Source organism: Bolinopsis microptera, chromosome 11 (genome assembly GCF_026151205.1).
Source record: "Bolinopsis microptera isolate Bmic1 chromosome 11, MBARI_Bmic_1.0, whole genome shotgun sequence".
NCBI classification, from domain to species: domain Eukaryota; kingdom Metazoa; phylum Ctenophora; class Tentaculata; order Lobata; family Bolinopsidae; genus Bolinopsis; species Bolinopsis microptera.
This window is the reverse complement of record NC_087082.1, coordinates 3,518,627-3,806,984: the sequence shown is the minus strand read 5'-3', so window position 1 is coordinate 3,806,984 and position 288,358 is coordinate 3,518,627. Positions and strand designations below refer to the sequence as shown.

Below are 288,358 nucleotides of genomic sequence, written 5' to 3'. Positions count from 1 at the left end.
CGGAACATATGTATAAAGGAACGTTAATCAGATTTAAAATATTAACACGTCGACACGCCATCGTTTCCCGCAATTTTACATGTTCTAGATGAGTGAAAAGAGTTTTAGCGCGCATGCATGCACGTTTCAGGCCCTAAAACTCCGCTAGTGTTTCTGAATAGAAGTCGACTATTTATGCTCAATTCTCGAGCCGATAATAGAATTTCAGACAATAGTCTTAAGATTCCTGTTGGTTTCATCGGTGTAATTTATTACAAATATTATCTGTTCACCTTAAAGTTAGCAAATTTTGCTTTTCGCAATTGAAACTATAAAACTAAAAGCGATATGGTCAGTCTTGCCAACAAAAGGTGGCTCGAGCTCCATTCCCCCCTATATATATACTACATTCAGTAGGGTTTTGTGTTCACCCGGCTTATATATCAGGGATATGATCAACACACGAATCAGGATGTCTGGAAGGAGTTTCTAGATGTCATGGACACGTGGTGTGACGGCGCAACAAAGAAGAAGATACTTTCGCAGTACACGTTCTACCGAGAGAAAAGGGGATTATTCTCTACTGACGCTGCCTCAAGTTTTAGCCAAGATTCTGACGGTCCAGTCTCTTGGTGGAGCAACTTCGGTTGCGAGGTACCCGAACTCGCAACTACAGAGTTTTGCAATGAAAGCGCTGTCGCAATCGACATCAGCCTCACCCTGTGAGACGAATTGGAGCTTGTACGACTGGATGATTACAAAAAAAGAAACCGCCTCACAGTTAACAAGCAGCGAGACCTTATTTATGTTAACGCAAATTCACGAATTAAGGAGCAATAATTTCATTATTATTTGCTTATTGCTATACTAGTGACTTATTTTTATTCATTATTGTTTATTTACTGTCTAATTCCGACAACATTGTTTTATCTCATTGTATCCATTTAAAGTTAAAAACGGACATCAAAATGAACGCTCGGAGCCCGGAGGCATTCAAACGTTTACCGTTACGTACGGGCGTTGACTTGAACGTAAACAGACAACCTTATAACGTAAATGTGGCACTGTGGCACTTGTGGCACTATCATGTGGCACTTGCGGCACTCACATGTGGCACTTGCGACACTATCATCATGTAGCATGTGGCACTTGTGGCACTCACATGTGGCACTTGCGACACTATCATATGCAGCATGCGGCACTAGTGGCACTCACATGTGGCACTTGTGGCTCCAATATGCTGCATAGTTAGGTACAATACTGCTTTTTTTGTTGTTGCAAGAATCGTCAACTGAACTGGTTGCTACTTCAACTTTAAGTTATAAAATTGATTTTTACGATATTATCGTGAAATATAATTCTGCCCGATTCATACTGCGATCAGCAATCATAAATAACGCTCAAGACGATATTAATTTGTTTAATGATTGATATCATAATTTGGCTTGTTAAGCTTGAATTGATCAGTGTTCTTATCATATATATGAACCATAATTACATACGATTACGAATTACAAATGACATGATTGTATTACTATTGTGATCATCGGTCAACTACATGTGCCACATGTTACATATGTTAGTGCCACATGTGCCACATGTGAGTGCAGCAAGTGCCACATGATATAGTGCCACAAGTGCCACAGTGCCACATTTACGTGATAAGGTCGGCTCATTCCAAATCTCTCCATGACATAAAAAATTGCTTCCCTAATGGTTTATTTCATTATTTGTTATTGTTGATTAACAAAAACACTGCTATTTTGGACACGTTAAATACCAGTTAAACGCAAACAGCAAATTTTACTGTTTATGGTCAGAGTTTGGAGTAATACGGTTTAAGTTTATAGTTACCTAGCTTGCTAGTCTTTCTTGCTGAGAAGCGAGCAAGAGACCAGTAAGCTTGAAGTTAGCCTAGATAACCTTAACCATAAAAGCTGAACTCAACACATAACAGAGCATATGAACTTACACTTAAAGGACCAGTTAACTGAAAAAAAAGTTATCCTCATATTTTGACAGATTGTGACAAATAGCAAACTAAGCAACGAGTTGAAATTCCTAAATCTCTAACTGCTCTCTAACGCGTGTAAATAGCGTTTGTATTATTTTGGCGATGACGTCATAAAGTCCCTCCCGCGCGCAGAAGAGCTCGTGAGACTGTATTTTACAGGTAGAAAATGGACATAATACAATCTTTTCCCCCGAATAACTCGAAAAGTAAGTAATTTAGGGTACATGTTGCTTCATAAGTTGTATATAAACATGGCCATTCTGCACAATTTGCACACATTCAGAAGCCTTTAGGGCCTTCATAGCCCAAGTTACCAGATACCCATAGTTTTGCATGATTTCTGGAACCGAAAATCAGTTTTTCGCCAATAACTGAAAAAGTAAGCACTTTAAGGCATATGTTTGTTCGTAAGTCATATATTAATATGCTAATTGCGGTTCTTTTGCACCCTGTCTCAAGACTCTATCACAATCCTATCGAAAATGGGCTCAGCACCACGCCCAAAATGGTTTTTGGCGAATTTCTCGAAAAGTAAGGATTTTAGGCCATGTGTTGCTCAATAACTCCTATGTAAACATGCATATGTGGCTTCGTTTAAGCCTATTTGGAAGTCTCTACGACCTTCAGAAGCAAGGGGTCGGTTACGTTATTGGGTCAATATGGGCGTGGCCCTCCTGGGTTTTCTCCACGATCAAAAAAATGTCTCCAAACGAAAATCGTTTATTCATACCTTCAGGAAGGTCTGTGCAAAGTTTCGTGAGTATTTGAACATTTGCAGGTTCATTTCCATAAATGTCCATAAATGACTGGAGTACACAACTTAAGAGTTAACTTTAAAGAAACTCATAAGTCATTTATCTCAAATTAAGCTGTTACTGTTTATGATCAACCTGTGGCGACAATGTTTTACGTGAAATGCAAAAATCAGGAGTAATATTAAAAGTGTATTTTTAGATTAAAGTGCTAGCTCATAGTTTTAGAATTGTATAGATTATAACGTTGGTCGTTTAGCCATCTAACAATCGATCGTGCCGTAATATATGGCCAGAGAATAATAGGGTCTTGGAAATTCTATAATTGTTCAGTGGGTCGATAGACTGAACACGTTTGCACTTGGTATTTAAACGTACCAGTAGTTTATTTATGTTATGTACCGATGATAATGCAATTAGGATAACAACTAGGTAAGCCGTAAGTCTAATTCAAAACACACTGCACACCGTACACTCCGAACAGTATTACTATTTGGTAGACCCGAGACCGGGTATTTTGGCGGGAATTCTGTTCCCACGGCACTGTTCTGATGGAAGCTACTTCTACTAATGGTCCCAGAGGAACGGCCGTAAAATAGCAAGACTTCTTGTCTCCTGTACTGGCTGACACATACGGATTAAAGTTATAAATTTCGCTATGCTATAAATATAATTGCTCTCGGAACTGAACAAACTCCTACTTATCCTTTCTAAATCCTTTCTAAATTCGTTAGAGTTTCATGGACTGGGGGAAAATAATCGGTACAGTCTCCCTAGCTGCTTGTGTAATTAAGCAATGAAAACAATCCAAAATTATCACATATGACATAAGTTGTAATAGCAGAAACTTTCTTACCGTACCTTCACCCGCCACTGTTCAAGAACCTATATCACTGTTTAAAATCATGACGTGAGCACTGTACATCCAATCAGCTATTCCTTTAGTTAGAATGATAGCCAAAACTATAAGGATTTTGGAGAACTAGGGTAATAGTCATAATTCTAAAATTTGAGTGAGTTACACGTGTTTTATTGACGATGATAAACATTTGTAATGTAAATTACGCTATGCAAGCGCGCACTGAGGGACTTTATGACGTCACGAGGCCACAGCTTATTATTGCAATAACACGCGTTACAAGTACGCTAGAGAATTGGTTCTTTCGGCGATACGATTCTTTGCCAGTTTGTCACAGCTGATTTAAATCTTAGCCAAATTGGAGACTACAAATTTTTCAGTTAACTGGTCCTTTATTAAATGTTTATAACATGCTGAAAATGAGATGCGTCTCGTTGCCGGTTCTAATTTCTGAAACATGAACAATTAAAACAAATATTAACCATTTTTATTACGGGTTACCTGGGGACCCCAGGCTATTATATTTATGTTCACAATTGCATAGAGCGCCGCCCAGTAAGATTACGGGTACCATCCGTTGATGGGTATAATACTCTGATCGTCCACGGTAAATCTGATTTCAATGCCAAACTTTTATATACGGACGAGACATTTCCAACCTTGTTATTGATATTATGAGTCTTCTCCTGGTCCCCTGGTTTCCGTACTGTAGTGCGACACGTACCCTAGTGCAAAACCTTCAAGTTCGACACTGTCGCACTAAAGTACGCTACCTGGATCGTAGTGCAACACGTACCGTAGTGCGACAGAGAATTTTCAAGGCCGACACTGTCGCACTACAGTACGATACCTGTACTGTAGTGCGACACGACCTAAAGTGCGACAAAAAACTTTACATATTCAATTAAAATTTGACATTGCAATACAATGTTTACAATGTCGGCGATGTGGAGTCCTACTGTGGTACGGTTCCACCTCTCTGCTATAAAAGGAGAAGACTGGATACCGGCATGGCTGGAAAAAATGCGGTATCTCTACATGTTGCCCGGTTGGGAGCGTACTTAAACACGCTTATCTATACCTTGGCAGCAGTAGCCGCAACAGAAACTGCAGACACCACGATAAAAATTTATTAAATACAGAATAAATGTTTATTAATCCACGAATCAACGCTCGCGGATCGCGCTTTCTCACAAATCAACGCTCTCTTACTGATCAGGATCTTATTCTTAGTGCTTAGTTTTACAAATTTATTTTTCGATACAGCATCAAACATGGAATAATTGCTATTGATCAAATTATATTATTTTGCTGAGTGGTTTCTTAAAAATAATATCTTCAAGAACGCGAGCGTTGATTCGTGTATTTATTCTGTATTTAATAAACTATCTTAGATATAGGGCAGTCGAGTTTTCTTCCTCTTTCTTTGAACGTTGGACAGCTGCACTCGTGCATACCGAATTTTCTGGCAGTCCTTGAAAATTAGTGTCATGACAAGAAGGAGCCATTTAATAATAGGAATATTAATTCAAGTTTTCATCCTTGACCTCGTCCTCGGCTCCAATGACCCACGAGAACCCTTGTCTAAAGAAAAGGTAATAATAACTACGGAAGTGTACAAAAGTCCACCTCTTTACTCGATAGGACTTGCAGATTTTCCGAGAAGAACGTGCAGAGATGATGTTGACTATTTCCTTCATCGGAATGTCAATGAAACCTCATTGACATACAATAGACCATTTTATAACAACATAATGAAGATTATGGACACATTACTTCTATCACCTGAAGACATTCATGCTTGCCCCATGTCGATACACAAATATCCAGTATTGGACACAACAAATTGGACTTGTTTGATCCCTGTATATTACGTCTGTGATGGTGTCTCTGATTGCTTAACTGACGAGTGTGGTTGCGGAGGGGAGACTACCGAGCAGTCAGTAACCCAGACTCCGGTCTTCTACTGTGCTCAACAGCCTGGATGTGTCTCATTTCCACAGGTAATGAAAAAATAAGAAAATATTTTTCTTTATCAATACAACAGTGCGAATGATCACTAATGGCGACATTCCTATATAATACTACGGCGTTTAAATTTGTCACTGTCAACAAAGTTCGAAAATTAACCAAATTTAATAACAAACCTTGTCGCCCCTAACTTCCGTTCGTCGGTAGATTACTTGGTCATAGATTGGGCAGCTTATTGTGTCTCATTGTAGTCAATCCATAATCGGCCCTTATATAATTTCGTGCATTTAGCATGCTTAAGAATCCTTAAGCAACCCTTTAGTTTTGTGTGTAAGCGATCGAAGGGTCAACAGTCACTGATAATTTACATTTAAACAACTCTTAAATTTAAGCGATCAATTTAACAAAAAATCAGAATAAAGAAGGAGAAAAAAAATTGGCAACGTATTCAGTTTTGGGATATGATTAAGCTGCTGTATATTAGTTTTTATGTTCCGTTTTGTTAGTCAGTTGTTTAATTAATTGTGTGTTATTCAATATTCATTATGCTAATGATTATATACTATTCAGCTGTTGAATTTTGGCTCTTTTTATTTGCTTAAGAATAAAATTTAACAAAAAATCAGAGTAAAGAAAAAGAAAAAAAATTTACAACGTATTCAGTTTTGGGATATGATTAAGCTGCTGTATATTAGTTTTTATGTTCCGTTTTGTTAGTCACTATTACTAGTCAGTTGTTTAATTAATTGTGTGTTATTCAATATTCATGATGCTAATGTTTATATACTATTCAGCTGGTAAATTTTTGCTCTTTTTATTTGCTTAAGAATAAAATTTAACAAAAATCAGAATAAAGCAAAGGAGAAAAAAATTGACATTGACAACGTATTCAGTTTTGGGATATGATAAATCATAAAGCTGCTGTATATTAGTTTTTAAGTTCTGTTTTTTAGTCAGTTGTTTTATCAATTGTATTTTATTCAATATTCATGTTGCTAATGTTTATATACTATTCAGCTGTTAAATTTTTGCTTAAGAATAAAATTTAACAAAAAATCAGAATAAATAAAATGAGAAAAAAATTGTCGTTGACAACGTATTCAGTTTTGGGATGAGATAAAGCTGCTGTATATTAGTTTTTATTTTCCGTTTTGTTAGTCAGTTTTTTTTATCAATTGCGTGAATATACGTTGTTCAATATTTATGTTGCTAATATCTATTAACCTGGGGACCCTAGGCTATTATATTTATGTTCATAATCCGAATGGAAATTTTGCGGAATGACAGGCTGAGCGCCGCCCAGTAAATATTTATATACTATTCAACTGTTAACTTTTTGCTTTTTTTATTTTGTATTTGCTGGAGAGTTATATAAAATTGAACAAAAAATCAGAAAAAAAATTGACAACGTACTCAGTTTTTGGATATGATTATGATAAAGCTGCTGTATAATTATATTATTATTAGTTTTTATATTATTATGTTCGTTTTGTTAGTCAGTTGTTTTATATTATCAATTGTGTGTTATTCAATATTTATGTTGTAGCGCGATGCACTACTGGGTCGCGCGCGCATCAAATAATGCTTCTCGCAACCACACTTCGGTAGATCGGCGAGATGCACCACTGTGCCTCACCGAGCTGCGAAGGATTGACATCGTGAATCAAATATTTATGTTGCCAATATTTAATATTTATATACTATTCAGCTGTTAAGTTTTTGCTCTTTTTATTTGTTTAAGAGTAAAATTTTACAAAAAATCAGAATAAAGAAAAAGAGAAAAACAAATTTGACAACGTATTCAGTTTTGGGATATGATAAAGCGATGAAGACAGGGGTGATGATGTTGATGATGAAGATGATGAAGATGATGAAGTTGATGATGAGGTTGAGAATGTAGAGGAAGAGTTTTCAGAAGAGTGAGCTGAATAGAAGACAAGATTATATTCTAGTTTATTGATTATTATATTTATTGCAATAACAAGAATTGCGCCCGTTGTTTTGTTTTGGCGGACGCTAGATTTCCATTTCACATTTACTATAAATTTAAGTATAAGCTCCAATCAGCTCCCTTCAATCTTCATGATAATAATATTGTTAAATTATGCATCAAATACGGGAAACACTTGAAATTCAGTTCAATTGCCGTAGAACTTAACTTGTATCTGTAATTCAAGAAATTATCAGCAAAGGTAAACTATACTCGTGTACACATCAATACACTATGCGTGCCACGTACAAATTGGGCGTATTACCTAATAGTAATATTATACATTACATGCATCATATACATTTAAACACAGTCGCGCCGCGCATTCATAGATCACAGGCTATCTATACATCACATCTCCGCAAGCAATCCTATCAAATGATAGTGCCGCAAGTGCCGCATGCTACATATGAAAGTGCCGCAAGTGCCCCATGTGAGTGCCGCAAGTGCCGCATGCTACATATGAAAGTGCCACAAGTGCCACATGTTAGTGCCGCAAATGCCACATGTTAGTGCCGCAAGTGCCATAGTGCCACATTTACGTAATAAGGTCGGCTCAACGTAAATGGGCAGACTATTTAAGGTTAAACGGATATTAATATATGTACGCTATGCCCTAGCTGGGGCCTCTTCTCAGACTCTCTTGATTGACGATGTCAATCCTTCGCATCTCGCCGATCTGCTTAAGTGATTGCGAGAAGCATTATTTAAGTGGTTGCGAGACGCATTATTTGATGCGCGCGCGACCCAGTAGTGCATCGCGCTACAACAGACTCTCAAGCGTTCAATTTGAATTTGTGCCCATTCAAAATTAAAATTAAATAAAGTTCAATAAGATAAACTTATCATTGCTGGTTTGATTTTGGAACCTTCTCTAGTAGACCTAGTAATTTTGGATTCCTAAGTTATGTGCGAGAATAGCTTCCCAGTCCCGCGTCAAAGTGATTTATAGATTATCCTTATTTTTAAGGGAATCGTTAGGTATTCGTATACTTATAGTATAGTTTTACTATAACACGTACGTGACCAATATTATTCCCCGCGCGATGTCATTACAAATTAGATTCTCTTTCACTTTCAGTTTACTTCAAAAACAGATTCGCGCGTAAAATCTTACTATATATAAAGCGAGACGATATATATATATGTGTATATATCCGTGCCATTTTACTGACACCACGGCATCAACTTTAACGCGACTTTCCGCAAAAACCGTAAAACATATACAACTGAAACTTTTTTGACTGGGTCAAATGCTTTAATGGCCTTCAAATCAGCATGAAAAAATAAAAAATTGGCCAAGGAATAATAATTTTAGTGCCCAAAATTTGGACTCTCAAGTGGTGTCAAAAACGCGAATTAAATAGGTAATAATTATTTTAGTCTCTCGAGTCTTGACACCACTTTAGGGTTAGACGGGTTCCTGCTAGTATATTTAGTTTGCGCGCTTTTGGTACTCCCAAAAGTACGTCAAAATGCAACTGTGAATTGCATTATTATAGATTTATAGTCATAGGTAATAGGCTCCATGTCATTGTCCATAGGACTGGTCACCGTTAACCTTATTTAACTTAAACTGGTTGGAAAACGTGGATGTGTTATTATATATGTTATTATATATATATGTTATTATATGAAAAATAATGTTTATCGCTTTGCCATTCGGCCGGTAGAATTAGATCAGAAAACCACGCGGATACCGATAAGACGATAAAACAGTTATCGAATTTTATACCTTTACCTAAGGCTAATGGTAATGCAACGCTAATGGAATACCTTGATCAGAAAGAAGTAAGAACTTTTGCTTTTGGCAAGTCTAACAACCACGGAAATTTTCAGCGACATCAACGCTAAAATCGGAAACGATTTTCACTTCAAGATCTACTTAGAGAAAGTAATGACATGTCGGTGGGGATCGCGACGTGATACAAATAGTATAGTATGGTATCTACCTTAAGTTATGCAACTGCTGAAGGTAATTCGTTAGAAGGCTTACATCTCGATCTCGGGGTGCGGATAGAAGAAAAACATTATTTATAGGCTTGGACACTTATAACTAGCTGATAGCACAGACTACGTTTTTGTTAGAAAGAATTAGGGTCCGCAGGAAACCATTGTAAACTGAGAACACAGAAGATGGCAGTCAGGATAAGTTTTATGTCTGTCATGTACAATATATAATTATAGGAGAAACAATATTGTGTAGAGAATATGTTATAGAAAGATATCATGTACATAAAGGTAAGTATACTTATTGGTAGTTGTGGAACACAACAAGAAAGTTGAAAATAATCTTCGAGGGTAGGGACCCAGATGTCGTTCTAACCCAAATAAACTTTAAGGATGCTTCTCATCAGTAGCCGCACCTCCTTACTCAGTTTCTGAACTGGAATTCTATGGGCTTCCAGACGGCCAGACCGAGTATTACCATCCCATCCTTCTAGAGTTCATCACAAGTAGCACCCACCTTGAAGATCTTTGACACCCAGACACACCCCATTGGCGAACAAACTTTGGATATAATCTTACATGCTCCCGAAGGAATCCCTGCAGTTTATGGTCTTTCTCATCGTCACCAGCACTTTTGCTAGAGTCACCAGCCCTTTCACTGGAGTCATCAGCCCAATCACTGAAGTGTATAGAAGTAAAGTTGTGTATTAGATAAATTTCTAATTGGTCTAACATTTAAAACTAATTCGTGCGTAAAATCAAATTCGCACGTGTGCACTCAATGCAGTTCTGGTCACGTACCGGTAACTTTAGGCTTTAACTTAAACTGTTTGGAAAATAGATGTGTACATGAAATATAGTACCGTAGAATGGGGGAACTTCGCCTTGTTTTACAGCTATTTCATGTTATTTAGAAAATACGACACGAGTACTTGAAAAAGTTTATAGCTCATATGAACAGGATTGGTAAAGCAAATGTTTTCGTATGAACCACATCAGCCAGGCATAAATAGTCAGCTAGATTGGTTCCACTGAAATCAGGGCGAAGTTACCCTGCAATATGGGGTAACTTCGCCATTCTGAAACTATACCATATTCGGTGCACTAAGCACCATACCACTCGACTTGAACGTAAATGGGCAGACTATTTAAGGTTAAACGGATATTAATATATCTACGCTATGCCCTAGCTGGGGCCTCTTCTCAGACTCTCAAGCGGTCAATTTGAATTTGTGCCCATTCAAAATTAAAATTAAATAAAGTTCAATAAGATAAACTTATCATTGCTGGTTTGATTTTGGAACCTTCTCTAGTAGACCTAGTAATTTTGGATTCCTAAGTTATGTGCGAGAATAGCTTCCCAGTCCCGCGTCAAAGTGATTTATAGATTATCCTTATTTTTAAGGGAATCGTTAGGTATTCGTATACTTATAGTATAGTTTTACTATTACACGTACGTGACCAATATTATTCCCCGCGCGATGTTATAATTACAAATTAGATTCTCTTTCACTTTCACCATACCACTCGAAACTCAATTATATTTCCTTGGTATACCTGCCAATTTTACTTATCTAGCTCTAGCCTGCGTGTTACAATGGGCAATTTGGTCGCCGGGGTAACATCGCCATGCATGCTGTGGGTAACATCGCCGGGATGAAGTAGAAATGTAGTCGAACTTCGCCAATACACGTGCGTGACTTTGCCAGCCGCGCGCGAATTTCGCGCCAAACTTCGCCGAACAAATGGGATCAAAAGATCAGGGTAACTTCGCCACACACAAATTTGAAAACTTTATAATATCAGTTGTGTGCATCATGGCTAACTAAATTCGCCCTTAAATGAACAGGACATATGCTAATGGTGTCACACAGAATTTATTAAGGATATAATTGTAAAATATGGGAAATATGCAAGCAGGAAATTTTAGCCACTTTATTGCATTATTTCATGTTGCCTGAGTTTAATTACCATCGTAAACGTTTATTTTTGAATAGGAATACCTTTATAACCATTTGTTCAACACAATACTATTATTATATACAAAAACTCGATCTCCTAACAATTCAAAACAGTAAAATGATTATTTGAAAAATAGTGGCGAAGTTCCCCGACACGGCGATTTTACCCCAATTTACGGTAATGTTTATCAGCCGGTAAAGTATTTGGAGGAAAAATCTCACAAACACCAGACGAATAATTTAAATGATTGGAGTTACTTTTACTTATCATGTCTAAATATTAATAAGGTTTACTGGACCAGTTTTTGAATGTATAGGCGAAGAGGAGGAAGAGTGCCCCAGCACTCCAGCAACAAGTTCGAGCATCGGTATCCCAGCAAGCTCAAAGAGGAAACCCTCGTTGGAGGTAAAGAACGAGAGGCAGAGAAATTCTCCTACCTCATCATTTCAACCCAAGGCAAAACATAGGGAAGAACTGTTGCAGGATCGGGCAGAAGAGCTTCATCAAGCAAGAAGGGGATTCTGGCAATTCAGCAAATTGAGATGCAGCAAATGCAAATGCAGCAGGCTGAAAGGCACGAACTTTGGTTGGAGATTCTAAGGGCCCTCAGGGACAACCTGGTACCAACGGCCACCTCTACCGATCTGCCTTTCTCGACTGGCCTTCTCGCGGAGCTTGAGAATGGAGACATAACGGATTTATCGTAATTTTTATTATTTTTATTAAGATTGTTTTTAAACGCTACTACTACTTTTACTCTTGAAACACTATGGTTTTTCTTTGTTCCAAACGGCACTAGTATTAGTATATAATAAATAATAAACTACAGATTTTAACGATTACATTTACTCATCAAACTATTTTAATTTTTGTGAGGGTCAAAAGTATCAAAACTCGTGTCGGAAATATCAAACACATGATGTATATGTGTGACTGCTACGTATGTAAACTGTGAAAGTAATATTTTAAGTAGGAGGTCTGTAGTTTAAGGTTGATATAGGTGTACCTTAAAAATATCCGTTTTAAGTGTGAGTTTAAGTACCAACTTAAGCGTGAGTTGATTTGGTGAATACCGAATTTAAGGGATTTTAAGTGTCACCCTTAAAAATTAAGGGTGACACTTAATCGTGAATTTGGTGAATACCATTTTAAAATTTTCCACTTAAACTCCTTTTTAAGTGCGACCTCATACTTAAAACGCTGTTTAAGTATGACCTAAAGGTTGGTGAATACGGGCCTAAGACTAATATCTAAAAAGTCAGTTTCACGAACTGAAGTATTATTTTTATTAGTCATCATCTCTGGAGGATATATTTCACTTAAAACTCGTTCTAATAGACCAAAATCATATATAAGACCACGAAGATTATACTTTTCCGAGCCACCGTTGAACCTGTATTGTTCTATGGCTGAGATCCATTGGATATCAGTTAGTTGCTGTCTGATAACTATAAGCGTATCAATGGCTGTTACAGTAGGCCCTCAACAGTTGAATACCATCCCCAATCCACAGTGATGATCAGTCGATCAGCATAATGAAACTATAAGCCAAGTATTTAGCGAGACACAATGATGAACTGGCCGATCAAGCACTTTTTGGGATTCCCAGCATGAAATAACAACACCTGTTTCAAAAAAGTTAAAGTTAAAGATTAAACTTACCGTTGCCTAATTCTGAGAACATGGAACGCACACGTGCAAATATGATTTTACGCGCGAATTACCCAGAAACTGAAACTTAATGCTGAAAGAGAATCTAATTGCGTCGCGCGGGGAATAATTTTGGTCACGTACATCATTTTGTGTTCCCTTTTAAATACAATTACCAGTGCAGAGAGTGGTTTCAGAAACGCAAATTCAACTTGCAAAGATGAATTTACCTGGGAACGGTACCTCGCTCAGGCTTTTGTATTTATTAAGTTAAACACATTGATTTAACATTGAACATATTATGGCGATTAAAAATATGCCTATAGCAGATAGGGCGGAATGACAGGTTCAGCAACGCCCAGAAATTACAAGCAGCAAATTCTGCTACTGCTAGTGCTATCAAGGAGAATCAAATCAAATATTATAGTGCGGTACCGTGGCATGTCCATTCTGGGTCAGCGTTGTATAGGTTGCATGGATAAGTCCCTGCTTGCTGTTGGCGTTGCTGCGGTGATGCTAGATGGAACAATTGTCGGAGAACTCTTTGGCTTCGTACTCTCTTCACTTCTTTCTCCGCACAAAACTGTTTAATCCGTGGGAGGCCCTGTTATTCAAATAAAGTTCTGAACCCTCAATCAAGCGTTTAGTTCTAAAACTGGTTATGGAAATTGTAGTTTTGTAGCTTTTCTCATAACTATTGTCCTATCGAACTGATGATCAATAAACATCACGCGGTTTGCTACAATCAAGTTAATATAAGGGGTCGTTTACATATCAGCAGAGGGGTCTTCCAAATTGCAAATGATTACGATTGACCAGATAATATTGTAATTTTGGCACAATAGCACAATACTAATAGCGATACCCGGATTTAACATTTAAACAATTTGTAATCGTATTGCCATGCAGTGTTTGTGTAACTGAAGTTAGTAATCGCTTTTCTTATCAAAAAGTTAATATTTATTTCCTTCGATAGTAAATTATTTTGTCCCAAATTCATATATTTTCTAATAATAATATCTACTTTAATTTTTAGTGCTGACTTCAGCTTCAATCATATCACCGCGCACTGTTAACACACTCATAGTCTGGACAGCACCCTTCTAAATCCGAAAAGTGTTATACTTGTAGTGATAATATTTGGTAGAATTCGGTCCAGGACAAGCTATTAAATTTTTTGCTGCGCTCCGATCTATCACAGCAGTTTTCCTAATACCGTAGAGAAGTTTTTTTTTATTATCAAATAAAACTCGATTACTAGACTCCTAGCCTGATACGAACTAAATTAAAAATTGCTCATAACGAACTTATCATCTTATCATAAATAAAAACAAATGCTGTTAACTGTGAGCTTTTGCTGGTAGTGGTCCCATGAATATAATTATAATTCAATGGATATGATATAAATATACACAATACACGACTTCTCATTTCATAATTCGTATCAAACATTTATATACTCATGCGAGAACAAAATATTTAGTGTCGAAACTAACAGTAACTACAAGTTAAGTCAAATCAAATCAAAACATAGTTTAAAAAACGTATACGCTATCTGCAACATTGACATTTAGCGCAACGTAACGTGCACAGTCTGGTTTAGTCAACAATGTTACCTGGGGACCTCAGGCTATCATGTTCATTAATGAATAGAGATTCGGCGGAATTACAGGCTGAGCGCGGCCCAGTTATTAAATCAACAATGCAGCTCTAAACGCTGCGGACTTGCTATTATAAAAATTGATGAGCGCTCGATTTGAAATCCCGACGCGCATAAAAACTGCCACTAACTGCTACTAACTGCCACTAACTGCCACTAACTGCCACTAACTGCTACTGTCGCGCGCAAATGCGTGGGCGCGATTGTAGCAGTTAGTGGCAGTTAGTGGCAGTTAGTGGCAGTTAGTAGCAGTTAGTGGCAGTTTGTGGCAGTTAGTGGCAGTTAGTGGCAGTTAGTGGCAGTTAGTAGCAGTTAGTGGCAGTTTCTTTGCACTTAGCTCCTCCTGTGTGAAAAGAGCGCCGCGTACAGGGATTGGCGTGCCAGCTAATACTAAGGGCAAGGCACAGACGCACAGTGTAAATAAAGTAGTCAAGATATCATTACCAAACAGCTCAGTTTGGTAAAATGACTGACTTGAGCTACCAACCTGCTCGCCGCCACCTCGCTATATAGTGAAGCTGGCCGCTGGGTCACATGACCTTCTTATTCACTTATTGAAATTCACAAATCAGATAAAGGCGGTTGGTCGATGCAAATGCAATGAATTGAAGGACAATAGATTTTTTGCAAAGAAGCGAATCCGATATCACCGATGATTTCTTTGAAATTTTCATATAATATAGTCAGCGACAGAGCTTCTTTTGTTTTAAAAATCTGCTAGTAAGCGACATTGATCGATTCTTATCTGTAAATAATTTTCTCGCTGCTGCACGTGCATTATATGAATGTCGAGCTGCTGATATATTATTTATAGCTGTTGCATTACACAATTCGAAATGAATTTGAAAAAGCTTAGTCATGGTTTGTCATTTCTCAGTAATGTGAAAGTTAAGTTATAATTTGATTTTCAAAATTGGTCACTCGAGTGACCAATTTTGAAAATCAAATTATAACTTAACTTTCACATTACTGAGAAATGACAAACCATGACTAAGCTTTTTCAAATTCATTTCGAATTGTGTAATGCAACAGCTATAAATAATATATCAGCAGCTCGACATTCAGAATTTTCTGAAACTATTTTTGTGAAAACCGATCGGTTTTCACAAAAATAGTTTCAGAAAATTAAAAGTACTCTCACTTAATCAAGGTCAATCTGCGATTAATTGTAATTCTTAATATAACTTGAACTTTCTCAAAATATTTTAAATTGGAGATTTGACTTCATTGGTATTTCACTAATGCTTTTTCAAACTGAAGGTTTTTTCTGCAACTGACATTGACAGTTTAACCTATACAATGCTATATAGTGATAATGATATAATGGGAATATAATGGGAACGTATTACTATTACGGCAATTACTATCATTGACCAGGGCGAGACAAACAATGACAAAAAAGACTTTAAGTAATAACAATATTTAGTTATTATTTACCAATTCTATAATTTCTGAACATCAACGGCAAAAAATGGGAAAATATTGATAACAGCACACAAAATTCGCGTTCGGTACATCATTGATGAAATCCTGAAAGGCAATGAACACACAGGGGTGTAGGAAGCGGGGAGGTAGGGGGGGGGGGGGGCCATCGCCCCCCCCCCCCCCATGAAATCTGGGCAAGGGGCCAAAAAGGGCCAACTTTTTAATTTAGGTTTCGATTTTTTTAATAGAAATTTATTTAAGTCAATAATTTTCAAAGTTTACTTGGAAACTACTTTTGTTCATGTTTCATGCTACCCTGATCATTATGGGCCAAACATATTTTTTTCGGTTTTCGAAGTTCGATATACGATTTTGGACTCGAGGGTTCCCCTTTCACCTTTGTAATGCGATCTCGGAAGGCAGGCCTCCCCTTCGCGGCTTCGCAATACGAGCTCGAAATCAACCTGATTTTTTTGTGAAACTTGGTTTCGAGATAGCAGTTGACCAACAAACTAGGACCGGTGACCAAACTTTTGAGGGGGTCCCGGACCCCAACCGCCAAACGGTGCCCGCGGGGCAGCCACGCCCATATTTGGTCCAAATTATGCCCAATTTAGCTAAATAGCCTGAACATGCCCAAAAACCAGATTTTAGGTGCTTTACTTGTAGCTAGTGGTCCTCTGAACTCGTATATGAATTTTAATTAAGATTGGACAAAAAATTACCGAGTTATGAGCCAAAAACCATATGACCATATTTGGGCATACGCACCAAATTTAATAGATTTTGGCCCATAAATTGGTCAAATATCAATATTTTTGAATGAAACCAACTTTATATGGAAGGTTAGCCTATACTACACATCCTCTATGATTATCAGCTCAGTATCTGTGGATTCTGTGTTCAAATAATCGCAAAAAATGAACAAAATCGTCCATATCTCAGTTCGCGATATTTGCGAAACTGATTTCGCTCAAAACAATAGAACTCAATAGGGTTTCATTATTTTTACATGAAATTTTCAGAATCAACGTAGAATCGCATTTCGACCTTAAGTTTTGTATTGGAATTTTGAGTTAGGCCTTTAAAAAAATTTGGCGGCCAAATTCCAAAATTTGCCTGGCATTTTTCAGAATTTGGCCGCCAAATTTTTTTAAAGGCCTAACTCAAAATTCCAATACAAAACTTAAGGTCGAAATGCGATTCTACGTTGATTCTGAAAATTTCATGTAAAAATATTGAAACCCTATTGAGTTCTATTGTTTTGAGCGAAATCAGTTTCGCAAATATCGCGAACTGAGATATGGACGATTTTGTTCATTTTTCCGATTATTTGAACACAGAATCCACAGTTAGGTAGATACTGAGCTGATAATCATAGAGGATGTGTAGTATAGGCTTACCTTCCATATAAAGTTGGTTTCATTCAAAAATATTGATATTTGACCAATTTATGGGCAAAAATCTATTAAATTTGGTGCGTATGCCCAAATATGGTCATATGGTTTTTGGCTCATACACGTAAAGCACCTAAAATCTGGTTTTTGGGCATGTTCAAGCTATTTGGCTAAATTGGGCCTAATTTGGACCAAATATGGGCGTGGCTGCCCCGCGAGCACCGTTTGGCGGTTGGAGTCCGGGACCCCCTCAAAAGTTTGGTCACCGGTCCTAGTTTGTTGATCAACTGCTATCTCGAAACCAAGTTTCACAAAAAAATCAGGGTGAACCCCCCCCCCCCCCCCCCCCCCTTAAGTAAAAAAATTCACTCACTCACTCACGTGACTAGCGTAGTCATTTTGTGGCACGTGGTGTGTCACATGATCACATGAGCATCTAATCAGATCCCAATCTCAAAGTTAATTGGCAATTATAAGTTATAACACTTTGCGATGGTCCGGCTGGGTTTCGAACTTGTAACCTCTGGCTATATATGCAGTATATTAGTCAACTGTGCTAACAATTTCCAAAGAAATGATTTGTAATTTTAAAGGGGAATATAACAATAGAAGGAAGTTGACAATAGAAGGAAGTTGACACCTTTTCATCAGTTTTAGAAGATTCTCCTTGCTTTCTAACGCACCGTGCAAGATACTGCTCTCTGAGCAAGGCAAGAACTATAAAGACATCAGTTCAAATCTCACAAATACAAGACTGAATATGATGTAATTTTATAACTTTCATTGGGGATTTTCTTATATCATTGTTTTATTTTGTTTATTTAAAGTTCTCAAAATTTAAAATGATATCTTAAGTTATACTTATATCTGAGGTTGCAATGTTAATCAATTTTAATATCTATTAATTGATTGTGTAGGACAATCATAAATTGATTTAAAGGATACATTTATGATCAAAGCTAATATAAATAAGCGTTAAAAATAGTTTGGTGTATTTTTTTTCGAAATTTCAATAAAATTGAGAAAAATTTCGAAAAATTCCATTTATTTCGAAAAATAAAGCCCCAATCGTTCTGAAACTATCATTCGCCTGCCATAATGTGGCCATTGCGGTCATTTTGCACACCCTGTGGAGATCTCAAGACCTTCGGGAGCCGAATAACCAATATTAGGGGTGGGGCGTATGAGTTCCTGGAGAAAAATGACTATAAAAATGTTTGCCCAAAAGTTTCAGCTGGACGGTTTTTTTTGGTGGTTCCTGGGACTATGGACAACACATTCCTGTAGACAAACCTTTGTTACGAATTTGTTCACAGAAAAATCAACTCTTGCCCTAACTATAATCCTTATCACAATCACATACTAAACTAACTTATCAAATTAAATCTTAATTGCTATGCAATCCTAAACTAATTCAAATATGAGATATAAAACATGATTGATTAAATTTAAGACTTATCATAATTAAATATAAAACTAATTAACGAGGGTGAGTGTAAATATATGGAAAGTGGACGATGAAACATAAATTTCAGTACCACATTTCATTTGCTTCATTCTGCTCCGAATTTTGATATGTCCATCACTTATGATCACCATGGCTTGTTGGCCAAAATAGAGTTTGTGGGTGGGTATATGAGGATAACTATCGCCTCAGCTATACCATTCAAAATGGAGGTACAGCGGTACAACATCTGGGATAGGATGCTAAGACGACGAGCAAGGAAGTTTGAGGGACAAAATGTAAGTATCATTGTTCTTTATTGTATATATTATATGATTATTTGCTATTTTTCACCAATAAAATTGTCAGTAACATCCATCCTCGGATCGCTTGAGGCTGTTATTTTACTGATCATTTTACAAGTTAGATCTCATACTAATTAATACTCTACAATCATGATGAATAGAATAAACAACCTTTCAAAACGGATATGCCATGTCTGAGCCCGTACCTATTGATGAGTTTGAATGGGTAAAAGAGGATGTTGCTACCGCCTGGTCCACGAGTGTTATTATGGCTCTGGATCCAAACACTCTTACATTCTGGAGGTTGACCTTGAAATTACAAAAGAGATTCATGATCAAACAAGCGACTATCCTCTTAGTCCAGAAAGGCTAGAAATCAACAAAGATATGATTTCCCCCAAATCATGGTCAGTTCTTGAAGTTTTATCACATCCATAAGTGGGAATAAGTTATAAAAGTCAATCAAATTATCACTAGTAACATTTTAGGGAACTCATGGCCTACCCCACATCTTTATTCATCACGTACTATTTATTTCAGGGAGAAACGAGTTCAGAAGGGATGTGGTAACGATTTCAGCTCAACCAAGCTCGCTCCTAATTTCTTCCCAAAGAAGGCATATGTGATTCATCTTAGAAATCTCCAGTTCTATCTCCAATTCTATCAGAGTCAAGGTGTTCGGCTTACAAAAGTACGTCGAGCAATTCGGTTTCGACAAGTTGTTGTAGCAAAGGTAAAGCTTAGTCTACGGATAAGCAAGACGGAGAAGAGGGCTCCGGTTCTGGACTGGTCTAAACTTAAAACTTATATCGCTCTACAAGAGAGGTACACAGTGGAAGTTAAAAACCGCTTTTCCATACTTGAATAGGATGATCAGACAGCAACAGAAAGGTACCAATGCTTCATTGATGCGAATATGACAACTTCTCGACTTTTACTACCTGAAAAGGAGAAAAAGAAAAGATGTAAAATCTCAGCGACTCCAAGTGTTGAGATTGCCAGGCTGAAGCTGAGGGAATGTAGCATAAAATACCACTCAGATGCTACAGAAGACAACCGAATAGCTGTTCAAGAGGGCAAACAGAAGCTAAGCGATGCTTATCAAGCAGCCAACAAGATTAAATTGTTCATAGCGGCTTGTGAATCAGTACTGCTCTACGGATCAGAAACCAAAGGCTCAAGAGAAAAGTTTGGACGGGACATACACAAAGATGTTGCGTATGGTGCTGGGTATCTCGTGGAAGGACAAGGTCAGCAATATAACTTTGTATGGTAGCCTACCAAGGCTGTCAAACAAGTTACGAAGCAGGAGATTAAAAATGGCGGGGCACTGCATCCGACATCCTGAGCTACTTGCCAGTGATTTAGTCTTATGGGAACCTACGGACGGTAGAGCACAGCAAGGCCGACCAAGACAAAGCTACTTGTCTATGTTACTGAAGGAAGTTGGGACAAACTCTAAAGAGGAACTGCGAACCCTGATGCGGGACAGGGATATATGGAGAGGGTTATCTGGCGTAGATCGGACTTAGCTCCGACAAAGTAGTAGTACTAGTAGAAGTAGTAGTTGACAGGCAATCTTGAGGTCCCCTGTCAAATTACCTAATTATATAGCAAATCTGTTAAGAGGGGAGAGAGAGCAAGACAGGGAGATCAGAGTACTGATAGTATCACATTTGTCAAAATGATCAATTAAACCACTTACCACCGATCGATTTGAAAAACCTTTTTCATTTGGCTTCGTCAGAGTTTTGTTGGCACTATACCGAAAAATCCAGTCCCATATCTTTTACCGTTTTCTTGATGCAACCGTTCGGAAATTACACGCGAACACACGCACAAACACACATCTTGAGCAGAGAGAAGATTCTTGAGATTATTAGTACAGATGGCCTATGATCGTGATTCGTGACCACTGACCAGGATTTTATTCAAGGTACGGTACGGAGTAGTCGAATTACTTAGGAAACACAACAGGTCTGTTTGAGTTTGACAGAGTGACTTGAACTCGCAACTTCTTCTTTTTATAGTTCTCCGTTACATTCACTCTTTCAGTACGAGCTTACTGGGCGGCGCTCGGCCTGTCATTCCGCCGAATCTCTTTATGAACATCATGAATAAATGATAGCCTGAGGTCCCCAGGCAAGCTCTGCATTGTGAAGAAATTCTGACTATTAGTATTACCCCATCTATTGAAATTATTGCAATAAAGCAAAAGTGTATTGAATAGAGCTAAAGGCGATCGATCGCTAAATTTTGGAACAACATTATTTTTTCGCGCAATTCTCGCAAATCTGAAATCGTCAGCAAGAAACGAATGCTTTTGTCGTAAAAACCACTTAATTCTGTCGAACTTTATTGTGATGCCTGGACTATAGTTCGACACGAGAAGAGAAGTGCAATAATCCCCTTCTATAAAGTGGCCTTTTATAAGTATAATTATAACCCCCCTCCACCAACCCCAATAACAAATAAACTATTCATCCTAAAACCGCTTTATAATTTTATAGAGGGGCACTATAAGTATAACTGTACAGTTCACTTCAACATTGTGTGGGAACTCTTGTGAGTGAGCACAGGATGGATTTCATACCGTTACATTCACAATTTCTGTACTTCAGGCTCATAATCAGACAGTTATACTTATACTATAAATATATATAACTTCACGCTCCTACTAAATCGCTCGCCAAAATTTTAAGAAAATTCTTGTGAAACGGCCCTTTGGTTGTGAAATTGATCTGAATCGGTGTATTTTTGGGCAAAAAACCGTTTTGGTCACGTGACAGGCTAGTAAAACATGGATTCGATTGTTTAGGGCTCGGGTTAGGGTTAGGGTTGTGGTAAGGGTTATGGAATTGGATAGCTTCGGGGTTATGGTTAGGGTTAGGGTTGGGATTTGTAAAATCGTTTTGTACGGCTGCAAAACCATAAAAACCAAAGTCACGTAATATTTTTGGGAGAGCGAATTAGTAAGAGCCATAACTTCAAGCCATCCTAAATTATAGTGGTTGTTTTTCCCCAGGTGAAACTGTGTAAGGGTCCTCTGTCCTGATCACGTAATCTGAGTCTGTTTTATGAAAATTTGCTCCCAAATCACGTGACAATGTTTGGGCGAGAAAAATAATAAGAGCCATGATAAAGAACCAAGACGAAGCAAGGAGCGTGAGACGTGCATAGTGCATGATCGTGGTGTGATACGAGACATTAAGTTGAAATTATACACGAGCCTCTCAAAATCTTAACTGTTACTCAATAAATTGGTTATCATTTCCCGATTAAATACTAAAATGTGACCGGTGAAAGTATAATTTTCGAAACCTATATTAAAATTCAATACTCGCCAGAGGAATATATTAATAACTAGACTCATGTGGGTACGTCCATCTAACTATCTGAGGTTAAGACGCTCAGAGATAAAGCCATATGCTTGGCACCTCTGCAAGGGCAGCTCTCTAACAAAGTTTCCCTGTAAACTCTCAGGGATCTTGAGAAAGATCCGAATGTTTATAAAACAAAGGAAGCCAGTATACTGGTGAATTGTCATCGATGTACCGGTTCTGGTTTTATCTAGTCTGTTTGTCTTCTATTCGGGGCGTTTCGATTTTAGTTTCTCTTGTCACTCATTTTTTCAACTCAAAAGTACAAACCTATTTACCTATCGTTATTTGGTTTCATAACGACACTAAACACGCGCATTAAAATGATACAATTCCGTCGCACTAAGAACTAACAATGTTTGCTTTTTACACAAATTTATCAAAACTTCGCGCGTCTCGCGCAACAACCAGCAACCTAATACTGTGCAGTAAATGCAGCTCCAGGGAAATTTCTGATTCAAAACATTTGCAGACTCAGCGACGGGTTTTAAGTACAGCTTTGAAAATGGAATACAATTAGAGGCTCATCGAATAGAAAGTACGTCGATTCGGTGAATAAAATCAATAAACACAATTTTTACACATCTAAAATGCTGTCTCACACCGAGTCTCAACTATAAGACAAAATTTAATAATCTGATTTTCGAATGCCAAATTAGTAATCCCTTCCGTTTTCTCAGTTATATTAATTTCAAAAGAAGATAGATTAAGAATAGGGAAATATCAAATAATATATCTAGCATTGTTGGATGCATTGTATGCACTGGATATGACATATTATATCGTTTACAAAAATCCATGAGGAACAGGGAAAGAGCTTTCCCCGTCATTCTTAACCCAGCTATTACTTATAACAATTATTCGTGATTTAATATGAATACTTCTAATATGTATATTGTATGATGTTATGACAAATAAAGCAAATAACTTAACACTCCAAAACCGTTGACATAACTTAGTCATATATACATATTTTTACATTAAAATACGTCTCAATAAATAGACCCCCCTCTCAGATCATTTACGAACTAAGTAATCAATTAATCCCTTTTCAATCATTGATTTGTCACGAATCTCACATTAATCTAAAAGGTACTTAATTAACAATCACTTTCTTCCGAGCTCGGCACCGTATTTATTCCTACCGGTTAATTTATATTTCTGATAATTCCATAAAAGTCGTAATATACTTAAACCTACGTATGCGATATCTACCATCCTACGTAACTGATATTCATACAATTCGCCAGCGACAAACAGTGGAAAATCTCAAAAAATGAGTAGAAACGTTCATTCAATTAAAAGAGTTATCTTTAATTTCACACATCAATACAAAATAGGGGGAGATATGAAATGATATCCCCTAATACCAACTGAGGAGATATGAGATAATATCGCCTGATCAGCTGCGGTTATATTTGCTTGTCCAGTCCGTTCTGCCGGGTAAGTGAGCACGCCGCCCAAACTGTGGCTGTTGTGCGGGTCCTGTGTTCGCTGCCTGAGGGATTCCAACTTTCAACAGCGAGAGTTTCAACGGTTGATATGGTTGACTTATGCAGTTTCAGTTTTTAAGAACACATTTAATCAAATGTATACAGTTTTTTCACTTTTTGTCAAAACGAATCAATTTATAAAGTTACAACAAATTTTATTTCATTTTCTTATCAAAAAGGGTAGAATGTGGTCAACGTCCAAAGCTCGCCTGAACAAGTATAACTTTACTCACGACTTTATTTTTAGCTGCATTATTGCCGAATACAGGGAAATATGAAATGGAGGGCTTCTTGGCGAGGGGAGGTAGTTCACCGTCGTTACTCAGATTGGTGCTCTGTCCCACTCGGTAACGGGCTTGTCCTCGGTAATACTGTGACAGAAAAAAAAACGGCCATGAAGGGAGTATAAACGATCATTGATGTAACAATTGATGATCATGAGTGGAAATTAATTAAATCATTAATTAATCAAGCAACATGATTTAGAAGATTCACTTGTCTTTACTAGTTTTCAACTGACAAAGGATTCTTCTTTGTAATGCTAAGAAAATAAAAACAATGGATAACAATCATACGCACGCGCTAAGAGCTCATGAATGGATATTATTTCATGCTAAACTGTCGTGAAAAGTTATAAAACAATGGTAAATTGTCAATTTGTGGTTGAATGAAAAGATCTTCAATAGTTATAACAAAGAGGTGGATAATTGTTAAAGAAATGATTTTATAATTATAATTACATCGAGAGGTTTGGTCGATTTGCCGCTAGACCCACTCCACTTTGAGGCGTTGGAAATATTCAAGCCACTTGCCGCTTGGTTCGTCCTGAATGTGAATCTAAACGAACTTATAAGTGAGATATTCGAAATATCGAAATATTTACTTACAAGTTCTACATATTATATTATATGATCGCATAATTTGCAAAAAAAACACAACATTTAAAATATATTCAGAAGAAAAATACACAACATTTACATTACACAACACAGTACACACTTACACTTTTACAACGTTTTATTTGTCAAATTGTTTATTTAAAACCAGATCAGCCGAATTAGCAAAACTCTTAAAACACAGACAATTATCTGATATTTAAACGGACATTTTAGATTCCCTCAAGTTCTGCGATTTTGTGAATTAAATTTGCTCCAGGGACGATACTTCGAACTCTAAGGAAAAAAATTCTCAGTTTACGCCAAAAGTTTGGCCCTTATCATCTTCTATCGCTCCGCCTTGTATAGAGGCAGAATCAGAGCAAAATCTACTATTCATCATTTAATTGGAATGAGTACAAATATTTAATTTCCAGTTTGGAGAGAGGATATCAACTTAGTCTAGAGAGCATATCAACTTGGTCTAGATATAATATCAACTTAGTCTGCAGAGAGAATATCAACTTAGTCTAGAGAGAGGATATCAACTAACAACTTAGTTTGGAGAGAGGATGTTAACTAAGTCTGGAGAGGATATCAATTTTGTATGGAGACTGGAGTCGAGAGGCGAATCTATACACAAGATTTGTTTTTGATTGATTATACTTAAAGAGGAATAAGGGAAGAATTTCCAAACAAATCTCAATTAAACTGCAACTGGCGATTCATCTAAATGATGAAATATTGACTTGAAACAAATATTATGCAGGAAATGAGACGCAAAAAGTGGAGAACAAATATAAATTTAACAAAAACAATTAACATATAATTACAAAGAAAGTATTTACAAAATTCTGAACGGGAATAAACCCATCAAATAATAAACCCATCAAATAATAAACCCATCAAATAATAAACCTATCAAATAATAAACCTATCAAATAATAAACACATCAAATAAACCCATACGCAGACCACTTTAACTCTATTTTAACTTATCTCAAGTCCCAACAACATTCGTTCAAAATAAAGAAATCAAACGAAGCTATTCTCCATCAAGTTGCATAGCTGGATTTTTTAGACAAAATTAATTTTTAAATTTTAAAGATCCATTGGGGTGCTCCTTGAAACAATGCTATGCTAGTGCTGATTTGGAATAAGACTTATCCGAGAGGGGATATCAACTTAGCCTAGAGTGAAGATATCAACTTGGCCTGGACAGAGGATGTCAACTTATTCTGGAGAGATAATATCAACTTAGTCTTGAGGATCACACAGAAACAGGACAAAACCAAAGATTTACCTCTAGAATGACCTAATTGTATTGTAAAAATTAAATTGACAGTTAGAACTGAATTTTACCTAGCGATTGGCTGAAAACCCTGGTTCGCCTTTATACCCTGAACTTGCTCGGTCTTTGGCTTGGCCTGCGGGTAAATAATTTCATCATTATTTGATGGATCAGCTCTGCATTCAAAATAACAGAATTCTTAACTCTAATTCGTATTTGAAAGCATGTAGATTTCTACTAATACACAAAATTAGATCGTTTATCGAACGATCTATTATAACGTGTTTACCTTGACTATACTGTCGTTAAAGTCCAAATCATCTAGATCGTCGAGTGCCTTGTCGATGCTGTCGTTCATTGACACATTCCATTTTCTCCGCGCTGAGCCTCGTTGTTGGGTCGATATCGTGGTTGTAGAGGGTACTGAGGAAGAGAGGATATTAATAAGGTGACTAATTATTTAATTAACTGATTAGTTCTGCCCAGATCCGAAATATCTTTACTTAAAATAACCAACAACCATTAGTACAGTTGGAATGCATCTATTCACAAAATAATTTCTAACCTCCGATACTTGGAAGGATATTCTGCCTGATTGGAGCGGAAACCTTTTCATTGTGACCATCCGTCAACCGTGATATTAATTTAGCCTGAGGGGAGAGGTTGTTAACTTCTAGCCTGAAAAGAGAAGATATCAAGGTATAAATTTAGTCTTCAGAAAAGAAAACAACTTTGTCTGGAACGATGGTATTAAAAGAGTTTGCAGGGAAAGGAAATGAAAACAACGAAACCTGGAATAAAATGGTAGTGTGGCTATCTAATTAGTCAGATACCATATCAAAATATTATAGCAGATTTAAGTTTCTCCATAAAATAAATCATAATGATTCACAACCCCCTCCAAATACTCCTATTAAAACACACAACCCCCTCCAAATACTCTTATTAAAACACACAACCCCCTCCAAATACTCCTATTAAAACACACAACCCCCTCCAAATACTTCTATTAAAACACACAACCCCCTCCAAATATTTCTATTAAAACACACAACCCCCTCCAAATATTTCTATTAAAACACACAACCCCCTCCAAATACTCCTATTAAAACACACAACCCCCTCCAAATACTCCTATTAAAACACATATATATTTAATATTTATGTGAATTTCATTATGCCTAAAATATCCCTACCGTATGATTAATCTCCTATCTTAAGAATATCAAGTATTAGTAACCATAGCAACCACAGAGCATTATTCCATGAATAAATCTAGAATTAGCAAACACGGCTGCTCGCTGGCTCAATGTCAAATGTTATGGATCCATTAAGTGGTGGATCAAATGTCGTAATAATGCATCGCTTCGACCTCGTGGTTTCTCACACGTGTAACTCGAAGGAACGATTAATGATCAGTGGTCACGAGGCATAATATTTTCTGTTGATGTGTTCGCGATTCCTGGGATTAGCAGGTGCTTGTTAACCATAACCAGATGTCTTTTTTCAGTTATTGACAAAATCTGTAAGATGTGATCACCAGCTTAGTACGATGAAGACTATGTAATTATATTAGATATCTAGACTTTTATAGAGGAAGTGTTAAGTAACCTAATATTTTAAAACCATTCTAGTTGACCGCCTGAATCAATGAATAAACTGTCTATTCAGTGGTTCAATGGTATGGCACAGAGAAAATAAAGTAAATGTTAATCGTGTCGGTTCCTTCGGGACTACATTTCTGTATCAACTAATTCAGCCTTATCAGTTACACCTCCTTATCAGTTACACCTCCTTATCAGTTACACCTCCTTATCAGTTACACCTCCTTATCAGTTACACCTCCTTATCAGTTACGCCTCCTTATCAAGTTATCAGTTACACCTCCTTATCAGTTACACCTCCTACAACACCTACACTTAGCTGCATTTAAAAGTTCTGTTATTAAGATGATATTAATAACCCACTAAATCTCCATTACAACATTACAGACCACTCAGACAACCAACAATAACCTCTAGATAGAGCTTTAGATAGCTCTAGTGTAGTGAGTATAGTAGTATAGTGAGAGCTTCACATCACAAAGTCTTATCCTGGTTATATCTAATCCTAGTCTTATCAGAAACACCACCTTAATCAAGAAGACCAGATACACTCAACTGAATTTAAAAGTTCTGTAACTACGTGCACTACCCACTAAAACACCATTAATATAACAGACCACTGAGTATTCAACCAATAAACAGGTCTCTCTAAAGCATTACACCGTATCTCTCTCTCTCTCTCGTTCTCAGACCACCAGGAACAACACTAATACAGTAATGCAGGGGGAGGAAGGGTGAAGAACAGAGTCAATATAATCTTGACACGCAACAAATCATGCAGTGATCAATCAGCTAATTGCACCAGACACCTGTGTATTTTGAGGTAGACACAACATGTAAACATCTACGTACTATAAAATAGTACATACTATAAACCTTAAAACTCTCGCGATTGGAGCACTAGTCAAATATAATATGTTGGCATATTTATCATATTTTATCATGTACATGCATATTGAGAGCCTACTGATATATATCAAGTGAGTATTGAGGAGGTCAATGTTATCTTCAATAATCACTATTTATTCGCTAACACTGAATAATTGTTTGTGTACAAAATCATGCAATAAGACGGACCATGGGTGCTGCAAACATCTTACTCCACGGTCCATATCCCAATACCTTGATCAAATAAGGAAGTGAGGTGAAACAAGAAAACAAACATACATCTGGGGCATGTTTCTCGGCTCCCATGGACATGTTGCTCTCGCGGCGTCCGATAGTGCCGAGCATGCCGCTCGCGCGTCGCCTCATCGTCCTCGATCTGAACTGAGAGTTGGAGCGTGGCATATCTGCGCCAACTTGGAAGTAGGGATATTTGAGGCACTGTGCGGCGGTGGGGCGCTTGTTGGGGTTCCATTCCAAGGAGTCCTGGATGAGTTGGAGAGCCTCAGCGCTGGCGTTCGGGAGGAGGGTCTTAAGAGGAGTCGGTACCTGGAAATGTAAGGAGGTTGTAATGATTGTATCTGATGATGCAACTGCAAGTCTATGTCTAAAGCATCATCATGTATAATCATATCGTATGATTTTCCCTTGACCTGAATCATATATGATATAATGATGTAATGTGTCTCATGTAGAATTGTGCAGCCTTGACAAGCTTGTCAAGCTTTAACAGTTACCGTCTACCGCAGACTTTTTAAAAACTTCTCACAATCTCCACTAGGTGTTAATAATCCAAACAGTTAACATATGATCTCCTCGTCATGGTGTCACGGGAAGTGACATAATCACTATAGATCACCTGGTGATCACCACATGGTTACACGGTTACCATGTCGGCATGTCTCGTGACGAAATCTTATGACGCTAGAATAGTCTATAGTGTTTAACATTGAGATACGTTGCTTGCCACCAACCTACGTGCAGCGATCAGCACACGTGGACTGATACAACGCGTGAGTTGATAACACACGAATGCATGCTATGCTAAAAATGTGACTAAACATTGAGAGCGATTATTATATACAATATGGTAGTTGGCTTTAAGAGAAATTAACAATTCAGGCGTTTAGCAGTGCTTATAAACAGATGGAAGTAAGACATGCAATAAATGCATGATATTAAAACGTTAAAAATCTCGCAAAATATCGTTGAAATTTTTTGACGTCTAGCGATTGGTTTATGAAACGTAGGTGTGACCGTTTTTTTCCACAAAAACTCATGACCTAATGCCACAATTATAGAAAAATGTAATGCGTGATATCAATGAATAAGGCTTATGCTTATTGCTGATCAAACTAAAATTCAAGTATAAAACGAAAGATTTGGGAAGAGTTTAGTTTCTAACTAACACATTGTGGGAACTTGAAGTTCATGGACTGCGCTAGTTTCAGTCCCTCTGGCCAGTCGTCTTTGGACGGTGTTCCTAATACTCTGACTATTCTGAATATCTCATCAACCTGCAGAGGGAATAGCGTTACAGTAATATAAGTTTAGAATTTATCTAAATAGTTGAATTATGTACAAACGTTTATCTGCAGGGTCACAGATTTTCTGATGAAGTGAACCAGTTTTCGTTTACAATGAGCTAGCAATAAATTATATCGTGCAGATTCTGCTGGAGAAGTGAAACATAACTCCTAATTTTCCGAAAAGTTTCCTAAATCAACTGATAACTTGCAATGAGCAAGTTACATCAATGTAGGTTTTGCAGAAGAAGTAAGACATTAGGAGTAAATAGACCTAAATCCGCAAAGAGACCTAAATCCACAGATAACTGACCTCTGAACTACCAGGGAAGAGTGGTTTAAGAGAGTATAACTCTGCTACAATAGCACCACATGCCCATATGTCAATAGGAGAACTGTAGTTAGTGGAGCGGAGGAGAACCTCGGGGGCACGGTACCACCTTGTGGACACGTAGTCAGTGTACGGTGGACGGGATCTGATCTCACGTGCTAATCCAAAATCTGCTATCTTTACGTTTTCCGAACCGTTACACAGAAGGTTTTCTGGTTTTATGTCCCGATGAAAATAACCTGAATGTGGAAGTAGCCAATGAAAACCTTTACGTTGAAAATGATCAAATCAGTAACAATTTATCAAATCTAAAATGCTTGCACTGGTATTCTGGATAAATAAAATTCTAGCATCGTTGATTATCAATATTTTAATTCTCACCATGTTTGTGCATGAAGGAAAGACCTTGAAACACTTGAAACATAATATTCCTTATCGAATTATCTTGAAAATACCGGTTCCTGAAGTTCTTTATCATTACAGATCACAAATTTACTAGCGTCCATAAATATTATACATATACATTATACATGTGTGTTACAAATAAAGTTGTATTTGAAATGGTGAAAATAGTATGGCTTCGGTGAGGATAATGTCGTCGTACTTACTTTTCGTATCTGGCTTTCATCATCTGATATAAATTCTCTTTCATAAATTCAAATATAAAATACAAGGTGTCGTTTTCTCTGATGACTTCTTTCAGCTTCACGATATTGGCATGATTTAATTTCTTTAGGGACTGAAAACAATCTCTGGTTGGAAGTGGTTTTTAAAGTAATCAACAAAAGCAAAATAGATTCAACCAGTCCAACACATGTGTGTATACTGTTTATAATATAATGTTGCCTAATTTCCTGGGTTCCTTCCGTTCCCCATTCGAAGGACTGACTTAATTAAATCAGATTTAACGTTTATCGAGCAAAAGTTTTCCTTACTTTTACTTCTCTGAGATCCATAGCTTCTTGCCATGATTTATACTTTCGTTTCATTCTGAATAAAAAAACATAAGGAGTTCAATTGTAATGATATCAATATCAAAGTTGACAGGCTATACAAAAATATAGGTCAGAAGAAAACATATTTCAAAATAAAAAGTATGATCACTATGATCAACACTCAATTATTAATCGTTTTGACAATTTACTTACACTTTAACTGCTACTTGTTCTCCGGAATCTACATTTTTAGCTAGACACACCGACCCATAGGTTCCTGTGATAAGAAATATGATTTCAAATAAAACAATATTGATGTTCAACACAATTTATTAGTGCCATCTCAGGAACGAAACATAATACACATATTACAAAAAGTACATGTGATTCATAATTTGATCAGCCATGTCTTCAGTTATGAATATTTGAACCTACATGACGATTTGAACATTCACTATTGACAAAAAGTCTCTAAAACACCAATCTCTCAAGTGTAAGATTCACTTACCGTCTCCCAGGGCACGCATAAGCGTGTACTTGTTGGCTACTGTCACAGTCATTTTAAATTGTCTTTATCCTGGTGACATGTTTTTACAGCAAAGCTATTAGCTGGGCGTTAAAGTGGTTAATTGAACATTATGATAGACATTTTTGTTGGTAAAAAAACAGCACAATAAATGAAACTGTTAAAGCTAACACTGACAAATGAATGTAACATGTAACATGCACTTCAATTCGGTATTACATGTCAAATGAAAACCTAAGCCTAACCATCAACAGATTATCATTCAAGAACTTAATCTTGGAGACTGAACAGAAGACAAGATAATTAAATGATGCTGATTTGAACAGATAAGAATATCAAATGACCATTAGAATTTTAGCTGAAAACAAAATATATGAAAAACTTTTATAAACAGGCAATTTTGTATTGATGGCTACTGCAAGACACATCCTGCATCACAGAAACAGCTCATTTATCAAGTGAAAATTGTATCCCTGGACCAGTTAAAAACTGTAAGTTAGGTAAAAACTGCTCCAAAGCCTGTTAAAGGGTTAGAACTCAAGTCACAAAGCCTGCAGAACAACTTTTGTAGAGTCATCATTAGAAGAGTCGAATTTCTTTGGGGACAAAATGATGCTCTCCAGGATTTATCCAACTAAACTAGAAAGATCATAAAATAAAGACTCTGCAAACATCTCAGAGAAATAATACCACCGTAAAGAATAAAGAGGGAGGATCCTGGACCCCGAAATCCACCACTTTTCTGTACTTTCAGAGGTACCAATGTGGCAGGAAACCAGGGCTCATACTGCCGCTGAGCTAAAGCAGTAGAGGGGATGGCGGCTTCTCTAGGATCTAACACGTCCTGAAGCAGACCAACACTATGTCCCAACGCACTGGCATGGTGTTGGGATGTCTGCCCCCGGTGCCTGTCCGGGTCAATAAAGCAGTCAAGCATCATGTATGTTATGTTGAGCATTCTCAACCAACAAATGTGGGAACTCCCACGAAACACCAAAACAGATCTAAAGAGACACTTAACAACATTGGAAAAATAGACTGCAATTTGTTTATATAATTTATAAAGCGTATATTATTGCCCACGTTAAGGGGCCTGTTAATAATTTATTAAATTATTAGCTATTTTAGATTTAATAATAATAACATCATCAAAACTGCGTCATCAGCAGCTATTTAAGACAATGCATTTTATTACAGCACACTGGAATTTTCGTCAAAGTTCAGGCACCCATGCATTGCTAGCAAAGTTTTATCGTCATTTTCTATTGTATTCCCCAGCTCCAGCCTCCAGGAATTACTAGTGCAAGTCTGACAGTGACGTATATGAAAAGTCAATTCTCACTAAAATACAGTGCTGTGTTCATGTTCACTGCTGATTAAATTAATTGACCTCGATCATACATTACCAAGGGATATTGACAAAATTATCACGTCGCTCACTATTTCTAAACGCAGACTGGTTTTAGAACGACGACAACGAAACAAATATGAAAGAATGAACTTCTCAAAACTTACTAATAACTATAAGTACGTCAGCATGTGGTGAATTCATAATGACCAATTACGTCTTAACTTATACTCATTGCTCATTGTTATAACTATTAAACGTTCAAGTCAAAATTGTATCATCAATGGAGATATCGAAATCTTAGATCAGAGTGACGCTCGATTTTAACTGTGGACATCTTTTACGAAATAAAATAAGACTTGTTGCGCGGCGTTTACGAAGCAAAAATATTCGGAGGTCAAAATGCTTGTATCACGTGGTGACCCCCACGGTCGCTTCACTATAGTGGACCCCTGTAGAGTTTCGACGATACAGGGGGAGCCGCGGGTCATACAACGTATGACAACAAAATGCCATATAACTTTTAAACATATTATTTATTGTGTATTATGTTGTATTGATAGTGTTTTACTGAAATAACAACAACTATCAAATCTAAAATAAATTTTTAACGTTTAACACTCAAAATGAATACAGCTACAGGCTTAGACTGGACGTTATGAATAGCTTGTACAGCATATGTAAAGATTAGGCTAATTTCCAAAGTTTTATAAAATTACACAATCTGCAATCATCAAATCAAATTATAACTACACGATTTTAAAATTTATGCAAAATGATAAATTTCATGATATCGTTTATTCAGTATCCGGTTCACAAATGATATGAGTAGTCATTTGTGTTAGCAGTTAAATTTACGAAAAATCAAAATTCTAACCGTGACGCGCAATTTTATTCAAGCCGCCGCGCAATTTAGTAAGTCACTACATTTGCGCTTATTTTGATAAAGGAGCATATAGAGCCGCGCGAAATGAGGTGATATCTGAAGGCTTGTCAATTCCCGCAGTCTATAAAAGCATGTACGTAGCTTTCTTAGCATAACTGTTCTACGCTGTGTCTTTTTAAATAACGTGCTTAGTATTAAATATTTGCCCTAGTTTCAATGTTCGATAAGCTTTACTTGCTAGTTTTATCGTTGGGGATCTTAGCCAAGGTAAATATCAGTCTGTTTTCTCATTTATTTACTTTTTACAACAAATTGATTGTTGTTCCGACTTCCGTATCTTTATAATTCATTTGATCTGTGTTACGTTTTTCAACACTATTCGGTTTTCAGTCCTCCAAATTGAATGTTTTAACATCCATACATACTCCAAGTCAATATTTACAAACTCCTCATAGTTTAACATAAAACTCAACGAGGAATCAAATTTGTATATCATTTACCATTCATTTCACTATCGTGATTCAAGCATTTACTATTTTAACATGAGCTATATCGATATTTGTAGCATAGACCTAGGCACAATAGCAGCAATATTTAAGAGTGTGTTTGCATTTTAGTGTGTAAATGAAACGTTAACATCAAATTCATAATAAGTTCCCTCCACTGGAACATCAATCTTGATTTTAAAAAACCTATCAGTACAGTTGAAAGTTTCTTTTGGGTTGCATTTTCTATCTGGGCATCAACTCGTGTACTGTAGTTCGTGCGTCTTTGACGATATTCGTACTGTTAATGATTATTATTTTCCATGCGCTTGACTGCAAGTTCTCATAAGTGCATGCTTCTTGCTTACCACTGACACCTGTGCCGTCTTTTCTATGTCGGTTATATGACATCTTCACAGTGCAGCATCCAGATACGCGTTAAATGAGCTTCGCTACAGAGTCTGAATTCTATATCTTAATGGCCAGATAAAAGAGCAATTACCATGTAGCACTTTCCTTGCCTCGTTTTATTATCCTACTGTTGAACACCGACTGAACTGGAAATAACAGCTAGCTAATACCGACCAGACTGAACTCGTAACGCGTCCACTGACTCCAGTATACAAACAGTGGTTTGAACCAAGTGGCTATTCTGCAGACCACTTTGTTGCAAGGCACGCCCTCTGGTCGTTAGCTACAAGCTAGTTTACTGCTTTATGTACTTCTTGTGCCGGCAAGGCTTGTGGTAATTAGCGGTAATAATCAAAGATAGCATTGTAGGTAGTCGTATATAGATATAGTAATGATGCAATATCAGCTGTTAACATAAAACTTACCGTGACATCCAGGTGCAGTGTATGTTCAAGTAGCTGCTCGCTAAAAGGATAAACAAGCTTTTTAAACGTGCGATAAATAACAACCACAATAGTCCGCTGGTAATCACACCACGTGCATTTTCGGATAATTTAACTTACAATTTGCCGTTAATACTGGGATATAGCATAGCGTTACCAGGTGACGCCGTTAGTAGTTAGTTTAAATGAATAAGTTAGTATAGGCCCAAGCAGGTTCGTAGCGTTAGAATTGCTCAGGAACGTCCAGAGAATGAGTCTGCCTTGATGTGTTCACAAAATATGTTGAAACCTGTACATACTGTTACAGTGTTACAGTTAACTTACAGTATGTTATTAATTCAGTCCGTTAATTGCTTAGTATGATGTGTTACACAGTTTTCAGTACTTCTACCACACATATACAAGTCAGCCCACTAAGATCCAACATCTTAATACAGTCCTAAATACTCTCCAGAACTCATCAACCATTGTTCTCTTTTTCAACCACCAGCGGTGATCACTGAATAAGTACCATGTGTAAACTCACATGCGGTGATTTAACAGATGTTATCTGGTTAGTATGATATAAAGTAAGCAGATCTGGTAAATAATCTTGTGAGCCCCTCAGATAATGATCTTCACACGTCACCCCGTCTGTCCTCTGATGTGATGACACATGTAGACTAACATGACGGCTGGTGTGGAGATAAAACACAGGAAGTGGCACTTCTTGTGGAGTTTATCGGCTGATTGGAATAGGTTAATATGGCGTATTTGGACATGTCGGTTAATTTAGTTAATTTGGGTACCTTGAATTTGCACTTCAAAATGTCAGAAAAATATAATTTTTATTCCCCGAGCAGAAGTTATTGCATCTTGATGCTTTCAAGCGTGCCCGAATAGAAAATATTACATAAATATTTTATATGTATCACAAAAATTCTCTGTCTGCATCATATCCCTAGCATCATTCCTTAGCAACATCAAACTATCAGCCATTAGTCTATCGCTATATTCATAATCGAATTTACATGATTATCATCATTTATATTAATATCAGCACTATAATTATATTACGCACTGATATAAATATATAACACAGTTCCCGCTGTTTTATTGAGCAATGATCATGCAACTTACTTTTGCCTACTTTTCAAGTACAGTATGTTATGGGAATACAGGATAATAATCTAATAATAGAACTTAACGAAATTCATGTGCTTGTCACTTGGTAGCAGTATTTTCCTCCAAAAACACAAAATAATTCATGAGCTAATAAATTGATGGGCAATTAAGTTTACAAATAAATTATACTAATGGTATTGGTCGTCCTAGGTCTCTAAGAGCCTTAATTTGATCCTAGGGTAGCAGGCTGTGTAATCATTAACACGGCCCGGCGTGTTATGCCGATTGCCGACCCATTGTAGTCCACATGAGAAATAACTCTTTCTTATCCAATCTAACCAATGAGAATGTCCCTCATATAACTAATACCACTTGCCCTTTAGCTTTATTATATACAGCCTTCCCTGGAGGTCATTACCACGGCATGTAGTGTGTAGCGATAGGTTATGACGCTATTTCCTCATCTCATATAATGCTTAGTGTGTACATTGTACACATATCAAGGATAGTGGAGATATTACGTAATATTTCAATTTAAATTATTGTGGGCTGTCATTGGTAGAGAAATTCAGTGGTTTCCCTCACGACCTGTGTATTTGTAAATATACTTTTGTTCTTGAAAATCAGTCTACACTACTGAGAGACAGAGATATGTTCTATAATGACTACTTTTACATCAACATTATAAACGCCAAGCAAGTAGCAACTGTTACTTATGCCGGCTTTAATTCAATTTTAATGTGATCTTGACAAAACCTTTGTTCGAACTTTCAAATGAAAACAAACAAATAGTATAATGAAGTATGAACCCAATAAAGAAGATATTAAACACGAGTCTGTACTAGATTTTTCTCAATTACATCACAATCACCGGTCACTGTACGACGCACGTGTACCCCTCCCACCCCAGTACTGGTACCCCAATACATGTACTCCTCCCACCCCAGTGCCACATAACGTATTGAAGTATTGACGTTAGGTAAAAGTGCAACATAGTATGATGTAAGGTAAGGCAGGTCCGCATAGTTATAACACTGGGTAACATATATTATGTAGTAATGCCTAGGCAGGAACAGAGTACGTGTCAGGAGTATATCTTGACCCGTTACATCACCCAGCCCACCTTTCAACACTGCTACTACTACTCCGTCTGCGTCAGTATTAAAGAGCATTTGTCGAGCTCTGGGTTCTACAGATATTGCTCCCACAGTATGCCACATAACTGTACATACCTCTAGATAAGTCTAGATAACTCTAGCTGGTTGTCAGGTTTTATTGCCGATATTGTTCTTAGATATTATAACTCTAGATAAGTCTAGAGATCTCTCACCGAGATAGTGCTAGTATATCTTCACACACTTTCAACACTTCGCAACATTATCTCTGTAGACTGTTTTCTTGCGAGTGTGTGTAGACTATCACAGTATCACAGGGAAGCCATAATGTGTTATATGTGCAGTGGTAGTCAGCATGAGGGCTGCTGGATTATCAGACAGGATTGATCGTAATATTCAGGCTGAAATTCTATTAATTTACAATACAGCAGATTGGACACAGGATGCATTTATTTAATGTTCATCCTTATCAGTTTTGAATAATGGCTACTATCTCAAGCAATTGAACGAGATTTGGCATTATGACCGAGATATCTCAATCACTATCAGCTCAGCGACGACAATCTATGATTAAAACCAATTCCTGGAAAATTGATACAAAATCGCATATAATATTCATTATTCTATTGTGGCCTTTTCTTTTTCCATGGATTATCATGAAAAGATTTGGTATAATTGGCTGCTATAAAAAATGGTGACCATAGCTGCACAGGTGTACAAATTCTGTACAGTTCTGAGTTCGGTTGAAAGCTACGATTTTTCTAAGAAATGAACTAAACGATCGGCATTGTCAAGTTGTCAGTTGTGTCACGCGGTATCTCCCACCACATCGCCAAGCCTTCATTTTTGTTAGCTAACAACTACAAGCGACGTTTTCGTATCCTCATTATATTAACCCGAAACTCACCCAACTCACTTTATCAAAACCTTCACAATTACAGTTACAGTCCACTTCAATTCTACAATTGTAAAACTTAACAATCACACAGAAATGATTAGTTAATTAGCTAATTAGTTGATAATTACAATTAACATCTCTCTTCCAACAGGTTCGTGGTCAGTATGAGGTAGCAGACTCTCTGGTCCACGAGAAGGGGAGATGTGTAACCTACGGGTTCAGTGAGAACAACATTCATTATAACGTTTACAATGGGGAACCTAAAGAAATCACTGACAGCAATGCTATTTCTCTCATGAAGGTACAGTTTGTTTGTTTGTTTGGTTGATGTTGTGTATTGTGTAAGTTTGTGTTTAATTAACTGTTAACAATAACAGTTAAATTATCATAAGCGTACTAAACAGTAATCACATCAGCCGTGGTATCTAGGGCTCGTAGAATGTGCAAAAGTTTCAATTTTTAGGATTTTTCCAATCCTACATTCACAGGATCCGAGATGATCTAATTTTTACTGCTGTTAATCCAATCCACACGCATATTCCCGGGCTCATTTTTTGGTCATTGTTTGATCCTGGGGGTCTTCCGCGAAACGATCTTTGTCCAACTTACGAACTAACATACGAAGATTTTGCATTTATAATGCGTATCTGTATCCATGAAATACAGTTATGATCATTTGACTTCCTAAAGTTACGAACTTTGGCGTGCAGTTACGAACTACCAAATTTTTCGCCTTAAGTCCACAAATAATTAGTAATGTGACACTTCTAATGAGTTTTTTTTCTACTTAACTGTTTACGAACTTCTTAAGTTCGTACGTAACATGATAGAAATGGGATTAGTTCGTAAGTACGGGTTGGGGTGTACTTACGATCAAAATATTAGTTCTTAAGTCAGAAAAAATAGTCATTATTCTCAGGCTGACGTTGTCGATCAATACAATTCTATCCTAAACAACTTTGGATTATAACGTGAACGTATGTTTCAACATTTTTAATCAGAGTAAATAAAAGGTAATGATTCTACAATAGAATCGTAAAATTAAGATTAGCATTATTGGTATTAGATAGGGTATTATACTATCGTCATGCTATTATTATAACTAAAACATTTATACAATATACATGCATATAATAACTTTCACTTAAAATACGTATCTGTAATCAATTTCCGGGTCATGAACCCCATCAACAAGCTGTTATTTGACGGCTGCGAATAAGGTCCCTGTCTCGCAGCTGCCTCCCGAGCCTCATTTTCTTCTTGTATGTCGTCCTCAATATCAGCTGCGATCGTGAAAGGAATGTTCTGATCTGGCACAGATGCTAATGCTGGTACTAGTGCTGGTGCTGGTACTATCACAAGTGCTGCTACAAATGCTGGTACATGTGCTGGTACAAGTGCTGGTATAAATACTGGTGCTCGTTCTAATGCAGGTGCGGCAAGAGCGCCGCCAATTTCGAGTAACCGTACTGTTACTCGTGATGTCAGAAGAGCTGAGTACAAACAATTGTTAGACCGGCAGGATACCATGAACGCGAATTTAAAACAGATCGTTCAGCTCATGAAACTGAAGCTACAGATGAAATATCCGCAAGGAAATTTCAATTTATAAATACATAGATAATAGATATTCTTTATATACTTTGAAGCATGGAATGATAACATTATACCAGGACTATATTATATCAGGACTACTAAAAGGTTTACAATAATTAACTATTCATTGTACATCATTTTAAAAAATGAAAATGTTTATTCGTTGTATATAACCTTTGCAATACAGAAAATAACACACAAACCTTAACAATGGCAGAACCAAAATGTAGTAACCCCTGATCTCAATGCAAATTAGATTGCGAAGACAACATTTTAAACTTGATACTTCCAAACAAGGAGCTCTGGGATCCCTTATTCGGTGGTAATTATCACACACGATGGTTCGCTAATTCTATCAATGATGGGACACTAAGTTCGTAAACTCCGGTTCGCGGAAGACACTCTCTCTAATAATTTTCTCAAAGTTATGAAGTTTCGTGGATGTACTTAGTGATAGTTCGTAAGCTGTTATTAATACGTAGGAACTTACGTACTATGTTACGAAGAATTTTCGCGGAAGACCCCCAGGCCCGGCCCTGGTCGTTTCCACGCTAGCTAATTGGTGTGTAAGGAATGGTAAAATGCAATGTAATCCATTTAAAAGACAGTCTTGATGTGATTTGCCTCGATCGCGTGTAATAATTTATGAAATATTAGATCAAGACAAAGAATAGTATCTTGATAAACGGAAAAAGAGCTACCGTTTTGCATCGTGAAGCAGCTTTTTAACTATCCGCCCCGGCGTGCACTTTAATATTCGGCTCTATTAGTTTCAGTACGTCTTCTAGTTCTGTAGAGAGGTGCAATTGTTAAAATTTAATTCTAAAATTATTGAAAACTGAAACAATACGTTTACTCATATAATTTATAATATGTATAATTTAATATTTCCGCTCCACTATAATATAATATTGTTACTCCAGCGTTTAGTTTAATTCTAAGTGCTGATAACACGGACGTAATATAGATGATTATTTAAAAAATTAAAGGATGGGCTGAGTACCCTTAAGTAGTGTTCCACATAAAAATGGATATCAATTCCTGGATTATTGCGTTTACTGCATTTTATAATCGACGGGTTTTGAAAATACCGCGAACAAAGTGATGGTCTAGTTGTTTTGATTTATGGTCAGAAGATGGATGTTACATGAAATAAACTTTAAACCACCGTAACCAGGACTAACACTCAGCATGATAACACTAACAGTTTACGGCTAATATACTCCAACTTTAATGAGCAGACTTGTTAACTTTACAACGACAGTTTCCCTCGTGACAACTCCGTTTTCTTCAGTGAAATGCCCTCTTTCACTTCTTATGTTAAAAGTGTCTCTAATAGCACCCGTTATTTTAACAAAATACCATCTGTTATCATGCTGTTCTCAAATCAACTTGGCTACGTGCCTTTTAGCGTGTTCCTGTTATTTGAGCCAACTTTTCTAAATATAACAACTGGTTTAAATTTAGAGTGACGATTAGGTATGGAAATATAAAGGTGCCAAGTTTTGAACATATTATATTCGCTGATAAGGGCACTTAAAATAAGTGCCATAAATAAGATAATGTAATTTTTACAGTCTGCTTCTCTCAGTAAAAGCTGTTCATACTGCCCGAAATTGCCCATTTCTGTTTAAATTTCGCTGAAATATCTCACGGAATTTTCCCAGAAGGTTTATCAGATTTTTTATAAGTTTAACGATATATATCTGATATCCCAGGTATATGTAGGAAGTGATTGCTCTTGGGAAGATATTGAGTTTGATGGCAATAAAATAATTCTAAAATTTTGCCCTAACAAAAGTTATTATAAAAGCTAAGCCCACTTCCTCCCCAACCGACAACAAACACAGTTTCTTAGTCGTGATATTATCCGCTCATTCTATATCAGGTGCTAAATACTGCACAACTTTAATTAATCTAATCGCACTGTTACGGAACAGCGTGTCTGCAGTGTGCAGACAGGCTGGTGTGCCTGCACAGAATCTACACAAGTTACAAGTTACCAGTTACAAGTTACCAGTTACCAGTTACCAGTTACCAGTTACTACAGGCTACAGCAGCAGCTCTCTGCACAGACTGGATACAGCCTACAGGTCATATTTAAAATAGCAGCTGACGTGTTCCCTGGTTGGCTAGACGTGTTGAGATCTTGTGTCTTGTTTGGATGGATTGAAAATGACGTAGATCACTTTGGTTACCTGTTTAAGAAGCTGAAATGCTATAAATTAAATTTCATGCCAGCTAGATTGGTCGTCTTAATCCAAGCGAAGATACGGAGTATTAATGCTATTACCAGTGTATCACAGCTCAGCTCATGAGTATATAATCAAGAGGCTTGCATATGAACATATTGTATGTGATATAGATTGTATGTGATATAGATTATAGGGGATAATATACCGTGGCAATACTATACTCAATACTAAGAATTGAGCTCTAGTCCTGTGTAACGAGCCGCACCGAAATTAAAACAATATAACTTACCCCGCTGTTATCAACATTCCAAGTATCACTATCTAACTTCCTGAAGCAGTGAGCCTAGACATATTTCATTACGGGTTTGTTTCATGTCTATTCAGGCTGAGCTGTTGATAAATTTATATCTGAAAGTAAATCCTATTGAATGTAAATGAAATGTGAACAATGCGCTTGATAACTGTGATGTGCTAATGCGATTCTACACTCTCGTGTGGAATGTGGATTGTGGGTGTATCGAACTATTGATTGTAATTGTATCACTGCTTGAAATAGACCAACAGAGATATTTTGTGTGGAAGTTACATGTGGGACCTGGTATCGACATTCTCATTGTTAGTGTGGAATTTATATGAGTTTGCGTGGAATTCTGGTAATTCGCGGTAATCTAATTGTGATTAGAAAATGAACAATCAGAAAATGAACAATCTTGGTAAATGAGTTTAAGTGTGCCTTCCGTGAAACATTCCGGTTAACCAGTAGAGTGCAAAAATGTATAAAATCATGGTTATTACATCATTTTTACTGAACATAATGTAGATATTTTACAATATTATATCATATTTGTGTATGTATGCTAATTCTGATTAGACTGCCATCTCGTGATCTCGTCAGACCACATCAAAAAGTTTTTGAACTGTTAAAACCGTCCATACTCCATACTATACAGATAAAAGTCTCAAAAAGTTACAGACTACAGTTATACACAGGTCATAGATAGAATCCATCATGAAAATCCTCACAATTCTCAATCGTATTCTACAAATAATACCAGACAAGCATGCAAGCTCTACCACTCCCTAATTACCAGATCACATGACAAAAAAGCAATAATTTACGGGTGTGTAACACTACTGTGTCCACCCGCCTCCCACTTCAGCTCCAATAAAGATGGCATAATGACACCACTAAACCAACCAGTATAATGGGATCTACCTTCCTTCAGGTCAGTCCATTGATTAGCTTACAATGGAACAGCTGTAAGGACGACTAAGAGCTCATTTTCAGCAATTAGTCTTCTGGGCATATTTGGGCCATCAGCCATATTTTGGGGACCTTATAAGGTCTCAAACTGCTAGGCATATTGAAGTGGGGCCCAGTTACTAGCCCTACACTAATTATGATCGGCACATGGCAGGGTACATCCTGTCATCGCAGCTCAGTATCATTGTGATTCTCCACAGGCCCACCCCCATAATATTACAACAACAAGCCCGATACTTAGTGCGTGGAATTATGACTATTTCCCAACATCTGGAACGAGGTGTTAATTTTAACTAAACGGAAAGTGCTCACTATTTCCATTTCACCGGGTTTCAACACCAGCACCCTGGTATATTCTCCCTCTCATTAAGACAGGGACCTCCGGTGGAACTCACACAACATGCGACATGTTGTTAAGTAGTTGTTGCACTGTGCTAACTCCCCCTACCTACATGGTGCCACTTTAAATACCGGCAATTAGCTCTGTCACTCCACTTTAATTATACCTGTCTACACTGCACCCTCACACCCTGTCAAATGTGGTACCGGTCATGTGACCAGAGTCATGTGACCAGAGTCTTGTGACCAGAGTCATGTGAGTGTCATCTGCTGATGCCTGATTGTGAACATAAATACATAATGTCAACACTTAATAGTGGCCAGCGTATGTGACCAAGATGTGACGCTAATGTTTCTAAAGAGCGCACCGCCCGACCCCCTGCTTCCTGCACCACCACTTCCTCGCGTTGGCAACCATTCCGTAACAAAACCATGCTACTCACATAATATATAACCGTGACGTTACTTTCAGTAGTGTCAGCACAGCCAATGGGAGAAGACCCTGTATGTTTACCATTCAGCCAATGAGAGAGCGCTAAACTCGTACGATAGTAGGGTGAGCTTGAGAGAGAGAGAGAGAGCAACTCAGCTATCTACCCGGCTTTGCAGCTGAAGCTATACTCGGATTAGCGATCTTTATACGGTCATTATATTTATAAAGCCATTACTTACACAGAACTCACTGGTTAACGATGTAACAGTGAGGGGCCAGTTTGGAGGAGTAAAATTAGTGTAAATTACCCTACCTGCTGCACTGTGATTAGTCACCTGGATTGGGTTTTGTGGGGGTTATTAAGACGGGTATCGGAAGATCACTCCCATAACTAGATCTAATGGTTATTGGAGTGGCGGAGCAGGTGTAAATTGGTCTAGCTCGATTGCAGGCCAGCTACCGATGACCAGTAAAGTGGTTATTACAGATGGGGAACACTCCCATCGAAGGTTTAAGTACAATTTCCAATAAGCCTGGAAAGTTCCAGGCTCGATATGTTCGAGCACGAGTTTCTGTTGAGTCGTACGTGGTTGGGAATTATTGAAGGGCAGTCATAAGCAATGGTATGCTTAGCACTTAAATCTGAGTCTCATTCGAGTTATTGAACCTTACAACTGCCTTTGCAAGCCCTCTTAACGACTCAATATTACCCGATTATTGTGTTCCTTCAAATTCTGAAGAATGTCCTGTAAATTTATCTAAATTTATAAAGTGTGGACATTTGCTTAATTTGGTTCCGTCAAATAGGCATAGTAAAATATTGACTAAAGTATGCTAACACTTATACCGAGCATGTGCACTGTGCACCAATATTTCTTCTATTTCAGAGTGACAGGAAGTAGTATTAACTGGCCAGTTGATATTATACCATTAAGAACAACAGAACACCAAATTTCCACATCACACACTGTAGCCGCATTATTGTGTAAACATTATTATGAACTGGTAGTTCTCTAGAACCGCTGGTTTAGTTGATATAATTGGTTAAACTCAGTACAGGATGTGCTTGTTCCCTGCTACTTCATGTGCTGAATATAGCATGTTCTGGTTAGTGGTTATATTTTGTACAAGAACAAATTGGTCATGCGCGTTTACCCGGCACGCTGGTTGATTCCGTGATTTGGTAATTATAACTTGAAATTATGTATAAGTAATTCTAGGCTTTCCAATCACCCAAAATCTCGCCACAAATTGAAAAATCTGAGCATAAGACTTGAGTATTAATTTGGGTATAAAATTTGGGTATTAGATTGTTAGGTCTCCTTTCAATTTTATTATGAATTAGTATGTGACTTCTGACAGCAACTAAGAGCTCGTCATTTGCATGCTTATTACAGAGAGTAAGATAAGAGAGCACTGCTCTATCCTCCAAATTCTCCCTCTAGACCAAGAAAGCGAAAGTGGTGTAGTCCATATAACATGTCCTAAACAGTACATGTAGAAAGCTGATGGAATTCTTACTCACTGTACGGCAAACGGCGGTCTTGTTTTTGGAAAAGTTTAACAAATTGACCCGAAATTTTCTGCACTTGCTGTTTTAACGAGACATACGAAATTTTTAATGTGCAGTGCATGCTACATCAGAGAATTGACAAAAATACATCTGCGCATTATTCGAAGACCATAGCAACTTGTGGACTTATATATTTTCTCGTGCAGCCGTACACAGTACATGAAAGTTAATGTAGATCTGGATTTTCTCTAGATTTCCAACCAATACCGACATTAATACGACAGCCTCAATCAATATATATCCCATGATTGTATTGTCTGGCGGGTAGCAACTTGAATTCACAAGTTTTATGGCCTTCAACTTGACAGATCGTATACAAATGCTGCAAATATCTCAAACATCGACACAAAAACCGTATTATTCCACATTGATATCCCCTTGATATCCCCTTGATTTATTATTCCCGACTTTAGATGTTGAATGGTAAGAGACAATGTTACAGTTAATCACACATCTCCCCTCCTAGCACACTCTCGCACAAAGCCATTATAGTAGTAGTAAGACATTATAAAGTTATAACCCTAACGGGTCTGACGTGTTGAGAGGCTTGTAAACCTTAATAAGTACCAGAATAGTTACAATCAGTAAACTGAGGACGGTGGTGTAAGTTAACAAGTCCTTCCAATCGTCACTTACTCCTCACTTACACTGTCACTGACCAGCTACTTGACCTTTTTTATCCCTGTTGAGCTCAGACAGCTTCGCTCAAGTGCTTCGGTTGCACTTTTGTTGTAAGGTTTGGAAACTTTGATCAGGTTGAGTCGCGCTGGACATATTTAGTATCTGTCAATAGAAATTGTTGGAATGCCCCTGAGTTAATTAACCATAAAGTGCAGTGATCTAGCTGAGTACTGAGTAGTGATCTAGCTGAGTACTGAGTAGTGATCTAGCTGGGTACTGAGTAGTGATCTAGCTGGGCACAATATGCCATGATTTAACCAGCTCCAAACCTTCTGCTGAGCACTAACTTCTTATCTAGGTATATTGTCTTCTAGGATTTGTCTCTGATGTACACAGTACATCTACACAAAGCATACCGATCCACAATCGAGTCATCATTCAGAGCTGAGCCAGATTTAGCGGAACCCTAACTACTCCCACTACTCAACCCTCAATTCCACAGAATATCTCTTCAAATCACCTCATTGTACTTAACCAGAAGTAGAGAATCTTATCAATTTTCCCTAAATTTCCTCTAAATTTTCCAGACGTACCGTAATTATAATAACAGCAATCAAACCTGCGACTTTTTTATCAATTTTTTGACACTTTTTACTCCGTAGAGTTGAAATTATCTCGTTAAAAACGTCTGCGATAAAATCAGCTGATTTTAAGAGGAAATTGTACTTCACGCTTCTCACAGATCTATTGTGACGGATCGTATGATTTTGATTATTTAATTAGGAAACAATTAGGCTTTGCGATGAGCACGTGACAGTCAAGGAAGACAGATCTGTACGGTGTGGGCTGAGAAATGTCTGCTATTTTGTCAATTTTCTGCGGAAAATACTGACAGACTTTTTGATTGGTACAGACGCGAATTTATCAGGGACTTGTGCCAGTCTACCAGTGTTCAAGTAAATCTAATCAAAAGTGGCCGGTTGATTTCATGACATCGGTAATAATGTTAAATCAAAACCGTAAACAACATATTACGCTGTTTGACCTGAATTTCAACTCTCTAGAGAATTTTATCGCGATATCGAATTTCTCCCGTTTGTGAACTCTAAAATCGAGTCGAGCCCGTGTTGAATCTCCGTGAGACTTCAAGTCTCACCACAATGGTCGTGACTTTTCGAACCATGGCATTCAAACGAAGATAAGATATCTGGTCATCGTGTTAATTCGGAGATAAGACACGGGAGACGTTATCAAGTACTGAGAATATTTCGTTAAATTTACTCGTTACTTGAATTCGCCTGAATTGTACTTGGATATAGAACGTCGTAGGCTCGGATGAATAAACAAGTTGTAACAAGTCCTATATTATAAATAACAGGAAATTTTGGCACAAACTTTGATGTTCCTCCGAAAATTGAAACCATTGTACTCATAATTAGATAAGATACCTGGTCATAATTTGAATACTGAAGATAACCATTATCAGGGCTTAGGTAATGATTTTGAACAGGAAATGGTCTCTTGCCAAGATCTTATTAGGGTTCGAATGTAGTGATAGCACCAAATTTTCCTGAGAAAATATACTCACGTTAAAAATACTGGTTATTTTATTAGATTTACCAGATTTATACTAAGTAAACTAATATCGTAGACTTGAATGAATAAACTAGCAATTATTATCGACAAGGAAGGCACACAATTTTATGTTTAAGTTTAATTTATGAATTCTGAAGCCAGAGGAAACTTGTAATGTTGTCATTCGTCGATCTGGGTCAATCAGTAAACAGTTGCGTTGAGATACATTTAACACATAACAGCGTCTGAAGCAAAACTTAACTGGTTTAGAATCTAGTATGTATGCATATATATCGGTTCATGTTGGGATTGTACGGATGTAATTTTGGAGCTAGTGATCTTGGTAATATTTCCATATTGACTTGGGAGAACTTCTCCCGGAGAAGAAACCTAGCTAATGAACTCGCTTTAGATGGCTTGCACTGAATCTTTAGAAAGAGAGTTCTTTTATCGGCAATGACGCGATTAATATATGTTTTTGCATTATTATACTCATAATGCGTGAGCTAATGGTATCTGCAAGACATTCGCATATAACCACTAACCAGTCATTCATAACGATATCATGAACTGTATTAGTTATCATAATCTTAGTGCAGAGGTTAGAACAGCAACTTCCAGGGGAATATGTTCCCCCATACCGTTTTTAACATGAACATATTATTATTAGTTCGTTGCACATGCCATTTGTCCATGTCCTCTGGAATGCGGCGCTAATTAATAATTACCGCTGTGGAGTGTCGGCAGGCAAAATAAACACAAACAAGTCACATGTCTTGTTAACCAATTATTCTTACCTGCCACACGGTAGAATGGAATCCGATTTTGATTGAAAGTGGGACATACATTTTGCGAATTTGGCACTACCCGTAAACCAGTCGTGATCGTTTTCCTGATAAGTTTAAGGTGGGGCAACTCCATGACATACTCAACTTGTCGAAATTTTCCGTCCTCGTAACTTTATAAATCTTCAATTTCAATATGCGGCTGGCGCGGTGAGTTTCGTCTATAGTGACATTATTTTCTGAACGCGCAATCTACGCGCGTTCTGAAGCCTGATATATCTCGCGATAGATCGTACGATCAAATTTGATGTTGCAAATCAGATCAGAAGCCCATGAGGCCATGAATGGTTTCGTGACTAACTATGACAAGGCGTTCCTTTCGTAATTCATACGTACTACGTCAATGATCATCTGTAATGAACTTGAGCTGTGCTTGTCAAATTGGATCATCTCAATATTCTAATTGAATCGGAATGCATCTTAGGAATATTTAATAATAATGAATAATACCCCATATACCAGGAGATAACATTACAATTACATCATTTCTTGACCAATGACTTCATTTAAACATAATTTCAGGATTTCTGTCCGATGTTCCAGAACCAGCCCGTTTGCTGTGACTCTACTCAGATCAAGGAGTTTGCGGAGAAAATTAAACTGGCAGCTAATCTGTTGGCTAACTGCGCAGCTTGCTGGGCTAACTTTAGAACGATCCTTTGTCAGCAGATGTGCAGCCCTGATCAGAGTACCTTTATGGAGGTATTACATCACAATGTTACATCTTATAATTTCTCTGTGTGTACTGTCCATCACGTAATTCTGCAATCTAATCCGGCAGAATTGCTGATCTACTCCATTAGTCCGCTAATTGAAATTGTAGGCGATTAAGTTTCAATGGTAACAAAATCTTTTGAACCAAAGAAAAACAATATGCTAAACGGATTGTTTTAATAAAGGTATTCCCCAGATTCCAGAAACTTTCCCCACAACTGCTGGACCACTTGCTGCCCGATCATACCGAACCTCTCTTACCAAAGAGTACGCCGTCAAATTATTTGACAGTTGTAGAGAAGTGACTAGTTTTGGGTTGAGTGCTATTGGAATGATCTGCGCTGATATGGACTGCACATACGTGGTGAGTAGAATAAGACCATTGAATCTTGAGGTATGCTCAGAATGGCGTGATTTATGCATTCTGAAGAAATCAAAACCACTATGATAGTGCCTAATGAGTAATGACCAGTTGTAAATTCCTCGACTGGAATTCTCCAGAAAACATGATATGGAAAAGTTCTATTGTCAAGCACCGCTGACCTACTAATATCTAACATACATTTTGCTTGCAGCGACTATTGAAAACGTTAGGAGACAACAGCACCGGCGCCCGTGCACCCTACTTCACTGATTACTATGTCGGTAACTCCAGATCAGTTGAAATCACCCCGCTCAAAGCTGAAGTTCTCACCCACTGCTGGGAACCAACTCCCGAGGTAACTAGACTTTCTACTTCTTGAGATGATTCTAACTGTGTCCAGTTTTGATCACTTGATCTCGTATTCCCAGGTTAATCTCGCATTCCCAGGCTAATCTCGCATTCCCAGGCTAATCTTGCATTCCCAGGCTAATCTCGCATTCCCAGGCTAACTCTCGTCAAAATGTCACTCACTCACTAGAAAGGATCTAACAGTTGCCACGTTACAGGGAGAGGAAGCATGTACGTGTGACGACTGCTCGGAGGCTTGTAAGAACGAGATGATGGTAACAGCGCCTCCCCCCACTGAGCCCTTCCAGATCCTCGGACTGGACGGAATTACTGCTATCATGGGAGCTCTATACCTTCTCCTCGCCTTTCTTATAGGTTAGCATGTACTATATTATCACAACCTTTCATATCTATTTGGAATAATATGTTGCACGCTGGATATTAACCAACTCCATTCACAACAATCTATCAATTTACATGGCTAAAACCTCTTTGTCATTTGTCACCAGCATCACAATACATAATGAAATACAATAGCCTGATTCTCCAACTTTATTCGATCCCGATGACCTTTGTTCCTCCTCTCTCCCTACCTCACATTGTTATCAGAAACAAAAGTAAATCATCTCATCGTATGGCGTGTTAAACTCTCATTACAATACTCAATACTCTCCGCACGCTGTGTGACTATATCGGTCCATTACGCAATAGTCAATAGCGTGTTCGTATAAAGGTGTTGCGAACTTCAAATGAGCTGATTATCGTTGGGCGTTGTCATAACAAAGATTAGGAAAACATCAACGTAATCTGATTATGTGATGTTTTCTCGACATGTTTTATCGGCTCATCACGGCGCCATCAATTAAACAAATTTTTTTGTCTCCAAACAAATACATGTTTAATATTTCCCTTATTTGGAAAAAATAGCAATTTCACGTTCTATGATTTTAAAACTCTCGGCCAACACTTTAAACACAACCAGTTTCTAAACTCCTCCTTTTTCAGGACTTCACTGCCTGGTAAGATGGGCCTATAACCGTTACGTAAGGAGAGGAGACTCTGACTCAATGGACAGTGGCAGTAGTATCGGTGATATTAAACGTGGTCTGGTCAAGAAAATAGGACACAAGATGGTGTCCAAGGGACTGACTATTGACACTATCATTGCTAACGGCTTCCACATCTGGTCCAGTATCTGTTGCAGACATCCCGGAAAGTGCATGATCGGTAAGTCCAGTAACACCCTAAACATATCAAACTTGTACCCGTAGGTCCATCACGTACGTCCACAGAGTTGGTCCACTTACTGGGTCTAAGATAGTTACAAACGCCGGCATTAGTCCAGCAACGTTCGTGCTGATACCATAGGAATGTGTTAACAGATGTTAAGCTCCAAGTTTAGTAAAATAAATAGAATTGCTTAATCGTCATAAGACTATCCGGCACCTCTAAACGTCAATACCCAGGTTCCATACTGGGAGTTGCAGTGTTCACATCGGGACTGTCCTACTTCAAGATAACAACTGACCCTGTTAAACTGTGGTCCTCTTCCACCAGCACCGCCCGCCAACAGAAGGACTTCTTTGACCACCACTTTACCCCCTTCTACCGAACTACTCAGGTAGCGGTTATATCAACACTCATCATCTCACTCGGCTCTCAAACATTTCATGTTCCACCATTCACACTGCTCGCCTACCAAGATTCAGGTATCGATGCTGAACAAAACGGTTATTTCCTTACTTGCTAAAGAATATCACACTTTCACACTTACGATATATCGCACTTAACCATTTCAAAGCGCCATTACGTAACTCGTAGTAAATTAATAATATCTCAGGTTGTGATAAAACCAAATGGACAAGAGCCAGAAGAGTATAAAGTGGCAGCAAAGCGGCATGAGAATGTGAAGTTTGGATCAGTGCTCTCGAAGGAAGTGTTAACCGAGGCAATGACTCTTCAGAACATTCTTGTTAACATCACTGCAAAAAGTAACGGTCAGACCGTATCTCTAGAGGTGTGTAGATAATATCACTTTTCGTTTTTTACCTGAAAATCGTTTGATTTTTCTGATTTCAGAAGCTTGAATAAGCTTATGCCCGTAATAACTAGTTTGCCTTTTGCATTTTTTGAAAGTTACAATCATTGAAAAGGCCTGTGATAAGTCTCAGAAGTATCAGACTATTTGCAGTAACCAGATAATGAGTCTTTAATATGACTAACTGACTGACTGGACTTCTTAGATTCATTATGCTCCGTCTGCTTTAATTCTGAGCTGTTTCTGCTAATTGTACTAACGTATTCACCGATCACTATTTGACGTTTCACCTAATAATACTCGCTATCTTCAGGATGTGTGTTACAAGCCACTAGCTCCAGACAACAACAACTGTGCGATAGTATCTCCTTTACAGTGGTTCCAAAACAGTCAGGATAACTTGAATATTGAGAGAGGGAGTAAGAACTACCTGGACCACATGTACTACTGTGCCAGGTACATGTCAACCACGTGACTTAACAAATTCAGCAAAACTTAGGGCAAATTAAATCATTTAGTTTGATTTAATATCTTAGTTCACATCTTCTGCTGTTCCAAATATTATCTCAACTCTCGGACCCAACTAACCAACTCCTCCTTTCAGGAACTACCTATCCCCAATGGACGGAGCTAACACAGGTATTCCCTGTATTGGGTTGTTCGGAGGACCTGCCATAACTAACCTGGTATACGGAGGGTACAACGGAGAAAACTTCGAGTCAGCTGAGAGTATTCTGATAACAATACCTCTCAACAATCATCTGACTAACAATACTGCCGCTCTGGCGTGGGAGAAAGAGTTTCTTAATTACATGAAGGTAAAGAATAGTCTTAATTCTGGTGATGAAGATGAGTCAAAACTTTTTGTTCGAAGAACAATGGGTTTCAATTTATGAGCATGTTTGTTTCCCTGCAACTAATGTTAACCAGCGTCCTCCTACCCGCAGAAATACTCGAACGACAAGATAAAAGTGAGTTTCAGCGCTGAGCGGGCTATAGAAGACGAGATCTCAGAGAGCAGTTTCCAGGATCTCTATACTGTTTTTATCAGTTACGTTCTCATGTTCATGTGAGTCTCCACCCTAACTGACATGCAACTGTACACTTCTAGTCCTCCATAGAATACAAAACAAAATAATTTAAAGTTTAATTATTATTAAAAAAATTAAAACATTAAGTTGGAATAAAATATCACTATTATGACCCCACTCCTAGCACCATAAGAACACACCCTCCCTCAGATACGTCTCGCTGACCCTGGGTAAACTCCAATTCTCCTGCTCCTCCAACATTATCCAAGCTAAATCAGTAGTTGGGTTGGCTGGTGTTATCATCGTACTCTGCTCTGTTGCTTGCTCGCTTGGTATCTTCTCCTTCTTCGGATGGGAGGCTACTCTTATCGTCATTGAGGTTGTACCATTCCTCGTGTTGGCTGTTGGAGTAGATAATATCTATATCCTGGTACAAGCTCTACAAAAAGACCCTCCTAAATCTGTATCTAACGTTCCTCAACAGGTTGGTTTTTATTTTGATCTTAATTTAGCATTCTTGCAAACAGTTGGAAAACATATTTTTAAAATTAGAACTCTTTGAACTTTATACTTTAGAAGACTAACCCTTCCTTTGTCCAGATCTCGATAGTGTTTGGCAGGATAGGACCGAGTATGCTCTTATCTGGGTGCTGTGAAACAGTTGCCTTCTCTCTTGGTGCTCTCTCCACTATGCCGGCTGTTAAGAACTTCTCACTCTACGCAGCTCTTGCAGTCTTTATAAACTTCCTGTTACAGTGTACTGCTTTCCTATCGGTCAGTTCTCCTCATTTTACCCACTTATAATAATATGTGAATCATACTGAAAATTACAATTGCTAGTCTTTCCTCTATAATGTATGTATAAAGTATCATCGATGGTAAATACGTCAAAAAATCGCCTGTAAATACGCCGTATTCAAAAATTCTAAGAAATACGTGAAATACGGCAAAATTTGGCGCTTAAATTCTTTGATGGTAAAATTTTTCAAAATACGCGCGTATCTCTTTCGAAATACGTGATTACAGATTAGTGATATTTGCGCGTGCGTCGCTGGCCCAGTGGTATATTAATATAGCAATACTGACAGTCGTTTTGGAGACTTCACGGTGCTCGAATGAAAACGCTGCAGCGACTTGCTATTCTTATGCTGAACCAACCAATCAGTCAGTCTGCTGCAAAGCAGAGCTTCTCAGGTTATAAAGCAGTTATGCCTCCCTCGAGGAATAGACTTTCAACCGAGACCCAGTTCCAGTGCATTTTTATCTATTACAATATTCGCAGACTAAGATCACAAGTCTCTCTTGCTTGAATTTTGAAACCGGTTACCGGATTAACACGGACTTCCCAGTGGCATAAGTTTAAAAAGTGACTAGGAATCCAGCCTGGAAAGAAAAAACGGCTATAATAAACTTTTAAAACGGCTATAATAAATTTTTCGGCCGGATGACGATTTCATTTCACCTTGCTAGTTATATTACAGAGGTATTTTTAGTTATTCATTAGTTATTCATAATTGCTAAAAAGTATGGGAAAAAATTATCCTATCCGAGTCTCGAACTCGCAATCTGCTGATATGGAGCTAGCGTATTAACCAATTAGGCCACGATTCCATATACTGTAATGTAATATTTATATATAGATTTTCGCGCGTTACTGCAACTTAATTTGAAATACGTAATTTATCATCGGGAAATACGTATGCGTAGTACCTACGCGTAGTCTCCCCAAAACGCATTTACCATCCTTGTAAAGTATATAATGTATAATGTATCTATAATGTATTTATAAAGTATTAATGATCACTAGCTAAAGTACAAGCCTTCTTTGAAGGAACATTTCAACACTATATGTTATGTAATTAACAAATCCCAATTACAGGTCATCACTTGGGATTTGAAGCGACAGTTGAGTGGAAGATACGACTGTTTCTGTTGCTTAAGAAATGAAGAAGTAGAAAACAAGTCTAGCAAAAAGGGTGTTGTCGCTGGTGAGTCCTTATTGGTTTAAGGCACATCTCCAATTTAAACCAACTTCTATATTTTAAACAAATTCAAATCTTAAATTCTTTGATTTAAGTGATGTGTATTGGCAATGAAAGTTTAACTACTATGTATTTCATTTGGAACTAACCCTTTTTCAATTTTCAGTTGCTATAGAGAAATACTGGGCCCCTGCTCTGTTCTCCTCAAAATGCCTGAGAGGGGCTGTTGTAGCGTTCTTCATCTTCATCTCCTGTGCAAGTATCGGGATGATGAACCGTATAGATATAGGATTAGACCAGACCGTGGCTCTACCCCACGACAGTTATCTAGGAGATTACTACCGTGACATATTCAGTCAGCTTAGAGTGGGACCCCCTGTATACTTCGTCTTTCATAACAAAGGTAATTTTGTTCTATTAAAAATATGTGGCCCAACGTTACCCTATTTAATGCATTTGTTAATGAATTCATTTGATGTTGTTTAATGTACAAACTTGCTCCGTATTTATACTCTGACTCGTAGGTGACACGTGGCAGAGATTCCCAAAGCGAGCAGCGCAAGATGAGATTTGCATGGGGAGATCTTGTAACGCAACCAGCGCTCTCAATTACCTCAAGCGACAGTCTACGATCAGCAACTACTCAACTATTGGTAAGTTATCCTATTGTTAGAATCACTCTAATTTCGATTGTCTTGTTAGCTAAGGGAGTGCCAAGTCCTCATATTTTAATGGAATTCTCGGTAATCCGACATGCTGGTGAAGTGGTGATATAATCCTAACCTTATCCCATCACTTCAGCTACCCCTCCCAACTCATGGCTGGACGATTACTTCTCATGGTTAGACCCAACATTTGAATGTTGCAGGATATACTTCAACGGTACTTTCTGTCCTTCTACTGACAGAACTAGCACGTGTTATCCTTGCCTCAAGAAATCAGGTTAGTTAGAAGAAATTTATTATTAAAGTTTAATGGGCAGAGTTTTATTCGTGGTTAGTGCCATTTGCGCTAAATAATAATATTTATTTAACAAATGTCTTATGTGTATTTTCACACGGACTACTTCCTCAGATGGTGAAAGGCCGCCCTCGAATCTATTTTTCCAGCACCTGCCCTCCTTCCTGAACGATAACCCTAACGCTGAATACTGCGCGAAGGGAGGCCACGCCCTCTACGCTGACGCTGTGGAGTTCGCGTACGGAAGGCAGAAAGATTCTGATCAACCAGTCGCTATACAGAGTGCTTACTTCCAAGCTTACCACACTCCCCTTCATAAATCTGCTGTAAGTTTACTCAAAAAAATGTGCTGGATTTAATGACTTTCGAGAAGTTTCATTGAGGTCATTAAGGTCATGATCTGTAAAACATTTTTTCGATTTATGTTTTTAAATGTGTGATATACCTACTTAATTTGATACTCCTTACATAGCTAATTTATGTATATCATTTCAGGACTTCATAACAGCGTACAAACGAGCACTAGACATTGCAGATGAAATGTCCTCCCAAGTTGGTAACATGACAGTGTACCCATACTCTGTTTTCTACCTCTTCTACGAACAGTACCTCACTATCCAGGACGAAACAATCGTTAACCTCCTCCTCTGCATCATGTCCGTCTTCATCATGTCCTTCATCCTCCTCGGATTCAACCTGGGACCTGCTCTCATCATCACCATTACCGTGGCTATGATCACAGCAGACATGTTCGGTCTGATGTACCTGTGGGGTATAACTCTGAACGCTGTTAGTTTAGTAAATCTGGTTATGAGTGTAGGAATCTCGGTGGAGTTCTCCTCGCATATTGTTAAAAGTTTCACCAAGTCTAAGGCTATCGGAGGATGGATAAAAGTTACGATGCTCTGGTTAGGACTGGTCCGTCCGTTCTAAGTGGGATCACACTTACAAAGTTTGTTGGAATCGTCGTGCTGGCCTTCGCTAAATCTCAGATATTTGAGATCTTCTACTTTAGGATGTATCTGGGTATCGTTATCCTGGGTGCACTTCACTCGCTCGTCTTCCTACCCACACTTCTCAGCTTTATCGGCTTCACCAATAACTTCGAAGCTCACTCCACGAAGTACGACGCAGTACAAACCAGCACGCCTGATAACGACCGCAGTCCTACAGACAGCGGTGTTAACCTCAAGGAAGCTGTCTCTCCGCCGATAAACGTAGCACGGTTCGCCTGCGACCCAGCCGAATCCCCATCTTTCATGTCCCCTAACCTACAATCTTACAAGCTGGTCACGCAAACAGACAACTCCACCCACTGTGACTCGAACATTGATGCTAACGCAACTAGAGTCTCCCCCAACAACAGCGCTACCAGAAGCCCCTCCACCTCCCTAAGGAGTGGGGGCAGCTTGAAGAGCACTAAAAGCGGTGCCAGCGTGGTAGTCAGTATGAATGACAACACCGGTACCAGAAATCGTCCTCAGAGTATTAAAGTTTACGATCAAATCGACTATAGCAACACTGCTAAATATGGTGTCCCCGTTTAAGTGATTACACTGTTAATAATAGTGATGTACACCATGTGTAGTATCACGTGTATATTCCATTATTAGTGGGGATTAATAATTGTGGTGTGTGTGTGTGTGGTCGTTGCTAGGCTCTGATAATGTAATGATCTTTAATTATACGTTTTTTTCACATAGATTGTAATGATAATGTTTCAATTTTTGATAGTATTGGCTAAACTCCAACCAAATTGCCGATAAACTTCACATTGATTGTTGAATGTTGATCTTTCGTCATGATTGTATGTATTTGAGGGTAGATTTTCACTAAATTCATTTGTCGTTGTTTACTAAAAAAAACTTGTGCACGCGCGTGGGCGTGTTCCCGGCTTATAACTGTGCCGGTTTTACATATAATGTTATATTTTATTTTTGTACAGAATTGGGAATGTGTTTTGGGTATGGATGTAACGAGCGAAGTTTGTGTGGATGTATTGTGATACACTTCAGTAGACGCTTAGGAATTTTATTTGATGCTAGTGATTGTCGTGTTTTTTATCAGATTTATTCTTTCTGTAGGTCTGTAGCAGCTGAGTAAAGGTATTGGGAGTTGAGTTTTAAAGAGATATCCTCGGAATTCTTTGATGATGATTTTTCTTATATATCTCCTAATTTTGGTTTATGAAAAATCATCAGCGCATATTTGGGATGTTAGTGTACATTTTTGTTAAGCAAGTTTTGCTTCGAATCAACATATTATTGTGTTGGTAGGAATGTCTGGCGGGTACATGTATCTGTTTGCCAGAATGGAGAAGAGAAGACTTACTAATAATCTAGTCGTGGGTTTTTTTAGGAAGATAATGTTCTTTTGATTACGTTTATTAGCTCTTCTTAAATACTTTAAATGCCAAATTTCGCTGTTTATTCCATGTCCTGCTAACAACTCCGATAGTCGATTAAGACAGATGTTTTTGTCGTTTAAAATATTTATGGTTTTAAAAATAGGAATCCAGTAAGCATCTAGGTTTACGGTTCCTCACTTAAACACTCATTGACACTAGGTTTAAGATCTTTTAGTTAGTCATAAGATCAACTTAGTTTTATGTTACATCTTAGTCCATAATACCAATTTCATCTTAATTGAGACATTTTTAGCTACGTTAAATTTTAGATTAAACAAAAAAGTAGATGATGTTTCGGCTTACTTTGAACCCTTCCATTAGATAATCTTAAACTATCACTTCTTTTATTACAAAACTCAATCTGATAAATTACATAAAGAATAGCATTACAACTTAGCTGGCGAATAATGTTTTAGATTTTTTTCGCTGGCTGCTTACAAAAAATTGTAAGATACTCGCCAAACGAGACAATATATATTTAAACAAACAATGCAAATAAATGCAAATTATTTATTCATTATGCTGAAGTTTGTGTTAAGTTTTCGATGTGAAAAGAAAAATAAAGGAATCCCTTTTGTACATGTATTTGTTACACTAATTGCTATTGATTGTCATATCTCAATCACTTGTATTCCTTTTATTGACCCAAAATTGACACATCAGTCCAATACGGAAATCAGATAATTGAGTAGATCATGTTCAGTTATATTCGGTGGTGGTATCTCTGATATACTTCTGTCTGTAATTTGATTATGGTCACGTGCTCTGGTCCGTTAACCACGTTTGAAACTGTAAACAAGCATCCAAAACGATTTCCTGAGCGCTTTGGTCGTAACGATTGTAGCGATGGGTGAACAAGCAATGCCCAGAAACATGATCGAATACTTAATATCCAGCAGCAACCTGAGTTCCCCTGAAATAGCCTGGTACCACAGTTGGGGCGCCACAATCAGAGCAATCCAGGGGACAGTAGTGATAACATACAGCACTAACACAGCAACTATAGACCACGGCACTTGCACTGACTCTTTAGCCATGTTTCTCAGGGAAACAAGGCGCTTCCTGGAGATGTTCCTAACTAGGTTGGAAGTATGAGACATCCCCTTCATCAGGACACGTTTACCACCACTTGTGTTGCTCCTGATCAGGGCTGCTATGTTGGTGATAGACGACATCTCTCCCCGCTCCTCTCGTTCTAAACTCTCCACTTGTGGGATCTCTCTATCCTCACTTTCCAGGTCTGATACTCCCGATAGCCTCGTCTTCTTCAGTACCGCTCCTGCTATCTCTTCCAAGTCTTGGTGAGGGTGTGAGTTGTTCCTTGATGTTGACTTGGAGCTGTCGCTGACTACGCTGCTTCCCGTTCTGGCCGTGTCCTGACTTTCTGATCTCTCCACTTTCATTCTTGAACTTCTTCTTACTGTTGGCTGTAACCATTTCTGCTCTGATTTCAGTCTTAGAATGGTCTTGTAAATGAAACCGTAGAGTAGAGCTGTAGCGAGAACTGGCAGCATGATTCCCACACCGACTATGATGGTTTGGAAGATCATGCAGGGACCTGTTCCAATCTGGAAGTGACAGAACTTCTCCTCTTCTACCTCCAGAGCACACAGTCCGAACAATACAGGGGAAAGTGTGAGAGTGGCTGAGAGAATGATCATCAGGATTTCAACTATGAGTTGATTTCTGATCTTAAGGATGATCCGGTAGCGCAGAGGTCGGTGGATGAAAATGAAGCGTACAGCTGTCATAACGAGGATGGAGTAGGCTGCAACCACTAGGACGAATATCTCGGAGGTGGCCCTGATCTTGCAGAAGAGAAGAGAGCTAAGTGACCAGGAAGAGAGAATAATGTCGAGAACTATCACTGCGAACATTAGGATCTGTGACAGTGAGTAGGTGATGACGGAGAGGTAGATTATTGTCCCGTCTCTCAGATATTTTCTTATCAAGTAGATCAGGAGGACCGATGATATCAGCATGGCTAGCAGACAGGGACAAAACAAGATCCGTGTCAGGATGCAGTTGGTGTAGATAATCCATGATGAGTGACTGGAAGTGAGGCTGTTGTTTTCTGAATCTCTACCCAGAAGGACGTTCAGGAGGATTGTGTCTGGTTCTTTGATTGTGTTGTCTAGTACGAGCAACCCTTCCGAAGTTGCTCCGTTTGTGTTTGTATAGTTGATTAGCGAGTCGTTCTTCATTTGTTCACCATATTTATCAATATGCATTTCCTGCAGCAGTATCACGCTATAACAAAAACCAGGAAGGCTCCTGACATATCAATCTCAGTCAAAGCAACAACGACAAACGAGTAAGTTTGACTCTAAGACACGATTAACCGGCAAAAATGCGGTTTATCGCCGGCACTTTCATCTTACTTGAGGGCTGTCATAATGAGTTCCCACGGTTTTATCATTATGACAACGTGTATTGCATGAACTACGGGCGCCTATAATGGGAGGAAGTTAATGAATAACAGCGACCAGCTGATGCTATTGTTATGTGGCCAACGAATCCTATACAGCTAATAGTAATTATAACCGATGATTTGATTAGAAATGCTCGGAATAGCGTTTAACTTCAAAGGAGTCTGCCAGATGTGACGCATACTGTGTGACGTGTCACGTGGTCAAAGATTATGTGGATGATTCCGTATGTCAAAATGTAAATCATAAATCATGTGGGTAATGAACCAAAAAATTTAATCCAATATCAAATATGGACTCTGTTTGTATATTGTATATATTATCATGCCAATTGTTAATTGTCAATGTTGGCAGCTGTTAAATTTGCATTTGTTGGCCATGATATTTGGGGTCAGTTTCATTGCACAATCATTGGTGCAGCAATAGCATACTTAAATCCGATCCCATATTTGACATTGATTATTTGGAAGCTGGTGCGAGGCCAATACAAGTGTGAGCATTTTTGTTTAATAAACTACATTGTACATTAACAAGAATTTCGCCGCGGTAAAACCACGCACGATCAAATTTCCCCTTCTGCCTACAATGTAATTGTTCTACTTTATTGTATCCCAGAGTGGTGTTTGGCGCACATGTAACATGATAATCGTTTTCGATATATTTGGCGTGCCACGTGCAGAACTTGAAAATTCTGCGCGCATTTTTGTAGTGTCGCGCGCGTTGATCTGTGTACGTGTGGTTTGGTTGTAGATCATTTCATATTTTGCGCGGTTTGTTTCGTGTTAACGATGTGTATTATGTCACGTCATATTATTGCATCGTCGTATGCCAACTTTTTTGACTGGAATAGAATATTCTGTCTCATCTTAGTTATTAGAAGTATCTAACATAAACTAATACATTTTGATGCTTACTCGACACATCTACAGCACCATCGACTATATAGGAATTTTTAAAAGCATACCGCAATCTTGATCTTAGTTGCTTCTTGAATGTAAATGTAAAGTAACATCTGTTCTTAAATATGTAAATGTAATCGCTTTTTACCATTCAGTGTCAATCAACTGTTAAATAATCGGCCACGAGTTTATCAGCTGATGTAATAATTTAGTTTGTTCTGAATTTTATCACTCGGTAATTTATTAAAAAACTAGCGGCAATAGCGGATGAATAGTGGAACCTAGCGGAGAGCTAGCGGAAATTTAACAGTCGTCAAGCACCTAAAACTGGTTGCTATGCCTGCAATTAATTAACACATAACTGGCGTCGCGCGCGCAAAATAGGTTCCTTTTATACACATAATTATATGGGAGTGGTCGATATTGCGAAGGAGCAGACTTTTGTCATCATCGTAGGACCGTCGAGCCACCTCATATATCCAAACCCGATTACTTATTCCCTACGATCTTTTTGCCTTCGGCAAGAGCAGGGAAAAAAATTAGCAATTAGTTAAAGTTCGGTCAATGACTGATGACATGGCCTAGAAGTCATTGAGCGTATTTAACCTTTAAGCACGCTGGTGGCGGCTGGCGCTTGTATACCATATATACTAGCTGGCAGGATATTATCCAATATTATTGGATAATAGCTATATTACTATTAGCTATCATGTATTATAACATGTACAATGTACTTTAATAATTGCATGTACAATTTGTACGCTGTACACATGTTTAATTTGGCGCAGGTGTCATGTTACTGTTATTTAATGGTTAATGATAATGTGAATGACATGTCACATGACTTATTTTGTCGATTATTAATTAAGTTGATTGACGGTGTCAACCCATCAAGATCGTTGCTCTGCGAAGCAAAGCAACAATCGATGCGAAGCAACAATTGTAGCGCGATGCACTATTGGGTCGCGCGCGCATCCAATAATGCTTCTCGCAACCACAAATATGCAGATCGCGGCGAAATGCGAAAGATTGACATCGTCAATCAAAGCAACAATGCTAGAGTTTGCGCGCGGCGCGTCGAAGCGGCGAAGTCCTCCAATTAATGAAGGCCTTTATGCTTTACATATTAGGATTTCGGTTGACGGATGTTACTCGTCTACTAAATTCCTTCGAATAGAAGTAGCGCACGCCGGGCCAGATTCGATCATTAACAATGGTCAAGATTTCGGTTATATTTAGTTTTAATTTTACCAAGCATGCTATAGCTTATTGCTTGTAGCGCGATGCACTACTGGGTCGCGCCGCGCATCAAATAATTCTTCTCGCAACCACGGTAGATCGGCAAAATGCACCACTGTACCTCACCGAGCTGCGAAGGATTGACATCGTGAATCAAGCCTATTGCACGCTTGTTTAATTATAATGCTCGCTCTATCACTTGTTAGTCGTTAATAGCTTTAAAAATAAAATTAAAATGCTCTTTTAGCGAGGTATCGGAAAAAACTTAACCATTAACGGGATATGATCAATGATATGTGTCTAAATTTTTGCGAAGTAGCTCGCGCGCGCAGCTTTCTCAAAATGTTTTGACACCACGCTTTGAAGCTAGTAGTGTAGGACAATGACGTAACATGACCTCTAACGGGTGATACTCGTAAATTATCTGTTCCATATACAGGACCGTCGACGAGTCCAACTCGGCGCGCGTCCTGATAGGTTGTAAACCTACAAAAGAAAGATTGCTAATAAAAATTTCAAGTTGGAGTCTAAAGAAATTTATTAACGGGTGATACTCGTAAAATATCTGTTCCATATTCGGCGCGCGTCCTGGTAGGTTGTAAATATAAACCTACAAGAAATTTAGCACGTTAGGAATTTTTGAACCCGGCCCCTTTGATTTAATACGCTCAACGCTGCTCTCACTGTATGTCACTTCGAGTGGCGAATAATTAATTAAAAAATACTGGATAACTATAAAATTTGTAATTAAAAATGCAAAGTCTGTTATCTTAATTTGTCATGTGGTGGATACGTTAACGGGTGATACTCGTAAAATATCTGTTCCATATATTGGACCGTCGACGAGTCCAACTCGGTGCGCGTCCTGGTAGGTTGTAAACCTACAATGGATACGTTTTTATACGCCACAATGCCATAAGAGACTGTACATCTTTCTTCCTTGAAGAAGCAAAGTGTAAGGATGTGAGAATATAATCTGCACTCCTGCTTGTCCAACCAACTTCATTCTCCAGGCCCAGGAAGACCAACACTCAGGGATTAAGCCCGTTTTGATGTAGCAGCTGTTGGGCAATATACAATTTTTCAAACAGTATACACATAATGTCACAATGATATAAAAGGAAAAAACTAAAACCTTCAACAACTCAAAGTTTTGTAAATCACCCTTGGCCTTGCGGCTCCAAGTTCAATTCTAAACTGTCTATATTGACAAAGTTCTTTCTCGCCCCTCTGTCTCCCCGTTTTTATGGTACTCACCTTAAATTATTCTAATGCAGTCACTCAGATGATTTTAAATCACGACACATAAACAAAGACACATACTCTGCCCACAATAAGGGGCCATAATTTTTAAATTATGTAACAGTATATATATTATTATTCTCCCCGGAGAGAAATCACTGAGCAGCTGTTGGGCTGCATGCACCTTTCGAAAGAACATTCTTTGACATCAGAGTCACCCATCCTAATTGCGACTCAAATACATTCAAGCCACTAGATAAAATCTACTGTGTGCATGAGAAAGAAAAGAAAGACGTCCATGAGGAGAGATTACTTCAGTCAGAGAAAGGATCCTTTGTCCCACTAGTCTTTACAACATCTGGAGGTATGGGACCGCTCTGCACTGTTTTTGTAGATCGTATCTCTGAGATGATAGCTGACCATAAAAAATAAGCTAAGAGCCAGGTCGAAAATCACATCAGAACACGACTCAGGTTTGATTTGCTACGAAGCACACTAATAACACTCAGGGGAAGACAAAAAGCCCAGTACCTTGGACTGGATGACGTATCCTTCAATCTCATCCCTCAGAAGACGAGCTACGAAGTCTCCTAATTTATTTTATAGATAATTGTAGCTTTCATATTGTGTAAAATTTTGCGGACGAAATGATCCCATGGGGGACAGGTTAAAAAAAAACAATTTGTTGTTGTCCCCCCCCCCCCCTTTTCTTTGTCATGTGTAATGATGAGGTAGAAATAAATTTCGAGATAAGCAAAGAAATTTGGATGTGATCACTTTGTTGTCCATTTATAATGAACTTACTGGACGGTGCTTAGCCAATCACTCTGTCACATCTCATTCTTTTACTATTACTTTGGAGCTAAACTATATCCAGTAGAGTTTCTTGGGTTCAGTCCATTGTCCAGGTAAACCTCAAGATCTTGAGAAACTAAGATGATCTAGAAGTCTAACCTAAGCAGTGTTTATGAGATGTTTAAATGTGAGTACCGAGTGTGTAGCATTTTAGAAATAGAAAGAGGGATGTATTGTTTTGTGTTATTTTATCCAAGGATTGGCCGTTCAGAGATAGTTAGCGAGATATTTCTAGAGCACTGTCATGTAGATGCATTATAATTGGAAACAGTAAATTTAAACAATAAAAGGGTAACATTTGAATTGATTTCATCCTTGCCAACATTTTCTTTTCCTCCCTGTTTATCTAATTATAATCAAGTGTAAATGTTTTATTTTAGTAATATTACATCATATTTCAAGGTCTTTGCTTATGTTGATAATTTAAATAAAACATAATGTTAAAGCAACTTGCTACTCCTAACATGTGTTCACTTGCTTTTGTGGTTGTTGGCACAGATTTTTGATGAATTCAGTAGTCATACCCTGTAATTCTTAAATAACAAACTATCAATACAAGAGTTAAGATTAATCTGATTCTCTGACAGGTTTCAAAACAATGGCTCCAAAAATCAGGGTACCTGCCAACTTTGGAATAGAGCATATTAATTCTGAAGTACATGGGAATCTGGTACTGAAACTAAAAGATGGACAAGAGATAAAAACCAACTCTATGATAATGTCATTGAATAGTCCTGTTATAGACAACCTCACTACCAATATGTTTCAGGTACATCTTTGCAGTACTACATTGATTTGATATTAGGTAACAATATGGCTCTCAGACAAAAAGCATTTAATATGATATTTTATTCGTTTATTTTTATCTTTGATTTTTAAACTCTTTTCAGTGTTCATCTTAGTCTTTTCTTTTTCTAATTCTATTTCACTCACGAATCTTATTAAGCAATTTGTCATAGTTAGGATTAGATAGGGAAATAATTGCCGAATAGGAAAGTCAATCAAAAATATCATTTTATCTTATCATTTCAGTCATCATTGGAGATGGATGACTTTCCCGAGCCAGCTGTTGACTGCTTTGTTGAAGCAATGTACAGTGGTGAAGTTGATAAACTGGAGAAGAGTAATTTTGAAGATGTAAACAAGATGGCACATGTATTTGATGTGTCCTGGTTGACTAAGAGATGTGTGAAGTTTTATAGAAACAGTATCCTTGAATTTGAAAAAAACTCGTATGAGGAGATCTTGTTTGCTTGTGAGATTGCCAGCAGAGCTAACTATAATCTAAAACAAAGCTATTATGTCAGTTATTTTGTGACAAACATGGCATCCAGAAAAATTGGTAAAATGATGTTCTTACAAAGATACACGGCAGACTTTGCCACACTTTCCAAACGTCAGATTGACATGACACTAGCAATGGCAGTAAAGGATTCTAGCTTGATTATTACACTTCTTATTTCTCATGTCACCAAGATCTTAAAGTGCGAGAAACTTGACAAAAATTCCCTTTACCTGCTGCAGAATTTCAATGTTCAGAAATTTTGCCAGGAATGCCCTACCCATTTTAATGATACAGCTGTCTTTCTGGCTGAAATTGCTGATGTGTCAGACTCTAGTGAAGTAAAAGGGTTAGTAAAAGAGTTTGTAGAAACTGAAGTTGATGCTGCTGCCAGCTGTTCTAAAAATTATGATACAGAAGAGAATGAAACTACAGTTGATTGTGATATTGATGAAAGTGACTGTGGGGATGTTGCAGATGTTGCTGTACAAACAGAGGAAATCGAATATGGTGAATGCACTGCCCATTTTGTTTGTTTGTTTTTTTGCTAGATATTACATAACTGTCAAGTGACTTTACCATTAAGTACCGAATTTACTTTTACATGACATATCTATATTTTCTAACAAGTGTATCCATATCCATTATCCAGGTAAATGGATAAAGCCCAAACTGGACACTTGGAAGTATATGTTACTGGACAAAACAGTACAGTTTAAAACAGCAGATAACGAGTTACATAGAAGTATTCAAATTAGTTTTATTTCATCTGATGAGGGAAGCCCTGATGAGACTGAGAGACAGTTTTTTATGAGATGCGAAAATGTAAAAACTAGTGAGTGGAGTTATGTTATCAAATCATGTACTGGAACTCGCTTTGAACAATGTTTATTTAACGGTGTTCCCCATGATAAAGTCAAGCACTGGATTATCAAAAAAACTGTAACACATTTAAAGGTAGTTTGTAACAAAGTGACTGTTCTCAATTTCAACTTTGCCACTGACTGCGATCCAGATAAGAGACATATTGGAAAGGTTTGGTCTAGAAATGTTAAGGCAGTGGAACTAAAAATACGCAACCACGATTATTACAGGTCCTTGCTAGTCAGGACTATAGATGATTAACATGTTAATACTTTTGCACTTGATCGACTATCAACATTGAATATATATTTCATTTTCACAAATTGGAGATTTCTCAACATCGTTCAAATTGTTAAAGAATTATTGAAGCTGTAATTTACATTAAAAGCTGAGGTGGTACATTGTACAATGTACAACCATGATATAACAGTGAAACTCCCATATATCACAGAGCTTCAGGGAAGGAAAAATTTGCACTAAATCAGTGTAAATTATTGTATAATCGTTGCACAATAATTTTGCTATTTTCTATTGGAATTGAGGTGGAATTGAAGTTATTTAACAGATGAAATATAAATTGCAATGTAACATGTAAACTTGAAGGATTCTGAAGTTTTCAAATTTTGATATAGACGTCCCATTTGTAATTTAAATTTGGATTTGTTTTTCAACTCTGCAATTTTTGATGAGCCATGTATTTAATGTATACAATTACAAATCCGCTCTGAAACGTACCTTCGGTTATATCGGCCAGGTGTAAGTACTGTTTTTTGTTTCATTTCATACTCCCACCATCTGTCCGCCTTTCTTATATTATAAAAGAAGACGTGAGTTTAAGTTAATCTACATTTATATTTTCTTATAGCTTTATAGCGTGGAAAAACAATGGCTCCAAAAATCAGGGTACCTGCCAACTTTGGAATAGAGCATATTAATTCTGAAGTACATGGGAATCTGGTACTGAAACTAAAAGATGGACAAGAGATAAAAACCAACTCTATGATAATGTCATTAAATAGTCCTGTTATAGACAACCTTACTACCAATATGTTTCAGGTATCTATTTTAATTTGTTATCTATTCGGAAATAGAGTTCTGGGACAATATTTGTATTTTCATGATCTTATTTTTAATTGATTTTAGAAATTTTCAATTTTCTGTAAAGAACTTCGCATTGTTAAAATAAGTGTACTAAAAAAAGCCAATTTATCTAATTATAAATGATGATAATATTATAACTGAATATTTCAGTCCACCCTGGAGATGGACGATTTTACAAAGCCAGCAGTTGACTGCTTCGTTGAAGCGATGTACAGTGGTGAAGTTGATAAACTGGAAAAGGGCATCTTTGAAGATGTTAACAAGATGGCACATGTATTCGATGTGTCCTGGTTGACTAAGAGATGCATTAAGTTTTACAAAACAGATGTTCTACAGTTTGAGAACAACTCCTACGATGAGATCTTGTTTGCGTGTGAGATTGCTAGCAGGGCTCATTATATTCTGAAGCAAAGTTATTATGTACGATTGTTTGTGAGAAATATTGCCGCCAGAGAAATAAGTAAACCAATATTCCTGCAAAGATACATGGCAGACTTTGCTGAGCTCTCCAAACGGCAGATTGACATGTCACTTGCAGTGGCAGGAAATGATTGTAACCTAATCATGATCACACTTGTATTTCATGTCACCAAGACTTTAAAGTGCAAAGATCTTGACCAAAATTCTGTTTATGTCCTACAGCATTTTAATGTCGAGAAATTTCGCCAGAATTTCCCTATCGATTTCAATGCGATGACTAGTTTTCTGACCGAAGTCGCTGATGTGTCAGAATCCAGTGAAGTAAAAGAGGTTGTAAAGAATGTTGCTGTAACGAGTTGTGTCGATGCATCTAGTAGTTCTACTGATGATATGAAAGATAGTGAAATGGATTGTGATGAAAGTGATTTGGAGGAAAATGCTGATTGGAATGAAGTTGAACACGGTTAGTAAATCTGTTTCTGTTTCTGCTATGTTCCAAGTTAGATTAAGTCGTCTGTGGCTAGTCATAATGCCCATTATGGTTGATCAGAGACTGATCATAGGTAAGGTGAGAATATGGCCTTCCCTATATCTCTATATCTTTGAACTTTTAAGTAGGTAAGTAGATGGCACACACGTTAAAACCTCATGACAGTATTCCTGTGTTCTGCCAACCCTAGAAACCATCAAATCTTACCTCTAGAAACCCCAGAACTTATCAAGCCTAGTCTGAAGTCTAAACTAGTTGACCAGCTACGTACAGTTTCCTGGACAACTGGAACCTTTTGGGCCATGCACAAGCCAATAGCATGTATGGTCCTGCAGTGGGGTCTCCTTGTCCTTGGATCTGTGTTTTGATCCGTCTTTTCATAAAATTTTCCATTTGTATCACTTAGACTCACCTATTAAATGTTAATCGACACCACTGGTCCTAGTTAGATTTAGCCATGGCACGACTACTCAAACGTAATAGTTAAATAGGTGTGACATACTATTATTTTCTTATAATTATATCATATGAATTGATTGCACTGCTAATAAATAAAATACTTTGTTTTACTAAAATACTTTGTTTTTACTATTAGTGAGTTACAATTTTAAGTTGATTTTAAATCATACTCGTTTAATTTCCAGGTTGGAGTCAGCCTGTACATTCCAAAGACTACTCGTTCTTAGATGGAGAGTCAGTACAGCTTATAACAACAGATAACGTGCTACATGGGGATATTCAGTTGTGGTATGCTCTATCTGGACAAGGAGTGTCCGAAAAAAGATATTTTGGGATGAGATGTGAAAATTTAAACCTCAGCCGATGGAGTTATTATATTGGGGGATGTACTAAAGGGGATTGGAAGATACAATTCCTTAATGATGTGCCACCTGATAAAGTTAAAAACTGGATTATATCCAAAACTTCTACTCACCTAAAGGTTGTGTGTAATGGAGTGACAGTTCTCAATTTCAACTTTGCTGTGGACTGTGATTCAGATAAAAGAAATGGTGAAAAATTATGGTCATTAAAGGCTACGTCATTTAGTTTCTACACACATAGCAAATATTTCACTTCAAAGCAAATGCTAGTGAGGAATTTAACTTGTTAGTGAGTTTGTCAGGGACCAGGGAACCAATTTATCGAACTCATCACGCCTATGTTTCTTTAAAGATTGAGTTACCATAATAGTCTCTTGCATTTTGTTCGATACTATGTTAAAAGTCATTTTTAATCCACATTTAGATCCACTTTATCTTACTGCTTCATAGAGTTGGATGCTGGTGAACTATTTTTTACATCTTTTGAACTAATTTCTAAAGTAACTTTATGTTAAGGTTTTAACAAACATTTGTCGTTTTTGTCGACTAATATTTTTTGTAAATTATGTTGTATATATTTATAGATACAACATAATTTACAAAAAATATTAGTTGACAAAAACGACAAATGTTTGTTAAAACATTATAACTCTTTCACGTTTGGTTAATTCTATGATCTATGTTTTCGAAGTGTTTCCGATACAATAATATTATGACGATATTTTCATACAATATTAACAATTTTCATACACCTAATATTAAATCTACCCTTATTTGAATTTACAAACATGATGTGTCTTTCTGAGAAGCCCAGATCTGGATATCTGATTTGAATTCAAACGAAGTTGTCTATTGCCAGGCTTCTCTATAAATCATCCGATAACAATTACATCCCTTCTTCCTTCAGCTCCTCTGAAGAAGTATACTTTTAGTTTCAAGACTTATTGCAAATTAAAAGGCGATAAAAATTGCCACTGATTTACCTGTAAAGAAATGACAAGATAACCTGAAGGCTGAATAGGAGAGTATAAAACCTTGATATCATACAAATACTGCTCAGTTGACTGTTTAATTTCTCTATGATAAACGTTGTTAAATTGTATAATCACATGGTAAGGTAAGTTAGTGGATACTTTATCCTGAATTACCCACTCATAAATTCTGCAGATCAATTTTTTTGGAATTGAATCTGTTTTTCCAACAGATAAAAGTGTTTGCTTACTCAGTAAATCATGAAACCCCCATATACTGCGGAGTTTCAGGGAAGGAAAATTCAGGGTTTGCGCTAAATTTGGGCGTGGCAAATCAGGTTTTTATTGTATATAAACATTACTCAATAATTTAGTTATTTTTCTATTTGATTTGAGGTTGAATTAAAGTTTTTCTAGAGATAAAATACTTGACTTGGCTGTTGCAATGTATATAAACTTTAAGGATTCTGAAGTTTTAAAATTGTGATATAGAAGTGCGAGTTGTAATTGGAATTTGGATATTTGTCTTTCAATTCTGTAATTTCCAAACAACTGATGAGCCAGGCCATGTAATCAATGTATAAAAAAGCCGCTGTGAAAACGGCAACCTGTACCTTCCATATTGGCCAGATGCAAGTACTGTTTTTTGTTCCATTTCAATTAATACTTCTACCATCTTTCCGCTGTTCTTAAAAAAGACATGAGCTGAAATTAATCTGCATTTCTTGTAGGGAGGTAAAACAATGGCTCCAAAAATCAGGGTACCTGCCAATTTCGGAATAGAACACATCAACTCTGAAGTACACGGGAATCTGTTACTGAAACTAAAAGATGGACAAGAGATAAAAACCAATTCTATGATAATGTCATTGAACAGTCCTGTTATAGACAACCTTACTACCAATATGTTTCAGGTATCTATTTTAATTTATTATCTATTAGGAAATAGAGTTCTGGGACTTTTTAATATTTTCATGGTCTTATATTGGGGGGAGGCTTCTTTTATTAATTATAGATAACGTGCTACATAAAATAATTGCAGAAAACTGAAAAGTCAACTCGTCTGATAATAAATATAATATTATAACTGAACATTTCAGACCACCCTGGAGATGGATGATTTTACAAAGCCAGCAGTTGACTGCTTTGTTGAAGCGATGTACAGTGGTGAAGTTGATAAACTGGAAAAGAGCATCTTTGAGGATGTAAACAAGATGGCACATGTATTTGATGTGTCCTGGTTGACTAAGAGATGTCTGAAGTTTTATAAATCCAATATCCTTAATTTTGATACTGGGTCTTATGATGAGATTTTATTCGCTTGTGAGATTGCAAGTAGAGCAGGCTACAATCTGAAACAAAGCTTTTACGTCAGTTGTTTTGTGAAGAATATAGCATCCAGAGCAATTGGTAAAACAGTATTCTTGCAAAGATACATGGTAGACTTTGGTGAGCTTTCCAAACGACAGATCGACATGTCACTAGCAGTGGCTGGAAATGATTGTAATCTAATCATGATCACACTTGTGTTTCATGTTACTAATACTTTAAAGTGCAAAAATCTTGACGAAAATTCTCTTTACCTCTTGCAGAATTTGAATAATAAGAAATTTCGCAAGGAGTTCCCAGCTCACTTTAATGAAACAGCTTCTTTTCTGGCCGAAGTTGCTGATGTATCAGAATCCAGTGAAGCGAAAGGGATTGTAAAGAAGTTTGTTGAAACAATTTGTGGCAATGCATCTAGTAGTTCTACTGATGAAGTGAAAGATAGTGAAATGGATTGTGATGAAAGTGATTTCGAGGAAAGTGCTGAAATTGGTAGTCAGACCGATTGCAATGAAGTTGAACACGGTTAGCAAATGTGTTTCTGTTATTTTCGTAGGTATTTTACCAGTTAGATTAGTTGCTATTCATATTTCATAGTGCCCGTTATGGTTAATCAGAGACTGATCTTAGGTAAGGAGAGAATATGGCTTTGTGTCTATCTTTGAGCTTTTAATTAGGTGGCTCAAACGTTAAAACCTCGTGACAGTATTACTGTGTTAACCATTATATTTAAATATTAGTTAGTTACAATTTTAAGTTTATTTTAAGCCTCTTTACGTGATCCATTTCCAGGTTGGAGTCCAGTTGTCTTTAATAAAGACTACTCCTTCTTAGACGGAGACTCGGTACAGTTTATAACAACAGATAACGTGCTACATGGGGATATTCGGTTGTTTTTTACTCTACCCGGACAAAGAGGGTCCGAACTAAAAATGTTTGGGATGAGATGTGAAAATGTAGAGCTCAGTCGATGGAGTTATTTTATTGAGGGATGTAATATAGGGAATTTCAACACACATTTCCTAAACAATGTGCCACCTGATAAAGTTAAAAACTGGATTATAACCAAAACTTCTACACACCTAAAGGTAGTATGTAATAGAGTGACCGTTCTCTTTGCCGTGGACTGTGATTCAGATAAAAGAAATGGTGAAAAATTGTGGTCATTAAAGGCTAAGTCGTTTAAATTCTACAAACTTTGCACATATCTTACTTCAAAGCAAATATTAGTTAGGAATTTAACTTGTTAGTGGGTTTCTCAGGCTACCAATTTATCGAACTCACCTTGGCTATATAATTCCATTGAAGATTGGGTTAGTTTCTTGCATATTGTTCAATACTAGGTATGCTAAATCATTTTTAATCCACATTTAGATCACCAGTTTATCTTACTGCTTTGTAGACTTAGATGCAGAGATGTAACTTTACATTAAGGTTGTAACAAAAATGTGTCGTTTTTCTCGACTAATATTTTTTGTAAATTATGTTGTATCTATAACTCTTTCATGTTTTGTTAATCCTATCAATGATTTCGAAGTGTTTCCGATACAATATTAGGACGATATTTTCATATAAAAACAATTTCATATTATACCTAATATATAAAATCTACCCTTATTCTGATTTACAAACATGATGTGTCTTTCTGAGAAATCCAGATCTGGATTTCTGATTTGATTTGAAACAAATTTGTCTATTGCCAGGGCCCAGGCTTCTATGTGAATCACCCGGCAACAATCACATTCCTTCCTATTTCAGCGCCTTTGAAGAGGTATAATTTTAGTTTAAAGACAATAGCGTATTACAAATTAAAGGACGAAATAAAATTGCCACTGATTTACATCATGTGAAGAAATGACAAAAGAACCTGAATTATATATTGACAAAGTTAAGCATTGAATTATTTAAAAAAAACTTCTGCATACTTGAAAATAGTATGTAATGATGTAACGGGGTGACCGTTCTCAATTTTAACTTTGGGACTGACTGTGATTCAGATAAAATAATTAGCTTACTCGATCACGTACTTAATAGACTAGATAGACACTCACGCAAACACGTTATGTTTCATGGCGATGCAAATATTGATCTTATTAAATATGACACTGATTCCTCAAGCCAGAACCTCATTGACACACTGGCAAAATATGGTTTTGTTCAAACTGTTTCAAAACCAACACGAGTCACTGACCACAGTGCCACCCTTATTGACCATGTGTACACAAATAATATTGAAAACACATTAAGTAGCAACGTGTTAACACTCGACATCTCCGATCATCTTGCAACGTTGACCACTATAAAGTTACGTGCAGTATCACAAAAGCACACCACACACTCAAATAGGACCGATACCACAAAATACCGTGAAACACATACTATGAATGAAGCCAGCAATGCTATGTTCAAGGAGCTATTGGAAGGGGAGACGTGGGAGGAAGCGCGGGAATCAGGCAGTGCGAGTGAACAGTATGACAAGTTCTCAGAAATCTACATGAAACATTACAACACTGCATACCCCGTTAAGAGTAATCGTAATCGTCGTGAAAATGAACGGTCTGATCCGAAGCCGTGGATACTTCCATGGCTCGAAACAGCTTGTGCACGTAAACAGCAATTATACCATCTTAATATCACAGAGCCTACTGATGAAAACATAGCTGCATACGATAAAATGAAACTATTTTGCAGTAAACACGTTAACATTGCCAAGGAGCGGTATTACAAAAAACAATTTGAAAAATATCAGGACTGTTCCAAAAAACAATGGGAGATAATCAACGGCCTGCTAAACAGAAAAAGACGGGGATCTGATCAAATCAGATTGAGGGATACTGACGGGACGATCTTGAGTACTAACTCGGCAGTCGCTGAAAAGTTCAATGGCTACTTTTCCAGCATCGCAGCCAACATCAAGTCTCAGATCAGTTCCCGACAGACCTTCGATCCTGGGGGGTTCCAGGAGTATCTGACCGGGTCATGTCCAACGTCTATCTACCTCGAACCTACTGGGCCCACCGAGATTCATAGAATTATTATTGGCCTAAAAAATAAGGCAACTCTCGATTCAAAGATCGAGCCCTTGAAAATAGCCAGCACATGCCAAAATTTTTTATGCGCCTTAGCAAAAGTAGTTAACACATCTTTTGTAGAGGGAGCTTTCCCTAAAGCTTTGAAAACGGCAAAAGTTACACCTATACACAAAGGAGGTTGTAAACTCGACGTAGCGAATTATAGACCTATTTCGCTTCTGGGCTCGTTCTCAAAAATTTATGAAAAACTAATGCACAGACGCGTTTTAGAATTTCTCGACAAGAATAACTCTCTATTCGAGAATCAGTACGGATTCCGACCAGGAAGATCATGTGAGCACGCACTTCTCAATGCTCAGAGCTCTATTCTGCATTCTCTAAATAAGAACCAAATAGCACTTTTATTACTTTTAGACTATAGCAAGGCATTTGACGTCCTAGATCACGCGACATTACTCAGGAAACTTGAGCATTACGGTATTCGTGGCATTGCGTTGAAATGGTTCGAGTCATACCTCAGTGGTCGCAGTCAATTTGTTTCCCTAAACGGCTCCAATTCATCATTAGAATCTATGATATACGGTGTTCCACAAGGGAGCATATTAGGCCCCCTGCTCTTTGCCATATATATCAATGACTTACCAGGAATCAGTAACCTAGCTAAATTTATATTATACGCAGACGACGCAAACATTATTATCACCGGATCAAATGTACAAGACATTATATCCAAAGTAAACCACCTCACTGACGTGTTGATAAAATGGGTTAACTCGAACGGCCTAGCTCTTAATCTGAAGAAGACTTGCTATATGGTATTTTCAAAAAGACGGGTAGATCTATCGTCTCTACAAGTAAGTATCGACAACTCTCCTATAGAACGGAAAACGGAGGCCAGGTTTTTAGGAGTTATCGTCGACGACAAACTAAAATGGGCCAGCCACATCCGAGCCGTCAAAACAAAAATGTCACGGTTTATAGGTATTATGTTCAAAATAAAACGCAAATTACCAATCAAAGCACGCTTACAGATCTTCCAAAGTTTTGTACAATCTCACTTAAATTTCTGTTCACTAGTTTGGGGCTTTGCTGCAAAATCCCATATTGAATCACTGTTCACTAAACAAAAGCAGGGAATACGAGCAGTTATGCCGGGCTACGTGAATTACTATTACAAGGACGGTAAGCTTCCGGATCATACTAAAACTACGTTTAAAGAGTACGAAATATTATCTGTACACGGGGTCATCATAAAAAATGCTCTGACTCTGATGCACAAGATAACTTACATGCCTGGCCTTCTGCCGTCGTCGATAAAAGACTTATTTCCTCCCGATATACCAAAGTATGGCACGTCTTATGACGACAATATCGACTGGCTAACAACGTTCTCTCAACCAGATCTACGCGCTAGTGTTCTGTATAAAGGTCCTATATTAGCTATTACCGAGCACAACATTAGTCGCATAACTTGCCCATCTAGCATTTTCTCAATAAGCATATATAAGAAATCAGCGAAGTGTGTAATGATAGAACTAAAAAGCTCAGGAAACGATGAAGAATGGCCACCTTTTCTGTTACATAATTTACCCGGGCTACGTAAATCGACAAGATCAGGCACACAACAAATCAACTACCGAGAATAAACTAAGGAATAAATAAAACCAGACGGTTAGCACACTAGTCACTATCAACCATATGCCACTTTTTTCACTGCCCATTCACTGTCATATTAATAGCATCATATAGATAGCGCTAGCAGGTGCTGATAAGACATGGGCTCAGTTATTCTTTTTTGTTTTAACCTCAAGTAGCTTATAAAACAGTGCGTGTGATCATCTGTCGTATCAAATCAAATTATTTGTCACTATATGTTAATAAATCATGATATACAAGTTTTAATTTTTAAAGTTTCTGTTTTTGTTTTTAATGAATAGACGTAATCAACATTTTCAATTTTCATATTCACGCATATTAAATAAAATTATATTGTTATGTATTATATTATTTTGTAAACATTGGCCGGGTACCAAAAACCGGTCCCCAAACAACAAATGGCGTAAAAATGTGGTCAAGAAAATCACTTTATTTTAATTCCAATCATAATTTTAATTATGCACCACTTTTGAGGGTTAAAGCACGATTTTGATTGTACTTTTGATAATGAAATTTACTTTTTGAATCACTTGTTTTGTGAAATGACAAGCTATATCATTTACAGAAAACCTCGATTCTTTCTTGCCCTGATTTTTAGCGTAATGACTTATATGCAAATTTTGGCATTTATCCCGATTTATCACAGTCTTACGGTAATTATCATACTTTACGGTGATTATAGAACTAGTTTTTTTCAAATTGTTTCCTCGCATTTTTATTCTTTTGAAATGACGTTAGTCTAAATCAACCTGCTTCTTTTATAGTATTTAAAAACAGTGGCTCCAAAGATCAGGGTACCGGCCAACTTCGGAATAGAGCATATTAACTAGCCCGGTTCATAAAACAAAAATATTATCCAATAATTACGGCGATAGGCTTATCTGTTGTTCCTTAGGCCAAATAACTACCAAAAAAATTTTGAAGCTTCAACTCCAACCGGAAACACCCCCACATGCCACGCCCATTTTTTTCATCAATTTTTAACAGGTAAAAATCTTCATATCATCAATTTAGGCATGAAGGAGTGCTTTTAGTGCTCCAACAGTTTGGGGTCTAATAGTAATGGTAGAAAAAGGTTAACTATAGTCAAAGTCTCAAGTCTCCACGGCGCTTGGTTTAGGCGCACCGGATCTCGCGTCTCCGCCTCCGCTGCGTGATTGGTGGCGCCAGAACTAAAGGTCGTAGAGACATGAGACTTCAACTAAAGTTAACCTTTTCCTACCATTTATATTAGAGTAGCACAGATTCAGAGCTCTAAACACATTCCTTCATCCTTAAAACGACAATCATATGAATTTTGCCTGTAAAAGTTGATATCTTGATGTCAATTAACATCGTAAGCTTTTAAAACTAAAATTAATTAAATGAGTCATAATACTTCACACAATATTTACACACAATATGAAAATATAAATACAGGAAGTCTTTTGGATTCCACGTCTCCACACCCTGGAACTGTCAGAGGTAAGAACACTAGAACAGTCTTTTATTAATAATCCAACAATCATATTATATGAACCTTTTCAGTTTTAACTACGTTGGTTGCATTGTGTTGCAAAATTTCTTGCATTACAATACTAGTGAAAATAAACATTACTGGAGGAATTTGCCCTCTTCCAAGCTCTCTTACAATGAAGTCGCATTCCGGAGACTAATGTTTATGAATGAGCTGTCACTGTCGAGAACGAGCTGGTCGAGTATTGGGAATATGCCATCTATGGCGTGGAGAATTTCCCCTCTATACCGTGGAGAATTTCCCCTCTTCATGAATCCTACAAGAATTTAACAAGTATTCCCCCATCTTGGAGAGGGAATCAGTCCTTCAGCTTCAAGAAATTCAGTTTACAGAAGAGATTCATTTAGATGTTAGATCCATTACTGATAACTTGGTAAAGGAATTAGAACCAGATGCTACTTTGTTAGCTAATGCTGGGATATTTATAGTTATTTACTTAACTTTGTCTTGACGTATCAGTAAGAGATTACTGTACCTCGTTATTTACGAAGAAATCATCAGACCTTATTAATAGTGATCGGTGACCCTGTCAGTGACGACTGACGAGCTATGAAGGAATCATTGGATCTCATTGATAATGATCCTGTCAGTGACGAGCTATGAAGGAATTATTGGACCTCATCAATGCTGATCCTATCGGTGACGAGTTATAAAGAAATAAAGACCTCATTTAAATCCTAGTTTGACGAAAATATTCCTCTGGCAACAAAATTCCTTTTGGCAACGAAGATTAGACAGCTTGCTTGTGAAGACTTGGCGATCCGAAAACCAGGGTACCTAAATCAGAACCTGCTGACTTCTTTAAAGGATCAGTTCCACTTTCCAGTGCAGGGACCGAGAAAAGTTCAATGTCGAATCCAAGAGACTTCCTGTATTTATATTTTCATATTGTGTGTAAATATTGTGTGAAGTATTATGACTCATTTAATTAATTTTAGTTTTAAAAGCTTACGATGTTAATTGACATCAAGATATCAACTTTTACAGGCAAAATTCATATGATTGTCGTTTTAAGGATGAAGGAATGTGTTTAGAGCTCTGAATCTGTGCTACTCTAATATAAATGGTAGGAAAAGGTTAACTTTAGTTGAAGTCTCATGTCTCTACGACCTTTAGTTCTGGCGCCACCAATCACGCAGCGGAGGCGGAGACGCGAGATCCGGTGCGCCTAAACCAAGCGCCGTGGAGACTTGAGACTTTGACTATAGTTAACCTTTTTCTACCATTACTATTAGACCCCAAACTGTTGGAGCACTAAAAGCACTCCTTCATGCCTAAATTGATGATATGAAGATTTTTACCTGTTAAAAATTGATGAAAAAAATGGGCGTGGCATGTGGGGGTGTTTCCGGTTGGAGTTGAAGCTTCAAAATTTTTTTGGTAGTTATTTGGCCTAAGGAACAACAGATAAGCCTATCGCCGTAATTATTGGATAATATTTTTGTTTTATGAACCGGGCTAATATTAACTCTGAAGTACATGGGAATCTGGTACTGAAACTAAAAGATGGACAGGAGATAAAAACCAACTCTATGATAATGTCATTGAACAGTCCTGTTATAGACAACCTTACTACCAATATGTTTCAGGTATTTATTTAAATTTGTTATCTATTGGAAAATAGAGTTCTGGGACAAGAATATTATCATGATCTTTTATCAATTTTTCTTTTAGGATCTTTCATTTTCTGGTTATGTAATGTTCTGTTAATTTTTGTATTTTATTCCTCTCACGAATTGCAACAGCCAACAATTTGTTAATTCAGTCCACTCTGGAGATGGACGATTTTACAAAGCCAGCAGTTGACTGCTTTGTTGAAGCGATGTACAGTGGTGAAGTTGATAAACTGGAAAAAAACATCTTTGAAGATGTAAACAAGATGGCACATGTATTCGATGTGTCCTGGTTGACTAAGAGATGCATTAAGTTTTACAAGACAGATGTTCTACAGTTTGAGAATACCTCCTACGATGAGATCTTGTTTGCGTGTGAGATTGCTAGCAGGGCTCATTATATACTGAAGCAAAGTTATTATGTACGATCGTTTGTGAGAAATATTGCCGCCAGAGAAATTAGTAAACCAATATTCCTGCAAAGATACATGGCAGACTTTGCTGAGCTCTCCAAACGGCAGATTGACATGTCACTTGCAGTGGCAGGAAATGATTCTAACTTTGTCATAACTTCTCTCATAACTCACGTAGCCAAAACTCACAAGTGCAAAAAACTTGACGAAAATTCTCTTTACCTCTTGCAGAATATTAATGTCCAAGAATTTCGCCAGAATTCCCCTATCGACTATAATGCGACGGTAAGTTTTCTGGCTGAAGTCGCTGATGTGACTGAATCCAGTGAAGTAAAAGAGATTGTAAAGAAGTTTGCTGAAACGAGTTGTGGCAATGCATTTAGTTGTTCTACTGATGATGTGAAAGATAGTGAAACGGATTGTGATGAAAGTGATTTTGAGGAAAATGCTGAAGTTGGTAGTCAGACTGATTGCAATGAAGTTGAACACGGTTAGTAAATCTTTTCCTGTTATTTTCGTAGGTATGTTACAATTTAGATCAAGTTGCCTGTTGCTAGTCATAGTGCTCATTACGATTAATTAGAGACTGATCAAAGTAAGGAGAGAATATGGCTTTGCGTCTATCTTTGATCTTTAAAAGTAGGTGGCACAAACGTTAAAACCTCATAAAAGTATAACTGTGTTAGCCATGTATTAGTTATTTACAATTTTAAGTTTATTTGAAACCATTATTTACGTGATCCATTTCCAGGTTGGAGTGAGGCTGTATCTTCTAAAGAATACTCGTTCTTAGACGGAGAGTCAGTTCAGCTTATAACAACAGATAATGTGCTGGCGGAGGATATTAGGTTGTTGTATACTCAACAAAGAGTGTCCGAACAAACATTGTTTGCAGTGAGATGTGAAAATGTAGAGCTCAGTCAATGGAGTTATGTAATTGGGAGATGCACTAAAGGGGAATGGAATATAAATTTCCTAAACAATGTTCCGCCTGATAAAGTTAAAAACTGGATTATAACCAAAACTTCTACACATCTAAAGGTAGTTTGTAATAGAGTGACTGTTCTCAATTTCAATTTTGCCATGGACTGTGCTTCAGATAAAAGAGATGGTGAACAATTATGGTCATTGAAGGCGAAGTCGTTTAATATCTTCTTATTAAATTCCAAATATCTCAAGTCAAAGCAAATGCTAGTGAGAAATATAACATGTTAGTTGGTTTTCACCATACCAATTCATCGTTCATCTTGCCTATGTTTCTTTAAAGATTGAGTTACCATAATAGTCTCTTGCATTTTGTTCAATACTATGCTAACTCATTTTTAATCCACATTTAGATCCACTTTATCTTACTGCTTCGTAGACTTAGATGCTGGTGAGTGGTGAACTATTTTTTACATCTTCGGAACTTATTTCTAAAGTAAATTTATGTTAAGGTTTTAACAAAAAAGTGTCGTTTTTGTAAATTATTTTCTATCTATATCTTTTTCATGTTTTGTTGATTCTACCAATGATTTGAAGTGTTTCAGATACAAAATCATGACGATATTTTCATATAAAACAATTTTCATATAACTAATATTATATATAATATATAACTCGATGCATATTCTGATTTGTAAACATGATCTGTCTTTCTGAGAAAACCCAGTTCTGGATTTCTGATTTGATCTCTATATTCTATAAATCATGAAACTCCCGGCCCATATACTGCAGAGTTTCAGGGAAAGAAAAAGCTGCACTAAATTTAGGTTTGCGGTGAATTTGGGCGTGGAAAATCTGGGTTTTACTGTATAAATGTTACACCATGATTTGGTTATTTACTTTTGGAATTGAGGTGGAATTAAAGTTATTTAAGAGATCTGAATTAATCTTTGACTAGGAAGTTGTAATATAATCTGAAACTTGAAGGATTCTGAAGTTTAAAATTGTGATAATTAGAAGTTTGAGTTGTAATTTAAATTTGGATTTGTCTTTTAATTTGTCTGTAATTTCCAAACTATTGATGTGCCATGTATTTGATGTACAGGGTGGGCCAAAAGTCAGTACCCATATGTTGGCCTTAATATCTCAATCACTGAGTCCCCAATTGAAATAATTCTTTCTGGTATGACTTACTACCACCACTGGTTCGAGGAATTTGTCAAATCAAAAATATTCGTGTTCATTTTTTTCAAATGAAGGTTCATTTTTGCATTTATTCGATAGTTTGGATAGTCGGATCAAGCCAAATTTTATTGAATAGTGTTTGGCCATTTAAATTACGTTCGTCCTGAAAAAATGAGAGTTCTAGCTTCTCAGATGACCGAGATATGAGGCATAACGAGTTTGTTCATTACGTGTGATCAGGTAATTGGGTTGAGGCTAGATCTGCATAATTATGGGAATCGTGTAGAGACTAGAGAGCCCAATTACAGTGCCGTAATTGGGTAATCATTGAGTAGTACCCAATCAATATTGCTAACGAGATATACAAATTGCTTGATAACTTCGTCATTTTAAATCCGTTCCGCACCATCTTTTCAGATCATATTCCGGATTGAATGACCTATTCACCTATTGCAATATGTTACAACGGAGTCTCTAACATGTTCACAAACACCAGTATAACAGTATAAGCAATTCAATGTTGATTGGGTGTGGCCCCCAAAATTCGAATTTTCAAATTTTGGTGACGGCATCCTCGAACAAGTATAAAAAAGCTGCTGTGAAAACGGCAACCTGTACCTTCGATATTGGCCAGATGCAAGTACTGTTTTTTGTTCCATTTCATCTAATACTTCTACCATCTTCCCGCTTTTCTTTAAAAAGAGGTGAGCTGAAATCAATCTGCATTTCTTATAGGGTGGAAAAGCAATGGCTCCAAACATCAGGGTACCTGCCAACTTTGGAATAGAGCATATTAACTCTGAAGTACATGGGAATCTGGTACTGAAACTAAAAGATGGACAAGAGATAAAAACCAACTCTATGATAATGTCATTGAATAGTCCTGTTATAGACAACCTCACTACCAATATGTTTCAGGTATTTATTTAAATTTTGTATCTATTGGGAAAAAGAGTTCTGGGACAAGGATATTTTATTATATTCTTGTAGCCTTTAATCTTTCATCTTTAATTTTCTGCTATTCTAAGCAGTAATCAACTTGGCGTTGTCAAAATAACTGCTGAAATATCAATTCTTTTGATAATACCATTGTAACGGAATATTTCAGTCCACCCTGGAGATGGATGATTTTACAAAGCCAGCAGTTGACTGCTTCGTTGAAGCAATGTACAGTGGTGAAGTTGATAAACTGGAAAAGGGCATCTTTGAAGATGTAAACAAGATGGCACATGTATTCGATGTGTCCTGGTTGACTAAGAGATGCATTCGGTTTTACAAGACAGATGTTCTACAGTTTAAGAACAACTCCTACGATGATATCTTGTTTGCGTGCGAGATTGCTAGCAGGGCTCATTATATCCTGAAGCAAAGTTATTATGTACGATTGTTTGTGAGAAATATTGCCTCCAGAGAAATTAGTAAACCAATATTCCTGCAAAAGTGCAAAGATACATGGCAGACTTTGCTGAGCTGTCCAAACGTCAGATTGACATGTCACTTGCAGTGGCAGGCAACGATTCGAACATAGTTATAACTTCTCTCATTACTCACGTAGCCAAAACTCACAAGTGCAAAAAACTTGACGAAAATTCTCTTTACCTCTTACAGAATATTAATGTCCAAGAATTTCGCCAAAATTCCCCTATTGACTATAATGCGACGGTAAGTTTTCTGGATGAAGTCGCTGATGCGTTAGAATCTAGTGAAGTGAAAGGGATTGTAAAGAAGTTTGTAGAAACGAGTTGTGGCAATTTATCTAGTAGTTCTACTGATGATGTGAAAGACGGTGAAATGGATTGTGATGAAAGTTATTTTGAGGAAAATGTTGAAATTGGTAGTCAGACCGATAACAATGAAGTTGAACACGGTAAGTAAATCTGTTTCTGTTATTTTCGTAGGTATGTTACTAGTTGGATCAAGTTGCCTATTGCTATTCATAGTGCCCATTATGGTTAATAAGGAACTGATCATAGATAACTACCTTACAAGACATATTTATAACGTACGAAATGATGCGGTTTTCCGAAAATTTCGCCATATTTTCGGACCGCCAAAATTTCGGTCATCTTAATAGAATCCGTCGCATTATCTTTTAGCTTATTTCAATGACTGTGCCTTCACTGCTTTATTTTGTTTCTAAAAAGTAATATCAAGTAAAATAAATAAATAAATTCTGGCATCTTGGGACAAATTATCACCACACCAATGACGAATTGAATGTCAAGCAATACAGTTTAAAATTGCATTAAAATACATGTATGTGCTAACATGAAAGTCTTACAGTCTTAATACAGACTAAGTTTGAACATGATTTTACCGAATTTCAGAAATGTCCTTACTGCTTACTGTCACAAAAAATGATGAAAAAAACCCTTATCTGTGACGTCCGAAATTTGACGGTTTTTGTTCAATTTCGCCATATTTTCGGACCGCCAAAATTTCGGTCGTCGCAAATTAGGCCACCATAAATATGTCTTGTAAGGTAGATAAGGAGAGAATGTGGCGTTGCGTCTATCTTTGAACTTTTAAGTAAGTGACTCAAACGGTAAAACCTTGTGACAACTGACAGTATTACTGTGTTAGCCATTATATGGGCATTTTTTTTTGTGACTTACATTACCGAGATAGCAAATTTTTACCTTTGAGGAGTCATGACTCGGTAACCATGCATGATGAGATGATATTTTGGTATTTATTTCCGTATCCGGAACCTCTTCAGAACAATGCAGGTATAAAATTTTAGTCTGTGTCTTAAGGAAATTGTACACAATCGCCTGCCAAAAAAGTGTGACTTACATTACAGGATAGACTTTGATTTTCGGACTTAGGTGTATTCATACTGCAATTCTATCTCGAATATGTCAGATAGCGGCTTTCATCTAAAATTTCTGCAAATTTGAGGCCTTAAGCTGCTAAAAAATGCTAAGTTTAAGATTCGTTCATTCGTTTATTACGTACATCACCCTCATACATTTGTGACTTACATTACAGACATTTGTGACTTACATTACTTTATCTCCTGAAACCAAGATAAAAATTCATTTTCGTGTGATATTAACTTGGAATACAAAATTTTTTTGATTCTACATGCTCATTTGGTAATAACATAACACATAAATGTAATAAATTCCAATAACTTGAAATCATATTTTAATAATATCGACGAAATACATTATTGCCTTTAACTCAAAAAATAAAGGTTCTAGGCATATAGTTGATTGATAAGTTGAATATAAACTTGGCTATTCCGGTTCTTTTAAGCTATAACACAGTTCTCTAAGTGGTATGGTTCTCCAGATATGAATTTAATTGAACAGTAAACGCGACCGCGACAGAGTGGTTACCATGGAAACGAAAAATACCACGATATAAGGTTGGAGTTGAACTCTAAATTTTTTTTTCCAAACTCACAATGACCTAATGGAACTTTTTTGAAGGTGCATCAATTATTGGACCATGTTTGTGTTTTTTGATACAGCCTAATCGACAATCTTAGACAGCAACACAACACAGCAAAGACAGTTCACAAATAGGAAGTTTTTTCAACTTCCTAGTTCGCGTTCTTTTACAGGTGAATTTGTATGAAACAGAACAGTCGAACTACATTAAGTCTGAACTGTATTGTTGCTCAGCAGGGATTTTAAGGTGTCGTTTTGGTATGTGTGACATACATTACATTGTGACTTACATTACACTGTGACTTACATTACTACTTTATACACTTAATTACAGGCACATTTAACCCACTAGCAATCATGCAGTAATTGATATATCGTCCTTGAAGGTAGTAGAGATAGGTCTGAAAATTCGATTGTGGCTAGATTCGATTATTTGTCGGGAAAAAAACTTTTCTGGCAATATTGTGACTTACATTACATACTTTTGAAGGTAGATTTTTTTCTATGAAGTAATACTTGTCACAAGTTTGTCACTTGATTAATACTTATACACTAAAAGTACAAACCAAATTGTGGTAAATTTAAATCGATAGTATTATTCCTACTTGTCGAAGTAAGACTTGAGAAAAAGGTAAATAATTGGAGCAAAATTTACAGCAGACTTCAGCTGCACTTTTCATGAACTAAAATTTGCATTTAACGGTAAACCCTTATCGAGTCTGGCATTTGAGACCTTTTTAAACAACAAACAATCATTTTTTGATGCTTTCTATTGATTTAAAATTTTCACCAAAGTGGAAGTTTTAGAAAAAAATGCTCATATATTAGTTATTTACAATTTTAAGTTTATTTGAAGCCTCTTTACGTGATCTATTTCCAGGTTGGAGTGAGGCTTTACTTTCTAAATACTACTCGTTCTTAGATGGAGAGTCAGTACAGCTTATAACAACACATAACGTGCAACATGAGGGTATTTGGTTGTTTTATGCTCTACCCAGAGAAAGAGGGTCCGTAGAAAAACAGTTTGCAGTGAGATGTGAAAATGTAAAGCTCAGTCGATGGAGTTATTTTATTGACGGATGTAATAAAGGGAATTGGAACACACAATTCCTTAATGATGTGCCACCCGGTAAAGTTAAAAACTGGATTATAACCAAAACGTCTACACACCTTAAGGTAGTGTGTAACAGAGTGACAGTTCTCAATTTCAACTTTGCTACTGACTGTCAACCAAATAATAGAGGTGACGAAAAAGTATGGTCATCCAAAGCAAAGTGGTTCAGATTTGTTTGTAATAATACCAACTCAATCTTACCGCTAGTGAGGAATTTATCTTTGTAGTCGATTTCTCACAATAATTTATCATTCACCCCGCTTGTGATTATTGGTGAGATGAAAGGTAGAATTATCATGATAATAGTCTATAACACATACTTAAATATGCACTGTATGCTAAATTGTTAACTCTACTCTAAGATATTATATCGTTTAATCGTACTATTTCTTGGAAACTGGTGAGGAGGTGGACCATTATTCATGCGCCTTCTGCACCAATTCATTATGTAACTGTATGTATATTGTATATTAAAGTTGACCAAAACTTGGTCTGTTGTTATTGACAAATTTTTGTAAAAAAATCTGTTTCATAATTTGTTTTTTCAATCAATGTTTTCGAAGGGTTCCAGGTCCAATATTATGTGGACATTTTCATATAACAACAATTCTCATATAATTTAAAATGTTACGCATTAGTTTTGATTTGCAAACATAATGTGTCTTTCTGAAAAAACCTTAAATCTGGATTTCTGATCTGAATTGAAAAGTATTTTATGTTGCCAGGCTTCTATAATGTGAATCATTCAATAACAATTACACCCATTCCTCTTTCAGCGCCTCTGAAGAATTATACCTGTTATAAAAAAACACTATTTCGAAATTAAAGGGCGAACTAAAATTGCTACTTCTTTATAAAAATACATTCTGCACATCATTCTCCTTGAAATTAATTGCATTGACATAGATAATATCAACTAATAATTGTCCCACTCACTCAATAAATCATCTAGATCCTCGGGGCTGATTGTCTCCCGTGTTCTTTTACCTGGATCATTATTCTCGTCTGAGGAAAATGAGCTGAAACTAGTGTCTATTTCATCATCTGTTTCGTACAGGACATCAAGTTTGTTGTTCTTTCCTTGAATGTTATCTGAAATGTTTTAGTGCGTTAGTTTTTATATATTTGTATTTTTGGTGGCCATAATATTAATATTTTAATAGAGATCTTGATTGTTAGACAACTTCTTGCTTAATCTATAAGGTCGCTGCTGTTATATACAAGATGTAAAGGATCCTTTCTAAATTGTCCTCTTAATTCACCTCTGTTGGTAGCATATGTCTCTTCAACCTCATCGACTGAAGCTGGAATATCTGCTATGTTATCTGAAAAAGATTATAATTAGTAAAACACAGCTTATATTATGGTGATGGTCGACATTTGATACTTAGTTTTAACAGTTTTCACCTATTATATCATTAATTGTTTGATTTGGAATTTTGTAACATAAAAGCGCGGACTTTATCCGATAATACTGCATTATATGACTAAGAATAACAGGTCAAGTTGTTGTTATACCAAAACTGCTGAGGCTACTACTGGCTGAACTTATCGTTACTGTTGGTGATATAATAGCTATCGTTGGAGTATCAGGTTTAAGTTCAGATTTAGTGGTCGATTTCGTCTGCGCCTGTACTTGGGGGACGTTGACTGGCTTGAACGTTACATCAGGGTCTCCAAATTTCTGAAGTGTGGGTTATGGGTATAATAAGTAATAACGTGTGATAACGTTGTGATAACGTTGTGATAACGTTATTATAACATGTGATAACGTGTGATAACGTGTGATTACGTTATTATAACGTGTGATAACGTGTGATAACGTGTGATTACGTTATTATAACGTGTGATAACGTGTGATTACGTGTGATTACGTGTGATTACGTGTGATTACGTTATTATAACGTGTGATAACGTGTGATTACGTTATTATAACGAGTGATAACTTGTGATAACGTGTGATTACGTTATTATAACGTGTGATAACGTGTGATTACGTTATTATAACGTGTGATGACGTGTGATTACGTTATTATAACGTGTGATTACGTGTGATTACGTTATTATAACGTGTGATAATGTGTGATTAAGTTATTATAACGTGTGATTACGTTTGATTACGTGTGATTACGTTATTATATTCCGTCAAAAATTGATGTAAGTGTACACTTTACATTGTACAAACAAGATAACAGACTCTGTCATTCCGCTCAACTCAAACATGAAATTTGGGAGTAAGCAATTATTGTAATTGGAAGTTTATTTTGACTAATACTTACAAGTTCGTGAACACTAAGGGCGTCACTTATGTCGTCATCTGCATCAAGAAAGTTAGTCTTTGATATTGTTCTTGCAGGTGAAATACCCTTGGAAAGTGATCTGACTGTTTCGCTTAATTTTGCTATCAAATCTGCCGAGATTAATAATAATATCATGTTACCATCTTAAGAAAGTTCTAATACGTGTCATGTTTTTAAAAACATTAGCCCATCATAATATTTTATTATGTGTAACTTATGTAATATGTATTAGATACACCACAACAATATTATATATTACAGATTATGTAATATTGAAAATTGGTTATTATCGCTAGACGCTGCTCAACTGATAAAGACGCTAATACAAATATAAATTAAATGTAGTTGAGATTCACCCTTGAAGGTAGCTAGATCATTAGCAACAGTTTTATTGTATCCTGTTAAATTAGACATCTGAAATGTTGCTGTTCCCTGAAATATGTACTTGGTCAAGAATATGTAAAATATGTAGAAATACGTAGGAATTTGGTTAAATATGTGAGTTTGCTTAAAAGTTGCGAGCTTATAATTCGCTTATAGTGCCTATGAAGTATGATGTATCACAAATGTATTTGTTTCGAGAAGTCCGGTGATGATGGATGCTCACTGCTTAGTCATAAACTGAAAACTGACCATTTTCTTGGATATGTTAGTTAAGATCTCCTTGTAGTTTTTTAGCTGCTTTTCATTCTTCTTACCAACTTTTTCCAGCATCTTTTCATTTTTCTGCGTGAAGTTCACATATTGTCATTACTCTAGAACTTTAAAAAGAGAGAATTGGTTTTGAAACCAAAATAAAGAATTTGGAAAAATATAATCAAGCTTCAGATCATTACGCTTATTCAAATTAACTTGAGAAATTGCCTACCTTTTGCAACGATTGCATGTTACTCAATTGATCCTCTATGTCTTTAATGTGTTTGTCTAAACGCCAGTCAAAATGTTTCACTTCATTGTCCAGCTGATTTAACTTTAGTTCATCATTCAGAACATTAGTTTTATATTGTCCAACATGTTTTCTCAAGTTTTGGTTAAAGGTATGCTGGTCATCTCCAAATACCTTTATCTGAAGTAATACCATTTTGTTATTTTAATCTACTTTATCAAATCTTCACTTTTCAGCACATTAGATATTCCACTGAGATGAGGTTGTTCAGGTTATGATAAAATGATATAAGATAAAACTAAAGATTCTCCTCGCTGTGAGGAGAATACTTTGTTTAATCTTGTGAGTATCTCACATGTAATTTTAATGACTGAATTACCTTCGCAAGTAACGCATTTCTGTTGTCAAGCAGTCTCCCAATCTCCTTAAACTCATCACCACATCTATCAACACATGTTTTATTAAGAGCTTCTTTCAAAGGATTCACTGTCCCAACTGTGACAGTGATTCCAGGTTCTATAATTAGAGTGGAGGGAGCTGATATCACACCACACTGAGTTACGATAACTGGTTCTGTTGTCAGGTTATCACATGATATCGGCTCTACTTCCATGGTCAACATTTTGACGCATCCGTCGCTGCAGCAATGAAAACGTTGAATGTAAGTTCGGATATGAAACGAAAAGGAATGAAGCAAAACAGAACTGATAAATATGTTAAATCATGATTAATGATGATGATGATTTAGTGGTTACTAGGAGATGAACCTGTGATATTAGTGTTAATCGTGGTGTGAGCCAAGCAAGATTACAAATCTTGTTATATAATTATTTGTATGTAATTAACCAAAAGTATGATACAGTAATAGTGTCGGCAATATTCCGACTACTGTTGATATACCTGTGGAGTGTAGACCTATAATATGTAATCAACGGATTGTGATTTAACAGATATCTCCTTTTAGCATGAGAAACAACAAGGATGGGGGATTGAGAATCATATTTTTACTGAGTGTTCTCCTGTTCTGTATCAGCCATGTAAGTTAATCAGACTCATTGATGCATCTTTATTCTTTACTGAACTCTTTACAATTTGGGTATGTTATCGTAGGATCACACTATTGTGAGAATAATCATAACTATTCTGAATAATGTGAATGTCGGACAATTATAATTCCTGTAAACCTTAAACACTAATTTACCACACCAAGCAACGGGCATTAAATGTTTAGTTCATTATACCTTGGAGACTTTATAGTTTATACCTTGGCTCGGTCCCTGGCGTTAGAAGGTTATTAAAATTGTATGATCAAATACTACCATACCCTATCTCACCTACTAATTTCAGGTAAGAAGTGAAGGTGCCGATGATGAACTAGAACCCAAACAAAACTATCTCGTAGACCCACCTTCAGAGAACACACCTGATGAGAAGTTGTCATCAGAAACGGAGGAAGAGCTGACAGACAGAATATTAGAAGAAATATTAGAGAAAAATAGTGAGATTGTCGAGGAGACCTCAGTTTTTAAAGACGTTCAACCGGTCTCTGAGAACAATGAAAATGTTGAAGAACCTCCAATTTTAGAGGATGATGAAACAGTTTCCAAGGACAATGAAAATGTAGCCGAACCTCCAGTCGTCAAGAATGAGATACCAATAGTTGGACGAGAAAAGAAATTACTATCTGATATTGTAAAAAATGCACGACAGACTGTTCAAGATGTTGTGGATGAGGCTTTCGATCCAAAGAGAGCACCCAAAGGTAAGACTGATGATGAGTTGATAGCAGAACATTTTAATGACATCGACCTAACAAATACTGACGAAGTTAACAAAGATACAGAGGACAAGAAGATGAGACTTGAAGACAATACACAAGAATTTACACAAGACAGCACCAACTTAGACATTGTCTCTATCGACGGATTTGCTGACATCGACGAGACTCACTCAAAGCCCATTTTTACCGACAAGATTGAAGAGACTCCAGACAAACGAACGGCAGCAGAAAATGAAGCTGCTAAAAATTTAGAAAAGCTTGTTGAAAGTACAAATGCTGGAATTAATTTTGGATCTTTCGACGATAAGGCACATATTTTAAATACTGTCACAACAGACGATGTAAGCAGCAAAGGTTAGACTAGTTCGACTGAAAGCTTTAATATCCACAGTCCAATAGATGCAATGTGGATTCTGGTGTGGAGTTGAGGCATATTTTTTGACAAATGACAGCAATAAACCAATCCAGCCTTCACTATTGACCAATGAACACCCAGTATCACTGTCAAGTGTCACCTCCTCAAAAGAATTCACATCTACCTATAATTCAGCCAGTATATACCGCCTTTATTCATTTACTGAGGTGAAATAAACAGTGCGCAAATTGTTCATTTCGTTGGACGTACCTTAGGTGCCCAATCTGACAGAAATGAGTGACTATGGATATAAAACAAAAATAGGTACTTTTACGTTCTTGTTAAGTCCTTAAAAACTAGAAAAGGATTTGCCGTTTGAGTTGAAATGTACAGAAATGAATTTAAACACCCTTGCATGAAATTATTTTTTATCAGCTTTCTTTCCTCAGAAAACTACAATGGAGTGGAGGGGTCATACAAAGGTTCATTTGACTCGGATGATCAGCATGCACCTGCATCGGCAACATTTGATATGCATGGTTAATATTTCATCATCATCATCACATTTTCCATATAATCCTTTAATCCATGTTTCCTATCGGTATGTGGGTACGAATCAATCTCAAATTTCTCAACGAATATTACTTCTCTGATATTTTTTGGGTTTATCAATTAGCTGTGATAAAAGAAACTGTCTGCATGATGATGCTATGATCTAGCATGTTCTGAATTAGACAAGAAAGGTGTCATATTACAGGTAACCCGGTGTATGAAGAAACTCCATCCAGCTCGCCCCCAATAGACGATGATTATATGAACGAATTACCTGATGAAGATGATGAATTAGATTATGATGAGGATGATGAAGATGATTTCAAAACAGACGAAACGACCGTGAAAAGTCCCGATGAAGATGAGATGGGGTTAAAAGGAATGCCAGTTCCAGAAAGTGGTCAGACAGAGGAGGCTATGAATATGCCAGATCGACCTAAGCGAGTACCTAAATCCCTGCAGCACGCTACATTTGAGAATTACAATGGTACTGAATCATAGAAACCACGGCGGCTTGTGTTTTATTTATAGAATGTTGCTTTGCATTCAAGTTCATGCCAAACATCTGTTCTCATTATATCACTAGGATTTGGTTTGATGATCATCACGTGAAATTCCGATTCACTATCATACAAAATGCAACTGAATGATCAATAACTAAATGAATGTTATCATTTAAATGAGTAATGGGCATGCTTAACTAAGAAATATTTTGTGTATGAATTGTACCTAACCTGGTTACTAATAGCTACGTTCTAAACTGTACATATCCATTAATAACTCGCTCTCTCTTCATCAGAGGTAGATGAGGTTCCCGCTCCACCAGTGGAGGAGAAAGAAGTGCCCGGATCAGAGGAAGTGGAAGAAGCGGAGGAGATCCTGGGACTACGGCAAACTGGAGTGAGGCAGGAGACACTGGATGGAGTCGTTCATAAACCTAACTACAGGAAGGTTTGGAAATTACATGCTCCTTTAAATTGTAGATACCATAAGTAAGATATTTGTACATCTTGTGAATTCCTTCAGTTTTAGTTGGTAGTACGTTTTCATTTTGTTTTTAAGTTTGTTTTTCCATTCAGGCGTATGCGTTGTTGCAAACGGCCAGCAGCAAGGGAAACAACAAGGCTAAAGTTTTACTAGGATTTGCTCATCTCACAGGTTTAAAAAGATTGAAGGAGATTTGATATATGTTGTACAAAAATTGGGATGGAGCATTTGAATGAAATTTAAAATATTTGATGACCATATTATTTAAAAATCTGATTAAACAACAGTTAATTTGCAGGAGACCACGAACCGTACGTGTCCCACAACACCTCCTTAGCATTTGAGATGTTTGAGAAGGCTGCTAAATCTGGGTTACCCAGTGCACAGCGAGCCCTGGCTATCATGCACTCGTCTGGCATCCAGGCTGACAGTAGTCAGTCAAAGGTGAGTGTTCTTTAATGTTTGCTTCAAAGGCGAGTGTTCTTTAATGTTTACTTCAAAGGTGAGTATTCTTTAATGTTTACGTTAAAGGTGAGTGTTCTTTAATGTTTACGTTAAAGGTGAGTGTTCTTTAATGTTTACTTTAAAGGTGAGTGTTCTTTAATGTTTACTTTAAAGGCGAGTGTTCTTTAATGTTTACTGTTCCTGAGCCTATGGTAGGCTTGATTGACGGTGTCAATTTATTGCTTTATCATGAAATAACAAGACTAAAATTAGACATATTTATTATGATCTATTTTGTTTATAAGAAAATAGCCCCTCCTAACTTCTAACGCTTATTATAAAATATTTACTATCTAACCCTCTATAATAATCAGGCATTGTTGTACTACACATTCGCTGCGTTGGGTGGCGACTCTATAGCGCAGATGGCACTAGCATTCCGGTACTGGAGCGGGATATCGGTAGCACAGAGCTGTGAGAGTGCTCTCAAATACTACAGACTTGTCGCTGATAATGTGGCCAGAAAAGTAGGATCAGCTGGCAGTGAGTTTTTAGACAGTCTTTTTTTGTACTGTTACAGTGTTATGATGACTATGAGTTGATTTTATAACTGTGAGATACATGTACATTGTTCATGTACATTGTACATTGTACATTGTACATTGTACATTGTACATTGTACATTGTACATTGTACATTGTACATTGTTCATGTACATTGTACAAGTACAATCTTATCAGTAGAAACTGTAGGAATGTACTTATCAGTAATAGATGGACTTAGAATGGATTTAATTATGTAAATAACTAAAGTTGAAGATATAAATTTCTAGTGATGTCTAGATAGTGTAGCTCTCAGGCTCAATACCAGCAATACACGTATCACAAGGAAATAATACTGAGTACTGATTCAAGCCCTAATTTGCTAATTTTACTAAGTTACTTATCTATTTGTCGAAATCAGGGCAGGATTGTTTTTTCAGCTAGTTAATTGGTTCTAAATATATTAACATTATCCGCCCATAACTGTTAACTCCTCAGTAGGTCAGGTAGTGTTACGTATCAGACTCATGGAAGAGGAAGAGTCTCCTCAGAACAGTCCTATATTAGATGAGGATCTAGTTCAGTATTACCAGTTCCTCGCTGATAAAGGTACGTTTAGTCACGTGGTTGAGTCACGTGGTTAATGTGGCGTCGTTGGTTAGCAGGATTACTTGTATAATTAGTTATGTCTTGCATGAAAAGATTAAAGAAGACAATATTTTGAAGTTTGTACATAATATGTACTCGAAGTTTGGCTTCCCAGTATACTATTATAGTAAAATACATCACAACAATCTTATCTCCCTGCCCCCAGGTGACTTACAAGCTCAGCTCGGATTAGGACAGCTCTACTTACAAGGGGGACGAGGGATAGAGAGAAATATTAAACTGGCACAAAACTATTTCAGTGCTGCCGCTAAATCAGGTACTTTATTTTCAGTTATTTATACGGCTGAGTGCTGACCTACAATTTGTTAGGTTTTTACAGATGCTGATAATGGCATCAGTTATTATCACAGATGTAATACAAACATTGTAATAAAATACTTGTTGTTACATACGTGACTCTAGTTGATTCACTTATTCTCTCACAGACTTCTCAATGGTAGACTTAATTAATTTATTGATAAGCCGCTTTATTTTGTAGGCAACACAAACGCGTATGGGTACATGGGTAAGATCTCAATGCAGCTAAAAGAGTACGATGTGGCTCTGAAGTACTACAAGTTAGCTACTAAAGACCCAATGGGACAGTGGGGTATGGGAACATTATACTACAACGGCTGGGGCGTAGACCAGGATTACTCTCAGGTAAGTTCTCTAGAATTCTCAATTAAATGTTTCAATAAACAGGTATCAGCCTACATCTACTGATAAATTTGGAATCGTATTGTCATGTTGATAACACGGAAACTACCCCCCAGGCGTTGTCATATTTCACGCTGGCATCCCAACAAGGACATACCGAGGCTGAGTTACAGTTGGGTCTCATGCATCTTAGTGGTATTGGTGTTAAGAAGGATCATGGTATTGCCCTTAAACATTTCAACGTGGCTTCTAAATCAGGTTACCCATATTTCTTTAGACAAGACGTAACTGTGATATTAAATTGGGGTTCAATTATTGATTGCTGCTTGGAGCTGTTTGGTTAATGTCTAATGAATTTCATGTGACAAATGGAAAGCCCGTGGATAACCTTTCGATTGTTCATCAAGTTTATAACCAATATTACAAATCTGTCAGGTCATGTGTTAGCGTTTTACAATCTCGGTATGATGCACGCCATGGGTATTGGGGTAATGAGGAATTGCCAGACTTCTGCTGAGTTGCTGAAGAATGTAGCTGAACGAGGTACTTGGGGTAACGAACTTATGGACGCTCATGCGCTTTATCATAAGGTTACAAGTTGTTAACTTAGTTTTGTTATTAAAAAGTTAGACTGGATTAAACGACCTAATAACTCTTCATAAATTGTTTTGATCGTTGATTACTTAATAATATTTCACTCTTAATTTGTTAAAGAGGTTACCTTATTTCGTCGAACAGCGAAATTTAGATGTTCCATTTGTAAAGTAGAGTTCTAAAACTTAAATGATTTTATCGTATAATAAAAACGTTTATTTAAATGTCCACGACTCAGGGCTACGTCGACTCAGCACTTATAAAGTATCTCATACTGGCTGAACAAGGATATGAAGTTGCACAGGCGAACGTCGCCTTTATCCTGGACAAAGGTATTTGACTTTTATTATTCAAGTATTTAAGCAGTGGTAGCTTAGCTGGGGCTTCTCTGAAAAGGGTCTACTGTGTCCTGATAACGTGCGCGGCGATACGCTTGGAATTGAGTTTTGTGCGCTGTCAGAGCAATTAGTATGCTACGCGATTCACGCGCGCATTGTTCTAACCTTGATTTATAATATAATACGTAGGACCCAAAGTTAGCAGCAAAGCCAGTGTTCCGAACTCCGAAGCCATGTTATTGTTACACTGTACGCCATAAAACATGACAATAAAGTGCGGCATTGGTCAAAGGTAATAACCATTTCTATTCAGATGACACCGATTTTATCCGAAACTTGAAATCTCGTTACAAGAGAGCTTTTATTAATTGGAAGAGGGCAGCAGCTCAAGGATTTGGTGGTGCAAGATTAAAACTGGGAGATTACTATTACTACGGACAAGGTAAGATAATTGGACGATCCTTTATTTTTAGTGAGTTCTCAAATAAAACCTACCCCGACCTAAATATCTAGTCAGTGAAAGTTGTTCCGTCCCGTAGAAACTACTGATTAATGTAATGAGACATGTTTTGCTATACGTTGCATATCCTGAGCGAAAAGAGAAATGCAACGTGTGTCAAGACATGTATCGTGTCTTGTATGACATTGATTATTTATGACAGATGTAATTTTCAGGTACTGAACCAAATCCAGTTGAAGCAGCAGAGCAGTACCAAATAGCTAGTGATGTGGACCACAACCCACAAGCCATGTTCAACTTGGGCTACATGCACGAACTTGGCATTGGTCGAACACAGGTTAATCCTTAATTAAAACTAATCTCAATAAAATCAGGATTTAATTTATTATCTTTCTCTCGTAATAGGTGTTTACTGTGTATGATAAAAGTATATCCTCAGGATATGCATCTAGCAAAGCGGTACTACGACATGGCAGCATCGGCCAGTGTAGATGCACACGTTCCAACTATGTTAGCAAACGCTAAACTCATGACCAAGCTACATATTGAATGGTTAATACAGTTCTATCAGGTGTGATATAAGTTATAAATCCTTTTTACTTTTAACATTTAGTGCTATTAGTGAGTTACAGGCTCTCGCCTATAGTATTCGAAAACGCATTTCACGAATCATTATTTTTTGAATTTTCCCGTCAGATGACAAATACGTCGTATATTTATTTTAGAATGAGTAATCCTGCTTTAATTGACATGATCCGCCAGGAGTTTACATTTACGATGCTTTACGACAGTATCCTAGTTTGGTATACGTCCTGGGCTGTATACTTCACTGAAAACGTTGAGGGATTGACTCAGTTCTTCGTACAGCTCGACGAAAGCGCTACTGAGGTAAGACAGTGCAGTGTATAACTTAATATCTTGAGAATCCCATTTCTTTAATTTCAGTCCACCATATCACAGCTGCGGAGTATAATTATATTTAAAGTTTTCGACCTAACTCACTTTCACAAGGGCTTAGATATGATACAATACTCTATTTTCAGGACTGGGATATATACCTAATGTCAGTATTAGCGATAGTATTGGGTCTAGTAATGGCTTTGAGGGGCCACAACGTAAGGGCCGCACAGCTGAGAGCGCAGCAGAACGTGCCGCAGCAACCACCAAATCAGTAATCATGTGCTCTGACTCCCGCAGAGTAGATAGACACTGGACAGTTAAAACAGTTGTAGTATTTAAATGATTTTGAAGAAGCTGACAGTTTACTGTTGCAAGTTTTTCGGGAAAAAGATAAGTTTTCGAGGACAATTCTTATGTTTGATCTCTTTTAACGATCTAATGTACATAATATTTGAAGGCTACAACTCTATTTATCGTCTACAGCCGTATTTAATTCTAACGGTGTGGTTAAATGGGAATTATTTCGTCACTTGATGTGATTCCTGCGGGTTACAGGAATGTGATCACGATCAAAGTGCAATTTTGCTTAAATTCAACTGTTTTTTGTTAATACTGTATTGCAGATAATATCATGGATTTTGTAACTGTGTTAAAGTTAAACTGACCCGACACCCTAAACTTTCAGTTAAAAATTTACGTGTTTCTACTTCTTTACTACCTTACCAAATAAAACTGCATATTTTAGATCGAAGTGGAATATTTTAAAGTCTATATTAACATTTCACTCTAATAATAAGCAAGTTATAAAATTGTCATACGTTGAACAGCTCACCGTTAACAGAATTCAGCGCACTCTCACTCACACCAGACGACAAGGCCACATGCATCGTAAAAACACGTGTCCGAGTCAAAGTAATACAGATCAGGTGATCCAATTAACAAATCACGTGACTTATTAATTCAAATCAAAATTTTAAGATAAAATAAAGGAGCCTGGAAAATAAACGGTTAGAGCGATAAAAACTGTCGTTAAATGATTTCAGAAAAATCAGGTTCTGTTTGAACGGAGGACAAAACCTGTTATGTTACAAAAATTTTTCGGAGATTCAATTAAAATATTATTGTAGATAAATTCAAATTGAACAGTGGAATTTATCCGAACTCTTTCAGCTGTTATTAAATTCAGGGACAAAATCAAACATAACATTCTTGATAACTTGGGATGCGAGGACAAAAAGTTGCCTAAATGTTACAAACAAAAATTAAGGTATCCGGCTGCGACTATCTAATCTCAAGATTGATTGATATTTAGGGTAAAGAAAAATTGATTCGAACAACGACAATCGAGTCATATTATATATTTTACAAGTGGAAATTTATATATACGCTGTATTTACATGTCCTTAGTTGAAGAGTGATCTGGGTTGCGCAGATTGAAGCACAGCTTTTCCTTTTTATTTCCTGTCAAATTACGTGCCATTAAGATAGGAGTACAGTCGACATATTTTAATTAACTTTCAATCGCATTTTTTGCCAGGAAATTAGTGCATATAAAACATTTTTAAGGTTACTCGACGGGCTTCAACCTGTTACCCAACCAAAACCAACAAATTATACCCTTAAACCAATTGAAACTTGGTTCAAGTGTAACTCATGTACGCAACAAAATAACAGTAAATTTGGTGAAGGAGCAGCAAGTTGTTATCAGAGGCACCCTATACTATAAGTATAAATGCAGCGAATTCAACATCATACTGCATTGGGATGTCACTTGGAATGCACAAAATCTCATCGCAATGAAACAATTCCTCCGACTCCAACACCAACACAGAACACTTCGTTAAAACCAAACCTAGTTAATATTCTACCACAGAAACGTTAACAGATCGCGGCGCGAGTACCCGTATTCTATAAAAACTATAATAATAACAGGACGTAGTTTGTTACAAGCTAACAAAAATATCATTCTCTTAAGTTGAATTAAATTGTTAAACTAAATTCATCAAGCCCTACTAACTCGTTAAAATATATAAGCTATAAATATAGATCAAGTACAGAATTCACTTTTGATCTTCAAGGGACTGTATTAAATGCACATATTAAATATCCACCATGACCCTTTGTATTGAAATTATCATAGAACAGAGAACACCCAAAATTGACACATAAATCCAAAATTGAACATTTTTCAGTTCAATACTGTCTATTTACATCGTGGTTTAACTTAAAGTACACCTTCTTCCGGTGTCATTCGGCAGATCGGTCCGTTGTTGCTTTTTTCTGTGAAATGGACCGCTTTATAATAGAAACTGTCTAGCTGCCTTTGATAATGCAGGAAATGTGTCAGTCGTGCAGTTAAAACTAAACCTTCCTTTAAGATTTAAAACAAATAACTCAAATAAAACTCGTAAGAGAAGTATCGCAATCGTGAGAAATATCACTATAATTGATGGCGACGTGTCCGGGAATTTGCCGAGCGCCGCCTCATCTTGCCCGGATCATCCACCGTGGGCCGCTGCCTGTTGCCTCCTACTCCAAAAGCTCATGATTCTGAATTGCTGTTTGGGGGCGTCTGAAATTGTGAAATTGTGGATTAATATTTGGATATATTTTGTCAATCAAACGGGAGGTATTGAACAGATACGTACGTGCTCACGAATAAACAATGCTTGATATCAAATTAAATGTGCTTCACACAGGAGATAGGTCTGCTAGGTTCATTAAGAGTTATTTTTGGTTTGAGACATAATTAGTATGACGATACTTATCAAGGGGTCACAATCCACTATTGTAGAATTCAATTTCGAGATTATAGACCTTGGTAAAGGTGTTCCAATATTAGATTTTCATTGACAATCTTGAGCTGTGAAGCTGCAATGCTTAAAAGAGGGGATGCATACAAATATGCATTCATATATGATCCGTACTCTAATATAAGAGTAATCTCAATTTTTGTTGTGAAAATATAGAATACTTTCCCGCCATTACCCATTTCTATTCCAGCTATTATTTAGTAATACCTAACAGCAATCTTAGTGCTCTTCTACCAGCATACCAGACATGGCGAGGTCGCCAGGTCTAATATCTTGAGTATAGCTCAAATTCATGCAGCGAATATGGCAGCGTTTAGTGAGCGTTAACATGCAGGAATATAAGTTAGTTAATCCATGCAGCGTCTGTAATACCATGGTAACAAACATTGAGAAACGAGCCCCTACTAGTAGGGGTACTAAACTCGATCTAAACAATAATAACTCCGTATAAAACGAAACCCACATACCCATAGTAGAACATCAGCAGTTACGTTGCTGAATTTTAGCAGGTTCGAGTCGGTTGCGCGGCTCCAATCAGTAACCATGAGAAATCTGAAGCCGCGCAACCACACCGAACCTGAACTAAAGTTCAACAGCGTTAAATTTACACGATCACGATACACGGAATCACGGAGAACGCAGCGTGGTCTCGGGTCTGTGCTGAGATTGATACAAGCCTCTTTTTTTTGGAGAAATCAAGACTTTTTAAGAGTGCAGTCTGGGCTAATATATGCACAGGGTGACCGGGAGAAGATTACAGGGTTTGCTTTAAGACACGTGATGGAGACTGAAGGGATACTGATATTTTAAGTGTACGACACATCTTAAGCTTTGCATTGGTTAGAAAACATGCACTCTTAGTCGTAGCATAATAGCAGAGAATGATGATGTTAAAATTGAATGAATTGCCCGAATGCACTATGCAGAATGCACACAGGCCAGATAGTATTGTAAGGCCCAAATAAATTGCTACATTCCTCTGGGACGATGAGTTCAAAGCATTAATTGTGAACAATGGAATACATATTTGCTGGAGCCAAATTTTACATGCACGGCCGAGGAGACTGAAGGGATAAGCTGAACAATGCAGTAAGGTTAGGAAGCCAATCTGTGTTTGGAAATTGTAAAAACATTATGTTTTGGTTATTTACGTTTAGACCAAGACTCCCGAATGCCAGGCTTGTGATAATGATCGGGATTGACCTCACTTCCAGGCACGAAAGAGGGGGTGATAAGTAGGGTGTACAAAGATCACCCTGTGCAGAAATCGCAACAATCACGTACGAGAGTTTTAATCGCTTAAATATCTCTCAATATAACATGAAGTGCTCAAATTTTGTTGTCATGATATTGATAATTTGATAACGGTTCTCTTTCAAAATAGGACTTCAGCTGATAAAAAAGCCATAATTTTTTGCAAAGCGGTACATTTTGAAATTCTTCATGCACGATTCTACTTGTTTAAGCTCAATCGTTAGATGAACATATGATACATTCCTACCCCTTCGGATCATGAATCAAATTAAGTGCAGGGGGCCGGAATAAGCCGGATCATCATCATCATCATTACCATCATGACAGCAAAATATTTCCCAGATAAAGTTTCACAATATGAACTGGGGTCTAGAACTACACAGCGGGGTACACAATTGGTACATGGTTATAACATGGAATGCCTACTGGTTAGATTCTCTCATCTACGGTTGTTGGGGTGAACTTTGTTTTCACGAACAGCAGCAGCAGGCACCCCCGCTGCCGCTGCTGGAACTGCTGCTGTCCTCCACCGCGCTCTATACAGAAATAGGGGATATCAAGTCTACATTATATACCTGACAAGTATAATAATTACACTGTTGAACTTTGGTACAGGTTCGGTTTGGCTCTAGTTTTGGTTCGGTTGCGCGGCTCTAAATTTTACTATTTAACTGATGGGAACCGCCCAACAAAACCGACCTTAGAACTGAACCGAACCTGGTAAAGTTCAGCAGAGTAACACACTGATAATTGTAGAGCTACTCTACAGTATAATACATTTACATTTAACAGGACTACTTTATCACAGATATATCACAACTTGATTATAAAACACCTAACATTACAATAAGACAATAAGCTGGCTACTGGTACAATTAAAGTTACAAAATCCTTATAAACGATTGAAATAATATGGCAAGACAGTAAATTAATAACTTTTGTAATAAAAAATATAAAAACTGAGATGGAATGAATGGTTTTTAACTAAGGTATCGTAGATTAACTTTAAATCTTAGAGGTAAAATATAGTGCCCCACTCTTAATTACATAATGATAATCATTAATCATTAGATATAATGTTTTCATGTGTGTTACCATGGCAAACTTGTATAACATAGATGCAGCACAATATAATAATATAGTGCCCCTTTGTTCTCCGAAATTACGCGTTTTTGGATTTTTACGTCATTCGTAGAGCGCATTATGAAACCACTAGCAGGTAGAAATATCCGTTTAAGATAATCTATATTGCATTGATATCGAACATTTTTTGAACTACAAATAATCGCATAGGAGAATCGGTTCATAGAAATTCATAAAAATTTGCAAAATGTGACAGTTTTCACTGTAAGGAAGGTTATTTCATGACGTCCATTTGTGTCACTGGGGCACTATATTGGTATGTTTAACGCGTGAATAGCAATTGAAATTAAAACTCACACGCACGTATCCTAGATTAATTGGATACGTCCCCAAACAATGGGAATGCAATAGCACAAACAAGTCAAATTGGCCACCATCTTGTTTAAAACGTAACAAAAAAGTACCCGGGATTCAACGGAAAATAAAGAGGGCTGAAGATTAGAGGCAGCTCAAATCAAGACGGAACTCACCGTTTTCTTCTTCCTGAAAAGTGGAATTTTGTCCAGGAGTGACTTTTTTGAGTTCTCCTCTTTCGGTGACACTAGCTCGTCGTTTTCACTGAGAAATTCGATATCAAACGTGTAAGATGTAATATGTAACTGACCATAAAAAATCTAAATTCAAATCATTTTGTTTTTTTCAGGTTAGCATTTTCAAGATCATGTACAATATTATCAACTCACTAGTATACGTTTATTTCTTTAAATACTCCCACTTCAATTATTTCGTCCTGCCAAGGTATCGCCACGGATCCCGTAGCAAACTTTCTATAAAACTCTTCGTCCGCTTCATCCAGCACAATACCTTTGACAGTACTAAATTGTTCAATGTCCAAGACATCTTTAGCGTAAACGGCGTGTGGGTCGGGGACGAAATCAGGCGTGGCACTTCCCGCTTCAAGGAAAATCCAATCGATCTTTTCGAAGAATTTGTGTTGTTTAGCAGTTGTCCATTTGTCACCTCTCACTCCCAATCTGGTGGCGGGCGTTAATTCTAAGAATTGTCTGACAATCTCCTTAGAATCTTCACTAAATTTATCTGAAAACGTATATTTTCCATCCAGAATCCGTTTCTCAACTTCCTCTCGCTTGACCCTCTCTTTTCGGCTCCTGAAGGGGGCTTGGCCTTCGATCATCTCGAAAATAATGCAACCTAAACCCCACCAGTCTACACTGTAAGAATACCTCTCGTTCTTGATAACTTCTGGGGCCATATACCCTACGGTACCGACTCGTCCCTTTACCACCTGGCGATCAGGCACGTGTATTGCTAGACCCAGATCTGATATTCGCACGTGTCCAGCATCGTCCAACAAGATATTCTCCGGTTTAAGATCACGGTAAACGATGTTACATTGGTGAAGGTGCTGGATTCCGCATAAGATTTCTGCAGTGTAGAATCGGGCACGGTCCTCAGTAAAAGCTCCCATACTGTGAATGTGAAACTTCAGGTCCCCGCCGTTCATGAGCGTTAATACCATGCAAAGATTTTCTTTAGTTTCGTACGCATATGCTAGGCTTACCTGAAAATAAATTTAAAACTTAAATATCCGTTCAGTTGGTAGATGAAAATTCCACCAAAGAAATATCTGAGAGTGGCAAACTAAACCCTTCTTGACTAGAGTACAATATGGACATAAATTATATTGTTCAATATCTGACTAAAGCATTGCTTAGGACATGAGTGATGAGAACGTGCAAAAAGGCAAGAAAAATAATTCATTACACTGCAACATAACAGTTCTTTTACCGAAGAAAGTTGAGGGGGCACCAAAAATGGCCAACAATTTGAAAGGGGCATCAGGTCTCTATTGTGAATTCAAAAGGCTTTAAACAACAAAATGGAACACATTAATTCTCACCACAAATATACTGTTAACTTTCTCGAGTAATTCTTTTTCGTTTAATGCCATCATTTCACCTTTCTTCTTTTTAACTGAAAATATCAAATAATTTAAAGTAGGAGTTCACAGATGTTTACTCGATCAGGTAAGTTATTTAGTACATTAAAATCTTATCTGTAAAATTTGGCGCAAAATTTCAACGTGCCGATATTTTTGACATAGTTTCACTTACTTCGTTTTTTGTTAAGTTTCTTTTCTGCGTACATTTTACCGCTAGCCCGTGACTGTGTAGCACACACTTCACCAAATCCTCCTTTTCCTAGGACTCGATAGTGTCTGAAGGTATGCTTACCTATCGGTTTCCTGAATGGAACGGTCAAATTAATCAAAACATTGATTCACCGATAAAAAGTTGCATTCTGTTAACAACTCATACACATCGGAATTCCGATAATAATTTAGAGCAGAAGTCACATATACATGTCTTTGGGGCAATGACAAATTGGCCCACGCTGCACTGGTTGTGATACTATTTTAGAATAGTAGGAAGATAAAACCAGCGAAAACCTACTTTTCGAGCTGTTTCCATTGCAGTTGTCGTGTGAAGTATTTACTTTCCACATACTTGGCGAATGGGTCTCCGCTCAGGTAATCCCTGACCGTGCTGCAAAAATACATTGATTAATTACTTGAAGGCTTAAAGTTTTAAAACTTGATAGAAATTTCGCTTTACTGAGCGATTAAAATTTATTTCGAAAACACAGAACGCTTAACACAATGCTATCACTTAAGATACGGTGTCTTCGCGCGCGCCGTCTTGTTCGCGAAATGTACGACGATGTCCCAAACAAAATGGTAATGACAACTGGCAGACTCTTCCGCGGGACGAAATGAAACGTCGTGGTCAATAACTATTTACGCGGTGAAATGACGCCTGTTTACCCCCTTCTTCACCCAGACTTAAAAAACATTATATGTTGCATGACGTCGACTAATATCGGTAAAACTGCAGGGCTATCGTAGTAAAGTCACTAATGATATGATGGCTGAGCTTTAACTCTCTAAGACATAGTTTCTGAACCATTAGAGTAAATGGTGATGACATGTGACCCAAAGTCTGAGGATTAAATGCAGTATGCACGGCGTTATCAATGTATCAGTATGTTTGAACGTGGTGATACGTTAAATAATTGTACTGTAATAATACAATATGAAAATTGTCCGTTTTTATGTTGTGTACACCGTGCCGATATTTTCAGAACGTACAATTCGTGTCGTCGATACTAATTGGTGGCACTAATTTAAACCGAGCAACTGCAAATCAATCCGTGACATTCTTTACAGCCGGTTGGAGGGAGTCTGTAGAAGAACCGGTGCAGGTGAACTTTTAGGTACGCCAACAATTTGTGCTTCAGAGGAATATGTAAATAATATTCACTGTTTATTAGATCTTTACTTTCTCTTCAGGTAGAAATAATCATCGTATATGGCTATAATCCGTCCATAATCCGTGGATTAAGTCGCTTCTATAAATACCCATTTCTTGTGAGATTGATTTCCAATTTGATGTTGCACAATTCGCTATCAACTTATCAATCTTCTTGACTTCTTTACAATTTAACTGTCGATATAGATCTGGATAACTACTTAAACGGCGTGGTCATGCTGATTATCATTTGCAGACGTTTATATCGATTATTAAATCAATCTATAAATTAAAACTGACTCTATTTTTGTTAAAAGAAGTGCTCCAAAATTAAGGTTTGCTTTTTATTGGCCCACCCACGATTCATTTGATAACCACAAAAACGCATTTTGCAACACACAAGGTAGCATTTCATTTCAGATGTACAAGTTTCGCCGAACTTCATTAGGGATTTAGCATTTAGAAACTGAAAAAACCACAGACGTTCGAACTGTAACATTGTACTTGCAACGAATTGTTCTCAATTTTTCATAATTCAAAGAATTGTTCATAATTCTAAGAATTGTTCATGATTCAAAGAATTGTTCATAATTCAACAAACCATTAAACGTCTAAACACTACCATGCACACACCTTCAGATTGTACATAAATAGCTATTTAATAATGTGTAATTATAACACACACACTGCAATTATTATAATAACACACACCCACTATAATTATACAGTGCCAGTGGTGCGTGTTGGTACGTAATGTGCTGGAATTATCACAGTGTTTCTGTTTGTAATTAAAACAGAACAGTTAAACTAGTATTTTAACATTTAAACCAGTATTTTAACATTTAAACCAGTATTTTAACATGTAAACCAGTATTTTAACATTTAAACCAGTACAAGACATTACACACTCTCTTGGGTAGTGCCCATCTCTATGTTGATATCTGCAGAATTCTGAATGGGCGAGATCATTTTAAAAGTGAGACACATTCGATATCGACGTTGTGACCAGTGATTGTTTCTCCATGAAGCAAAGATGCTGGAAAATAGTTGCATGACACGATATTTCACCTGTCAACAGAATACATAGCACAACAATAGTCACCACCAGACTAAATTTGTTGACGTTAATTTCGTCGCACTCCAATAAGTCACGCCAGCCTCACAGGGATCCCTGCATTATTCTGATATGGAAAGAATAGGGTATAATTCCACGCCTGTCTAGTCAGCTATTTAAAGTATGTTTGTGATAATATCTGGAGATTATGGTGATCCAGTGAGCATGATGGACTGCACAGAGAAACAGTGGGAATGTTTTGCTATCGATAGAGAGGCGACGCTCTTTTGGCAAAGGTCACGTGATGTCAGATCGATTGTGTAAACTGATTGGCAATTAGAGACGTCACTTTTCTGTGATTTAACAATGAAGTTGATGAAAGGTGATTAGTTTGATAATTACTGTATTCACTCTACATGATAATTTGCAAACAGGCCACGTTCCAGCGACTCCATTGTTTCCACTCATGTCTATTAGAAACGTTCCTTTATTCAGGTAATTAGGTAATTGCAGTACAGCAAAGACTTTTGCTGTTACGTGTTCGATGGGAAAATAGTGGGCTCCACGAAATACTCTGGCTAAAAGCTCAATTTTGAAATCGATCAATACTACTTTATACCGAGATCCTACAGTCAGAACATTTTTTGTACGTCCTCTGCTACCCTGAATATGATTCCAATGACTGTCACTTAAATAACAATTAACCAGGACCCCTGTTCCACAAGCTAGCGACCCAAAACCACATTCTAAACCCCACACGTACCAAAACCCACAACACTCAAAAATTGGATAATAATAAATCATAATAATCTTGACACGGCTGTAGCTCCCTCCCTCCCTCGAGCTCCTCTCCCAACTCGTAACTCGTAACTCGTAACTCGTAACTCGTAACTCGATACTCTTGGCGTATCCTGAGCTGATCTACGCACGCCCTACACTAATAGTAGAAACCATGGTAAATTACTTTAACGAGATATTATTGTGCAGTGTTACAGGTAGTTCGTGTTGTCCTGGTGTTATAACTTACATTTTGATCACATTATGATACAATTTCATACACAGGATTTAAGAGCAGCATCTTCTTGAGGATCTCAGTGTGTTTTAAACAGGTTATTCTGCTGACCCAGCCAGTACAGCGGTTCTGCTGACTGAATCACTGCAGTGCATTGCAACAACACCCGAGTAATCCTGTAAAAGCTGTGTTGCATATTAGAGAGGGGCGGGTCCCACCCACCATCTATTACACGTGCCAACAAATCAGCGAGGCTTTGTCTCAACTATTTTAAATTGTAACCACTATTATATACAGGGCTATTGTTAGAATCCAATTATGGTCGGTCGTTCTTTTTGATTGAAATTTTGGTCTGGCAATTAGACATTTTAATACAATCGATACCGACAGCTCAGACAATCTCACACATACCACACATGTACATAATATTATATTCGTTTATAACAAAACTCCAGTACAGTTCACCACTACAGATGGTGTATAACTTATTAATTTATCACGTGTGATAATAATATGGAATTTGTTTATCGCAGCATTCTTCCTTCGAAACAATCGGATGTTTTTACTTGGCTATCATAGCGGCTGAGTTTTACTTAAGTGATATGGCTTCACTGGTGCATCCCAATATGCTGGTTATTTTTACAGAGAGGCTGGACCTAGGTTGCCCACAAGAGGATAGAATGAAGATGCTCTACCTGCCTCTGGGGTGTGGCAACCCTCCAGGAAGAGAATGACGGGAATCTATGTGAAGATGAAGGAGAAAAGTGGCAAGTGGAATGAGGAGGAATTACTAAATGTCCGAATGCTGAAAGGATAATAACCACAATGAGACGCTTAGTGCGCGAACTTGCAAAGTTGAAAATAGCAGTAATATGATGGTTGTCGAAGATGTAGTTGACGGAGAGGTAATATACCTTGTTTATACCTGAAAGCATTGCACTCGAAGTTGTGCAATAGCTGGGCACTGTCCAATCGTCCTGATTCAGTCTGCAAGTGCAGCTGTGAGTATCCGTTAATATACTATTACTACAATATAGAAAGGAAGACCTGGTGTCTGCCTAACATACTCAGGTTTAATGATCACGTGACCTAACATACTCAGGTTTGGTGGAATTGCAGTGAAGGGAACGGCTAAGCACGTTCGAATCCAATTTCATACATTGCTGTGCTTACACGTCGTTACTCGAATCATATCAAACGTTCTACAAAATAGTTTAGAAAGTTTAAAACTTTATTATATTATTCAATCTGTTCGGAGTGCAGTGCCTAATTAGTATTATAAAGTCGACGATTAACTCTCTGTCTTGATATATGCAACACCAGCTACGACTCACTTTGCGCTTTTACGTTGATAAAATACAGGTGTCCTGTATAGCATCTATAAAAGCAATCTCTTGGTTATATATTGTATAGGTCACCCATATGTTACATACCCTTTATTATATTATAGTACCTTTTTTATTGGCACTCTCATATATGCCAGGTAAGTGCTAGATCTACCATTGTCGGTCTCATTTGCTGTCTAAGGAGGTATGTTGTTGGCTAAGAGTGACCCACGTAGGCGAACCACTTTGGCCACAAATAGGCTATAAGAGAACGTCAATAGTATGCAGACTTGAAGAGATCCACAAGATATTAAAGTACCTCAGTCTTCGTAGTGTGCGACTTTCACCATTTTACTAACAGCATAATTTTATATTAAGTAGATTTCAAAGAATTCAAAATCATGATTGACGTATTTTCTGATTTAGGAGACCAACGGTTACAATTATTGTAACTGAATATCGATACTCGGTAACAATAAATGTAACCGTCTAGACATATCCTTAAATAATTTTCAGTAAAAAGAATGCTTTCAGTTGAAATTGTAAGTCTTGTATACTGACCATTTCAACTATTCAAATACCATACCATTTATACTATTCCAAGTCATGCTGCAAAAATCTTTCGATACCATATTATCTAAAAGTGATTTTATCAAATTCTTTAAAGAAATTCAAAATTTCTCCACAGATCAGAGATCTTTGAACCATTTTATAGGTCACGTGATCATGATTTGGAGTATGTCTGTAATTGAACTTGATTTGAACAAGGAATTTATCCCCGGGCAAGGCTAATGGATGGTGTAAAAAGCATTGTGTCTAAACACAATAGACCCAGGATTCCCTTATAAACATCTGACAATAGACCGTCACGTGACATGTGCTCAACCAATCACAGCCCAGTACAGGGAAGGAGTAACCAATGGGGAACCAGCTTTCCATATAGTGTAAACTACTGCTGACCAAGTTGTGCTACACATAAATATTGGATATTGATTGAGCCGAACAAAAAAGCAGTAGGAATTATTGACTGGACCCTCCTGAACCATTGCTTTGTGCACTATCAAAGTCTCTCCGCGATACTCACAACTCTGCATAAGGCGCTAAAGCCATTAAGTCCACTGTCCAAAGCATTTTACATTAATGACCATGAACTTGCATTATATATGCATGATGTCATGAGTGGATCCCGGGTAAATCTTCAAAGACAATTAAAATGAACTATTGTACCGGCCTCAGGCTCAGTACATTCCCACCTGAGATTGCATTATGAAACATTTTATTAATGAGAAATTGCATCTTTACGGGACCTAGGGAGGGTGTCTCGACTGAGTCCTTTGTCAGCTGAGACATTATTTCTCCAAACAAAAAGAGATTAAGGCGCTGTGCACAACAAAGTCATTATCAGATTACTATAATCTTATCAAGCTCGTCAAATCAGAAGGTTTATAGACAGTTTACAGTGTAATTTTAACGGTTGGGTTATTATAATATATACATTTTATAATGCAATAGCCACACTGCCACAGGCCACACGGGAATAGTTTTGAAGTTTGGACATGGTATTTCTCGGCTCAACAGCCAACAGGTGAACAAATAATGCAATTATTGATAGGTGACACGTGACATCAATTAACCAATCAACTGCCACCATTGAGCCATTGACCAATCAGATCCCAGAATCACTGTCACGTGCCAAAATAGAATGCTTCACCTCCCCACCAGAATCAATATCTATGTAACAAACTATTGAATATGAAAGAGTGGTTTCTGTGAAATAAATACATTAAATTTGATTCATTTAGATTAGAGTAATGTATTCAAAAGTGTAACGAATTATCTACATATTACATTATATGACACATTACAATGACAAATTCTTCTGAATTCGTATAATTATCAATTATGTCAAACCTGAGATGACTAATTCATATTCAGATTAAGAGGAAGCTCCCACAGTAAAATGTCGTATAAATCTTCTTTCGTCTGTTTCATTAACGATTGTATTATGTGAGTATTTGCAAACCTGCCAAGCTGAGAAGATCTATTTTACCTAAATTTGGAGCCGGTGGTTCTCAAATTAATCCCATAATACTAGACTAAAAAGATATATAATGTATATTGTATCTGTTACATATTCAGGTAGCTGGTATCTTAGTATTACTCAGGTAGTCAGTAAGGATAAAATGTAAAATCTCTTGATAAATTCTAAAATGAATCAATAATCTGAACGTCGAAGACGGCACTCAAGTCGAGCCATTTTGTATCTTTCAACAATTATTCGTTTACCAACGTGTCAATCACTTTTGATGCTATTAAAGCATTGAAGATGATGATGATCTTCTTCCATCATGAACAAATCTATGACGTATGTACGTCAATTGTTTAAGCTTGTATCAAGTGTTTGCCTATTTTCACGGTAAACAATGACGCTAATTTTTCTACTCGATCCAGTCATAGCAGTGAATCCGTTCGTGAACATCAATTAGCCTATATTATGTACACACCAAGCTATTAAAAGCAACGTCTCGAGCATTTTGTTAATTCGATAAAGACAGTGCAGTCAAAAATATACATCATGCCGACAGAGTGGCAGACAATATAATAATATTATATTCCCTAAACATCCAATACATCACAGTTAATCCAGGTCAACTGTGTTGGAAGAATTGAGATTTTTAATTTTGAAATTGGATATTCGATCTGATATAATATTCACCCCCAATGTCTTGATTACCGACTCACCCACAACATTGAAACTCTGCAATATTATAATTCTACAGTAGGTATCCAGTCCCCACAATATCCATCACCCAGGTACGTACTACAGTGTATCCACTTCCGTGGAATTATTACAAAGTGGTTCAGGACTAACATGTGGTGGCCCCTAAATTTAATTGGATTGATTGTGAAGATGCTGATTTAAATTGACAGTGAACAGCTGGTGAGTGAACTTTAAACTTTTAAACACGGTTTCAAATCACATACTTTTACCTTCAATCTGTTAAAGCTCGCAATTAATTCCCATATACTGTTCCTAAACTTATCACACTATTACAACATCATATTCTGATATCGGGCACTCACTCACTCACTCACTCACTCACTCACTCACTCACTCACTCACTCACTCACTCACTCACTCACTCACTCACTCACTCACTCACTCACTCACTCACTCACTCACTCACTCACTCACTCACTCACTCACTCACTCACTCACTCACTCACTCACTCACTCACTCACTCACAAACAATCACTACCAGATTACCAAACCCCTAAAAAGCTAACTAAGTACCCCAGAATGTAAAGTTAGCCAGGATCCAACATTCTACAACATCTCCCAACCCCACCCTAATTTCCTAACGGTATTAGTATTACATTCACCCAAAAAAACAGTTCCTAAGTTCCTACAACATAATAGACTAAACACCGCGGCAGTCAGTACACCATGCTGGTGGTGGAACAGACATGTTAGTGTACCGTCTGCACCATCTGCCAGCCTTCCTTACATATTGCTCCCCTCTTACCAGCCTCACTCTCAAATAGTTGGATATATTAAGTTATGTTATATGTAGTGAGAGACGTGGTGGTTACGATGATAATATATATAATATACAATGATGTACATTCTTCAAGATAATGGAGGATTAGCGCAGACCAGGAACGTTAGTCATGAAATGGAGCCAGTTTTATTACTTGATTTGGTGAATTTTAGTGTGGATATCAGTGCAAAAAGAAGAGCATTTATATTACTTTTTGCGCCTGCACCATTACCTGGAATCATGTATTTAGTGGATTGAAGGCTTTTAAAATCTCCTACCACAATTAGCTAATTAGACAGAACTTTAAATTCCAGTAAACCGTAGAAGGTAATAAATCGTGCTTTAAATTGCCAATAATTTAGAGGAAGATGCGAGAATGACAAATTTACTGAGAGCAAGGGTTGAGGACGTGACACCTTTGCAGTTTGCAGTTTGCACTCTGCACAGGACAGCTTGGAGTTTCATTAATTCCAAGGAATATAAATACCAGGGCGAGGTCAGCTGAATATTTCGGAGAGTTTTTTGTCCATACCCATTTGACTAAAAGTTGGGGAATAAATGGGCCTCATTTTAATAATTTTTCTGTAAAAATTGTAAAATCTAAAAATAGATGCTCGTGTTACCATATCTAGCTAAAACATAGCTGCTTTTAAGGCTTCACCATCAATGAACAAAAGTTGAGAAATCAATGGTCGCGGGGTTGCCCCCCGACCCCCCACCCATTGATAACTTAATTTATATTCAATATTCATTATTCAGTGATCCAGGTTCCCTATCACACGAACTACATTGAAAGATAACTTGAGATATACTGATACAGCCCAGTCTGTGTCGCCATTGTGACTGTGTTACACACATTTTATACACATATTCGACCCTCCCTCTTTTGTTCGCCAGTAGCCACACAAAATGTACAGTAGACCATGTGAATTGTGAAACTCAACACTTAAACCAAACCAAAAAACGAAACGTGAGTAGATGCCGATATATTATTATGTCCATCATATTCATGACGTGGTAACTCCGTAAAGTCTCAACAAAGACCAAAGTACAGGTTTTTGACGTATTTCAGAAAATAACCCGCAATCTGCGTCACAGTACATCAATAATTGTCAACAATGAACAATTTGTCGACTTAAAATTATGGATGTAGGTATTAAACTGTTATAACTTGAATGATATTGTGCAACAGGACTTTTCGCTGAAACGGAACAATTAAGCTGTCACAAAACTACTTTAACCAGCACCATTATACGGCATACCAGTAGTTCTTGATAGTTTCTCAATTAGCCACTTGAAATGTATTTAGCGTAAATTTAAATTTCTGGGTGCTCTCTTTGCCACTTAAGAGGCTTTACATAGTGAAGTCTTAAACAGCTTTATGTGGTTTAGTAACTGAATAAATGCACTGTGAGCGGTCAGAGATATTATGATTTATGCTGAACTCCAACCATAACATATTTGATTACTACATATTTAAGTTGAAATGCTATTTGGAAGACAATTACTTTGTTTAATAGCTAGCGTGATTGCTCAATGATCGTCGGCTTTAATAACACCTAAAAACCGTTTACCCCTGTTCGACACTCCATAAAAACCATTTATTGGAAAGCACGCAATTTTACGCAATGAAAAACCACAAGAGTTTTAAACGGTACCGCTCCTCTCGCCTGCGAGAGATCTAGATATTTATCAACAAAAATTTTAACATTGACAAATTATAAGACACTCACCTAGCTATTTGAGAGTAGATATATCGCGGACTCTCCCCCAACAGTTTATCCTCCACCTCCTTAACTTTCTCATGGTCGATCAGGTGATCTGGTAACCTGCTCTCTGCCTGTAACAATGTTTTTAATGTCACGTAAACTGTGACGTCAGAGAAGAAGTTCTGGTGCATGTTCAATAGTTCAACAAGCACACGTTCCTTGCATGGTTAGCAATTATAATAAGTGTTGGACCAGTAATAATTATTATAAGTGAGTTTTGTAATTTGTGATTTGTGTCTAGAGAGCAAGACAGTATTTAAGAGATGCAAGATGATTCCACATTGATGCGCGCTTGTTTTATAATAAAGAATAGAGAAGTGCGTGCCGGTTTCATTCATTTACAAGAAGATATTGAAAAGACGAAAGTATAATACTTTTGACTCATGTACGGAATTAGCACAGTAAACTGAAAAGATTGTCATTCGTTTAATACTGTCATAAAAGTAAATTAAAACATAATATTATTTAGTTCTACAAGTCTGAACTGATACTCAACGCAAGAACGGAAAAGTTTAGCTACCGTTAATTCAAAAATAACTTAATCATTGAGAAAAAATGTAATTTCAGTTTGTAGATAAGAAGATATTTATCATTCCAAGACCTGATAATCATAAATAACTTTGGGTATCACAAACAAAATGATTCAATCTATAACTCGGTAATTAAGAAGAATCGAAGTTATTTCTAAAAAAATATGCCTGAAGTTGCGTCAATGAGCAAGTCATTTGCAGTAATTCAAGCCCCGTGAAGACAAAGTAAAATGATCGTCACAACAACCCAAGAAACATTATACCTAGATATTCATCAGTAGCAGCAAATCATTATATAATTATGATTGAGAGCTATGTAGCATTATTTTAAGTTTGGAGAAATAACATTGATCTCGTTGTTGTACATAGATCACAAATTTTTAGTAAAAAGTAAGTAATTTAATTATAATTAAGTGATTATCAGGATTTTAGTCAATTATATAATTTTTAAGGTAATAATTTTAGGGTAGCTGGTGATCAGGTGACTCACTACAACTCGGTACCTTGTAGACAACATCCTCAGCTGAATCATAGGAATCCTGGACACTGTACGTGATTCCTATCTGGAATACATCAGTGAGATATCACGTGACGTTGTTATCGCGTGATCGCTCACGCGTTAGGGATCACGAATATTAACATACTACAAATATACATATTATATATGTATTATGGGCATCCACTAAGCTTATTCAGGCAGGTTTTCTACGGTTGCTGGGGCTGGCAAGTGGCAGCGATGAACTTTTCTCGCTTTTAATAAAGGATCATAAAAACGTGAGAATAGCTCGCTTATTAATATCAAATGATAAGCTTGACGAGACGTAGCAAACTAATTTTGACACGTGACAACTTTCGGCTCATCACATGACACTGACACAACCAATCATATACAAGCATTGCTGTCACGAGTCAAAAGAATTGTGCTTCACTTTCCCGGCCATTGTCTTATTAGATTTTTAAATCATATTATCAATATCGTAGCTCGCAGTGCTGCTTTGTTGAGACAGACGGCCCCCACGACTCTATGAAAGTCAAATATATCAAGCTAATAAAGAGGTGTTATACTTATAGCTTTATACCCTTTATACTTTTATAATAGTAATATGGGGTCTGAGTGCGATAAAGGGGGGGGTGTCATGTCCGTCTATGTCCGCCTATGTCCTGTCCTTTTTGGATTCTATGAGACAACGGACGTGTTTTTTGGGACATTGGCGGACACGGACGGACATTGGCGGACTCGGACGGACATTGGCGGACCCGGACGGACATTGACGGACTTGGACGGACATTGGTGGACATTAGCGGACATTGGTGGACATTAGCGGACAAACATTTTGAGGACTGAAGAGTACTGAAGAGTACTGAGGAGGATGGCTGAGGAGGATGGCTGAGGGGGATGGCTGAGGAGGATGACTGAGGAGGATGACTGAGGAGGATGGCTGAGAGGGAGGAGAAGGATCAGGAAGACCCAGGAGGAGGAGTAGGAGGAGGACCCAGAAGGAGGACCTAGGAGGAGGATGGGGAGAACTGAGGAGGAGGACTCAGGAGGATGGCTGAGGAGGATGGCTGAGGAGGATGACTGAGAGGGAGGAGGAGGAGGAAGAGGAGGAAGAGGACTGAGGAGGAGAAGGAGGACCCAGGAGGAGGACCCAGGAGGAGGAGGACCCAGGAAAAGGCCCCAGGAGGAGGAGGAGGACTGGGGAGGAGGAGAACTGTTGAGGACTGATGAGGAGGACTGAGGACGAGGAGGAGGACTGAGGAGGGGAGGAGGAAGAGGACTGGGGAGGATCAGGAAGACCCAGGCGGACCCAGGAGGAGGAGGAGGACCCAGGAGAAGGAGGAGGACTGAGGAGGACTGAGGAGGAGGACTGACGATGACTGAGAAGGAGGAGGACTGAGGAGTACTGAGGAGGATGGCTGAGGAGGATGGGTGGGGAGGATGGCTGAGGAGGATGACTGAGGAGGATGACTGAGAGGGAGGAGGACTCAGGAGGAGGACTCAGGAGGAGGACTCAGGAGGAAGAGGAGGAAGAGGAAGAGGAGGACTTAGGAGAAATGAGAAGGAGGACTGAGGAGAACTAAGGAGGAGGAGGAGGAGGACTGAATAGGAGGAGGAGAAGGAGGGGGACTGGGAGAGGACTGGGGAGGAGGAGGACTGATGAGAAGGATGAGGAGGAGGACCCAGGAGGAGGAGGACTGAGGACCGAGGAGGAAGAGGAAGTGTTTTTTGGGACATTGGCGGACACGGACGGACATTGGCGGACTCGGACGGACATTGGCGGACTCGGACGGACATTGGCGGACCCGGACGGACATTGGCGGACTTGGACGGACATTGGTGGACATTAGCGGACATTGGTGGACATTAGCGGACAAACATTTTGAGGACTGAAGAGTACTGAAGAGTACTGAGGAGGATGGCTGAGGAGGATGGCTGAGGAGGATGGCTGAGGAGGATGACTGAGGAGGATGACTGAGGAGGATGACTGAGGAGGATGACTGAGAGGGAGGAGAAGGATCAGGAAGACCCAGGAGGAGGAGTAGGAGGAGGACCCAGAAGGAGGACCTAGGAGGAGGAGGAGGAGAACTGAGGAGGACTCAGGAGGATGGCTGAGGAGGATGGCTGAGGCGGATGACTGAGAGGGAGAAGGAGGAGGAAGAGGAGGAAGAGGACTGAGGAGGAGGAGAAGGACTGAGGAGGAGAAGGAGGACCCAGGAGGAGGAGGACCCAGGAGGAGGAGGACCCAGGAGGAGGACCCAGGAAAAGGCCCCAGGAGGAGGAGGAGGACTGGGGAGGAGGAGAACTGTTGAGGACTGATGAGGAGGACTGAGGACGAGGAGGAGGAGTAGGAGGAGGACTGAGGAGGGGAGGAGGAGGAGGACTGGGGAGGATCAGGAAGACCCAGGAGGACCCAGGAGGAGGAGGAGGAGGAGGAGGAGGACTGAGGAGGACTGAGGAGGAGGACTGAGGAGGACTGAGGAGGAGGACTGAGGAGGATGGCTGGGGAGGATGGCTGAGGAGGATGACTGAGGAGGATGACTGAGAGGGAGGAGGACTCAGGAGGAGGACTCAGGAGGAAGAGGAGGAAGAGGAAGAGGAGGACTCAGGAGGAGGACTTAGGAGAAATGAGAAGGAGGACTGAGGAGAACTAAGGAGGAGGAGGAGGAGGACTGAATAGGAGGAGGAGAAGGAGGGGGACTGGGAGAGGACTGGGGAGGAGGAGGACTGATGAGAAGGATGAGGAGGAGGACCCAGGAGGAGGAGGACTGAGGACCGAGGAGGAAGAGGAAGTGTTTTTTGGGACATTGGCGGACACGGACGGACATTGGCGGACTCGGACGGACATTGGCGGACTCGGACGGACATTGGCGGACCCGGACGGACATTGGCGGACTTGGACGGACATTGGTGGACATTAGCGGACATTGGTGGACATTAGCGGACAAACATTTTGAGGACTGAAGAGTACTGAAGAGTACTGAGGAGGATGGCTGAGGAGGATGGCTGAGGAGGATGGCTGAGGAGGATGACTGAGGAGGATGACTGAGGAGGATGACTGAGAGGGAGGAGAAGGATCAGGAAGACCCAGGAGGAGGAGTAGGAGGAGGACCCAGAAGGAGGACCTAGGAGGAGGAGGAGGAGAACTGAGGAGGACTCAGGAGGATGGCTGAGGAGGATGGCTGAGGCGGATGACTGAGAGGGAGAAGGAGGAGGAAGAGGAGGAAGAGGACTGAGGAGGAGGAGAAGGACTGAGGAGGAGAAGGAGGACCCAGGAGGAGGAGGACCCATGAGGAGGAGGACCCAGGAGGAGGACCCAGGAAAAGGCCCCAGGAGGAGGAGGAGGACTGGGGAGGAGGAGAACTGTTGAGGACTGATGAGGAGGACTGAGGACGAGGAGGAGGAGTAGGAGGAGGACTGAGGAGGGGAGGAGGAGGAGGACTGGGGAGGATCAGGAAGACCCAGGAGGACCCAGGAGGAGGAGGAGGAGGAGGAGGACTGAGGAGGACTGAGGAGGAGGACTGAGGAGGAGGAGGAGGAGTAGGAGGAGGACTGAGGAGGGGAGGAGGAGGAGGACTGGGGAGGATCAGGAAGACCCAGGAGGACCCAGGAGGAGGAGGAGGAGGAGGAGGACTGAGGAGGACTGAGGAGGAGGACTGACGATGACTGAGAAGGAGGAGGACTGGGGAGTACTGAGGAGGATGGCTGAGGAGGATGGCTGGGGAGGATGGCTGAGGAGGATGACTGAGGAGGATGACTGAGGAGGATGACTGAGAGGGAGGAGGAGGAGGACTCAGGAGGAGGACTCAGGAGGAAGAGGAGGACTCAGGAGGAGGAGGAGGAGGAGGAGGAGGACTGAATAGGAGGAGGAGAAGGAGGGGGACTGGGAGAGGACTGGGGAGGAGGAGGACTGATGAGAAGGATGAGGAGGAGGACCCAGGAGGAGGAGGACTGAGGACCGAGGAGGAAGAGGAGGAGGATGAAGAGGAGGAGGAGGACCCAGGAGGAGGAGGACTGATGAGGACTGAGGAGGATGGCTGAGGAGGATGACTGAGAGGGAAGAGGAGGAGGAGGAGGACTGAGAAAGAGGAGTACTGAGGAGGAGGAGGAGGAGGAGGACTGAATAGGAGGAGGAGGAGGGGGACGGGGGGAGGACTGAGGAGGAGAATGGAGGACTGAGGAGAAGGATGAGGAGGAGGACTGAGGACTGAGGAGGAAGAGGAGAAGGATGAAGAGGAGGAGGACCCAGGAGGAGGACTCAGGAGGAGGAGGAGGACTGGGGAGGAGGAGGACTGTTGAGGACTGATGAGGAGGACTGAGGACGAGGAGGAGTAGGAGGAGGACTGAGGAGAGGAGGAGGAAGAGGACTGAGGAAAATCAGGAAGACCCAGGGAGAGGAGGAGGAAGAGTAGGAGGAGGAAGCATCTAAATGTTATTTCCATTTTTGTCCGTTTTTGTCCATTTTTGTCCGTTTTTGTCCGCTCTTTTTTTTGTCCGTTTTGAAAATATAGGGTACCGAACGGACAAAAAACATGATCCCCCCTATAACAGCAAAAATTGAACATTTTATTTAGCAATTTAGGTGTCCATTAATGTCCGCCTATGTCCGTCTATGTCCGTCTATGTCCGTCTATGTCCGCCTATGTCCGCCTATGTCCGCCTATGTCCGTCTATGTCCGCCTATGTCCGCCTATGTCCTGTCCTTTTTGGATTCTATGAGACAAGCGGACATAGACGGACGTGACACCCCCCCCGATAAAATAGATTTAAAGCTATATTGCAGACAGTGATCTATAATTATAGCAGTGACCTCTACCTCAGCTCTGGTCGCTCAACACTGAAACAAGCTCTCTGCGAAAAAATTCCTCTGTATCTCTGTATGACAGTTCAGGTGCATAATTATAAAAAATGCTGGAAATGTAATTCTGTATCAACGCCGGCCACTGTCCAGGTATACGCGACAGTTTAACAAACTTGACAAAACACAGCCAAGCCGGAAGGAACGTTAAAAACTTGACACAAGCCTTGAGTTTATTATCATTAAGGTTCCAGAAGGTTGGTAAGAAGAAAAGTTTTAACATTTAACAAAGATAACCATACCCCGAGTTAGTGTTCAGGGGGAGACAATGTTTCGGCGTGATTGCTCGTTCCTGGACGAACATTGAAAAGTAACCAAAGAGCGCTAGCTCAATTTCATGCAATAATTTAATGGTAAAATATTATAACAGTATTGGGTTTGGTAAAACATATTTAAAGTTAAGCTGAGTATTCTAACATCATACTGACGTATGACACTGTAATGCACAGTATGAAGGTTATTGCCACATGCGTGGACCCACACTCCAGTCTCCACAGTCACTGAGACACAAACACTATCTTTATTCTTTTCAATACAAGACAATCCCGACTCGACAACCATTGTTACCATGCCAGGGTAAAATTGAAAATTCTTCTCTGATATTATGATCTAGCAACTTGCAGTATTATAACCCATTTTTAAACGAAAAAGAGAGGGAATGCAAAATGCCAAGCTCGGTTTTCAGGATGGTATTCAACTTTTTTCACAAGTAAAAACCCCGAGACATTTACACGAGAAGTTGTCCATCCCTTAACCTTAGCACATGACGTCTCACAAGTTTACCTTCAAGGAAGTATCTCCGCTGACATCCACCTGATATTTTGGTTTCTTAAAAATAATACAGCAGGATACCAGGATGCTGACTGTTCATAAATAAGACACAAACAGACTGACCAACAAACTGATTGACGTACAGAGCTTATGACAGATAGACTGACGGTCTGTCTGACAGATTGACTCATTGACTGACTTACTGAATATCTTTTAGACTTTAAACTTTCTGACGAACTGACCGTTTGACTGACACGTGCTCTCCTTAATCTCTTACCCACCAGCTCAAAAAATGGGCTGAAAATTTCCACAGATCGTACAGTTTTAATGATATGTACCAAATAGTGCGTACTTAGTAAGTTGTCTTCCAAACAATAGAGTCTATCCACTATCCAGGGCGCCATTACAGCACGCTGGAAGACTCGACTTTAAAGACTATATTATTAGACATCCACCTCACAAGAATGAAGGTCAATAGACATCACATTATCTTCCGTTATTATTTTATCGTACAGTAGAATGAGTCCTAGAAAGTAGTCCAGTAGAGCCCGTGAACAAAGAACTGTCAATTATACATGAAAGTTACATGAAAGTTAGTGTTTGTCTACTTGTCTAACGTCTGTAGCACCACCACAGCCTCGAAAAGCTGGCCACTAAAAGCTCGAAATAACAATGAAATTTGACTAAAAGCTAGCGAAATTACGGGCCGGCTTTTTGTGTATGGGGTCTAACGTCTGCTTTATAAATTGTGTGAAATAGTAGTGTGAGCCGTGAGGCTTTTAAATGGTTTCTAGGTACCTCGTCGCAAAGACATTGCTGGTAAATCTTCTGGGCAAGGTTCAGTCGCTGTTCCTCTGGAGCTAACTTTTCGTAGTTATCCTGAAACACAAGGAAATGTTTTTAATAAGCTGAATTGGTTTAAATGAGGTTTTTGAAGTCGAAAACTTCATGTTTTTGTGATTATTTTCATGAAATGGTTCAAGAAATGTGACGCATTCTATTGTGAGAACTGATATCTATACATGTCAAGACTTTCATACGTACAACATTGAATTCTTGCTCAGACGGAGAGATTGATCTCGGTTAAAACAGATTCCAGATCTCTTTCGTGCACAAAAGTGTGACGTCAAACGTCGCAGTTCTTAAAGCACACAGAACAATAAAATTTTAATGCACTCCGTCTCGGATCACACATACTAAGCAGTAAGCTACAGTGAGCTAGAAATGTCTGTGAACTCTACATATGTAAAAATACTGGTAGATTGTTCGAGTGAATCGTGCTCTAAATTTGTTGAGTGAGATAAAAAGTTAAAATAACCGACAATAACATTGACATCCATGCAAACGACACGATTATAAATGAGACTGTAATATAGTGTGCTGGACGAGATCTTTGCAAATTTTGCGTTACAGTAACAAAAGTACGGTCAACATGTGAAATGAGAGGTATCAATAGCATGCATTGCACAGCGGGGCAGATAGAATTCATAAAACATCAGCTTATTATGGTGGCTATTATTCCAGATAGTACTCGCATTTAATGCGGATAGAACTCGCATTTAATGCGGATAGAACTCGCATTTAATGCAGCTAGAACTCCCATTTAATGCAGCTAGAACTCGCATTTAATGCAGCTAGAACTCGCATTTAATGCAGCCAGAACTCGCATTTAATGCAGCCAGAACTCGCATTTAATGCAGCCAGAACTCGCATTTAATGCAGCCAGAACTCGCATTTAATGCAGCTAGAACTCGCATTTAATGCAGCTAGAACTCGCATTTAATGCAGCTAGAACTCGCATTTAATGCAGCTAGAACTCGCATTTAATGCAGCTAGAACTCGCATTTAATGCAGCTAGAACTCGCATTTAATGCAGCTATAACTCGCATTTAATGCAACTAGAACTCGCATTTAATGCAGCGAAAAGCTGCCTCCACGGCTGTTAGTATAACTTTAAAAGACTAAGAGTCTAGGTATGTTATTTATTGCAGCTGTATAATATTATGTCTGCCATTACAATATGCGAGGTCTGGGATTTAAAAAAAAGGAAAATTCTTAAGATTATTTACAAAGTTTTAATCTTCGACTGTACGATTTGATTTGAATCCATGTTCACAATGGCAGTTGTTTTTAATAACACTCTTATCGCCCCACAACGTTCGGAGCTTACAAACCGCTCTGGCTCTCAAAGTTCAAGTTACTGATGTCAATAGAATTCATATCACATGTAAAAAGTGTGATACCACTCCTGACCTGGTGTTAGCAGAGTGTTACACACGGATCTAGATCCTTGTTCACTGTGGTACAACAGTGTAACAACTACTACTGGGCCAGGGTTTCACTGACAAAACAGGATAACGTTTATCTCGAGTATTTGCATTTTCATTTTATCTTGGCATTGTCTTTGATATGAAAGTTGAAACAACAACTTTGTAAAGTATACCCACCATATCAGGTTAAGTCCTGCTACACACACACACACACACACAGAGTACACTAACCAGTGAGGTAAGTTATAACTTGTGTGTGAAGAGCGGAATGTTGAACACAGTACTAACTACATAGGGGCCTCCCCCCGTTAAATAGAGAGAGAGAGAGAGCTGCTGTTGTACATTACTACTGAGACTCCACCACCACACCTGTCGTCCCCTAGTGTCATGTGGGATGTTGTTGGGGAGGTGGGGCCACTACTACCTTGCGGCAATGTACATTGTTAATGTACACCTCTGCACAATACTGCAGCTCAGGGGGGGGGGGGGGGGGGAGGGGCTGCAATATAACTCGGTTTTGTTGGTATTAATTAATGAAAGTCGTGCTTTAAAGTACACACACAAAGAGTTTGTCAGCGAATTCGTGATGAATTATTGTCAGAATTGTCGTTTTTATGATTGAGATCATTGCATCCACCCCACCCTGATCTCTATTCTAATCTCAACTAATGGATTTCTAAGCCACTGAGCGATGCTCTGAAAAATCAATGATCAGATCAGAACACCAAAGGTGCATGTGCACATGCAATATAATGCATGGTGCAATTAAATTACTTAACCCATTGTTAGTCATGCGTGCCTGGGTAGTTACTTATCTTATTATATCATGATATTATGTATCTTATTATACAGAATTTAGATAAAAGAACCGATAATATTTGAGGATTAGCGGTACTGTCACATGATGTCTAGAGGAAGCCTACTTATGTTATACATATTCCAGGGAATCTCACTGTTACAGTAAGATTGCTACTTAACTTATATCAAAAACTATCCTTCTATCACTTCTACTGATTCAAATTATATATATTAATAAGCTTACGAGAGCGTCATTGCATCTTTATTGTAACAAAGTATTATGTGTGATGCAATATATCAGACAAGTGCACTTTGCTGATCCAAGTGTCTTGAGGCTCATACATACTTTGTTTTTGCTTCTCTGCAGACAATACACAATTCATCTGGATCATCACTATTCATGCTGCAGATCCTGCCAAGCTGTGCCTTGAAAATTACAAAGTCCGCATTGCACACCCTCCAAAAGGTGCAGCTTTCTACTTTGGCGTCATTGGTCAATCTCAGAGTGCATCATGACAACAGCTTATTGTGATGTGGCTTCTACAAAGTCGTTCAAAGGTCGTTGAATGCTGTTAGAGAATCCCACTAGCTCAATGTTCAAGTGTCAACATGTTATTATCACTGCGAATTTAGCTTTATTGCGTCAAACTATGTGACAATTACTGTTATACCGTACTGTTTGATAAAGTACACTGAATTATTTGTATTTCTTTGTTAAAACGATAAACATTAACATCCTTTAGCTTTATACTTTTATAGACTATTATTATTGGAGACCACAGTGACCTACAAATATTTACTTTCATCGGAAGTTAAAAGTTTAACGACAAGCTTAATATAACGCGTTGGTTTTAGTGTCATATGGTGTACACTCATGATATGAAAGTTAATTTTTGTTGGAGATCACTGGCTAAAAGAAATTTATACCACAGAAAATGTATAATACAATTAGTCTTTTTTTACGAAGATCTCGTTCTATGATCAGAAATTGACACCGCAGTGCTAACTTTTTTGGCCATATCAATTATCAAACCTAGCAGTATAGTCTATTTTGGTAAAGGTGACGAGACATATTTGGAACATATTATTCATTTAAAGAGCTCATTCAAACTCGATCAATTCGCTCTAGAGCTCAGCTAATTTCTTAGCATAATGAGCTTTTGGTTTTGTTTTTTTAGCCAAACAGTTTTTGTGAACCGCTGGTTTAAGGAATTATACTTGGATTAGTTCTCTTAACCAGAGCGTGTGTAAAGTTCGGCTTCATAATAGTTTTATTTATCATTAACTATTCATGAATATTTAAACTATTACATTTTAATGATTTTATATTACTAAAGATAAGCCTCACACAACATACTGTTATGAGATCTAAATATCCATGACTACACTTTTATAATATCGCTGAAAGTGAAGATATTTTAGCAAACCAATATTACAAGCCGTATAGAATAAAAGGGGGCAAACCAAGGAACTCAGGAAAAATAAAAAGGCGGGCCAGCTGGAAGCATTTTGCACGGCCCTAACAGCGCTACCAATAGTAAGCTTAGTAAGTTATTAATAGCTTAGTAAGTTATCAATAGCTTAGTAAGTTATCAATAGCTTAGTAAGTTATCAATAGCTTAGTAAGTTATCAATAGCTTAGTAAGTTATCAATAGCTTAGTAAGTTATCAATAGCTTAGTAAGTTATCAATAGCTTAGTAAGTTATCAATAGCTTAGTAAGTTATCAATAGCTTAGTAAGTTATCAATAGCTTAGTAAGTTATCAATAGCTTAGTAAGTTATCAATAGCTTAGTAAGTTATCAATAGCTTAGTAAGTTATCAATAGCTTAGTAAGTTATCAATAGCATAAAACGCGGTTTTTATGATGGTCCGTGACATCTGAAATCAATATAATAATGCTATTAAATTATATGAATAATAAATACATGAAGATTTTACTAAAGATATAACAAAGCATGATATTATAATAGATTTCAGGCATGTTTCAAAGGAATATAGTTATATAACTATAGAATATACTATAGAATATTAGAATAAACTATAGAATATAATAATAAACTATAGTAATTCTAACTGAGACGATTCCTCACAGGTTCAAGTTACAGTACACACGACATTAACACAGTGCTCCCTGTGTACTACACGTATTATAGGAGCACGTGTGTTCAAAGCACGTAGCATAAACTCAACACTTGATGCAATTAGCACGTGTCGCAATTAGCAATCAATATCACTACTGGCGTGGGGACAGTGCACACGTTTGCTAGAAACACAGCACAGCCATGATATTTTCAATCTGCTGAAAGCAATGTGTGTGTGTAAGCATTGAATTGGCACGCCCACGTGCAAAAACAATGGTGCGCGGCTGCTGCTGTCCCCTCACTAATAACAACATTATTACGTTAAACCAGCTCACTCCCAGCGGCGCCACACGACAACTTACATCCACGGCTGATAAGTCTCTTTCGGTTTCCAACAAGTTCTAAAGAAAAATGTAAGGTGTAAATAATTCGTATATTTTATATAATAGTTATTTAACAGCTAGTTTTAGCTTTTAATTGTCCGTTATGTAAACGGCACCCTGGCCCTGGTATGTTAGAGACCTGGAATTTTTGAGAAAAAATGTTTCCCTTAAAGGGCCTCTCCTAGAATAGAATGTTTGTGACAAAATTATTATATAAATTGTGTTCAATTTTATCAGGACGAAACTAAGAGGTATTTATTTAGTTTAGTACCAACTCTCTCTGATGAATTAAAAGAGAGCTCTTATAGAGTTATAGTGAATGTCTTCAAAAATGAACTTATCATAAATTAGTGAATTAGAAGTTCCCAATTATGTTGCTCTTGTGAACCAACATAAGATAATAAAAATGAATTTGACAGGTGAATGTTACACACGAACCACAACTAGTTTGACCTGAATCAGGCGCTCAACAACAACATTTCAATGGCTCGACGGTGGTGCTTTCAGTTTACATTTAGATTACATCCGTTCCACAATGGTAACACTTAATGAACATAGCGCGTGACAAGTGCAGGTCACGTGTAGACACACTACATAATGTGTATTGTGTAAAAGAGGAGCTATGTCCTTGGATCTGCCAGTCTGTGCTATGTCTGCGCTGCTACCCCCCTTCATTTCGGTGGTTCAGGCGGCTACACGGCTCTGTCTTATGTCTAGTACAAAACTATACAATATTTTAGAAATCAGACCTTGCTGCAGCTTCGAATTAAGCTGGTCCTAGCGTCATGGATATCCAACATAATAATATACGGTACTGTGAATCTGTAATATTCTATTTTAAGCTACATAGTACATAATGACCTGAGAAATTAAAAGTTAGGAGGAAGGCTCCTGCCAATGGGATTTATACCACACTCTGCCATTCCAAAATGCATAAAACATGAGCGGATTAAAACTCATGGTTTGCACCATCTGAAAAGGAAGGAGTGCTGCACAGTTATCATGCGTGAAACCCGTATAATCTGCTACAACGCATTGAGCGCTATAACCAGTAAGCGCTACAACCAGTGAGCGCTATAACCAGTAAGCGCTACAGCCAGTGAGCGCTATAACCAGTAAGCGCGGCGCTACAGCCAGTGAGCGCTATAACCAGTGTTAGGTACTAAGTACGGTCCTGTTTGTGGTCATATCTACAGCTTCCTTCTCAAGTGTAGGTTACATTGTTGGCACACTGCTAGTACTGGATATAATATGTACTATATTATACTATAAATACTATCATAATATTATGCCTTTATCTGTTTTAAATACAACATAACACTTCTCGGATTTTTGTGGGAGTTGGACCGGCTTTTTTTGGAGATAAGTGTCATAACTATGGGCTGTTTTTTAGATTGATTAGTCAGATTAAGCGCGAGTGCCCGTCATCAACTTTTATGGGAGATATAAATTTACTCTATTTTTAATGTAAATAGTTATTTGCGATTAATATAAGTCATGACGCAATATCTTTTACAAATTTTAGTCAATGACCTCGATATAAGAAGCCTGGAGGTTGCATTAATTGAAGCATTTGAATCGTAGAGACAAAAGCGTTTTATAGTGATCACGTCAACTGAAGTTGCCAGTTGGCTGATGGCTCTCCCAAAATGAAGACTGATGAGCAAACAGGGCCGGGACTAACTTGAACAGGCATTACATCACATCAGTTAACAACTTTTGTCTGACTCTGATAATTTCGTAAAATTGACGACGAATCACTACAAGGCCAAGACCAGGATAAGTTTGGTGATATTTCTACAAATATCACTGTAAACTGCGACAGCGAAGACTTAGTACCACTACACTACCACTACACTACCAGCATAGCCTGTTAACTGCTAAGGTAAAATTTGGCCCTAATATTACCGATCGATATTATAGGTACACGTACTCTAGTTCGACGGTAGTTCGATACGTACTGTACTTCAACAAGGGTAATATCTGGCGGACTCAGGTTGTGAATCGATATTGAATACTACGGACTACGGAACCTGACGTTCTGTTGACTACAGCTCCCATTTCATGATTGACAAATCTGCCAATTTAAGCTACAGTGCGTCGTACTATAATGGGTAACGAGAACCTGTCTTATTGGGCGGGTTACAATGTACACCTGCCACATGGTATTTGGAGCTAACTCAGATCCTGTTGTGACATTAAATACAAATATTATGCTGTCCCTTATTTGACATAATTTCAGGCTGACATTTAAATAGATCTGCTATTGCCGTGCGACAATAAAGCAATAAAGTGGCCATTGGAATATATTCTTAAGAATGTCAGGTATGCATTGAAGGTATTGTCCGACCCACGAACAATGCACCCCGAATATAGCACCAGGGACAATAAGTCTGGAAACGAAGAGCAGCTCCCACCAACTCCCCCCATACTGAGCTACCCTCTGAGAGCAGCTCCCACAACTCCCCCCATACTGAGCTACCCTCAGCTCTGAGAGCAGCTCCCACCAACTCCCCCCATACTGAGCTACCCTCTGAGAGCAGCTCCCACCAACTCCCCCCATACTGAGCTACCCTCTGAGAGCAGCTCCCACCAACTCCCCCCATACTGAGCTACCCTCTGAGAGCAGCTCCCACCAACTCCCCCCATACTGAGCTACCCTCTGAGAGCAGCTCCCACCAACTCCCCCCATACTGAGCTACCCTCTGAAAGCAGCTCCCACCAACTCCCCCCATACTGAGCTACCCTCTGAGAGCAGCTCCCACCAACTCCCCCCATACTGAGCTACCCTCTGAGAGCAGCTCCCACCAACTCCCCCCATACTGAGCTACCCTCTGAGAGCAGCTCCCACCAACTCCCCCCATACTGAGCTACCCTCTGAGAGCAGCTCCCACCAACTCCCCCATACTGAGCTACCCTCTGAGAGCAGCTCCCACCAACTCCCCCCATACTGAGCTACCCTCTGAGAGCAGCTCCCACCAACTCCCCCCATACTGAGCTACCCTCTGAGAGCAGCTCCCACCAACTCCCCCCATACTGAGCTACCCTCTGAAAGCAGCTCCCACCAACTCCCCCCATAATGAGCTACCCTCTGAGAGCAGCTCCCACCAACTCCCCCCATACTGAGCTACCCTCTGAAAGCAGCTCCCACCAACTCCCCCCATAATGAGCTACCCTCTGAGAGCAGCTCCCACCAACTCCCCCCATACTGAGCTACCCTCTGAAAGCAGCTCCCACCAACTCCCCCCATAATGAGCTACCCTCTGAGAGCAGCTACCACCAACTCGCCCCATACTGAGCTACCCTCTGAGAGCAGCTCCCACCAACTCCCCCCATACTGAGCTACCCTCTGAGAGCAGCTCCCACCAACTCCCCCCATACTGAGCTACCCTCTGAGAGCAGCTCCCACCAACTCCCCCCATACTGAGCTACCCTCTGAAAGCAGCTCCCACCAACTCCCCCCATACTGAGCTACCCTCTGAGAGCAGCTCCCACCAACTCCCCCATACTGAGCTACCCTCTGAGAGCAGCTCCCACCAACTCCCCCCATACTGAGCTACCCTCTGAGAGCAGCTCCCACCAACTCCCCCCATACTGAGCTACCCTCTGAGAGCAGCTCCCACCAACTCCCCCCATACTGAGCTACCCTCTGACAGCAGCTCCCACCAACTCCCCCCATACTGAGCTACCCTCTGAGAGCAGCTCCCACCAACTCCCCCCATACTGAGCTACCCTCTGAGAGCAGCTCCCACCAACTCCCCCCATACTGAACTACCCTCTGAAAGCAGCCAGCTGGAGAGAGGGGGTGTAAGAGGACACCCTGGTTTACTCTCCCGACTCATCTCGTCCCCAGCGAGCTGACCAGAGTCGTCATGACAACATCCAATTTACAAATAGTTACAATGTTACCCCGTGCAATTTCAGAGAGCATGGCTTGAGAGGTTTGGGTGTAAGGTTTCGGAGGGGGTTTGAGGAGCTACCCGGCCCAGGTAGCTTGTACCAGGTTGTGGTTGTTGCCCCTAGCCTGCAGACCCTTGTGTTAATCCCCTGAGTTACCAGATCGGAGCAAACCTTTCACCAGAAGTTACACTGTAAGTGTAAGATGACGGATTCCCTGACTTTAAGTGGCAAAACCTGGGTAGGTTTAGTAGGATACAATGTCCTTTTTAAATTACACTTCTAATTAAATACGCCAAAATTAATTTAGGCTACGGAATTTGACACCCAGAGAAAAGTCAAGTGTATTTTGGAAAAAGGGGCAGTATACTATAACAGTAAACATATTATATGAATCATTTCACACTTCTTGAGTGAATCCTACTCCTTATCACGTATGATTACTGGGACGAAATGAGTAGATTTCAGTTTTACTCAAAGACAGAGCCAGAGAGAGTGGTTCTGATGACGGACATGAGATATGAGTCTTGAAACACCAAAATAACACTCCAGTAGTACATTCAATGTAATCGATAATGATAATTAGGCACACGACACATGGGTTTCTGATAATTAAGTAAATATGTGTGTGTACACTTGCCATTAAATTATTAGACAATAACTTAGTAGCATACGAACACTACAAAATTGACAGTAACATTGCACTATCTCTGATACACAGGGAGAGATATCTATTTATAATAATATTAATTTATGTTAAGAGAGTAGACTAATAACCTACACGCTGTACACATGAAACTACATATAACTACATATTTTATATCATTACTTATATTACTACATTTATATTACTACAATTATATTAATACATATTTTATATTACCTGCTACAATTATATTATTACATTTATATTAAGTAACAGAGGGAGGGGCATCATAACCCATGTCTTTGTGAACTTAAAACGTTAAACAAAAGTTATGATAATATAAATTATTTAATCCTGTAGAACCTGTTACTAACTATAAACTGTAGTTATGGTAACACAAGCTGTCTCGAGGGTGGGAGGGACAATGTGGCTAATCCAAGAGTTGGTAATATTAATGCTAGCGTGTGTTGGGACACAATTACTTTAGTTATGTAGATTACCTTGTAGAGGTATATTATTAGGCGCTATTAGTCTTGTGTGACCTATAATTGGCTTGTGTATAATATGTGTATGTTTTGTATGTTTGTGCGGTGTTTATCTTGTATCAAAATATACACGAGAGTACTGAGTAGGTATATCATATTTTGTGCATCATGTACGAGTGTAGGTAAAAATGTACCATGTTTTTGATCTGGTGCAGTGGTGCGGTAAGTAAGTTAAGATTTACGGGTACCACTGCAGTGCAGCAGTGATGTTGTGTATTCAGTATTCGTAGCACTACGTATATTAATACGGAATGTACATTATCATATTACACATTTTGAGTATCCCCGGAACCAAGTGTTAAGTAGGGATACGGTGTATCAGTTAATGGTATTGTTACACGGTGGAGAGCCGAGCAGCCCTCTAGTTATCAAATTGGGCATTATAACGAGTGTTGACTTTGTGTGGAGCACATTTACTAACTAGGCGAATGGTTAAGTTAGCAATATCATTATTATTATACCTCAAAGGTGAGATAATAGCTTATGGTAAAATATTTATGTTAGAACATGGTCGCGTCAACTGTGTTCAGTATTTATAATAATATTATGTACCTTGTGAAGTTTACATAATATTATGAGATAAAGTTTTTAACTTATGTTTTAAACACGGTCCTTCTATTTACAACCTACTCTAAACTTGTTTCAACAACAATGATTTCACTATTTGTAAAGTTTGCTGCGTTGCTTTTCTGGCGGTGACTTGGAAAATGTTTAAACTAAACTTCAACGCAGTGTTTAATAACTGAGCATGTTTTTCTTAGGCCAACAAAAAGGAAATGTAATTAATATTATGCACGATTATGCAACTAACACGGTGTGATTATATTGTGTAATTAATTCTCTATGCCTCGATTAAGCATGCTTTTCATTTTCCAAAATGCTAGTAGTACTAACCTTACACAGGAGTATCAATAAGCCAATTAATTATTTATCAATGACTTAATTACCCCCAACTCATCACAGTCATAAATACATAAATCAGAATTACTATTCACATGACAATTGTATGTATTGTAATTGTAATTATTGTAATTAATAACAGTAATTAAAAGACTATATTATTAGATATGATATTCATATATGGGGGCGATGATGCAAAATAAGGCTGTGTCATCCATTGTTCGGTTTAGTGAACAGGTAAATCAAGGAATCAATTCATTGCTGTATAATATGAGAATACTTATACTACTTTACACAGACATGTGATATACCTCAAGACTCCAAACGTCCATCTGATGTTGAAAGAAAAACTTCGTTACACAGAGGTACCATTTAGGTGCGGGGAATATCGCAAATCATGCGATCCCACAAATTTTCTGATTTGTGTTGCAAAATTGCACATTAAATGCAAAAAATATGCGGGAATCCATGCGATTTTGCAACCGCTGAACCTAAATGGTGTCTCCGTTGTTACACGATCTAAAAACATCTATAAGACATGATCAACAACAAAATTGTCGACCTTGGACTAATGCATATATGAGAACTGAAAGAAAACATTCACAACCTTTGATAATGATAATTATTGGTCCCTCAATTAATTTGAGAATTTCATGAATCGATGCGCACAGAACGACATGCTTAAAAACATAGTTTTTTAAAGCAGGCATAAAACTGATATTCCGATCTATGATAATTATTTATTACATCCCCGGTGAGCTTGAATGCGATGAGTTTCTTTTAATTTATTGATTTTGGGTTTCTATCCACCCGGATCCACTGCACGACTCTTTATAAATACGATCAGGATATGGTGAGTGACTCTGATCTTAAATATTATTATACTCGTTTCAAAAACCGCCAAATTCACAACGATGAGATAATGACATAATGACTCTAAATAGGCCTCGCTTAATTGATCAATCTTAAAATGTTTGACAGATCTTAAGACTGATGGTTTGTGATGACCCACTGTCAGAGCGGTGAGACTTACCACATCGTTAAGGAATTTGTTGCAACATCGCAGTTCTTCGGTTTCATTACAGTAATCCGTAAAGAGGAGCCTGCCAATTGGGGACTTCGATACCACTTCGTCGTAATTCAGTTCTGAAATATGAGAAATTTAGATACTCTGATTCTTATATTATGGAAAATTAAGATACTCTGACTCTTCGTTTAAATTTGTCCTGTCGAAATTTCAATATGTAAAGTTAACCAGCTCATTGTGATACTGGATCCATTTGATTTCAACTTATGTCCGATGTCTAATCACCACATCAAGATCGCTCTAATTTCCACATAAGCCGCGCCCTGACCCTGTCGAATGCCGATCCACTAAAGACATCAAGAGACAGCCCTGGAGTTTTTAATCAATGTTAACCATAGCTTGATGAGTATTATGCATGCAGATTGCAGACACACAACATAGGATATAAAGCATAGCCCAGCAATATCATCAGTACCGTTAATATATCAAACTGTCATTATTGAGCGGTCTATAGGGTCTTTTGAAGGCATTATGCATTATGTACGTATCGATAATAATATGATGATGGGTTATGATCAAGCTCATACATAAAGCTTATTATATACGCTGATCAAATGCTAGATTTAACGGAAGCCTGGGCAAGGTTATAGTTGATACTTGATATGCGAGGTGTATTATAACGGGCTGGGATAATGTGTATTTTGTTATCATTTTAAAATTATAATTTATTGGTTGGTTAGCTTCTATAATTAATAAATCTATTTCCAACAAAATTCCCAATTAAGATAATATAATGGACCGAAAACATAAAAAAGAGTTATATATTAATAAAAATCTTCAGGGACATTCGATATCCGATGAATAATAAAATGACGTGTAGGCCTGCTTTTTCTTAAATGACATTCTGCAATTTGTTTACCCATCAAATTACTACAATTACCCGATAAATTATTTACGAAATATCAAACTGTCAAAAATAGCTACCTCATAAGGGATGATCAGTGATTGAAGCTGACAATGACGTTCAATTGACAAATAACCTCAAAATTGGGCCCCTCGTACTTAATCTTATAATCGAAATTGTTTGCACGGGAAAATCGTAAGAAATTGTATAGCGTAATAAATGTTTCTAATAAAAGTTATAATAAAGGGAAAGTTTTAAATTTTTTGCAAATTATCATTTCCTTATTACTTTTTATCGAACGTCGGTGCAAAATTACTCCACAATTTTCAGTTAGATTATATAACCGAAGATCAGCCTTTACAGCTTACAGCCATGCATGACGTATGTATCATTATCTAAATCTTACTGGAATCAATTTATTGTCTTAGATCTCGAGTCGATGAATTTCTTTGTCTTAATGGCTGCATTGAAAGGTTCTCATTACTTTGTGCAAATTTCAAGTTCTATATAAGTTACATTTTATACAATATTATAATATAATCAAGATATTTCGAAACCTTAGGTCCATTACCTCAGATGGATTGTAAAATCAAAGGGGGAAAGAGAGAGAGAGAGAGAGAGAGAGAGAGAGAGAGAGAGAGAGAGAGAGAGAGAGAGAGAGAGAGAGAGAGAGAGAGAGAGAGAGAGAAAGAGAGAGAGAGAGAGAGAGAGAGAGAGAGAGAGAGAGAGAGAGAGAGAGAGAGAGAGAGAGAGAGAGAGAGAGAGAGAGAGAGAGAGAGAAAGAGAGAGAGATCGAATCGTTTTGTTAATATCTACGTATTGGAATATTGGATATCATGGAATGGTTACCCGACTCGACAACTCAGTATAAGCCGTTATCTTTGATTATAAATATAATAAGGTGAAAGCTCAGATCGCTCTTTGACTATCCCAACATGAACCTTGTCTTATACAAGACAGTAATCAACTCTGAACATACGCACATAATATGATAATAATCTCACAAATAACAGCGTCCCCCGTGAATATTATACATGAAATGAGCACGTGTGTGGGTGTGCGCACTAGCACGTGTGTGTGCGCACTAGCACGTGTGTGTGCGCACTAGCACGTGTGTGTGCGCACTAGATCTGGCAATACAATATCACAAGTTATATATCATCAGGAGAGGCGAGAGAGACAAAGGCAGTGGCAACCCTCACATAGTTATTTATATTGGCAAGAGCGGACAGGTAATAGTTGACTTCTGTTATCTGTATCATGGCATGAGCTTGTGGATTGTAGGTGGAGTAAATCAGTTTTGCTACAAACTATCTAATATTTAGTCTCAATTAATAGAGGTCTGGCACACCTAGGTAGTCTGGCACAGTACACGCCCACTGATTGCACGTGCAACAATATGGATTAAATAAATAGATCGATAGTAGGTGTTCAAAGTTTCTTCCATATTTGGGTTTCATGAGTTCTTTGCTCTCACCCTCCATCGATTAAAATGATATTTCGATTTTGTAGACTATGAATTATGAAAGAGGTCTCTCAGACTCAACAGAGACAGCGTACAGGACCAGCCATTTCTCGTTAATACTTAAATACCTTTAAAGAGTTGGTGAGTTTAACGGGTTGAGTAGTTACAGAGTTAGATATCTATAAATCTTGTTAAACGGCATTTCTACCAGGACACTAGTTAAACTGCAATCTGAATAAGATTCATATTTCCAGTAGTCGTGGATGATAGGTTAGTGGGCCTCGTGTCTCTTAACTTCTTAAAATTTGCCATTTATAATACATTATGAGTTTAAAGTATGAAGATAATCACAATCCTTACATATGTACCTTCTGGAAACAAATTCCCGATTCTGCTCAAATTGCGCCAGTATGTCTATCTAGTTCAAAAGCTAGTTACATGAATTAATCAACTCTAATATCGCACCATCGACTTTTGATTTGATTAAATACTGAACGGTGAACTCCAACTTTGGGAACCTTACGGAGCTTTGAGATTGAACTAGTTCCATACTTAATTGAAACCATTCCTAATCAATCCTTGTTCCTTAAACGTTGAAAGTTCAAACTCATTATTGATGGAAATACAAATATCATTATGCCTTTTGAGATTAAAGAAACGTGAATTTAACAACTATAGCTAAAATAATGATCCGTCACTGTCCATTTCTTACGTTATCATTTTAAGTGTTAAATAGATTAAGTTTAGTTATTAAAAATGTATTACTTTATTTGTTATGTAAATTACAGTTATGCATATAATATGTACTCCACCCAAAGTACCGAACTAAAATTAGAGAATTAGTAAATATCAAGGTTCAAATTATTCGGGTCTGATTTCTGACTGTTGGAAAAGTCAGTGTGGTAGGGGCACCCCGGCACGTGACGGTAAAATATTGTACAAATTGGATAACGTTTTTTTCACGTCATTTTTTTGTAACGATTTTAAATTCCATACCTTCAGTCTTACACTATATTCCCGGAATGTTACGCACAAATTTTCAAGTCACTTAGTCGATGAAATGTTGGCGATACAAACTTGTTAATTTCTTTTTTATCAGCAATTTACAACAAATAATTTCTCTACGTAAATGGCTCACAACATGTGCAAAATGTTACAAAATATTTGATACAGAAATATTCAAACTCAAGAATTGCAACAATTTTAAAAACAACATTTTAAAAACCCATACCTGGGAACTCTTTCTTGAATATCTGAACTTCCGCAGCTTCCGAAAATTTCATTAACGACTTCCATTTTCTACTCCTGCCTTTCCGTTTACCATCACCTGAAATTTTAAAAACTGTTAGGCTCTATAAAAGTGTTAGATTCTAAGTACAATATATTATATATATGTATACATGTATATAATATAATTAAAATTAAAAATTATTATTATTATATATTGTACTTAGAATGCTTAATATTGAAAACTTTAAAGCATCTTACATGGCTTGGTTCAGTAACTGCAAGAATCCACATCGCATCAGTTATATATTAGATAAAGCCGTCACTTTTAATATTAATCATGATCACACACCTCATTTTCAAAACTACTTAACTTACCCTAACTAATTCCAAACCTTTAAAATTTGATGTCTGTCAAATAAACGTACCATTAAATCTTTAAGTGGTTGCTATGTAACATTATATTATGCAATACTTACTTTACTTTAACATAATATATGTATTAATATTAATGCATTAATATTATATAATGGTATTCTGATATAATTTGAGGATTATAAGCCCAGCGGAACGCATAAATTATGAGCTCGGATTATACACGTACAGGGTTATACACTGGAGATATTTGTGTCTTTCATGACACTTTCACCCGATACCACCCAACTCTACACGTCACATTGGTTTAGAGCTGCCGAGATACAGTGCTACGTAATGTACGTTGAAACATATAATTGATTAAATTGTTGGTATGATCAGGATGGTAACGGTCAGGATGTATTTTAGAATGTTCCAGAGTAAAGTACGTCAAGTTCTTGGGACTGATATATAATACTTCTTGCCTCTAAATGTAAATAGAGTGAGTTATGTGCTATCTTACTATGACACTAACCATGGGCACTTCTTTGGACAGATGAATGAGTGCGATCCGACACCGCAACTAAATTCCAGAAAGTAGAATATCAGCTCAGTAGCTGTAGCTCTGTAGGACTAAGGGAGCAAGGTTCTTAAATTTTTTACTGATTTTATGATTTCTCGAAAAATGAATGCAGTAATTATTGAAGTCTTTCCTTATCTAGACTCTTAAGTCTTAATATAATATAATACATTCTAATCTGAGAAAGAACAGCTGGTAAATAAATTAGCCAGGCCAATGCTCGCTGCAGGGATCTCTCGGCAGACATTTATAATACCGTCGGTGTGCTTTGATCAGGTAAGAAAAAAACCGGGTGAGTGTTTTTGGCACAGTTTCAATGAATATTGCCGTTTTTTCCACAAAAAATGAATATTTTTGAAGTCAGTATCTGTCTTCTGACTTCTCGAATTCCATGCTTCACACTATTATTGTACTTTTACAGTACAATAACCCCGGCCCCGGTTGATGAAATGACCATTGATCATGTAAATATAGTTCATTCCTGACTAAAATAATAATTTCTAACTGTTATCCTCCCTGCAGGGATCCACCACACAAAGTCAGTGGTTGGAAAGGTACCCACCACACAAAGTCAGTGGTTGGAAAGGTACCCACCACTGCGATCCAGGTCTTACCCTGTCTCTCTCGCTCTCTGTCTTATTACGTTTACCATTTATCAAATTATTATATTGTGTGCACTCCCCACGGCTAGCCTCGCCCACAGATCTAAATTGCTTAATAGATCCTTGAAAAACACTTAGGCACACACCAATATGAGAGCTCATCGGCCTAATGGTAAGGAGTGATATAGTACACACGTGCCAGTGTACAATTGGTAATAATAAATGGATATTTAGTTGGCACTTTTACTTGGTGCTAGCCGTTGGGAGCACTGGAAGCTGGAGAGGAAGATTTTAAACATGATGACAGCAGCACGTGTAATAGTACGGATATTTATAATGAGATCATTGACAGACTGAGAGTGGCTGTTCTGCAATTACGGTCAGAAACGTCCAGTTTTCATAGCGCTTAGCTTTCTCTTGGAAAGAAAACATCCTCACTTTTAAACATTCCTCAACAGACCCCCGACATCATCTGGACTCTGACATGTACACCTTGTTAAAAGTTGATATTCGATAACATCTGATATAATGTCACAATTGTCAACTGTCAGGGACCGTCGGAATTTACTCAAATATTTACAGATTTGGATTTCATCTTAATTTTCCTCCTAAATGTCTCAGCTCTATGTCTTCAAACAAGTTACAGCATCGAGCAGGAGAATCAGTAATATATATTATATCAACTGTAGCTCACTAGGGGGATCTAGCTGACTTGCTATAATCTAGCTGATTTGCTATAATCCAGCTGACTTGCTATAATCTAGCTGACTTGCTATAATCCAGCTGATTTGCTATAATCCAGCTGACTTGCTATAATCCAGCTGCCTTGCTATAATCCAGCTGACTTGCTATAATCCAGCTGACTTGCTATAATCCAGCTGACTTGCTATAATACAGCTGCCTTGCTATAATCCAGCTGACTTGCTATTATAATCCAGCTGACTTGCTATAATCTAGCTGACTTGCTATAATCCAGCTGACTTGCTATAATACAGCTGACTTGCTATAATACAGCTGCCTTGCTATAATCCAGCTGACTTGCTATAATCCAGCTGACTTGCTATAATCCAGCTGACTTGCTATAATACAGCTGACTTGCTATAATCCAGCTGACTTGCTATAATCTAGCTGATTTGCTATAATCTAGCTGACTTGCTATAATCTAGCTGACTTGCTATAATACAGCTGACTTGCTATAATACAGCTGCCTTGCTATAATCCAGCTGACTTGCTATAATCCAGCTGACTTGCTATAATCCAGCTGACTTGCTATAATACAGCTGACTTGCTATAATCCAGCTGACTTGCTATAATACAGCTGACTTGCTATAATCCAGCTGACTTGCTATAATCTAGCTGACTTGCTATAATCTAGCTGACTTGCTATAATCTAGCTGACTTGCTATAATCTAGCTGACTTGCTATAATCTAGCTGAGTTGCTATAATACAGCTGACTTGCTATAATCTAGCTGCCTTGCTATAATCTAGCTGACTTGATATAATCCAGCTGACTTGCTATAATCCAGCTGACTTGCTATAATCCAGCTGACTTGCTATAATACAGCTGCCTTGCTATAATCCAGCTGACTTGCTATTATCCAGCTGACTTGCTATAATCCAGCTGACTTGCTATAATCCAGCTGACTTGCTATAATACAGCTGACTTGCTATAATCCAGCTGACTTGCTTTTAACCCTACCTTAGTCAGTTGAAAGTCTGATAGCATATGTTCTGTTTGATTTAACCAAACTAATGCCTTTCATTGCTTTATAATCTAGCTGACTTGCTATAATCCAGCTGAGTTGCTATAATCTAGCTGACTTGCTATAATCTAGCTGAGTTGCTACTTGAAATACAATTTAGCTCAGGGCCCACTAATATTTGATCTTCAGACGCAGCCGGGTACACTCGAATGTTTTTGTGACCTCCCAACCCTCTATACTAGTACTACTTGAGTTATTATATGCGCTCTCTATTGAGCTGGCAAAGATAGATTATATTATTATCGAGCGAGATCATGGCTTTTATCGAGGAAGAAATGGCGTTAATAGTGGCCATTTTTACTGTTAAGGTATAAACTATAATCTAAGTTCGTAGGCCACATCCCGCCTGCACCATCGAATTATTGTGCTTTTCGTTGTTTTCCAATGATCTGGATGCTATTTTTAGAATAAAAGCAAGAAAACAACACAGATTTAAACGTGATTACACTAGTATAAGGAGTGGAATGCGGACAACTACAATGAGTACAACCTTATCGCTATGATTGAAAAATGTACTTTTGGATGTAACTTTATGCCATAAGCTTAAGGGGAATTGAATTTAAACAGGAAGACTGGAAGATTTCCTAGTTGTAAAAGTAATGCCAGCTCGTTTAGAGCAATATCTTATATGGCAGACTTTAGGGAGGTCTTTAAATTGATATTACGACTAAAAAGCATCATAATTTCCTAATTAAATTGACAATTTGTTACTTAACTGATTGGTTTAGTATCTTTATCTGATTAGGGTACCTAACCACAACGTACAGAATGCTTTTAAGTACATACTTTTGAGTTTGAAGGGGACACAAACAGTCTTCCTTGATGTACATTGTACACGTGACAAGCCATATTCTTCAGGTGTGAATCCCACAATAAATATAGAACTAGAAACTCGGAAACACGTCATATCAGGTTTTACACAGTTTCGTGTTAAACAACACGATTACAGATGTTTCCAAAACTGGAACTTGCTGATATTCCTGGTTCTTGGTTTCAGTTTTATCACACCAGGACACTAAATATTATAATACCGTATGTTTTACACGTTTAGTGTTCCTGGTAACTCGTCAGTTGTTAAACTTACTTTTAATTCTGTAATCGCATTAATTGCACTAATTAATTGCACTATTTATCCCAATAATATAACAGATATATTATAACCGGACCATTTTAATTCCAAAATCGAAAATATTTAGAAATTTTATGGTTCGTTACAAATTAAATATACGCAAAGTAAAGATGTCAAGGATTTATTCACTCCGGTTTTAACTCGGCCACGTTAAAATGATATCTGGTGCTGATTCCTGAATTCACTGATATAATAACACTGATCTGCATAAAAAATAACAGCGGCAAATCTTCCATTTTACTTTTTCTTTTGACGGATTAGCTCTGTAGTTAGTAGTCACGTACAATATACATATTACATAGTAACACGACCGTGGTTAAAATGAATCATCGTATTAAGAAATTGGTATAATCTGTAGCTCTAGCTCTACTAATCATCGTATTAAGAAATTGCTATAATCTGTAGCTCTACTACAGCTCCATGTTGAGAAATTGCCGTACCTACAGTGTTAATATCTTAAGCAGCTGTTTATAACGATCAGCTACTCTCGCTTTGATAAGATGTTTAACTCAAAGACACCAGATAAAATCTATACAGATACAAAATTTTGGGGTAAATTTACTTTATATATAATTATATAATACAGTTTACATAAAAACTATTTAGTAGCCGACATAGACCATTCCTTGACGAGCACTTGTGGTAATTCTACAACAGCTTTCCTGTAAACTACCGACCAGATTTGAGTCTAAAAATAACTTTATCAGTACTCTCTAACTGCAGTTATCGTTTATTGAATGTGACTGAAATGAACAAAGATAAGATTGCTTTTGAAAAGCTTTTAGAGCATGGTTTCTTGGTTGCATTTTGTAGTACAGTGTTTTGTTTCTCTCTTAAGATGAACGGGAAAACAAAACAGTTCTGACATCATCGTCCGATATATTCTATTTTTATATTTTCTCACCTCCGATATATTCTATTTTTATTTTTCCCACAAAAAAATAGCCTTGCTATGTTTTGTCTTTATATTTGACAAAAAAATATGTGAGATGATTGACGTAAAGGTATTGTATAACTCGCTAAAGTACTCGTACTTAAACTTGGTCCATTACTACAATTATGACTTAAGGTAAAGTAGTCTGAGGAGCTGAGGGGACTATTGTTGAAATATTCTTTGAGACATTACTGAGAACCTTTATTGTGATATTTATAGTATGTCTTGTAATGGAATTGACATTAAAGGTTGCGTAACATGGAATATTCGTATCCTTATTTTCTAGAACAATTCGTAAAACACCTGCAAAATTCAAGCTTGCAACATTAAATACTACTTAATGCTCCAAGTAATAATTGCACTCTAAATAAATACCTATACCCTTATTCATGATATATTAATACCTATAGGTTCTTCATCTAGTACAAATCTCACCTTTACACTCCAAGAAATATTTCATAGAAATGAAATTTCTTTCTCCATCCGCGTCTTAAAGTTAGGCAAAAGGTAAATCCTTACAAGACTTTTGAAACACACCGTACTATTACTAAGATATTAACTAAACCCTTACGTAAGTTTACCCGTGAAAATGTGCCACCAGTAATACCAAGTCACCAACTTACATCGCTGTAAACACAAAAATACAAACTTTACATACCTCCAAACATTCTTACATTTCTCACAAAAAAGACAAACACCAGAACCTACCTACGTATACACTATAATATATAATAATCCATAATAGACTTAACTTTTACGGAGGACCGTGCTGGTACACACTCGATTTGGAAGTACTAAAGACTAGCTCCCACCTGGCACTTGGTATTGACACAATCTTATACTCTACTTTACCACACACACACACTCACTCCAAAAGGCCCTAACAGGTAATTGTATGTAGCTCCGTCAAAAAGTTTGACTTTTACCAATTTTCTGGTGGGTATGTCCTTACATTATGATTATGATATTATGGTCTGTGAATTGAACAGAGAGGTGCGAGAAATACCACGCAAGAAAATGTGTTCTACTCAATAAGTCAATAAAACGTCAACATGATGATATTAAAGCTGATTTCAATCGCACCAACTTGCTATGTAATAAGCAAAATAACTGACTTTTTCGAGATTACTTTGCAGGTTGCATTTTTTGCTGCACTTTAAACTAGCTTGTTTACAAAGCACGATACAAGCAGTTCAAGCTTTCAAGGATCTAATAGAGTGTGGAGCCAAGAGTCTGTAAATTTAGTGCGTTTTGTTTTGTTATTATGATTTAAAGGTAATTTTACTATTATCTAAATTACATTTGGGACAGTATAACAGCATATCAGTATAATACTAATAGTAAAGTTCTACATTGGAGAAGTGGAGAGTTTTATATTATGACGTCATGTACACGTCACGTGACCGAACATTTCATTTGCATCCCAACTCCTAAAACACACTTTCACACTGGGTAAACACATTGTAAATGCAAAATGTGCGTGTGTACATACACTGTAACTGTGTAAGTACACAGTATGATGCACACAGCAATCCCGGAAATGCGAAGGAAAGCAAGACGTACATTATGCGGTACATAAAACGTTATCACATTCTGGTAAGTGCCATTGGTTGTATATTTAGACACAAATAGCTCACTGGTAATCTGGAAAATTTGGGAAGTTTTCTTACTTCGGGAGGAGAAGGGTAATCTTTAAATAGAGATTAGAGGTATATAAATTGGACAACTCAGACCATTTAGAGTGCGTTTTGCGCAGCTGTGAGTGCTACAGTTAACTGTCCAAGAGTCCAAGGAGTTCTAGATTGTGCTATAAGCTATAAATACTCCATGAAGTGCTGTCTCCCCGACACTGGTAGTGTCTCGTGACGTAACAGCAATCCTGTAAGTGTACGTGATCTACATCTCAGTGTAGTGTCACTTCACCTGCAAGGTCTCCCTCTCCCTCTCTCTCTTCCTCTCTCTCTCCCTCTCTCCCTCCGCTATCTGATGACAGCGCACCAAACCAGCATTATAAGATCAGCTCATCATATTTACCCAGTCCAACCCTCATTGTGCACAAACACACACAGTTATATCTAACATAACAGTTATATCTAACATAACAGTTATATCTAACTGTTAACTGTAAACTGTTTAGTGAACATGGTCTAAAATACTTGCTGGCTTGGTTGGTGATTGCTTGAGCTCGATGACAAGACAGAGTATTATCGTTTTATAATTTACATTCCTCAATCTAAGTTGAAATTGCGAAAACACTTCGATCTCCCGATCACTCACCACACACAGTAACGGACACACAAGCTACCTCCCTGACACAGTGCCACACCACGTGTATCCTGTACAGTGCCACACCACGTGTATCATGTAATGTACCACACCACGTGTATCCTGTAATGAACCACATCACGTGTATCCTGTACAGTGTCACACCACGTGTATCCTGTACAGTGCCACACCACGTGTATCATGTAATGTACCACACCACGTGTATCCTGTAATGTACCACACCACGTGTATCCTGTAATGAACCACACCACGTGTATCCTGTAATGTACCACACCACGTGTATCCTGTAATGTACCACACCACGTGTTTCCTGTAATGTACCACACCACGTGTATCCTGTAATGTACCACACCACGTGTATCCTGTAATGTACCACACCACGTGTATTCTGTACTGTGCCACACCACGTGTATTCTGTACTGTGCCACACCACGTGTATCCTGTAATGAACCACACCACGTGTTTCCTGTAATGTACCACACCACGTGTATCCTGTAATGAACCACACCACGTGTATCATGTAATGTGCCACACCACGTGTTTCCTGTAATGTACCACACCACGTGTATCCTGTAATGTACCACACCACGTGTATCCTGTAATGTACCACACCACGTGTATCCTGTAATGTACCACACCACGTGTATTCTGTACTGTGCCACACCACGTGTATTCTGTACTGTGCCACACCACGTGTATCCTGTAATGAACCACACCACGTGTTTCCTGTAATGTACCACACCACGTGTATCCTGTAATGAACCACACCACGTGTATCATGTAATGTGCCACACCACGTGTATCCTGTAATGTACCACACCACGTGTATCCTGTAATGTGCCACACCACGTGTATCCTGTAATGTGCCACACCACGTGTATCCTGTAATGTGCCACACCACGTGTATCCTGTAATGTGCCACACCACGTGTATCCTGTAATGTGCCACACCACGTGTATCCTGTAATGTGCCACACCACGTGTATCCTGTAATGTACCACACCACGTGTATCCTGTAATGTACCACACCACGTGTATCCTGTTATGTACCACACCACGTGTATCCTGTAATGTACCACACCACGTGTATCCTGTAATGTACCACGCCACGTGTATCCTGTAATGTGCCACACCACGTGTATCCTGTAATGTACCACACCACGTGTATCCTGTTATGTACCACACCACGTGTATCCTGTAATGTACCACACCACGTGTATCCTGTAATGTACCACACCACGTGTATCCTGTAATGTACCACACCACGTGTATTCTGTACTGTGCCACACCACGTGTATTCTGTACTGTGCCACACCACGTGTATCCTGTAATGAACCACACCACGTGTTTCCTGTAATGTACCACACCACGTGTATCCTGTAATGAACCACACCACGTGTATCATGTAATGTGCCACACCACGTGTATCCTGTAATGTACCACACCACGTGTATCCTGTAATGTGCCACACCACGTGTATCCTGTAATGTGCCACACCACGTGTATCCTGTAATGTGCCACACCACGTGTATCCTGTAATGTGCCACACCACGTGTATCCTGTAATGTGCCACACCACGTGTATCCTGTAATGTGCCACACCACGTGTATCCTGTAATGTACCACACCACGTGTATCCTGTAATGTACCACACCACGTGTATCCTGTTATGTACCACACCACGTGTATCCTGTAATGTACCACACCACGTGTATCCTGTAATGAACCACACCACGTGTATCCTGTAATGTACCACACCACGTGTATCCTGTAATGAACCACACCACGTGTATCCTGTAATGAACCACACCACGTGTATCCTGTAATGTGCCACACCACGTGTATCCTGTAATGTGCCACACCACGTGTATCCTGTACTGTGCCACACCACGTGTATTCTGTAATGAACCACACCACGTGTATCCTGTAATGAACCACACCACGTGTATCCTGTTATGTGCCACACCACATGTATCCTGTAATGAACCACACCACGTGTATCCTGTAATGAACCACACCACGTGTATCCTGTAATGTACCACACCACGCGACGTGTATCCTGTAATGTACCACACCACGTGTATCCTGTACTGTGCCACACCACGTGTATCCTGTACTGTGCCACACCACGTGTATCCTGTAATGTACCACACCACGTGTATCCTGTAATGTACCACACCACGTGTATCCTGTAATGTACCACACCACGTGTATCCTGTAATGTACCACACCACGTGTATCCTGTAATGTACCACACCACGTGTATCCTGTAATGAACCACACCACGTGTATCCTGTAATGAACCACACCACGTGTATCCTGTAATGTGCCACACCACGTGTATCCTGTAATGTGCCACACCACGTGTATCCTGTACTGTGCCACACCACGTGTATTCTGTAATGAACCACACCACGTGTATCCTGTAATGTGCCACACCACGTGTATCCTTCTCTCACACTAACAGTTCTAGTAGTATAAGTAATAGTAGATGTGGTACATATTAAGAACTCGGCAAGTAGCCAGTAGTTTAACACGTATATAATGTGAACTTGCCACATTGTGAACAGTAGCTCACGTGCGATTGTGTGGAAAGTCTGTGGAGTTACGTGAACAGACGTTCTTCAGAACCAGAGGTTGAAGTGTGGTAGGCAGTGCACAGTGAGAGGTTGAAATGTAGTAGGCAGTGCACAGTGAGAGGTTGAAGTGTGGTAGGCAGTGCACAGTGAGAGGTTGAAGTGTGGTAGGCAGTGCACAGTGAGAGGTTGAAGTGTGGTAGGCAGTGCACAGTGAGAGGTTGAAATGTAGTAGGCAGTGCACAGTGAGAGGTTGAAGTGTGGTAGGCAGTGCACAGTGAGAGGTTGAAGTGTGGTAGGCAGTGCACAGTGAGAGGTTGAAGTGTGGTAGGCAGTGCACAGTGAGAGGTTGAAGTGTGGTAGGCAGTGCACAGTGAGAGGTTGAAGTGTGGTAGGCAGTGCACAGTGAGAGGTTGAAGTGTGGTAGGCAGTGCACAGTGAGGTAGTGGCGACAATGACAAAACAATGGGCAGCTGTCGGAGTTCCTTTTAGCGCCAGGGATCATCTGCAATGTGACAGCCACGCGGCTGGGGCCTGTTCAAATGACATTTGAACACATGGCCGCATGGCAAAACGTACAGTTATATAACATAACTTACACACTGGTGGGAATTATTATATAAATTAAAGTTACTGTGACGTAGAATATTATAATGCATTGTGTGGTATAATAATATCATGTATCGTGTACTGCCTCTATCAATTATCGTTTAAGTGCAACAACTAACTAAGCTAGCTAGATATAATTAATAGGAATATTAGACATAACATTATATAATTTAATTATTATTTAATAGTTTAGAAACTTAGGAACCGCTTTTGGAGGACTCACACACACAAGAGGATGGACTAACGACTCAAACTTCAGACGACAGACCATACCATAGAATACACACTACTACACTGATACACTGGTACACTACTACACACTACACACTACACACTGCACACTACACACTACACACTACACACTACACACTACACACAACACACTACACACTACACTGGTACACTACTACACACTACACACTACACACTACATACTACACACTACACACTACACACTACACACTACACACTACACACAACACACAACACACTACACACTACACACTACACACTACACACTACACACTACACACTACACACTACTGCACACTACACACTACTGCACACTACACACTTCACACTACACACTACACACTACACACTACACACAACACACTACACACTACACACTACACACTACACACTACACACTACACACTACACACTACACACTACACACTACACACTACACACTACACACTACACACTACACACTACACACTACACACTACACACTACACACTACACACTACACACTACACACTACTATAATTATCGTACGAGTGGAGAGCTCACTGCCTTATCTGTCATCACTACACTTATCTTAATACACACGCTCACTGTATCTCTCTACAACACAGGTCTGCTGTTCCCCGCAATTACAACATAGACAAACGGCAGCACAGTTCACTTAGAGTGAACATAAAGTGAACTTGGCACAGACACAGTGAACTTGGCACAGTGAACTTGGCACAGTGAACTTGGCACAGTGAACTTGGCACAGTGAACTTGGCACAGTGAACTTGGCACAGTGAACTTGGCACAGTGAACTTGGCACAGTGAACTTGGCACAGTGAACTTGGCACAGTGAACTTGGCACAGTGAACTTGGCACAGTGAACTTGGCACAGTGAACTTGGCACAGTGAACTTGGCACAGTGAACTTGGCACAGTGAACTGGGCACAGTGAAAATGTAGTGAACTTGGCACAGTGAATATGTAGAGAACTTGGCACAGTGAACTTCACTACAATAACTTGGCATAGTGAACTAGGCACAGTGAACTTGGCACAGTGAACTAGGCACAGTGAACTTGGTAAAGTGAAAATGTAGTGAACTTGGCACAGTGAACTTGGCACAGTGAACTTGGCACAGTGAACTTGGCACAGTGAAAATGTAGTGAACTTGGCACAGTGAACTTCATTACAATGTAATGTCATGCGTCTGGTACCTTACTCTAGACGGAATTAACAAACATGTAATTTATTATAATAATATTCTGAACTTCATAATGTTAATAGTGTGTAGACCTACACTCCGTGCACAATAGATACTGTGAGATTTAAATACCCAACTTGAAGATGTTGTTTAAAATAAACTAATTAATGATTCTTTGTATTAATGGGGATCTTTATTCTTTATCTTTAACGTCCGTGCTGTACTTAAGTGCAGGCTATTATAGTATTATACAGTTGGACAAGTACTCAAATAGACTTAGTTCGGTAAATCAGAGGATTTCTAAGGAATTAGCTGAATCAAAATACAATACGCTCTTATTTACTTAACAAGATCAAACAATTACATATCGTCTGTGTTGTATTGAATTTAAACTTTAGACTGATATAAATTAAAGGACCGCTAAAGCGTGGGAAGCGTACTCGTACTGTGAGGGAGTTCTACAGAATTCAGAACTAATATATTATACAGGAAACAAGTTCGTGTATTATTATTAACTAACTTGTAACGCCTTTATAAGATAAACTTGGTGACATAGTCAGCCGACAGGAGGTAACCACAGACCCAAGTAATCTACATAATATAAAATATGGTGATCATACTAGACCCGAGTTATCTAGGTGGTAAAGATAATGCGACCAGGAAATACTAGAATTAGTTAAGATAGTCCTGCTTCCCTATACCGTGTTCACCGTGGCGTAGTGTCCACTGTGCTTCCCTATACCGTGTTCATCGTGGCGTAGTGTCCACTGTGCTTCCCTATACCGTGTTCACCGTGGCGTAGTGTCCACTGTGCTTCCCTATACCGTGTTCATCGTGGCGTAGTGTCCACTGTGCTTCCCTATACCGTGTTTACCGTGGCGTAGTGTCCACTGTCCATATTAAAATCATACAACTAACTAATTGGCTTATTACGCAACTACATGACGTGACTCATTGTAACCAAAGGCCAGACTAATACCCATTGCCTTATAATACTACTCCGCACTTGGTAAAATACAATGTCATTGTAACACCAGAGGCGGCTTAACCGGTGACTAACTTGGAACCACAAACTTAACCCCTTACTTTTTGGTTACTATTCGGTTACTATTCGGTTACTATCTGGTAACTAATGCGTCTATAACTTCAAATCTCTGATATAAAGTATATGAGAGAGCGGGGAATATAATATTGGACACACGACTCAACTAACTGTTGACAGCTCTTCTTGCCTCAAAATAAGTTTGTCATGTATCTTAAACGGTAAGTTCAAACCCGCAGCACACAACCTTTACAGAACAATTATCATCTGTTGCCTTGTACACCTCCCCCCGGAATAATAATAATAACCTCAAAACTGGAACTTGTTGAGGCCCGCCAGATCAGACTTGTGCGTGCGTTTATGATTAGTGATCCTAAAAAAGGGCATCAGCGTCCAGCATACGTGTACATTAACACCGTGAATAATTCCAATCAATTAGTGATTAAATAACGTGTGGTTGTACACAATATACAGCATTAGTTCACACAGTGTGTATGCACGTGTGACGACTACGTGACAACTATATTTAACAATTCTCACTATCTCTCTCTCTCTCTCTCTCTCTCTCTCTCTCTCTCGCACTCTCTCTCTCTCTCTCTCTCTCTCTCTCTCTCTCTCTCTCTCTGACTGTGTCATCAATCAAATTATTATTACAGATTTGTCACATGTACCGCTGCGCAACTTGACTGAGATGTGAGCTGAGGGAGTTGTAACAACATTGTATTACACGACACGTTAAATATGTATTGAGCTGCTGTGTGTGTTGCGAGCTAATTGTTAAATAGTATATCGTGATGAGTGATGGTCGAGAGAACATATGTTTACTGCTACTGTACTGTGTGTTTTTTTATACACTGCAGTTGTACATGTCGGCGTGGTGAGGAGAGGGAGAGAGAGAGGGAGAGAAAAAGAGAGAGAGAGAGAGAGAGAAAATAAAGAGAGAGGGAGAGGAAAAGGGAGAGGGGATGAGGGAGGGAGAGAGGGAGGGAGGGGGGAGAGGAAGAGGGGAGGGGGAGAGGGTACCTACCTTGGGTTCGAGAGGGAGAGAGAGAGAGACAAACCCGGAGTGAAACGTTATGACCGATATCATTAAAAAGTAATAATATGTACATGTATCTCGTGGTGGTAGAAGTGGAGGAGTATGTATGTGTAGCTGATAAAACTAAGGTTTCATACTTTAGTACCACTTTGTGTCCTGTCATTATCGTATGGAACAATATCTGTACAACTAATTAACGGAAGCTTATTATACAAAGATTACAGTCATTGGTCTGTGTTAAAAGGATATTTGTTGGTGTAAAATTTCTAATATCTTCACCTTTTCATAATAATTACGACGACAGTTAAATATCTTCCAGTGCACTTGACAAGAAGCTTGCAATTACTGATCTCTACAAACAATTACGTTTCTCTATTATATGAAAGAAAACACGGTTGAACAAATTGTTTTATAAGTGAAATAAGCTAAAAGCTACTTACCGTCGGCAGCTTCTCTGGCCTTCAGATATACGGTGTTGGCAACTATATTCTCTAGCTCCATCGTCTGCTTTACTCATCACCTTTCATCAAAAGTTAGCATACTACAATGGAAAGAAATTAAGTCATTAATGATTTCTGTTTTATACATTGAATTTTTAATTTTGATTCTACAAATTATTCCTATCAGCAATCCAGCACAATAATATTTGTTGTTTCAGAATATAAAGACAATTATGAATTGTCGTTGTGGACTGCAACAGTTTTAGCTTCAAATTAGTATTTAACTGTAGCAAAGAAATTGACAAATTTCCATGAACTGCATTGAAAGGACTGTAGAAATAAGAAGTATAAATACTTTCAAAACATAATTAACAATAGAGCAAACAATCATAAGAGTCAGAAATTAAAACAATTAAGTAACATTAAATATCAGCAAAGATCTCCTAGACCTTGCCCCTCCCAGAAAACCATGCTGCCTAGCTGCAGTTGTGAAAGTAGACATTGGGCTGACACAATAGAGATCACCTTATCCAGCGAATTACGATAGCCCTCAAGACTTATGCAAAAGGAGAGAAATAATGCTGACAAAAATGCACTAGTTTTAAACCTAGCATATATTTATTATCCGTGTAAATTAAAGGACCAGTTAACTGAAAAATTTGTAGTCTCCAATTTGGCTAAGATTTAAATCAGCTGTGACAAACTGGTAAAGAATCGTATCGCCGAAAGAACCAACTCTCTAGCGTACGTGTAACGCGTGTTATTGCAATAATAAGCTGTGGCCTTGTGACGTCATAAAGTCCCTCAGTGCGCACTTGCATAGCGTAATTTACATTACAAATGTTTATCATCGTCAATAAAACACGTGTAACTCACTCAAATTTCAGAATTATGACTATTACCCTAGCTCTCCAAAATCCTTATAGTTTTGGCTATCATTCTAACTAAAGGAATAGCTGATTGGATGTACAGTGCTCACGTCATGATTTTAAACAGTGATATATGTTCTTGAACAGTGGCGGGTGAATGTACGGTTAGAACGTTTCTGCTATTACAACTTATGTCATATGTGATAATTTTGGATTGTTTTCATTGCTTAATTACACAAGCAGCTAGGGAGACTGTACCGATTATTTTTCCCCAGTCCATGAAACTCTAACGAATTTAGAAAGGATCTAGATAAGTAGGAGTTTGTTCAATTCCGAGAGCAATTATATTTATAGCATAGCAAAATTTATAACTTTAATCCGCATGTGTCAGCCAGCACAGGAGACAAGAAGTCTGGCTACTTTACGGCCGTTCCTCTGGGACCATAAGTAGAAGTAGCTTCTATCAGAACAGTGCCGTGGGAACAGAATTCCCGCCAAAATACCCGGTCTCGGGTCTACCAAATAGTAATACTGATTGGAGTGTACTATATATACGGTGTGCGGTGTGTTTTGAATTAGACTTACGGCTTATACCTAGTTGTTATCCTAATTGCATTATCATCGGTACATAACATAAATAAACTACTGGTAAATTTAAATACCAAGTGCAAACGTGTTCAGTCAATCGACCCACTGAACAACTATAGAATTTCCAAGACCCTATTATTCTCTGGCCATATATTACGGCACAATCGATTGTTAGATGGCTAAACGACCAACGTTAATCTATACAATTCTAAAACTATGAGCTAGCACTTTAATCTAAAAATACACTTTTTATATTACTCCTGATTTTTACATTTCACGTAAAACATTGTCGCCACAGATTGATCATGGACACTAACAGCTTGATTTGAGATAAATGACTTATGAGTTTCTCTAAAGTTAACTCTAAAGTTGTGTAGTCCAGTCATTTATGGACATTTATGGAAATGAACCTGCAAATGTTCAAATACTCACGAAACTTTGCACAGACCTTCCCGAAGGTATGAATAAACGATTTTCGTTTGGAGACATTTTTTTGACCGTGGAGAAAACCCAGGAGGGCCACGCCCATATTGACCCAATAACGTAACAAACCCCTTGCTTCTGAAGGTCGTAGAGACTTCAAAATAGGCTTAAACGAAGCCGCATATGCATGTTTATATAGGAGTTATTGAGCAACACATGGCCTAAAATACTTACTTTTCGAGAAATTCTCCAATATAACCATTTTGGGCGTGGTGCTGAGCCCATTTTCGATAGGATCGTGATATAGTCTTTAGACAGGGTGCAAAAGAACCGCAATTAGCATATTAATCTATGACTTACGAACAAACATATACCTTAAAGTGCTTACTTTTTCAGTTATTGGCGAAAAACTGATTTTCGGTTCCAAAAATCATGCAAAACTATGGGTATCTGGTAAATTGGGCTATGAAGGCCCTAAAGGTTTTTGAATGTGTGCAAATTGTGCAGAATGGCCATGTTTATATACAACTTATGAAGCAACATGTACCCTAAATTACTTACTTTTCACTTACTTATTCGGGGAAAAACATTGTACATTATGTCCATTTTCTACCTGTAAAATACAGTCTCACGAGCTCTTGTGCGCGCGCAAGGGACTTTATGACGTCATCGCCAAAATAATACAAACGCTATTTACACGCGTTAGAGAGCAGTTCTAGAGATTTAGGAATTTCGACTCGTTGCTTAGTTTGCTATTTGTCACAATCTGTCAAAATATGAGGATAACTTTTTTTTCAGTTAACTGGTCCTTTAAGTCCAAAATTTGCTAACAGGAAGTGGTACCAAAACAGGACAAAAAACTTGATTTTGTCCAAACCTACAGACCTTACTAGCTTGTATCAAGATATAACTTATAGTATGGTAGGTAAACAGTAAACTGTGCTACACTTCAGTCTGTTACTATGATCTGTAATAAAGTTAAATTAAATTAAAATTTGTAAATGTTCAAGTAAAAGAAGGCTGTTCTAAATAATAATTCCACTGTAGTTTGCTTACATCAAGAATCAAGATACCTTACTAGCTTGTATCAAGATATTTAAACTTATAGTATGGTAGGTAAACTGTGCAACACTTCAGTCTGTTACTATGATATTTGTTCAAGTAAAAGATAATGTGAACCAACCGTGCTTGCGATGATGTGAACCAGTGGCGTAACAAAGGGCCCTGCTGACCCCGCTGTGCAGGGGGGCGCCGTCTTAGGGGGGCGCCAAATCGTCGTTTGAATGTGGGACAATTTCGAAAACTTAACTAAAGTACTAGCAAAACTGCGCGTTTTGCTCTAGATACACACTTTTTTAGAGATTTTACCGGCGTATTCTCTAAAATCACCTAATTTGTTCAATTTTAGGGAGGGGCACCAAAAGGGGAGGGGGCGCCAACAGGGGGGCGCTATTTTCGGCAGGGGGGCGCCAACAGGCAACGTTACGCCACTGATGTGAACCCTGCTTGATTCAGTGTCAAGGGGTTCACATCATCGCAAGCAAGTCTGTGTACTGTTATTATGCAGTCATATGATCTGGTAACCATCATGTCATCAGTTGTTTACGAACACCTGTTCGCCAACAACTGTTCGCGAACAGGGGTTGGGCTATCTGGATACTGCCAAAGATTCTTGATCATATGGCAGAGCCCCTCTGCATTTAACCTTCAATCACGTTTCCGATCATTCGGCTGAGTTGACCGAGGAGACATTACACAAACATGTAATTTTGCATAGATCCAATGGATCCTCAGCTTCTCCCTAGACTAGATGACAATGGGATTTATGTACTGATCCTCTGCTTGAGATGCAGAAGAGCTAACCACTCGGCCACCTGCTACCTAGCCACAACTGAACTAACTCATAAATGGATTGCTTGAATATTCTGGGAAGAACTTGATATCTGCTTTTGGGACATCTGCTTAAATGGGACATTGATGAGAATAGAGAGATTTGGACTCATTTTGTATCAATGGAAAATTTCTGTTACCAGTGTACTATGCTTTGCCAATTGCATCATATGATTTGACTAAGTATAATTTTACACAAGAAGAAGCTTTCGAATCGATTTAATTTTGACGCGATTAATTTAAACGGTAGCAAGTACTGACCAAAACATGGTCTTTAATTGAAACCAATTGGTTTAGTCTTCTTGTTCTAAACATCAAAGATTCATAATTCAATAGTTTGACAATGCTGCAAGTTTCACTTTGATGGTCTATTAAATGTTGTACAAAAAACACGAAATTACCAGTTAGGCTGCTGGTTATGATGGTAAATAAATTTTAACGAGGCGAATCATTTTCTGGGCAATAATCATGCATCAAAAATAAAATGTCTCAAAATCTGCCAAAAACTTCAATTCGGTCGGGTACGATAAAACTACAATTAGGGCTTGACTCCCATGGATTCAGTCTAACGTAAGTTTGTAAAACATCTTGTTCTTCACAATAGTAAACTGAGTTCGAATGTGTTATATTCTTAATTGTTTATTTATTTCAGTTACGTTAAATGTTTACAACTAATGCAAATTGTTTCAGAATGTTATCCTTACTCAGTGGCTGTAAGTCAACCTGAATTAAGTTGTTTCACTTGTATTTCATTTTAAGCCACTGAGGTAAACTCCCATGGACAAGCTACTCCGCCCAGAGATCTTCAGTACTGATCCTTCTAACTCTGACTTTTTCTTCTGGCCATAATTAATCTAATTTCAGCACAAATATTCAAATAACTGTCGTCAGATGAAGAATTATGCCACTGACATACAATTTCGATACATTTAGTGATCATAGCCTAAGCTTTACAGCCATAATATAAAATAAGTTAAATGTTGATTTTGAATGAATGATGAATAATCACTTTACACTTGACTGTCACGTGACTTTTTAAACACTATATTTTTGTGGCCCTAAGTGACTATTCGAAATCCTAGCCCTATAATCTTATCTTTATATGGTCATATCACGTGATTGAGACAGTTTTTCGCCAGTATCTCGTTGGTATCAACTGTCGGGAAGCCTTTTAGAAAAATCTCTAAGATCCAATTTGTAGCGCGATGCACTTCACATAGCCATGTGTATACGCGTACTGCGGTCGCGCACTACTGCAAGCGGGAGGGCTCTGGTTAGAGCAAGCGATGCACTACTAGGCCGGGCGCGCATCCAATAATGCTTCTCGCAACCACAAATGCAGATCGGCAAAATGCGAATGATTGACATCGTGAATCAAAGATCCACTGTAGAGTGATTTAGCACGCTCAATTTTGAATTGTGAATGCATTGCAAAAGATTTAGTCTCAATTAATAAAGTTAAAAAGAAATGACTGCAACGCGCGCAATTTCAAATTTGTGGAGTGTTTTTTCTGTGCTGGATATATGTAAAATGAGCCTATTAATACTATATTAATTAGTAATACGTATAAATATTTATATTAGAAATTAATAGTTAAAGTTCCATTAAAAATTAATATGCGAATGCGAATCAAAATAGTGAGCTTGACATTATTATTTAATGATCAATACTCGTCTAATAAATTTCTTCGGAATAGCGCGCGCCGCTTTCATATCTGTTCTTGAGATATTCGTGGCCCGAGGTATTTTTGACGATGTTAATTCATCCCAGCTCGGTAATGCACAGTAGTGCATTTCGCCGATCTAGCGAGAAGCACGGATGTTACTCGTCTAATAAATTTCTTCGAAATAGCGCGCGCCACTTTCATATCTGTTCTTGAGATATTCGTGGCCCGATGTATTTTTGACGATGTTAATTCATTGCAGCTCGGCAATGCCAAATGCACAGTCAACAATAGCGCATCTCGCCGATCTAGCGAGAAGCATAATTGAGTGCGCGGCACAGCAACGCATTGCGCTACAAGAGGTATCAAGCTTTAAGCGTGCTTAATCAATTCAATTTTTGATACATGTTACGTATCTCAAATATCAGAGATTTTCCGCCTTACGCGGCGCGCGCTTCGCGCGCGAAAAGTGGCATGCAACGTATGTCAATTTAATTGTTAATTTACAGTCAATATAATATAATATCTTGATAATATAATATCTTGATCTTCGAAATTTTTGTAAAAGAGCCAGGGCTCCTAAGAGTTGAAATTTACCTCATTACGTTGGAGGACTTTACCGCTTCGACACGCGACGCCGCGCAAACTACAAATTCTAGCATCGATTTTGCTTCGCTTGTATCACGTCGTGACCCCCACAGTCGTTTTACTATCGTTCTTACGATACAGCTAGGGGAAGCGCGGCGGATCATATACAACGGATGACAATGTTTCGCATCGAAGATCTAAACTTTACAGAGCAACGATCTGAAAGGGTTGACATTGTCAATCAAATCACTACCTGGTTACGTTCGATAAATTAAAATTTTCGAACGCTGATTCCGAGTTATCACCCCACATGACATAATAGTAAAGTTTTAAAATATTTCCCTAGCGCCTAGCGAGATATTTGATATTGACGTAAAGCTGTGTCATGTCTCGATCATGTCACGTGATATATAAATTAGGCATTAGCAATTAGGGTTATTGATTAAATTATGGTTTAAAGAGATTAAATTAGGTATTAAAGAGCTATTAAAGACTTCCGGTTTTTTGCAAAATTTTTTCACTGTGTAAAAATATAAAAGTTAAAGTTTCCTCCCCAGGAGCAAAATTAATAATAAAGGGACATATGTAGAGTTTGAGTTATCTCAAAATCTCTCACTGGGCCGCGCTCAGCCTGTCATTTCGCTGAATCTCTATTCACTATTATGAACATAATATATAGCCTGAGGTCCCCAGGTAAAAAATTTCTAGAATAGTCTCATTTTGGGCCGATCAAAAGTTTGCAACTTAAAGTTTAATTTTGCAGATTCCTGTCCTTTGATTGGCTGAATTGTTTTACGTGCTGGCATGGCTGTTTAAAGATCATCAGAATGTGCCACGTGTGCAAATCACTTAATGTAGCGCGCGAGGTCAAGCCATCTGTTTAAATTATACCACCTATAGTAACACGGCCAGCCATTAAAGTTTCCTGGGTCAGCTTCAGCCTGTCATTCCGCTGCAGCTTCATAAACATAAAATATAACATATATAATTATATAGCCTGACCGGCGACCGCGACCATTGACGAGTCCAACTCGGTGCGCGTCTTTACGATAAGTTATTAACCTACAATGTACGATAAAATTATCACATGACTTTGGTTTTTATTGTCCCTTCCTCCCTTCCTCCCTTCCTCCCTTCCTCCCTTCCTCCCTTCCTCCCTTCCTCCCTTCCTCCCTTCCTCCCTTCCTCCCTTCCTCCCTTCCTCCCTTCCTCCCTTCCTCCCTTCCTCCCTTCCTCCCTTCCTCCCTTCCTCCCTTCCTCCCTTCCTCCCTTCCTCCCTTCCTCCCTTCCTCCCTTCCTCCCTTCCTCCCTTCCTCCCTTCCTCCCTTCCTCCCTTCCTCCCTTCCTCCCTTCCTCCCTTCCTCCCTTCCTCCCTTCCTCCCTTCCTCCCTTCCTCCCTTCCTCCCTTCCTCCCTTCCTCCCTTCCTCCCTTCCTCCCTTCCTCCCTTCCTCCCTTCCTCCCTTCCTCCCTTCCTCCCTTCCTCCCTTCCTCCCTTCCTCCCTTCCTCCCTTCCTCCCTTCCTCCCTTCCTCCCTTCCTCCCTTCCTCCCTTCCTCCCTTCCTCCCTTCCTCCCTTCCTCCCTTCCTCCCTTCCTCCCTTCCTCCCTTCCTCCCTTCCTCCCTTCCTCCCTTCCTCCCTTCCTCCCTTCCTCCCTTCCTCCCTTCCTCCCTTCCTCCCTTCCTCCCTTCCTCCCTTCCTCCCTTCCTCCCTTCCTCCCTTCCTCCCTTCCTCCCTTCCTCCCTTCCTCCCTTCCTCCCTTCCTCCCTTCCTCCCTTCCTCCCTTCCTCCCTTCCTCCCTTCCTCCCTTCCTCCCTTCCTCCCTTCCTCCCTTCCTCCCTTCCTCCCTTCCTCCCTTCCTCCCTTCCTCCCTTCCTCCCTTCCTCCCTTCCTCCCTTCCTCCCTTCCTCCCTTCCTCCCTTCCTCCCTTCCTCCCTTCCTCCCTTCCTCCCTTCCTCCCTTCCTCCCTTCCTCCCTTCCTCCCTTCCTCCCTTCCTCGGCTCTTACTAATTCGCTCGCCCAAAAATTTCACGTGACTTTGGTTTTTATGGTTTTGCAGCCGTACAAAACGGTTTTACATAAACCCTAATCCCAACCCTAACCCTAACCATAACCCCGAAGCTAACCATAACCCTTACCACAACCCTACGAGCGTGCTAAATCACTCTACAGTCGATCTTCGAGATTGTTCTAAAAGGGCCCCCGACGGTTGTAACCAACTTCAATCGATGTATTTTCGGACGCTGATTCCGAATCACCCCCCATGACATAGTCCCCTGCTACACGGCATGTAAACAGGGATTGGCTAGTTAGAGGCGGTCCGTGTAGGCCTTACACTGTGCTTTCAGCAATACTCATAGGGTTAAAATGCTCCCCTGACGAGATATTGGCGAAAAACTGTCTCGATCACGTGATATGACCGTATAAGGAAGTTAGTCTAATTTCTCGTTAGGGTTAGGGTTTCAGTATATGCTTTTGTTAAGGATTGGGTTAGGGTTAGGGTTGGGATCAGATAAGAGGGTTAGGGTTTCGAATAGTCGTTCAGGACCAGCTAGAGAACGGGTTGAAAAAGTCACGTAACAGTCGAGTGTAGAGTGATTAATTATCATCCACAACCCTAACCCTAACCCAGGCCCTAAACAATCAAATTCGTATTTTACTAGCCTGTCACGTGACCAAAACGGTTTTTTGCCCATAACTCTCCAGGGAAGCATTTTTACCCTACGTCATGGGGGGTGATTCGGAATCAGCGTCCAAAAATACACTGATCCAGATCACTTTCATGCCCAAAGGGCCTTTTCACAAGAATTTTCTTAAAATTTGGGCGAGCGATATAGTAGGAGCGCCCTTCCTCCCTTCCTCCCTTCCTCCCTTCCTCCCTTCCTCCCTTCCTCCCTTCCTCCCTTCCTCCCTTCCTCCCTTCCTCCCTTCCTCCCTTCCTCCTTTCCTCCCTTCCTCCCTTCCTCCCTTCCTCCCTTCCTCCCTTCCTCCCTTCCTCCCTTCCTCCCTTCCTCCCTTCCTCCCTTCCTCCCTTCCTCCCTTCCTCCCTTCCTCCCTTCCTCCCTTCCTCCCTTCCTCCCTTCCTCCCTTCCTCCCTTCCTCCCTTCCTCCCTTCCTCCCTTCCTCCCTTCCTCCCTTCCTCCCTTCCTCCCTTCCTCCCTTCCTCCCTTCCTCCCTTCCTCCCTTCCTCCCTTCCTCCCTTCCTCCCTTCCTCCCTTCCTCCCTTCCTCCCTTCCTCCCTTCCTCCCTTCCTCCCTTCCTCCCTTCCTCCCTTCCTCCCTTCCTCCCTTCCTCCCTTCCTCCCTTCCTCCCTTCCTCCCTTCCTCCCTTCCTCCCTTCCTCCCTTCCTCCCTTCCTCCCTTCCTCCCTTCCTCCCTTCCTCCCTTCCTCCCTTCCTCCCTTCCTCCCTTCCTCCCTTCCTCCCTTCCTCCCTTCCTCCCTTCCTCCCTTCCTCCCTTCCTCCCTTCCTCCCTTCCTCCCTTCCTCCCTTCCTCCCTTCCTCCCTTCCTCCCTTCCTCCCTTCCTCCCTTCCTCCCTTCCTCCCTTCCTCCCTTCCTCCCTTCCTCCCTTCCTCCCTTCCTCCCTTCCTCCCTTCCTCCCTTCCTCCCTTCCTCCCTTCCTCCCTTCCTCCCTTCCTCCCTTCCTCCCTTCCTCCCTTCCTCCCTTCCTCCCTTCCTCCCTTCCTCCCTTCCTCCCTTCCTCCCTTCCTCCCTTCCTCCCTTCCTCCCTTCCTCCCTTCGACTCCCTTCCTCCCTTCCTCCCTTCCTCCACTATAACTTCTTTTCTCTTAACTTGTAAGTTTAAATTTGATATCAGATACACGGTTGACATTGAAACTAAATTGTAAGACGATACACTTAATACAATGATAATACAAATATTTCAAAGTCAGAAAGTGCCTCGTATTAGGTTTCATTTTTGAACAAGGTTAATAGATAAGAGCTCTTCTGGTTCATTTTGTGGTGAATTTTTTGCATTCGTAGAAATATACGTAACGGCCGTTTTGTGATAAATCAAGTGTGATCTGTTTTGCATATTCAGTCAATATAGTCAACTCTAAATAACTAAACTGTCGAATAACTGAACTTTCGACCCGAATCGAACTCTTCAAAAATCTGCAAGAAACAACGATTTTATAACTTTTATGACACAATACCGCTTGTTTCTATTGTTAGCCGTATTCACACCTTCAGCTCAAGGAAAAGGTAGCTTATTCTTCTGGTAATCAGTCTGCTTATAATTTTACCACTAATTAATAAAACAACCTTTTCCGTTTTAAGATTTAATTTTTTCCGTTCGATTCATCTTCTGATTATCAATATCACAGCAGTTAACTGCGCAAAGAATCACAAGAGTTCTTGTCCCCAAAGTACTTTCACCACGGTCCAGGAGGGCGACCTATGGAAGTGTCCGAACGGCTGGCTCAAGTAAGTTCAACTTTTAAAAAGTAAACAATTCCACAAAATATTGTAGCCAAAATATTCGGCCAGACTGTATAATGCTTATCTTAAAGTCCAATTCTGCTGTGGAAGATGACATTTACCAAAAGTAATGTCAACTTGGCATTAATATTATATCAATTTGAATATTACAAATTTAATTCAGGACCAATTTTACGTCAGAAAGATGGGATTTTACTCTGAATCCGGTGGACACAAGTAACTTAACTGCCGAAGTCACGTTTGAGAATAACATCACATCAATAAACCTGTGCTCCGTTACACCAAGTAAGCAAAAGCTATAGGATTATAATAGTAGAATATGGCTCCTGCGATTACCTACCACTTACAACTTTATATTGAACTAGAAAACACATGATCACAGGGAGGAAGCTAATAGTATATTTTTTTAGTACTTTAGTAAGTTCAAAAAATATCCTACACAACCGAAGATACAGCCAATTAAAATGTTGCTCGTACTAAACACAGCGTAATATCAACAAAACCGATCAAAATGACGTTACAAAATCATTGCACGTGCACGTGCGTGTAATAACCCTCGTTACTATGGTTACTATGCAACTTCCTATTTCTCATCTGATTTGCACGTGGGCGGTCGTACAGCATACAGCATAAAGAATTCTCTGAATTATTATATTGAATTATTATATTTGGCTCACTCATTAAAATACCTTTCAGAGAAAGCTGACAACAAGAATAATCAGTGGCCCAGTGGAGGGTACTGTGTTCCATCACCCACCAACAAAAAATGCCCCTCGGACATGGTTCGTGTAAACGCTACTGTCACAGCTGATGGAAGATATTTCAAATGTTCAGACGCAAAGCCCTCGCCCATGTCTAAGTGTGGAAATGGAACGTTTGATATCAACGCTTGTTGTCCAAAGGTATGGTAATTATAAACTTTGACAGCACAGATAGCTAAGCATAACACATTTGACATTTTGATTTATTTATATGATCATCAATATTATAGATTATAATACCAAATACTGAGCTGCTAACGCAGCAAAAATTAATAATGTGGGTTAAATGGTAAATACGAAACCAAACAGCACACTATTATATATATATATATATATATTATTAGTCAGCCACAACTATCAGTAAAACAACGCCTTGACTATATATATATATATATATTTACAAAGTTTATACCAACCCTCCCAGCATAATACAGAGCATACGATCAATAATCTAAACCTCATCATTAGGTATTAAGCATTTTTGAGCAAAAAACCTCGACGAAGCTAGGCCCTATTACAAAAAGACTGCTATTTATAGCAGTCAGACTGTCGATTATAAAACACCTGAACCTGAAAATTAGAAGAGATCCCAGAAAAAGGTAAATTTTACAGCAAAACCTGAAAACCCCCTTTAAGTTTAAGTTCAAGCGCAAACATTTCAGAATATATTATTGGAGACACATTTTTTGCTCCACTACTTCCTCGAAACCAAATGAATCGTCGGATTGTAAACAGAAATGCAGCGGAACTGAGCAATATCTGAATACCGAACATGAGATGGGGGGGGGGGGGGGGGGGGCACAATGGATGGGGGGGGGGGGGGGGCCACAATGGATCAGCATTATGGATCAGCACAATGGATCAGCACAATGGATCAGCATGATGACAATCAAAATTCATTAGAAAATGGGCAGTGTTCGTCTCAGCAGCCCCGTATAAGACAATACCTTGAAAAATAAATAGTTTATCAGGCAGACGACCCAATATAAAACAGGTGCAGGACTCTGTCTAAATGCAATCTAAACTAAACTAAAAAAGTTTAAAAAATAAACATTGGACAAAATAAAATTGTCATTATTGAATGTAACGAATGTCATTGTTAAACCCCCAAATTTCTGCTGAGCCAAGACAATTCAGTGCGACATTGCTTTGTAACTCACTTTGTAATAATTTACTATCAGCTTGTTGTTTGTTGTATCTTTACAATGTTGCGCACAAATAATCAGCGAAATGATAGTTTGTATCCCTCAGAATATGTCCACCACGGAAAACTACCTCGACGTGCCCATGTACGACATTGCAGCTTTTTATCTCCTCAAAACAAATTCCTCCTGTCCCCAGCTATACTCTTTCATATCCTCCGAGGAATCTGTCTTCATTGACCGAGCTAACATATCTCAAGGTCCGGGAGAATATTTCGCCAACACTACCAACGGAACTTTGAAGATTACGTTCTGCAGATACGCAAATGGTAAGAATTGCTGGAGCTAAAAATTTGTACGACTATCAATGTTAATGCTGTCAGTATTATTGATATGTTTCGCTACCTAGAAAAAGGGTACTTTATAGTGTAGCATCAGCCTCATAATCTGCTTTTTGGGGTTTGAACGTAGTCGGAACGATGCTTAAATAAATATTGTATTTTTACAGTTAAGTGCCAAAAGAATGCAGTGGAGGAGCCGTTTGAACAATATTTGTTAGAAGATGCATGTGGGCGGTTCGAAACTCCGGGTTGTAAAGGAGCAAACAAAGTTCAACCAGGCAATAAAGATGGCACCTTCGATAGATACTGTCTGCCGAATGGAAACTACTTCTCTGAATCTTTTTGTGGAGGTAAGCTCTCTCGTCATCACTTCATAATAATTAAGATTTATGAATTATGTTGGACAGTACGATACCTTGGTCGATATAAATAAACCAAACCTTTTCAGCTCAATGCCCAGCTCCACCGTCAATTAAAAACGGCACCATCAGCCCCAATACCAATTCTAGTTTGGTGGAAGTTACCGTACAGTGTAATGATGGGTGTTATGTTGAGGGTCCCAGTTCATCTACATGTCAGAGAAACGGAACCTGGAGTGTTAACTTGGCCAACAGTTCCTGCAAATACGGTACTCCCTTACCTCGCATATTGATTTACTTGTTTTAATCGGATATTTTCCAGCTACTCTTGCCAGTTTCGAGAAAAAGCACATACGTCCTGTTGTTAAAACGGTGAATCAATTTAGCGTAATTAAGTTACAACTTGAATGTCAAAGTCTGACTTTATACTTTTATTATCAGCTGAGTGCAAGAAATCTGATCTGCCGCAGAAGGGCGTCACCAAATGGAAATCTGACGCCACTAGCAGTCCATTCGTTTACGGTCACAACGTAACATTCTTCTGTGACAGGGCTGGACCTACGTGAGTAACTGTTATCAATATGAATCAAAACTCTACAGTCTTGGTTGGATCACATGTAACTTTCAACTTTTTTGATGAGCTTAATTTTCAATTTTCAGACGATAAATTAGTCTATTGTATAATAGCAAGTCAAACTATCAAGTATCAAATCGAAAATATATGCTTAATTTTTTTAAATACTTTAAAATCCACTGCTCCGCAGGTCGTGCTACTATTTGGGAGTTTTAGCAAAGAACGTATCAGCAACCTGTCAAGCAAACGGAACATGGAACTACGTGCCAAAATGCAAAGTGGGAAGTAAGTACAACAGTTGTAAAATGTAAAGCAAACAATGATAATCAACGAGCGAGACAATCTAGTACCTTGCCGGCCCGATAAGATACCATGAAACAATCTACCGAGAACATTGACTCATGTGAAGAGAAACAACTACCATGAAGAACCTAACAAGGTGAATTGTTTTCAGGAAACTGTGTAGTACCGGGGAACACGACCACAGCCACACACTTGAACAGTAAAACTAAACTGAGGTGTGAGAGCACGGTGGAGTATACCTGTAACCCTCACAGACTTAGTCTCGCAGTAAGGAGAAACAGCATAATATTAATATGATTATACAGGGTGGGCCAAAAGTCAGTGTGCAAACGTTGGGTCTTATACCTCCGCCGTGTTTTATATTTGAGAGCTGTTGCTTTGCAGATGGCATACTGTACTTACTGGTTCGAGGATTCCGTCGTCAAAATTTGAAAATTTGAATATTTTAGACCACGCCCATTCAATATTAAAACACCTATATTGTTTTCTCTGAACATGCTGAACGCCTAATTTTTTCAGAGACGGTAGATTATCAAATGTTGCATATGATCTGAAAACATGAGGCAAAACGGATTAGAAATGACGAAGTTATCAAGCATTTTGTGTATCTCGTTAACAAAATTGACTGGGTGATTATGTGACACCGTGACACGACACTTTAATTGGGCACCCTTAACAATTCCCGTGATGTTTAACGGGGTAGTTAACGGGGTCACCTTATCACGTGATTAGGTAAACCAATCACCTGATCACACGTAATGAATAAACTCGTTATGCTTCATATCTCGGTCATCTGAGAAGCTACAGTTCTAATTCTTTCAGGACAAACGTAATTCGAATGGCCAAACACAATTCAATAACATTTAGCGTGATCCGACTATCCAAAATATCAAATAAATGTGAAAATGAACCTCCATTTGAAAAAAATGAACGCGAATATTTTTCGAGTTGACAAATTCCTCGAACCAGTGGTGGTACTAAGTCATACCAGAAGGAAGTATTTCAATTGGGCACTCAGTGACTGAGCTATTAAGGCCAACGTTTGCACACTGACTTTTGGCCCACCCTGTATATTGTAAAAATTGATCGTTAAACTACTGCCCTTATAGAAGTTAAATTGTCTGAAATTATGTATCAAATTGGGAAATTCCATATTGAGATTTAGCAGTTTGTCACTTTTTCACTTTCCAGCTACGTTTGATAAACAACAAGTGACAATGAGTTTCCTCAGGATAAGATGACGTTGACATGTCGATCTGACGGGACATTTGACGTGGATCCTCCTAACTGCACGACAGTTTACTGTGACAATCCTGCTCTGAATATCACGTTAGAACCAGCTTATTGGTCATCTTTCTGTGACAGTCAACATTTTGTGGCTTAAGTTAACAAACGAAATATAACCTTGTCAAAGACAAGTTCACCCATGTTCTGGCCGTGATTCCTAGGAACACTCAGAATCACCATCACTCGTAAACACATGTTTCCAACAGCTCTAATTCAACACAATCCCAGTCACGGCGAGGTGGAGCACATAGCTGAGAACGGGACCGTAGCAGGGAAGTTTCTAGAAAAGGACATTCTGAGGTACGACTGTGATCCCATGTACAGGTTGGTGGGTGACGAGGTGATTGCATGCGGTGATGATGGGAGTTGGAACGGAACTACTGATTCCCACTGTGAACTGAGTGAGTTGATGAGATCATATCTTTGTAGCTGTAGCACTCAAGCTGCTACTTGAAGCAGCTTAAAACGATTCAATCACGTTTATTTGAACGATTCTGTAACCAAAAAACTATCGTTTCATTTTAAGAACCCCCCATCCAGTGTATTTGATAGTTCCTCCCTCAGCAGTCAGCTTCTAATCAGTAATCACTTGTTATATTTTCACTTGTTCTGCGTCCCCTTAATACAACAAGAATAACATTAAACAATCTGACAGTTGTGTGCCCGATGGCACCTCTGAAGATCCCGCATGGTGCCCGTATAGACGGTATCCAGAACCAGACTGTATACCACCTGGGAGACGAGGTGGAATACCAGTGTGAACAGGGTGATGAATACAACCTGAACTACTCTGATCCTATATCCTGCACTAACGATGGAACGTGGAATCCTTACATTCCTTCTTGTAACCTAGGTAATATAAACATACGGTCCTTTTAGCGCTGGATGGCGACAACCAGCGCTAGCAGTAGCTAACCAGCGCTAGCCAGCGCTAGCCAGCGCTAACCAGCGCTAGCCAGCGCTAGCCAGCGCAATGTATCAAAATCATATACTTGCGATATTACTCGGATGATGATTACTTTACACTCGACTGTCACGTGATTTTTGTAACCCATTCTCTGACTCTAGCTGGTTCTGAACGACTTTTCGAAACCTTAACCCTAACCCTCTAATCTGATCCCAACCCTAACCGGAACTCTAACCCAATCCTTAACAAAAACATATGCTGAAATCCTAACCCTAACGAGAAATTATTAATTATATAAATACATCGATTGAAGTTGGTTACAACCATCGGGGGCCCTTTTAGAACAATCTCGAAGATCGACTGTAGAGTGATTTAGCACGCTCGATATTAGTATTACTCGTCAGCCAGCGCTGGCCAGCGCAATATAGTTTCGATATTACTCGTCAGCTAGCGCTGGCTAGCGCTGGCTAGCGCTGGTTAGCGCTGGCTAGCGCTGGTTAGCGCTGGCCAGCGCTAGCTGACGGGTAATAGCGCAAAAATTTTGTGCTGGATATCGATGGCCAGCGCTAGTTGTCGCTATCCAGCGCTAGTTGTCGCTATCCAGCGCTAGTTATCGAACTGTTTTCTGCGATGGCCAGTTGCGCTGGCCATCGCAAACTATCGCGTGCGACAGTGTCGCATAGCCAGCGACAACTAGCGCTGGATAGCGACAACTAGCGCTGGATGGCGACAACTAGCGCTGGATGGCGACAACTAGCGCTGGATAGCGACAATTATCAAACATATATATTTTGCGCTGGCCAGCGTTATCCAGCGCTGGATAGCGACAACTAGCGCTGGATGGCGACAACTAGCGCTGGATAGCGCTAATTGTCGCCATCCAGCGCTAATTGTCGCGTTTTGACTATCGCAAAAGAACCAAACATACTTATTACTTATCATTCCTTCTTGTAGCCTAGGTAACATACCTTGAACACGTTCCAAACCAGGGTACATTCCAGAATCAGGCCATATTATAGATAAAGTTAATGGACATTTCAAATTAAATTCTAGATATCAAAGGAACAGCTTGGTACCAAATATGCCATAACATCCCCTATGGAGTATGGGACCTGATAAAATACCCGGTACAAGCTTATACCCCTTGTGTTATAACTAATCCAAAATGCATCACGTCCGTTTTTATTTCAGTATCGTGCGACCAGCCACCGACAGTGTTTCACAGTATAACAGAACCGGGACCCTTCCCACTACACAGCAACTACAGTTACACTTGTGAGAAGGGTTACAAGGTATCTGCGGAGAGTGGGGTTCTGACTTGTGAGATTAAAGATGGGGTTTTGGGGTGGCAGGGGACACCGCCTACTTGTAGTCTTGGTAAGTTTGGGGTGGCAGGGGACACCGCCTACTTGTAGTCTTGGTAAGTTTGGGGTGGCAGGGGACACCGCCTACTTGTAGTCTTGGTACGTTTGGGGTGGCAGGGGACACCGCCTACTTGTAGTCTTGGTAAGTTTGGGGTGGCAGGGGACACCGCCTACTTGTAGTCTTGGTAAGTTTGGGGTGGGAGGGGACACCGCCTACTTGTAGTCTTGGTAAGTTTGGGGTGGCAGGGGACACCGCCTACTTGTAGTCTTGGTAAGTTTGGGGTGGCAGGGGACACCGCCTACTTGCAGTCTTGGTAAGTTTCATGAATGTTATTGGCATTACAACCGTCCATATTGACCACATACAGTGACACCTCAGTCCTCAACCTAATATGATTCTTGAAGAAGTATCCGTTCGGACTTACAGGCTGCAAATGAAAAATCACAGTAAGTGGGGAATTTATTTATCAGGATCATGAACGATAAAAATATTTCAGTACAATGTGGAGAACTCCCAGAAATGACGAACGGTAACTACACCACTGAAGTAAACAAATCAGTCACCCTGTACCCCTACAACACTCAATATCAGTACACTTGCGAGGAGGGGTACAACGCTACTCTTATCTACTCTACTAACTGCAGTGATACTGGTGACTGGGCCCCTGCTCCTGGATGTCTTCCGGGTTAGTGAGATGATTCGAGGGAGGGGGGGGGGGGGGGGGGGGGGGGGGGGGGGGGGGGGGGTGGGGAGGAGTTAGAGATTTTACCTCCTGATATTTCAAACAAAGATTTTGAGTTAGGATTGCGGTAGGAGTTAGGGACTGGGGATATAATTAGGGTTAAGGTAGGTGTGAGTGTAATGTCACGTTTAAATGTTGATGCTTAGCATTAATGGTGGATCATCTCTTGATGATGTTTCAGAAATAGGAGGATCAAATGCATTGTTGACTGGCACTGGATTGCGAGAAGTTAAATTCAGTGTGCGCGTCACCAGAGTAACGTCAATAACCACAGTTCAGTGTATGCATCACCAGAGTAACTTCAATAACCACAGTTCAGTGTATGCGTCACCAGAGTAACTTCAATAACCACAGTTCAGTGTATGCGTCACCAGAGTAACTTCAATAACCACAGTTCAGTTTATGCGTCACCAGAGTAACGTCAATAACCACAGTTCAGTGTATGCGTCACCAGAGTAACTTCAATAACCACAGTTCAGTGCAGGAGACCAGATGTTGCTTACGTGCAAGTTAACGACTCCAGACCTTTGTTTGACTACCACAATGTCGTCAATATCAGATGTGATACTAGTAGAGTCTTCCAGCCTCCACAGGTAGCTTTATTTTGTTTTAATTATTTGAAAAAATCAGTATCAATTCAATATTAATACCATAGTAAGAGCGACATTTTTGACAGTCTTACGAGAATGATCAATTGAAGCGGTTTTTTTCATCGGCCAATAGCTAACTGTAAATCCAGGACCTTCTTTGTGCCGAAGATGGAATATGGAAAGTGATAACTGATTCTGAAAACAAAGAGATTATATCCTGTCATGGTAAATATCATCCATTTCATCAAAAAAATCTATTAACCTTTTTTTGTGACATCATTAATATATTTTACCGTAAGAAGATCATTTTACTTTCTATTTTTCTATCAACCAAGCAAATTTTATGAATTTCACTGTTTGATCCGTGTGAACTGATTGAGATTTAAATTATATTTAACGTGTAAGCCGTATCAATAAGTAAAGCACATTAGGTATCCCCGTTACAGAGCCAGTACACAGCCACGAGAACAAGTGGACGTTTGTTGGGGTGGGAGGAGCAATGTTCCTGGTTCTGGTACTCCTCCTCATTGTGTTCGTGATCAAGAAGAAAAGGAGAGATAACATGATGCCATCTCCTTACCACGACAAACAACGATTCTCGTGAGGAACAGTTTTAGTTGATAATGCCATAATTTAACATCGATTTTTAAGCGAAATCTTAATATCGGTTCCTGATAATCCTGAAGTATAGACGTATAGTTTCATGACCAAAATGATCGCCATGGACTAATTTTCATTCTGCAGGGTGAATCCAGCTTACAGATCAGATGAAAATGAGCTGACAGGCTTCAATAATCCAACATACGAGGGTAATCTATATTCGTACTTAATATTTCACGGCTCTGACTAACAGCAAGAGCGATTAAATTTGTTAAAGAATCGGAGTTCCTTGTTGATAAACAGTTTTTAAAAATATTTGAAGACAAATCACTCTCAGATAACGAACCAGAATCGTTCCGGATTGACAGAACAGCGTCAAAAGGCAGCCGTCTGGTGCTGAGAGCTGAGAACGCTAACGAACCTCAACAGTACGATACCCTGAGAGGGATACGATCTGGAGGTGGAGGGTCGGTTATCGAGGAACCTGTTGAGGGAACCTACAATACTCTCAGTCAGGTTATATAGCGGCTAAAACTTTAAAACTAGATGATTTGTTGAAACCGATTTCAAATACCCTGAAAAAGTATGTTAACAGGAAAGTTTCTGTTGGTATGAATTGATTGGTAAACCTCATTTTACAGTTGAAAGACCAAGAATTAATATGTGAAGAAGAGGAAGACGACCCAGAAGATCTGTACAACGTCCCAGTTCGGAATAACGTAAGATCTTCATCTTAAAACAATCTCCTCTAAATTTCAAGAAAAACAGGGAAAATACAAAAATTTGTCATCTATTGGCTTAGATTTTCAGAATTTCAAACCGTGCCTATTAAGAACATCTCACAGACTACAACGGCAAAGAACCACTACTCATCCGACCCCTCGTCACCATTCCAAGATATAACTGTTGACTCAGATGATTACGGGGATGAAGAAGATGTTTACAATGTCCCAACTTTGGGCAGGGGGTAAGATTTAGATACATGCTTCAGTTAACTGAGTGTCCTTCACATGTATGATTGTACAGTTCTAAGATTCCGCCTAGATTTAGAGATAAGCAAATGATGTTGAAAGAATAACTGTACATCTGTTGAAATCACAGAGACGGCATAGCATTGAAAATGGAGGTTGAACTTAATACATTTTCAGGGTAGGAATGGTGGAGATTGAACTTAATAAATTTTCAGGGGAGGAATGGTGGAGATTGAACTTAATAAATTTCAGGGTAGGAATGGTGGAGGTTAATGACCTGTATAACAGTGTGGAAGCTGCTCAGATATGTGGAACACCCTTAGAAACTGACTTTGACAATATCATCTATGATAATATCTGATGACATAACATGGAATATTATTGCAGGAGATTGGGATTATTCCATTTATTATACTACTTACTTCAGATATCAGTTCCTGGACAAATTTGAATTATATTTAGAGATTTAGTTTAAGATTATATTTTAGACTTCAGTACAAGTTTTTACCTGAATTTTTTGTCTCAATGTGACGAACGTTTCGATTTTGTTTGTTTTTATGTTTGAATGTTTGTCAGGGTATGATAATCCGGATATTTGTGCTAATTTGTAATCTCTGTGAGAGACTGAATACCGATATCCTTTATTTAATCAGACCCCACGGCAAAGTGAAAGTTAAAGTGAAATGTTAATTGTTATTTGCTTGAACGTTTTTAAATATACATAACAATGATAAGTACTTTTGCACATTCACACTATTACTAAAAATATCATTTTCTTCATCTTCCACTATTCACAATACAAAATTCCTAAAAACCCTACGATCAAAACAAAAATACTAATAAACTTTTTTCTGGAAATCAAAACAGTTAATTTTCGTCGATAATGCCACAATAAATATTACAACACACACAAACAACAGGAATTACTAAAACGTGTGGCAGTTTTGAGGGTTGATCATGATATTTATAAGTATCACGTGATCTTGAAGCATGCATATTCGCACATGGGATTAGTTCTAGGGTGAATATCTCCTACCAGCAGGGTAATCATATGAGGCGTGAGAGTCACGTCAACTTTATTGTTTTTAGAATATGACCTTTTTCAGGCGATCACCCGAGATTTCTTGGTCTTGCTAGGAGGATGGTGGAATTTGAGAGGTTTTCTGTTGTAGTTTGAAGGTTGGCCATCATATCCGCCAAAGTTGTAGCTCGGGAGCTTGTACGCTGCAGCAGTTTCTGAGTTTGTAAATGTTAAACTCGAACGAAATCACGTCAGAGCTAGTAGCATGTTTCATTGGATAAAAATGAAGTCAATAAAGATAACAAATCAAGTTAGGAAGGGTTCACAAGTTAGAAAGGGTTCACAAGTTACGTCATCATCCTAAGGGAAGTCGGGGGACGCCCTTTCTACAATAACATTACCCTGGTTAATGGTTATCTAAGAAAAGGGGAGTATCAAATAACAAAGAAACTTTGATAGGCTTTAAAAGTGCAGCACACAGTTAATAAACCACACATGACAGGTACGGCTGAGGATAACAGTTTCAGACTGTCATTGGCATATTAAATGCCAGGTTTGGACTTACCAGGGTCACCAATGTGGGGTTTGGACTTACCAGGATCGACTATGCGGGCTTTGGACTTGTAAGGACTTTTCTTTCTGACTTGTTTATTCTCCCCATCAGAAGGCGGGTCAGCTCTGAACTCAATCTTGGCTCCATCAGGGTTAGTGGCCACCACCTTGTTTATACGTCCGCTGGATTGATCGTATTCTCTGGGAGGAAATATTTCAGTACCATCTTAAAAACTCCACAAAACGTTGTGCTTGTGGTTTATTTTGGTATTATTATTTTGATATGACCGAGGAAGAGTCCAGAAACTGACCTGTAAAGAATCTTGACATCTTTAGCAGGGGGAGGTGCGGTGAGGTCTATATTCTGTGGAGGTTCCACTCTCACTGGAGTCCATCTCACACTGAAACAATCATTTCTGGTTATGTTGGTTCATAATGCTTCGATGTTAACTCATGACTATCTTTGGCATTTAATTCAAAATGTGCTGAACAAAATACAGTATCCAAGTAGCCCGACACGTGTTCGCGAACAGGTGTTTTCGAACAGGGTCAGGGTTAGGGTTAGGGTTAGGGTTAGGGTTAGGGTTAAGGTTAGGGTTAGGGTTAGGGTTAATCTTAACCTTAACCTTAACCCTAATCCTAACACACCTGTTAGGGCACATGTCGGGCTATTTGGATACTGCCAAAAAGCTAGAATCTCACGTTTGAAGTGATTTCTCCTTCATCTCCTGCCACTTAAGCATCATCCACTCCTCGTAGGTTTGCAGACGTCTGTTGGCTGTGAAGAGGTACTCCTTACCATCAAGTGAGGTTTGACTGAAATTGAAAAGTTAAGATAGATTAAATACATATTATGCTAAATTAATAAGCTAGTAGAATTGAAGATGCAAAATAAATGTCATGCGGTTAGAAATAAATATTGAAGTTGCTTGGCCCTCCTCATGCTCTGAACTGAAAAGATTGAAACACTGCTGAGGGACCACCTGCAGGCTATCATTAAAAAACAACAATTTCAAGAAAAAATTCCGTCTAGTCGCCCTAAAAATATCGGATATGGTAAAAATTCGATGCCATATGTAATGTGCTAAAGCAACATGCAAATCCAAACAATCGTTAATCATTCGACAGCACTGCACTCTCTTTAAAGAATCTACAATAATAGAATTCTCTAATACAACTGAAGACCTTCTGTGAAAGGGTCTAAACACTTACCTCGCCCTTTCGGCGGAAAGTGTGTCCTTCCTAAGTAATGGGTACGTCAAATTATGAAATTGTTCACCAATTGTAAATTTATCTGTGACTTACTTTTTGGGATGCAACGTTTTTGTTGTTGCAAATTATGATGGTTTACACTAGTAAGCAGATGACCGCTACAATTTATAGTGGCTCGAAATTTGCTGACTGAATATGCCACTTTGTTGAGGCGTTTAATATGGAAGAAAGCTATTGGAAAGTTGGATCGGCTTTGCATAAGAGATCAGGAAATAAAAAGTAAAGGTTTTATTATTTAGGACGAGGGAAACAGTGCACTAAAGATGAAAACAAGGAAATATCGGAGGTGCACTGTTAGTGTGTGAGAATCACTCTCTAATACACTCTCTAAATACTCTCTAATATCAGCTAACCAGTCAACACTTACCTGTTGCTTCTGATGGACTTGTCCACACTGCGCTTAAAGTACATTTTATCCTTGTTGGATGAAGTCTCCTGGACCATGGACGTGTTGTAGGTTTTAGCTTGTCGGAAAGATTTGAAGTTGTCCCCTGTAACTCGGTGTCCTGTGGAGATTTGGGTAAGGAACTTGTCAAAACAGTGTTTGTGTATTTTTGTATGCTAAGTGTATTTTAGATGTTGAAGAATTGTAGGTGCTAAGGGCTTTAGAGGCTCGAACTGGGGGAGGATGTTTTCTAAAAGTATTTAATATACTATATATATAGATATTTAAGGCTCAGTTTTATTTGGTGCAATGTAAAATAACTTCAAACTTGGTGCAATTCCAAACATGGTGCTATGTCTAGAAAATTGTCTATCGATTGCTTCGCCCATATGTGCCATAATACCATTCTTATCACGTCTTAAGTCATCCGTCAACTAAAACTCTGCTACATCGAACAGTACAAATTAAATGCTACACACCTCGGCTTGCTTTCTTGCCTCGGGATGCTTGGCTCAGGAAATCTTCTAGGTCGTTGTTAACTTCCATGGCCTGTCCAATGTACTGATCTACGTTCCTGTACATGTTCTGGAGGGAAATTTAAGTGTCAGAAATTTAAGAGTCGGGATAATAAATCAGCAAAAAAGGAAATTGCTACAAATTGCAATGGGTGAACAAATTCTCAAGTGATTTGTTCACCCATTGGTTTTAATCTGAAAAGTATTTGGTGACGTTTCTTTTGTTAATAAGACGGGTGGGAAAGAAATCAATGATGAAATGTTAGCATGAGGTCACTAGAAATGGAACAGGTAAATCATTACGATTCCACTTTTCAAGTTAACAGTGATCACTTGTCCTATATCTGTCCTACTTCTGTCCTATATCTGTCCTATATCTGCCCTATATTCGTCCTAAATCTGTCATATATCTGTCCTATATATGTCCTATATCTGCCTTATATCTGTCCTATATCTGTCCTATATCTGTCCTATATCTGTCCTATATCTGTCCTATCATCTGTCCTATATCTGTCCTATATCTGTCCTATATCTGTCCTATCATCTGTCCTATATCTGTCCTATATCTGTCCTATTTGTAGAAGACTAACCTCAGTGTTATGGAGACTCGACTTCAGCTCATCTCGGTATCTAGTACTTTGTCTGGCTAACGTTTCTACCTGGTTATGTTTAAGTGTGCTTCAAGTTACAATGCTTCACCTTATAATCTGCTTCAACTGTTGTTACAATTGATGCTTCATTTTCAAGATTTGTAATAGTGCTTACATCAGCTCTACAATACTTATAATAGTTGGTAATATAAGCTGATAAAACTAAAATGAGGCTATAACTGACTGCTATCCAAACCTCTTGGGAGACCCTAGCCCTTGAAACATGGCCCATCTCTTCCTCCATCTTAGTCCTTTGTAACTCCTGCTCTAGTCTCAGTCTCAGATCGTGTACCTGGGTACACATTGCTCCAATTCACACACGTGTGCTTACACGTGCGTACACGGTAGAGTGTGCTTACTTGCAAGTTTATTTGGGAGAGATATGCTTATTTATAATGTGCTTCTATGGAGGTATGAGTTTCAGCAGCGGTTTTATTAATTAAGATCTTACCTTTTCTATGTTTGAAAGCTCTTTTTCTTCGGCTGTTAGCGCTGTGGTTTGATAGGTTATGTAATCCACCATAATTTTCATAGCCAAATAGGTATATCAGAGTAGGCGTCAAAATGTTTAACAAATTACATTATATTTTATCTTATCCAAAGCTTAACATAAAATCTTTCTGAAATTTTGGATACTGAAAAGTTGGGTCGAGGATTTTAAGTGGGATATAAACTTATTTAAAAAAGACTCAATCATAATCTTGACATCTTTGTTTCAACCCATCAACACAATTTCGCAGTATAAAAACATCAGCCATAAATCAGGTCCAATGTGGAGAAATTAGACATCGAAAAGTTGGGAAACACCATTACACAAATAGCTAACAATTAATTCAGCGATTTAACATTTAAATCAGCGGTTAAGATAACAGATAAAAGAGTATTCATGTTTTTGATGGAGTTGTGTTGGGTATGAGATGATTATTTGAACTGGTCATCCGGATTTATAACATGTGAAGTGATCTCCGTCGCCAGTGAAATATTAGAATTTGTCGGAAATTATCTTAGCATTTGATGCTGAACCGAATGGTGCAGCATGTCGATTCAAACTGAAAAAGTCAAACTTCAATGTGCTCTTTTGCTCTGGATCATTCGCTGAGTTTCATGGCGTTCGATAATGTTAAGCTATCTGATATAGTCGTGTGTACATCAAGTGCGTTTCAATCAAAGCTTTGCTAGTTATGATACAGGGGTGCCATTGTATCCTGGCATTTCCAGGGTATTGTTCTAGTAATTGCTGGGAGGAATTTTCATGCTTAAATTGTGCTAACGGGGCAAGAATGAATATCAATTCATTATTCTATATTTTTCATGCAATGAAAATTTCCATGCACCGAAAAATTCCATGTACTGAAAATTGCCATGCAATTTACTTTTAAAGTTTTTCAAAAGTTAAAAACGATGTTGATAAATGATGTGTGAAATCATGCTAATGAGAATTCGATACATGCTTTAATGCTGGCGAGTTTTAGGACGTGCTTTGGAATGATTCGTGCATAAAACATAAAAGATGAGGAATGCAAACAAGAAAACTCCGTGATTATAATGAATCACGAAGTTCATTGAGCAGGGAGAAGATTTCAACTAAGTAATCTTCTACCTGCCCAAACAAAAAATTGAGAAACTTTCAGCTCAGCTTCTTTTAAATTGTTTTCGTTGAAAAACGAATTATAAGAAAGTATTTAAATTTGATCTCAACATCATGTAGCATACATGAGTTTTTCCTACAAAATAAAAATCTGTAGACCTGTTTTGAAAGCATCTGAAATATTTATCTTAAATTACTACTTTTCCATCGCATTTTGCCAAATTTTTCTACCTGACTCGCTGCGTTTAGCACTATTTCTTGCGGAAGAGCGCTTACTGCTACTGGATGGTTTTAGGATAACAAATCCCTCTGAAACGGTACATATTTTCATTTCAATTTCAAACCCTCTTTAATCAAGAATCTTTTGTCTCTCTCTTGAAGTAGGTGGAACAATCAATTTTACCCCATTTTATTTTCTCAAAAGCAGGGCTTCACTGGAAGAAAAAAGACACGTTGTTTAGCAAAGTTGTCTATCAACAAGTCATACAAAAGCAACTGCAAACTAATGCTTTATGATGCGTCCGTGCAAAAATCTCAAAACATACTCGAGTCTTCTGAAAGCATTGAAAGTGGTGCTAAAGCCTGCAGCAAAACACAGACACATACAGAAAAAAGATAGGCAGTTCAATGTTCATTCTTGGAGCATCCTTGCACGAATTTAAGCCTGGCCTGGCGTCGCAACAAGCGTTATAAAAATCACAACGGTCTCTCGGGAAGATGGGAAGCCCTGCTCTTGAGTCGAATCACCCCAATTATCAGATATTCAATTATCATGATAATTAATTATCAAATTATCTAATTACCGTCGTCCTCCGGGTCACTGTCGTGCTGAGCTACCGAGATCTCGTCTTCACTCTCGTTACAAAACTCGTATTCCGTGTCGTCTTCTGAGTCCGTCTCCCCAGTCGGAGTGTGACAGTAATCACGCAGGTATGGTGTATCAAACGCATCCCTTATAACTTCTTTCAGTGTGATCTCACCACACTCATCATCATCGTTGAAATGGGGAGATGAAAGTGTCAGTGCATTGTACTCTGGATCTAACATTTCGTCTAGTTCGTGTCCTGACTCTGCTCGTATTAAATCAGTCGTGCTAAGATCATCTCTAAGATAATCGGTTGTTTCCATGTTGGGGGTAGACCCACGCTGAAACTCCTCCTCATCCTCCTCCTCCTGTTCTCGGTGAAACTCCTCCAGGTCTCCATCCTTCTCGTCTTCTATAGCCGGACGATTGTGTGATGACGTCATTTCCTCAAACTGTTCCGGGGAATTGTCCTCCAAAGTGTACTCTTGTTCTCCCTCTATCTCAACACTGTCCCGTCCATCCTCCATCTGATAGTCTTCATACTCTAGCTCCTCGCTGCCATCAGCCTGAGGACGCATAAACTCGTCAAGTTGATCATCGTGCTCGGTATTATCCTGACGAGTCAATGTGTCGTTCTCATCACACTCCTCGTCTACTATCTCCCTGTTCCCACTCTCTCCCTCCACCTCTGCCGGCTCTTTATCCTCTAACACCTGGTGACCCTCCTCGTTACCTGGATCTGTGTCAGGTATTGTCATCTCGTACTCGTGTATAGTCGACTCTGTCTCCATGTTGTCTTCAGGTGCCTCGAGACACAGTCCCTCTGATCTCCCTGATCCAGCAGATATTGGCCGGATTTTGGTAGATCTCTCGCTTGCAGGTCCCAGGTAGGCTGTGGTGGTTGTCTGACCCCCTTGACTAGCACCACCACGAGTCGACTCCATTTGGTATTCAGTGGGATTTGTTTTGGACGAAGATGGTGGTGGCTGTCGGTAAGGTATACTGGGCTCAGACTTACCGTCATGGACAACCGGCACAAAACTGGTTGTTGGGATAGGCAGCAAGATTGATGTGTTGGCAAAATTGTTGAGAGTTTTTACCACTTCGCTTGACATGGGTGGGGGTTGTGCAATAGGTCCTGCTAGAGCCAATGGAGGACCACTAGGCCTTCTCACTTTCACAGCTCTGATCTCGGGATCTTGAGTCAAGTCAGTATTGGATCCCATCACATTTTGAAAACTTTGTCGCTGTTCGTATAGCCTATTTCCTAAGATGTAGCCAGCGTTAGGAATGGATAAGTTTCCAATGGTGGCCTCGGATTCAGTTGGTGATAAGTCACTGCGAGGAGTTTGTCTCCCCGTATTAGGTCCCTCGTACTTCACAATGGAACCCCTTCTAGCTGCCTCTTCATCGTTCTCCTTCTCTCTCCGCTCAACTGGGCTAGCTCGATTGTCTAAAGGGCTTGCTCGGCGCTGACCAGGGCTTCCTCTGCGGTCTACAGGGCTTGCTCGACGCTCAGCAGGGCTTACCCGCTGTTTACCAGAAGTAACGGGGACCGCTTGTTGTGACGCTAAACCAGGCAATGCTCCACGAGTGCTCGCACTTTCTTTGACTTTTTCAGTATCCGCAGCCCCGAGCTGGGGTAGGTTGCCGTTAGCTAGCGGTTTACCTGTTGCCGTGTCGCCCGGTTTTAGGGGCGTAGTGCTCTCTAGCACGTGCTGGCTCGTTTGTGATATGGAGCGTTGTGGAGTGGTGGCACGACTTAGTTTGGTGGGGGTTGTTTTACCTGGTGTGTTGCCCGTATGGGGTGTTTCTGGGCGGGACCTGAAACAAACAGCACATGTTTTCAATGTGGTTAAAATAAGACGCGCGCGATTATTTGCGCTAAATAATCTTTTAATATTGATGTGCGTGTTACATAAATTTTTAACGGATTTTAACTTTTCGGCACATTGTGACAGTCCGCATTTGCTACACCATTTCTGAGAATCATGAAGATAAATCAATCTAATAAATAAAGCGAGTCATTTGAATTGAATCAAATAGAATAAAATATCATGAAATTTTAAATCATACGAAGCACAAACAGATACAACACAAACCACAGATAAATAGTTTCATTGAATACACACTTGCTACAAAGCGTCCACACTGTTTAATAAATAACACCACAACCAGTTCAAAGTGTCTGAAAATATCCACAAAACACAAAAACAGTCTGGGTTGGCTAAAAGTTGGGGAAGCATCCCGTGAGCAAGCTGTGCTGTTCGGGGTGGTGGGAGGTTGGTATTTGAGATAGCGGCAGTATGATTGTCGAGTAGAGCTGGGAGTCCTCATCACCGGAGGATGTTTGACCGTCAACAGGGACCACGTCGCCTCCACACGACAAGCATCTGTCAAATATTGTGAGCATTAGGGCCTTGTTCATAGCTTGAAATGTTCAATTGACAGGGTTTTAGGGCCGGTTTTAGAACTACGGGGAGATCAAGTGACTGAGTCTAAGTGAACAACCAGAAGAGAATGCAAGATAAAGTCGGAGCACTAGATTTTAGTTTGGAGATAAGAACGCATTCAAGAGATATCAGAAGGCAGGCCAAACTCTTGCAAACCCAGACACATACAAACAGGAATACAGAACAGAAAAATATAGAGGCGAGTAGAGTAGAACACACAAAACTAAATTAACACCACAAAAACATGAAAAATCAAAACGTTGGACGAACCTGCCGTATTTGCGCCTGCGGAACCTGCGCCACGCCAACCTGATTCTATTCACCATGACACCCGTGTAGATGATACCAGGTAAAGCATTGTTTTTTGCCAGGTACTCTGCACAGTTGGGGCGCACGTTTATGAGCGCGTAATCCAATGGCGTCAGGTACCTCATCTGACGGGACACAAACGTTTACACGTGCTTACTTTTAAGTTTTCAGATAGGTTCTCAATGAATTAATGAAATAAAGATTGAAGAGATTGAAATAAAGATTGAAGAGAAGTGAATTTTCATTAATTTACTCACATCTTTGGTCCTCATGACGGGGTTAATATTATCACCATTCTCTACCAAAATCTTACAACATTCAGGGTTATCGTTAGCGATAGAACAGTGCAGAGGTGTGATGCCACTGCTGTCTCTGACGCCCATCACTACACCTTGCTTCACCAGATACGACATCACATCTGTGTGAGGGTTATTAGGTCAAGGGTAAGTAAAGTAAAGTAAAAATTATCATCGCACTACATGAAAAAAATATTATAAATATTTCCCAACATCAATAATTTATCACGATTGTATTAAATATTAATAAGAGTGTAAACGATTCGCACAGTTCTTATTTGTGTGCAAAAGATAGCAGTATATTAAGTACTAAGTCTTTGATTCTTACAATGGTTCGAATCAACTTAAACAGACGTTAAACTCAGAATTTACACTTCCATAATAATAAAAAGTTAGAGTTTTGTACCGGGTTTGCCGGCCAAAGCAGCTTCGTGTAGAGGATATGTGCCTGATTTACTGGCTGTGCTTAGATTTCCTGATTTAGCTTTCAACAACTTCATTCCTTCCACATCTCCCACCGACGCTAGACAGTGCGCAACACTGCACAAATCATATTGTAAGAATCATTTTATAATTTCCCAAGTTTCTAGATATCTAAAAGTTAGACTACATATTGATAACATCACATTTCATCCGTGAAGATATTTTAGGGAGGAAATAGCATCAAAACAACGATAATTACATTTTCGGTAGAATATTCATAATATATAAAGGTTAAGCTTCAAAATTATGGTATTCCGAATTACCTAATTTGCTTATCATCCTTGTGGTTTGGGTTAGCACTAGCCTCTAGCAATAACTCAACACACTTCGTTTTTCCTGTAATTTATTATTCCGTTAATTGTGAGCCGCATTGTTGAAATATCCCATTGAAATATAAAACAAAATAACTAGCAGCTGGGTAACAGGGTAACTGTTGAATGTAGGAGGCGAACCTGAAGCGGCAGCATACATGAGAGGGGTTCTGCCCCTGTCATCAACAGCATCAAGACAAGCCATGTTCTGCACCTCCAGCAGGGTGGTCAACACATCACCGTGACCTTCTTGTGCAGCAACGTGCAGTGCTGAAAATACCGTTCAGTTAATAATCAACGTATATGCCGATAATGATTAATAATGGGTAGTTTTGTAGTTTACTTGTTTTAAACTAATTACAACACTAAAAATCTATTACATTTATTGAGAATTATGTAATGTAACGTGATAGAAATATTTTAAACGGGCAAAAATCTTGTCCAAACCCAGGATGCACTACACGAATCATTCGTTGTAACTTTGTTTGAAAAGCATTATTACATGAAAATATATATTAAAATAGCATCTGAAATTCTTAAATAAGCAATGCCCAAACCTGTACGCCCATGATTATCCTTAGCAGCCACATCTGCCTCAAAATCGAGGAGAAGTCTGCAAGCCGCCTCGTTTCCTTCACGGGCTGCGTTGAACAGCGGCTGAGCGCCACTGCTGTCCCTGACCACCACGCTCGCGCCATTTTCTAACAGTGCTAATAATGATTCCAAGGCTTTCTGTGCGTCTTCGCGTGGCCTGTTCCTTAGAGATGGATCAATGAAGAGAAGGTCGGAGGTTGCTTTGTCGCCTGATGGGGTAGGCTGTTCCAACGTTAGATTGATTACTTTAAAACAGAGAAACTCAGTTATTATATGTGTAAATCAGTTTAAGCTATATTAACATAGCATAAACCTGATAAAGCTGTATAGGATAAACCCCAACACAAGAGAAAAAAATAATAATATAGGGAGAGTCTAGCAGAATAATACTTTTTTCATCAAATGTTTTGTCATAAAATGATTTTTCGTCATAAAAACAGCTAATTATAAGTGTACACCCTTAGCTAGTTCCCTTTCTGTAAACTCACCACTGGTGCATCCTCTGGGAGCTTCTCGATATCACGTGACATGTTGGCGGCGTAGTGTAAGGGGTAGGCGCCGTTGGCGTCTGTCACGTTAACATCTGCTCCCGATTGTGCTAGCAGAACTATGCACCCTGCGTTTCCCGATACTGAAAACAGTAAAATTCAGTTTTACATGCTTGTGAGTTGTGACTATCATTTTGATAACATATGTTGTTAGACGAAATCTTTTATAAATGCGCAGTGAAGCTGAAAAGTGCGACTGCATAAGACTTTTAGTTAACAAGAATTTGTCCGCGGTCACTTGACCAGCATCTAAAGAGCCGTCCACTGGGATGTGTTATACAGCGTACACGGGGTGTCATGACAACCAGTTATATCATGCATGACTGCGATGCAATTTTACAAGCAGTACATTTTGCTGCATGAGAGAATGTCAAAATTTGAATCTACATCGGATAGTGCTTGCCAGGCGTTCTATAGAGTGCTAAACTTAGATAACGGCTGCAACTTTGTAGTAGCTTGGAGATATGAGTGCTATGCATGGCCCGTGAGAAATAATGGCATCAGTGGGAATCAAAACTATTTGAGAGTACCCGTGACATGGTTTAGATAAGTTATGTTTGATGAACACACGGATCTATAAAAGCCCATCATAAATTCCAATGATAAAGATAAATTCTAAATAATGAAAAAATAGCAATTTTAGTACCGTGCTACAGTATTGAATATTCGCGATCCAAAATATTACATAGTTTTTACGATATCTGCAGGGTGAGAAATGTTGCGCTGTAGAAATCTTACATAGACAACAGAACCAGTAAAATAAAACAAATGTGAGAAGTTAAGACTCCGCCACAATCCTGATTAACATTAGAAATAGATTTACTTTATTCAACCGTTGTTTTCTTAAATTTTTGTTTTCTTGAATAGTATACAGTTAATTCAGTATAATTTGATACTAAAACCTTTTCTTCAGGAAGCTGTCAGACAATTGCACCGAATCTATATCAAGCTACCATGGTAATCATATCACGTCACTGACTGAAAACCTGCTAATGCGTGTGAATTGGGCGCAATTGTGTGTAGGCCATTCTGAAATTCAAATAGTGTATCGAGCAGCTTCCAGTGACGAAAGCGAGAGTTTTGATGTTGAGTGTATAATTAACGCCCCGTAATAAAGTTGCTGTCAGGCTGAAGTAAAGCTAAGCTCAAAGGATTGATCTACTCACGTGTAAATTTGAAACAGAACATACTGATATAATGACAAATAATTACCCGGGTGTAAACGAGCCAAAAATCGAGAGATTTCCCTTAAATATCTCAGCCAACTCAACTGCAGATTTTGGGGTTTTGTAACGTGCTTAGACCAATCAAACACTACCTAGATGTTCACGTGGTCCTCAGAATATCGCAGTTGCTGACGCTATAGTTACACAGGTTTAGATCAGGAGTGGCACGGACGGCTATTTACTTTGGGCAGTCGAATTTTACCGAAATGTTTTTACTAAATTTCAAACCCTCAATCCTGTAAATTATAACGACCATCATTTAAGAATTAGGACAGTGTTTGGTTCCGCCTTCGTGTTTATGTTTAAGTGAGCCATATGATTCGTCCTCGTGTCCACCATTTTTGGACAGTAACGCCCTTGTGACCCACATCTTCGTGTCTACTGCCCTTGTCACTTGTGTCCTATACCCCAAACGAAAGCGTTTTTTGAACTTTTAATTGAATATTATAATGGCATGTTATCGAAGATATCCCTACTTGATACCCAATTCGATCATTGCAGCATGACTTATCCTGGTTCTCTCTATTGATAGGTTTCAGCCAAACGTTGTAATTATATTAAATAACAGGAAGGTAAGATGGTTCGTAGAGGCAACTACACAGCAGAAGGGATCCACAACGAGACTGAAAGAATCGCCTGGATATTTTACAACATGATAATTCTACTTTCTTCACTTCTGGGGGACACCGTTATCCTGGTAGCTACAATAAAATACAAAGCGATCACCCTACATCGAGTCGTCATAGTCATCATCCAACACCTAGCGGTTAACGATTTATTGCTGTCCGTTTTCCGGGTCCTACCCTCGGTAATATCGCTTCTTGCACAGGATTGGGTGTTCGGCCGGTTTCTCTGTCTCCTTCAAACAAATATCAAGTCACTATGTATGGTTGGTGCCACGGGAGGGCTCACTATGTGCCTCGCAGGTGCCAAGTTTTTGATTGTCCAGTACCCTTTTAGATCAAGAACTTGGAACCGCAAATATGCGCATATTCTCTGTGCAATTGTTTGGGCATTAAGTCTACTGACGCCGTATAGAGTAATCCATATTTTCTTTACTGCGACTGACTCTATTCATTTTTGTTATTTCTATTATTCGTGCGATTATGATATGACTTTAACTCATGCTCCCAATTGGTTGAATTGGGTTGCCTTTATTCATATGATCACTTGTATAGTTGTAATTAACATAGTTCTCGTCTTATCCTCTACATTCCTCCTTCTTAAAGCAAGGAAAACTGCCAAAAGAAATGGGAAAAGATTACGCAGGCAAGGACTACTAACAACAATATTAATTGTACTTGTGTACGTCAGCACTGCTGTCTCCTGTTTGTTTGTGGAAGTGACAAAACATGTGATTCACTACAGTCCTGCAGTTTGGCGATCAGTCTTCTTCCTTCTGAATCTCAACATCATGGCAAACTTTTTAATATATTCACTAACTGTTACCAGCTTTAGAAAGTTTTTAGTGACCAAATTCCTATCATTCATATCTCGGTCACCGCCATTGGGACGGCAAAATCGTAATCACGTGACAGCGGATCGGATGGCATGTACACGATTATAGACGATGAACATGCCTTACATTTTGTGTGATTTCCATATACATTGTAAAAGATAATGCTTAGTTGTATCGTATATCTTATTGATGTTAGAATATCTCCGGAAATTTTGAGTGTTTATTCAATCATTTAAAAAATTTACGATTTTCACAATATTTTTCGATATTTCTGTCTTGCTGATCATGCTTTTTCTATTTTTCTATTTTTTATTCTGACATTGACTGATTGACTTTCAATGAAGTTGCTGTCAGGTTGAGGTAAAGCTTAGCGCAAAGAATTGGATCTACTCACGTGTAAATTTGAAACAGAACATACTGATGTGACAAATAATCACCCAGATTTAAACGAGCCAAAAATTGAGAGATTTTCCTTAAATATCTCAGCCAACTCAACAGCATATTTTGGGGTTTGGTAACGTGTTTAGACCAATCAAACACTGTCTAGATTTTCACGTGGCAAACTTGGTCTTCAGAATATCACAGTTGCTGACGCTATAATTACCCAGGTTTAGATCAGGAGTGACACGGACGGGTATTTACTTTGGGCAGTCGAATTTTACTGAAATGTTTTTACTCAATTTCAAACCCTCAATCGTTTTAATTAGAACGACCATCATTTAGGAATTAGGGCAGTTTTTGAGTGTTTAGTTCCGCCCTCGTGTTCATGTTAAAGTGAGCCAAATGATTTGCCCTCTTGTCCACCATTTTTGGACAGTAATGCTCTTGTGTCACACACCCTAGTGTACTATACCCCAAACAAAAGCGTTTTTTGAAGTTTTAATGAATAATCAATAATATAATGGGGCAATTTGGTAATCTAGCTAGGCACACTTGGGGTAAAACTGTGCTTCAGGTAATTTTTTGCCTCAACTGTGCCCCAAGTGTGCCCCAGCTGTGCCCCAACTGCATCTGCCCCAAGTGTGCCCCAGGAAATACAATTTTGTGCCCCGAGTGTGCATAGCCAAATTGCCTTATAATGGCATGTTATTGAAGACATCCCTTTTCGATACCCAATTCGATCATTGCAGCATGGCTTATCCTGATTATCTCTATTGATAAGCCTCAGTCAAACAACTTTGTAATTTCATTAAATAACAGGAAGCTAAGATGGTTCGTACAGGCAACTACACAGCAGAAGGGATCCACAACGAGACTGAAAGAGTCGCCTGGATATTTTACAACATGATAGTTCTACTTTCTTCACTTCTGGGGGACACCGTTATCCTGGTAGCTACAATAAAATACAAAGCGATCACCCTAAATCGAGTCGTCATAGTAATCATCCAACATCTAGCGGTTAACGATTTATTACTGTCCGTTTTCCGGGTCCTACCCTCGGTAATATCGCTTCTTGCACAGGATTGGGTGTTCGGCCGGTTTCTCTGTCTCCTTCAAACAAATATCAAGTCGCTGTGTATGGTTGGTGCCACGGGAGGGCTCACTATGTGCCTCGCAGGTGCCAAGTTTTTGATTGTCCAGTACCCTTTTAGATCAAGAACTTGGAACCGCAAATATGCGCATATTCTCTGTGCAATTGTTTGGGCATTAAGTCTACTGACGCCGTATAGAGTAATCCATATTTTCTTTACTGCGACTGACTCTATTCATTTTTGTTATTTCTATTATTCGTGCGATTATGATATGACTTTAACTCATGCTCCCATTTGGTTGAATTGGGTTGCCCTTATTCACATGATCACTTGTATAGTTGTAATTAACACAGTTCTCGTCTTATCCTCTACATTCCTCCTACTTAAAGCAAGGAAAACTGCCAAAAGAAACGGGAAAAGATTACGCAGGCAAGGAATATTAACAACAATATTAATCGTACTTGTGTACGTCAGCACCGCTGTCTCCTGTTTGTTTGTGGAAGTGACAAAAAACATGATTCACTACAGTCCTGCAGTTTGGCGATCAGTCTTCTTCCTTCCGAATCTCAACATCATGGCAAACTTTTTAATATATTCACTAACTGTTACCAGCTTTAGAAAGTTTCTAGTGACCAAGTTCCTAGCATTCATATCTCGGTCACCGCCATTGGGACGGCAAAATCGTAATCACGTGACAGCGGATCGGATGGCATGTACACGATTATAGACGATAAACATGCCTTACATTTTGTGTGATTTCCATATACATTGTAAAAGATAATGCTTAGTTGTATCGTATATCTTATTTATGTGAGAATATCTCCGGAAATTTTGAGTGTTTATTCAATCATTTAAATAATTTACGATTTTCACAATATTTTTCGATATTTCTGTCTTACTGATCATGCTTTTTCTATTTTGAAATTTTTTATTCTGATATTGACTGATTTACTTTTAATGAAGTTGCTGTCAGGTTGAGGTATAGCTTAGCTCAAAGAATTGGATCTACTCACGTGTAAATTTGAAACAGAACATACTGATGTGACAAATAATCAACCAGGTTTAAACGAGCCAAAAATTGAGAGATTTTCCTTAAATATCTCAGCCAACTCAACAGCATATTTTGGGGTTTGGTACCGTGCTTAGACCAATCAAACACTGTCTAGATTTTCATGTGACAAACTTGGCATCCAAAATATCGCAGTCGCTGACGCTACGCGGTTACCCGGGTTTAGATCAGGGGTAGTACGTACCAAAACGGGTATTTACTTTGGGTAGACGAATTTCACTGAGGTGTGTTCACTCAATTTCAAACCATCAATCCTCTCAGTTACAACGACCATCATTTAGGACAGTTTTTGTTCCGCCTTCGTGTCCATACTAAAATGAATCATGTGATTCGCCCTCGTGTCCACCCTTTTAGGAAAGTATCGCCCTTGTTTCCTACGCCCTAGTGTCCTATACCCCTACCCCAGGGGTAGCACGGACGGGTATTTACTTTGGGCAGTCGAATTTTACTGAAATGTTTTTACTCAATTTCAAACCCTCAATCCTTTCAATTAAAACGACCATCATTTAGGAATTAGGACAGTGTTTGGTTCCGCCTTCGTGTTCATGTTAAAGTGAGCCATATGATTCGCCCTCGTGTCCACCATTTTTGGACAGTAACGCCCTTGTGACCCACATCTTCGTGTCTACCGCCCTTGTGTCCTCCGCCCTTGTGTCCTATACCCCAAACAAAAGCGGTTTTTGAAGTTTTAATGAATATTATAACGGCATGTAATCGAACATATCCCTACTCGATACCCAATTCGATCATTGCAGCATGACTTATCCTGGTTCTCTCTATTGATGGAACTCAGCTAAACTTTGTAATTACATTAAATAACAGGAAGCTAAGATGGTTCGTACAGTCTACTTCACAGAAGCTGGGATTCAAAACGAGACTGAAAGAATCGCCTGGACATTTTACAACATCATAATTTTACTTTCTTCACTTCTGGGGGACACTGTTATCCTGGTAGCTACAATAAAATACAAAGCGATCACCCTACATCGAGTCGTCATAGTCATCATCCAACACCTAGCGGTTAACGATTTATTACTGTCCGTTTTCCGGGTCCTACCCTCGGTAATATCGCTTCTTGCACAGGATTGGGTGTTCGGCCGGTTTCTCTGTCTCCTTCAAACAAATATCAGGACGCTGTGTTTGTTTGGTGTCACGGGAGGACTCACTATGTGCCTCGCAGGAGCCAAGTTTTTGATTGTCAAGTACCCTTTTAGATCAAGAACTTGGAACCGCAAATATGCGCATATTCTCTGTGCAATTGTTTGGGCATTAAGTCTACTGACACCGTATAGAGTAATCCAAATCTTTTTTTCTGCGACTGACTCTATTCATTTTAGTTATGTCCTTTATTCGTGCGATTATGATATAAGTTTAACTCATGCTCCCAATTGGTTGAATTTGGTTGCCATTATTCATTTGATCACTTGTTCAGTTGTAATTAACACAGTTCTCGTCTTATCCTCTACATTCCTTCTACTTAAAGCAAGGAAAACTGCCAAAAGAAATGGGAAAAGATTACGCAGGCAAGGACTACTAACAACAATATTAATTGTACTTGTGTACGTCACCACCGCTGTCTCCTGTTTGTTTTTGGAAGTGACAAGACACAAGATTCACTACAGTCCTGCCGTTTGGCGATCATTCTTATTCATTCTGAATCTCAACATCATGGCAAACTTTTTTATATACTCATTAACTGTCACCAGCTTTAGAAAGTTTTTAGTGACCAAGTTCCTAGCATTCATATCTCCGTCACCGCCATTGGGACGGCCAATTCGTAATCACGTGACAGCGGATCGGATGGCGTGTACACGATTATAGACGATAAACATGCCTTACATTTTGTGTGATTTCTATATGCATTGTAAAAGAGAATGCTTAGTGGTATCGTATATCTTATTTATGTTTGAATATCCCCGGAAATTTTGAGCGTTTATTCAATCATTTAAATAATCTACGATTTTACAATATTTTTCGTTATTTCTGTCTTACTGATCATGCTTTTTCTATTTTTCCATTTTTTTTTCTGACATTGACTGTTTGACTTTTAATGAAGGAATTACCAAACTCAAAAATTCGGTGCCATATCAATTCAGTACCAGCAATATCAAAGTAGTGGGTTTCCCGGGATTGAAATGGACCATTCATGGCCCTGGGCATTCAGATAATTGATTATTCAAAGATAAGAAAAAATACTAAAACGAAACTGTAATCTTGGCATAGATTTGCGGATGTTTCGACAAGTACGATAACTGTGGTATTGTATGATTTATGACCATTTGTATTAGTTATTTCGGACTTTTCAATTGTACCTCTTACACCAGGATGATAATTAATCAACTATTTATAACCTTTTCATTTCCGAAATTCAAAGACTTTTTCTTTTAGAACCTAGTATCTATGAATTTAGTGTGTAACATGAACTTAGAATAAAAAATTAAGAAAATCTATAAGACTCAAGTTCAGCTGACGAACCAGTAGCGAGATGTAGTGGAGTGTGGAACTCGTCGTCCATAGTTGTGGTATCAGCTCCGAACTCGAGGAGCTTGTTGACCACCTCCTCGCTTCCAGCTATACACGCAAGATGAAGCGGTGTGTGAGAGTCGTTATCTTTCGCTTTCGTCAGGTCTCTGGGCGAGTGGATAGTCAGGAGTTCAATGAAAAACATCTTATTATCATAACGATAATAAGTTCTACCTATATCGACGATCACTGATCCTTCTTTTTGTAATAAAACTTAATTTTAGATTAGATTAAAAACAGTACTCACATTCGATATTTGCAGAGAATCTTCGCGCATTTACCGTTTGTGTTCTTAGCACACCAATGCAACGCTGTTTGTCCGTTGTAATCTTTTGCCATAGGATTAATCTGAGATTCAGTGAACAGTGAAAATATAAAAATAAAATATAACGGAACAACCATTACCAAAGAAATTCGTGTTCTGTAAAAAACGGATCCAGACTACTTAAGGACGCAATGAGAGTAAAGCTGGAATAATCTGATTGAAATCTGGGCACGAAGGCGTGGAGGAGGACAACAGGGATTCGAAACTGAAGCGTTCGAAAGTTTAAAACATACATTTTTAGAGATGAGAGCCTTGACAGTTTGTTCATGCTCGTGTCTACACGCCAGCATGAGAGGCGTCTTTCCTGAATCATCTGCTACCTGATATAATCGAGATTGATCAAATTAACTTAACCGCTTGTTGTTGTTGTGATGGTCTGCAAAAGCAATGAAAATACTTCAAATAATAAGAATTGACGCCACACTTGACATTATCATAAACGTCGTATCAAGTAAACGCTTGCGGATATGCATTGTTCACATTCGTTACCTCCATAATGAGTAAAGTGCAAGCCTCGATAAGTACATGAAGACAGCCTATAGCTTCACTTTCAGCAGCTACGTGAGCTACAGTCCGACCGTCCTTATCTCGGATCTTGGGGTCTCCTTCACATCCCAGTAGTGTTATCAGAGACTGAGGAGGTGTTTGTTGATTACGCTAGGTATGGAAATACCTGGTATGCATCAGGCAGCGTGATAATAACAATAACTTTTTAAAAAGTAAGTGATATGTACATTGTATGTATATTGTACCTGAGCCTGGTCGAATTCAGCGCAGAAGTGGAGAGCTGTTCGTCCGGTTTTAGGTTCAATGATGTTGGGGCTGGCACCAGCGTTGTACAGCTCACGACACACCTCCATGTTTCCACTAGCAGCAGCACGCATCAGCCATGTGAAACCTTCTTCGTTGGGGGAATCCAACTCCTGGAAACTTAATTATTGAAATTAATGCAACCGAAAAAAAACTCATGGGAGGCCCCAAAAATAATGTGATCAAAAACGTTTTCGGGGAAGACCGCGCAAAAACAAATCACAACACAGAAAATAGCTGACCTCTTTAGAACAACTACGCAGAATAATACTGATGCACTTGATGTTGCTGAGCTCCACAGCTATGTCCAAGGGTTCCTTCATCTCTTCATCTAGGATAGTTTTGCTGGCTCCTGACCTCAACATCACCTCCAGCAGCTCTGGTTTATCGTACTCTACCGCCCAATGTAATGCACACCGGCCTGAGGAAATTATATTGTATTTTTATATTATAAAATCTGTTTAAAATGATGAGACATTATTCCACAGATACTTTATCACATAAAAAGATAATTTTCAACAACACTCACCAGTTCTATCGACTTCATCCAAAGGAGCACCAGCTTTGATAAGCCTCTTTGCACACTGAAGGTGCTGCGCAGGTTTCAAGTCACGTCCAGCTCCGTGGACGATTAACAACATGAGACTGAGACCATTAGGTCCAGGTCTCCTGATCTCAACTTTGCCAAAAGAGAGGATGGTATCGAGGGTGGAATAGTCGCCACATTGCGCGGCTTGGGACAGCTCTATGTGGGGATCTGTTCCTACACCACTAACTGGAGCCATTACTGCTGGTATTTCATTTTAGATTAGAAATTTGAATGTCAACCAAGTTTTATTGCGATACAATTGATCTTACACCATATAATTATTATTCAGAGTATATTCAGAATTTTCTAGTGTATTATATCACAATATATTATTGTAAAGTGTTGTTTTAGGGCACTACAATCCGGGCAAGAGTAAACAACAATAACAAGGAAAACTGACCGTGCGTGGTCAGTCTGGTCACGAGGTGCAACCGCAACGAGATTATTATTACCACACACAAAGTCACCAGCACATAAATTTTGTCCATCAGCTGATCGTTTTCTCTGTATTTATAGCTCAAATTTATATTACTAAGGCTAACTTATATATAACTTGAGCTACCTTTATCGGTGATAGTTGGCATAGTCGAAACCGGGCGCTAAAATCAAGCACGGATTTAATTATACACGGTTAAAATTGTTATTTTACACACTGTTTTATTCATAACTTGAGTTTTAAGTTTTATTTTTAGTAAGCTTTAACAATCTGAAACTTTATATGATATACCTCACGCTTACAGCAAGCATAGCGTGGATTCCAGGACTTGATAGCTAACATTCATTTATCTTAAGAACTAAACAGCTGCATATAAGGACCGAATCACAAACTATTTTAAATATTGTCTCCTTGATAAGTTCACGTTAAGTTAGTCATCTTACTATATATATAGCGAGTTGATATATGTATGTTTATTTATATATATTTATTTATATATCCGTACCATTTTACTGACACCACGGCATCAACTTTAACACGACTTTCCGCAAAAACCGTAAAAGATATACAACTACAACTTTTTTGGCTGGTTCAAATGCTTTAATGGCCTTCAAATCAGCATGAAAAATAGAAAATTGGCCAAAGAATAAGAAGTTTAGTGCCCAAAATTTGGACCCCGAGGTGGTGTCAAAACCGCGAATTGAATAGGTAATAATTATTTGAGTCTTGAACCACTTTAGAGTTAGGTGGGTTCCTACTAGTTAATATAACGTGAACTACATGTGAATTGTGTCTGAGCTGTCACGTGTTTTCGTTTTCGCAGTTGAAAAATTATTTCAACGGGCGAGTGGGCGACGCGTTTCAATGTTGACCTGCTACAACATGATGAAATTAAATAATATTTTATCATTAATCATATATACATTATACATAATAGCACTTATCACTTTCTGAACCACACCAAATATTAGTTAAGTTTCAAAACTTCAAGCAAAAGCTTTATGCCATTATCAACGTACTTAATTATCATCATAGGACTAAAGGATCAAACTAAATTAACTTATCTTGTAACTATTAAGGGTTTCAACATTCTATGATATCTTTCGTTTTCTAGCTGTGCTTTCTTGATAGGTTATTTTGTCCCCGTTATTATCACTAAATGTAGCTATGTTTTGATAAGGAAGCCTTGTATTGTGATTTAAAAGAAGAGTCATCGGCTGCAAAGAAATCGACCTATTTGTTGATTCTTGTGCATTATGTAATACAGAACTGCAGTTGTGTTAGTAGAAGTGTCGTTATTTTTATCATTTTAATCGCAAATATTGAATATGATATAGTGCTTTTCCAAACCCCTTCCCCAATATAGTAGTAACATTGCAAATATTGGATACAGTACGAAATATTTTGTAGAATGAGTAGAATACCAGTCTCTACATTGATAGCTACAGTGATACTCACACTCTCAATAACCAGTACAGAAGGTATGTTTTACAGCAGTGAACGTCAAAACGGGGCCATTTTTGTGAGATGAGTTTATAATGATACTGATAAAATGATAGACTAAATAACTTTGTCGATCCGTTTACTTTAATAAGATGTCATAATTGTCCATACGTAAAACAAAATCCGATAAAAACTAAGCAAAAAGGCCCCTAATCCTTATTAATCGTGATTTATAATTCAACTGCCAGAACTGGCGTTGAAGATCATTGATTTTCAGGAACCCAGTACAGTGAGTGGTTCTTGGTTCCCGAAGACAAGAGCACATATGTAAACGAAATAGTGGAAGAAAAGAGGTTCCAGATGCGGACTGATAAGAAGATAGATGGATCTAACGACATCAGATGGACGATGGGAGGAGGAATAGGCTGGTTTACATTCTTAGCAGGGTCTGTAAACAGTGCCAAATGCAATGGTGGCTACAAATTCAAAGGGACAGAGGGATTCTTCCAACAAGCTGGAGTTTTGACTTTCCTAAAGACTGCCACTCAGCTCCAAGTTTGGTTTGATGATAATCTTGAGGTCACATGGATTTTCGAGGATAACAGCGATAGTGCCACATGTCAAATGAGGCTGACGTTGGCGGGATTAAGATTTGAAACACCCTCCAAAAGGGGAGATAAAGTTTCCACACACTACCGATACGAACTAGGTAAATTGACACAATTACTAGTATATAAACTTTATTGATATGATATGTCACGTATTAAAAATCAAAAGAAATTCATATAAATGAATATTGATAGGTTCACATTGATAACCTATCATTTTGAACGTTATTAAATATTCTAAATTTCTTTGAAACATCATTTTCCATAGATAACTCTAACACACAATGCAATGGTCTGGATCCAGCCTGGAGTCAGCTCACATCCATAGAAACATTCCCGGTAGATGCAGGAACAGTGCTGACGGTGTCATGTGAAAAGGGGTTTCTGCTAAAGGTAGCAACACTATAACCTGTACAGAGGGTACCACTTTCTCTGCTGCCATAACTCCAACTTGTGAACAATTAGGTGAGTTTGTTAGATTGTGATTCTATATAAAGTTAAATGTAGATGAACAGGTGATGTATGGATTGACTTCATAAAAATCATAATGTAAATGTGGGATGCTTTGCTGCAGTTTTATGAAATTTCACTTAACAAAGATATCTTTAAATGGGGATCAGTGATAACTAAAAAGGCCTTTAAGTCAATTATCAAGATGAAAACTCATATTTTTATATTTATGTTCTCCATTTTACTCCTACATATCAGGATGGGACACAAACAGCACAACATCATGTGTATTGGCCTTTGCTTTTATATGATATAAAGACATAGTTTAATTTCTTGAAAATAGTCACAAAGCTTAGCCTGTATACAATAATGCTTGACACTATCAATTCAAAAATAATGAAGTAGTTTGCACCAGTGGCGTAAAGTTGCCCCCCCCCCCCCCCCCCCCCCCCCCCCGCCGAAAATGCACCCCCTGTTGGTTGTTCAATCCAAAAAGACTTAGCTCTTATCGAAAATTAATTTCCATCCATTTAAAATCTTAAGATATTCGAGTGGATACCGAGTAGATTTAGGCATCCTAATTTACATTTTAGAATTCAATTATACATGTTTCAAATTCACAATTTCATCCCATTGACCATTCTAATATCAATGCGAGTTTAACTAATTTGAATAAAAGATCAGCTAGTAAGTTTGTGTAATGGAATGATACTTGAAACCTAAAGAGCAATGGTGAAAGACCACTGACCAAGATAGATATCTGTCTTCCTTCATCTGTTCCAGGGATCCCACAAAGGCTTTTCTTGTGGACAAATTTTTGTTTCCCTTAATCAGAGCATTCAAGGTTATAAGCAGTTTGTTAGATACTGGGGCAGATTTGTTTAGAATAAGCACAAAGCAGATCCAGACTAAATTTGTTTCAAACTGAAGCTGTAGTAAGAGTGCTACCAAAGTAAAAATTCTTTACGGAGGGAGCTAAATCATCTCGGAAAATCTTTCGAATTTCAAGAACTCGAAGACAGTTTTAAGCTTTAAAGTTAAATTAGAAGGATTCAAAGAAATGTGTGATTTCTAAAAGTTTTCGATACTTAGTTATGTTAATGAATTTATTATGAGGTTGTTTCAAATAAAGTATTAGTAAGAATTGAGGGAAACCAATTATGTTATAAATAATAAAGAAAAACATGATTTATATCTTGCATGATGTATAATTAGTATATTTTTTGTCTTTTGTGTGCTAAAACGACATTAAATCAGGGCTCTTGCTTTGGTTATATTATTGTAGCGCGATGCACTACTGGGTCGCGCGTGCATCCAATAATGCTTCTCGCAACCACAGATCGGCGAGATGCGAAGGATTGACATCGTCAATCAAGTTATATTAGAGCAATTCAAGAAAACTACAAATAAATATATTTTGTGTGCTTTATGCCCCCGTGTATGGTAAAAACTCTACTATAGTGAAACTTTGGTTAAGGATGTCAACCCATCGAGATCGTTGCTCTGCGAAGCAGAGCAACGATCGACGAAGAATGCAAGCAAGAATACTAGTTCGCGCGGCGCGTCGAAGCGGCGAAGTCCTCCAAAGTGAAACTCCACTATAGTAAAACAACCGTGGTATGGGGGTCAACAATGGTATGGGGGTCATGCGACGTGATATTAACGGGTGATACTCGTAAAATATTTGTTCCATATACAGTCCAACTCGGCAAGACGTGATACAAAAATGATTTCATTTATTTAAAATTGTTATTAAATAAAATGTGAATCCACGACCATATTTTAAATATTTGAATATTTAATAATTAGTTTAAATAACATGTGCGTTTAAATTTAATAAAAATACATTGGGTTTTAGAAATTGCAACCTTAGAGAACGTTGTCATTTTGCGCGCCGCGTGTTCACTTAACCATGTGCTTTTGCGCCGCTGCGGGCGTGCTTGTTGTAGCGCGATGCACTACACTAGCTGGGTCGCGCGAGCATCCAATATCGGCGAGATGCGAAGGATTAACATCGTCAATCAAGCGCGCTTGTTTCACAAGTCAAGCGCGCCGTGAGGCGGGCGCGCGCTACTGCAAGCGCAAAGGCTTTGGATACAGCAACGCCGCGTGCGCATATCATATTTGTTTCAACTTAATGGGCCGTGACATGATAATTGTAAAATATTTGTTTCATGTTCAAAGACCATTGACGTGTCCAACTCAGCGCGTGTCTTAATCGGTAAGTTATTGTATAAACATAAAAAGTTTGTTTAAGTGCGCTATTTCATATTTTCTCCGCGCGCTAGTCCTTCCGTTAATTAATTATTTCAACGTGAACAATTTTTAATCACGCATGTAATATTGATTTTGATCTAACCAGAGCCTTACAGTAGCGCACACTCACTGCGAAACTTACTTAGGGACCCCAAGCGGCCAAGCTATTATGTTCACAAACAAAGTAAATTAGAAATTCGGCGGAATGACAGGTTGAGCGCTGCCAAGTAAGCCGAAACAAACACGTCACTTAGTACGTTAAAATGCCTTACTCTAACCAAAGCTCTTTCGGTTGCAGCAGCGCGCGACCGTTGAATCATGAATGCGGCATGGGATGTGGTAAAAGATCGATCATCGGCATTTTGGATATGTAAATATACTTACGTCCTACCCCTACCCAAGCGATGTGATCGATTACACTATTATATTAACAATTTAACTTAACTGCGCGGAAAGACTTTTTATCAGTATAGGCAGTTAAACATCAGGTCATGTTTTCATTGATTGTTGATACATGTTACGTATCACAAATATCAGAGATATTACTTTTCCGCCTTCGGCGACGCGCGCTTCGCGCGCGAAAAGTGGCATGCAACGTATGTCAATTTTTTCAAAATCCGAGGCACCAATTAATAAATGGGTTTTGTTTTTTGATGAGCCCAATAATACAAATTTGGATTTTGTAATCTGTGTGTACCAGACTTGATCGACTTATGAAACACTTGCAGTGAAATTCTAAAGACTAAAAAAGCCTAATTAAAATCTGCTGACATCAATTTGTATCCTAACATTAGTTATTGCATAATGTGTACGTACCATCATTCAATTTATTCAGTCCTTGTAATAGTCACCAGCATAAAAACTAAAAGTTTTGAGAAAACAGCAAATTTTATCAATCAATCGTAGCAACAATGGACTTGGATGTTAAAATTTTCAAGTAATTTGTTGTATGGTAGTGGAAAGGGTCATTTAAATCCCTTGTCTTGACAATAGGAAAGTCAGGACCAAGCTGCACCTTGGTCATAAAGAGGGTGGCAACCAAAATATGGGACAAAACATGGAGTAATAAGTAAAATACAATTTTAAAGTAAAATGTGCTCATGTGATAGGTATTTTAATCTAACAAGACCTCGCTTCTCTCTACTTCGGAGTGTCTTTATAGCTGTTTTATGTTTTGTTCATCCCTTTCATCCTTATTCCATTATGTGAATTTTATGATTACTGACATAATTCTTGGTACTAAACCTACATTGATTGGACATTCCGTGCAGAACTTGATATTTGTTTAGGGAAATCGATAAAAATATAAAGATTCTGACTAATTTGATTTACTTCTCCTGGAGGATTACTGGATAGAGAAGCTTGGGACAGCATTCCCTCTTGGTCTTAATGACAAGAAGAAAGGAACGGGCAACATCTCCCAAGATCGGGTTATGAATTATTTTAGTGGACTGATTGCTCGATACAAACGTGGCAGAGGGAATGGAAAGAAGAAAGTTCAGCCTAAGAAGTCTCTGGATACAGAGGAGTAAATCTGTTTATTAGATCGAATATTGACGCAAATTATGACGACCCATATCGCCACTATTTGATTTGCTTAAATCACAGAGATAAAAGTGTTAACTTCATAAATTCGGTTTGCTGTTGGTTTATTGGAAGGAGTTTCCAGAACAAGGAACCCCTATTCTGGGAGCGATATCTTAAACATCTTAAGCTTTTCTTATTAGGTGAAAAACCGGATATTATACGGTGTCTAAAAGACGTTATACCTTGATGACCATTTTATACCCAAAGTTCTGGATCCTCTATACACTCTTGTTTATTTATTCTCTCGAAATTACAGCCGTGCCTTACCTTTACCCTTTATTTCACAAGTTGTAGCCAGTGGAGTTATCTATCTCCACTACTAGTATTGATATAGAGTCATATTTAAAACCAGTAGTATCTCTCCTTTTTCTCTCCATCTTATGTGCATTTTATTACTCTATATCCACTGACTTTATTCGACGTATTATCTAAAAGAATAAAAAAAATTGTGTGCGTGTGTTTTTATATTTATTTTGCTACGGCGCATGTGAAACCCCAGGGCATCCAGCACCGGAGAAGCTGAAATGACACTCTCTGAACCCTTGGTGCCGCTCAGATTTTGCCTCTTGGCTGGCAAGCCGAGTCTTGATCGATTAACTCAGCTTCTTCGGTACAACACAGACCGGAGGGTACTATTAGCCGCTTTGCCGGTGGTATCCTCCTGGTGTCCTGGGGTTTGGCAGGTTCCTCATTTAAAAAAAAAAAAAAAAAAAAAAAAAAAAAAAAAAAAAAAAAAAAAAATACAATTTTAAAGTAAAATGTGCTCATGTGATAGGTATTTTAATCTAACAAGACCTCGCTTCTCTCTACTTCGGAGTGTCTTTATAGCTGTTTTATGTTTTGTTCATCCCTTTCATCCTTTTTCCATTATGTGAATTTTATGATTTTAATACTTTCAACACTACTATATAACAAATAATTTGAGGTATGGCACGTGTTGAAAAGTATGTCGTGGCAATAAGTTGAAAAGCGATACAGACACAAGCGATACACAGTTACTAGAGGAGTGTTCTATCCTTGATAGCCCTCTTCCCCTTCAAACCAAAACTATCAAAGGGTATCTGACCCATAAGTCAGAACTCTTCCGGTGGGTTGTCTTTATTGTTTTCTGTTGGAGTCTCGACTGTCTTACAAGTTTACAATCCTTACACAGCAACCCCTGACCTACTAAACTTAGCTATGCCTGATTCTCCTAAATCATCTATAACTGATTTCTCTCCCCAGAACACAGAGGGTACAAGGACCTACATAGCTGCTCCCAACATCATACAAAATGATTGTTGTAACCACTGTCAGGAGGGAGTTAATCCTGACTACAGAGTTCAGTGTTATGACTGTAAAAACAATTTCCATGCGGTAGGCTGCACAGATGATTCCTATTGTGTTAGTGCCCCATCTAGCTTCACTTCCCATTTGGGACCAGCTGTTTCTAACACCAAGTCCTATGAGAAAAGATTTGGCAGATTCTTGTTCTTTTGTAACCATTGTATTACAGTTAAAGAGGAGATGACAGAGCAAAGCACAGGGGGAGCTGCTAATGTTTACGTTGACAGAAAGATTGAGGAGTTAAAGCAGAATTTTGCTGAAGAACTGTCCGGTGTAAAAGAGATGCTTAAGGAAATCTTGCCAAGTAAGCAAAACAATGCTCTAGCAAAACCTCCAATGACTCCCTGCAACCCATGGGATGATTCTCAGAGGACTGAGAAACTTCGCAGCATGATTGTAATTAAGAATGATCAGAGTGGCAAACCAATTGATAAAAGTATGTTGGAAGAAAGCTGCATCAAGAATAAGATTAGTATTGTTAACACAATGAAGCTCAAATCTAATGATACTGCCGTTATTCTTAACTCTAGGTCTGAGGCAGAAACATTGCGTGAGAAGCTTAGCAAAGCTTCCCCCCAACATAGTACATCAACCGTAGCCACAAAGTTACCAAGAATAACAGTTGTTGGTCTTGAGCGTGATTACTTGAAGGAGGAAATAAAGGAAATGATAGTTAGTCAAAACCATGGAATAGATCTGCTCATCAATGATCCAGGTACCAGTATAGAAGACAAGAAAATTGATGTAGTAGCTATAGTACCCCTAAAGAATGACCAGAACTCCTTCAAAGCCATTGTTCGTGTCAGTAATCTTGTACGATCTGCAATTGCTAAACAAGGTGATAAGCTCTTTATTGGAACTCAGAGAGTTTGCAAAGTCTATGATAGCTTCTTTGTCCTCAGATGTTTTAACTGTCAATCATTTGGTCACCATAGCAAAAGTCACCAAGGTCATTGCAAAAGTGAACATGTCTGTGGCTTTTGTGCAGGAGCACATGAAACACGGACATGTGATCGCTCCGCTCCATTGTGTTGTTCAAACTGCAAGAAAGCTGGTAAGCATGGCAATGAGCTTCTACATGCAGCCTATGATCCTGTTTTGTGCCCCATATTCAAAGATTTGCAGGAGAAAGTTAAAAAGACCACCCCTTTTTACCAAAGCCAAAACACGGACAGAAATCACTGAGCTGTCTGAAATTCTTCCTTTTCAATCCATGGTCACTTGTTAACAAAGTAAACGATATTATGTGCAACTTATCAGACAAAAGCATTGATATTGCTGCATTCTGTGAAACTTGGCTAACAGATGTTAACTGCCCCACCACTGCAATTATTAAGTCTTACGGTTACAGAATCATACATAATTTCAGGAAAGACAAAAAAGGTGGTGGAACTGCTTTGTTGTTTAGGGGAGAATACTCAATGTCTCAGTTCCAATGCTCTGCTACTTTCTCTACATTTGAGTACACAGCTGCATCAATCAAAACAGCAACAGGCACTAAGGTCATGTTTGTCTCTTTGTATCGACCTGGTTATCTCTCCTCTATCTTTCATCAGGAACTTGATTTACTTCTGTCAGCCATCACCATGAAGTGTGATTGTCTCGTCATTGCTGGGGACTTGAACATTCATTTTGAGAATAAGAATGACAAGCTTGTTAGGAAGACGCTTGACTTATTTCTGTCTTACGGATTTAATCATCATGTTAATGAACCAACCCATGTTGCTGGTGGATCACTAGACCAAATCTTCTGCTTCTCTATCAAGAATCAGCTTCAATGCAAGGTTTTGGTTGATAGTGTGAATAGGCATGGATCAGATCATTTTCCAGTCTATTGTGACTTCTCTTTGGAATTCGAAAAGAAATATTTTAAAGATATCACTTACAGAAATTTGAAGACTGTGGATGATGACCAATTTACCAGTGATCTCTTCGATATAGTAAACTTGATTGATCTTGGGAAAATTGGAACTACTGATATGAGTGCATCTGTTGCCAACTTGAACGACTTGTGTGCTGAACTCCTAGATGAGCATGCTCCAATAGTCTCCAAGAAGGTATCTGTAATTGATTCTGCACCTTGGTTTGATAATGAATACAGGGACTACAGAAAGCTGAGAAGAAAAGCCGAGGCAAAAACTCGTAAACCAACAGCAACGCTTGAAGATAAAATCATGTTTAGAGACATCAGCTCAGAATGTTCTAAAATGGCTGATCTGAAGAAGAAGGAGTACTTTAAGAATATGGTAGAAAACTCTAAAGGCAACCCAAGAACTTTGTGGCAGCTGGTCAATAGAAATTTAGACCGTAAACAATCTAATCCTCTGCCAGATTACACAGATGATCTTCCAAAGCTAGCTGCAGACTTTAACGCCTACTTTACATCTAAGATTGATAACATTAGGAAAGATATGTATATGGATCATGATCGGTTTACTCTTCCATCAGACTCTTCTGCTGAAGCTCCCGAATCCTACCACTGGTCTACCTTTGAACCTGCCACATTAGATGAGCTAAAGGAAATCATTGACGAGTTTGGTATCAAATGTTCACCTTCTGACATCTTACCTACTACACTGCTTAAAGAGAACATCAGCATTCTGCTACCATTACTTCTACAGATTGTTAATGCATCCTTATCTCAAGGTTCAATGGACGGAGTCAAACTTGCTGATATTGTTCCCCTCCTGAAAAGTAACTCTCTTGATCCTAATGTCTTGAAAAACTTTCGCCCTGTCTCAAACCTCACTTTCCTTGGGAAGCTAATCGAGAGAGTGGTGTTAAAGCGCCTAAACGATCACTTAGATAAGCATAATCTCCACTGCCCAGAACAGTCTGCATACAAGAAGACCTTCAGCACAGAAACATTATTGATCAGAATATGGAATGATCTTCTAGTTGCATCAGATGAAAAGAGTGCTACAGTTGTCATGATGCTTGACCTATCGGCGGCGTTTGATACTTTTTTTTTTTTTTTTTTTTTTTTTAAGAGAGGCTGGGCCTGGTTGGCCCACGAGAGGATAGCATATGAATGCTTTGCCTACCTCTGGGGTATGGCAGTCCTGTGGGAGGATGCCAGTGGAATCAAGATGTGTAATCAAGGATGATGGTAAGTGTTGTGGGGTGTGTCATAGATAAACGCTTAAGTGGTGGTTGAGTGTGGAAGAGAGAGGCGAAATAAGACGGCGTTAAAGTAGTCGCTATGTTACACCTGTCTGGTCCAACTCCTCTGGCACCACTAAGCGTTTAGTGTGGTTTGTAAAGTTGACAATGGTGGAGATGTGTTGGTTGTCGAATATGTCATTGACAGAGAGGTAGTAGTCCCGGAAATATTGACCTCTTATTTGGGCAATAGCCGGGCACTGTCCGAGAAAGTGTGAGACAGTCTCCTCTTCGTCGCCGCATTTAGGACAAGCACTTGTGTCTGATTTGCGAATGGTGTGTAGGTGTTTGTTGAGGCCACAATGTCCCGTGATGAGGTGCACTGCAGTTCTATAATTTTGTCTGTTGTTACTGAGTGTAGTGTTGAGATTTTTGATGATGTTGATGTTTTTATGTCCAAGTGTTAGTTTAGTGTGTCTGGGACCATCAGTAATCCATGATTCTTGATTAAGTTTTGTGACTTTGTCGTTGATCAGGCGTTTGATGTAAGATTGTGGAATTGGGCAATTCAAAGTGGATTCACTGGTTGTACCATTTTTGGCCAGCTCGTCTGCTTTTTCATTACCCCACAATCCAATGTGTGCAGCTATCCATCTGATCTCTAAGGTGTTAGTGGATCCGAGTGTATTGAGGGTGTCGTAACAGTCTCTAGTAGTCCTACTCCTCGTTGAAGGTGAGGATATGGCTTGAATAGAGGAGAGACTGTCTGACCATATGATGATGTGTGTGTTTGTATAAGTTGATAGATATTTACAAGCTTCGATGATGGCAGTGAGTTCTGTTTGATAAACGGTGCAATAATCGGGAAGCTTGAATGATCTTTCATCTAGTGTAGTGTTGTTGTTGTCTGTGGTGATAATATAACCAGCCCCGCTACCTGAGTCTGTGCGTGACCCGTCTGTGTAGCAGGTGATGGTTTCACTGGGGATGTTGTCGATGGTGTTTTGGAGTGAGCCTCTATATCCAATGTTGTCAGCTCCAGGAGTGGTGACCGTGAAGCGTCGTTCAAGCATCATGGTTGGTATAGATAGGTCTCTCTCTGCTTTGGGTGGTATGTTGAGGTCTACCATGAATTGTTTGTTGATAGTGGTGTGAGTTGTGATGGTACCTTTTCTGGGGGCGATAGTTTCGAGGGTTAGGCTTCCATATGCTTGAAGCCTGGCTGTGCCCTTTGCTGCTTCACCTCTCAGGAAAAGTATGATATCTGGAGTGTTAGTGAGGTGGTTCAGTGCGATGAAGGGAGTACTAGGCATGGCACCAGACATCATTCTCAATGCCAATGCCTGAACTCGTTTGAACTTCCTCGCGTTGGTGTCAGTTTGGGTTGCCCTAATCCATATACTACAGCAGTATGATAGAATAGGTCTAATGACAGCGGTGTACATCCATTTGCATGTTTTAGGGCTCATACCCCAAGTGGGGCCGACAGCTCTTCTGCATTGCATGAGGGATGCCGTAGCTTTTTTGGTGGTATTGGTGATATGTTCATTGAAATTGAGCTTGCTGTCGAGGGTCACTCCTAGGAATTTGGCAGATTTGGATAGTCCTATAGTGGTGTTACCCACCACCACAGGTCTAAGGGTCCATTTCTTATTCCAGGTAAACATGACTATTTGTGTTTTGAGTGCGCTTATGGATAGATCTTTGGTTTGGCACCATTTTTCTATTGTGTTGATGGTTTTGCGTGTTCTGTTCCAGATGATGTCTAAATCATTCCCCTCCGCTAGAGAAAGCAGATCATCTGCAAAAGCTTGCAGATAACCTGGTATGTCTCTTGCGGTGTAGGCCAGGAGATCATCGACTACCAGGTTCCAAAGGAAAGGGGAAAGGATGCCACCTTGGGGGCACCCTCTCCGGATCCGAACCCTTTTCGACTTATCCTTATGATTTAATGTGATGAATCTGTTAGTTACCATGTTGATAATCCATTGTGCTGTGGCCGGGTCCACTTTCGTGGTCTTGATAGCGTCAGAAATAGCCTTGAAAGAGACATTATCAAAAGCTCCCTCTATATCTAGAAAGACTCCTAAGACATATCCCTTCTTAGCTATCCTGCGCTCGATGGTGTGAGTAACTTTATGAAGGGCTGCTTCGGTTGAACATCCCTTCTTAAAGCCAAATTGTCGTTTGTTGATGTCTTTAGCGATATTAAGGTCGTGTTGCATATGCCACAGTATCACCTTCTCCTGTAGTTTTAACATCACAGGAGAAAGGGTGATAGTGCGAAATGATTTAGGTTGGTTGTAGTCAGTTTTTCCAGGCTTTGGGAGAAAGATTCCAAGGGATTCTTTCCACAAAGTTGGAATGTGTTGGGTTTCATGATTTTTTGTCATAATGGTTCTGGTGATGTCTTTGATGTGTGTCCAAGCTTTCTGTATGATGATAGGTTTGAGGGTGTCGGGTCCAGCAGCTTTTAACGGATCAAAGGATTTAAGAGCCTCCTCGATTCTGTCTGGGCTGTAGATGGTATTGAGTAAGGTGGTGGTGATTGGTAGAGGTCCAGGTGGAGGCACTGGCGGGTCAGTGACACTATCCTTGAAGTGGGTTTGTGTCATGACCTCCAGTGTCTCCTCTGCATTTTTGGTGATGTCTCCGTTTGGTTTGTAAACGGCTTCTAGTGTGTGCTTGTTGTCGTTGCAGGATTTCAGAATCTTGTTCATCCTTCCGGATTCCTTAACAGACTCTGTTTCCTGACAAAAAGTTCTCCAGGCATTACGCTGGGAGTTGGATATAAGTCTGTTGTATTGTTTGTTGCTCTCTCTAAGAGCGAGCCACAGGGCATCAGTTTTCTTTTTTCGGGCTGTAATCAGTTTTTGTCTTATTCCCCTCTGTGCTTCCTCTACTTCTCGAGTTAGCCAGGGGGGTTTGCGGACGGAACTTGAGATGTAAGTAATGGGGCATGCCTCCTCGAAGGCTTCCTTAAGTGCAGTATTGATGATGTCTATATTGTGATCAATTTCGGTCGTAGTGTTGATTTGTGTGTTGTTAAGGTTGGGGTTAATCGATAGGATCTCATCAAATCTGTCCCAGTCAGTGTTTTTGACTAGTCGGATCTGTTTGGGTTCCTTCTTTGGCCCTGTAGTTATGTCGAACATAATATAGCGATGGTCAGAGTTGGAGTAGAGGTCACTAACATGCCAATTGCTAATGAGGTCTCCTCCCAACTGGTTTGTTATTGTATGATCGATAATTGAATTGTGGCCTCGAGAGTTGAGGAAGGTTGGGGATGATCCTTTGTTGGCACATGACAGCCCTAGGGAGGAGAGAAAGTCAAGTAGCTCCTCTCCCCTCGTATTGCATGTCTTGTTCCCCCAAAGGGTGTGATGGGAATTCGTGTCCGACCCTATAATGAGCGGGATGTTGTTATCATTAGCATATTTTGCTAGAGGTGATGTTTCTTGTGGCGGTACCGGTCCGTTTATATCCATGTATGAAGCTGCCAGAATGAGTTCTGTCGAGCTGAGTTGGATTTTAACGGCCACTTGATCGGGTGTTGTGAATTGTGTAAGTTCCCAACATTTAGCTGTCAGGTTTTTGTGCAGTACAATTGCGGCACGGGGTCTTTTATCCCCGATTTTGTAGTAGAAGTTGGATAGATCTTTATTTATAGGTGGTATGATATTTTTGTTATTCGAGTACGGTTCAGTAGCAAGAATGACTGGATTTTTCCTGCCATGTATGTTGGCTAGGAGGGTTTTCCATGCATTAAACTTGCGTTTGAGGTTAATCTGAGTAATAGAATAAGAATCCAAGCAATTCTTACCATTTTTTTGAGTAGTCTTTTGACACAGTCTGCCCCTCTGTGTCTTATTGTGTCGTTTTTTGTTTTTGTTTTTGTTGTTGTTAGTGTTGTTGTTGTTGTTGTTGTGATGAGTGTTGATGTTGGTGTTGCTATGGGTGGTGTTATTAGGGGGGATATTGTTGGTCTGGGGAACAGTAGTTGAAGCGACTGATACTCCTCCATCATGCAAGGTCCTAGGACCTGTTACGACGGAAGGTGCGGTTGCGGGGGGCCTCCCTGAGGCGCACGGCAGCGGTCAGCGTGCACAGGAGATGACCTGTCTTCATGAGGTATTCTTCACCCTGAGGTGAGACATCAACCCATAAACGCATCCGCCGTCGCGCCGCCGCAGTGCCACCTTCAGCCGCCTCCACCTTAACTGTTTCCCATGCGTGCGATACATATCGGATCGAGTCCAACGGCAAGCCGTAGTGGACGTTCCGAGATATAAGCCCGCGAACCAAAGTTACTGGGTCCAACCCGTCCGCAGCGTGTTCCAATCCAGAGAGCTGGAATGGAACAGGAAATTGGTATCGGTTCCACACATCAGTCTCAGTCACTTTCCACCCCTCTCTACGAAGGGTTTCTGCGATCGTGATGGCCGATGGCTTATCCTCCACCTCTATCCTTGCCCCGTCGATGGTTGGTTGCAGTAGAGTGATTTTGAGTGGTTGTGAGACCACGAACAGAAGACGTGTGATGTGATCACATGCGTCACTGAGTGCCTCCGCCTTGGTTACGATCAGGGTGAGTAATGGATCACCCTTCCTGAAAACCTCGTCGGGGTCTGTCAGTTTCACAGCCTCTGTTTCGCAGTCTGAGTTGTCTGTTTCCTTTTGTCTTTCGGATTTGGACTTCTGCTTCCTCCTCCTCTTTTCAGCCCCGCTTTTCTGTACTGGTAGAATTGCGGTGGAGGTTTCAGGCTGTTCCGGCTTCCGAGTTTTGTCCATTCCCGAGGATCCCGACCCGGTGTTATCTTGGATCGGCATCGACTCAGGTTTGGGCTCAACTGCGGGAGCTTTCGCATCCGTCACCTCCATTGGGCTGACTTCGGACGGGGCGGCAGTCGCCTCCGCGGGAGAACTGAGGGAGACCACCGGAACATCACTTTCGTCCTCGAAGAGATCCTGATCGTGGAGCCCTCTGTTGCCAGAGGCTACTGAATCACGTCCAGAATTTCTTCTCTGTCTGTGAAGTTCCCGGTTTCTCCGTCTCAGATCCTCAACGGCGTCACCTTTAATGTTGCTGTATTTGAGCTGTTGTCTGATTGTGTGGTCCGTGCTTGTAGAGTTTTCACTAATATACGACTTTCGTCGTATATTTGAGGTGTCCGTTTGGGGTGAGTTCAATAAATCGTTGGTATTGTTAGAGGGACAGACTGAGGTGCTGTCCTCCAATACTTCAAGTCGAAGAAGTTCGTTCGTCGTCGTGCTGGAGATCGATTCACTCTCTGTGGGGGTAATTGGGTTGTTTTCTTTGTTTGTGATAATATGTTGCGTTCGTGTAGATTGCGCGTTTCCGCGCGAAAACATTGGTACTTTGGTTGTAGATTTGGTGATTGTCGTTAGGATTGTATTGAGCCAAATTCTCTGGGAAGGAAATGGCTTACCTGCGGATTCCTTGATGTTGTCGATTTGCTGTGTTTCACCGGAGTTGGACATTTTTGTAACTTGTCTTGCTACGATAGATTTGTGGTTAATGATTTTGGTGTGTAATAAGGGTTGTTTGTTGTTGTTGTTACAGTATATTACTTTATAGGGTTCGTGGACGGTGCACAAAGTGCATGAGTCAGACCCAAGAGTCCGTACACATACATTCGTGTTTGCCGAAGCACACTCTATCCACGATCTATAAAGCAAATGGGTGATCAGTGAGGGTGTATCGTGAGTTTTAACACTTTCTGCGAATCGTAGAAAGATGCTGAGAAATACTACGACGACAGTGTTGAAATGCCGCCCAATAATACAGGGAAAATGGGTGCTAATGATCGGCATTAAGGGCCCGACCTGAAGCGCACACCCTAAACTTCAAAAACCCTATAGCTCAATGTGAATGAAAGCTGTGAGTGCTCAGGGAGGAAGGATCAGGTGAGTTAAATAGCCAAAGGAAGTGCACGTGCGACTTATGTCCAGTGATGCCCAGCTGGACAGTACAGCTTAGTTTCGGCAGGTCGAGTGATGCCGAGTAAGCCCCCTTACCACGTCAAGGTCACTTAACTGACTCCAGGCTGCAGTTCCAATCAATCCAAGAATGAAAGACATCAACAAGAAGTGGATTGAAAGGAATTACAGTCAGAAAAATCAGAGTAAGCGGGCGGAGTCTTCACGAATGCTCTGGTGCTCAGGACTGACTCCGCCGCCGTACTTTTAATCCCAGCAATTCACGGCGTCAAGGAGGCCCACAGACGAGAGGCGGGCGTCCAAACCCCCCGTGCCTGCCCCGAGAAACGGGTCCAAGGCCCGAAAGCATGACAAGAGCCAGGATCGCAATGCTAACTGTCGATTCAAAGTTCCCATCCGTCCCGACTGCAAACAACTTTACTTGCTTAAGCTGGTCGGTAAGAATAGTAACCGTCCCTCCAGCCAGCATCACTCACCCGTCCCCGCCACACCCCCGTGCCAACCCCCAGATCCCAGACCATACCACGAGGGGCCCGAAGCCACACCTATCCCGCCCAAGACCCACCCAGCCGCCCGAAAAACCGGGAAGCTGCCTGGCTAATGCTCTGGACCAGAACAAAGGGGGCGTTTGATACTGTAGACCATGATGTCTTACTGAACATTCTCATGAAGGAGATAGGACTAAGGGGCACTGTGTTAAAATGGTTTACTAGCTTTCTAAAAGGTCGTGCTCAGAGAATTCGACTTGGTTCTACTCTCTCTGAAGAAATAGTTATTAAGTTTGGTGTTCCTCAGGGCTCAGTTCTGGGACCTGTTCTGTTTAACCTTTATATCAGATCCATCTATAGATTTGTACAAGGAATGGACTTCACAATTTATGGGTATGCAGATGACCACCAGATCTTAAAGAGATTTAAACCCATCAACCAGTGCGAAACGTTACTCTCTAAGCTCAGGGGATGCTTTGCATCTATTAGAGCTTGGATGAAAAAATACTTTCTAGCAATGAATGACAGTAAAACACAGATAATCGTTTTTGGTCCTATGTCGGTCCTACGAGAGATCAATATAAAGGGAGTGAATTTTGGGAGTGACACAACTATTCGATTTGTGAGCACAGTTAAGAATCTTGGGATACATATGGACTCTGGGCTTACTATGAGCAACCATGTTGTTGAGTTGAAGAAGAAATGTTTCCTAACACTACGCAACCTCACTAAGATACGGTTTCTGCTGACTACAAAACAGCTTAAGACAATTGTTAATAGCCTTGTTGTTTCTTGTTTGGACTACTGTAACGCCATGTTTTACGGCATCTCCAAGTACCTCATACATCAACTACAGCTTATTCAAAATGCCTGTGCAAAAGCAGTAACTGGAAAATATAAATTTGATCACCTAGGCGACGATCTTGATAAATTGCACTGGCTTAATATACCTAAAAGAGTGATTTTTAAAATATGTCTCTTATCTTTTAAGGCTATTAATGGAATAGCGCCACTGTACCTTCAAGATATGTTTAAGTATGCTCACCATGGACACACTGTTAGGCTCATAGTCCCTTATCGTTCAACCAAGGGTTTTGGTGATCGTAGTTTTAGTGTGGTTGGTCCACGAGTTTTTAATGCACTACCAGACTCAGTTAAACAATGTTATTCTGTTGAGGCGTTTAAGTCCGCACTGAAGACTTATTTGTTTACTTTATCTGACACTGAGGTAGCAAAAATGTTCTATTAATAATTTTAACCCTCTCTTTGACTTATCTAAATTATATTAGCTTTTTGGAAGTTTTATGAACGAATTTATACATAGAACTTTATTTTGCTTTTGATATATAGTTTTAAAAGTATTTTTGTAAACTAGTTGTAGTGACACTGCTGAGTAAAAGTGTACGCTTAATAGTGGTGTTTTTAAATTTCAATTTTAATTAATTAATTAATGATTACTGACATAATTCTTGGTACTAAACCTACATTGATTGGACATTCCGTGCAGAACTTGATATTTGTTTAGGGAAATCGATAAAAATATAAAGATTCTGACTAATTTGATTTACTTCTCCTGGAGGATTACTGGATAGAGAAGCTTGGGACAGCATTCCCTCTTGGTCTTAATGACAAGAAGAAAGGAACGGGCAACATCTCCCAAGATCGGGTTATGAATTATTTTAGTGGACTGATTGCTCGATACAAACGTGGCAGAGGGAATGGAAAGAAGAAAGTTCAGCCTAAGAAGTCTCTGGATACCATAGAGTCTGATATTAACAGGCTGAAAGATAACATCTCTTCAGAACATTCCATATACAAAACATTAAAATGTTATAGCTTATCAGATTTAGACACTCTCTACTCTTTGAGTCAATATAATTCAGGATTGATTTACAACGTATGTTCCTCTTTCTGTTCAACATTTTCCCCCAAATACCATCAGAACAAATCTGAATCCAGTAATAGAGAATTTATAATTGTTCCATTTAATTGCAAATTCATTGATAATCTTAACCTAAAATCTATTTTCTCTGACACTTCAGTCATTGATTTGCTTCCCATTTTGATTCAGTCTTTTACACCATTACAGATTTATTATGAGTATAATGATCCTATAAGTCTTTCTATTTGTAACTATGCTTCATTCTTAAAGAAACTTTCTATTTCTGATATTAAATCTATTTTAGGTAGTCCATGCGATTGTCACTCCTCCCTTTTCAATTATCCTCCTCATGGACATGTAGTTACTGGTAATTTAGATATTGTTGATAATGTTGAACTTAGGGAAGTACTTTCCTATGGTTGTAAATACAGAATTCCCACATTTAAATCTCCAGATGAGATATATATGTCAGTTACCGAAGCTGTCGATAAATTTATAAAATCAAAAAGTAGAAAGTACTGTCAAAAAGAAGTAAAGTTCAGCGATTGGAAGGAAAAAGTGTTATCAATAGTTTCCAATCGTATTGAATATTACAAGAAAAACTTTCCTGAAACATTTGAAATAAAAGAAAACACACTGGAAAAAGATGATGTTAAGGCCAGAGGGGGGGGTAAGGGGTCAAAAAATTCTACCAAAATATTATTTTCTAAATCGATTTAATTTTGAATGACAAAAACATTGCCGCTATTCACATATTTGTAGCTGATTAACTTTATTTTATAATTGAGGTTAACCGATTTTCGCAAAATTGACTATACAACATTGAGGTTAATAAAATTGAGGTTAATATTTTATTCCACGCCATAATTTTTCGTTATTTCGGTCAGCAAATGTAAACTCTAAATTTTAGGTTCATAATTATCAGAAAAAGTAATATCCAAACGTGATTAAATGAGGTTAACCTCGTCTTTTAGATATAGCGAGAATAGATCAAATGATAGAGTTACTATTTTCATCGTAAGTTTACGGTATACACATTTCTAAATAGATGACGTGTCGATTGACTTTCTTTTATCTTGGGAAAATGAAAAAAATGAGGTTAACCATCACATTTTGGTACCGTAGGGAGTATACATACGATTCTTACTTATGTTATGTACCACAATATCGAAGTGAGGTATCTATTGGTATCACAATGCCTACAACTATAATCACGTGACAAAGGTGATTTGAACTGACCATATTTTAGTAGAAGATTTTACCCGTAAATGGCTAAAAAATGAGGTTAACCTCTCATTTTTTGAATATCTGACCAGTCAATTACATGTTAACCACAAAAACTTAATCGTTATACTGTGCAAATGTTTTACTACATATATAATAACATATTGATAAACCAATCCCACTATTATATGGTCTAAAGCGAGGTTAACAACCAAATTTTAAGCAGTTAGTGTTTACAGGAAGTCTTGGTTAACCTCATTTTTTACAATACAAGGACATTAACTACTGAAAGTGGCTAAAATCATTTAGGGGACGGCCAGGTCTGATCAAGCAAACGTTATTAAGTGTATAAAAAGTCCTAACTAACGAACTGTGATACATTCCAGTGAATATTCAAAATTTTGAAAACACTATATTGCATCTATCTCAAAACACATTTTGTGACTTTCAGTTCCTTAGTTGAGAAAACCAGCCACTCCCTGATATTGAGATTTGGTACAGTGGTTCCTTGGACAACTATCTAGATATTAGATGCAGCGATTTTTTTTTATTTGACTTATTTGAGCTAAATTTTCCGAATTTTTGACATGGTTAACCTCATAATTCGAGAACTGAGTCAAATTAAAAAAATCGCTGCATCATAAATGAGGATAATTGTCCAAGGAACCACTGTACCAAACCTCAAGATCAGGGATTGGCCGGTTTTCTCAACTAAGGAATCGAAATGTCAAAAAAGTTACAGCCGTTTAAAGTTCCAGTTTAACATGTAATTACAGGTAAACCTCAAAATTGAGCGTGCGATATCTCAGAAGCGCAAGGTCAGATTTTGATCCGGTTTTTTTCTTTTTGCTCGTCTCCAGTAGCTATTATCAAATATGCAAAAACTACAAAAGTGCCATTTACCCCCCCCCTCTGGCCTTAAAAGAAGTCTTAAATTGCTGAAAAGTAAATACATTATTTGTAGTATCGACAAAGCTTCTGGTAATTTTTCATTTATTTGTAAAAAGTTTTATGTAAAAACTCTTGTCAATGAAATGGGTTTTGATCCTAATACTCTAGAATGTATAGGTAATGATACATATAAACCCTGTAGCGAAGACGAGACTCATTATGTCAATAAAATATCTGAGAGTCTAAAGGAGAGATTTAATGTACAAGTTGAAGATAAAAACTTGCGACTAGCACGCATCTTCTGGAACCCTAAGCTTCATAAGAACCCTTACAAGGCGAGGTTCATTGCAGGTGCCCGTTTTTGCGTTACGAAACAACTTAACGTCCAAGTTAACTGTTGTCTGAAACTTTTGAGGAAATACTTCAAGAAATACTGCGAGGCAATCTACAACAACAGCGGTATAAACATGTTTTGGAGCATAGATTCCTCAAGTGAATTCCTTGAAGCTATCAAAAATAGCGATGTTTATAATATACAAGTATATGATTTTACTACTCTTTATACCAGATTAGACTTGATTGAAGTAGAGAATATGATTAATGAAGTTGTTGATTTAATATTTTCAGACCGTAATAGATATATTTGTATTTCTAAAAGAGACAGTAATACATGTTTCTTTTCCAATAAAACCTATGATTGTCATGCCTGCTTTAGTCAAGATGACCTAAAAGAGGCTGTTAAATTTATTATTTATAACACTTATGTCGTCTTCGGTGGGATTGTATTCATACAAACCAAGGGTATTCCTATGGGTGGAAATTCAAGTTCCCCTATAGCTGATCTCACTGTTGGCAAAAAGGAATTTAATTATATGAAACGTTTACTTCAGGAAAAGAAAATGGGATTAGCAAAGATATTATCCAATAATAAACGATATGTTGACGATTTATCTATTATTAACTACCTTTACTTTCATAAATTGATTAAAGATATTTATCCTAATTCATTGGAGATGGAGCGAGCTGGTTCCAATAATAAAATCATTAACTACCTTGATTTAAATATTAATATTTCCACAGAAGGACTAGAAATATCAGTGTATAACAAAACTGATGATTTTAATTTTCATGTTGTATCCCTTACATTTCCTCACAGTAACATCCCAACCGAGGTTGGCTACAACGTTTTTTCAAGTCAAGTTCTTAGATATGGTAATGTTTGCACTAGATTGGATATCTTTACCTCCCATCTTCACAAAATATTCAAAATTCTAATTGATAGAGGATATAGCCGTGATAGACTGATTAAAGGCATTAAACGTTGTCTGAGGAAATATGATAACGTTTTCAGGAAGTTCGGTATTCTAGATGACCGTAACATTATTAAAGAACTCCCCTGATATCTTTTGATTTATTGAAACACGGGTACTAACTCTGCTAAACTGAACAAATTCTGAAACTTAGGTGAATAAGTGTACAACGTGCTAAACCGAAGTTCAGACTGACCAGTGAAAATGGGCGAGCGTACCAAGTGTCATTTTAATTAGAAGTTTTAGTCAGTGATTTATTATTGAAGCTTGTAATTACAATATCGGGGGGGGGGGGGGGTGTAACCCAAAAAAACCCAACTCCTACCCAAGAAAAGGTAATACTGGGATTGGGTTTTTTTGGGTTTTTTTGGGTTTTTTAAACAAAATTTAAACAAAATTCTAGCCATTTCATTAATTGTATTGAATGTGAATTATTTCCCACTGAGTCTTACCTACGTTTTGTTCTCATGTCTTAACTTAATAGATAGTTTACATAGTATATAAGTGTGTTCATATTGATAGTATGTTATCACGATAGCAAACAGGATGTCTCGTTCATCGAGATATAATCCATATGAATGCACAAAGTGGAAATGTGCCAAATGTGCCAAATGTGTTCTCCTGTCATGGAAGGAGGCTATGACGAAGGTCAAGGGCAAGTCAAAGCACATGACTTAAATTACTTGACTTAAGGCGGCTTCAGAGTCCGAGTCTCGATGATGTGTCTCCAAAGCTTTCTGTCCGCCATAAGCTCCTTAATCTCCCCAGTGTTCTTGAGTCCAGTGTCACTTATTAGGTTATCGACGAAGGTGAGCGGTGGTCTACCCCTCCCTAGGTTCCCAAAGGAGAAGTTGGTGTGCTGCCAGGTCATCATGTCGCTGGATGTGCCCAGCCAACCTCATTTTTCTGGCCTGTATCTTCGAAATAACTCTTGGGAGTGATCCAAAGACCTCCTTGTTGGTACGATGTCCTCTCCAGTCCACGTTTAGGGCCATCCGAAGCATTCTACTGTCACATCCGTCTATTCTTTTCTTCAAAGATTCTGTTATTGTCCACGTTTTCGTTCCATACAGGAAGATTGATTCAACCGTAGCTTGAACAGACGGATCTTTAAATCTCGGCGCAAATTGGACCTCCATATAGCCTACATTTTGTGGTAGGCAGCCCATGCCTTGGCCTTGCGTAACCTAAAGTCGTGCTCCGTTGTACTAAAATCCTCAACTTCTTCTAAGGCATGTCCGTCCTTAGAAATTATTGTGTGTGGCTCCTCTCCTACTAAATTAACTGTAAGATGCTTGGTTTTAGATGAGGCTTCTGTAGGACTGCAGTAGCATGTGATGACAGTGAGCCTGGGCTTTCCATTAAGAGACATGGTGAGGATCCTTGCGCTGTAAGATTTTATAACTTTATAAGACTTATAGCCTCATATGCTGTCCTCGTCAAGATGATTCCTACTCTCCCATTAGAAGCGCCAGCTGCGTTTCTCCAGATGGTTACATGATACAATGCAATTGATGTTCATATTTTTTTGATGTTTTCTTGTTTGACTTTCTGTAGAAATAGGTTGTCGTGTGGAGACCGAGTCATTAGCTTCTGTAATAGCAGCGTAATTACCCCGGCAACCACTTCCACTAGAAAAATAAGGGGCTTTAACCCTTAAGCTGTTGATAAACTTCATCTTGACTTTTCAGTTGGCTCACAATCCTGTGCAGTCCCCTGCACATTGGCAGTGGATTGTGTTCTTAACTCTTGCGCCACTAAAAGGTTAAGGGCATCCGCTTGAACAATAGTCATCTTTAACTCTCACCATAATATCTTGGGTATCTTGAGCATGTAATTACACGAACATATGCTATACAAGACAAATGTGACATTTCCTTTTTCTACCCAACAGCATCAGTTGTAATCCTTACCCAATCGTCACCTGCTCCAGTGTGGGACTTTCCGATTTTATCCCAAAGCATAAGGAGGTTAGAGTGAGAAGTGAGAACAGAGCTACACTTTAGCGGGGACTAACCCTTCCCCTGACTACCTCGTTACCCGGTACCCCGGGCATAGGGAGCCATATCCTGACTACCAGAGTGTGGTCCAGTCTAGCTGGGTCATAGTAGACTAGGTTGAACAGGGTAACAGCCAACACCTCTTTAGCTACTGTGCAATCCACAGTAAAGATTTACGAGTCTCAAAGCCTCTTGTAGACCAAGAGTTAAGGAGTCAATAGATCAAATTATTGAACTTCCGGGGCTCAATGTCTCCCGTCGACCGTCCTGCCTTTAGCCTGGACCCCCTGTCCAGTATCCAGTCTTCGCCACGCGGAGGTAGCTGTCCGATGAGTGTCTGGAAGAGGGCACCAGCAGGATACCCCTTTTCAAAGTTCTGGGAGCCTCACATCAGACCAGGGCTTCCACCCAGCTTCTATCCAGCGGTGACGCCTTGGGCCACCTACGCTTCACAGTTCACACAACCATTGAAAGACCACCTGCCTACTTGTAAAAATTTTGATGATGCGATTATTACAGTCGAGGGTCTGATGCTGTACATTCTCAGTGTAACAGCTGACAACAGTTATCAACACTTTATGCCCTGGCTGTTTACATCCGATGCCTGCGAGCAAACTTTATGCTTTCCTGCGCATAGGCCTCCATGCAGGCATTAGAACTAATCTGTGTTCTAAGGATATGTTGGTTGGCATGGGCAAATCAAACCGTTCCCTCGAGCTTGATGCACTCAGCAAAAGTTTGATCCCTGTAACAGTTGCCCACTCTCGCAACAAGCTTGTTATACCGCATCCGAAAGCAGAGAAACTATTTAGAGGTAAAGATACTTCAATCCCAAGATTGTTACAAGCTATGAAGAAGGGAGTCTCAAGGGGTAGAGAACTCCTTCAAGAACACTGTAACTTTGAAGGGGAGGCTTTCCAACCATCGTCTGACGGAGCAGAGAGTGACGAAGCGGAAACAGATGATGAAGAAGAGGAAGTTGAGGATATTGACTCATCAGAGGAATGGGCGAAAATAGTAACTGTGTATGGTGATGCTCTGCATCATGATACGGCTGTTGAGGTTTGCCTCAATGGAGGGCGAGATCGAATGCCATCCCAGTCAAGATTTTAGCGACTCCAGGGCCATAAACAAGCGAAGATATCACTTAATAACACATGTGATCATGCAGCTGATGGTAACTGCAAGATTCTTTCAGTTGGAAATAGAGCATGGTTTCTCGTTAAGCGGATGATCAGGAAAACGGAAAAAGAGATCGTGAAGGTGAGAAGAAAGGCTTTATTCCTCTCGTACCGGTTGCGGTCAGGGTTGGGGTCATCAGTGAGTTGCGTTCCTACTAACTCAATTTGCCATGGCCATCGAAGTGAGCATTACATATGGCTGATATCATATCTGGATGGCCAACTTCTTCTGAGCACATCAGTGAATAAAATACTGGGTGATATTTAAGCGATTATATCTATTGTTCAATGTTGTAGTGATAATTGTTTTGCTAGGTGCCTACATGATTTTATTTCCTTCAAATGAAAAATTTGTAAAAAACCCAAAAAAACCCAACTCCTACCCTGAAAAAGGTAATACTGGGATTGGGTTTTTTTGGGTTTTTTTGGGTTACACCCCCCCCCAATATCTAATGCTCCTATAAATACTTTAATTAATTGTTTGTCCCGTTATTCTTTTTCCTTCCTCTTTTCCTTGTCATCCCCTTTAGTGGGGTTTAGTTTTAAGATTCTTGCTATAAATGGCTACAGCTAACACTATTAATGCTAAGTACCAAACAACAAGTGGGAGGTGGATCGTTGGTACCATTAGAGATTAGATTTAGATTTGAAAAATTTTCAAAACGGTATATACAAATCAACAGGATTATAAAACATAAAAATAAAAACCGCTTTGTCGGCAAATGCCAGGGCCCTAACAATCCACTCCAAAAAATTCAAAACAGGACCCAGAAGCTTGTAAGCCACTGGTCAAAAACAAAGTGAAATCTAATTAAATAAAGATTTTGTTCAAAAATCAAATAAAATCAAAATTACGCGACCAAAATTCAAAAACTCTCATAAATGTGAAAATCTTAGTATCAATCAATATCCATGATCAGAATAAATGAGGAAAAACGCGAAAATCACATACATTACTGTATTACAACAGATGTCAAAAATTGTTATTAACAGAGATCCAATGTGTCCATAATAAAATAATAAAGTTCAACTAGCTTCCCAATCAAAAGGTAGTCAAGACAGGGTAACTAGAGTAGTAGGCAGTAACTTAGTAGTCATAGCAGAGTAGGGATAAATTTGCTATCAGTGAGAAAGATGAGGGAATAGTCAGCATCAGGATGCAGAGAGTTTTCCCGTATGCGTCCATGCTTTAGGCGTAGTGTCAAAGTTGTGACTTCCAGTAAGATCAGGTAATCTGGTGATCTTAAACCCGAGCATCTCGAACCCCGTTTGACTCTTCTCACCCGGTGTCGCACAATACATGTACTGTGCGACACCAAGTGAGAAAAGCTGCTGAAATAAGGTTACGGAAAATGGTGGGGTTATCAAACCCCCACATAGTAAAGAAACGGGGCGTTTAATGAGGGGGAAGTGTTGGAGCTATGCCCCTCAGGGGGTAATTTAAGATTCAAAATAGAACATTAAGCAAGGTAAAACAGCTAAAAACGCAGCTCAAATGATCACACACACTGAATAAGAATTGTCACAAATTGAACATGAACATGCACATGCAGTCGGAATTACCCAGCTTGAATAAGAATCTAAAAAATGTCCAATTTGAACATGTAAATGTACATGCAGTCACATGCCAAAATATCAAAAACATGCAATATGGTAACAACATGCATGGTGTTAACGTGTAACTGAGTATGACTCGGGGTTCTTAGATGCAGTGACAAAAAATGTTTGCGCATCAAGATTGGATGGTTCCCATGTGTTATTTGAACCATTAGATTGGTACATGAGAATGAACTGCTTAATATTGTTCTTGAAGGATGAAATTGTGGTGATATTTCTAGTGAGATAACTTGAGTTGTTAACAGCATTCCAGATTCTGGGAACAGCGTATAACATGTTGTGCATATTATCTTTATAATACACTCTAGGACAAATAAGCCGTTTATCATTAACAGCTGAAGTTTGAAAGTGTTTTCTTAGTAACGTTGGGTAACCACCAGCATGCACTACCTGAAATCCCTCAGTGAGAATAAATTTATGATAAAGTCCATACACGGTAAGCACTTTGTTTTCACTGAAAACACGCTTCGTATTTCCTTGCTGATGTTTGTTAACTCTGCGAATCCCGAACACATTTCTTAATGCCTTTTTTTGATTGATAAAAAGTTTATTCAACTTATTAGTTGCTGTGCTGCTTCCCCAAACCGTGATCCCATAGGAAAGATGCGACTGTACGAGTGCATTAAAAATAGCAATTCTTAACATTTTAGGGGCGGTTTTACGAAGTTGATAAAGCACACCATTAACTTTGGAAACCTTCTTCCCGATATAGTTTATATGATCTGACCAATTTAGCGACTCCTCAATAAACACCCCCAGAAACTTGATACATTTAACTCGCTGTAAATTGTAGCCATCATAGGTCAAAGTATAATTATCAGCCTCAAAATTAGGCTTCGAGCGAGTTGTTCTGAAGAGCATGAATTTAGATTTAGTAAGGTTAATATGAAGGTAGTTGGCATCAATATAAGATTTAAGATTGCAAAGAAGTGCGTTCGCTTTTTCAAAAGCACCACCCAGAGTTTCATTTGTAATAAACGTATTGCAGTCGTCTGCAAATAAGACGAACAAGTTTCTATCTGCACAATTGCTCGTACAGACTGCAGTATTGTCACAAGTACATTGACAAGATGTTACGTCATTTATATACAGAATAAAAAGTAGTGGACCCAGGACAGAGCCTTGGGGGACGCCACAAGTTATAGGGAGACAATCGGAAAAAGTGTCCTGATCAAAATGAACATATTGAGATCTTCCTGTAAGATAGCTTGCAAGAAGTTCATTAGCCTTCCCTCTAATTCCGTAATGATACAGCTTTTGAAGTAAAATAGAATGTTTGATAGTATCAAAAGCTTTAGAGTAATGTATACAAAAATATGGGATGGCTTCCTCTCCATTTGAGACGACAGGTTCATCTTAGCTCATATATGTACCGTATAATCAATGAAACATGTCCAAAGCATTTTATCGGGAAATTCTCGTATATTTCTGGTGGATCACGTGAGGCAGAAAACTGCAATCTTTATACTCCTAAATCAAGATCTCACAAGGAGTTTAACTATCTAGGAACTAAGGCCTGGAACATATTACCAAAGTCCCTTAGAGAGTGTGACGACGTTAAGAAATTTTCTAAGTTATACAAAGAAACTCTTATGAATATGTTGCTAACTGATGAGAATTACCAAGGGGATAACTCTTACGATAAATTCATGATCCCACCCAACACTAGCCAATGTATCTAGGCAGTTATGTTATTTCGGTTAAGTTATCTCAGTACATAAGTGAATCCAATCTATCCCCTGCAATCAAAGTATTTCCATGCCTATTAAGCTATTGCAGGAAATTAGGAACATCAGTGGAAAGGTGCACTGTCAATCATTATTGCTCCATACCTCCAGTCCTCCTGTTATGTGCAATTCTCACTGTATGCTCCTCATTTGTATCAATTATATTGATGCTACATTGTTATTGAATATGAAATAATTTTCAACCGTATTAATTTATTAACTTATTGTAAATAGCAAGTTTGACAAAGGGATTACGTTTATTTTACCCGGAGTTCGTTTAAGTTTAGTATTGTAAATAGTTAATTTGACGAAGGGAATACGTCTATTTTACCCTGAGTTATGTTTTAGTTCAATCTTGACACAATTTTAAAATTATAATTTAATTATTTTATATATATGTATTGTCCATAACTAGGGTGGCCTGCTAACAGAACCATGATCTGCCTTGATTCATCCTTCAGCACAGAGAAAAGCTCCTTTTTTTATACATTATGATTACAGAGGATCTGATATTTAGATATATATTGCTGTGCTGTAAAAATTGACTTTATTTATTATTTATTTATTATTTATTTATTAAATAGCGATGTTTATAATATACAAGTATATGATTTTACTACTCTTTATACCAGATTAGACTTGATTGAAGTAGAGAATATGATTAATGAAGTTGTTGATTTAATATTTTCAGACCGTAATAGATATATTTGTATTTCTAAAAGAGACAGTAATACATGTTTCTTTTCCAATAAAACCTATGATTCTCATGCCTGCTTTAGTCAAGATGACCTAAAAGAGGCTGTTAAATTTATTATTTATAACACTTATGTCGTCTTCGGTGGGATTGTATTCATACAAACCAAGGGTATTCCTATGGGTGGAAATTCAAGTTCCCCTATAGCTGATCTCACTGTTGGCAAAAAGGAATTTAATTATATGAAACGTTTACTTCAGGAAAAGAAAATGGGATTAGCAAAGATATTATCCAATAATAAACGATATGTTGACGATTTATCTATTATTAACTACCTTTACTTTCATAAATTGATTAAAGATATTTATCCTAATTCATTGGAGATGGAGCGAGCTGGTTCCAATAATAAAATCATTAACTACCTTGATTTAAATATTAATATTTCCACAGAAGGACTAGAAATATCAGTGTATAACAAAACTGATGATTTTAATTTTCATGTTGTATCCCTTACATTTCCTCACAGTAACATCCCAACCGAGGTTGGCTACAACGTTTTTTCAAGTCAAGTTCTTAGATATGGTAATGTTTGCACTAGATTGGATATCTTTACCTCCCATCTTCACAAAATATTCAAAATTCTAATTGATAGAGGATATAGCCGTGATAGACTGATTAAAGGCATTAAACGTTGTCTGAGGAAATATGATAACGTTTTCAGGAAGTTCGGTATTCTAGATGACCGTAACATTATTAAAGAACTCCCCTGATATCTTTTGATTTATTGAAACACGGGTACTAACTCTGCTAAACTGAACAAATTCTGAAACTTAGGTGAATAAGTGTACAACGTGCTAAACCGAAGTTCAGACTGACCAGTGAAAATGGGCGAGCGTACCAAGTGTCATTTTAATTAGAAGTTTTAGTCAGTGATTTATTATTGAAGCTTGTAATTACAATATCTAATGCTCCTATAAATACTTTAATTAATTGTTTGTCCCGTTATTCTTTTTCCTTCCTCTTTTCCTTGTCATCCCCTTTAGTTTTAAGATTCTTGCTATAAATGGCTACAGCTAACACTATTAATGCTAAGTACCAAACAACAAGTGGGAGGTGGATCGTTGGTACCATTAAATCGATTTAACACCGCAATTCCAGTCGCAAGCCTGGGACCACTACTAGCATAGTCACAACATCTACAAAGCTGCCATATAGCCTGACTGACAATTTTCTCGACTGACTGACAATGTTTCTTCTTTTTCCCCATTTAGAATACAAAGATTAGTACATTTTAGCTTATGATTAATATTATATTTTTACCTATAGTTTACTTAGATTTATTTATTTATTTATCTATAAAGATAGCTAAAGTGTGATTTTTCTGATCCAGACTTTTTAAAATGTTGCAGATAGACGTGTTAAGTGCCTGTATGGTCGAACGCCCACTTCTGAATCCAAACTGACCCTCGTGGAGAACATTTTCCTTTGTAAAAAACGAAATTAACCTTGACTGTATCAGCTTTTCAAAGATTTTGGAAAAAACTGGAAGTATAGAAATTGGTCGATAGTTTGAAACAGAGTTACGGTCACCACTTTTAAAAAGCGGTAAAACTTTGGCAATTTTAAGTTCCGAAGGAAATAATGAGTTGTTCATACAGTTGTTAAAAAGATGAGTAAGAATGGTGGAAAACTGATAATTAAATAACTTAAGAATTCTAGGAGAGAAATCTGATGACTTGTTGCTGTTAAGTTTACGAATAATCTCACTAATCTCAGAAAATACTATGGGTTTAAGAAAGATAGTGTTTGTAACAGGAGAATGTAGAAAGTCACGAAAATCAGGGACCAGGACTGGGTTAGAATTATCATCATACTTCTTCTCGTTAAGTTTATCAGCGATAGAAGTGAAATACTTGTTAAAGTGGGTACAGATAACACGACGTTCACGTATAAGTTGACCGTTCTCAGAGATGTAATCTGGAAATGTTAGTTTGTTTTACATCTTATCTCGTTGATAATTTGCCAGCATTTTTTGATATTGCCAGAAGCACGGGTGAATTTATCACGAAAATAACAACTTTTTCGAAATCTTATAATATCACGTAGTTTTGCGCGATATGACTTATAAACAGTCATGGCTATGGTTTCATTCGGAGAACCTCTCGAATTAACCCATGCATTATACAGCGTATTTTTGGTCATACAGGACTTGGCAATAGCTATTGTAATCCAAGGTTTGAAGTAGTGATTACGCTTACTACTATTCAAGTCAATTTCTTCCACAATATGTTCAAAATACAATTGTTTGAATGTAGTGAAGAAATCTGTAAAGCAAGATTGCGCTGATACAGCTGAGTTTACTGAATCTGGGTTGTTGGCAATCAAATTAGTAAAGTTAGCAAAATAAGAATTAAACTCAACACCAAACTTTTCATAATTTTCAGGGGAAACATTGTGAAGTAAAAAGGGTTTAGTGCCATTATCACCCCCAGAGTTATTGTCAGCGTACGAATTAAGATTGAGTGGAACTGAGAGTACTAAAGGTCTGTGATTGGAAATAGAATTATCTATAACATATGTACTCGTGTCCTCAGTAAAATAATTCGACCAGATCTGATCAATTAAAGTAGTTGCTCCACGAAATGTGTGAGTCTTCCTGCTAACTAGCGGAGACATACCGAAATTAAAAAAGAGTTCACAATAACGCGACACTGACGAATCAGTTTCATGATTAAAACAGTTAAAATTAAAGTCCCCGAGTACAATGCACGGACCATGCGCGTACTTTTCAATGATATTGTTAAGCTTGGTGAAAAATTCATCATTAGCAGATTTATTGAATCGATACAAAACGATTAAAAAACATTTGCCAACATCAGTTACAAAAGACCCACCCAAACATTCAAAATAACTGTTACGGATATCTAGGTCACGGCTACGTTTAAAGGAACAACTGTCACGAAAGAAAATCGAGATACCTGAGCCTTTCCTTTTACCTTCGATAGCAAATAAATGTTCAGCAGAAAAACCGGTGATATTATAATCATGAGGCACACCTTCATGTAAATTAGTTTCAACAAAGCAATAAAACTGAAAATCAATACCTTTAAATATCAGTTGTTGATTAAGAAATTCGGTAAAATTAGTTTGAAAACCATCGATGTTGTGATAATACAAATTAGTGTGTTTACTAGTAAAGGAACGTGCATTTGATAACGATTTTACAGTGTCAGGTTTTGGTGTAATACAAGCACAGTCGTTCAAAATAGCCGAAGCAACTGAAAAAGTTGAACAAAACTCTTCAACTTCATCCTGATCGAAATCAAACTTGTCTTGATCAAAGTCCTGGTTATAAGGGTTAAAGAATAAGCTGCTATCGGTACAATCAGTATTGTTAGGAGAATGATTCTCGCATTTGTTACAAATAGAAGAGATACAGCTAGCATGGGCTGCATTCAAACAGATAGTACAGTGAGTAATTTTATCACGCCTTTGTGAGATTATTCTACTACATTGAACACAAAACATTTGGTTTGAATTATCAACATTTGAATCAGTGGTATCATCAAAAAATGGAAACATCTCTCTGCAACAGAGAGGACAATACCAATCGTCATATCTACGAATCTCCGATGCGGAGTAATTGTCAATCTTAAAACATCTGCTATGATAAATTCTGCCGTCAAGTGAGCAGACAACTACCGAATCATGAAGATAAACGTGCTTTGAGCAAACGTAACAATTTTCACGTTTTACCTCGTTGGTTTTAAGGGATATTGAATGTGACATAGTATCGAAAGCAAGTCCCTAACCATGTTAACGTACACTTGAGTAATGGAAACTTTATTTTAAAACATGTTTTGCATAAACTGTCTATTTAATTCAACTTTTCTTTTTTCTTTTTTTTTTTTTTTACGACTTTTTTACCAATGTATTTTTTTCTTTTTCTTTTTTTTTGTCTTTTTCTTTTCTTTTCTTTTTATAAATTATTGAAGCGAAATTATAAGGTTTAACCTTAAAACCCCACAATTTGCTGAAATAGCTCGAACCTTGTCGATCAGAAATAAGATTTTCATATTTAAGTTTTTCAGCGATGAAAAGATAAAATGTCAGATTAGATATCAACTTAATGGGAAAAGATGGTGAAAATGGTGATTAAACGGGCAGTAAAGTAGATAAGGTTGTTCAACAATAGACAGAGGGTGAAAAACTAAATGATTAAATGATGATAAAATGTAGATAAAAACTCACAATAATACGACCAGCGCGGGAAAACAAGACATCGGGTGACGCAATAAAAGCTAGTGACGTAATCAAGCGGTCAATAACGTGTGGTATAGTTAGCACCGTAATAATCTAAAAATCGTAGTTTAAACCGTATTAGACAGTTCCAAGCGGTAAACTATAGAGATCAAAACTGTATTAGTGAATCAAATGGTTAGCTGATAGAACCATGGAGAATTAAGAAAATATCGAAATCTGACTAGTTTAGGTTTAGAGATTGAAATTGCTTCTTGAAATCATCAAAGCAGAAGATACTCTTGATGACGGTTTGATTGCTATCTTTCAGTTTTACGACTAAACCAGCAGACTGCGATCTCCAGTGGATCCAACGAACCTTGTTCTTACCTAGACTAGACTCAACTAGACCAGATATTTGGGTCTTGAGATCAGAATAGAACTTAGTTAACGATTGATAAAGTCTGACATCACGTGGCTTATCAGCTGATGAGTCAAAGTTTGAGAAGTTTTGCATAATTTTATCCTTCAAATTACTGTTATAGAAACAAACGGTGACCGACGGAGGGGTTTTATTATTAGATCGGGTAGAACGACCCTCTTGCGACTGTGTTTTACCACTGCCATTACGATGTACGGCAGATAAATCTGTCGGCTTAACCGGGGTACCTGACACCGTAGAAAGAGTTTTACAAACATTATCAGCAAGCTTACTGTGTGTATTATTTGATTCAGATGCATCAACCTTTAATCCAACAACAACACACGTATTTCGTCGACTATACTGCTCAGTTTTGGCAGTACGGATAAAACTTTCCTGCTGAGTGATAGACGAAATAACAAGGTCGGTCTTAACCTCGATAAGCTGCGTAATCACAGTATTTAAAATAAATTTAAGTTCTATAAGCGCTGGATCAGTAATTTGGAGACTGTCCAGGCGAGGACCAAGTGAGTTCAGAGTGGCTAGTTTACCGGCCAGTATAGTTTCCATTATACAGTATTAAAGGGACTTGAGTATGAATTTACGAAATAATCTTGGAAATAATCTTAGAAATCCACTAGGGAATATGAATATTGACAAGTAAGATAAGGCGAAGTACTAAAAACTTAAAAAGATAAGAGAGCTCAAAGATTAGACGCGTAATGAAAATATGATTTTTACAACTATTACATTAAATCGATTTAACACCGCAATTCCAGTCGCAAGCCTGGGACCACTACTAGCATAGTCACAACATCTACAAAGCTGCCATATAGCCTGACTGACAATTTTCTCGACTGACTGACAATGTTTCTTCTTTTTCCCCATTTAGAATACAAAGATTAGTACATTTTAGCTTATGATAAATATTATATTTTTACCTATAGTTTACTTAGATTGATAGCAATCGATCATTTTCGTTACCAGAGTGCTGTGCTCTTCCAATTGGGTCACATATAATTTTATTGAATGTATCATTTTTCACTATCATTATCAGATGGTTGCTGTCAGGATCAAAAACATTCAGTGTTAAAAGAAAGGAACTGTAACAATATTCCGATTTAGCTAGCTGCAAATTATGTTCCTGTCAATTGGGTAACTAAAGTCATACTTAATCTCACAACTTACCTTCAACCCAGAAGTCAGAATATGACATGAAAAGGCAAATTGTTGTACGATTACACAACACATTTTCTAAGCAAATACCTTCTGCTGCTAAATTGCCAGATGATACTGAACTAAGAAAAGACTGTGATTACGTAAGCCCAGCTGACAGAGTATCGAATATCAGACGAATCAGGTATTGTATTGTGAATTTTTGAATCTGATGAAATTAAAGATCTAATAATTTATTTAAATTTATTTAGAAGTATTTGCATTCATTGATTTAATTTACCACTATGTGTTTGTCAATCAGCTGTATATCACTCTATCAGGTATGGTAAGAGACAAGATGAGACAGCAGAGGAAATGTCATTGAGACTGTACGCTACAGAGCTGCATGAGTGGAATCACAGGCACTGGCAAAAACAGAACTTTTCTTATTCTAGCATAAAGCAGCGATTGCTTGATGAGGTTCGTTGAAGTACACACAAGTGGACTGTGATAGGAAATCTTCTAGATTTTCTATGTACAGTAATTATAAATCTGTAGCCATCACATATTATGACTTACTTAAAACCTAATGTATTTTTTACAATATTATTTGAATTTTGTCACTGCAAAAACATATATCTAATACACCAGATTGAAGAAAACGACATAGAAGATGAACAAGAGATTGAGCGAATCATGGAGGAATTCTACAGGACATATCTCTTGTCAAATAAAGACAACTTTAACACATACACAGAAGAATGGCGTAAAGCAAATATAAAACTAATATATATGTCTCTTCGTGCTAAGAAATCCAGGGTTTCAAAATCTGTCAGAGATATATTTTCTAGATGAAATGAATGAAGATTGAAGAGCAAGCTCTTGAAAATTTTGCCAAGTGGGCATTATAAAATTGAAAATATGAAAGGTGGGACCTACCTCCAATTTAATCCTAAATTTTGCTTGGTTGTGCAAAGATACAAGAGCTAACTAAATTGTTTTTATAATGAATATGAAAGTTTGTACATGTCTATGTATTTATTTGTATTACTCAATTAAAAATAAAATAAAATCTGTGAACTTCTTCAAGTCAGTTTTATTATAAAATCAAAACAAGATCTTTCATAACCTCTGAAGTAAGTTTTAATTGGTTTAGGTGATGGCTCAGCACCAGTCAGCTGCAATCCAAGTTTCCTGCTGGACCAAGGTGAAAACTGGTGCCATGATGGGCGCTGCACTGGGTTGTGGAGTGGGACTCATGTTTGGTAGCTTTGTTGGTATCAGGTTAGCTGAAAATTCACTGAATACCTGTTTTTCTAAAGATAAATAAACTAGTGTTTTATAACAGTCATAGTTATGGTGAAGATATTCACTATTGAGTGTACCAATCTGAAGCTTCATGAAATCCCGATAAGAATAAGCCTTTATATTTAATTTTATTTAAATTCTACTTCTTACTATTATATATATTGATATCCTGAAATGTAATAGCAGATCTTGTTCAGGGGTGGTCTAAGAGGCAAGAAACTTATCAATGAGTTGGGCTCAACAATGTTGCAATCAGGAGGCACCTTTGGGACGTTCCTCGCTATTGGATCAGCAATCAGATGCTAAAATTTTCAAAAAATTCAGACAAGTCAAAATCGATTTGATTACTCCTGCTAAATGTATGTCACAAAAACTGTTCAATGATTTTCAAGGGAACTTAGGCTTCTAAATTTTGTAAATGTCTTCTATTAATTTATTTATAGTCAGGTTTTTGAACTTTAGTTTCACTTTCTCCGATGTCTCCAATCTTTAAGCGAAAGAGTGCTGGAAATATATTTTTGAATACCAGTATACCGTAAGATAACAATTTCCCAGAATGCTTCTAAGAAGTATCATATATAACTAAATGAAGTATTTATGGGTATACATTATAGAATTGTACAAGAGTCAAAACCCGGTCAAAGTAGCACCCTCCAATTACATGATCAATGACACATTCACATGTCAAACTTTTCAATCATAAATTAACACGTGATTTTTCCAAATTCTACTGATGCTTGATTTCACCTGTTTGACATTGTCAGTAAGCAGGCACATTACATCCAGTATTATAATAACTGAATAATAAAAAATACGCAAATTTGAAGACTTTTATCCCACCAATAGTAAACAATGACAAGACTAGACATGGAGCACCACATGTTCCTTCAAACCCTAGCTGCAAGGAGGATAGTATCCGAGAGAGAAGCACACGAACTATTGATCAAGTGTTTCGAACTTGCAGGTTACATAGGGTTAGGTTTTGTTGTTGAAATGAAACTTCAGTTATGCCACTGTCTGTTTCTTACTGTATGAAGATCTTTAAGATTTTTACTCCCATATTTCATTTAATTTGCACATTTATAGTTTAAAACTCTATATTTTGATTGAAATGACTAAATCTCACAGGTTTGAACAACCCCAACACCCAGACTCAACTACAAGACCACATAACCAGAATAAACTCACAACTATCAGCTTTGTTTCTGGAGATAAGAAAAGGAACCTGCGAGAACAGCGGCACTAAATATTACTGCTTTGTTAACAACCAAGAGGACGAGATCTCTAAACTCTGCTCCAACTATGCACCCCTAGACTTTGCGTACTTCCGTAAAATAATCGAACAGATGATATTATCGGATGAGGGCTGTGTCCAGAGCACAGATTCTCTGACTCTATGTAATAGTCTTCCTGAACAGAAAAAGATGACCTATGTCCACGCCAAGGCTCTGTTGCGTGGGTGGTGCAGTGAGCGGTGGCTTATTGAGGACCGCAGTAATAATTCATTCTTGCTAGGTCCCCGGGCACTCATTGAGCTAGGACAGTACATTCAGTCAGCTTATGGTGAGCATGTAACGAGCTGTAGCTTGTGTAGAACTATCTGCATCTACGGAACACGGTGTGAAGATTGTAATACCAAGTTCCACTTCCACTGTAAGACGAAACTTGCAGCAAGTTTGGATCAGCTGAGGTGTCCAAGCTGCAAAGCTGAGTGGTCGTAAAGTGTGAGAGTGGTGCTCGTTAAGGTATGCAGATAACGTGACAGGGTGTTACATTTTTAGATTTTTAAACTTTTGATTTATTTCAAATTTGTTATTTTGTTTACTTCACAATGGGTGATAAAGAAAGCAGAAAGTTTTTTATTGACCATTTTAAAAGTTTTCTATAATCACTACCATTTGTTATTTGTAAGACCCCTTACCCAGGCCATGCATGTCGACATTTTTATCGACGTTATTTTAACATTTTTTGACGTGAAAATAATAATTTTTAATTCAGTTTAATTGTACTAGGTGTAAATGATCAGTACCTTTAATTGTTTTGAAGTTTTGTTGGTTTAATTAGCAACTCATGTAAGGTTCATTAGTCTTTATTTCATTTGTTATCACCATAAAAGAGGCGGATTGGTTTCATTATATATAATAGTTATCTATTTAGTTATTTTAAATAAATACATTTTGTTTTAAGTTTTTTAAAGTAGCTCGGTAATTCACATACTGCAGCTTTGTAATGGGCAGTCGCTAGCATAATAGCAGTGAGCAGTCGCTAGCACTAAGTATCCAAATGTTATAATGTTATGTTAATTTTAATTCGTAACCATTGGTAACCAAATTGTTTATTACTTTGGGTACTTTATAATTCGCAAGTGCTTTATTATTTTATAACTTATGTGCAGTGTTTAATTTGGTGTGTTCCAATTATAATGCCTATTTTACGACTATTAATTGTAAACAAATTTTAATTTTATTTAAACAGAGCTACCTAAAGATAACTAAAATTATACTGATCATCGCTTAGTAAATTCTAGAAAACATCAGATTCTTTTATAATCGATTCTTTATATTCATTTCTTTACAATCCAAACTACGATGCCCAATGCAAGTATGTAATAATATTATTATGGTTACTAGTTATTACCTTGGCACTAAACCCTTAACTAAACCCTTAACCATAGCTCGGGAGGATGGACACGAAGAAGTTGTATCGAATGTTCCATGATTGTTACGAGGAGAAGATAAAGGTGGACGAAGTGATCACCTTTGTCCGGAGTAACGCAACTAATGTTGAGCAACAGGTAATGTCACGTGGTCTTATCACGTGTTTATAATTTGTTAGAACCTTGAGATGGCCAGTACTATGATTACGGAAATTGGCTATCCTTTTCAGTTTCAGAGCTCTCGGCCTCTTCAACTTGGTTGTTTTTAAGTGAAAATAAAGATCACGTGCCGACCAATTACCCACAGTTACATCCACCTTTTTATCTGTCTATCATTTAAACTATTCTAAATATTCGTTATCAATAATCATGACACCACTCTCTACTTCCCAGACTGACCTTGTTGACATGTTTGCCGTGCTGGACATAGAATCCGCCACCAAGGAGGACGTTAAGGATCGCGAGATATTTATCAAGGTGTTGGAGTCCGTTACAAAACACATCAAACACGACATCCTTAAAGAGCGGCTGGAGTATGACACTCTGGAACGGGTAAAGCTTATCAGCAACAGCAAACAGTTCAACACAAAGTTAGTTAGACAAACTGTGCTGCTGGTTTTGTGCAAGTTCTCGTAAAGCTTGAATACTTGAGTTTTTGTTTGATACGGCGTCTACCAGCACTTAAACACAGCCTAACGATTTTTTCCCCCTGTAAATTAACGTCAATGCATTTGACTATCTCACATACTATTAAATTCGTGATACCCGCTAAACCACGTGATACCCTCTAAACCACGTTATACCCGCTAAACCACGTGATACCCTCCAAACCACGTGATACCCGCTAAACCACGTGATACCCTCTTAACCGCGTGATACCCGCTAAACCACGTGATACCCTCTAAACCACGTGATACCCTCCAAACCACGTGATACCCGCTAAACCACGTGATACCCGCTAAACCACGTGATACCCGCTAAACCACGTGATACCCTCTAAACCACGTGATACCCGCTAAACCACGTGATACTCACTAAACCACGTGATACCCGCTAAACCACGTGATACCCGCTAAACCACGTGATACCCTCTAAACCACGTGATACCCGCTAAACCACGTGATACCCGCTAAACCTCGTGATACCATCTAAACCACGTGATACCCGCTAAACTACGTGATACCCGCTAAATATAAACCACGTGATACCCGCTAAACCAAGTGATACCCTCTAAACCACGTTATACCCGCTAAACCACGTGATACCCGCTAAACCACGTGATACCCGCTAAACCACGTGATACCCGCTAAACCACGTGATACCCTCTAAACCACGTGATACCCGCTAAACCACGTGATACCCACTAAACCACGTTATACCCACTAAACCACGTGATACCCGCTAAACCACGTGATACCCGCTAAACCACGTGATACCCGCTAAACCACGTGATACCCGCTAAACCACGTGATACCCTCTTAAGGCCACAGGGGGGGGGGGGGGGTCGAGGCCTTAAAAAATGCAAAAAAATATTATGCTTTGAATCAATATGTATTTTTGTGGCGGATACTTTGCCACCACTCATTTGTCTGTAGCTATTTTACTTTTTTTAATAAATGAGGTTAACCAATTCTTCCGAAATTGGCTATGCAATATTGAGGGTAACGAAATTGATGCCTAGAATTGATTTCATGCCAAGATATTTTGTTGTTTCGATCAACAAATAATGAATCCTAATTTTGTTTCGCAATTGGTTGAAAATGAAGAACCCAAAGTGGGTAAAAACGAGGTTAACCTCTTATTTCATTGATATCGAGAAGGACTGAGATGAAAGTTATCATCATTCATAAAGTAAGTTCAGTGCATTTTAATTTCAAAACGTATCTCGTACTAATGTATTACTTCAAATCTACAGAAAATCTAAAAAATGAGGTTAACCAGGTAAATTGTGACCACTATAAAACATACATAATTGTCTAATTTTTAATCGAACTCAAGACATTAGTAAGTTATATATTTGCTGGGAAGATTGATCACGAGAAAAATATGATTTGAAACAACTATTCCTTGCAAGCAATATTGACCATTAACATACGATAAAATGAGGTTAACCAACTTATTTCAATTTGTAATACAGCAACTTTAATGGAACCTTAATAGCGGTTAACCTCACATTTGAATATCAGTTAACCTCAAATTTGCATCATTAATATGCAGTACTTGCAGGAAATGGTGTTTCAGGGATTTAATCTCCTTAAGTGTATCAAAAACTACAGTATATAACATATGGAACTACAAATACAAGCCATACCATGTGTTTAGTGACTAAAGTTAACCTCATTTTTTTGATGAATCGATGATGGAGGGCAGAAATATTGATGCCATTTCAACTGAAAACTACTATTAGTTTTGTTTTTATAGTTTTTGTGTTATATCAGCAGTTAAACTTTGAGAAATATACAAATAAAGGCAAAATACTCAAAAATCACAAAACATAAAAAACAGTTTTTTGCCTCTCCTGAAAACCTCGAATTTTAGACTTTAAAATCTATCTTCTCCTAGAGCTTTTATCCAATTCACCTCAAATTTGGAACATACGTTCCTGACATAAATTTAAAAGTTTGTTATGTAACGATTGTTGTAATTTTGCTCCTAACTCTTTTTATGAGGTTAACCGTTTTAAATTTTGTAACCCGTACTTATGGTTAACCTCATATCTCAGCTTTGGAGCAAGATATCAAAAATCGTTACATAACAAAAACTCAAAATACCTTGAAGAACATTTTTGCCAAGTTACAAGGTTCTAAGTCGTAAACTGTAAAAGAAGATAGATTTTGAACACGATTTCATTTAAAGTTTTCATTTACAATAGAATTACAGGTAAACCTCAAAATTCAACGCGCGATATCTTCAAATAGGAAAGTTTGTTTTCAGTAAGGACAAAAGCATTTGAAAATTTAGATCGAGCTCTACAACATATCTCAAAATCTCAAAATTGACCTCGGACCCCCCCTGTGGCCTTAACCGCGTGATACCCGCTAAACCACGTGATACCCGCTAAATATAAACCACGTGATACCCGCTAAATATAAACCACGTGATACCCGCTAAACCACGTGATACCCGCTAAACCACGTGATACCCGCTAAACCACGTGATACCCGCTAAACCACGTGATACCCGCTAAACCACGTGATACCCGCTAAACCACGTGATACCCTCCAAACCACGTGATACCCGCTAAACCACGTGATACCCGCTAAACCACGTGATACCCTCTAAACCACGTGATACCCGCTAAACCACGTGATACCCGCTAAACCTCGTGATACCATCTAAACCACGTGATACCCGCTAAACTACGTGATACCCGCTAAATATAAACCACGTGATACCCGCTAAACCAAGTGATACCCTCTAAACCACGTTATACCCGCTAAACCACGTGATACCCGCTAAACCACGTGATACCCGCTAAACCGCGTGATACCCGCTAAACCACGTGATACCCGCTAAATATAAACCACGTGATACCCTCTTAACCGCGTGATACCCGCTAAACCACGTGATACCCGCTAAACCACGTGATACCCGCTAAACCACGTGATACCCGCTAAACCACGTGATACCCGCTAAACCACGTGATACCCGCTAAACCACGTGATACCCGCTAAACCTCGTGATACCATCTAAACCACGTGATACCCGCTAAACTACGTGATACCCGCTAAATATAAACCACGTGATACCCGCTAAACCACGTGATACCCGCTAAACCACGTGATACCCGCTAAACCACGTGATACCCTCGAAACCACGTGAGCACGTGATACCTTCTAAACCACGTGATACCATCTAAACCACGTGATACCCGCTAAACCACGTGATACCCGCTAAATATAAACCACGTGATACCCGCTAAACCACGTGATACCCGCTAAACCACGCGATACCCGCTTAACCACGTGATACCCGCTAAACCACGTGAAACCAGGTACGTGAGAACTAGAACGAAGTTGTTCTACAAGCAGCAGAAGTTTAACTTGTTACGAGAGGAGAATGAGGGGTATAACAAGTTGATCATGGAGCTGGCTAACCCTCCCTCAGATGCACAGACAATGATAGATCACCTTCTTAAGCTTATTGGCAGGTAACTGGTCATTTAATTTCACGTTTAAACGTATTAATTAATTGTCGCTTATAATTTATGTTAGCTACTTATTGTTGGTGGGACTAGATATCATATTATGTGCATTTTGAACAATGGACATTGAAAATCCTCATGCCAGCAGAAACTGACATTGATTAAAATCGTGTCCCCAGGTTTGATCTGGATCCTAACAGAGTGTTAGACTTGGTACTAGAAACCTGGCAGAACTACTTGGATAAGAGCGAGTTCTTCTTGCAGCTCGTCAAACTCTTCCCCAAACAGGACGACGCTCTTTGTAGAATGCTTGGTTACAGCTTCGCTTTCTACGAGGTTTCTTTTTTCTTTCCAGGAATTTTACTTTTATTAGTTTATGTTGTTATTATTGTTCTACGGAGATCTCAACATACACTTTGATAGTCTGTTTGTTTGGGGACCGGTTTTTGGTACACCGGCCAATGTTTACAAAATCATATGATACATAACAATATAATTGTATTTAATATACGTGAATATTAGAATAGAAATGAAATCTTAAATTTCTATTTTTCCCCTGAAATTGTTACTAAGTTCAAAATAAATTTATATGACGAAGTCTACTATAAGAATATATATGAAAGTCAGACCTGCTTCGCGAAAACTAACAGTTCTGTGTGCTAACAGATCCTGACTGATACTAATTTACACTAACTAACTAAGTAACTAATACTCTTAACTATCTAAAAACCAACTAGCTAGCGTGTGTGCTCGTAGAGCAGCTTAAATAATAAAATATGAGCCACAGTTCATGCTGCCTAAATCTCCTCACAAAATACTGCATCGTAAAAAAACTCGTTAAAAACGGTTTATAGAATACAACGGCCACCACTTAAACCAAATTAAAATACATACTATGTAAAAACTACACTGTATCACCACGTAGATAACGAAAGTGAACATAACATATTAAAGTTCATAAGTTCTGATAACAAGTCAGTGTACTTGTAGATAAGGCTCTAGCTCTCACTAACACAATTAACTTAGTAATAATAGAGTTGCGTCTGACACTCTCAAAATACTTAAATCATATGGTTTTCATTCTCAGTATGATCGCCCAACACATATAGGGGGTGCATGTCTTGACCGGTTGTTTACTTTCTCACTGAACAACCATCTTCATTGCAATAATGTGTTTATTGACAATAGCGACACACTGGGCTCAGATCACTTTCCTATAATTTGTAACATCAGCAACACTTTGGGTAAGAAGTATTTCAAATCGATTGAATTCAGAGATATTAAGGCCTTAGACAAGGATGCCTTTTCATGTGAATTGAACGATGTTATTGATAAGTTTAGTTTATCGGGATCGTTCTCGACCTCTGTAATGACTCTTGGTGCCTCTATAGCAAACCTTCTTGATGAGTATGCTCCTTTAGTTAGCAAAAGAGTTTCTGTGGTGGACACAGCCCCATGGTTTGACAAGGATTATAGAGATCTGAGAAAACTGCGTCGTTTAGCCGAAAAGAAGAAAAATAGATCAGAGGAACACTTTCTTCATTACAAAGATCTTTGTCATGAGGCTACTGCACTTGCTAATACTAAAAAGAAGGACTTCGTGGAAGCTGTTATTAAAAAATCGGAGAATAAAACTAGAACTCTTTATCAAGTCGTAAATAAGGTATTGGATCGTAAACAAAGTAGAATTCTACCTGACTACACTGAAGATATTGAAGTGCTCGCCTCTGACTTCAACAATTTCTTCTCAGAAAAGGTTGAAAAGATTCGAGATAACATACCAGCCTCCCCAATACCCGATTGTTCTGACACTAATGCAACACCTCTCTTTGAATTTGAGCCAACCTGTATCTCTGAACTTGAAGATATAATCAAAGAAAGTGGAATTAATTGTTCACCTAATGATGTCTTACCACAAGATCTTGTCAAAGATAATATCACTTCTCTGTTGCATGTATGGGTTGATCTAGTTAACCAATCGCTGTCATCAGGAAGTATGGATGGTGTGAAACTAGCTGATGTAATTCCGCTAATAAAAGATGATTCTCAGGATCCGAATATATTGAAAAACTACAGGCCAGTCTCAAACCTTACATTCCTGGGAAAACTAATTGAAAGAGTAGTTTTAAAGAAGACTTAACGAGCACCTTAGTCGGAATAACCTTAATTGTCAGGAACAGTTTGCTTACAAAAAACACCATAGCACTGAAACACTCTTGATTAAAATAGTGAACGATGTCTTAATAGCAGCAGATGAAAAAACTGCTACTGTGGTGATGCTCAGTGCTCTTGGACCTGAGTGCTGCCTTTGATACTGTGGACCATACTTTGTTACTCCGTATCTTGAAGCAAGAAATAGGAATCAGAGGAACTGCTCTTAGCTGGTTCACACGCTTCCTTAAAGGACGTTGTCAGCGGACTGGACTCGGCAAATCTGTCTCTGAAACAATAACTATCCGATTTGGAGTACCTCAGGGCTCTGTTTTAGGCCCGGTACTCTTTAACATCTATATCAGATCGTTGTACAGATGTGTTAAAGAATCTGGTTTCTCCATTATTGGTTATGCAGATGATCATCAAATCATGAAATCTTTCAAACCCTCTGATCAGGTCAAAACCTTAACCAATCAGCTGAGAAACTGCTTCTTGAGGATAAAGAATTGGATGTCACAGTACTACCTGCAACTGAATGATTCTAAAACACAACTCATAGTCTTTGGACCTAGTAAAGTGCTCAGTGAGATAGAACTTCATGGCGTTGATATAGCTCCTAACACTTTGGTAATGTTTGTGCGGCTGTGCCTACTGTTAAGAACCTTGGATTAGTAATGGACAATCAGCTGGTATTTGATAAACAGATCGTAAATCTCAAGAAGAAATGTTTTCATACGTTACGTAATATCAGAAAAATCAGATTTCTATTGAGTCCCAAACAGATTAAGATCATCGTTAACAGTCTAGTAGTGTCATGTCTAGATTACTGTAACGGTCTGTACTTTGGTATCGGCGAGAAGCTGCTGCATCAGCTCCAGTTACTTCAGAATGCTGCTGCAAAAGCTGTCACTGGTAAATATAAACATGACCATCTTGATGATGACCTGATAAAGCTTCACTGGTTAGATGTAAAGAAAAGGATTGTCTTCAAAATCTTATTACTATCTCACAAGTCACTGTTAGGATTGGCACCAATTTATCTGCAGGACATGTTCAAGTATGCTCATCATGGTCACTCATTGAAGCTTATTGTTCCTTCTTGTAATTCAAAGTTTGGTGAGCGTAGCTTCTCTGTAGTGGCTCCAAAGATCTACAATCGTCTGCCTGTTACCATCACCTCTGCTCAATCTCTGGAATGTTTTAAAACTTTTCTAAAAACTTACCTTTTCAAAATGTCACCAGATGAACTTGAAAAACTTTATCGATAACTATTGTGGTCATATTTGGAATTCGATATTTGCATAATATATTTAAGTACCATTTTCGGGCTTTAGTATTGACGATATATTTTCAAGCATATGTTATTTTTTAGCTCAGTATTCATGATATTTTCTTGGATGACTAGTTCAAACACTGCTGAGTATAAGATTTATCTTAAAAGCGGTGTTATTAAATTTCAATTTATTATTATTACGGGTTAGGGTTAGGGTTAGGGTAAATGCCTCACAGAATGGCTAGCCTCACAGAATGGCCAAATTTGTAAATGTTTTTGTAACTAATATTTTATAAAAGACTGGTAGGTTTTGTGGATACCATATGAAACAAAAGTCTTCTGGCAACACTTCCTGTGGTGAAATCATTAACTAGGACCACATTTTCTGGCATAAATATGACTGTTTATGTAGAAATTTTGAGCACTGAAAAATTTGTTTTCAAATTTTTGAACTAAGTTTACATTTTGGTGAGAACTTCTGGCACCAGTATGACAGAAGATGTTCAAAGAATAGTATTCATCAAAAAAAACGAACATTGTTCAATATAGGAAGAAAAAAATGCTAAAATGGCTACACGCCTCACAAAATGGCCAAAATATGCCTCACAAAATTTGTTTTCAAATTTTTGAACTAAGTTTGCATTTTGGTGAGAACTTCTGGCACCAGTATGACAGAAGATGTTTAAAGAATAGTATTCATCAAACAAAACGAACATTGTTCAATTTAGGAAGAAACAAAATGTTAAAATGGCTAAACGCCTCACAAAATGGCCAAAATATGCCTCACAAAATGGCCAAAATTTAAAACTCCTTTTATTCAATGAAACCATAAGTCTAAAGTATTCACAAGCTATTTATTATACAATAACACCCCAGATGGAGTGTTTTTACAGCCGAATGAAGGTTATAAATCATGAAATCAGGGAATATGAACAACGCCACACAAAATGGCCATTTTTGGTGTAGGAAATTATGCCCTTTTTATTCAGTTCTAAGAAATTTCACCTATATGGGGGTGTTAACAAGGCATATTAATACCAGCAGCATGCCTGAAACAAGAGCCAAAGGTTTTAGAAAAATAAAATTTTCTCGTTTTCTTTTTTTTTTTGCCATTTTGTCAGGCATTTTTTCTTTTTTGTGAAATAATTTTTCACAGCTCAGTTTTTTCGTGAGTTTTAGGTTATTACCCCATTCCTTAATAGGTTTTCTAAGAACGTGTGGTGATAGAAATTTAAAAAGTATCTCCATCAACAAAATTATAGAAATTCAGATTTGGCCATTCTGTGAGGCATGTTTTTTTGGAGGAAGATTTTCCGGCCAATTTTTCTCAAAGAAAAAATGGTTATGAGATTAAATGAACCCCCGGGAAGAAAAATATGAGTGTCAACTTAGCTTCTTATGAGATAAAAACTGGAATAAAGTGTGTTTTGTGACTTTGAGAGACCTTCCTTTTTTTTGGCCATTCTGTGAGGCAAATACCCGTATTATGTTTTGTTAGTTATAGTATTTATTTTTGAACATCGAACTTGAAAGTATTCATTGCCAATAGTTATAATTTCAAATTTTGCTTCTTTGAGAAGTATTTTCTAAAGCTGCTGAGTGCTGTGGCTTTTGGTTCCTGATCTTTTGTCGATATTTGCCATCTAACTGGATACCTATACGAAACTCGTAAGAAAGAATATCTATTTTAAATTTGATATCTTACAAATGATGAGATTATATACAATTAACTACACAGTACATTCCAGAACGAGCCGGACGGCACACCAGAGTCCCTGTTCAAAGTGGGCGCGCTGCTCATAAAGCGCGGTATCATTGATCTGCACGTGCTGTACTCCCACCTGGGACCGAGTTACGACCAGATGAAAACAGAGTACAACAAGCGGCTTAGTGACGCTAGAGAGAAGGTTAGTTAACATAGTTCCACCTAAAATGGTTTAATCTTCATTGTTCAAGTTCCCTCATCAACTTCAGTACTGGATCCCGGTCTTCAGCCGGTTTCCAGAAGTCAATATCGTGGTCTAACAATCGACAATTTAACTAATTCCCATCCTTTTCTAGGCGAAATCCTTGGTGACAGTGTCGTTGAACAAAGACGACGCAGAGGAGAACAGTGACTCCAAATCGTCGAGCAGCAAGAAGGCAGGTGTAGCAGAAGTAGCACTACCGGAGAACCAGAAAGTGAACTTGTGTGTAGCACTGATAGAGTTAGGATGCTGGCTAGAGGCAGATGACCTGATACAACTCATACCTCCGTATAGCGTGCCTCACAATCCTAAAGTAGGGTTATGTTAACTACATATTTCCTATTTAAACTATACATAAATTAAACTATATACATTTAAACTATACATTTAAATTAACTATACATTTAAACTATACATTTTTTATATATTTTAATTTTGATGTTTTCGTTCAGTGTAAGCATTGAATGCTGGTCTCTCAGATTATGTCCAGATTGCTGGCAATGTACTATGAGCCTATGAGGTTTATGATCAAGTCCCCATTTCTATTTACTATGTACTTGTACAAAAATGCGTAGTGATGAATAGAAATTTATCCACCAGACTAGTAAACCAATTAGTAATATTAGTAATAGATTTACTAATTGGCCGCTAAATTTACAGGGCAGAGAGGTTATTTTTGATCTGATATCGTGGAGAATACACGAGTTTTACAAAAGTAAAGTGTCAGCAGCTATCTCAGTTAGGCCTGTGAAGAAGATAGAGAATGACCCTCAAGTAAGTCATACCAGCAAATTACCAATCTTGTTACTTTCCGTTGAAGTTATAGTTACTGACGAGATCTACAGAGGTTTTTCCATTTAAAAACATTTATTTTGTATGCTACTGTAGTAATTATCCTCTATCAAAGTATCAATCGTTAAGATCATTAGTAAGTTTCCTAGAACTGAACATTGAACTACAGGTGAGTTGCTGGGAGGATTTAAGTGACATGGTGCTGACACCTCTGTTCCGACTCGGACCTTACCTCTCCAACTCCCCCGTCCTCTTCACCAAGATCCTCCGACTTTTCAACTTGTTTATCAAGGAAAACAAGGCAGATATTTGCAGCCACACTCTTGCTGGGTAAATATTGGCATATTATAATGATTAGAGCGTAATCTCGAAATTCTAGAACTTTCTACAGGTATTTGTATAGTGCTCATTATATTATATGTACTAGTAGTACGATAATCGACTGATCGAGGTCAAGACCATCCTCACTTGTCAAGATTACGTTCATTAGCCCTATTTTATATATAATACTTATAGTCAACATGTCAGGTCCTATAAGATTAGCCCTGCTGTACGAACGCCTGAAATCGAAATTTTAATTGTCTATGCATGCTGGTTAATTCCAGTGATGAACATTTCGATGAAATGTTATAAATACTTCTGGTTGTAGCTTCACGCAAGTAAATATTTTTCAGGCAAATAATGACGACAACGAGCGATGTCATCCTACCATCCCTATCTATGATGAACTTCAACTATAACTTCACGGCCCTCATCTGGTTTGCATAATTTCAGTACAATTAATTTGCTTTAATGTAATAGATTTGAGAGTTCTTTCTGATTTAAAAATCAATTTACCGTGAGCACTTGGTTACCATATTAAGAATATTGAGGCATGCAGTTAGCAGAGTTAATTATCAGTGGACGAAAACCTAAACAAATTAATAATAATATTATTTATCAGGGAGTACATGCAGCATTTCCCTTATCACATTCGTTACCGACTGTACGCCAAGTGGAAGAATGTGTCCTATGCTAAGAATCCCCTTTTAATGGTCACTAAAGCAGAAACTATTCACACATCGCGGTTTGCTATCTTTTTAACTTAGTTGAAAGATAATTATTTCAGCTTCTGATTTTACCATTGAAATGAGTTCTCACATGGACCTAAAATGTTCAACTCGCCGAATTAAATTGATCAGACTTACTGTTATTCCAACTTAACCCATTTTTGTAGGTACATCCTTAAGCGACTTACTAAAGAAAATGTAAAGCCGTTTGGTCGGCAGATAGGGAGGGTGGCCCACTGTAATCCAGCTGTTATATTCGACCAGATCCTCTTCCAGATACAACGATACGATAATCTTATAATACCTATTGTTAATGCTCTCAAGTAAGACTTTCGTTCGGAAACGTATTTGCTTTATCTTTTTATTATCATCATCGTGCATTTATTTGCGATTAAGTTTGGGGTTTTTAAAAATATTTTCCGACCAGGTTTCATTACGTAACGAGGTGTATTCTTCAGGTATCTAGGGTTGCTCAGTTTAGATGTCTTATCCTACTGTATTATTGAAGCTCTATCGGATCCAGAAAAAGCAAAACAGAAGGAAGAAGACACAAACATCGCATGGTGGTTTCAGGTGCGGCTTTCAGCGGAAATTTCGGACACTTCGTACGGTCGCAAAATTTCAGGACCTCGGGGCACGCGCGAAAGTTGTATCATTGTGCTAACGATCGAATTTGTCATCGGAAACTAGCGATAGAGTGACGCGCACATGTGAGACTCTGACTCTAAAAGGCGGCTTAACGTCAGTTGGCAACCGTCACTCCTGCATGAATTGTGATCACCATAACATCCATTTCAGCCTCACAACCACCATCTATCATTTCCAGGTACTGGCGACATTCTGCGGTCACATCTACAAAAAGTACAACATTGAACTGTCTGGATTACTTCAGTACATCGTCAACCAGCTGAAAGCAAATAAAAGCACCGATCTTCTCATTTTGAAAGAGGTTATGCTCAATTTACTTAACAGTTCTTTAATAGACTGGCTGATTTTAGATTTTTTTTCCGTTGGAGTATGATGCTTGAATGAAGCCGTAGATTCTGTTTAAAATTTAGTTTCATAAGAACATTGGATATTAAGTTAACACTGGTTCGTTTAAGGTAATTCAGAGAATGAGTGGTATAGAGATATCAGAAGAGGTAACCGAATCACAGTTAGAAGCAGTTTGCGGGGGTCCCGTGTTGTTGGCAGAGGCAGGATTTTTCACCCCTATCCGGTAAATTATCATTTTATAAATTCATTACCGTCCACAAGATTAGGTAAATTTTCTATAAAATTAGTAACTGATTGTTTAACAAAAGACATGACATCCAGTAGACATTACTATAGGCATGCAGAGCGGAGTAATCAGCGACTACAAGAATCATTGGGGTTGAACGATATCTGGTTACCGCTGTGTGTACTAGCCAGCCAACAGAGACATTCCATTGTTTTTGGAAGTGAGTTCCAATCACAAACTTTCCCAATTTCGATATTTAGTCGCAAGAGAGTTATGAATATTTACTTAAGATGTCGCGGAAAAGCACATTTTTAAAGAGTTTTTTTAGACCGTTGATAACGAAATTCTGCTTTAGATGAGGAACGGCACATTAAGCTGACTGCCCGACTGTACGACCAATGCCAAGACACATTCACGCAACTTGGACAGTTTCTCACCACAAACCCAACAAACAACCAGAGCCTGAAGACATTACCCTCTTTTGAGGAACTGTCGACCATGTACCATCTCCAAGCAGACAGCGCTTTCTTCCTTCTCCGAACCAAGCTCAGTGATCAGGTGATCCTTACAAATTCTGTTACAACCTATTTATAACCTTTAAAATGAATACACTAATAAAGGGGATGTTAATACAAATTAACAAAACACGGAATTATAATAAATTAAACTGAAACAGTTTGTTTTAATAAAGTAACACTAGAATATAAAACATTCAACTGACCTCTTCTACTAACCTCCCTAGACCCTGCACCCGATTTCCACAATAAACTAAAACTACTACACTAGAATATCACTAAATAATACCTGAACTAAAAGTCTTTACTTCCTAAAATATATCACTAATTAAAACTATGTTTACCGGAACAGGATCCGTTCGAGGACCTATGAAGCCCAGGGATGTTACAGGGATTTTAAAATTTAAATTTAAATTACATGAACTGCTAACAAGCAATTTGTTTTATACCTGCACTGATTATGATAGAGCGCTAATAATAATTTTTAAATTGTGTACATATACAACAGTTTTTCAGTTGACGAGAGGATGACATCATTTGTTTGTTTTTTAATTAATTTTAACCAGTTATATTATTATTATAATATATATTATATATTATTATTACTTTCGTTTTCTTCTATAACATATAAATTGTTTTCTTCTCTACGATTCACTGATTCATGGGCAAGAGAAGTCACAACCACGGTCCACCCTTAAATCTGATTTCTATAACCAAATTGTGATTTTTATAACGAAATTATGGTAGCAACCGCCAATAAAGTTACAGTCCTCCATCCACTGCTTCAAAAGTCTTCTCTAGCACATATGAGACTTCAGGTAAAATATTATGATCACCACCCCCTACAAAATACACTTCCTTGTTCTTCTAGGTTACTCTCTTTTATTATCTTGATGCTTACTGCTTAGACTCCTACTAGTTGTTCCTATTTCTTCTCTCCTTTACACTTACACTACAATACTAAAAAACACCTGAAATATGATTTATAAGTAATACAATAAATGTGCATCATCTGTAACATAAGAAATATATAAACCTACAACTATCATGAAACTATATAAGAGATGAAAGCTAGACTAGGACTTACCGGTGTTCCCCGATTCCCGAACTATCCACTTCACAGGCTAGTACATCTACTACTTAGAGTTTAGACACTGCTACTTCAACACACCTTCTGTCGTTCCTTTCTCGTTGGATCTCCTGTTCTTTCTTCTTCACCTTCTTACATAAGCTGTACTAATATACATTATATATATATATATGACAATCAATAATCTTATAACACATATATTATAACAAATTCAACTTCATCTTAATATCCTTCCTTATTGCACTAATTCTTATTGCAAAATTTCAAATACGTTTGGATCATGGTTATTTCGATATAACTTTGATTAAATAAAATTTCACACTTCTATTATTATTAACTATTGTTATTCACACAAATAAAACGACCGAATTGGAAATCATGCAGTAAAATTATTGATTATAGTTGTAATTTATAAATGTAACAGCCATACTGGAGTAAAGATTTTGGAAAGCATGCTCATTGCACACACTACATAGACAAAAAGACGAAGAAGCTTTTCTAGAAATAAAAATCACCAGAGTATTAGAGTAAGTTACTCACTAAAATTAAAACGGCAGGACAAAATTCTGTTAAGTTTGCATTGTTATTCCTTTCATAACAAAATTGAATAACAATGGCACCCGAAAAATCAAAAGAATTGTCCGCAAAATCAAAATAATTGTCTTCTATTTTTTCAAATGATTGCAATAATAAACAGTCATCAGTCATTTGTTAATGTCAATAACCATAACTAGTACTTTATGAAGGGGCGTAAAGCCTTGAAGAGGAAACCAACATATGGGTGAAACTTATCAGATTCAACAATCTTCCCTCCTTTGTCTTTCGAAATCTTTCTGTATGCTGTAAAGGGTGCCATTGTGATTCGTCCTAGAGTTTGTGCAGAGATGAAGCTTCTTCCAAACACACAGAAGTCTGATATGTTAGCATAGCAGCTTGCTAAAATACCATCTACCATGATGTTCCCTACTTCCGTAATTGGGCAGCACAAGCCCTTTTCTGTGACTTGGGTAATTCTCTGAACCTTCAAAAATCCTGCTGTTCTCTTGTAAAGCAAGTCGCCCACTTCGACATCTCTTGCCATGACTGCTTTGTGACCTTCTCCAACTAGAATCAGATGCTCCCCTGTTAGTTTAATGCCAGAGCCATCTTCCAGCTTAATATGGAAATATTTCGTTGGTGTGTGGAAGTTGGCGTGGACAGAAAGAATAAGCTTAGTAAAAGTTGGGATTTTATTTCCAATGTCATAGCAAAGAATCAGATCTCCTATAACAAGATCCTTAAGTTTTAGGGTCATTTCTACCCCGTTCCTCATCACAACTGCGTTTGAATCTGGAGCAATGCAAGAGGAGCCGCCATCGTTAGAGGGCGTTTCTTCAGTTGCTTCTGCCCTTGTGTTAGCCTCATCTTCCTTTCGTTTTCTTTCGGCTTCAGCCTCATCCTCTTTGCGCTTCCTTTCAGCTTCCTTAGCGTCTTTTTGCCTCTTTGCGACCACATCAAAATTTCCCCCCAAAAAATCTTTGAGGCTCTCATAAACAGCATCATATTTACTTGGATCTGCTAACTGGATTAGAGTTGAAATAGGCTCAAGGTACATGTCGGTAGTCAACATTGTAGGACTTGTTATGAGTGAGTTCCTCCATATGTCCATTTTATGCTCGTCACCAACAGTGCTTTTCTTGTGAAACTCTCTCGCTCCCCCGCTCCATTTCACGGTAGTAGATTCAAAAACTTGTCGTGCGCTCAATGTTTTTCTTGATTCATCACTGCCTTCAACAGAAGCCTCGGTGTCAAAAAAGCCAGTGCTAAAAGATGCAACCAAGGATCCTTTGATTGCATTGGTGTCACGAAACTGGCTTCCAAATGAGGAAGTGTTAATTCGCAGTTCTACGGCACCACCTCCAATTACTTTGGTAACAACGAAATGACCCCAGCGATCAAAGAATCGTTGAAACTTCGATCTACCACTGGCATCTTCAACGTTAAAAGATCCAGGAAGTTCTTTGACAGCATCAGTAAAATCTTTTGTCAAAACTATCCCCGGATCTTTGAAATTGCCCATGCTTAGTTCAAAAAGCCTCTCTTCCATATAAAAGGATATTTCTTGGGAATGTGAATCTGTTTCAGTCGAGGAGGAGAGATTGAAACCAGCTTTGCCCGAGAAAGCAAATTTGTTGACGTCCACGTTTAGGGAGACATTTAGATGAGCCAATCTGTCGTGAATTAGTTTTGTCTTGGTGTCATATGAAAACATGAATGTCTGTGTTTCATTGACCGGCTTCAGTTGCGCCAACCCTGGAATAGCTATGCCATACTTTGTATCCTTTTCTTTGTAGGAAAATATCTGGCTAGGTACGACAGTGTCGTTGAGAATATTATATCCCTGGGCAATGACACTTGCCGAATCCTGGCCAATATGATAAGTGGTGTCTTTGACACCTATGTTCTTCAGAAACTTTTTTCCAGTACAGGAAACATCCTCAGGATGCTTTAACTGTATTCCTTTCGTTGAAATGACATTCAACTCGCTCAACTCTTGAACACCCATCTTTTTCAGAGACCCTACAAGAGCTTGAATCTCAGCAACATTCTCATTTTCAATTATGTTTTCATCTTTGATGAAATTCGTAGCTTCCTGTACAAGCGGATCCGGAGTACCCCCAGCGAGAGCGTGTGAGAAGAATTCGAAGAATTCGGTTTCGTCTTTGGATAATTTGCTGGATTGTGCATTCTTAGCTTCTGTCTTGTTTCCTACGGTGACGTTCTTCTTGCCAAGTTGGAAGGCTTCATTGAAAATAAGATGACCGTAGAAGTCACCACTTTTTTTCAGGACCTCTTGACAAATCTTGTACAAGTTCTTAACTTGCCTTGTACCGTCTGGCAAAACTGTGAAATCCCCATCTTTATCAAGATCTTCCAAGTCATTTTCCAAGGCAACTACTGGAACTTGGACGTTCAGAAATTCGAAGATGGTATCTTTTACTATCTCCTTCTTTCTGGAGATATTTTTGGTGTATTTTGTCTTCTTTTCACCCAGTGCAGTACTCCAAGTCAATACAGCGACCACATTAGGAAACTTAGTATCTATAAGCTTCAAAGACTTTAAGCATCTCAGCGATTTAGCTAGGTTACTGTTTTCACCTTGGATCCTGGTGTCAGTTGCTTGAATCAAGATTAAAACAAGGTTAGGCATACTTCCTTTCATGTGTTTTTTGTAAAACTCTTTTATCGAATAAAAGTTGCATGCATCCTGTTTTGTCCCATCTGTATCATTAAATCCTGGTGTATCGACCAGACCTAGCCTAAGACCAGACGTTTCATATCGCTCAGGGGAATCAACTTCAATCACGAATTCGGTTGTTGTTCTAGTTTCGGATTTTGAATCGCTGGTCTTAGCAAAGTTTATGGATTCTTTCTCTGAAAGACCAAAGAGATGGTTGATGGTACTGGACTTTCCTACGCCCGAACTGCCAACTAAAAGAATGGAAGCTTTTTCTATGCTTCTTTTCATTTTGTAGCTACTCCATATATTGCGCAACAGTTGGGTTCTTTTATCGAGGATGTCCACATCTTTGGCATGGTTCAACAGTCCACGATCGAAACTTTCTTTCTCTAATGCTTCTTTACTTCGAGGGGGTGGCTTCAAAGTTTTTACCCTTTTTACCATGGTCATTGCTTATGAATGGTTGAGTTTTAACTAGCATAAAAAAGACATTCCATATAATTGGGGGGGGGGGGGGGGGGGGGGGCAACCATATTAAAGTATATCCCGGGTCAAAATTGGAAAAAACCCTACATTTTAATATACTTTAATATGGTTGCCCCCCCCCCCCCCCCCCCCCCTCATTTTTTGAAACTATTCTTAGCTTAAAAAGACATTCACCTAACAGGGTTTTAACAAAATAACAAACTAGTTGGATCAGCATTTTTGGAATTTCACTTTAAAAATTGATCAATAGTACTAAGACATATTATGAGGTTTGAATGATGCAAATAACCGGAGTATCTCCACAGAGTGCATCGACTGACCATCATGTGATAACCAGGTTGCCACAAGGTCCTGATGCAGATGTGCAAACAAACTAAAGTATATAAGCTACTGCAACATCTGAACGCCTGACGATTATTACAAAGCTCTAGCAGAGACACTAACCCTGTTGAGAAATAAAATTGTACTCGGTGGTGTAAAATTTCATGTTAAGTCATCATTTTCTGGAGTGGGGAGGAGGGGGGGGGGGGGGGGGGGGGGGCGGGGGTTTACTAGAAATTTTGATTACAACTATCAATCATCTTTTAGGTAATCCTAAAATATGGTTTTCCATCAAATTTGCTATTATATTATATCTATTATCTTATAATTGGCATAACTTATTGGCGAATATTAGGTTTATTTGTCGCTGAATTCTCCCTCCCTCCCCCGTCTTTGCTAACTGACACATTTGCAATGAGATAATACGTTCAACATTTTGAAGATAAAATGCAAAAGCAGCAACTTTTGTATTTTCTGACCTTTCCACACAGGGACAAAAGGATTTCGCGGCATGTACGAAATCGCGAAATTTCCCATTCTCCGCGACAAATTTTATGTATAGTTTAATGTATAGCCTGTTAAATTTCGCGGTATCGCGAAATTTGGCCAAAATCGCCGCGAAATCCTTTTGTCCCTGTTTCCACAGAGCGAGGTAATTAAGTTATAATGTAATGTTGAAGTCATACCTATTACTCCTCCAGCCGCGCAAATGATCTCGAATGTTCGGCTATCATCACTTGGCTCTCACGTGTAGGTGCGTGATAATGACCGAACATCCGAGGTCATTTGCGAGGTCATCATGCTGAGTGGAGTTGGGTTAGAAACATATAAGAGATACGATGAGTTAACTTGTAGAAGCTTTCAATAAACATGTGTTAATCGTCGTCAGCTGGTCAATCATGGTTTAGAATTATGAAAGTCACCCCTTGTAATGAATGCATTAAGGGGGGGGGGGGGGGGGGGTTTTATTCAAAAATATTGATATTTGACCAATGCAATTTATGGGCCAAAATCGACCAATATTGCTGCGTATGCCCAAATATGGGCATATGGTTTTTGGCTCATAACTCAGCCATTTTTTGTCCAATCTTGATGAAAATTCATATACGAGTTCAGGGGACTACTAGCTACTAGTAGAGCACCTAAAATCTGGGGTTTTGGGAATGTTCAGGGTATTTGGCTAAATTGGGCCTAATTTGGACCAAATATGGGCGTGGCTGCCCCGCGGGCACCGTTTGGCGGTTGGGGTCCGGGACCCCCTCAAAAGTTTGGTCACTGGTCCTAGTTTGTTGGTCAACTGCTATCTCGAAAACAAGTTTCACAAAAAAATCAGGGTGAATTCCGGTCGATTACTGGTTAATTCATGATCATAATTTATTACTCAAACTTGTTTAGCAATTTTAAACATTGTTGTATTTGGCTCAGAGGATGTTTAAAGATGAAATTCACAATGAATGAAAGGAAAAACTTAAAATCACAGTGAATGAAATTATGTAAAAGATCCCGGTCAAAATCCCGGCAAATTTGAGTGATTGACCGGGACCGGGACCGGGACCGGGATAGCTCAAAATTGCCAATCCCGGTACCGGGATTCCCGGAACCGGGAATCCCGGTCACCTCCTGGTCACTACGTTATCAATTTTATTAAATTAAATTTTACACAATTACATACAAAAGGGGGGATACAAAGGAAACAACCATATTCATATTGGAAATAATGCAGTCAATATATAAAATACATATTGCGGCATCTTTCGTGCTCAGACATTTTAGAAAGTATTCAACTAAACTAATAAAACCTCAGATAAGGGTCGAGTGTGGAAGTAAGTGCTCCCCAGATGAACCACAGCCCTACATTGATGCTTCAGAAAAAGTCATATCTCAACTCAGCGACCAGGTGAGGCTCTATAATTTAGAGGGCCTACGTATATAACCTTAATTGCATTATGTCGCGTTGTCGGGCCCCTTTGTCGCCTAATTTATTTTGGTCCGGCTATTCGGGGTTTTAATTTACGTCAAATAATTGGAAATTAATTCTAGTGCTGGGAGTATACTTTGGAGTGACTTTGTTACTATTCTAATTCCATCGTCCACTAGAAATTATGAATTCCCCTAGTTATATGTTATCAAAATGTTATACCTCGGTAAAGCTGTTGTATCCTCCTAGTTAAATGTAATTGATTACAGGTAAAGTTGTTGTATCCTCCTAAAGTGTGGGACAAGATTTCACCCCGACTATTTGCCACATTCTGGTCTCTGGCTTCACCCGACATCATCTTACCCTCAAATAGATATACTGGTGAAATTGCACGGATAGAGGGCGCCATAAAACAGGTACGATCTCGCGATCCGACAAAACTCCTGCTATCATTAACCAATTTATACGATAATTTCACGACTTTGTAGAGCGATTTGTTAACTAATAAAGTAATAACATCGAAGGTGATATGAATTCAATTATACAACTTATTCTTAGTGAAAATAAAAGTACCGTTACCAACACAACTGCAATAGCTATTAATAATATTTCTAATTATTACCACTGAAACAGCGAAGCAATCGAAAATAATGTATTTAAAAACTTTTTCTTTATCGATCATTTTGAAGAACAGCTTCCCTATTTGTTGAATTTACTAGGTAAACGATAACGAAGACTTAGCTCAACGAAGGAAAGATAAGGAGGTAGAACGACACAAGGATTTGATAAGCAAGCTAAAAGAAGAGCACAAGTCTCAGGAAGTCAACCACAAGTTGGTCTTGGCCCGGTTAGAGTCCGAGAAAGATATTTGGTTTGCGAGCACCAATTCTACCAAAGTAGATGCTATTATGCAGGTACTAGATATTGTGTTCTCGAGATTAGAGTTAAAGACACTGTTTATAATGATAGGTCGATTAGAGGTCAAATTAATTGGCACATTGGATCTAGTGGGTCTTGTATATTGTATAAGTATTAAGAGATACTGCCATGTACTGGTCCATTATAGCTCAGTTTCTGTCACACTGTCATCTGAGGCAGGTCAGGACAGTGGATAATAAGTGTATTTTAAATAATAACCTCTCTTTCAGTTTCTGCAAGTGTGCATAATCCAGCGGTCCATGTTCACAGCTAGTGACGCCATATACTGCGCCAAGTTTGTAGAGTTATGTCACAAGATGCAGGCTTCAAACTTTTCAACTCTCATCTACTTTGATAGGATCTTCTCAGATGTGTCCCACATTGTCACTAACTGCACTGATAATGAGGCTAGCAGGTAAGAATATGAAGTATTACATTCTCTAGTTACTACTGAATATCTATTAAATTTAGACTATTAATTAATTAATTAGTTGTTATTTTACATGTTGAAATGATTTGTGTCCAATCTACCCGCTAATTTACGAGGATATTTCTCCATCACAAGGTACGGAAGGTTCCTTTGTGAGACTCTTAAAGGAATCTCAAGATGGCACAAAGACAAGGCTCTTTACGAGAAGGAATGTGGGAAATCCCCCGGTTTCGTCCACATCATACGCGGAGACCCGAACAGCGACGGTGCTAAGAAAATAGAAAAGTATCTAGACTACGAAAATTTCCGACATGTGTGTTGCAAGTGGCACTTTAAGCTGACGAAGGCCATGGTGTTCTGTTTCGACTCCAAGGACTACTCGCAGATCAGGAACGGACTGACGGTCCTAATAAGATCCTCCCGGAGTTTCCTGTTGTGCTCAATCTGGCGCAGGCGCTGGAGAAGCGCATTCTGAAGGTGAAGGAGGAGGAGAAGACAGTGCGACCAGATCTGTATGCGCTTGCTATGGGATACTCTGCCCAGCTCAACTCTCGTCGTAATACGTTCATTGCTGAGGAGAAATTCCATCACGTGGAAAAGAAGAGCACAGAAAATAGCGCGTCCCGCAACAGTTCACCCGCGCGTAAGGACAAACGAGCGGATAGTGTGAAACGGAGGGATGAGACGGATTCGGAGAAGAAGCGGAGGAGGGATGATGATTTGAAGAAGGAGGGAGAGAGGAAGAGCGCAGAGAAGAAGGTAAAGCAGGACGTCTCACCCAAGACAAAGGCTAATGGTGTGAGGGAAAGAGACTCTGAAACTGATGAGAATAGGTCAAAAATTAGGAAGAAGTAAATCTGGCCTTACAGCTTGAAATCATACAAATGACAAAAACCTTACAACTTTTAGTCCTGATGAATTATACCACGGTAACTGCTTCTTTTGAAAGGACCCTTGTTTCCTATATATTGTTTGTGGTCCCCTTGTTGAGCTTGGTGCACGGGTTCAGAATATTTAATCTAAATCATTTTAATGTTTTATTTTAGTACAAAATTGCAATTTTGTCTAAGCTAGCACTTTGCGCTGGGCTATCATTTTATCTCTCGAACAAAAGTTGTTTTTTATTGTGATAAAGATTACAAAGTCTCAATGTTGACAAAATTTCTCGAAGTCGGAAGACCCAAAATAAAGAGCAGATAAAGTGCTGTGTAACTTTAAAACAAATCTTATCTTTGAAACTTAAACTTCCCCATTTATTCAAAAGCATGTAAGAATTATGTAAGCTCGTTGGAGGAGAAGAAGTGAATCTGAGTCTAGGCAGAAGTTTGGATGGACTGTAAGAATGTAGTTGCTGTAACTGATTCTACAAACTATAGTGCTCTCCTAGAGGAGGCTGCTCTTCTTGTCAGACAGGTTTTTAATTTATTAATTTATGATCCCTTAATTTATTGGTTGATCGATCAGTTATCGCGTAGCTTTTTGGGGTTTATTTGTCAGGCCAATTTATAGTTCCTTAAAATCACTCAACGTAATATGGCGTTAAATTAAATATTGTATATTACATACCGTAGTATATTTTACATCTAATTACTTTAAGTTGAACATACTAACAAATTACTTATCTCCTCAGAGCCTCAAGATAGAATGTCCTCTAATTCACGTGTCTTGTCTGAACACAGTATCAGCTGTAGAGCTGTACTTAGTACCCTTCTTCGAGGGTGAGACTTTTGATACCGTCAAGGAGAAGGGGGTTCCTATCATCGGTCCGGCAGCTATCATCTTCCTTATAAAACAAGAGGTTGTTTGATGTTTTTATTTTGCGATTTATTTGCAAAACTGTTTTGTTCAAAATAACAATTATTTTAAATGCTTGCTGCAATTCATGGCGAAACTCACGAAAGATATCAAAAGATAATTTATGTGATGAACTTCTTCGCTATTTTAGCTATCAGTTTAAAAGAGTATTGTTAATTAACTTGCAATAATTACATTCGGTTGCAACGTATTTGATACTACAAACCCACACAGCATTGAATAATAATATTATGACTATTAATAATATTATTTCAATCCCAATACCTTATAATTTCCACAATCCTGTTATTCCTGCCCCACTCAACATACCTTGCTGGCAGATCCTGCTACCTCGGCGATTGAAAAAAGGACAACACATACTCTCCCTCTCCCTTCACGGCAGCAGAGTGTGCTGCAGTAACATTGACAAGGACACACGTGACATACTCTACAAACAGGTTACTCAACTTTTCTTCTTTTTTTTTCATACGTGTTCTGAATTACTCGGTGTCTGGTTTTATGATTAGATATTATTATTATGTGGAATATTTTGCATGAGCTGATGATATTGTGAACTTGAGCACGTTTCAATAAGATTTGTAACAATTCTTGCACCAGTCATTGGTTAAATAAAAGGGGCTACATAGTGTACATCAGTGACCTTTATATAATACAAGGTAACATTACTCATATGATCCCAGGTAGCAGCGATGGGAGGGAATATAAGTACAGCCCTCACTTCAGACGTAACTCATCTTGTGGTGGACGAAGTGGGCAGTATGGTACGTTTTAAATATTATTTACTTTTACTATTCTTACGAATCGTCACAAAAACTGAGATAACTAAACCGCGTTTTTTGCGGGAAATGTGAAAAATTTCGTTTCCTCACATACCGCTATTTATTTTTGTTCTTGATTGTTAGTTACATTTTAATAACTCAAAATCCCAGTCTAAATCCCAGTCCTGGTTTTGGTCCCGGCCAAACAAGCGGTACCAGTCGGTCCTTGATTAATTTGGGTATTGGGCAATTAAAATGTATAATACTGTTATCTAAAAACACAAAGTACAAATAATCAATTATTAATAAAAATAATAATTATTAATCATTAATTTTATTCCAGAAGTACCAGTACCCCCCCCCCCCCCCCCCCCCCTATTATTAATCAGTAATTTTATTCCAGAAGTACCAGTACGCAGCCAAACTTGGAATCCCAATAATGACCCCGGATTGGATCTCTGCTCTTTGGGATAAATCTAAGTTGCAGGTAGGCCTACAAGGTCTTACAAACCTTATTGATACTACTAAATTTTAATCTCTGAACAGATTTCCAATTCCAGCATTAGCGTATTAATACTCGAATTATGATAAACAATATTATGATCCTTTCATTAGTATCTCCGACCGTAATAATTTGCCGCACTAACATTACATTTACCGCACTAACACTACCGCACTAACATCCCACCATCTGCTGCAGGTTGTTAAAAATGACCGGAGTTGGATCGAAGAGTACAAATGTTTACCGTTTCGGGGCTGTACGATCTGCGTTACTGGGCTGGACGTGGGACAGAGATCCGAGGTGGAGCAGCTGGCCAAGAAACATGGTGGTACTTACAGTGGGGACCTGGTCATGGAGAAGTGAGTAGATCTGGATAATGTGGGCTGGGGTGGGTGGACAGATTAAGAGGTTGCGTTAAGGCTAAAGGGTTGGTGGTCTCTTTATGGCACGGTTTACGCACAAAACCTTTGGGTCACTTAATGGCTCTTGTTGCATTGTGTTTTGAAAAAGGTTGCGTGTCATGGTTGTTGCCTATTGTCCAATGTTAGTTACCATATCATTACCAGGCACTACACCTTGTAACTAGATCTCATCAATAACCATTCCCTCAGGTGTACTCACCTTATAGCAGACTGTAATTCTGGTAATAAGTTCGAGTTTGCTATGAAGTGGAAAATACCCTGTGTCAGATCAGCTTGGTTCTACGAAAGTATTAAAAAGGTGGGAATTCGAAATCGTTTCTTTAGATCAAAAAATGTCTCTCAATTTTGAATCCCTTTTAACTAAAGTGTCAACTAAAGTTGTTAACATAATTTAATAATTTGCGAAAAATATCCACTACACAGTACACGTCTCCTCACAACCCAGGGAGTATGTTTAGATGTAAAGGAGTACCAGCACTCCTCCGACAAGGAGAACAGACCCAAGACGCGTCCTACCTCGCACGACCCATGTTGGAGGAAACACGTGACCTTGCCAACAACTCCCACGCTCCTGGAGGGGAGGGAGGCATCCTCAGGCAGCTGCATAACCTCGACCTCGACGTGACAGTTAACAAGGACAAGGTACGAGCTGATGTTTTCTTTGGTAGCTGTGATTCTTCCTTATTTTATAGTTTCTGTGATTTTGCAATTCTTAAGGTATGGTGTCAAAATTGTCCTACCTCGCACGACCCATGTTGAAGGAAACACGTGACCTTGCCAACAACTCCCACGCTCCTGGAAGTGAACTGTAGATTTCAGGACCCATGGCTGTGTTAGGCCTAGAGGGTCTTACTGATTCCCCAGGGTATTTTTTACTGTGCTTCACTATGCAGGGATATCTGGAGGGCTGCAGGATCTTCTTATCTGGTTTCTCGGCACTGGAACAGGAGACTTTAAAGAAGATAGTGAACAACGGCGGTGGGATGAGACTGGATTTACTGTCTACAAGAGTCACTCATATAGTTACTAAAGTTACCATCCTAAAGGAGGTACATCACATTACAATAATACTAAATTATAAGTTCAAAACTGCTGCCCGCTAGGCCGCTGGGTGCACTTCTCATAGAAGATCTGGTCATGTTAGATTTTCCAGTTTTTCGTATTTTAAGAAATCATAATTCTAGTTTTACGACAAATTAGGGCCAATTAATACTGCCATTTTCTTGACCAAAGATGCTCTCAAAATCGCCGGCAATTATTTTAAGATCACCAAAAGAATATTTTAAGTTAGATTTGAAACTACAACCCAGCTGTGACTAAATATTGCAGATAGAGAACCTGGTATCACTGCACCCTGACGCTGCGGTTCTGTCACCTGACTGGCTGATCAGGTCCATGGAGAAGGGAGCTCAGGAGCCGGAACACAAGTACGACCTGGTACCCACCACTGATCACGTGACTCCTGACAACCCTCTACCCACCATCAGACCTGTCAGACCAACCAACCAGGTACAGAATTTAAGGGAACAGGAATAAGTTAATTGTGAAGTGCTTATACCAAATTACGTAATAGGAAATTACTAAAAATGGCTTCGGTAATTTATAATCCTTGCAATTTATCGAGAAAAGTTATGTATTTGTTGGTGTTCAGTAATGTTTTAAAATGTTTAGTAAATTTTGTTTTCTTAACTATATTTATTCAGGACGTTACAGAAGGAATTAATTTCATGCAGTTTGAGGAGTCCTCACTCTCCTCACGTCCAACAATGGCGTTTCTCTTGTCGCTAATATGAGTTCAGCTGCTTTTTAATCGGAAGTATCAGATTTATATAACAATGTTAACATCATCTGTTCATTCCAGAGCGGAAGTGACTCGATACTCGACCAATACCGCACCACCAACACAAACTCTGACGTCACAGTTCTGTCTCGTGACGTCACAGTTCTGTCTCGTGACGTCACCATGACATCCGGTGACGTCACTGCCTCTGTCACTACTAACGATACAACCGGAGCTGCTGTTGATAGGACTCAAGCTCAAAACGCATCGGTGTGTCATTGTGATAACACGTGATATTATTTTCTTACAATATAATAAATATAGGTTATATTACTCTGCGTAGGCGAAGACGCTTCCTAATTTTATTGAACTAAAGAATTACTGTACTAATAAATCGAGCAATGCCCGAAATAGCTCTAAATCCCTGCTCGCTAAATCCCCCAAATTCTTCAGATGGTAATAAAGTCGGACCTGTTCAAAAGTTACAAGTTTTACATCCCAACGAACGTGCCGACCAAGATTGCAAGGAATGTACAACAACAGATCATAGCTCACGGGGGCTGCTGCAGGTTCTCATAACACAATCTTATTCATGTTATTCTTATTTGAGTAGAATACATTGGTGGATCAACAAACACACGGATCAGCACAATGTTGTTGTGTCAATATTGTGTTAATATTGTGTTAAAATTGTGTTAATATTGTGTTAATATTTTTCATATTGTTTTCCGAATTCCGATGGAAGAATTTAAATATAGGCCGGAAGGGTCTAATGGATTCTGGTACACCGTACAGCACGGACATGCTATTAACCGGCTATTAACCGGCTATGAACAGGCCACATAGCGGATACCAACCTTAACGATATCAACCCCGCAGGCAGGATAATATAGATTTCTGCGTGGTGGACCCCTTCCAAGAACAACCTCCCTGTTGTCCTGATAAAACACACGTGACTTACATGTGGTTACAGAGGTACACACGTGCTCTTTTTTATTGGACTTTACTGCTGTTTATATGAAATTATGGTCGCGAATAGGTGCAATCAAGGGAAATAATTATATTTCACATCCATAATTTCATTAAATTGCTACAATATACCCTAAGAAAGATCTCCTGATTTAATTTGCCTATTTGATTGTTACCAAGGTGATAATTCCCCCAGGTGTATCCAAGCAGGTGTGATACTCTCAGTGTCTGATTGTATACTGTTCTCACCCCGCCACGTGCCCAACCCGTGTCACGTGCTGAGGGGATGTGTTATCTGCTACACTCAGGTTATATATTAGTTTCTACTAGTTAATTATACGGTATCGGCATGTAATGTCATTCACGTGGGCATCACGTGGGCATCACCTTAAATGCCTGGGTGTCAGCCGTCGGGTGATGTGATAGTGTGATCCAGTATAATAATGTGTAGCTGAATGGAGTTGGGTTAAAAACATATAAGTGATACGATTAGATAGTTTAACGTGTAGTTTACTTTTATCTTATTGATTTACTTTCTAGTTTTACTTTCTATACTTACTATGTTTAGTTCTTATCTTGACTAAGCACAAAGCTGCACCAGAAGATAAACCATAAAAGTAACGAAATGTTTAGTTTTCAGGGTTTGAGCTAGCTCACTTGGTGAAACTGGTTGAAGCGCTGGGAGGAGTCTGCCAAGGTACTTTCACACAAAAAACCATAAAAAATCACAAGAGAATGCCTGACTGTCTCGCCTGTACCCACATTATATACAAGGTTTGTCAGTGCCGAGCAGCGATAAGAATTATATACCAATATGCAAATATTTTTTGTTTACTAGAGGCCATTTTTATAATCCAAATAATTTATATATAATATATAAATCCAAAAAATATTTCTTTTGTCATTTACTTTTCTACCTGGGTTGTAAATCTCAACACTAGTTTATTATTTTATTTATTTCTCACATACCAATTAAATTGTTGATTATTGGGATTATTAACTTTCACAGCGGAAAGAGCTGGAATCAAGCAACAAGATAAAAGCGGCAATGAAATGGAACATTCCGGCTGTCAAGATAGACTGGCTTTACAATTGCCTGGAAACTGTCTCCAAAGTAGACAGCAAGTTGTATGAAGATACTGACATGTTGAAAAGTAATGAGGTGAAGAGGGAAGAGGTTCTGGAAGAATGTGCCCGAAAGATTGCCGAAGAGGTTTGAGATCCTTTTTTTAAATTTGGATATGTCAGCTTTTAGGCGTGTCTTCAAAGTTTATTAAATTACCAGAAAACATCAAATTTTGTCCGGTATTTTGTAAACATTTGATATTTCATAATGTTTTACAGATGCCAAGAGGAGTCTCCGGTGTCACTATCAAGAAGAATGGGGTTCTGAAACACGACGAGGAAGGATTCGTCACTCCTATGAAGATAAAACTAAACAAACTGATCAAGGTATGTGACATTGTCTGCAGGGAACTACCAAATTTGATATGATCTACTTGGTCACTTGGTACTTTGTCTGCCTACGTAACTTTAATAGCGCTCCTGAAAAATGTGCCAAGAACTAAACCTCAGATTATTTCAGTCCCTGTACTCTTTGTGACATAATGTTTGTGACTCCCACGTGACCTAATGTTTGTGACCCCACGTGACCTAACGTTTGTGACTCCCACGTGACCTAACGTTTGTGACTCCCGCGTGACCTAATGTTTGTGACTCCCACGTGACCTAATGTTTGTGACTCCCACGTGATCTAATGTTTGTGACCCCAAGTGACCTAACGTTTGTGACTCCCACGTGACCCAACGTTTGTGACTCCCACGTGATCTAACGTTTGTGACTCCCACGTGACCTAATGTTTGTGACCCCACGTGACCTAACGTTTGTGACTCCCACGTGACCTAATGTTTGTGACCCCACGTGACCTAACGTTTGTGACTCCCACGTGACCTAAAGTCTGTGACTCCTACGTGACTTAATGTTTGTGACTCCCACGTGACCTAATGTCTGTGACTCCCACGTGACCTAAAGTCTGTGACTCCCACGTGACCTAATGTCTGTGACTCCCACGTGACCTAATGTTTGTGACTCCTACGTGACCTAGGTAGAAGCAGCGATGGAAGCGTTAGAATCACCAGCTCCCGTCCACGACACCACCATCAGTAGTCTGAACACTGTTTATAAGAGGAACATTGCTAACGCCATGAAGAGAACCGCTCCACCTTCTAAAGTGCTTGGCGGGGTAAGGACTAACGATATTCTTAATTTATCTAGATACCTAATGTTTTAAACGTGACATGAGAAATAGTGAGGGGTGATAGGTATTTTAGTAAAAAAGTACTGCCAGGAAATAGGAATGCCGTAAAGTGCGCTAAAGTCTCTTCTCTCTTGAATGATTTGTTCAGTTTTTGGAACGAAAATAACAATAACCTACCTTTATTGATAGTATGCATTAATCTGAGGGAGGTGATTTAGATGAACGGCGTCAAAGAAGCCGAAATATGATATTTCTATTCAGGTGACACTAGTAGTGAAGCAGAACAAGCAAGTAGAAGTTCCAGTGTCGGAGTGAAATCGTTAGCTCGACGTAACGGAGCTGTTATCAAAACTTACATAGACAGATCATGTACTCACGTCATATGCAGTATGAGCTTTACTTACTGACATTTTATTTCATTAATTTATTTATCTATTTTATAGTTATTTTATCAATCTTCGAAAAGTGGAAAAAAGTTGAGATCTGTTTAACTAAGAATTGTTCAACAATCACCTAATTAAAAGATACAATTTTCCTGTGTCCCAAATCTTCCATATTTTCACCATTCGGGACATATCTTTTTCTCGATGGAATGCATGGAATGTGTTGTTATTGTGGGTAACCCGTATCTGTCCCCAGGTACGAAGGAGATGAAAGAATCCAACATAGAACAAGCGATAAAACAAGGCGTAAAAGCAGTGTCATATCATTGGATCATGGCCTGTGATGAACAGAAACGACGACTACCTGAAGTTGAGTTCCCGCCTGGTTTCGACCCAAAACGTGCCCTCAATATATCAGGTAGAATATTGGGGATAGCGGGAGCTTTTGAAAGTGAATGTTAAGGGGTCGTTCACATATTACTTAATCACTTTTTTGACAATTTTTACCAAAAACTATCAAATTTATTTCACTGATTTCAACAAGTAATCCTGTTTTTAAGAAACTATCAAATTTATTTCACTGATTTCAACAAGTAATCCTGTTGAGATAATGTAAGAGTATTCGTTTGTAACGAATCATAATATTTACGCTGATATACAAATAGTGCGCATTTTCCCATTATCCTAGTCCTTTACAGAAAGCTGCTCTTGTCTTCCTCCTGTAGAAAGAGGAGGATGTAGCCCCAGCCTCAAAACTGCTGGACTCGAAGGAAACTGATTCTGTGACCTACAAGCAGGCGTTATACTTGTAGATGGTAAAACTTGGCGGAGAAGTTTTGATATTTTCAGTTTTAAGAAGCTTCTAAAGCTTCCCACAGTCAGCGAGTACACGTAGAAGTTAGCCATGATATTGAGAAAGTTCAGGAAGTGTGTTGCTCGATAGACTGTGGTGTTGAACTGTCCCAGGTTCCATGCCATGAAGGTGGCACAATAAGGCAGAAAGGAAACAAACAGGACCCCCACAGTTAGCAGTGCTGTAATGACACCCTCCCATCTTAGTGTTCCTCCGTGACGGGTTGCTGAGATCTTCGCTAGAACCAAGATAAGCACAGATGTAACTAGAAGTATTATACATGGGATTATGATTGCAAGACTTATGTAAATCAAGTTGTAGTATTTCAACCATTCTGGGGCGTCTGCGGAGAAGTAACTGTAGAAGCACGCGTATGACACGTAATCAAACTGGACCGTATTGGTGTCTTTTGAACAGAAGATAAAGGCCACCACAAAGGGCGCATAGATACAAAGCACCAGTATCCACATTACTCCACAAATCTTGTGTCCAAACCTACTCGACCAGCCAGTCGTTCTGAGGGGATACTTCAAATGTAGCAGCTTCAGGATTGTCATGGCACAAGTCAGCAGTCTGGTAGCTGGGTAACATGTGTTGGGGATATGTACCTCAACATGTCCCAGAATATCACCCATAGCCCAATCATCAGCGATCAGTGCTATAGTTGTAGGGAGCACCATGAAGATAGCTATCAGTAAATCACATACTGCAAGGTGCTGTATGACCACCACGATAACCTCCTTCAGTTTAATTGCGTGGTACTTGATGCTGGTGACCAGAATGATGCTGTCTCCGATTACTGATGATATTAGGACAGTTATTGTCCACGTCAACAGGGAATACCGCTCAGAGTTATTGTGGATTCCATAGAGTGTTTTGTTGTTTGTTTGCATAGTTGTTGGCGCTGAATAATTGAGTCCGGTCTTTTTGCTCAGCAAAGAAATTCCTAAAATTGTTTTGTTGTTAGTCAAAGATGCTGATAGATAATTAATGATTAAAACAATGAAACAAACGACATGGTAACATGGTGCAAAGGACCACAAGTAAGTATCCCTAGTCGGAGGACAGTAGTGGACTGTGGAGCCCCTCAAAGATAAAGGGAGTACTAATTAAATATATAAGCCATATTTGATAAAACAAAATGGCGTGAACTTGTCCAGATTTAAACCTAAATTAAGCCAAGTAATTGCTTTACCAGTCAAGTAGTGGACTGTTGAGCCCCTCAAAAATAAAGGGAGTACTAATTAAATATATAACTATAAGCCATATTTGATAAAACAAAATGGCGTGAACTTGTCCAGATAACCTAAATTAAGCCAAGTAATTGCTTTACCAGTCAAGTAGTGGACTGTTGAGCCCCTCAAAAATAAAGGGAGTACTAATTAAATATATAACTATAAGCCATATTTGATAAAACAAAATGGCGTGAACTTGTCCAGATAACCTAAATTAAGCCAAGTAATTGCTTTACCAGTCAAGTAGTGGACTGTTGAGCCCCTCAAAAATAAAGGGAGTACTAATTAAATATATAACTATAAGCCATATTTGGTAAAACAAAATGGCGTGAAATTGTCCAGATAACCTACATTAAGCCAAGTAATTACTTTACCAGTCAAGGGATTATTGCCGGTTCACCGTGCAGTATCTATGATACTATTATTATATATTGTTTTGTTTTTGTTTTGGGTATATATAAGAAATGGATCCCCTTAATGAACAAGAGGACTTGTGCACGGGGCCGGGAACTAGTATATATAGCCCATCAGTGGTATGTTTGTGTGATGAACTATCACTATGTGCAATGCCATGGTCTTCAGTGTAGTATAGTGGAATATATAACAGTATAAAGTTAATAAAATATTACTTATTATTATCTCACTTATGCTCAACTTCATGGTTATATTCGTGACAATTTGCCCATTTCTACTCATTGTTGATCAAATTACTTTTTAGTGGTATGTTTGTGTGATGAACTACAATCTCTGGGCCACCCTGTATCTCTGTGTGCAATGCCATGGTCTTCAGTGTTATAGTATAGTGGATTACATGGAATCTATAATAATATTTTCAAGATGTGTGTTTTCTGTCTGTGTGTGCGTGTGTAATTTCCGAGCGGCTTAATCAAGAAAACGGTAAGAGTTACGGGGCTGGTTTTTTCGGTATAGTGCCGACAAAACTATGAGGAAGTCAAATGGTAAAGGGTTTTTTAATCGGTAGGTGGTAAGTGGTTTAATTGATGGTTTTGTACCACAAATGTTACATAAAATGGCTTGAGCAGAATGGTAAGATTTACGGGTCTCGCTCTCTTTCCCATTACTGTATATGTAGCTGCATAATTAAGTTAGCTCGGGAGGATTAGCTGTAATATTATACCATAAGCTTATTAGGGAGGGGGCACTGTTAGTTTTTGGGGTCTGTTTGGACTGCAGAGAGAGATAGTTCATACTTTCATACGAAAATGCTATGCGTGTTTTCAAATATAATAGGTGGGTGTGGTGCGGAGTTAACAAGGGTTAATTTCTAAAACGATTTAAATAAAAATGGAAAGCGGTTCAAGACGGGAGTAATGAGGTGTAATAGTCGGTGTTCGGACCTTATGATCATGGAATGTGGGGCCTAATTATTACTTAATTATCCACGAGAAAGAACTGATTACAAAATTATTGGTTAAGAATAAGATACTATGTGGTCACCTAATGCGGGTTTTGACTCAGCGGGTATTTATTCTTACCCTTTTTAACTGCGGCAGTGAAATCCCGGCCGAAGGCCGGGTTACACTAGTGTGATGATATTATGGAACTATATAACATTCAAAACTGTAAATAGATAAAAACGGATAAATAAAAACGGATATGCTGATAATAATAACAAATTTTAAAGTGCTAGTGTCACACATTTTACAATCCTTCCATTTACAGTCCCTCTTCGTGAATAATAAAATAAAAAATCAATTCAAGTGCTTTCATGATCGATAAGATGCTAATATTGTATCTAACCAACAAAAATCCTGGCGCCTAAATCCTATCATTGAATTCTAAAATGGTGATTCTAAGATAACATTGATAAAATTTTACTTATTATAATCTCACTTATGCTCAACTTCATGGTTAAATTCGTGACAATTTGCCGATTTCCACTCATTATTAATCAGATTACTTTTCAAAGCAAATATCTTCGAACAGGACTGATGTACCACACATACCTGGGTAACAATTTCTCTTGAAGCGCCGTTAAATGGAATCAGCGGACCAGCAGCGTGGTGCTCGTTAAATACTAGGAAACATCCAGAAACGTCAAACGCCCTCCACTTTTGAGTACATTTTTTAAATTCCGTCGAATCGTTGAAGCGTCGAGATTAAGAACCATAAGAATTGCTGGAGTATAATATATACAATATTATATACTGTATTTTTTTAAATGTATCCCGAAAGTAAATATAAATTTACGAACTAGCTTGATATGCGAAAAACTCAAAATGTATGCAATTAAATGACCTGTGGGTCACGAAAACACAGATATCGAGTGCAGATGCAACTCCTGTACAGTGTACAAATTAAAATCTACCACCACAATTAATTACCAATGAAACCATATAATAATTATGAATTATGAAAGTGCGATGTTAATGATTATGTGGAATGGAATGGAATGCAGACAGTTTTAAAGTGTAATATTATGGATTGGCTACCAAAAATTACATGATGGATCTGTCCCCATAAGGAATCCAATTTTGAATCAGTTCCCCTAATCTTAAAAGGGTAATTCGGGCGCGTAAAAACGTAAAACTTGAACATCAGAAACTGCGGAATTCGTTAGTACGAAGTAATGAAACGAGACATTTAAAAAAGTTTAGCGATTTGACAACTGTAATTGTCCGTAAATAGCGTTCATACCAGATTGCTGAGAATTTATTCTTACAACAGAATGCTCCTGCGTTAAACACTGAACTTGCTACAACTTCTAGTTATAAATATATCATAACTAATTAATAATATCTAAATTCAGTATCATTGCTGTTGTCTCCAGCATTCTGGGACATTCTATAAATGTGGGAGGGGCAGGCGGGCTACAATGACTATTGACTACGAAAATTCAAAGTTGTTAAAGCACTGAAAAGATGAAACGTTTGCAGAAACCAATTGAAAATGAATACAAAACATGTAAAAATAAAGCAGTTATTTAATTAACCCTAAGCTATTCTCAAAAAGTTCTGCTACCTGAAATTGAACCCTTCAACTACATTGCAGTTGTAGCAGTTCTCGTTCTCACGGTTCACTTTAAAACTTAACGTTATGCCAACATGTTGAAACCTTGCGGATAACCTTGTAGTGTAATTGCAGTTTTAAATTATCTGCTAATATACAGCTTAGTGTCATAAAGAGGGTTCAGGGTTTCATAAAACTTTTTTATAGACTTTACGAAATGTTTTTTATTGATAAGTAAAACGTGTTTGCTGAAGCAACTTTTAGCCAATCCTTTGTCAACCACAATTCATACATCGAAACTTTGGGCAGGATCCTCCGACTTACAAAAAAAACGTAATTTCTGCATACGATTAGCAAAACCATGATTTATTCGGGTACTGGGGATATTTAAAAAGACTCTGCCTATATTTTGAGTACTTTACGCACTTTTATAAAGCATACACATTACAGAGTCCTTTGAATTAAGTATATTAACACCTACACCTCTTTAGTCCGCTCAGATCAATTAGGAATGCTATAAGATACGGGTACACAAATATTATTGACTCCCATGGGATTGTGGAATTCACGGAAATTTCCAACTATTCCACGTTTTGTGGGCTGCAATACTAGCACCTCAACTTTCAGTATCAGTTAAATAGATTTCTGGTTATTACAAACAACGGACAACCGGTAAGTATGTAATTTAACGGGGTGTTCGACTGAAATTATGTGTTTGCAATACAACACCTAATACCTTTCAGTATCTGAGGATGTCCAAGTGTCTGCTGTAGATATTGATAACACGGTCACTGACAAACATACAAGCTTACTGGAGGACTCACATTCTTTGGACCCGGTTATTTTATTATTATTGCCATTGTATTGAGTCTTTATATTTTAGTTTTACATATCATCAATTTGTAAACCTGAAATTTGTGCTTCTGGGGATCTAAACAACATGTTCATTTTTGTTCAAATTATTACAGTGAACATCATAACCTGTTATGACACAATCTAATGAGTTTAGGTGACCATTTTCATTGCAGAATCTAGCGAAAGAAATCGACATGCTAACGAAGATCGCCCCATCAGAAGAAAAAAGCACAGCTTTTGTCGCCCCTGGTACTTCACATTTATTTTTTGACCGTTAGTTCTACAGTGTAAAAGTCCCATCGAATAACCTTCTTAAACTCAAACTGTTCTTAGTCGCGATATCCAAATTAATCTCGAAGTTATTACTGCCACCCCAGTATTAGTACTCTTCAGCGGCTCTATTTTCAGGAACACCTCGATCAAGGCACAAAATACCAAAGAGGAGCACTACCCGCAAAATAACCCCACTAGAAGTTCCTGTAGAGGACCTCATGTCACAAGCTCCCCCCTCTGGTAAGTGTAACACTAGAGGTTCCTGTAGAGGACCTCGTGTCACAAGCTCCCCCCTCTGGTAAGTGTAACTCTAGAGGTTCCTGTAGAGGACCTCGTGTCACAACCTCCTTCTCTGGTAAGTGTAACACTAGAGGTTCTTGTAGAGGACCTCATGTCACAAGCTCCCCCCTCTGGTAAGTGTAACACTAGAGGTTCCTGTAGAGGACCTCATGTCACAAGCTCCCCCCTCTGGTAAGTGTAACACTAGAGGTTCCTGTAGAGGACCTCATGTCACAAGCTCCCCCCTCTGGTAAGTCTAACACTAGAGGTTCCTGTAGAGGACCTCATGTCACAAGCTCCCCCCTCTGGTAAGTGTAACACTAGAGGTTCCTGTAGAGGACCTCATGTCACAAGCTCCCCCCTCTGGTAAGTGTAACACTAGAGGTTCCTGTAGAGGACCTCATGTCACAAGCTCCCCCCTCTGGTAAGTCTAACACTAGAGGTTCCTGTAGAGGACCTCATGTCACAAGCTCCCCCCTCTGGTAAGTGTAACACTAGAGGTTCCTGTAGAGGACCTCATGTCACAAGCTCCCCCCTCTGGTAAGTGTAACACTAGAGGTTCCTGTAGAGGACCTCATGTCACAAGCTCCCCCCTCTGGTAAGTGTAACACTAGAGGTTCCTGTAGAGGACCTCATGTCACAAGCTCCCCCCTCTGGTAAGTGTAACACTAGAGGTTCCTGTAGAGGACCTCATGTCACAAGCTCCCCCTCTGGTAAGTGTAACACTAGAGGTTCCTGTAGAGGACCTCGTGTCACAAGCTCCCCCCTCTGGTAAGTGTAACACTAGAGGTTCCTGTAGAGGACCTCATGTCACAAGCTCCCCCTCTGGTAAGTGTAACACTAGAGGTTCCTGTAGAGGACCTCGTGTCACAACCTCCTTCTCTGGTAAGTGTAACACTAGAGGTTCCTTTAGAGGACCTCGTGTCACAAGCTCCCCCCTCTGGTAAGTGTAACACTAGAGGTTCCTGTAGAGGACCTCGTGTCACAAGCTCCCCCTCTGGTAAGTGTAACACTAGAGGTTCCTGTAGAGGACCTCGTGTCACAACCTCCTTCTCTGGTAAGTGTAACACTAGAGGTTCTTTTAGAGGACCTCGTGTCACAACCTCCCCCCTCTGGTAAGTGTAACACTAGAGGTTCCTGTAGAGGACCTCGTGTCACAACCTCCTTCTCTGGTAAGTCTAACACTAGAGGTTCCTGTAGAGGACCTCGTGTCACAACCTCCCCCCTCTGGTAAGTGTAACACTAGAGGTTCTTGTAGAGGACCTCGTGTCACAACCTCCTTCTCTGGTAAGTGTAACACTAGAGGTTCTTGTAGAGGACCTCGTGTCACAAGCTCCCCCCTCTGGTAAGTGTAACACTAGAGGTTCCTGTAGAGGACCTCTTGTCACAACCTCCCCCCTCTGGTAAGTGTAACACTAGAGGTTCTTGTAGAGGACCTCGTGTCACAAGCTCCCCCCTCTGGTAAGTGTAACACTAGAGGTTCCTGTAGAGGACCTCTTGTCACAACCTCCTTCTCTGGTAAGTGTAACACTAGAGGTTCCTGTAGAGGACCTCATGTCACAAGCTCCCCCCTCTGGTAAGTGTAACACTAGAGGTTCCTGTAGAGGACCTCGTGTCACAACCTCCCCCCTCTGGTAAGTGTAACACTAGAGGTTCTTGTAGAGGACCTCGTGTCACAAGCTCCCCCCTCTGGTAAGTGTAACACTAGAGGTTCTTGTAGAGGACCTCGTGTCACAAGCTCCCCCCTCTGGTAAGTGTAACACTAGAGGTTCCTGTAGAGGACCTCGTGTCACAAGCTCCCCCCTCTGGTAAGTGTAATACTAGAGGTTCCTGTAGAGGACCTCATTTCACAAGCTCCCCCGTCTTGTAAGTGTAACACTAGAGGTTCCTGTAGAGGACCTCGTGTCACAACTGGTAAGTCTAACACTAGAGGTTCCTGTAGAGGACCTCGTGTCACAACTGGTAAGTCTAACACTAGAGGTTCCTGTAGAGGACCTCATGTCACAAGCTCCCCCTCTGGTAAGTGTAACACTAGAAGTTCCTGTAGAGGACCTCATGTCACAAGCTCCCCCCTCTGGTAAGTGTAACACTAGAGGTTCCTGTAGAGGACCTCGTGTCACAACCTCCTTCTCTGGTAAGTGTAACACTAGAGGTTCCTGTAGAGGACCTCGTGTCACAACCTCCTTCTCTGGTAAGTGTAACACTAGAGGTTCCTGTAGAGGACCTCATGTCACACGCTCCCCCTCTGGTAAGTGTAACACTAGAGGTTCCTGTAGAGGACCTCGTGTCACAACCTCCTTCTCTGGTAAGTGTAACACTAGAGGTTCTTGTAGAGGACCTCGTGTCACAACCTCCTTCTCTGGTAAGTGTAACACTAGAGGTTCCTGTAGAGGACCTCATGTCACACGCTCCCCCTCTGGTAAGTGTAACACTAGAGGTTCCTGTAGAGGACCTCGTGTCACAACCTCCTTCTCTGGTAAGTGTAACACTAGAGGTTCCTGTAGAGGACCTCGTGTCACAAGCTCCCCCCTCTGGTAAGTGTAACACTAGAGGTTCTTGTAGAGGACCTCGTGTCACAAGCTCCCCCCTCTGGTAAGTGTAACACTAGAGGTTCCTGTAGAGGACCTCGTGTCACAACCTCCTTCTCTGGTAAGTGTAACATTAGAGGTTCCTGTAGAGGACCTCATGTCACAAGCTCCCCCCTCTGGTAAGTGTAACACTAGAGGTTCCTGTAGAGGACCTCGTGTCACAACCTCCCCCCTCTGGTAAGTGTAACACTAGAGGTTCTTGTAGAGGACCTCGTGTCACAAGCTCCCCCCTCTGGTAAGTGTAACACTTGAGGTTCCTGTAGAGGACCTCATGTCACAACCTCCTTCTCTGGTAAGTGTAACACTAGAGGTTCCTGTAGAGGACCTCGTGTCACAACCTCCTTCTCTGGTAAGTGTAACACTAGAGGTTCCTGTAGAGGACCTCGTGTCACAAGCTCCCCCCTCTGGTAAGTGTAACACTAGAGGTTCCTGTAGAGGACCTCGTGTCACAAGCTCCCCCCTCTGGTAAGTGTAATACTAGAGGTTCCTGTAGAGGACCTCATGTCACAAGCTCCCCCGTCTTGTAAGTGTAACACTCGAGGTTCCTGTAGAGGACCTCGTGTCACAAGCTCCCCCCTCTGGTTAGTGTAACACTAGAGGTTCCTGTAGAGGACCTCGTCTCACAAGCTCCCCCGTCTTGTAAGTGTAACACTAGAGGTTCCTGTAGAGGACCTCGTCTCACAAGCTCCCCCGTCTGGTAAGTGTAACACTAGAGGTTCCTGTAGAGGACCTCGTGTCACAAGCTCCCCCCTCTGGTAAGTGTAACACTAGAGGTTCCTGTAGAGGACCTCGTGTCACAACCTCCTTCTCTGGTAAGTGTAACACTAGAGGTTCTTGTAGAGGACCTCGTGTCACAACCTCCTTCTCTGGTAAGTGTAACACTAGAGGTTCTTGTAGAGGACCTCGTGTCACAAGCTCCCCCCTCTGGTAAGTGTAACACTAGAGGTTCCTGTAGAGGACCTCGTGTCACAAGCTCCCCCCTCTGGTAAGTGTAACACTAGAGGTTCCTGTAGAGGACCTCATGTCACAAGCTCCCCCGTCTTGTAAGTGTAACACTCGAGGTTCCTGTAGAGGACCTCGTGTCACAAGCTCCCCCCTCTGGTTAGTGTAACACTAGAGGTTCCTGTAGAGGACCTCATGTCACAAGCTCCCCCCTCTGGTAAGTGTAACACTAGAGGTTCCTGTAGATTTGTTTGGAGAGGCGAATCATACACAGTTAAGCTAGGCTCTTGAATTCTTCGAATAAAATATCATCTTTAGAGAACCTCCTGAATAGTATTAAGTTAGACTCATACTTAGGTGGAACAAAACAGCCTTAAAAACAAGAATCCCAAAATCAGAGGCACATATTAGGTGCGGTAAAAAAATCGAAATTATGCGGTACCGCACCCGACTATAAAGGTAAAATGTGCGGTAAGGTGCGGTAAATTTTTACCAATTATGCGGCAAATGTGCGGCGATTTTTTCGAAATTTGTGCGGGAATTGTGCGGTTTTCTTTTGCATTTTCTCAAAGACTTTGGAAATTCTAAACGTATAACCGCCGCTCTTATCAAAAATAGGTCTGTTTATGTGTATTGTGTTACTGAGGGTGTAGTTCTTTACTAAGACCATGATTGAACCTATATTGAGATTCAGTTATCTGAGAACAGTGACTTGATCTGGTAGAGATCAGGAGACAGTTATTTGAAGACGCCTCTTGATAGAGTCGATCAGATCCCATGCGTGATCGCAAATATGTTTCTTGTGTGGTGAGCTTGATGATGGGTCACTGTCTGTAGCTGTTCGTTTCTTTAGGAAACGGTCCATGACGTTGTGATGTGATATAGAGTAACCAGATGATGTGGTGAAGGTACGAATGATAACTGATACACTATAATCGAAGTACGGTAACGACGAGGGTTCCATAACGGCCTGGTTCACGGTCCCGAAAGGGCATGGGTCACGGTCCCGAAAGGGCCTGGGTAACGGTCCCGAAAGGGCCTGGGTCACGGTCGCGAAAGGGCCTGGGTCAGGGTCCCGAAAGGGCCTGGGTCACGTGGTAACTGGGTCACGTGGCCTAGGTATGAGTTCCAAAAGGGCCTGGGTCACAGTCCCGAAAGGGCCTGGGTAACGGTCCCGAAAGGGCCTGGGTCACGGTCCCGAAAAGGCCTGGGTCAGGGTCCCGAAAGGGCCTGGGTCACGTGGTAACTGGGTCACGTGGCCTAGGTATGAGTTCCAAAAGGGCCTGGGTCACAGTCCCGAAAGGGCCTGGGTCAGGGTCCCGAAAGGGCCTGAGTCAGGGTCCCGAAAGGGCCTGAGTCACGGTCCTATTATAAGGGCCCGACTTTTAACATATTTTGGTTTTTACACTCGAAAATCTTAACGCGAAAACTTCAAAATTATGCGAAATTACGCGGAAAATGCTAGATTATGCGGAAATATGCAGAAAATTACAAAATGTGCGGAAATCAATAAATTATGCGGAAATGTGCGGAAAACGGTAAATTGTGCGATCCCGCCACCCATCGCACCTAATATGTGCCTCTGCCCAAAATTTACGTGAAAATTAATATGAAATCTTTTAAATGTCATCAAATTTAAGGAAAAATTCATGAGAAGGTACGACTGTAGAAATTATGCAAAAATTGTAAAACACAAGGGTAATGGGACACCAATCATAAACAAAAACATAAATACTGACAAAATTAAAGAAAGGCGAGTAAATGACACGACACAAATATCTAAACGTATCATCTTATCATCTTAATTCTATTCAGAGCATTCTAATAACCATTATTTCACAGTAACATACGAGGATGGTCAGGCCGGGAGAGAAGCACTGGTTGCTAAAACAGAAGATGAAGCTAAGCGCCCTGCTGCAGGTTCTCACACTCTCATCCCCCGACCTAGCAACTCTCCTCCTGTGAACCCCTCCCCTGATAGGAGTGTCATCTCATGTCACGTGACTGGTACTACGGTATCAGACGATACTCTCAACAACTCTAATCTGCCTAATATTTCTCTGGCTCCTACTTCTAGTTCTACTCCTAACAGATCATCCGTGAGAACCTACCATTAACCATTATACCTATGTATTATTGCAGTTTTTGTTTAAAAGCTGCGCTATTGATGCTGTAGTTTTATGACAATCAGTGATTATTAAATGGTAATAAGATCTGGGACCTTGGCGTGGAAATTAAAAGCTTATGACTGCATTTTTAGCAGCTATATTGCGATTCATAAACTCATAGATGTAATCACTGTTATCATTTAAGCTATTATTTTATCGATACCCTTGAACTTATTTTAGGACCAGACACCAACAGTTCAAAAACTAAGCTCAGCAAAAGAGCTCTGTAAAGATAAAGATTTAACGGATGACTTTGACTTCTCTGACTTATCAATGGAGCAGACAAAGGTGGAAGAGGAGAAACCAAAGCAGTTTGTCTTCATGCTTACAGGTAACAGCTCCATTTAAAATGGTAATTGGTAACACAACTGAAGGTATGCTCTCGAACTAATCGTGACGATGTGATGCCGTTACGATTTATATTGCGATCTCAACATATCAACCTCAACGTATCAACCTAATAACGGCGGTTTCTAATTTCAACATTCAACATTCAGCAACAATGTTTAGAAAAGTGCGTAATCAGTCAGCTTGGGTACTGATTAATTTGCACTTATTGTACCATTGCATTGTTCACCCGGTCATATCAGGGATGAACGATGCCGAGAAGAAGATGTGCGGTGGGGTGATTGAGAACCTTGGTGGTGAACTGATTAATTCTGTGGGTTTTGATTCTAGATGTACCCATCTAATCGTAAGTTGTACTTTAAATATTTTGTTTAAAAATATCGGCTAGCTGTTTTAAAACTTTTTTACTTGATGAGTACGACTGTCAAAATGTGGAAAAGATTGAATGTTAATTTGATTCTATACTAATGAGATTAACAGCAAAAGCGCGCAGCGGGTCTAAAAGCAGTGTACCATTTATTAAGCTAAATAACCGTCTCTCAGGCAAGTAAACCGAACAGAAACGAAAAGTTCATCTCAAGTCTGGGTTCAGGTATCTGGACACTGCATCCCAGCTATGTTACAGTGTCCAAGGAACAGGGTTCCTGGGTCGATGAGACCAGCTACACGTGGGACAACTTCTCTTCTGACCTTATGGGTACACCATCTTCATACTTCAAATTCTTATCTTTTCACAAGCAAGCTTCGTGTGGTTATATGTATATTTTAAAATCTTTTATTATTATTACTTTTTTTAAATTAATATTTTAACTTAAGTAGTATTAGGAACCTCACGATTAAGTATGTAAATCCACCTGTAATTACTTTGTGCTCTGAAAAGCGAGTTTTCTTCATACTCAGCTGTTTCCTGCTCAGGTATAAACAAGAGTCTTGGAGAAGCCTCTTGTAGATGGATCAAGAAGAAAGCCTTCAGCACTTGGAGGGTGGTTCTCTGCATCTCTTCCTCCAAGATACGCAGCTTCAAAGGTTTGTCTGCTGACTCGTTTCTTATGTTCAGACTTCAGTTAGCAGCTTGTTAACATTTGTTAAGAATATACGACTGATTTTTTCTAAGATCTGCTATTATATACAATTTCCCTCTGTCAAGGTATAATAGAAGTTGGAGGTGGATGTGTTATTCAAGATAAACCTCCGTATTCTGTACAAAGCGGGACTACACACGCTTTCTTCGAGTCCAATCAATCATTATCAGGTATGTGAATATTTTAGTTAGATGTGCTGTCTTTCAGGGTTTTACAATTCCAGAGTAGGGTAACATGCACTGTTTTGTCGGTTTGGACAAAATTTCAAAGATCACTGGGAAATTAGATTTAAAATTGATTAATTTTCCCTTAAGCAGCACACTATAACCGCACTCCGCAGACATTCCAGTGGGAGCGTTAATTGAGGCGGGAGTTTATTGTCTGAAGTTGGAGTACATTCCTGAATACCTCATACACGGAGACAACCAGTCAAAGTTGGAAAACTTTCTGATAGAACCTGCCAAAAAGTCCTTTAAAAACATAAGGTCATCGAATTGGAATGGAACGACTTCAAACAAAAGGTCAATCGATACGTCTTTGACGGGAACTCCTTCGAAGCGATCAAAAACTTGAATTTTGTTTGAGTGTGAACCACGGAGACAATGACATATTCAAATTCTAAAAGTAAAACAGCTCAGATTTATTTTAAAGTTGACTTAGTTGAGATATCAGACAAACTGCAACTGTATATTTTGCGAATATATAATTTTCACCCTGAAAATCACTGGAATAAATTTTTAACAATTTCGGACATGGTATTTGTTTCAGGTTTAACTTCTTAATATGTATTTGGTTGATTAAATATATATAATGAGACCTTATAATAAGTTCATAGGCTAAATAAATCCCAAATTTTTAAATATCGTCGATAAAGTTTTGTATACAAATAACATACCGTCTAACTTAAATTTCATTACATTCACCAGTCTATCGTAGTATCTATCATTTAGTAAATCACTAACTCGGTCGAAGTTCGAATCACGACTTTCGGGCCTTAAAATCGCACATATTGTCATTGAGGGTCAAAGGACGTCGTATAATCTTTAAGCGAAGACTTAATTGTTCGTGATAAGCGTATTTTTACACATTTTAAGGAAAGAGTCAGACTCCATCGTAAGCAAAGACAAATGATTCTATAAATTATGAACCAAAAATATGAACAGTTATCAGTTACAGCTGCTTTTCAGGACTAGTTGAGTTATTCGTCGGGATCCCTAATTCATATTCGTTTAAATTCAGGTGGGACCTTCAAACTGTATGTAATAATGTTATTTGTGGATATAACTGCCAATTTAATTCAAGAAATATAAAAATGATCGTTTTCTTTCTATGTCAAGGGTAAATAACGTTCAGAATAATTAGCTTAGTAATTAATTACTAATAGTAATTAATAAAAAGCATTCCGTGCTAATCATAAGTAAGTCATTATTGTGTACCTATGATATTTGTAAATTAACTATGCGTATAAGTAGTATAATAATTAACATACGTATCACATACCAGTAGTACTAGTAGTACTAGTATCACATACGTTGCTACACGTTGTATATACCTCTCGTGCACGCCGGCCGGCCGCGCGCGCTTCGCGCGCGCTCAAAAGGGCCGGGGTTACAGCGTATGTCAACACATACGTTATTTGACGATGTCAACCCATCGAGATCGTTGCTCTGCGAAGCAGAGCAACGATCGACGATGCTTCGATGCGAAGCAAGAATGCTAGCTCGCGCGGCGCGTCGAAGCGGCGAAGTCCCCCAACACATACGTACCGTCGAAATATTGAATAGTTGGTCTATACAGATACTCGGTCTATGATATTGATAAAATTGCTCTATCCAGAGCCCTTGCGCTTACAGTAGCACGCGCCCGCCTCACGGCGGTAAAAACTTGACTTGTGAAACAATGAACAAGCGCGCCCGAAGTGGCGCGAAAGCACATGGTTAGGTGAATTGATAAAATATTGTATCACGTTGCGACCCCCACGGTCGTTTCACTATGGCTCGTCCTGACGATACAGGGGGAGCCGCGCACTTCGTGCGCGGCGGGTCATACAACGTATGACAAGGGATTTCCCGACCATTTTTCATTTTTGACCTGAAATTCCCGACCGGGAAATTTTTTTATTTTCCCGAATTTCGGGAAATTTTAGGCAATGTAATTTTAATAATTTTAGCGCCTAGATTAGCTTGATAATGCTCGAATCTTCGATGCTCACGCTGGGTAATAAATGATCATGATATAACACTCATCGCAAAGACAAATAAAATACCACTGAAGACCCTGACTCGGCAGAGTTAACTGCTTTGACTGCTCGACGATGAAGATTCAAAATATAGATAATGACTCAGAATCAAAAACAAAAGAGCAATGAACAATGAACAACCTGAGGTGGATCATGAAATATCAGTGGATTTGGGATTTATTTGGAGGACTTCGCCGCTTCGACGCGCCGCGCGAACTAGCATTCTTGCTTCGCATCGTCGATCGTTGCTGTGCGAAGCAGAGCAACGATCTCGTTACTGGGCCGCGCTCAGCCTGTCATTCCGCCTAATCTCTATTCGGTTAATGAACATAATAGCCTGGGGTCCCACGAAGACTTAATTGTTCGTGATAAGCGTATTTTTACACATTTTAAGGAAAGAGTCAGACTCCATCGTAAGCAAAGACAAATGATTCTATAAATTATGAACCAAAAATATGAACAGTTATCAGTTACAGCTGCTTTTCAGGACTAGTTGAGTTATTCGTCGGGATCCCTAATTCATATTCGTTTAAATTCAGGTGGGACCTTCAAACTGTATGTAATAATGTTATTTGTGGATATAACTGCCAATTTAATTCAAGAAATATAAAAATGATCGTTTTCTTTCTATGTCAAGGGTAAATAACGTTCAGAATAATTAGCTTAGTAATTAATTACTAATAGTAATTAATAAAAAGCATTCCGTGCTAATCATAAGTAAGTCATTATTGTGTACCTATGATATTTGTAAATTAACTATGCGTATAAGTAGTATAATAATTAACATACGTATCACATACCAGTAGTACTAGTAGTACTAGTATCACATACGTTGCTACACGTTGTATATACCTCTCGTGCACGCCGGCCGGCCGCGCGCGCTTCGCGCGCGCTCAAAAGGGCCGGGGTTACAGCGTATGTCAACACATACGTTATTTGACGATGTCAACCCATCGAGATCGTTGCTCTGCGAAGCAGAGCAACGATCGACGATGCTTCGATGCGAAGCAAGAATGCTAGCTCGCGCGGCGCGTCGAAGCGGCGAAGTCCCCCAACACATACGTACCGTCGAAATATTGAATAGTTGGTCTATACAGATACTCGGTCTATGATATTGATAAAATTGCTCTATCCAGAGCCCTTGCGCTTACAGTAGCACGCGCCCGCCTCACGGCGGTAAAAACTTGACTTGTGAAACAATGAACAAGCGCGCCCGAAGTGGCGCGAAAGCACATGGTTAGGTGAATTGATAAAATATTGTATCACGTTGCGACCCCCACGGTCGTTTCACTATGGCTCGTCCTGACGATACAGGGGGAGCCGCGCACTTCGTGCGCGGCGGGTCATACAACGTATGACAAGGGATTTCCCGACCATTTTTCATTTTTGACCTGAAATTCCCGACCGGGAAATTTTTTTATTTTCCCGAATTTCGGGAAATTTTAGGCAATGTAATTTTAATAATTTTAGCGCCTAGATTAGCTTGATAATGCTCGAATCTTCGATGCTCACGCTGGGTAATAAATGATCATGATATAACACTCATCGCAAAGACAAATAAAATACCACTGAAGACCCTGACTCGGCAGAGTTAACTGCTTTGACTGCTCGACGATGAAGATTCAAAATATAGATAATGACTCAGAATCAAAAACAAAAGAGCAATGAACAATGAACAACCTGAGGTGGATCATGAAATATCAGTGGATTTGGGATTTATTTGGAGGACTTCGCCGCTTCGACGCGCCGCGCGAACTAGCATTCTTGCTTCGCATCGTCGATCGTTGCTGTGCGAAGCAGAGCAACGATCTCGTTACTGGGCCGCGCTCAGCCTGTCATTCCGCCTAATCTCTATTCGGTTAATGAACATAATAGCCTGGGGTCCCACGAAGACTTAATTGTTCGTGATAAGCGTATTTTTACACATTTTAAGGAAAGAGTCAGACTCCATCGTAAGCAAAGACAAATGATTCTATAAATTATGAACCAAAAATATGAACAGTTATCAGTTACAGCTGCTTTTCAGGACTAGTTGAGTTATTCGTCGGGATCCCTAATTCATATTCGTTTAAATTCAGGTGGGACCTTCAAACTGTATGTAATAATGTTATTTGTGGATATAACTGCCAATTTAATTCAAGAAATATAAAAATGATCGTTTTCTTTCTATGTCAAGGGTAAATAACGTTCAGAATAATTAGCTTAGTAATTAATTACTAATAGTAATTAATAAAAAGCATTCCGTGCTAATCATAAGTAAGTCATTATTGTGTACCTATGATATTTGTAAATTAACTATGCGTATAAGTAGTATAATAATTAACATACGTATCACATACCAGTAGTACTAGTAGTACTAGTATCACATACGTTGCTACACGTTGTATATACCTCTCGTGCACGCCGGCCGGCCGCGCGCGCTTCGCGCGCGCTCAAAAGGGCCGGGGTTACAGCGTATGTCAACACATACGTTATTTGACGATGTCAACCCATCGAGATCGTTGCTCTGCGAAGCAGAGCAACGATCGACGATGCTTCGATGCGAAGCAAGAATGCTAGCTCGCGCGGCGCGTCGAAGCGGCGAAGTCCCCCAACACATACGTACCGTCGAAATATTGAATAGTTGGTCTATACAGATACTCGGTCTATGATATTGATAAAATTGCTCTATCCAGAGCCCTTGCGCTTACAGTAGCACGCGCCCGCCTCACGGCGGTAAAAACTTGACTTGTGAAACAATGAACAAGCGCGCCCGAAGTGGCGCGAAAGCACATGGTTAGGTGAATTGATAAAATATTGTATCACGTTGCGACCCCCACGGTCGTTTCACTATGGCTCGTCCTGACGATACAGGGGGAGCCGCGCACTTCGTGCGCGGCGGGTCATACAACGTATGACAAGGGATTTCCCGACCATTTTTCATTTTTGACCTGAAATTCCCGACCGGGAAATTTTTTTATTTTCCCGAATTTCGGGAAATTTTAGGCAATGTAATTTTAATAATTTTAGCGCCTAGATTAGCTTGATAATGCTCGAATCTTCGATGCTCACGCTGGGTAATAAATGATCATGATATAACACTCATCGCAAAGACAAATAAAATACCACTGAAGACCCTGACTCGGCAGAGTTAACTGCTTTGACTGCTCGACGATGAAGATTCAAAATATAGATAATGACTCAGAATCAAAAACAAAAGAGCAATGAACAATGAACAACCTGAGGTGGATCATGAAATATCAGTGGATTTGGGATTTATTTGGAGGACTTCGCCGCTTCGACGCGCCGCGCGAACTAGCATTCTTGCTTCGCATCGTCGATCGTTGCTGTGCGAAGCAGAGCAACGATCTCGTTACTGGGCCGCGCTCAGCCTGTCATTCCGCCTAATCTCTATTCGGTTAATGAACATAATAGCCTGGGGTCCCCAGGTAACGATCTCGATGGGTTGACATCGTCAACCAATGGATTTATCTTTTCACGAGCTCAGAGCTAACGTCTTTGATAAAATCCTCTTCATTGAAATTAAGTCCAAAAAATTCTAATCAAAATTGCAATTGACACTCTATATACTACTTCAAGTACTAGGTAGTGCGCCATCGACAGTGAGCCGCGCATGCCGACTGTGGACTGTTTGTCATACATTGTATGACCCGCCGCGCACGAAGTGCGCGGCTCCCCCTGTATCGTCGAAGTGAAGCGACCGTGGGGGTCACCACGTGATACAATGGACTGTAGGATGGTTTTTTATTGACCATTGTTAATGGTCTGGCCCGGCGCGCGCTACTTCGTAGCACTTGCCGTCGAGAAGAAAGCGGCGCGCGCTACTTCGAAGAAATTTAGACGAGTAACATCCGTCAAGGTTTTTTAGCGCTAATTTCGGCCAGCACAATTTTCTTCAAACAAATAGATATTGAGTATCCTTCCCGACCTCCGATTGCAACAAAAATTGGTAAGCTTACTCATAGACTTACTTGTCATACGTTGTATGACCCGCCGCGCACTTGTATCACGTGGTCACCCCCACGGTCGCTTCACTGTAGCGTCTTCGACGCTACAAGGGGAGCCGCGCACTTCGTGCGCGGCGGGTCATACAACGTATGACAACCGCGCACGAAGTGCGCGGCTCCCCCTGTATCGTCCACTATAGTGAAGCGACAGTGGGGGTCACCACGTGATACAAAAACTTACAAGGAAAGTGTCCGAAAAATTTAAAGCATATCCAACCATCAAACATTATGTTACAGCTAAAAGCATTGTATTTTGCCCCATTTTTATTGATTCACGATGTCAATCCTTCGCATCTCGCCGATCTGCATACGGTGGTCGCCGATCTGCATACGGTGGTTGCGAGAAGCATTATTTGATGCGCGCGCGACCCAGTAGTGCATCGCGCTACAACATTTTTATTACTATATCAAATCCGATATCCACCAAATTTTTCGGACAGTTGTGAAAGCCTTATTTGTTATTGAAAGGTCTTCGCCAATTTTCAGAATGATCCCATTCAAGGAACTAAAGATCAAAGATATATCCAAATAATACGACAAAAATCAACGAATTTTGTCAAATTTGGTCAAATTACGCGACTTTTACAGCAACTTCTGCTCCAAAAGCCGCGCACCATCAAATATGGCACATGGGCAAAATTCACTGATCTTTCCAAAAAGGTATGACAAATTTGGTATTGTGAAAATTCTCACAGTCTCTAGAAAACAACAAACAATAGTACAACAATTTTTAAAATCCGAGCAAGTTTATTTTTTATATCGCGTCGTGCACCCCCTACAAGTACACTTTTATTAAACTCGTAGTCGAACTCCAGGATTGGTACCATTTGTTTTAACAAACTTTTAATGTTCGAGAATCCCGATTTCCGGGAAGTCCCGGGAAATTCCCGATTTTCGGGAATCCGGGAAATTTTTCCCGATTTTCGGGAATCCCGGGATTTATTTCGGTCGGGATTCCCGAATCCCGGGATTTAAAAATGAGATCGGGAATGACTTCATTAACTTGGAACTTTTGTCATTAGTAATAGTTGCTTTGTTATATTGAGGATTCATGTGATGCCAGTTTTATTTGTCATACGTTGTATGACCCGCCGCGCACGAAGTGCGCGGCTCCCCTGTATCGTCGAAGACGATACACTATAGTGAAGCGACCGTGGGGGTCACCACGTGATACAAAGTTTTATAATTTAAGGATATTTTATTAATCATATTTTATAATTTTTAGGATTATTTTAGAGATATTTATTATCCTTGAATATTTTTAATTTTGATACACTGCAAGTGTCCCGTGAACGAACTACGAGTTTGACCATTGTTAATGGTCTGGCCCGGCGCGCGCTACTTCGTAGCACTTTCATAGCACTTTCGTAGCACTTTCGTAGCACTTTCGAGAAGAAAGCGGCGCGCGCTACTTCGAAGAAATTTAGACGAGTAACATCCGTCAAACTACGAGTGAAATTGTTTCACGTTGCGTGTCAGGCCAGCAAGAACGTAGTCCATCTGTCCATAGTCGTACTCTGACAAGACTTCGGTCTTGAAGACCGAAGTTGATCATTTTCGTACCGACAAATGTTAATTGACGATGTCAATTCATCTCAGCTCGGCGCGGCACAGTAGCGCATCTCGCCGATCTGTGTCGCTGTGAGAAGCATCATTGAGTGCGCGGCGCGGCACAGTAACACATCGCGCTACAACGACAAATGCAGCTTACTCAATCGTTTGCAAGGAAACAATGAACATATAGGTGCGGTTATACTAATATTTTGCAAGTAGTGCGATTCCCTACAAACACTTTTTTTATGTGTGTCAAACTTGGAGAACAAAAACTAGGTAATTAGTAATACTTCACATCACACATACGTCATGAAATGCATGTTATACTTATATTATCTTACCTTGTTGCCTTGTTATTACTACCTCGAGCCCTCCGAGATGTGTACCATTAGTTTTCCGTATCTTGACTTTACCTCCGTATTTACAGTCCGGAAGTTTAGATTGTCCGGTTCTGTTGACGGATGTTACGCGTCTAAATTTCTTCGAAGTAGCGCGCGCCGCTTTCTTCTCGAAATGGCAAGTGCGCGCGCCGGGCCAGACCATTAACAATGGTCAACCGCGGTTCTGGCTTTGCTCCCTCACTGAAGTAGACTGTCAGTTCGAACATGGTAGTTATCACAGTTTCTTCCAAGTTCCTCTGTATTGTATGGTGGGCAGTCCGACGGAGAGCAGTTCCAAGTTTGACCGGCCGGCAATCTTACCACTTGGTTCACGCAGTAAACCTGGTCAAGGGTCAAATTTAACCAAATAGTATTAGTAGCGTCAGGCATG

At 38.8% G+C, this 288,358-nt stretch overlaps 11 protein-coding genes across 38 annotated transcripts; 6 read left to right on the top strand and 5 right to left on the bottom strand.

Moving 5' to 3' along the window:
- Positions 1-23,262: 23,262 nt before the first annotated feature.
- LOC134823366 (serine/threonine-protein kinase ICK-like) lies at positions 23,263-32,289 on the bottom strand. Of its 4 annotated transcripts, none has more exons than XM_063834804.1 (14): positions 32,187-32,289; positions 31,892-31,955; positions 31,679-31,733; positions 31,352-31,482; positions 31,125-31,204; positions 30,726-30,982; positions 30,296-30,403; positions 29,169-29,435; positions 26,963-27,047; positions 26,687-26,820; positions 26,469-26,533; positions 24,972-25,068; positions 24,465-24,602; positions 23,263-24,236 (listed from the first exon to the last, which is right to left on the bottom strand). In XM_063834804.1, the coding sequence occupies exons 1-14, from the start codon at positions 32,236-32,238 to the stop codon at positions 24,141-24,143; spliced, it is 1,629 nt and encodes a 542-aa protein (XP_063690874.1). In that variant the 5' UTR covers positions 32,239-32,289; the 3' UTR covers positions 23,263-24,140. The 4 variants fall into 4 exon arrangements, with proteins under 4 accessions (XP_063690874.1, XP_063690875.1, XP_063690876.1 ...); XM_063834805.1 differs by having other exon boundaries at positions 24,972-25,056; XM_063834806.1 differs by lacking the exon at positions 29,169-29,435 and having other exon boundaries at positions 32,187-32,283.
- Positions 32,290-34,547: 2,258 nt separating this feature from the next.
- LOC134823340 (NPC intracellular cholesterol transporter 1-like) lies at positions 34,548-58,410 on the top strand. Its single transcript, XM_063834769.1, is given in 21 exon segments — positions 34,548-34,705; positions 39,046-39,195; positions 49,858-50,037; positions 50,246-50,413; positions 50,625-50,768; positions 50,980-51,136; positions 51,767-51,988; positions 52,228-52,382; positions 52,602-52,778; positions 53,113-53,255; positions 53,404-53,617; positions 53,747-53,868; positions 54,041-54,314; positions 54,431-54,604; positions 55,710-55,818; positions 55,979-56,215; positions 56,337-56,465; positions 56,614-56,754; positions 56,887-57,098; positions 57,268-57,654; positions 57,657-58,410. Coding segments are annotated over 21 exon segments (4,209 nt in total). The 5' UTR covers positions 34,548-34,654; the 3' UTR covers positions 58,320-58,410.
- Positions 58,411-92,105: 33,695 nt separating this feature from the next.
- Positions 92,106-100,107, top strand: LOC134823270 (protein sel-1 homolog 1-like). Of its 5 annotated transcripts, none has more exons than XM_063834668.1 (19): positions 92,106-92,192; positions 92,503-92,917; positions 93,740-93,829; positions 94,048-94,329; positions 94,642-94,793; positions 94,922-95,000; positions 95,128-95,273; positions 95,648-95,816; positions 96,314-96,424; positions 96,630-96,740; positions 96,963-97,126; positions 97,240-97,381; positions 97,559-97,713; positions 97,956-98,049; positions 98,369-98,497; positions 98,731-98,852; positions 98,955-99,086; positions 99,278-99,403; positions 99,559-100,107. In XM_063834668.1, the coding sequence occupies exons 1-19, from the start codon at positions 92,121-92,123 to the stop codon at positions 99,688-99,690; spliced, it is 2,823 nt and encodes a 940-aa protein (XP_063690738.1). In that variant the 5' UTR covers positions 92,106-92,120; the 3' UTR covers positions 99,691-100,107. The 5 variants fall into 5 exon arrangements, with proteins under 5 accessions (XP_063690738.1, XP_063690740.1, XP_063690739.1 ...); XM_063834670.1 differs by having other exon boundaries at positions 92,120-92,192; positions 93,740-93,772; XM_063834669.1 differs by having other exon boundaries at positions 92,120-92,192; positions 96,317-96,424.
- Positions 100,108-100,621: 514 nt separating this feature from the next.
- Positions 100,622-154,296, bottom strand: LOC134823271 (G protein-coupled receptor kinase 5-like). Of its 9 annotated transcripts, none has more exons than XM_063834675.1 (14): positions 154,189-154,296; positions 139,405-139,500; positions 135,811-135,923; positions 135,089-135,109; positions 124,054-124,134; positions 117,631-117,690; positions 116,562-116,668; positions 107,040-107,132; positions 106,701-106,831; positions 106,487-106,560; positions 105,309-106,147; positions 105,096-105,183; positions 103,909-104,018; positions 100,622-101,987 (listed from the first exon to the last, which is right to left on the bottom strand). In XM_063834675.1, the coding sequence occupies exons 1-13, from the start codon at positions 154,247-154,249 to the stop codon at positions 103,953-103,955; spliced, it is 1,830 nt and encodes a 609-aa protein (XP_063690745.1). In that variant the 5' UTR covers positions 154,250-154,296; the 3' UTR covers positions 100,622-101,987; positions 103,909-103,952. The 9 variants fall into 9 exon arrangements, with proteins under 9 accessions (XP_063690745.1, XP_063690746.1, XP_063690744.1 ...); XM_063834676.1 differs by lacking the exons at positions 117,631-117,690; positions 135,089-135,109 and adding exons at positions 123,268-123,297; positions 128,769-128,807 and having other exon boundaries at positions 154,189-154,290; XM_063834674.1 differs by lacking the exon at positions 135,089-135,109 and adding an exon at positions 128,769-128,807 and having other exon boundaries at positions 154,189-154,290.
- A 9,826-nt stretch (positions 154,297-164,122) lies between these two features.
- Positions 164,123-175,282, top strand: LOC134823365 (sushi, von Willebrand factor type A, EGF and pentraxin domain-containing protein 1-like). 2 transcript variants are annotated; one of them, XM_063834803.1, is made up of 23 exons: positions 164,123-164,413; positions 164,536-164,635; positions 164,814-164,935; positions 165,347-165,552; positions 166,663-166,882; positions 167,062-167,244; positions 167,343-167,522; positions 167,695-167,815; positions 168,018-168,112; positions 168,282-168,397; positions 169,362-169,459; positions 169,646-169,818; positions 170,073-170,270; positions 171,516-171,701; positions 172,186-172,374; positions 172,906-173,024; positions 173,171-173,246; positions 173,468-173,621; positions 173,766-173,830; positions 173,959-174,137; positions 174,263-174,340; positions 174,467-174,588; positions 174,845-175,282. In XM_063834803.1, the coding sequence occupies exons 1-23, from the start codon at positions 164,353-164,355 to the stop codon at positions 174,951-174,953; spliced, it is 3,150 nt and encodes a 1,049-aa protein (XP_063690873.1). In that variant the 5' UTR covers positions 164,123-164,352; the 3' UTR covers positions 174,954-175,282. The 2 variants fall into 2 exon arrangements, with proteins under 2 accessions (XP_063690873.1, XP_063690872.1); XM_063834802.1 differs by having other exon boundaries at positions 164,167-164,413; positions 173,453-173,621.
- On the bottom strand, positions 175,272-196,061 carry LOC134823363 (serine/threonine-protein phosphatase 6 regulatory ankyrin repeat subunit B-like). 12 transcript variants are annotated; one of them, XM_063834789.1, is made up of 26 exons: positions 195,788-196,061; positions 195,501-195,679; positions 195,201-195,371; positions 194,938-195,081; positions 194,682-194,768; positions 194,371-194,471; positions 194,076-194,230; positions 186,315-186,457; positions 185,790-186,048; positions 185,374-185,502; positions 185,185-185,257; positions 184,845-184,978; positions 184,400-184,560; positions 184,104-184,267; positions 181,379-183,204; positions 180,807-180,884; positions 179,439-179,479; positions 179,184-179,279; positions 178,928-178,996; positions 178,302-178,407; positions 177,805-177,943; positions 177,378-177,407; positions 176,868-176,981; positions 176,477-176,566; positions 176,209-176,366; positions 175,272-175,828 (listed from the first exon to the last, which is right to left on the bottom strand). In XM_063834789.1, exons 1-26 carry the CDS (start codon positions 196,041-196,043, stop codon positions 175,695-175,697), a joined length of 5,037 nt encoding a protein of 1,678 aa, XP_063690859.1. In that variant the 5' UTR covers positions 196,044-196,061; the 3' UTR covers positions 175,272-175,694. The 12 variants fall into 12 exon arrangements, with proteins under 12 accessions (XP_063690859.1, XP_063690860.1, XP_063690861.1 ...); XM_063834790.1 differs by having other exon boundaries at positions 175,272-175,816; XM_063834791.1 differs by having other exon boundaries at positions 178,320-178,407.
- A 7,465-nt stretch (positions 196,062-203,526) lies between these two features.
- LOC134823753 (THO complex subunit 2-like) lies at positions 203,527-258,257 on the top strand. Its single transcript, XM_063835295.1, is given in 23 exon segments — positions 203,527-203,552; positions 235,828-235,947; positions 236,203-236,399; positions 239,804-239,959; positions 240,133-240,289; positions 245,129-245,287; positions 245,442-245,660; positions 246,008-246,121; positions 246,309-246,469; positions 246,814-246,897; positions 247,083-247,205; positions 247,356-247,511; positions 247,647-247,761; positions 248,015-248,137; positions 248,292-248,407; positions 248,521-248,630; positions 248,766-248,968; positions 255,847-255,939; positions 256,230-256,376; positions 256,680-256,874; positions 257,109-257,293; positions 257,444-257,715; positions 257,718-258,257. Coding segments are annotated over 22 exon segments (3,642 nt in total). The 5' UTR covers positions 203,527-203,552; positions 235,828-235,836; the 3' UTR covers positions 258,164-258,257.
- On the bottom strand, positions 210,961-212,632 carry LOC134822829 (uncharacterized). The gene is made up of 2 exons (XM_063834094.1): positions 212,506-212,632; positions 210,961-212,346 (listed from the first exon to the last, which is right to left on the bottom strand). The coding sequence occupies exons 1-2, from the start codon at positions 212,555-212,557 to the stop codon at positions 211,091-211,093; spliced, it is 1,308 nt and encodes a 435-aa protein (XP_063690164.1). The 5' UTR covers positions 212,558-212,632; the 3' UTR covers positions 210,961-211,090.
- LOC134823255 (non-structural maintenance of chromosomes element 1 homolog) lies at positions 231,337-234,874 on the top strand. The gene is made up of 4 exons (XM_063834651.1): positions 231,337-231,350; positions 232,187-232,325; positions 232,497-232,611; positions 234,282-234,874. The coding sequence occupies exons 1-4, from the start codon at positions 231,337-231,339 to the stop codon at positions 234,872-234,874; spliced, it is 861 nt and encodes a 286-aa protein (XP_063690721.1).
- LOC134823754 (uncharacterized) lies at positions 250,385-253,683 on the bottom strand. The gene has a single exon (XM_063835296.1). It carries the CDS (start codon positions 253,677-253,679, stop codon positions 250,746-250,748), a length of 2,934 nt encoding a protein of 977 aa, XP_063691366.1. The 5' UTR covers positions 253,680-253,683; the 3' UTR covers positions 250,385-250,745.
- Positions 258,258-258,572: 315 nt separating the features above from the next.
- On the top strand, positions 258,573-281,098 carry LOC134823756 (DNA topoisomerase 2-binding protein 1-A-like). The gene is made up of 30 exons (XM_063835297.1): positions 258,573-258,721; positions 258,939-259,106; positions 259,444-259,560; positions 259,804-259,884; positions 260,285-260,368; positions 260,582-260,742; positions 260,995-261,103; positions 261,251-261,447; positions 261,699-261,854; positions 262,135-262,314; positions 262,667-262,855; positions 263,039-263,154; positions 263,465-263,560; positions 263,751-263,862; positions 264,188-264,328; positions 264,564-264,767; positions 264,899-265,006; positions 265,659-265,796; positions 266,073-266,198; positions 266,451-266,612; positions 271,996-272,090; positions 272,281-272,356; positions 272,516-272,620; positions 278,032-278,288; positions 278,538-278,688; positions 278,948-279,051; positions 279,249-279,402; positions 279,621-279,731; positions 279,853-279,957; positions 280,128-281,098. Exons 8-19 carry the CDS (start codon positions 261,256-261,258, stop codon positions 266,124-266,126), a joined length of 1,686 nt encoding a protein of 561 aa, XP_063691367.1. The 5' UTR covers positions 258,573-258,721; positions 258,939-259,106; positions 259,444-259,560; positions 259,804-259,884; positions 260,285-260,368; positions 260,582-260,742; positions 260,995-261,103; positions 261,251-261,255; the 3' UTR covers positions 266,127-266,198; positions 266,451-266,612; positions 271,996-272,090; positions 272,281-272,356; positions 272,516-272,620; positions 278,032-278,288; positions 278,538-278,688; positions 278,948-279,051; positions 279,249-279,402; positions 279,621-279,731; positions 279,853-279,957; positions 280,128-281,098.
- Positions 281,099-288,358: the final 7,260 nt, after the last annotated feature.

Bases quoted from the DNA above. Each gene is read 5' to 3' on its own strand.
- LOC134823255 (XM_063834651.1), top strand. The intron at 232,326-232,496 runs GTTCGTTGAAGT...CTAATACACCAG, and splicing joins AGCAGCGATTGCTTGATGAG to ATTGAAGAAAACGACATAGA. The intron at 232,612-234,281 runs GTAAAGCAAATA...TAAATCTCACAG, and splicing joins CACATACACAGAAGAATGGC to GTTTGAACAACCCCAACACC.
- LOC134823271 (XM_063834674.1), bottom strand. From the start codon at position 154,249: ATGGAGCTAGAGAATATAGTTGCCAACACCGTATATCTGAAGGCCAGA. The intron at 128,808-135,810 runs GTAAGTCTCACC...ATTTTTCTTTAG, and splicing joins ACAAATTCCTTAACGATGTG to AACTTGTTGGAAACCGAAAG. The intron at 105,184-105,308 runs GTGAGTTGATAA...CGAATTTCTCAG, and splicing joins AAAGAAATAAACGTATACTA to TGAAAACGACGAGCTAGTGT.
- LOC134823270 (XM_063834668.1), top strand. From the start codon at position 92,121: ATGAGAAACAACAAGGATGGGGGATTGAGAATCATATTTTTACTGAGT. The intron at 94,794-94,921 runs GTTTGGAAATTA...TTTTCCATTCAG, and splicing joins ATAAACCTAACTACAGGAAG to GCGTATGCGTTGTTGCAAAC. The intron at 99,087-99,277 runs GTGTGATATAAG...ATGATCCGCCAG, and splicing joins GGTTAATACAGTTCTATCAG to GAGTTTACATTTACGATGCT.
- LOC134823756 (XM_063835297.1), top strand. From the start codon at position 261,256: ATGTTTAGATGTAAAGGAGTACCAGCACTCCTCCGACAAGGAGAACAG. The intron at 263,155-263,464 runs GTTCTCATAACA...TCAACCCCGCAG, and splicing joins GCTCACGGGGGCTGCTGCAG to GCAGGATAATATAGATTTCT. The intron at 264,329-264,563 runs GTTTGTCAGTGC...TAACTTTCACAG, and splicing joins GTACCCACATTATATACAAG to CGGAAAGAGCTGGAATCAAG.
- LOC134823366 (XM_063834804.1), bottom strand. From the start codon at position 32,238: ATGACTGTGACAGTAGCCAACAAGTACACGCTTATGCGTGCCCTGGGA. The intron at 27,048-29,168 runs GTATGTTTGTTT...CTCTCCCCTCAG, and splicing joins CCGAGAAACATGCCCCAGAT to GCTAAATTAATATCACGGTT. The intron at 26,821-26,962 runs GTTAGAAATTAT...TCTCTTCCTCAG, and splicing joins TATCCTTCCAAGTATCGGAG to TACCCTCTACAACCACGATA.
- LOC134822829 (XM_063834094.1), bottom strand. From the start codon at position 212,557: ATGTCCAACTCCGGTGAAACACAGCAAATCGACAACATCAAGGAATCC. The intron at 212,347-212,505 runs GTAAGCCATTTC...TTACCCCCACAG, and splicing joins CAACATCAAGGAATCCGCAG to AGAGTGAATCGATCTCCAGC.
- LOC134823754 (XM_063835296.1), bottom strand. From the start codon at position 253,679: ATGGTAAAAAGGGTAAAAACTTTGAAGCCACCCCCTCGAAGTAAAGAA.
- LOC134823363 (XM_063834789.1), bottom strand. From the start codon at position 196,043: ATGGCTCCAGTTAGTGGTGTAGGAACAGATCCCCACATAGAGCTGTCC. The intron at 195,372-195,500 runs GTCAGCTATTTT...TTAAGTTTCCAG, and splicing joins TGCGTAGTTGTTCTAAAGAG to GAGTTGGATTCCCCCAACGA. The intron at 185,503-185,789 runs GTTTGGGCATTG...CGGTATTTTCAG, and splicing joins GGATAATCATGGGCGTACAG to CACTGCACGTTGCTGCACAA.
- LOC134823365 (XM_063834802.1), top strand. From the start codon at position 164,353: ATGACACAATACCGCTTGTTTCTATTGTTAGCCGTATTCACACCTTCA. The intron at 164,414-164,535 runs GTAGCTTATTCT...TCAATATCACAG, and splicing joins ACCTTCAGCTCAAGGAAAAG to CAGTTAACTGCGCAAAGAAT. The intron at 167,816-168,017 runs GTGAGTAACTGT...ACTGCTCCGCAG, and splicing joins TGTGACAGGGCTGGACCTAC to GTCGTGCTACTATTTGGGAG.